This window comes from Poecile atricapillus, chromosome 2 (genome assembly GCF_030490865.1).
Source record: "Poecile atricapillus isolate bPoeAtr1 chromosome 2, bPoeAtr1.hap1, whole genome shotgun sequence".
In the NCBI taxonomy this organism is placed as follows: domain Eukaryota; kingdom Metazoa; phylum Chordata; class Aves; order Passeriformes; family Paridae; genus Poecile; species Poecile atricapillus.
Window position 1 is genome coordinate 151,675,406 of NC_081250.1, and position 280,567 is coordinate 151,955,972.

General features: G+C 45.3%; 1 protein-coding gene and 1 non-coding gene across 2 annotated transcripts; both read left to right on the forward strand.

Moving 5' to 3' along the window:
* The first annotated feature begins 9,244 nt into the window (after window positions 1-9,244).
* On the forward strand, window positions 9,245-126,755 carry ADGRB1 (adhesion G protein-coupled receptor B1). The gene is made up of 15 exons (XM_058831879.1): window positions 9,245-9,251; window positions 40,187-40,328; window positions 59,915-60,018; window positions 67,420-67,522; window positions 71,780-71,930; window positions 76,582-76,651; window positions 83,645-83,711; window positions 87,370-87,455; window positions 102,845-103,016; window positions 104,226-104,321; window positions 106,917-106,971; window positions 110,563-111,239; window positions 111,860-111,895; window positions 112,499-112,603; window positions 126,284-126,755. Exons 2-15 carry the CDS (start codon window positions 40,326-40,328, stop codon window positions 126,479-126,481), a joined length of 1,923 nt encoding a protein of 640 aa, XP_058687862.1. The 5' UTR covers window positions 9,245-9,251; window positions 40,187-40,325; the 3' UTR covers window positions 126,482-126,755.
* Window positions 126,756-232,247: 105,492 nt separating this feature from the next.
* TRNAL-CAG (transfer RNA leucine (anticodon CAG)) lies at window positions 232,248-232,331 on the forward strand. The gene has a single exon. It is a non-coding gene; the product is annotated as a tRNA-Leu (tRNA).
* The last annotated feature ends 48,236 nt before the right edge of the window (window positions 232,332-280,567 follow it).

Here is a 280,567-nt window from a genome sequence, read left to right on the forward strand (position 1 = left end):
TTCTTTTTCTTTTTCTTTTTCTTCTCTTTTTCCTTTTTCTTTTTCTTCTTTTTCTCCTTTTTCTTTTTTTTTCTTTTTCTTCTATTTCTTCTTTTTCTCCTTTTTCTCCTTTTTCTCCTTTTTCTTTTTCTCCTTTCTTTTTCTTTTTCTTTTTCTTTTTCTTTTTCTTTTTCTTTTTCTTTTTCTTTTTCTTTTTCTTTTTCTTTTTCTTTTTCTTTTTCTTTTTCTTTTTCTTTTTCTTTTTCTTTTTCTTTTTCTTTTCCTTTTCCTTTTCCTTTTCTTTTTCTCCTTTTTCTCCTTTTTCTCCTTTTTCTCTTTCTTCTTTTTCTCCTTTTTCTTTTTTTCCTTTCCCTTTCTGTTCTTTTTCTTGGCTTCCTCCTCCACAGCTCCACAACAGTCCATTACACCCAGCATATGCTCCCAGTTCAGGTGTGAGGGCAGAAACCTTTTCCCACAGAGAAGCTCCTGCTGCTCTCCCCAGGATCTGATCCACCCAAAACTCCTCCTCTCTTTGCAGATAGGGCCCAACGCCAAGGAGCTGTTCAGGCTCGTGGAGGATTTCATTGATGTCATCGGCTTCCGCATGAAAGATTTCCGGGATTCCTACCAAGTCACAGACAATCTGGGTGAGTTCACTGGCGCTCCCCACTTCAGGGAGAGACCCCCAAAAGCTTTTAATCACTGTGCAATGTGGACAACCTGGGCTGTGGGGATGGGGAGGAAGGAGGGGAGGCAGCAGGTGGTGGGACATTAAAAGGTCTGGGGGAAGACATGGGCGGGCATAAATACAAGGTGGCTTTTCTCCAGAGAAGTTGGGATTTCATGAGGAAGAAGAGATATCCACAGAGAGATCTGAGAGATACCTACCAAATGGAGAACAGATGACAAACTGGGAAGAATTAGACTCTTTCTTTTATTTTTGAGCACAAGAACAGCCCAGCAGCCAATGGAGGTGGCGAGCAAACAGCAGGCAGTGTTTGACTGATGCTGTGTGCACAAACACAGCATGGAACTCGTTGCCAGAGGAGGCTGCAGAAGCCAAAAAGTACAGATGGGTTCATGATGGGATTAGGGAAGTGCACAGAAGAGAGGTCCATCGGTGCCTGTTGAAGGTGATGATCTGGATGCAGCCAGGAGCTGAGGAAATCCTGCTGATTGCTGGGAGGACAAACCAAGAGATGTCTTGTTCTTTCTCCCACTTCTTATCAGCTGCTGCTGGCCACTCCTGGAGCTAAGGTGCTGGAGCAGACTGTCCTCTGCCAGATTTAATGCAGGCAGGACCCTTTCAGCAAGGCACAAGCCCTTGTGTCTTCTTTCATGAATAGACATTTCCTCAAGAGAGCCTCACTCCTGTGGCTCCCAAGATCCAATCTCTGATTTCCCACTAATCCTCCCCATGTTTTCTGGAGCAAATGTGGAATTTACTGAAACTGGTTTCACTTACTGGTTTTATTTCTCGCTTCTCCCCAGTCCTTGGCATTCACAAACTGCCTGCAAACGCAGCAACAGACATCACCTTCCCCATGAAAGGCTGGAGGGGAATGGTGGACTGGGCCAAGAACTCAGAGGACAAGGTCACTGTCTCCAAGAGCATCCTCTCTTCAGGGCTCTCAGGTAGGCAGCACAGCCAACACAATTTTTTCCCTTCATTTTCTAAGAATGTTTCCTTCTGTTTGCCTGGTCTTCAAATCCTCTTGCAGATCAGCTGGATTTGCTCACAAATGTTTGGGCATCAAACAGCACTGATGAGTGCAAACAAGGCTTTTAAATATGGCCTGGCTAAGAGTTCAAACTAAACTCCTCACAAAAGTTCAGGGGCAGGTTCAGTACCTGGGTGTGGATGCTTCTCTTTCCCTAAAGAAGCAGGAAAAGTTGCCAAACAATGCTTTAGGTGCCCTCCAAGCCTGGATTCAGACCTGATGGAGCCATCTGAGGGTGAATAGCTGGGAGTCAGCAGCTCAGGCTGAGCAGCTGATGGCTCTACCTCTGCTGCTTGGACAAGCTTTGATAGATCTGGGGATTTATGGCCCTTGTGTGAAATTTCCTGCCCCCAGAAAAGAAATTCAGAGGCATTTATCACTGAGGCTCCACATCAGGGCATGGAGGTGATGCCTCAACCATGCTGGCCTCACTGCCAGATCTGGAAAAACACCTGGAGGTTTCTGGGATGGTCTAATGGATGAGAATCCCTGGGACCAACACTCTCAGGGGGCTCATCTTTTGGCAGAGAACATTTGGCAGGATTGAGCCCTGATTTCCCAGAAGCAGGACCCTGAATTGGGCTGATTGCTGGGAGATGATGGGATTTGCTTTTGTCACTCGTGGCTTTGAGAGCTGCTGGCTCCCCCTTCCTTGGGACAGAGGCTGGAGACTGAGTTGTTGCTACAAAAGACCTTTGGCCTCGAGTTAACACACCAGGACCTTTTATCATGGGCCTCCCTGCCAGGGATGGCTTCAGCCATCACTTCAGCTTGGGAAATCTGAGGCCAGGAACAGTTAAGTGCCACCCCCAAGGGTAAACAGTGAGTCACTGGCAGAGCAAGGACCATGTCAAGCTCTCCTTGTGCTTTGTTGTGGCTTGCAGACAGCGTGAGCTCCCTGGGAGAAGCTGGAGCACGTTGGGAGCGTTATCCCTGCTTGTTTGGTGGTGCTTTCGAAATCTTTAATCACTTGTTGGAAAAATTGTTGGACCAGACCAAGACAGAGCTGATCCTGCTCTGAGGCTGAGGGCTGTCCCAAAAGTATCCAGCTCCCCCTGGGGCTGTTTTCTAGATTTCTGTTGGAAGCATCCTCACACAGATCTGCGCCAGGGCCCCTGAGCTATAGTGACTGAGCAAACAAAACATGACATTCTCCCCGAGGAAACAACTTCCAGTCAGTGCTCACCTCTCCAGGGTTTCCTGAGGACCACTCAGGGCTCGTCTGCCTCTCTTTCATTCAGTGTCTTGTGCTGGTGGTGTAGTTTTTGAGAGGTTACTCAGTTACTCCAGCAGAAATCCACCTCCATTAGTTTTGATCCTCACTTTTCTCTGGGAACAGGAGTAGCTTTCCTGAACAAAGCGATGAAGACAGGAAGCTTTGTGAGACCAAACCCAAACCCCGTCACTGCTGGGAGCTGACTTTGAACAGTTGATTTCGATGGGCCAACACTGATTCATGCAGTTGGGTGACAAAATTCCTCTGCAAGCCTGTCTGTCAGTCTCTCCCTGTTCTGTGCTCACCAGCTATCCCAATTTGACGATGAGAAAGATGGACATGCAGAGCTGTGCCTGTCCTGCAGTGATGGAGCAGACACACTGTCAGCTCAAGCTCAGTACAAGATACCAGAGAAGCCTTACCTGGTGCTTTCCCAGGCTTCTTCAGCTTTTCTTTCCACCCAGCCCCTTGCTTTTGCTCCCCCCATGAAAATCCAGCCCCGGGGCTGCCTCTGCTGCTCGTGGTTTTATCAGGGGAAGTTCTGGCTTTTTGCAGCTGGGCACCGTGAGGTAGTGGAGGAGGAAGAAGAGAAGGAGAAGGAGGTCAAGTGATATGCCCAGAGGTCACACAGATGATTCAGAGGCTCATCTGGATCTGCTGCAGCCCCCAGAGGCAGCACATGAGTTTTGGGGTCAGAGCAGGCGCACTGGGACCTCTCCCCTTCCTGCTGGCCTTGTCGGCCCCAGCACAGCTCTTCCCTCTGATGGCCTGATAGCTGTGGACGGCTCCAAAGGCCTCGAGGTGGCTGCAAGAGACCTTTCCCCCCCTGCAGATTTGTCTGCTGTGGTGCTGTCAGAGGAATTTGGGGGTTTCTGAAGGGGGTGGCATCATTTTTGGAGGGGTGAGCCTTGGTGAGGGCAGAAATCTGGGATGCTGGGTCACCCCAAAGGTGCTGAGCCCTCCCTGTAGTGTCAGCAGCCGCTGCATCCCACTGCAGTGATGTTGGCATTGGCCATGCCCCAAAAGAGAGCCCTCCACCACTGGCAACGCTCCTCCAGAGGCCAAATCCTGCCCCTGGGTGTCCTGTGGGGACAGCTGCCACCCTGATTGTCTCAGTGCTGTTGTCTCCTTCCCCTTCCTCTGCTGTCCTGCAGTGTCAGACGACTCCTCCGTCTTCGTGGTTGGGACCGTGCTGTACCGGAACGTGGGCAACATCCTCTCCCTGCAGAGGTAAGAGGGGCTGCCTGGATGGGGAGCAGCTGGGGAATCACCAGGATGATCCCTCTGGCTGCAGAGCACTGGTACAGGGAAAAGTAGAGCTCACTGGGTGTGACAACACAGATTCTGACCTGCAGTGGGAATATTTTGACCCCTGTGTTCAGGTGGGGCCAGGCTCATGCATCCCGTGCCGGAGATGCAGGAATGTTTTCCCCATCCACGTGCAGACACGAGGGGAGGAAGCTCAGTGCTGCTGTCCCATACTTCCCTGTCACCCAGGAATGGAATCCCACCCTGCCCTCCTGGTCAGGAGGGATTTTGGCAGCCCTGACAGATGGGGATGCTCAGCTGCCCCGATCTTCCCGAGCTGCCGGAGAGCTGCCAGCCACACTGAGCCCTGGAGAGCGGCACGGCAGAAGACAGGCTGGGGAGGAGAGAGGGGAGCAGAGCACGCCTGGCTGCACATGTCTGCCGTGTTCCCAGCGCTGCAAACTGCCTCAGGCACCAAAGCTTTTGTGTTCAGCCCTCCCTTCCCTTTCCTTTGCTCCTCTTCCTTTTCCTCTCCCTCTCTTTTTTATTTTTTTTTCTCCCCAAGACTGGTACTGAGGCAGTAAATTAAGCATCCTAAGGCACCTTCTAAATCTGTTCTGCACTGATTAGCGTGAGCCCATTTACCATAAACACCAGGGCATCTCTCCTCACCGATAATCATTTAAATACCTCCAGATTTAGCACTGGCAATGGCAAAAGAGCTCCGAGTGAGTGCAGAGAGGAATTAGCAAGTCAGCCAACTGTATTCTGTAATATCTTCCATTACAGCAGTGGGAATTAGATCAGAAGGGCAATAAACATCATTGGCTCAAATGATCCAGTGGTATTTCAGCTTCCTCTGGCCAAGCAGGGAATGAGCTCTGATAACCAGCAGCTGCGGCAGCCACAGCCTCCGAGCAGCGTTCCCACAGGAGAGCTGATTTAAGATGTTCCTTAATTAAAGGACAGTCCCTCTCTTTAAAAAAAAAAAATCTCAAGTCTTGAATCACCTGTGGAGAGTCAAAGGAAAAAAAAAAGAAAAAGAAAAAAAAAAGATTAATGAAAGCAGCAGTAAAACAGCTCTTACTTCAGTGCCGTGCAAATGGACACAGCACTAAAGAGGAGAACGTTGTGAAATAACCACGTAGCTGGCTATGGGTAAAAAAATATTTCTGACCACTGAGGAGAGCAGCTATTCCTGGGTACACATAAGAAATACAGACCCACACCTTGGATTGGACTGCTCTGATTCAATGCAGAGTGATTCTTCCAAGAAGGGGGAAAAAAAAAAGTAGATTTAACTCGTCAAACTGCACCAGCTGAGCTGTTCCTAATTGTCCCAATTTACCTCCCCCAAGCAGCAATTCTGTCTCTGAGTCACAGATTTCTCTGTCCCCTCGGATCCAGAGAGCCCAGCGGATCTTGGCAGCTGTGACAGTTGGGATGGGCTGCACACAGAACCTGATTTTCCAAGCCAGGGAGGTGATGGAGGCGCTTGGTCCCAGCGGGGTTGTGCTGCAGAGGACACAGCACAGAGCTGCCAGCCTGGCTCTCCCCGTGTACCCCGTGGTCACAGCTCTCTGCACACCCTGGCTGGACACTCAGGAGCCCTCTGAGCTCCTCTGGACTCCTGCTCGAGCCAGATCCCCGCGTGTTTTGTTTTATTCCCAGAAGCTGGGCTGCAATGCGCTCGTAGGAAAGCGACTCCTCTTCCTCCTGAAAGATTCCCTGTGACACCGAGTCCTTCGCCGCCCCTGACAAGCTGCTGCTTAATTACCTTCTCTGCCAGGAGCCTGCCTCTCTTTTTAAGGCTGAATTTGTCTGACTTTCACTTCCAGGCACTTGGCCTTTGGATGGGTGACTGAAAAGCCCCCCTCGTGCAAGGAACTCCCAGACAAGCCTTCCAACAGAGAAATTTTGTTTGTTTTCCTGCACTTGGATCAATTTTGTGTCTCTGTTTTGAGCTCCCTTTGCTGTTTCTCCCTCTCAAATTGAAACTGAACCCAACAGCACAGTGGAATCCACACAAGGAGGGCACAGACAGAAGTTCTTTGCTTCATCTCAGAGGAAGGGATCTTAAAAATCATCCCATTCCACCCCCCTGCCATGGGCAGGGACACCTTCCACTATCCCAGGCTGCTCCAAGCCCCATCCAACCTGGCTTTGGACAATTCCAGGGAATGGGGCAGCCACAGCTTCTCTGGAAAACCTGTGCCACCAACCTCTGAGCGAAGAATTTCCTCCCAACATTTAATCCAAACCTCTCCTCTTGCAGTTTAAAATCATTCCCCCCTGTGCTATCATTATTTACCCATGTAAAAAGTTGCTCTCCATTTTTTTATAAGCCCCCCTTCAACTTCTGGTTGAGCTGCAGCCTCTTGCCCACTGATCACCCTTTGAGGTCTGCACACCGCCGGTTTCTGTGTTCCAACATCTTGCCACGCTGAAAAATCAAATTCTCTTTCTGTCTGTGGTTGCTGCATCGATTGTCACCTGCTCCCCAGCCTCCACAGGGAGGTTTTGGTGTCATCCCTGCTGCTCACGCGAATATTCAGCAGCACTGACCCAAGGACTGACCCTTACAGACACAGCCTCTAATGAAGACATGCACTGGTGGTTACCTTTCAGCAGATCCCATTTTTAGCTTCTTACAGCTGCCTACTCCCATTGATTTACTCCTTTACTTTTCCTCTGTAGGGTGATCATTGGGCTTTGCCTCTTCATTCTTTTTTTTCCTATTGTTTAGGTTTTTTTAAAAGGAAAAAATATATTTTTGATTTTTTTTCTTCCCCTGTTAAATCAGTGTTGTTGTTCCCTCTAGTGTTGGTGGAACCCTTTGAGCATCCACTTACACATCCATGCACAATTCCAAATATTTTTTCCTCTTTTTTTTTTTTTTCTTTAAACCCTATTTTCTTTTAGCTGCTGTTCAGCAAGTATAAATCTTTCCCTCCTAAATATTTTTTTTAATAAGAAAGGTAAAATCCAGAGAGAAGACTGAAAGATTTTAGCAGTACCTGCAGATTTGGTGAAGATTTGGATAAGGAAGGATTTCCTTTCTCCATGGATGCCACAGGGGCTGGGAGCAGCCTGATCTGGATCCACTACCCCACTACCAATTCCCTCATGGCAGCAGCTTCAGCTGCATCTTGTGAGAATCTTTAGCTTATTTAAATACCAATAAACTGCAGAAAAATGAGGAAACTCTGTTATTCACATGTTCAGTGTCCAGGGAAGTGCCTCCAAAGAGTTTGGCTTTCTAGGAATGGGAGTTATCTCCTCACTTATTGCCCCTCCCAAGGGCCAAATCTCCCAGGGCTGCCAGATTTATTACAATATTTGTCTGGGCACAGACATTTAGACATCTACATGAAAGGTTTGGCCTTTTTCCATTTGTTTTTGGTCCTCAGGGAATGAAGATACACACCAGTGCCTCCAGCCAGGATCGTCTGCTGCCCCATGGATAAGCAACCATGCCTCAGCCTCACTGCAGTGCAGGCTGTGCCAGCCTTGGAGAGGCAAAACGGGATTTTTTTTTTTGAAAACACATGAAATCATGGAATATTCTGTGCTGGAAGGGACCTAAAAGGCTCACTGTAGTCCAAATGAGCTCTGTTTTCTCGTGGCAGGGACAGAAAATGAGCCCAGGAATGTTTTGTTTCTGGGATAGATACAGATTTCAGGTCCAGTTTCTTTTAGGTGTTGATGAGGTTCATAAAATGGTTTGATTTTAGAGGCATACATGTGGATTGGCTGTGAGGGGAGCCCAGAGGGCAGAGGATGGGGTCCATCAGCAGCAAATGTCTTTGGGGGTATTTTATAATGATGGGGTCATCCCCTTCTGCTCTGTGTACACCAAACCTTGCAGCGCCAGTGATGGTTGTCATGGGATTCCCTGCTCCACAAAAATCCCTCTAAAACCTCTCTTTCCCCTCTCCTCCCCAGGAATAGCACCGTTCTGAACTCCAAAGTCATCTCTGTGACTGTGAAGCCATTCCCCCGGTCTCTCCTCACCCCTCTGGAAATCGAATTCTCCCACCTGTACAACGTAAGTGGTTCCTGGGAACCTGCCCCATCCCACAGCTGGGTTTGCTTCTGCAGGGCAGGAATGTGGTGGTGCAAGGAAGGAGGTGGTTTTGATGGGCTCCTGACATCTTTTTGCTGGTGCAGGACCTTTCAATCTTCCCCAAAATCAAAAAACAACTTCATTTCCAGAGCAGCAGGAGGGTGACACTGCTGGCACAGGGCCATGCTTGTCCCCAGTTCACACCATCATAACACAGGAATAATTGTTCACTCATTAAAATAACTCAGTGTAACAGTGGTCTTCCTTGAGGAGGGAAAGGCAGGGGGAAAGGTTGTTCCCATTAATTCTGGAATATTACTGTTGTCCTCAATGCTTTCCAAGGCAGGCAAAAATTCCCTTCAGGTTCCTCTGCTCAACCCTGAGCAGATTTATGGCATGGACATTTACACACCCCAGGGCCCGTCCCTGTGGAGATTAGATGCCCTCCTGAGGCTCTACAACATGAATATTAAGATCTGTTGTGTCTTTGGACTCTCCTGGAGGGATTTTCCAAAGCTGTCTCGGACAGCTGGGGTCAGAGGCAAACCTCTTCCAGGGGGTTTAAACACACCTGGCCCCCTCCTGCAGGGCTGTGGTTTTGTCCCACCGAAGCAGAGGCTGTATTTGATCCACTTTCCAGAAGGGAGCAGCAAAAGGATTCTGTGTGAGAGGAGGGATGAGGAGGAATATCCGTAGGTTGAGTCAGGAGAGAGGCAGAGTCAAATCCCTCTGCAGTGGTCGTGATGCAGAACAAACCAAGGCTTGGATTTTTCTGGCTTTTCCATCCCAGGGTGGCAAAAGCCATTCCAAGGATTTGAGATCCATGACAGCTCATCTGGTGTATCGCAGACACCCCATCCTTAGAGCAGTGGGAGGGAGGGGTGTCACAGGCCCCACATTCCTCATTCCAGTCCAGACACTCCACAAACAGCATGAAGCTGATTTGTTTCTATTTTCCCTTTCTTGTCTCCTGGCAGGGAACCACCAACCAGACCTGCATCCTGTGGGATGAAAATGATGGGTGAGTTCTGTGGGTTTCCCTTTACTCTCACAGGTCTGTTTGCTTTTTTGGGTGAAATGATCACAGTTTTAGCAGTGATGTGTCAGTTCTTGCCTTCTTCACTCAGTATATTCTTCGCCCTGGTGGGGAGTGCTTTCCTCCTTCACACGTGCACTGCTGCTCTCTGAGCTGTCTTCTAGTGCTGATTTGGATTTTTCCACATAAAGGATGCATGAACTGGGACCCAGGACTGTGGAAGTGTTCAGATTGAGCTCAGCAAATCCATGCTTGGCTCTCTGCAGTGCTCACCCCAAATCATGCACTGTAAGGAGAGTAACAAAAAATCAGTTGCAAATATGGAGGTGAAGTTTGAGTGATATGAACTTTATATTGTGCTGCTGTGACATAGAAAAAATATTTTTGCCAGAATTCCAGTGATGACTGGTGCTGTTCAGCAGGGTTTGAGTGATGTGGTTGTGGCCAGCAGGGAAAAAAAACAATCCCAAGTTACCATGAAGAGTTGGGACCATAAATCCCATATGGGGAGTAGTTGTCAAAGGATGTGCATCTTGGAAAGGAAAAAAAAATCCCACTCTGAAAGTGAGGTCTTAAATCCTGAGTGAACTTGACAAGGATACAAAGTGTTTGATTTAAGGGTGGTTTTACTTCACTGACTTTTGCATCTCAGTTTGAGCACCTACCTGGCTCCTCTTCTGCTTGCAGTAAGTTCCTCTCCTTGAGATCTCAGACATTTGGCACATGCCCCTGCATTTATTATCATTATTTATTATTATTACCAGCAGCATCTGAAAAATGATTCCATTCTTGTCCTTTTATGCTCCATTAAGTAGCGTATGCACAGAGAGGCAGGCAACATATTTACACTCAGCTCACTTCATGTTGGTCTGGGATTAGTTTGGCATCTCTGAGTGGATCCAAAGCAAAGCTTTGAGGGTCTCCCTGCTTGTGGAATCACACCTGTGTTGTAGCCCAGGGCAGAACTGGTCCTTCTTCTGGTGAAAATTAACATTAGAAGATGTTTGAGACACAGGTGGACTTTTAAGAAATTATTAAAAGGGGGTTTTATAATATTTTGTGTGTGCCAAAGAGTGTGTGGGTCAGCACAGGGGGTTGGATTGGTGGGCAGGCTCAGGAGCTGGCCTGCTCTGCTAGATCTGTTGTTTCTCCATGCTGGAATGGAATTAAAGCACTTGTACAACAACCCAGTTTTGGCAAGTAAAGGCGGGAGCTGGAACCATTGCCCCTTTTGCTCTGCTCTCCATCCCATTGCTTTTGGCTTTCCAAAAGCACAGAGAAGGTTGTGTCCAGGAGCATGGAGATGTTTCCCTGCCCTGCTCAGACCTGGATTTAATTAGCTGCAGTCTGAGCAATGAAAAGAGCAAAATCCAGTTTGGACGTGGCTGAGGGAGAGGGCTGCTGTTCAGGGTGGGTACGGGAATCTGTCAGAGCTGGCACTGAGAGGAAGGCACAGATGAAGGTTTGCCCAGTGCTGAGCAAGGACTGAGAGGTTTGGATGGCTTTTCTGAACTGGAGGCAAAGCAGTGCCCAGTTCAGCATCATCAGCTCTGCCTCATCCTAGAGAATGGTTTGGGTTGGAAGGGATCCTAAAGATCACCTCATTCCAAACTGCTAGACCAGGTCACTCCCTGCCCTGGGAGCTCTGACTGCTCCACACTCTTCCTCCCAAGGCTCAGCAGCTTGTTGGGCTGCCTGTTGTCCCTCTGGGAGTGCAAGATGCTGGGATTCCTTTCATTCCTTCATCCCTGCATGCTCACAGCACCAAAGAGTGGGAGCTAAGAGCTGAGCAGGAAATTTCTTGGCACCAATGCCATGGTTCAGTTTTCAAGGATGGATTCCAACCCCCCAGCAGATTGGTTCTGCAAATGTTTCTGCCAAGCCTGCACTCTCCCCATGTTCAGGGCTTTTGGGGTGTGTGTGTGCACGCCTGCAAGTGTTTGAAACCAACATTTGCAATCTCGAGCAGCTGAAATGCCCCAGATCCTGATGTCAGCAGATTCTTGCTCGGACAATGTTCCAAAACTTAGAGCTGATCCGGCGAGCTCTGGCGAGGGGAGCTGCCAAGCTGTTTGTGCAATATTTTAAAAGCTGATTTGCACAACATTTTAAAGCTGATTTGCTACCACTGCTGCCTCCTGGGAAAATCTAAGGAAAGGCAAATTATGCAAACTCTGTTCCCCAGTCCTGACTGCTCACCTTGAACTTTAACAGCGCTCTGGAGCTGTCAGGGGGTTTGAATCACGATTTTGGGTAATTGTTTCCTGCTTGGAAGAACTTTCAGGCTGCACCCTGGACTTGTTGCCTGGTATGTGTAGAGGTCCTGATTGGTGATTTTGTGCCAGGAAACCCCATGGTTCAGCCACTCTTTTGTGGTTCCCCTCTTTGCTCCCATCTTCTCCTTCCTGCCACCTCTCCCTATGAACTGGGGCTTTTCCCACCCATCAGTCTCATAAGGTGGCTGTACAAATGGGTGAAAATAAGGATGTCCCATCCCTGGAAGTGTTCAAGATCGTGCTGGATGGGGCTTTGAGTAACCTGGTCTAGGGAAAAGTGTTCCTGTCCATGGCAGAGGGGTTGGAATGAAATGTTGTTGAAAGTCGAACATTTCTGCGATGCTGTGAAATCCCATTTCCCAGTTCGGAACAATTTCATGGATTTACAGCTTCATTTCCCTGCCTGTTCTCCACCCTGCTGCATTCCCTGCTTGCAGCCCAAGCCAGCCAGTTGTGGTGGCGCTTGCTCAGAAGATGCTGAGACCCCTCAAGATTCCCCTTTTGCCTCTCTCCATGTTTCTGCTCCAAGGATGGGTGGCCAGGTGGAGCCTCCCCACACTCAGTCACCCAACTGAGGCTGCAGATCTTGGTGACCCAAATTCCACCTGATTCCAGTGGCCCAGCCTCTGGATTTAACCCCTTACCTCCTGTGACTGAAGAGGTGCAAAGGCTGGAAACCTGGAGCAATCCTCCCATGAGAGCTCCTGCCTTTTCCAGCAGCCACCTGAGCTTCCAATCCCACCCAGAGCATGCCAAAACCCTTTAAAGGCCACTTTAAAAAATCCATGGGCTGTGAAGGGTTGGACTGTAAAATTGCAATTAGAACCAGACAATTATCTGGTGACCATGTGCTTCCTCAAAGATGGAGCTGTCGAACAGAGCACTTGGAAATAAAAAAAAAGAGGAGGAACCCTTGAGTGTTCATTCATTTGCATTTAGATGGATATTTAAGCTTGTACTATTAACAATGGATTTTTGATTTATTAATCCCAGCCCCTCTGAGTGACTGTGAGGTTTGTGGGTGGCACCTCTGCCTCTCTTTTCTCATCCCCTTGCCCCCAACTCCTCGTGTCATGAAATAAGAGGAGAGAAGATCAGGGACTAATTTCTGTTGTGTTGGGTGCTGTGAGTGTGATTAATGAGCCTAGCACGGGCTGGGTAAATTGAAAGTTGGAATCAGAGAATGATTTGGGATTCTCTGGCTCTCCTCCAAGGGTATTCATCTGGAGTAATTATTGGCTGCTTAGCCCTGATGAAGTGAAAACCCAGGCAGGATCTGGTCTCCTGCTCCCTCTTTCTCCTCCTGGGACAGGAGAGGAGTTGATAAATGCAGCCATGGATGTGTGTTTGTGTTCTTGTGCTTCGCCAGAGCTGTATTTCTCACCTGCCTTGCCCAGGTGAATAACAGGAATTTCATGTGGCAATGGGAACAGGGAGACAGAGCCAAGGTTTGTTACTGGTGGTGACAGCATCACTTCACAAAGGATGTTTTAATGAGGTTGGAGTCAGTCTCTTCTCCAGGTAACAAGTGACAGGACAAGAGGAAACGGCCTCAAGGTGCACCAGTGCAGGTTTAGATTGAATTTTAGGAAAAAAAATTCTTCACTAGGAAGGTGGTCAGGCTTTGGGAAAGGCTGCCCAGGGAAGTGAAGGAGTCACTGCACATGGGAGCATCCAAGAAATGTGTGGATGTGGCACTTGGGGATGAGGTTTAGTGGTGAACACAGCAGTGCTGGGTGAAGAGCTGGGCCCAATGATCTTTTCCAGCCTTAACAATTCCACGATTCTGTGGCTGCAGAGGAAGATGTGGAGGTATTTAATGTTACAGAGCTGACCCATGGGGCTGATGAGTCTGGGTTCAGGCCATCAAAGCTGTGTTTGGGTGTTCTTTGAGTATGGGATCTGGTAAATGAGGAGGAGAGGTGTGAGATGGGAAGGGAGAGACAAGCCACAGAGTGTGGGATGTCTGACAAGGGCATGGAGTGATTAAAGTGAAACAAAGTAGGTTAAGACTGGGTATTAGGAAAAAATCCTCTACTGTGAGGTTGGTGTTGGAATCCTGGAGACTGGGATGACCAGAGAAGTTGTGGCAGCCCTGGAAGTGTCCAAGGCCAGGTTGGGTGAGGCTTGGAGCAACCTGGGATAGAGGAAAGTGTCCCTGCCCAGGGGAGGGGGTAGGAATGAGAAGATATTTCAAGTCCCTTCCAGCCCAAACCATCCTGTGATCCTATGAAGGGTCTGGAGAGACAATGTGGGATCAGGCTGCAGCAGGTGAGCACTAATTGTCCCCTCCCTGGTGACAGCAGGGTCCAAACCAGCTGAGGGCTTGTGTTTTAGCCCCTGGTTCAGGAGAGAAAGCCAGGCCATGCAGGTGTGAAACCCAACCGCAGACACACAAAGTGTGAGACCCAGCAGATCTGCATTGCCAGGGGAGCCCTCATCCCACAGGGAATGCCTGGCTCCATCAGGCAGCTCCTCTGTCTCATCATAATTACTGATAACTAAACATTATAATAACCAGGCACTACAATAACAGATCGCCTTTCCAAACCTATCAAAATATTTGCATAAAAGCTTTTCTGCTCTCGGAAGAGAAAGCGCCTCAGGAATCTGTGGTTTTAATTCAAGGACACCCTTGGCTTCCCTTGGGAAAGATCATCTGTGCCAGTAATTAAAGCCTTTCACCTACCTGACTTAGGAAATGCAAACCTGGCTGTTTAGGAAGGTGACCTGTGCGAGCAAGGTTAGGCTTGGAGAGCAGAACAAACACTGCCTCAGCTCTGGGGTGAGGTGAAATCACTTGGAAACTCATGGTATCCTAAAATAACAGCTCCCAGAAGCTGAGGACAGCCCTGCTCATGGGACTTTTTCAGACAGGAACTGCTTGAAGGGTAGGGTGTGGTTGGTCCTGGAGGTGGTCACACAGAGCTACAAACCACTGTGAGAGTTTTGAAGTGTCAGAGCAACTTTTTTGGGGGTGTTTTTGTTTGTTTGCTTTGTCTGGGACAACTCAGAGGAGCCCCCAAAATACCCTAGAAGGAGGAATTGTTCATGTAATTTTTCAACAGGGTAATTGTACTCTTTGGTGTTTATGGTCCAGCCACCCCATGGATCATGAAGCGCAGCTGCTTTGCCTGAAATTCCCGTTTTTTGGGTGGGATAATCTGCAGAATCCACAGCTGTCTGAATTCCTGACTGCACACCCTATGTGATTACAGGAAAGTCCTGGCAAGGAAGCACAAGGAGCAGGACGTGGTGTGAGCTCCATGGGCTTCACACCACTTGTTGAAAGAAAGGAATTAACTTTTCTTTCCTGTGCTTTTTGGGGCTTTTTTGTCATTCCAGCCTTGCTAATTCCCTTTGGAGGGCATTTACAGCTCCCTTTGTTCCTTTACTCCCCACCACCAGCAAAGTGTCACGCAGGAGTTATCTCTTACATCCCCCAGAAATCATTTTGCTCATCACATCAGTTAATCCATCTCCCAGTGCCTGTCTTTTGAAGAAAAGCTTTCTAAAGTCAAGAAAGAGCTTCTCTTTTCCCCTGTCTGTCACCCAGAGCATTAATGACCCTGCTAGAGCTGTAGATCAGGCAGTCACAGCCTGTCTGTGCTGACAGGGATAAATGATTCCCCAAAAACAGACACTTCACAGGATCACAGAATGGTTTGGGTTGAAAGGACCTCAGAGATCGAGTCCCACCTCCCTGCCATGGGCAGGAACACCTTCCACTAGCCCAGGGTGCTCCAAACCCTGTCCAACCTGGCTTTGAACACTTCCAGGGATGGGACAGCCACAGCTTCTCTGGGAAACCTGTGCCAGGGCCTCACCCCCCTCACAAAGAATTTCTTCCTAATATCCAACCTAAATCCACCTTGTTTCAGCTTAAAGCCATCCCCCCTTGTCCTGGCACTCCATCCCTTGTCCAAATTCCCTCCACAGCTCTCTTGGAGCCCCTTTAGTCACTGGAAGGGGTTTTAGGGTGTCCTTGACACTTCCTTTTTATCCACACTGAACACCCCCAGCTCTCCCAGTCTGACTCCAGAGGAGAAGGGCTCCATCCCTGATCACCTTTGTGGTCTCCTCCAGAATCTCTCCAGCAGTTCCAGATCCTGCTCATGCTGGAGGCCTCAGAGTTGGACACAGTCCAGGAAGGGTCTCACAGGAGCAGAGGTCACCTCCCTTGACCCATTGATCTGTTAAAAACCCAAAACCCTGTGAGAAATCAGTGCACTGCTCTCCTCATTGGACTATTAATGACCTATTACATATTAATTTTATACAAATTATACGTTATATATTATATATTATATATTATTATATATTATCACTATAGTATTTCATTATTTTATTATAATATATAATATATATTATATATTGTGCATTATATATTAAATATTACATATTACATATATATAAATTACATTTTATATATTAATTATCCATTATATATTATACATTATATTATATATTGTACATTATATTATATATTATATATTATATTTTATATTTTATATACAATCTTAGCTATTATACATAATATATATTATTATCTAATATATCATGTATATCGACATGATATATATTATCTATTACATATATTATATATGTATTATATATTATATTTTTACTGCAACACTCCAGCTGTAGGGGAGCAACACTGCCCCTCCTCATGTGATCCCCTACAGGGTGTTTGTGCTGGTGTTTCCCAGTCCCCCTGTTCCAGCTCTGCTGCCCTTAATCAGTTTAATTCCCCACATCTTCAGCTGCAAATCCTGCCTTTCCCAACTGCTCCTGTGGGTGTGTTGAGGGGATGTCAGTGAGGGAAGAAAGCAGCAAAGCCTGGCTACGCAGGGGCATGCAGGGAGGTTAATCTGAATATTCCCATTAGTTCCCCTGTGTTAAACCCAGTTAGAAGTATCCCTTAATTCAGCCTGTCTGACTGCACTCGCAGAGTGCAACCAGGCAGATGGAATTATGGTCCCAGGAGGTTTTGGTTTTTTTTAGCCCTGGATGAGAGCAGACAAAACAGGGCAATGCAGTGAAACCCAGTGGCAGCTCCAGAGCCTGAGGATTTATCCCTGCTCAGCCTGGGCTCTGGGGCTGCTGGGAGCACAAGGCACAGATCCCAGGGGGATGTTCTGCCTGACACCTGCCTTGTTACAGGGACACCTTTTCCTGGCAGTTGTTACCTGGATTCCAGGTGTTTCAGGAAAGAGGTGGCCAGTTCTGTCAGCACAAAGCAGCAGAGCACAGGGCTGTGTCCATCTCTGTGTCCATCCCTGTTTGGGACAGGAGTTAAACTCCTTTGGCATTTGCTGAGCGGCTTCCCAGTGGTCAGAATTGTCCATGGGATTGGGAATTAGGTTCTGGGTTGTTCTCCAGTGCCTTTCACAGCTCAGGATACAGGAGAAGATGAGCAGGAGAGTGCAGGGCTTCTGCTGCCTGCCAGCAGGGCAGGGTTTAATGGCTTTTGGCAGAAAGGAAAAGGGGAGAGGACAGAGGATTCAGAGGCTCCGAATCAAATGTTCCCTTGCTTCCCTAGCAAAGGGGTCAGGAATATGGGTGGAATAAATGAATTCTCTCTACAGACCTGGCAGAAGCCAGACACTGACACCTGGAGGATGCTCCCACTGGGAAGGGGCTTTGGTTCAGTGACTTGATTCCCAACCTCGGCTCAGTGCTGAGGGGGAGAGCTGGAGCCTCGCGAGGTTCGGGATGGTTTCTGTGTTCACATGTGTTTGTGTTGTGTATCCTGATAAAAAAAAACCCAAAGAAGCACCAGGAGCAGCTGAGGGAGCTGGGAAAGGGGCTCAGCCTGGAGAAAAGGAGGCTCAGGGGGAACTTTCTCGCTCTCCACAAGTCCCTGTGGGGACAGGAGGGTGCAGCCAGGTCAGGGGCAATCTCTTCTCCCAGATAACAAGCAACAGGACAGGAGGAAACAGCCTCAAGTCATACCAGGGGAGGTTTAGATTGGAAATTGGGGAAAATTACTTCATGGAGAGAGTAGTCAAACCCTGGAACAGGCAGCCCAGGGTGGTGGTTGAGTCACCATCCCTGGAGGGATCTGAAAGTTGCACAGATGTGGCACTTGGGGTTGAGCTTTAGTGGTGAATGTGGCAGTGCTGGGTCAAGAGTTGGGCTTGAGGATCTTTTCCAAACGACAATTCCATGATTCTATGGCTGCATCCCTGTCTTGCCTGCATCCCTGCCAGCTCTCCTGGAGCCATCTGCGTGGACATGCCAGGCTGCTGAGGGTGGCTTGTGGTGGAAATCCAACTTGACTACATCTGTGTGTGCCGGTGGAGAGCTTTGGATCACAGCTCCAGGCTTTGAAGTGTGGGGAAAAAAGGCAGGTTGGGGAAATCTGCTGCCTGCTTTTGGTCTGCTCTCATTCCAGTGACTCAACAGGCAGCAGGGTGTAGCTTAGAACCAGCTTCAAGGCAGGCTCAGGTGCATGGAGGAGACACAAAGAGCTGCACCAGCAGAGCGCTCTGCACCCTCTGTGTGTAAAATTCAGAGTGGAGTGGCTTTATCTCCATGTGCTTCTTTGCTGGATTGATTTTGTCTGCCTTTATGGGCACAGGAAAGTCTTGTTTGGGTACAGAGCACCACTTTCCAAATGGTTCTGTCTCTGCAGCTGCACATCTTACCAGGTCTGTATCCTCTGGAATATTGGCTTTGCTGGGAGCTGAGGGCTCCAGAGCAGCCTGTGCATGATTTGAGGAAGGTGTGGCCACAAGTGCCTCAGGATCAGGGTTGGATCAAGCCCAGGCCCACCAGCACTAGGTAGATGTTTGAGCAGGTGATGTTTTATGTGTCTTTGTTAAGGACACAAGAAGAAGTTTCCCCATCAGGCTTCTTTGCTCAACTTCCTTGCAAGACTGAGCCAAGTTCATGTGAACTTCTTAAAATGCTTCATTTTTTAATGAGTCCTTGAACTGCAAGCCAGAAACACAGCAGTATCCACCAGAACCAAAATAAATTTTGTATTTCTAAAATTTCATCCTAGATCAGAGAACGGTTTGAGTAGAGAGGGACCTTCAAGATCATTCAATTTCAACCCTGTTCCATGGACAGGGACACCTTCCACTAGCCCAGGTTGCTCCAAGCCCTGTCCAACCTGGCCTCGGACACTTCCAGGGATGGGACAGCCACAGATTCTCTGGGTAATGTGTGCCAGGGCCTCAGCACCTTCACAGGGAAGATTTTCTCCCTGATTTGACCTATTTTGTCCATTCCAGTCCCAGACACCTCATTCTTATGATGGGATTCCATGGGAAATGGTCAGAGTGCAGGTTCTTGGGTCCATGCCATTGCTCAAAGGTGATGGACTGGCAGGATGGACAAGGCAGGACTGATGGGTGTGGTGGAAAAGGCTCCAGAACTGGCACACTGTGAATAAGGATGGGGAAGGTTTGCCCCTGTCTTAATGAGGAGAAATGTTCATTTTCACCTGACTGCTTGTGTGCCGTGCTAGGAGATGAAATGTTCTGCTAAAACAGCAGCAAAAAGAGGCCACAGTGCCCGGGATGCAGCCCTTTTCTAATGATGAACTTTCTGTGTGTCTGGGCAGATCAGTGTAAGCTTCGTGCCTCAGTTTTCCCCAAGCCTGCTGTGCTAAATAACATCAGACAGCTCCTCGAAATGTCAGGAAATCTGGGAGAGAGGCGCTCCTTCCAGTGAGCAAAAATAAGTATTCCTATTTATCACTGAGAATTGGTTATCTAAAGGTGAGTTTGATGGTCAGACTGGTCACCCAGAGGAGCTCCCACTGTGTTTTTTGTTCCCTGTGGGCAGCAGAGAGTGTCATTTTGAATTCTGGTGAATTTTGGTCTTCATGAGGTGCAATGAGGAGACTCAGGGCCATCGCTGCAAAATTGCTCACGTGAGGACACGAGACACCAACCTGTGCATGCCACCTGAGCTCTCTGTGGCCTCTCAGCCCCATGGCAGAGAGGATTAGCAAAAACATGGAATATTCAGCCTGCTCTGACAGCCAACTCAATGTGGAGCTGGATGGATTCTCCCAGTGGCCCTCCTGGAAGGCAATGAGCAAAACTCCTGGGGAGGACAAATCCTCTGTGTCCTGACCATCAGATTTATTTGGATGCACTTTAACCCTCAGTCAGAAAAATAACTGATGCAGCGAGGTCAGAAAGCCAAATTTCACAGAACAGAACGATTTTCAGACTTGTCAAGGCTCTTTCCAGGGCTTTGCAAATCCTTTAATTCAATTACAGCGCTGACCAGTTGGAAGATGAGTGTTCATCTCCCAGAGCTCCTTTCTGCTTCAGGCCAGAGCTGCATCTCCAGGGGGTTTAATGGACATGTGGAATGTTGGTGGGATGTCAGGGGGGGATTTGCATCTTCCCTCTGAGGGAATAAATTCACCCTCTCCCAGAGCCTGGTGCGTGGCAGGGTGATGAGGGTGGTGAGGGTGCCCAGAGGAGCTGTGGCTGCCCCATCCCTGGAAGTGTCCAAGGCCAGGCTGGATGTGGCTTGGAGCAACCTGGGATAGTGGAAAGTGTCCCTGTCTGTGGAACAGGGTTGGAATGAGATGAGATTCAGGTTCCTTCCAACCCAAACCACTCTGATTTTATGGTGGTGGCCTGAAGCCTGACCCAGCAAGGACCTTGATCTTCCCGGGTTTGAGGAGAGCTTTTCTTGCCACTGAGGATGGAAGTGCAGGCAGAAATACGGGTGGGAAGGACATCAGATATCCTCATTTTTGGGTGATGGATCCAGCCCACCACCAGCCAGCCAAGAAGCCTGGAAATGCACTGATGAGTGATGGGCTATCCCCAGAACCCGAACTGTGCCATTTTCAGGTGGGGAGGGAGAAACCCAGGGAGGTTTATCCTCTGTCACCCAGGAGGAGCAGAGCAGAGCCACAGCTCAGCTCTGCTGCCCTCTCTCACAGCTCTGCTGGTGGCTCTGAATAAAAGTTAACTCTGGCCTGTATTGGTAGAAAAGGTGCCCAGAGGAGCTGGGATCCAAGGGAATGCTGTTCATTTTTAGCTGTGGGTATTATTTATTCAATGGCGCGTAGAGCTCATATGTCAAATCTTAAGGAATGCTAAGCATCCTTCAATCCTCAGCAAGACTCCTGACAACTTCAAGGGCACTGCACAGGATTATCCCAGGGATTGCCAGGGTGCATGTGACTTTTTTCACCCATAATCCTAGGCTGGGGCCTGGGCAATGGGCTGTTGCAGGTTTTTTGGCTGTCAGCTGGGATATCTTTACCTCTAATCTTCCGTACAAGCCCAAATTGAAGCTGCAGTAATCTATCACTGCTGCTGGGAATTGCGCTCAGACAGATCTTTTCCAGTCCTGGTATGCCATGTATTGGTCAAAACAGTGATGGAGAGCTTCCTGACATTTAAAATACCTTCCTGTTTGGCTACTGGTAGTGATGAGGGAGGCAGAACTCCATGATGCAAATGCCTAAAACCCAGAGAGCTTCAGGGAAAAGTTATCTCCAGAGCTGCTGCATGTGGAACAACACAAGGAGAGCGGAGGGAGCTCCCTGTGTCCAATATTACTGCAGGATCTGGGTCCTGGCTGGGAAAATCATCCTCCAGCTGCAAAGGCATCTGAAGAGAAGGGATTTTTGGTGCCTAAGGTGTAATTTAGACATGCCCAAGACATGGAGATCCAGTGTGAATGCAGGGATAGGGAAAGCACACACGAGGCTGTGGCTGTGTTGCAGCCCAAGGATTTTTTCATTAAAGTCATTAAAGTTGCACTGATGAGTCCCAGGAGAGAATCTGCTGCTCATCCCCAAGAGAAACAACTCAGGGTCAGGGAGGAGATTGGAGATGAGAGTTTTGAATGAGACACCAGGGGAAGAACCTCAGAATAGCGAATGGAATGGAATGGAATGGAATGGAATGGAATGGAATGGAATGGAATGGAATGGAATAGAATAGAATAGAATAGAATAGAATAGAATAGAATAGAATAGAATAGAATAGAATAGAATAGAATAGAATAGAATAGAATAGAATAGAATAGAATAGAATAGAATAGAATACAATACAATACAATACAATAGAATAGAATAGAATAGAATAGAATAGAATAGAATAGAATAGAATAGAATAGAATAGAATAGAATAGAATAGAATAGAATAGAATAGAATAGAATAGAATAGAATAGAATAGAATAGAATAGAATAGAATAGAATAGAATAGAATAGAATAGAATAGAATAGAATAGAATAGAATTTTCAGTTAAAATGGACTTAAAACAATCATCAACTCCAATTGCCTGACCAGTTCAGGGCTATCCAAAAGTTATTAAGAGAGTTTTCCAAATCCCTCTCAAACACTGACAGGCTTGAGACATTGGCCACCTCTCAGGGAAGCCTGTTCTGGTGTTTGACAGCTTTCTGTGTAAAGAAATTCTTCCTAAAATTCACTTTGAAGTGATGGTGAGGTGCATTCCACCACGGCGTTCCCAGGAATATCTTGTTTGTGGGACAAAAACGTTTTTGATTTTTTTTCCAGGTAGCTATATAAAGAATTCCCCCTCTCCACCCCCGCTTCTGGAGGGCTGCTGTGTTTGTCTCCACTCAGGCATCAGCACCTCACAAGAGTTGTTAGAAATGGTATCACAGCACCGGGCATTTCCCGGCTTCCCTGCTCATTTCTGCCCAACTCGTTCCGTTTACAAGTGCAAAAGATGCTTTTGCTAATTGCCAGCTCTGCCAGCTCCTCCTGGGATCTGGGAGGCAGCTGAGGTTGTCCTGCTGCTGCTGCAGTCTGTGAAGCAGGACTTACATGACTCCTATTATTGTCATGCCCGAGCATTTCGCAGCTTTCAACGTGCTGCTATTGCAACTGGAGCTGAACATTAAAAAAAAAATAAAAAAACTCCTTTTCTAGGTCACTTACAGCTCTGAATTTTCTTTTACATTTGCCTTTACCCAGATGAGTGTTTTTGGAGGGTTTAGGAGGGAGCAGTGTTGGTCCAATGACAAGTGTCACTTTGCTTTGGAGGCTTCAAAACACAGCAGAACTGACAGGAACTCTCGGAACATTTTCTGCTGCTCTGAAGCAGGAGCGACGTGGGGACCCGATCTCAGGTGCCCTGAACAAGGAGCATTTATTTTTGTCCTCTTGGCCTCCCTCCCGCCCCAGAAAAGCTTTCAGAAGAGGTGGCCTGGGAGCCCCCAGCTTGTGAGCAGCGCTCCTTCACTTTGACACTGCCTGTCATCTCAGGAAAGAAAGGAAGATCAAACAGGAGGATGGAGTGGGAGCTGTCACATCAACTGTACTTTTCCTGCTCAATTCTGTTACCCTTGGGCAGGTGAAGGCTGGGACCAGCAGCCTCCTCCCTTTGGTCCTAACCTACCTGTCTGCTCGCTGCTCAGTCTGTGTGGATGACCTTGATTCATGAACCAGCAGTGCTGGCAGGGACATTTCGGAGGGGCTGGGGAGAAAACAGACAGATTTGCACCTTAGCACTGTGGTTCCCAAACTTTCTTCCTTTCAGGATTCCTGAGTGTCAAACCAAATGTTCTGATCAACTTTCTCCACACCATCAGACCCTCGTTGATTTCCTGACTCTTCTGTCTCTCTCCCCAACTTGTTCTGCTTCCTTGGTGGCTCCAGAAAGTTTCTTCTCTGCAAAATGTTCCCTGTTTATTCCTTTATTCCTAATTCTGATGCTTATCTGCTTTTCTCCTCTGGAATTCCCCTCTACCCACTGTCCCGGCCGGGATGGAAGGAGCTGCAGCAGCAGGAATTTCCCTTTTCCCACCCTCTGCAATCTGATCTGCTCCTTTGGAGGTTCTTGGCTCCAGGTGCCAGCTTGGCTTTCAGAGAAGGCACCCTGGCAATGAGCAGTCCTGAGCCAGAGGATGAAAGCTTCCTGCTGGGATTCTGCATTTCATCTGTGATGTGATGTGATAGTGCCTGGCTTTACCCCCGTGCTCCCTGCCTCCCCTGGGCCCTGGCAAGGAGAGTGCCAGGAGGGCTGAGTGCGTTCAGTTTGACTGGCTTAATCCATGAGATATCAACGAGTCTCAGGGGGACTTCTCAGTTTCCCAGCTTGGGAGCTATAGACCCAATCCTGATCCCTGCACCAAAGCCCTTGAGCAGCAGGAGCTGGTTCTCCCTCTGGAAGGATGCTCCAGTGTGGAAGCAGAGCCCAGGGAATCTGTTCAGGTCTGCGGGAGGTGCAGAGGAAGGGCTGAAATGATCGCCCTGCCAAGGGAGGAGGCAGAGATAGATGTGTTTGGCAGTGTTTTATGTGCTTTTTATTGCTGGGCAGGTTGTGGGGGGGTGGATGGGCAGGATATAAAGGACATTTCACCCCTAGGACTGTGCCTGCTGCTGCACCATCAGCAATTCCTGCAAGAAAGGCCACTCCCGGTGCTGCAAACCCCAGACAGGACAGCAGAGACATTTTTCAGTAAAAATTGCTTTAGCCAGCACAGTCATCATTGGTGCTGCCTTATAATTGGCAAGTATTTAATTAGCTGAGGAATATTCCACATCTTCTCACTCAGTGGGAAGTCAGAAAATCCCTCTGGGATGAATGCTCTCCCAAACCTGTCACTGCACCTCAGCTGAAACCTCAGCACATAAAGCACAGCAGACAGTTGAGTGCGAGTTTGCACAGATGCTGCAACATCTGTCCAGTTTGGGAAAGGTGGGTGGCTGAAGGTAGGGGTGTCACTGAAAGTGGGAATGGAGTGGTGTGGAACGGAATGGAATGGAATGGAATGGAACGGAACGGAATGGAATGGAATGGAATGGAATGGAATGGAATGGAATGGAACGGAATGGAACAGAATAGAACAGAACAGAACAGAGCAGAGCAGAACAGAACAGAAGCCAAGTCCACTGCCTGGTTTTTTTGGGAATTCTTTGTCCTTTCTGATTCCAGATGTACAGAGATACAGCAGGATGGGGAGGAGAGAGGAGAAAGCCTAATGAAGACATATTGCTGGGAGTAGAGAGGTTTCCACCAGCCTGTACCTCTGCAAGCCGTTTTCATTAGCAGAAAGTGGCTTTAAAAGGTTTTGATAGCAATCCCTCTTTCCATGAGCTCCAGAGGGGCCAGCAGAGCGTTTGGGTACCAGCGTGGCTTTGGTTAAACACATTTGCAGTAGCAAAGCTGGGAAATGACTCCCCCTCCTCCCCCGTGACCTGCTTTCCTGACAAAAGCACAAGCAGATCTGTGCTGCTCCTCTCAGCACCTGCTCCTTATTCCTGCTCCTTGCAAAATCGCTGGGGTGCTGTGACTCCACGCCTTTCCTCCCAGACATCCGTGGCAGAAAAGCGGGAATTAGAGCAGACCTGGCCACAGTCACTCAATCCACTTAAAACCACTGGAATTGAGAGGCAGGGGAAATCTTCCTGCAGGGAAACCTCTGCCAGCTTTGCAGGTCTGGAGCTTGATTTGTGTTTGCAGCTCCTGCCCATGCAGGCTGGAGAAGGGAAGTTTGCTCTGCTGCTTTCTAGCTTTGCTGCAATCCTCTGCTTTGCTGCTGGTGGCTCCCTGCATCCCTGCATCCCTGCATCCCTGCATCCTCGCAGCTGCCAAGCTGTGACAAGGTACCGTGCCTGGCAGCCTGAATCCAGCTGCCTCAGAGCCGCTCTGTTCCCACTCCTCCCGAGGGATCTCACCCTCTTCCCTCTGATCCATCCGGGCCCTGCCCACCGGGGAGATGTTTACATCGACCCCCCTGGTGTGAAAACATCAGATAAGCCCCCAGGAGGGCTGGGAACAGCTTGTTCAAGGAGAGGGGGCAGCGCGATCTTAAACATCAGCATTTATTTATTAGCATTTATTTAGCCACGACTGCGCCAGCCCCCTCTCTGCATTAGCATCATCTCCATTTCCCACAGGTTTCCTCCCCTTGTTCAAATTCAAATCCAAAGCAAAACCTCTGGATTCTTTCTACACCCAAGTAAGTCAGGGCAGGAATCACACCGGTCCCACCTGAGTGGGTTTTTCCCTGTTTGCTTTGCGTTTTATTTGCCCCCTCCCTCCCAAAATTTGTAATGAAGCAGCATTTTATGTGACAGGACATTATGGCTGCTTCAGGCACAGCATAGCAATGAGGAGGTGGTGCAGCATCCCTGATCCAGGATCCAAATGACCTTCAGGAGCAGGCAGATGTTGCTTTCCAAAATTCGAGCTGGGAACGAGGGAGGCATTCCATGCGTTCAAGGAGCTGCCAGCTCAGCTTCACTCGGCTGCTCCGCTCCCATGAAATGCTCATTTTGTGGAGTGCAGAGGAAAAGGAGGCCAAAGGGAAAGGAAGGAGCAGTGGCAGGGAAAAAAGTGCAGCAGGCTGAGCTCGCACTGATGAAACCTTCTCATCTTCAGAGCAGCATCCCCACGTCCCTGTGTGGGTGTGTACCTGTGTTGTGGCACTCTCACCTGGCTCAGAGCTCTCTGATGTCCGGCTGGAGGCTTGAAGTGCATGTTGAGTTTGATTTTGGTGTTTCCCTGAGGTTCTGCTCATGGGAATCCTGCCAGGAACAGCAAGGCTCAAGTCTGTGTTTGTCCCAGGAGAAGGGTTGTGCCATGAGGGACAGGTTCACACAGCCAGATCGTGGCTGCCCCACCCCTGGAAGTGTCCAGGGTCAGCTTGGATGCAGTTTTCAGCAACCTGGTCTAATCTGGTCATTACAATGAGTTTTAAATGTCCCTTCCAACCCAAACCATTCCATGCTGCTTTTGTGGGTGCTCCTAAGTCTGTATCACCCAGGAAACTCTCACCAGAACGTTTGAACAAAACGCCTCAAGGTTCTAAAAAACTGAACCTCACAACCCCCTCCAGTTCCTCCACCCCCTCCACTCTCCCAGGAACAGGTTCTTAGAGGCTGCAGTGGAAAATGTGAGATGCTGGTGCTGAAAGGAGGTGGCACTGCATGAGAGACCTTTCTCCCGGCAATCCGGGAACGGGAATGTGCAGCAGTGCAAGAACCTGATGTGCTGTGATGGGACGAGGATCCTCTGCTCCCAGGGATGGAGCCGAGGGGTGAACCTGCTTCACCTGCTCCACTTTGACGGGGACGTTGGCAGAGCTGTCTCTTGCTTTGGGCTGTGAAGGAGCAGGTGTGAAAGGTGCACTCCCACGTCGAGCTCACACACCATTCCTTTGGAGCTGGCTGGCACGAGATAAATTAGGAAATGCTCGGTGAGCAGACAGCCCCAAAGGGCTTGGCTGCTTCCCTGGATTCAGAATGATTTGAATATACCCCCAGAATTTATCTGTACTGTGCTAAACCCTTCTCTAACGACTGCTTGCATCCCCTCTCCTTTACTTCAGTGCACGGCTTTCAGTTTTTTAGGGTGATTGCCTTTCCTTTGCTTTTAATTCCCCTTCTCAGCTGAAAATACTGGAGCGTGAAACCATCCAGAGTTCTTAGGTCCAGACATCTCTGTTACTGTGATCCAGCTGCATCTGTGAAAACTTGATTCTTAGGAGATTTGTGTGGGTTTTGTGAAATGCATTGAAGCAATTTGTACCTTTTAAAGGGCCACATTTCCATCTTGGTTACGGTTAATCTTTAGTCCAGCATCTTCATCTTTGCCTGCAGCACCTTAATTTTGCTTCTTGATTTAATTTATTTTACCGTCTGCTACCTCCTCCCATTCCCAGCCCCTCTGTCATTCGCCTGATTTATTTTTCTTTGTCTCTTTATCCTCTAGCCCTGTGCTCAGCCATTAAAATGTTCTGATTCAGGTTTCTGAGAAGCAGCATCCCCTGGAGCTGGGGTTCTGGTAGCAGGAGAGCCATCCTTCTTCCCAACCTGGCCCTGGGGCCTCCTGTGCTCTTGGAGACAGGGCTGGGATGTTGGCAGCACTGTTTGTTTGCTCTTTTGGGAAGTGCTGTTTAGAGGCAATCTGCCTGTCTCCATCCCTGGCCTTGCCATGGAAAGCTGGGAAGAGCATCAGGATGGATATTTCAGAGAGGGGGAGGCTGAAAAACAGAGGGCACAAGGGACAGGAGATCTGGACCAGAGCTGGGACTTGCAGGCTCTCTGTTCCCAGCTAGCAACACAATTCCCTCTCCCTCTCTCCTTTCAGTCCCATGTACCAGAGATTTTGGGTTCAAAATCCCCAAGTGGACAATCCCAGTGCCCCTTGCCAAGGTTTGGTGTGAGCAAACACAGGGTGATGGTTGTGGCTGTGTAAATCCTTCTGCCCCCCAAGCTCTGGCTGAGGGCTGGTTTGGGGGCTCTGAGGGATTTTAGGATCTGTTGGGGTCATCCATGGAGTTGGAAGTGCTGAGCAGCGAACAGGACACGTGAGAACAGAGGATGTGAGCAAGACATCTCCTCCCAGGTGTTTGCATTGCTCTCCCAGCCTTTAATCCAAGTGCATTTGTTCATCCTTGAGCAGCCAAAGGGAGCATTTCCAGCTCATTCACTGCTGGCTGCAACGTCCTACATTTCTATTGGCACCTGCTACACTCAGCAAAAACCCTCCCTACCTTGTTTTCCCATCTTTCCCATCTTTCCCATGAGGCCTGAGCGTGGGAGCATGATGTCCAGGTGCAGGAGATGGTGGATCCTGCTAATGCACTCGGTTCCTTGGAGGATTTTCCCTGGAATATTTTCAGTACATGTGACAAAGCTGCTGCTCATCCCTTGGGTGCATTGATTGTTGTTTTCTGTGAAAACAGGAAAATTTCCCAGTTCCTCAGGAGTGCTTATAGGATGACTGGCTGTTATTCAGGGCAGAGAAAGAGGATTGCCTGGACCAGCTACAGGTTAATTCCTGATGTGGAGCCACATCCTTTTTTAAATAGAAAATCAGAGTCCCATCTTTTGGGCCATGATCCAGTTTGATCTTTCCTAGCTGGAGAGGGAATAACTGTAAAACCAGCCCCAAGTCTCTGTAATCTCTTGGTAATTGGGAAATTATATCAGGAAAGCTGATGTGGAAGCTGAGGGAGCGAGCTGAACATCTCTGTGTGCACACAACACATTTGCTCAAGCAGGCAGTTTCAGGAGGGTCCTGCAGGGTGGTACAACAAGAGGACAACAGCCCAGCCCTGGCTCCGGGTCTTGCCCTGCAGGACCTGCCAAAACACTTCCATGCAAGCTCAAGGAGCTTCCCCTGGAGAGGAGCATCCTGCAAGGCCTGGATAAGCAGCTGTGAATGTCACAGGGCGGTGGGAGGGAGGCAGATCCATCACTCACTGCTCTCACCTTGTCCTCTGCTGGAAAGCAGCCCTATATGATGGTGACAGCAGCCATCCTCCTGCTCATCTTCCCATCCCCCTTTTGTCCCACTGATACACTTCCCTCCACTTGCAAAAGTCGGCTTCAGAAAGTCCCAGCCTCTGGTTACAATATTTTCACAGTAGCTCCTGTTTTTTTTTCCTTTTTCCCAAGGTGATCTTGATACCCAATGAGTTTAGGCAAGACAGGGAATTGGTTGAATCAGCAGCACTGGAGGGATTTAAAAGATGTGTAGATGTGGCACTTGGGGACACAGTTTAGTGGTAGGTTTTGCAGTTCTGTGTTATCAGTGGGACTTAAACATCTTTTTTGACCCAAACTGTTCGACGATTCTATCATTTTTATTGTTCTGATACTCTGGTGTAGCAGAAAAGACCCAATGGGCAGCTCTGCCCAAAAATATATCTTATTTATAAAATTTATTTAGAACATTGCACAATTTTATTTTATTTATATATCTTATTTGCAATCTTACTGATAACTCCTAATCTAGGAGTTATGGCCTGGATTTCTTACACTGAAGGGATCCCAGAAATGCTGTAAAGGTGTTTCTGGCTCTGGATAAAATAAGAAATTTAAGAGCAGAGGATAAAGACTTAGATTAATAAATTGTTGATCTGTTGTAGGAATAGACTGAAAAGAGCTTGTAGTGAGGTGGGTGTCAGATATTTCTCCCAAGTAACAAATGACAGAATGAGAAGAAACAGCTTTAAGTTGTACCAGTGGAGATTTAGGTTGGACATTTGGAAAAATTTCTTCATGGAGGGGGTAGTCAAGCATTGGAAAAGGCTGCCCAGGGAAGTGTTGGAGACACCATCCCTGGGAGAGGTCAAAAAATATGTGGATGTGGCACCTGTGGATGTGGTTTAGTAGTGAACATGGTGCTGGTTGCATTTGATGATTTTAAAGATCTTTTCCAACCTTAACAATTCCATGATTTGATGATTCCATGGAAGCAGTCCAAGGTCATCCTTTGCAGCCACTGCCACGAGCTGACCTGATGATAGCATCGTTTGCAGTGTGGCTAAACATGAGAATTATTTTCCTTTTTTTTCTTCTTAAAGCCACGAAGCCTAGGGATTATAGGGAGCTGTCGGCTTTTCTGTTTCTGTTTTGCAGGATTCTGTAGAGGAGCTGGAAAATGTCATCCTTCTAAAGGAAAAAAAAATCCACAAGACAAAAAGACTTTAAATATGCCTTACAGAAAAAAAACCAACCAAAAAACCCAAAAAAACCCTCAAAATGAAAACAAACCAAAAAACCCTCATGATACTTCAAGTTCTGATTAGATGCTGTGGGAGCCACTAGATTTGTAATTATTAAACCACCGCTAGAACTGGGGTAATTCAATGACAGAATGGTTTGGGTTGGAAGGATTCTTAAAGATCACCCAGTTCCAAGCCCCTGCCATGGGACACCTTCCACTATCCCAGGTTACTCCAAGCCCTGTCCAGCCTGGCCTTGGACACTTCCAGAGATGGGTCAGGAAGGAATATTCCCCTGAGTTTTATGACCAGGGTCTTTTGAAGTGGTTTGGAACATTGTGGCACCTCACAGGGATTTCGTTTCTGATTTAGAGGACACAAGGCCAAGTGCCTTTAGGTTTCTCCGTTTCTCCTCTGTCTGGTCCACAGTATCACATTTTCTGTATGAAAATTCTGACGTGTTCAGGATTGTCCAGCGGAATATTGAGTGGGACAGAGGAATCCTTCTGGGGGCTCATCCCAATGAAAAATCTGTCCTTTGACTGCCTTTGGGAAAGAACTTTGGCAGGGGAACGCAGGGAAATTGTCGGAAATTGTCTGTGGGCCCAACGGCAAACTCCACCCCCACCCCCCCCCACCCTTCCTTGTGCACCGAATGACAAAACCACAGAATGGTTTGGGTTGGGAGGGCCCTTAAAGATCACCCAGTTCCATCAGGGCCCTTAAAGATCACCCAGTTCCACCAGGGCCCTTAAAGATCACCCAGTTCCACCAGGGACACCTTCCCCTAAACCAAGTTGCTCCAATGCCCATCCAACACAACCTTGATGGAGGCAGATCCTTGGACACCAAGCCATGGTACAAGCTTCTCCTGCAGGAGATGATTCCTGCATTTCAGGCCTTCTTCTGGAGCAGAGGAGCAGGGTTGCAAAGAGGGAAAGTGTTCATTAATTCTCCACCACAAGCTCTGGATTTGATAGGCAGAATCCAGACCCCAGAGGCCGGTGATGGTGGGAAGTGCTGAGCTCCCTCTCCAGTGGGATGGCCGGGGCCCTGAGATGAGAATCATTAGAGCTCAGTGTCAGCTGCACTTCTGGTGCCTGAAAAGATTATCTCCAGATAATCTTCAGGGTATTTAACCAGCCATATGCTTTATTTCAATGGTAATATCTATTTCTTTATGCGTTTGAACATTGTTTATGTTAATTAAGGCTTCAGACTGGAGGCTGCATATGGGCTGTTTCTTCTTTCTCTTGCTTTTTTTTTTTTTTTTTCATTTTTTCTGGGCCTAATTTGCAGATAGAAAGTAACCTTGTCCCCTGAAAATGCTGCAATTCAGTTTGCTGTGCTCATGAATTCACAGCTGGGCAAAGGGCTTGCTTGTCACCTCCTTATATCTTTTCCTGTCCCTCTCTCCCACACACATAAAAAGGAAATCCCAAATATTCCTAATTTCCCATAGGTCACAAATCTTTTCTTAAATCACTGTTATCTTAATTCTGCTTCTGTCAGTTTTGAAGGAAATCACCCCAAACCACCTTGAATTAAGGGGTCTGAAAAATAAAATCAAATTAATAATCCTGCTCTGGTTTAATATTCCTTGTGCCAAGCAACTGGATCAAGAGTATGTTTTTTCTTCCTTTTCCACATTTTCCGTTTTCATTGTTTTTTGTTGGGTTTTTTTTGTTTTTTTCTAAAGAGCTAATTTAATAATAGCTTCTGCTCTGATTATTGATCCTTTCAGACTCACAGAATATTGTTCTGTTCAGTGCCAGGCCTGTGCTCCTGGGGTAGAGGTGAGAAAAAGGGCATCAGTGCCGAGCAAAACTTGTAAGGAAACTGGGTAATCGGAGTAGTTTAGCAGCAAGTTTTGCAGTGGTTTTGCGCTGTTTTGGGTTTTTTTTTAATTTCTTTAAAAAAAACCCAGGAAACTCAGCTAAGGGATGTGTGGACATATTTATTGACTGTTTATTCCAAATATCAGAGCTCTGTTAGTGCCCTCTTCCAGGTCTGTATCCATTTGTATCTTCTCTGCGTGTCTCAGTTTGCTTCTCATAGAATGTGTTGGGTTGGAAGGGACCTTCAAATCATCTCATTTCATGGACAGAGACACATTCCCCTATCCCAGGTGCTCCAAGCCCTGTCCAGCCTGGCCTTGGACAGTTCCAGGGGTGGGACAGATGCATCTTCTCTGGAAAACCTGTGCCAGGGCCTCACCACCCTCACAGGGAAGAATTTCTTCCTTATATTTAGTCTGAAATTCTCATCTTTCAGTTTTAAATCATTCCCATGGCCCTGTCACTCCATTTCCTTGTCCAAAGTCCCTCTCCAGCTCTCCTGGAGCCCCTGGAAGGGGCTCTGAGCTCTCCCTGGAGCCTTCTCCAGGCTGGACAATCCCAGCTCTCCCAGCCTGGCTCCAGAGCAGAGGGGCTCCATCCCCTGGAGCATCTCCAAAGCCTCATCTGGATTTATTCCAACAGGTCCACGTCTTTCCTGCCCTGAGGATCCCAGAACTGAATTCAGCACTCCAGGCTGGGTCTCACCAGAGTGGAGGGGGCTCTCCCTTGACCTCCCCACACCGTGGGGATCCAGCCCAGGAGCCCAGGACACATTTGGCTTTTTTGGCTTTGATCTAAACAAGGCTGATGATGCTTGATTTCCCTAAATGACTGTAGGGAAATTGCTGGGCCATCCTTTATTTCATTGGAACTTCAGATTTCATTTTGAGCTACATGGATTTACCAAACTTGTGCTACATTTCAAATTCAGAGGCTCAGAAGTGGAGGATTTTTCCAGGAGGTTTGGTTTTGCTCCAATAAGCCCACACCGCCTTGCTGGATGTGTGAGATGTCTCTCAGGATTTTCAGCAGCATAACTGAGAGCTCAGCCTGTCTTTGAACCAGTGGATTGATCACAGAAAGGGAAAATTATCTCTTGGATAACAGAATGACCCCTGTGAAAGAGTTTTGCTGGTTTTATTTAGTTCTTAGGAAGGTCTCAACTAAGCAAAGCGCGATCACTGCTTTGGTACTGAGGGTGTCCAAAACATTCCAAGCAGCTGCAGTGTTAAAGATTGATTTAAACCCTTATTTAGCTTAGTGTTTAATGAATTTCAGCATTTACCTCTCTGGCATGAGATCCTTTGTAACTGCTTCAGCAGCCAATCAAAGATTTATTTTATTTTATTTTATTTTTAATCAGCCTATTTTTTTTTTTTTTCCTGAAGCTTCAAACCTTTTCATGTCCCTTTCTCTTAGGAATCATCCACTCTTTAATTCAGCCCCGAGGTCCTGCACAAACAGTGACTCTGACACACTTTTTGCAGAAATATGATTGCAGGGTTGGTTTTTTTTTGTGTCCCGGGCTATTGTGCAGAGCCAAAGTGTCTGAAAGGTGCTTTGGGGCAGCCTTTGGCTGGAAATGAAAATTGCTTTTGGGAATCCCACAAAAAGGATTAACTTTGACTTCATCTCTGGTTTGTTCTCCAAATTAATAATCAATCTGCCAGTGGGACCCGTGCCAAGCACTCGCCTGGAGTTGGAGAAGGGGGAATGGCCCATGTGAAACAAGAACAGTCAGAGAACCACGGAGTTCTTTGGGTTGAAAAAAACATCTGGATATTCCTTCTATTTCTCACATCTCAAAAATCTACCCCAATTTTACAAACTCTCCCTGCTCTGTGACTCTTCCCACAACAAAAGCTCTCCAGTTGTGCAAATTCCTGCTCAGAGCAGCATTTCTGTTTGAGAAAGTCCTTAAGCATGTGCTTAGCTCCTGTTTAAATCTACAAGACAGTGCTTAATTGCTTTTCCCCATCAAGTGCTCAAACAATGTTCAGAGTCATGTTGTAACATATGGTGGGACATTTTCCTGCGCAGCATCATTGGAATTACACCGGAGATAAATCTGACCACGGATGTGAGAGACAGAACCAACTTGTCAGGTTCCCTGCTCACCCTCCCAATACGACATTTTTTACGCCAGTCTGGTTCGGGGATTTCTACAATTCCTTTTTGACTGGGTTGTAATCACTCTGACTACACTCTGCTCTAATATTCTACCCACGTTTTCCCTTTAGTAGAGTTTCCTCTTTCTTGCCTCCACTCTGGAGACCGCCTGAAAATAATTCTGCTCCCTTATTAGCGTACCTGGATTCAATATTTGTGAAGAAGTCAAATTCTGCTCTTTTTCTTTGCCTCTGAGCTTTGAGCACGGATTTCCCAGCACAAACCCAGTGTAATTTTTTGGTAGAATCAAAGGCTTTTCAACTGCTTTACAAATGAAACCTGAACCCACAGGCAGGCACACACGAACACACAAATATTCCTCCCCTTATGGACCCGTTCATTAATAGCCCATTGTCTTCCAGAGCTTTTCATCAGTCCCAGGGTGAATGAATTTTGTATTCAAATGTGAAACATGCCCTTTCTCAATCTATCTGCTTTGTAACTTGAACTCCTGCCAGTGAAATAATCTTTATATGGCAAAATCCAGTGATTGAATTTTGAAATTTGGGTTAAGGATTTCAAGTCTGCACTGAACTAGGAGGTTTTTGGTAACACTTGATGGTTGGATCGAGCACTGTCTGGGCAGGTATCTGCAACCAGCAAGACCCAAACTCCTTCAGATGTGTTCCCCTGGACCTTGGAGAAATCCCACTAGATCCCTCTTAGTGGCACTGAAGCAGGTGATGCTGGACAGGCTCAAACAGTCACAAACCATGAATGGGACAACCCAAAATCACAAGGAATTATTGTGAGACCTCACCTGGAGCAACAAATCCAGCTCTGGGACTTCCAGCATCAGAAGGACGTGGAGCTGCTGGATGAGTCCAGAAAAGACCCCGGAGATGCTCCAAGGGCTGGCTCTGGAGCCAGGCTGGGAGAGTTGGGGTGTTCACCTGGAGAAGAGAAGGCTCCAGGGAGACCTCAGAGCCTCTTCCAGAGCCTGAAGGGGCTCCAGGAGAGCTGGAGAGGGACTTTGGACAAGGGACAGGACAAGGAGGAATGAAACTAAAAGAGGGGAGTTTCTGACCAGATACAAGGAAGAAATTCACCCCTGTGAGGGTGGTGAGGCCCTGGCACAGGTTGCCCAGAGAAGCTGTGGCTGCCTCATCCCTGGAATTGTCCAAAGCCAGGTTGGACAGGGCTTGGAGCACTCTGGGATGGTGGAAGGAGGATGGAATGAGGTGATCTTTAAGATCCCTTCCAACCCAAACCATCCCAGGATTCTTCATCCACACTGGGAATCAGTGAGAAGAGGTTGGTGGCTCTTCTGCCACATCCTCAACCTCCAAATTTGTTTTCCCAACCCATCTCCAAGCTCCATCCCCAAAGGGTGCAGAGGTGTTTGTATCCAAAGGATTGCAGGGCAATGAGAAGAGGTAATTAGGGAGATTTGCAACGAGGAAGGAAAGGATGAAAGAAAAGTTATTCTTCTGAGGAGATTAAAACCAGAGGAATGGACATGCTCTTTGGAGCATTTGAGTGGTTTAATGACTGGTAATGACTAATTAATTAATAATCACTGCTAGTAATGAGGGCCAGATTTTCATTTTCCATTAAATGGTGTAGCTGGACTTATTCTGAGGTGATTTACACCAAGTTCCTGACTCAGCTCATCCACATCACCCATCCTTTATGTGACTTACAGCAGCTTTTAAAGCAAGAACTGGATGGCTTTGATCCAATTGCTTTCTTTGAGTCCAGCAGGATAAATAAGCAGGCACCAGACCAGGCCTTTGAAGAGCAAAAGGTGGTTATTTTAATTTTTAATTTTTTTCTTGCCTCAGTATCGCTGTGCACTTTCTGTGTGCATCTAGAAATGTATTTCAGGCTGTGCCAAGTGTGGCTTTGGCCCTGGATAGATTTTATCCTGATATTGCATTCAGTGCTGTTCTGTCAGCTTTTCTGCCATGGGAGTGTGAGACCAGGCACAGCATCTGGGGAGTGCTATTTGTTTTCTGACACTTTCCCTGGGGTTTCCTGTTCCTGTTGGTTTTCTGATTTATTTTCCCTTTTTTTTCTTTTTTTTATCCCCTTTTGGATGAGGTTACTTTTGTTGATGTATGGCCCAGATCTGTCCTAGTCTACTTTGAAAGCTGGTAAATGAGTAAAGCTGGACTTTGGGATTGGAAGTGAAGTGAGGGCAAATGTATTCCCACATCTGAAGAGAGTTCAGGTTCCTTGGGGCAGAGGGTGTCTGTATGTGGCGATGTGCACAGATTTGATGCTCTAAAAATGGGAGATTTAAGCATTTCTGTTTGTTGGGAAAGGCTGCTTAAACAGAAAAAAAAACCTGAGGATAGAGTTGAGGATGAAAGGACAGGCTGGAAGCCCTGGGGTTGTTTAGCCTGGAGAAGGGAAGGCTCCAGGGAGAGCTCAGAGCCCCTTCCAGTGCCTAAAGGGGCTCCAGGAGAGCTGGAGAGGGACTTGGGACAAGGGATGGAGGGACAGGACACAGGGAATGGCTTTAAACTGCCAGAGAGCAGAGTAAGATGGGATATTGGGAAGAAATTCTTCCCTGTGAGAGCAGAGAGGTGCTGACACAAGTTTTCCAGAGAAATTGTGGGTGCTCCACCCATGGAAGTGTCCAAGGCCAGGCTGGATGGGATACTGAGCAGTCTGGTGTAGTTGAAAGTGTCCCTGCCCATGGCAGGAGGTTGGAAAAAGGTGATCTTTAAGGTCCCTTCCAAAACTATTCTGTATAAGAATAGTATAATTCTATACATAGGAGCCTTTTAAAAGCAGTTTTTTAGATACCCATAAATGAGAAAGATAAACAGAACACTAAAAAACCTTTAGCTAACAAAAAATCCCTACCACAAGCCAAATGTACCAATATCTACAGAAAAAGCCCCACAACAGTCTGTTACAGAGGGAAAGTAAAAGCTGTTGTGGAAATCTGGAAAAAGGATAAATTGACAGCAAGCAATGCAAATTAAAAGCTTGAAAAACACAAGAGGGAAAAAAGAAAATAGGGAAAGTGTAGGAATTTTATTCTTCAGAACAGCAAAGATGAATAAAAAGCAAAATTTAGATTCTACTAAACCCATAATAAATCCTGATGGCATTGGTTTGTTACTAGCTCAAAATGACAGATTTATTTATAATAATTCAGGAATTTCAATAAACGCCTGTATTCTGTAATTGGAAGAGAGCCTGGTTCCTTAATCCACATCCCAGCCTAATGAAATACTTTTCATTACACCAGCAGCTGGAAAACCTGCTATACATCATCCAGCAAAGTGAGATGTGTGCAGGAGTAACAAGACAGAGCAATTTGGGACGCAAGGATTTTAAAAGAGCGGGTTAAGACTAATTTGGGATCATTGCTCTTTAGGAAAAGGAAGGTGGAAGAGTTCCCCAAATCTGGAGAGGGGAGCATGTGTGTGTAAGCACAGCAGCCTCACATCTGCCGTAGGCACAATATCCATCTGAAACGGGATCCAAATATTTAGGGATTGTGGGTAATATTATGATTATAATTGAATAATAGCATGCTCATTAAAACAGAGGCATTAATAGCAATCAACTTATGGAAAATAGATTTTGTCAAGCTAAATTAATACTTTCTAGGAGAATACAGAACTGGTTGTTGGGAGTCTGGGAATTTGTCATTATTTGTACACATCATAAATAAGGCATTTTTCTCGGTGACAGTGGATAAACAGAACAACTCAATAATGCAGATCTTGGAAATACGAGCAGGACACAGAGGGGAGGATACAGAACTCAGATTTCCCATGAGATTGGCCTTGCATCTCCTGGTCCCTTCCAAGAAGGGTGCTGGGGAATGTCAGAAGGTGCATGAAAGAGAGCAAAGAGCAATGCCAGGGTCTGAAAGTCTCCAAGAGATGATGTGAAAATCATGTGAAGAGCTGCTGATCCAGAGAAGACAGATTTATGTCCCGTGAGATGGATGGATGGATGGATGGATGGATGGATGGATGGATGGATGGATGGATGGAGAACCACAGGATCACAGAATGGTTTGGGTTGGAAGAGACCTTAAAGATTATTTAGTTCCAGCCCCCTGCCATGGGCAGGGACACCTTCCACTAGACCAGGTTGTGCCAAGCCCCATCCAGCCTGGCCTTGGACATTTCCAGGGATGGAACATTCAGACATTTAATAGGGTCCAGACATTGAGAAAGCTCTGGGTGAGGTTCTGTGTATTGCCTACAACTTCGACAGTAAAAATTAATTTGGGTTTTTTTTATGATTTTACTTTTTTTTAAAACTATGAACAGTTCTCTAACCCAAGCCAGAATAATTGAGGGAGGCTCAGTGTCACATGTTGAACAGGATTTGAGCAGATAATGACAGCAGGATGTGCTGGTGCTCTGTCACCCAGGCCACGGGGGCACAGGGAGGTGGAGGGAGGCTCGGAATCGTTGTGTGAAGAGCAGGTCAGAGCCTGCACCGAGTGGAGACCTGCAAAGAACTTGTCTGTGACTCAGGGCAGGTCTCTGGAGCCAGCAGCACAGAGCTGTCCAGGCCATCTGTGATGCTCCCAAGGCTGCTGAGCAGCTTGGCTCCATCTGGAGCTGCCGTGGGCTCGCTGCTGGCGTTGCTGCCGAGGTCCCCTCCTCTGAGGATGGTCAGCTGTGGAGATGGGACATCTTTCCCCATGTCCCTTCAGTGAAGGCAGATGGCCCTTTTGCTCTGCCTTCACATCCTGTCTCAGGAGCCCAAGATATGCACAGAGCTGCTGACCTTCTCCCCATCTAATGAATTTCTGCATTTGCCCTTTGCATCTGCACTCCCTGTGTGGCCACATCCCAGGAGATGGGACAGAACAAGACACAGAAGCAATGGGTGGGAAATGACTGCAGTTTTTGGGTCCCCACTGTCCCAGCACATGAGGCAGAACAGGAGATTCCCCTTTTCCCTGGCTTAGCCCCTTGTGCTCACACAGCGATGGGGCTGCAATCATTTTTCCTGATGAAACCACCCCACCTGTGGGATGAAGACCATGGAGACCTCCCTGTCTATGGCCCCTTCCCCATTCTGCTGCTTCTCCCCAGCCTGAAAAGATGCCAGGAGAAGGCTGGGACCTGTCCCTTTGATGTCCTCGGGTCCCCCTGGCCATGAGGAAGGAACATCCCTGCCATGCCCAGAGCTCTGGGAATGTGGGGAAGGGTTGAGGAGGCTCCTGGCCCGGCCTTTGGAGAAGGAACAGGGGAGGGGAGAAGCTGTGAGTTGGGGGTGGTCTAGACACATCTATATGGGGTGTGGAGCAGGGCTTGGGGGTGTATGGGGTGAGAGATGGGGCTGTGGGGGGAATGAGGTGTATTTTAGGTCTGTAGTGTTGTATCCATAAATGGGACATGTGGGACAGGGCAATAGGGATGGGGAGGCGTGTCCAGGTCGTGTAGGGACAGGGATATAGGATTACTTACCCATGTGTCCCACATGGGGATCACTATGGTGGGTGTCACAGGGCTATAGGGCCGTGTTTGGGTGGGAAGTTGTGCATAGGTGTATGGGATAAACGGGGCAGAGCTATGGGGTTAAGGGGGTGCCAAGCTATAGGCTTAAGGAAATGTATGTGGGATACGTGGAACTGGGCAGAGGGCTAAGAAAGTGTATATGGGATAAGTGGGAAAGGGCTATAGGGTTAAGAAGGTGCATATGGGATATGTTGGGGCAGGGCTGTAGGGTTAAGGTGCACATGGGATAAGTAGGACAGGGTTATAGGGGCAAAAGGGTGTATATGGGACATGTGGCACAGGGCTAGAGGGTTAGGGAGGTGTGTGTGGGATACGTGGGAAGGAGCTATAGGGTCAGGAAGGTGTATGTGGGATATGTGGGGCAGGGATATAGGGTTATGCATAGGGATATGGGGTGGCTGTGTGGGATGAGGCTGTGCAGTTACTCCTGCACACGTGGGACTGGAGGGCTTTAGGTTTAGGGGGGGTGTATATGGGATATGTTTGGGGCAGGGCTATGGGGTTACGGAGATGTGTATGGCGATCGTGAGACCGGGCAGCCCGGGGGTTCACATGTGTGTGTGGGGTGATGGAAGGGTCACAGCGGGGCGGGGGGACCCGGGGACGGACCAGCACCAGCACCAGGATGGAGACGCAGGTCCGGCTCGGGGTTGGTGGGATGGGGGCGGCGGGGGGCGCGGTGCCCGCTCCCCGCCCGCCCTGACGGCCGCTCTCCCTCTCTCCCCGCTCCGCCGCCCCGTCCCTCCCTCCCTGCTCTCCTCCCTCCAGCAGAGCCTCCGCCTCCGCCTCTCCGCCCGGCGCCTGGTCCTGGCGCGGCTGCCGAACGGTCCCGCTCGACGCCTCCCGGACCAAGTGCCTGTGTGACCGGCTCTCCGCCTTCGCCATCTTAGCCCAGCTCAGCCCCGACATGGTGAGTCCCGCCGGCGGCAGCGCGGAGGGAGGAGCGGAGGGCCCGGGGAGGCGTGGGGACACGCGGGGGACAGGGCGGAATAAAGCGGGCGGGAAGGGGACGCGCCCGGGATGCAGCGGAGCATCCCCGGCGCTCGGCTCTCGGGTACCGCGGCGGGGACAGCCCCGAGCGCTGCTGCCACTGCTGCTGCTGCTGCTGCTGCTGCAGTCCGGTGTCACCGGGACCGTGGCGACACAGCGTGAGGCTTTGCATAACCCTCCCCCTTCCTTCCCCGCCGTCCTTCGTCTCCCCTTCCCCCCGACCCTGGCCGCAGCTTTGGGGACGCGCACGCAGGGACATCGCGGGTGCTGCCGCGCTGCTCCCCGCGTCCTCGCCATCCACCCTGCCATCCCTGCGCTGTGCCCCGGGATGTGAATCCCGCTAAACGTGGGCAGCCACCGGCCCCCGCAGGCGTGTTCGCTCCCGTGGGCTCCCCACGCACGGAATCTTCGCACGTGGCTCATTTTGGGGGGGCGGAATCGCCCCGCTCCGCCTCCCTCCCCGCCTGTCTCCATCCCCGCCTCGGCGTCCTTCCCGCTACCCCAGGCAGTTTTGGGGTGTGTGTGTGTGGAGGGTTCCCACTCCGGAACCGGGGAGCGCGGGGGGGAGGAGTTGTGAAGTTTTGGCCGCTTGTCGGGGACACGAAGTCGGTGCCGCGTCTCGGACGGAACCTCCGGAAAAAAAGTGCGAGATTCCTAGAAATTGTCGCTGGCCGGCTGCACCCTGAGTCAGAGCACAGGGAGGGTGCCGGGGCACGAAAGACTGCACTGGGGTCGTCAAAAGACGCTTCACAGGCTCCTCTCTTCCAGCTTGTGCTTTTGAAATAGTTTTTCTTTTCTTTCTTTTCTTCTTCTTTTTTTTTTTCTTTTTTTTTTTTTTTTTTTTAAGTAGTTCATCCCTGTTTGGGCAGTTTCCGGGTTCACAGAGCAAAGCCACCCTCCTCCTCCACCTAAAGCTTCTCCATCTGCCTGGGCACTGGGAGTGACTGGGCCCTTGCAATTATTTACTAATTATGGCTTGCTTGTTAAATGCTGGCTTAATTCGGCAAAAGGGGAGGGGAAAGGAAGAAAGGAAGGGTGAGCGTGGTAAAGGGAGAGGGGGGATCACATTTTCCAAGATGAAGGTTTGGTTTATTATTAGAAACACTAATGTATTTGGTCCACTAGTTACCATGGAAACAACATCTGCACTGAAGTGGTTTTAAAGACACAGTGTTGGTTGTGTTTGCCCGGGCCACGAGCAGGCCCAGCCACCACAGGGCTGAGAAATGGGCTCTGGGGTGTTGGGCAGAGCAGCTTTTGGGGTCCTCTGGGCAGAGGCACCAATGCTGTGGTCTCAGGTAGAGATACCCTGGTTGAAGGATGCTCAGAGGTAGGATTGGGAGTGTGTTCCCACTTGGATGGGCTCTGGAAGCAGCTGGCTGCCTCAATCCTGCTGTCCTCGCACCCATCTTCTTCCGTGGGTTGTTGTTTCCTTGTCCTCCCACCATAAATCAGGTGGATAGGGAGGCAGCTGCTGGGCTGGGCTCTCCAGGAGTGTTTCCAACCTTTTTGAGGTGGACAGGGTGATCTCAGGTGAGCCAGGTGGGATTTATCACCTGCCCTGGGAGCTGGCAGGGCTGTGTCCTGCCAGCAGCAGGGCTTCACCCTTCACCCCAAGCTCCAGAAGCTTTAGTCTGGCTCCAGAGGTTGTGATCGATGAGTGAGCCTTGCCCTGCATGGGAAGGACTCCGAGATATCCTGACAAAGTTTTGGGAGGTTGCATGGCTGGGGAAAATAAGTTGGGATTTCTGCTGCAGGGAAGCTGCTAAGGCAAAGCTTTGGTATTATTTAATAAAATAGCCTGGGGAAAAAATGGTTAATTTGATGTGGCCAGATGCTGCTGCTCCCTCAGCTGCAGGTGTTTGGGTGCTATCTGGATAACACAGGGTGGTCTCATCCCTTTATCACCCCTGCAAGGATTTCTGCATTTGAGAGTGGGCTTGGCTGTAGGAGGATACAGCTTCCTTCCCCCAGGCATGTTTTATTATATCTGCAATGAAACTCGCAGCTGCTCCTTTGGGGTTTAGGCCTAAAATTGCTTCTTTTGCCCTCTTTCCGACTCCTCTGGCTGCTGGTTGGGTTATGTTTTCCCAGCTCATTTTTTCCCAGCCTCAGGTCCACTCATGAGCATCAGGATGAGTCCTTTGGCTGTGTTAGGGGGAGAACTGGGGCTTGGATATCTCCTGAGTCCCCCAGCTAAGCCAGCCCAAGGGTTTGATGGTGATGGGGAGCACCAGCCAGGCTGAGCCAGCTGGGACCCATCTCCCGCCTGTGAGCTTGCAGGACTGTGCTCATCCAGCTCCTCATTCCCTCGTTTTCCTCCCCAAATCTCATTCTGAACAAGCCCACATTGCCTCCTGTCCCCAGAGGTGGCATCTCGTCATCGTTGGTGTCTGCGGTGGTGACATTTATGGTGCAGTTTTTCATGTGCCTTTGGAGCTCTCAGGACAAGAAGCTCCGTCCGCCTGTGTCATTAATATTATTTATTGCTATAAATCTCCCTTCTGGAGCCTTTGGCCCTGGCAGCTTGAAATATTTGTAACCCTGGTATGGGCACAGCTCCTTTGCAGTGAAAAAAGGCTCTGAAAGGTTTTTGGGACGACTGTTGCTGCTGATTCAGACTGGCCAAGGACAGTTTGCCTGGGCTGGGACCTGAGAGCTGCTCGTGTAGGGAGGAAAGGGAGCAGTTTCCCTTGATTTCAGTGAAGCTGGAGGCTGAAAGTGCCGTGTTTTGAATCAGTTTGGGAGACAGACATCCCTAAACTGTGATGGAGCTGTTCGGATCCAGCTCAAAAGCTGGAGTTCAGATTTGTTTGATTTCCCCTGCTACTTCCACTCGACAGAGGCAGCCTCATGCCCTGCTTTGGCACAACTGCTGTTTGAGCATCATGAAAGATTAAAACCTCTTAAATTAAGGAACACAGACAAGCATTTTGGGACTGTCTTTTTGTTTTAGCTTTATACCCTGCCTGTCTTGCAAGGGCAATGCCTTTGGTGCTACACCTGCACAGTAGCAGTGCTAACAGAGAATGAGGGCGAAAGGAAACCTCAGAGCTGCATGTGAGGCTTGGGGTGGTGGTTTTTTTCAGTATATTTCAGCAATTTTTGGAGGTGGGAAGGAGGTAGAGCAGGAGCCTGAGGATGAGCAGCGAAGCCTTTCACTCTTTTGTTGTCTCATTTGAGTTTGGCTCGTGTTGTCTCTGCTGCCTTCCACTTTGTGCTTGGCCTTTATAAAGTCAGCCAAGCTTTAAGGCTTGGTTAAGGATAGCTTGGATGGTGTGGATTGGTCTGGTGGAAGGTGTCTCTGTCCATGGCACAGTGTGGAAATTGGATAATTTTTAAGGTCCCTTCCAACCCAAACTGGTGGTTCTGTGATTTCTGCAGCCCTTAGGGCTGGAGTAAAATTTTTAAGTTCATTTCTGTTGTCTCTCTGCAGAAAACTGATCAGACAGAGGCATCTGAGCTGTCCTCTCGTTTCTAGGCTTGATGAAGATGTGGAGCTGGTGGCAAGAACTTGTAGGGGTGCTGAGTTTATTACGTCTGGACTGAATTTTTGGGACATCTCACCTCCGTGTCGGTGTTTTCTGACAGGCAAAACCAGCAGCTGTGGAGTTTTGTGGGGTTTATTTTAGAGTGCTGGCCAGGCAGCTGAGCATCCACAGTGAGCAGACCTGTGAGAGGAGAGGAAGCGGCTTCAAGTTGTGCCAGAGGGGGTTTAGATTGGATATTAGGAAAAGATTTATTCATGGAAAAGGTTGTCATGCACTGGAACAGGCTGCCCAAGGAAGTGGTGGAGTCACCATCCCTGGAAGCGTTCAAGAAATGTGTGGATGTGGCATTTGGGTGCTGGGTTGATGGCTGCACTTGATGATCTCAGAGATATTTTCCAACCTTAATGATTCCAGGATTTTTATCCCAGGATGTTGCAAGAGGCTTTGTTCAGTGTTATCTCCAGTTTGCAAGAAGGAGAAGCACCTTTCCTGGTGTGCTTCCTACCCATGGGGATAAAGTTCCTCTCTCAACTCACATTTCTTTCTTTGTCCCTCAAAACCTCCCATTTTGGGATGGAAGGGACCTTCAAAAATCTGGTGTCCCGAGGATCTTCCCCCTGAAAAGATTGTCCTGTGCTACAGGAGCTCTCTGTACTTCATGGACAGTGCACACACACAAGGTGGGTTATTTTAAGCTCCTAAAATTCTGTAGGGCCTCTCTTGCACAGGGAAAAGATCCAGGTTTCCCAGCTGAAAAAAACAAAAAAAACCCAAAAAAAAAAAACAAACAAACAAAAAAAAAGTTGGTGTTATGAATCAAATATTTTGTAAGGGAGTAGCAATTCTGACAACATGTTGATGGAAAATTTAGAAATTGGAAATTAAGATAACACTGGAGAACTTCATTTGGAGGTGAACATTTTAGCATTTATATCCTTCCATCATTTATCACGTGGAATTTGGAGTCTGGGTAAGAACAAAGCCTTTTGCATACCTTGAGAACTGACAGTTCTGCTCTTCACAAGAGACTTAGTTAATATTGGTGCTGCTTTTTCTGCAGAGAAGCCGGACTTTTCTGAGGAAGGGAAGTTTTTGGTTTTGCCAGGCTGGAAGTCTTTGAGCCATAGAACTCTGGTCAGGTTGTACTGGGGTTTAGGGAAGACTTTGGAGTATTTGTGTGTGTTGTTGAGGCTACAGCCAGAGCTTTTCTGTGCCTGTCAGTGAAATTGTGACCTTGAGCTAAACACTTCCTTGCTTTCTGCTTCCCTTTCTCCAGCTGCAGCACCCTTGCAGGTGACACCCCGGGCTCTGTGCATCCACATTTGCACAGTGCCCCGAGCCTGAAGGGTGCTCCAGGAAGCACCAAGTGCTGTCATTTCCCTGACAGAGCATTAGGAGCCTCCTCTTGCCCGCTTGGCAGGAGTTGTGCCAGGGTGAACATTGCTGAGCCACGAACATTTGGGCTTTTGAGGTCCAAATGCTCTGCGAGCCCCCGCGCTCCTGCTGCTGGCACCTCATCCTGCAATCACCCCGTCCTCTCCAGGATGCTGCTGTGTGCAGAGTGTCTCTTAGGAGCTGATTATGCCTCTTGAGCTGGAAATGTTGCCTAAGATTTCCTGGGGATTTGTGCTGTTGCCACTGAACTCGCCCTGGGTGCGGAGATGCCAAGGTGGGAGTGGCAAAGGGCTGCTCCAGCTGGACTCCTGCTCATCCCAGGAGATCTCCATGCTGGGATTGGGGAAGGATGTGGTCTAAGTGCTGCTGGGGATTTCTGGGCTTTGCCCATCTCCTGCTCCACAGCAGGAGCAGCTGCTGTGTTTTCTCTGGGGCGCTTTTCCTCAAGGTCCGTGGCAGCCTGTAGGAGCAAGCTGGTGATTCTGTAAATCACGGGCTGCTCTTTGCTGTGCTCAGCAGGGAGGCTCTTTTCACTAAATCCAGTTTAGCCCTCCTGAGTTTCAGCAGGCGTGGATAGCATGGAAGACAGAGTAGGAACCAGCTGGGCAGACAGTTCTCCCCTCCTACTCTCTCTCATAATGTGATTAAGAAGGAAACAGGATGTGTGATGCTCTTAGGGGGCCAAACGGGCCAACCCACGGTCTAACTCCCTCTTGAAAGTCAAGTCCATTATTTTTCCGAAGTGCCCCCTTAACAGAAAGCACTGGATTGTATTCCTATAATTTTGCTGTGCTGGAAATCACCTGGTTTTAAAGGATTGCTCTGTCACTGACGTGGAGTCTGTCAGCTTGTGTTGCAGAGCGAATTCGGGCTAAGTCTCATTTGAATTTGGAGAGGACCCGGGAGTTGATGTACACATCATTTTTGTTGGGTTTTAAGAGGAAGGGGATCACTGACAGAGCTTGTGGTGTGCTCCAGGTGCCAGAGGCCACCTGGCTTTGTTATTCTGCTGGGAGAATTGACTGGAGATTGCCACTGCTGTGTGCCATACCCAGATATCTAATAAAAGATCCCATTAGCAAATAAGTGATTGATACTGGAACATACGCAGGCAAGGCATGAGAGACGAGTGGGATAGGAATTCCCTCTTAGCGCTCTGCTGTGCTTCTAGCAGAGACAACACTTGAATATATTAAAAGAAGACAGGTAGCACAGGAGGCAATAATAGGAGGATTTGGCTCAGCATAATAAGCAGTCATCCAGCATCCCACCTCCTTGGCGGCTGTCTGCGGATTTCGCTGTCTGTCGATCCGCCGGGTACTTGGGGAGCTATTCCCAGCTGACAGCTTCCCTCCCTGAGTTCCTGCTCAGCGCTGCTGGATTCGCCCAGGTCTTTAACTCCTGACAAAACTCCAGCTGGTGGGATTGCAGCAGCGAGGGGCTGCGGCTCGGCCCCCGCCAGCCGGAGCCGGCGAGCTCAGCGCAGCCCTGGCAGGGACTCTCCTGCAGGCAAATGCTGCATCACCCTCCCGTATCTCTCCATCTGAAGGGGACCTGGGAGAGGAGCAGGATCGTGTAGCTGGGAGCTTAAAGCCGTTGTGGGATTCAGTGCTGGAGCAGGAGTGATGCCGAGCTAGATTCACCCCTCAGGGGTGGAAAGGTGAGAGCAGCACTGGCATCAACCAAGTGACCCCAGGAGCAGAGCAGAGCTGGGGCTGGTCCCCTGTCTTCAGCTCAGATTAAAGCCTCACGGAGGATGCCTGGGATCCTGCATGTCCAGGCATTCCCGAGGGGTTTGGTGCTTATTCTGAGCTGCAGTGCTTAATGGCTTGTTGCCATGAGGGCAGCTTAGCAAGTGTGACAGCTGCCCTATTACCCTGCCACAGCTTCCTGCTCTGCTAAAGCAGGTGTGGATTTCAGCCAGGACACCAGGGTCTTCCCAATTCCCACTTTCCCCTTTCCTAAGAGCTTGGAAAGCAGCGCTCAGCCTCACTTGTGAGCAGATCTGAGGGCCAGAAATGTGAACCAAGTGCGTGAGTGTTACCTGCCTGGGATTACTCTGCTCTGGGTCCAGGCAGGATGACTGGCATGGCCCAGGGTGTGGGAGGGTGTGTGCGGGAGGATGATGTGTCAGAGATGTTTGGTGTGGTGCCTCCACACTGATGGCTGAGCTCTCTGAAACATTTTGGCTCTTCCCTCAAAGAAAAAAGGCTGAGGGGAAGGAGGATGATAATCTTCAAACGGGTTGAAGGTGGCTGTGGAAAGGGAATAATCTGCTTTCTGTGTCTGCTGGGGATTGGGCTCAAATTGCGGAGTGAGAGATTTAATTCAGGCACAAGAGAAAACCTTCTGACTGCAGGGATAGTCAAGAGCCCAGACTCCATCAGCAGAGATTTTCTTGAAGAGGCTGGGGGTGGTTTTGATGGTTTTGCATCAGGCTGAGGTGTGAGCTGAGCTTGTTTCCACTGTCTTACCTGGAATTCTGTGATGTAGATCCCCTTGGTGTCTGCGCCTTGCTGTTTACAAAGAGAGGAGCATGGCAGAGGGGCAGCACATGGGTGGGAGGTGGAGGAATGTGCTGGAGGCAGGTGGGGAAGCCAAAAATCACAAAGTCTGTCCTCAGCTTCCCACTTCCACCTGTAGCTGTCGATCCACTGTCATCTCCTATTTACAACCTGCAGTTTGTACCTCTGTGCCACCCGGGAGGCTTCGGCTGTGAGAGCACCACTTCAGCCCGCTCAGCTCTGAGCCACAAAGCCTCCCTGACCCAGCAGTGTGGGAACTTCAGCTGAATTCTCCATCTGGAGGCCCCAGGATGCCGGCACGGGGGCGGGCGTGGGGGCCCGTGTAAACAGCACAAGGTTGTTAGTCACGGTGAGCCGCGGAAAAGTCGCGGCGCATCTGCCAGGATTGGGCTTGGGCATCGCAGCGGGCAGGGCTCCACAGGGCGGGCTTGAGGCTCTGGGTGCCTTTGGAGAGGGGTCTCAGGGAGCTCCTCCCGAGGCAGGAGATCGGCGTGGGAGCATCACAAAGGAGCTTGTTTGAAAATGGTAACGAGTGGGTGCTGGAGGCTGGGTTTCATGGGCTCGTGGGGTGGGAGTCAGAGTCAGTGCTAAATGAGATTATCTTGCACCGTGCGCTCAAAGAGTCAGGTGAACTGCTGAGTGTTGCTTGTCTTTCTTCTATTATTCTGCACCCATCTCTGTTGTACTTTGGCCTGGAGAAGCCATTCTTTAGGTAAATTTGACAATCTGCTTCACCTCTGCGCCATTTGTGCCCTGCACAGAGGCTGAGGTTGCCCTTAAATTGCCATGCAGTAGGAAATGGGTAAGTCGTCATTATTATGTTCATTTAAGCCCAAATTGAAGCAGTGCATGAAAGGTTTGTGCCCTTCATACTTTTTTGCCATCAAGTAATAGCTGGGTGGATAAACCTGCTGGCAAGATTTTGGTAATCTTTAAGGAAAAATGGGCAATATGTATGGAAAAGTAATGTCAGAGTTGTAATTGGGAATATTTGAGCTCGGAATGTCCCTCTAAATGTGAGGAGTGTCTAATCAAGAAACTGATATTGTGCTGGGTGTGATAGCACCAGCCAAAACTCAGCCTGCAGCTCCATTCCTTGCTGCCTACCTGCCCTGCTCACCACAAGAATATACAGAATATATTCAATAAATCCGTGAGAGCAAAATGATTCCGCTCTTTTCCCACAAGTGAGACAATGCTTTCATTTTCTAAGATGAATGGTTCTTTTCCCTCTTTTTAAACATGGCAATCATGCCAGCATCTCCCCAGGTGGGGAATATCCGACTGCTGGGGCCACTTTTGATTTTGTTTATATCAGCTCAGTACAGCTGTAAATCCAGGGGCTGTTACAGCTTCACTTTCCAATCACTCAGCTGTGAATGAGTTGGGGGCTGGGGTTGGAAGCTGATTCCTTGAGGGCTGCTTGGAGATCTCTGCTCCACATAGAGGGAATTTGCACCAGTGATTCCCCAGTGACCAGCTGGGGATGGAAACACGCTGGATCCCAGGGGCTCCTCAGATTACGATGGGAATAAAGCTGTCATTATCCTTATAACAGCAGAACAAACCAAATGGCTGAAATCCCTTCATCTTCTTTTCTTAGCCAAGAAGCCCCTGAAAGCCTCTGAGGACTGGCAATGAACCGGGGACGTTTTACTCCAAGGTTTTTAGTTTGGGTCAGGAGCCATTGTCAGGGCAGGGGTCTTCAGTGATTGAATAGTGAGAGATGGGAGCATCTGCAAGTAATAATTAAGGTTTGTTCAGCCTGCAGGAGACTGAGGGGGAGACCTCATTGGGGTCTGCAGCTTCCTCATGAGGGGAAGCAGAGGGGCAGCACCGATTTCTTCTCTCTGTGACAGTGGTAGGACCTGAGGGAATGGCTGGAGCTGTGCCAGGGGAGGGTTAGGTTGGATGTCAGGAAAAGATTCTTCATCCAGGGGATCGTTGGACACTGGAACAGGCTCCCCAGGGAATGGTCAGACTGACAACACAAGGAATGTTTGGACAGTGCTCTCAGGCACTGGATGGGATTGTTGGGGTGTCCTGTGCAGGGCCAGGAGCTGGACTCAATGATCCTTGTGGGTCCCTTCCAGCTCAGGATATTCTGTGATTCTCGGAATCTTGGATAAAGGCAGGTTTTAAGAGATGCTTCAGGCATGGCTTGTGCAGTCTTTGCACAAATGTTCGTTCCTTGTGCTTTGGAGGAAGGTTTTTCTTAAGGACTGCTCTGTAACAAGCGAGGGGAAAGTGGATATTTGCTCTCTGTGATGGTCAGCAGGTGGGTGATCTGCACATCTTGGGCAGGAGCCATCCTGCAGACACCGAGACCTCAGCTGCTTCCCCACTCCTCAGGCAGGTCTCTCCGGAGGGCAGGATGCTCAGGAATGGGGAAGGAACGTTTTTCCCAGGCTGTGGGGAGAGCTGCTGGTCTGGCAGCACTCTCCAGCACGTCACTGATAGTGTAAAACAAACAGCGGGCTGGTTTGGAGTAATTTGGTGAAATGCTGTCGCCTGGCATGGAACCAAAATACTGCTTAAATCAGGATAAACACAGTCTGGATTCTACTCTCATTTTCCATTCGCAGTCTGCTATGGACTTATTTTATTTTAGCTATGTGTAAATCTTACCACATTTCCCTGCAAGGTGCTCAGCTGGGAAGCTACAAGGGATGAGGGCAACTGGCTTCCAAGTCAGTTATGGAATTTGAACTGGTTGTTCTCTGTGTAGCACAAGGAGAGGACAATTCCAAGCAGGGAGGTGCAAGAAAGAAGACTCACTTTTAAAGTAGTCACAGAGCATATGTCCCTGTGGTAAAATAATGCCAGTAATGGTAATAGTGGTAGTAGTAACAATGATTATTATGATAATGACAATAATTGTAAGTTCCATGGCAGAGGCAGCTCTAGAGCAGAAGCAGCTCTAGCAGCTCCTGGAATTGTCCCTAATATTTAATTTTTATAATGTTCCCTGGATGTGTCTTAGCTTGCGGCAACCAGCAATGTTCAGGACATGGCACGGTCCATGAATCATAAAATCGTTCAGGTTAGAAAAGACATCCAAGATCGTCGAGTCCAATCTTCAGCTGAATCCCACCATGCCCCCTAAACATATCTCAGAGTGCCACATCTATTCCTTTCTGTTTTTTTCACATTTCCAGGGATGGTGACTCCATCACTTCCCTGGGGAGCCTGTCCCAATGCTTAACCACCCTTTCAACGGAGAAATTTCTCCTAATATCCAAATTGAACCTCTCCTGGTGCATTTTGAGGCGATTTCCCCTTGTCTTATCATTGTTTGCCTGGGAGAAGCAGCCAGGCCCCACCTCAGCACAACCCCATTTCAAGGAGTTTTAGAGAATTAATGTTGCACTGAGCACTGTGGACAAGTCCCCTCTGCTTTGAATGTTTGTATGAATACCTGCACTGTACCATTTCATCTCAGGGCAGTGGAGTGGATCCTAGAGCATTTGATTTTCCTAGGGCTGACACGGGGAGATTGAGGTTTGCTGTTTCCCGCAGTGCCTGTGTCAGTGCTGCTGCACAAACATGATTAAAGTTCACTTCTGCCCCTGTTTTCTCAGCAGCAAAGAGCTCCTGCCCATGCAGGAATTGGCCATTTCAATTATTGCCAGCTTCATTGTGGAAAGTGGTTTTATTTTCTCCTCTCTACGCTTTAAAGGGAAAGGCTGGAACAGAACAGTTTTTCCATATGCATGAAAAGCAAAGGTTTAAAAACCCAACCTGCCATGGGACCAGCTCACAAACAGTTAAGCCAAAAGCTCTCTCCTGTCTCTCCTCCATCCTTCCCAAAGGTCCAGAACAGCAGAGAATAAGGTGCTGGTGCTTGATTGTTCTGACACAGCCCTAGGAACCCCCCTAGGCGTTTGCACACAGCAGGAATCTAAGCTGAATTAAGCTTTGGAAAAGAGATGGAGGGGCAGAATTATTCCCTTCCATGCCCAGGGGATCAAAATAGGCCCCCAAGAAGATAAAGCCAGTGTTTGCCACCTAAATCAGATCAGCTGAGAGGCCTTTGAAAAGATTGGCTTAAATGATGGGGCTGTGTGTCCACAGCTGACCTGTGGGCGAGCTGGGAAAAGACCCCGCTCTCCTCCTTGGGGTCCCCTGGCTCCTCACGCTGGTTCCCAACCCACAGCTGGCAGAGGGATGCAGAGTGACCCAAAGTTCTTCATCAGAGCTCCATAAAACCAGGATTTCAGTAGCTTGGCTGAGCGAGGCGCTGTCAGAAAGGGAGAAATAAGGCGAATAAAGTGTTTTTAGAATGTTAGAGTGTTTTAAAGAATGAAGGTGGAAATGTTTGGGAAGAGCTGGCTGGTCAGGAGGAGAGTGCTCCTCAGCATTAATATGGGCCTGGTCCATCCATCCTTGACATCATGACTGACACTGAGGCACTGGGAGAGCAGCCTGGGAGTTCCAGCGTGGCAGTGAGCTGACCACGGCGTTGCTGACTGGCGGGTAGATAATGCCCACTGTTAACTCCTGTAATTCCCTGCCAGGAATAATTTCCAGGAGGAAATCATCCTGACAGTTCCCATTAAGGAGAGGCTGAGTGACCACTCCTCCGCCCTGAAAACTTCATCAAGGCTGTTCGCTAAAAGCAAATTGTCACGTTGTGTCTTGCGAGCAGACTCAACACCCACTGAAGAGTTAGCGATTGTTAATAAATAGTAGCGTGTTGAGACGTCTCTCTGGGTGATTTCTGTGTGCTGTAATTGCACAGAATTGCCTGTTAGATCGGCCAAATAACATAAAATAACATAAAAGCTCCAGAAATGTGCTGCTGATAGTGGGTGATTATTAGCTTTGACATTGGAGGTCTTGATACGAGGGAAGCAAGGCAAAGTGGAAATCCTCTGGACCTGGCTCGCTGTGGCTGCGCTGGGAAGGTGCCACATTTTCCAGAAAGAAGGTGTGAAAAGATGATTTATTAATGATGCCTCTAAGTGACCCTCATGCAGGGACCTCAGAGCCCTTCTCAGAGGTTAAATGATGGAGAAGAGAAGGCTCTGGGGAGACCTTTTTTTGATTTTTCAATGTGTGAAGTATTATAAGAGAGGTGGAGAAAGACTTTTTACAGGTTTAATTCAGGATAGAGTTAATTTTAGTAGCCAGTATGGGACTGTGTCATGGGCACTGCCATTGCTGCCACAGAGTGAGGGGATGGTGGGAATGGCTTAAACTGAGAGAAAGTGGAATTATATTAAATATTGGGAAGAAACTTTTTCCTGTGAGGGTGGTGAGGCCCTGGCTCAGGGTTCCCAGAGAAGCTTTGGCTGCCCTATCCCTGGAAGTGTCCAAGGCCAGGCTGGATAGGGCTTGGAACAACCTGGGATGGTGGAAAGTGTCCCCCCACCATGGCAGGAATGGAATTGGGTGATTTCAAAGTTCATTTCCAAGCCGAAGTGTTCTGTGATTCTTTGGAAAAAAAGGAATGTTTTGGTCCTTTCTCACTGCTTGTCTGCTTTGAGTTAAGTGAATCCCATAGGCCTCTGACAAGGCTGACCCACGAAAAAAATCTGCTTTCACCACTGGCCCAATCCTGCCTTCACGAAATCCTTGACATCCACCAAAAAAAGCTTGTGTCCTGCTCTCCCTCTTTCCCTGTCTTGCAATCACTCCCAGAAATCCCTAGTCCAGGGAGAGAAAATTGAGCCTTCCCTTGAGCAGGCTCAGGGTACATGGAAATTTCCCATCCCAAGGAGGTATAAATGTGATATCCACAGGGCCCGAGCCTGGGTGAGAAATCCTGAATCTGACAAAATTGGGATTAAATGAATCAGTGTTTTTTTGGCAGCTGACAAGAGCACATTCACCTCTTGGTCACTCAACCCTCCTGAGTTGTTTTCTCCAGCACTGACACACACCCTTTTGTTCTGGAAGCTGTTTGCTTCTGTAAGCCCTGCTAAAAGCATTATTTTCCAGCAATTTTAACAACTCTCTCCCTGCTTTGCCAAGAGTTGTCCAACCAGCAGTGAAATCAATACAGTGTGCCTTAAAAAAAACAAAACAAAACAAAACTTCATAGGAGTCATAAAAAGCCTTTGGGCCAGTGGCACAGCAAAAGCATTCCTGTGCAATTCTTGGAGTAAATCCCACCCAGCTGGTCCAGTTCTGTGTCAGGAGAGTGGAAGGAGCCTGGCTGCTTCGAGCTCGTGACCTATGAGGGGAGGGAGAGGGACTTGCTTGGTGTTGCAAAGATGTAAAGGGCACTCTGGTCACTGCCTGTGGGACAGTTACAAAAATTATAAAACCAAATTCCTCTCGCTTGCACCTGGTGGTTTAACAGGGGGGAAAGATACAAACTGCAGCTCGGGAGGTTGATGGAATAATTTAGGTTGGGATGAAACCTCCGAGACCATCGAGTCCAACCGTTAACCTGGTAACGCCACGTTCACGGCTAAACCGCGTCCCTGAGTGCAACATCCAGACATTTCCGTAACGCTTCCTGGGATGCAGATTCCACCACCTCCCTGAGCAGCCTGTCCCGTGCTTTTCAGTGGAAAAAAAAAATTCCTGATAGCCAATCTAAACCTCCCCTTGTGTGATCTCAGGGAAAACCTTGTCACCAGTAGGGAGTTGTGGCTCCGGAATGGGCACCTGTGGGATGGGAGCTCTCCATCTTGGAGAATTCCCAAATCCAGACAAAGCCATCACCAGCCTCACCTGATGTTAGAGCTGGTCTTGCTCCAAGCAGCAAATTGGGTTGTAAAGCTGGAGATGTCCCTTGCAACTGGAGCTCCTGCAATTCTCTGACTTCATGAATCTTTAATTTCAACTGTGCAGGAAGTCAGGCTCAAGGCAACTATTAAGAATAGCAAACACATTTCTAAAGCCAAACAAAACCCAGCCCCCACCCCAAACTCCAAACTCCTGTGCCTGTGTTTAATTTCAGAGCAGAATAAATGGTTTAATTTTTTCTGTGATCTTATTGGTGTGATGTTGTGCCTGTAAAGACTTTGTTCAAGCCTTTCTTGGTATCAAGGATGGAAAAAGCAGAAAGAACAGCTTGGTTGTAAGGTCTGGGGCAAACTGCTCAGCATTAAGAAGTACTTTGTTCTAATTGGAGCCTGTGTGACCCTGGAGCTAGAGCAGGGTAATGGAAAAAGCACAGCTCAAATTGAGTTGCTTTTCACAGCGTTCTGCAGAAAGCCAGGGAGGGAAAGGGAGAAATGCAGAGAATTTGAAAGGGGGAGGGCCAGAAAAATCCATTAAGAGCAAGAAGAAAGAGCAGAATATGCCACGGGAAATAGCCAAAGGAAGGGAGACAGAGAAGACAAAGGAAAGTAAAAATTAGAAAGGAAGAGAAAGAAAAAGAAGGAAGCAAGGTGAAATGGTAAAGGAAAGGAGGAGCGTCCTTCTGCCCTGCCAGGCAGAGCGATGAGGTGGCAGCACAGCTCGTGGCCCCAGGCAACAGAGCTCGTTATTTCCATCCTGGCTGATGTCATTGATTGCCTCCCTCCTCCCCTGTCATGCCTGGTGACAGAATGGCAGCCCTTGCGACTCAGAACAACCTGCTCTGTTCCCAGCTGGCCCAGGGAAAAGTTTTCTTTCCAGCTCCATACAGGCTGTGTCTGTGTCTGTGTTTCAGGGGGTTTTTGGATGGCCCCTCTCAGCAGTTCCTCTCTGGGACCACCTCCATTCCAGGCAGGTGGGGATCCTATTCCTGCCCTGCCTTCTGCAAACAGCCAGTTTTTTCCTCAGCTGTGGTGCTGGAAAAAATCCCATAGGACTGTTCCTTCTCTTACCTTGACATTTTTCTGTTGGTAGCATCTTTATTTTTTAAACCAACCTTGATTTTCCCATTTTTCCTTCTTTAAGGAAATTTCCTTCACAAGGCTCTGATCCTGCAGCATCTGACCACCTTCTGTCAGGGGGTTTAATTAGTCAGGAAAAAATAAAACAAATGATGATTTGTTTGCTGAAGGGAAGATGTGGATTAAGAAAGAAGGTGGAGAGGACAGAGAAACCTTAATAATGAAGGAAGAAGGCAGAATTCTAAGGTACTGGGGTCTAAGTCTTTAGGACGTGTTTAGGGTAACAGTAAGTGGCCTCAAGTTGCACCAGGGGAGGTTTAGATTGGATATTAGGAAAAAAATTCTTCATAGAAAAAGTTGTAAATAATTGAAACAAGGAAATGGCAGAGTCACTGCTCCTGGAAGTGATCAAAAAACATGGATGTGGCACTTGGGGACATGGTTTAGTGGTGAACATGGTGGTGGTGTTGGGTTGATGGTTGGACTTGCTGATCTTAGAGGTCTTTTCCAACCTTAATTATTCATGGGTTGGACTTGCTGATCTTGAAGGTCTCTTCCAATCTAGTCATTCTGTAAATTCTGTGAATTTGATTATTCCTGAAGGAGCGAGCTCCTCTTTTTCCTGCAGCCAGTCATTTTTGTTGTTATCCCCCTTCCTGATGCCAGCAAAAATCCCATCAGGGCTGGACCAGTCCTTCCTTTTCTGTGGGGTGGAGGGGTGAGCTTCATCCTGCATCTCTTCAGTAAAAGCCTTTCTTCTAGACATGGGGCTTGTGAAAATTTGTAGGATGAAGAAGGTGGTGCAGATCAGAGTCTTTCCTGTGGGATGGACTGCAGATGGACATCAGTTACTACCCTAAAGCTTGGCTTAAGCTTGGCCAGTCATCATTTGTGTAATGCCTCATCTAGGAGCAAACATCTGGGCTAGGAATGATCCAGTACATGCAAAAGATCCTTAATTGGCTTTAGGATCTCGGGGAGGGTTATGGATGATGTGGCACAGTGAGACAACCTGAGGTCTTCTGGGGTGGAGGGATCTCAGGGAGGATGTGGAAGGGAGGGCAATTGGGGTTGCAGTGTTGGGATTTAGGGATGCATCCTCCTCATCTCTTAAAAACCAAGCTCCATTCCCTCGGTGAGCCTCGGATGGTTCAGGAATGAGTTACATGTCTGGCTTTCTTTGCTTTATGGAGCTCCTCCCCCACTTTTATCCAGTTACCCATGAAAAGTCAGTGAAATGAGACCTACTTAAATCAAATGTCACAATCAATGTTCATCCCAGGCCACCATTTGTGCGATGTGAACTCAAATTGCAGTCAGGGGGGAGCAGGGGGAAGGAGAGGCCTGGGAAAGAGCTTGGAGGGAGCGAGCAAGGAGCCATCCTTGTCTGGGTATCTGGTGTTCCACCGTGCTTGGAACACAGTGCTTGGTTTTATCACAGCTATCTCTGCAGTGGGACAGGGCTGTTGTCTGCCAGGACTCTACAGGGGGGAGAAACAAAACTGTGGCTTCCTACAGGACATTGCATCCATCTCTGCCCCACCCTACCTGACTACATCAGAGTCCTTTCCACATTTCAATTTTATAAGGAGCAAAATATGCGATATCAGCACTCACTCTGCCTGGATGATGTCCAAATTCAATTTTGTTGGATGGAAGACAAAATCAAAGTGTTGATATTTTCATTGAAATTTATGTTTACCTCGTTCTCAAAAAAAATGCTTCTAACCTTGCATGAATATTTTGCGGGAGTAAATTCTCAGGGTGTGAGCACAGTCATAGGAGTTGATGTTAAAAATCACAGTGAGCCAAGTCTCAAGTAAAAGTTTAGGGAAAGAATCCACAGGTGAGCTGGAATGTCTCTTTCATGAGCATTTTGGGAATCTCAAAGCGGAGGAAGATGCAGGAGGGATTGGTGAGGCTCAGGTTTCCTGTCCATGGCTGGTCTGCACACAGTGAAGATCCCTCAGAGCACCCATCCTCTTTTTGGTGCCAGCAGGGTGCTCAAGTCATTGAATGTGTGTGACATCCCACCCTTAAGGGGAAGGAAGCACCTACAATTTTTGGTGAAAAGGAATGGCAGAAGTCACAGGGGTCCCAAGTTTTACAGGTGAATTACAGCTGGAAATTGTTATGTTAGTTCCTGATCTGGTGCAAGCACACGGCAGACAGCTTTGGATAAAGGGGTAGAGTGGAAGGGAAAAAGGAGATGGATTAAAGAGGGGGAGAGAGAAACAAAGGAGAAGCAAGGAAAGGGAGAAAGAGAAATCACCAGTGCTGGCTCCAGCATTGATCCAGCTGATGGGGTGTCCGGGGTCCTGGGGTGCCCATGAGCCCAGGGAGTGCCTTTTTATAGGAAAGTTTTCTCTGCTTTGGAGAGAAGTCTCTCTCTTTCCATGCAAATCACTTGTCATGTACAGCCTGTACTTGTAGACCTTTCTGGAAATGGGTTGGAGCCTTCAGGGATCTTTGGTGGTCTTGATCCATCCACAGTCCATGCCTAATTCTTGACCTTATTCCTGTGCCTGCACTGTGCTGTGTTGTGCTGATTTCCAGGAACCAGAACAAGGATGTTTTTTTTTTTCCCAGAAAAGTGCTGCCCTACCTGAGCATGGCCCCTTCTCCAGCCATGTTCTTGCTTGCTCACAGTGTGTTATTACCTTGGTTGGATCCACAACCATCCATGTGTGAGACGTTCACATTAATCCCCTTATTTTCTAGGCTTCTACAGTGTGTCACTAAATTTTAGAAGTTCATGTTCCATCCTTCCTGACAGCTGCTGTGGGGTTCTTTGCAGTGGCGTGGTGAAAGTTTTTTTCCTCATTAATTCCCCCCAACTGTGAGAGGTGCCCTCATTCAAAATAAGCAAATAAGGAGGATCCTCCCAAGCCCTCAAAAATTCAGCGACAATTCAGCTCTGACCTCTGTGCACCAGGGTTGTTCATCTCTTTTTCTGGAGTAACCCTGTAGTGACTGTGGGCACAAGTTTGCTCTGGCCATGTTCTGAGCTGGCCTGGTGCAGCACGGAGCCCTGCCTGATGCATTTGGCTTTGCAGAAGGCTCAGTAGCCTGGAACAGAGCTGCTGTAGCCTCAGCTCCATGGCATCCCTCTGACTCAAGATTCAGGCTGAGCAGCCTCATGCCTGCCAACAACACGGTGTAGTCAAGTCCTTAGAGGACTGCCTGTTTCATTCCTAAATTCATGCATAATTTACTTTTCTTTTTTTCTTTTTTTTTTTTTTTTAATCTCCTGTGCTAAGCCCTTGCTGTGTCAGAAACCATCTCATCTCCATGAGTGAAGTGCGAGGTGCTGGTGCTGTGCCAATCTAATGACAACCTTGACTGGGCTCCCTCCCCTCTAAAAATGGTGTAATCACCCTAAATGGAGGGTTCTTGGGTGTCTGTTCTCCGTGGGGCTCTGCCTTTCTCTGCCTTCCTGCCAGCAGAGATCACTAATGTGGAAATTAGAAACGTGCCAGGGGGGAGAAGGAACAAAGCCTGCAGCAGAGAAAGCCAAGTGGGATTGAGCTCCTCGCTCCTCGCTGAGGACAGGGCGAGTTCAGTGATACCAGTGTGGCAGATGTTGGGTAGTTACAGGATGCAGAGAGCTCCATTAGAGAGGTCACAGCCTGTGTTTGCTCTTGATGTTGCAAGAGCTGATGCTCTTTTGTATTCAGTCAGGAAAAAATAACCATTCCACACCAGGTTTTCCAGCCTGTGTGATCCCCTTCTATGAAAAAAATGCCTCGTGTAGTGGTGTAAGAGCAGTGAATTGATGGATGGTCCCTGTGGGCAGGATGCACACCTTGTTTTTCCTTCCCTTGCTTCATTTCATCCTTTTCCAGATGAATGTTTGTGGTTGGTGGAAAATTTTCACCTTCTTTTCATCCTCCACCCTTCATCACCTCCATCCCAGAAGAGCTCGTTTGTAATTGTTCTGTTATTGCCTCATTAATTGTCTTCCCAGTTTCACACTGGATATGAAGGGTCTGATCCTCTGCTCATAATCCACACCTTCCTCGTGCCTGCCTTCCCTAGATATCAGATAACAATATCAGATATTGTTACCCAGGCTTGACACTGGTTTGTGGGAGCAGAATCAGGTCAAAAAAAATAAATAAAAAAAGTTTAAAAAATTTAAAAAAAGGCTGGGTCAAGCAGAAACAGATCCTGGTCTCCTTCCCTGCTTATTTGTATGTGCAGTGTGATGTGAAGGTCAGCTAAGTGGACACACCAACAAACAGGAAAGTTCTTGCCATGAAATTTTCGTGGTAGAACTGGCTGAACTTAATTTTTAATGTCTCACTTTCTCTCTTTCAGAACATGGAAAAGGTGCTGGTTCCTTCTGTCACGTTAATTGTAGGCTGTGGAGTATCCTCGCTGACACTTTTGCTGTTGATTATCATTTATGTCTCTGTTTGGAGGTATGGCTTTCATTCTCTTCTTTTTGGGGAAAGTAACTGTCTTTTGACCAACACGGATCCTGGAATGTTTGCTCTGTGGTTTTGGGTGTCTGGTGCTTGAGGAGGAACTGTTTGGGAATGAGTGGGCCCTGCAGAAAGTCATCCTGGTGGCTTAGCTGGCATTATTCTCTCCTTTCAGTGCCAGAGAAATTAGCAGAGTGAAATTAGTGCCATGCCCTCATGTAGGGACATTGTTCCATTTCCAAAAGCCTCGTGCTGGTTTTGATGCCTTTGTGTACCCCAGGGAACCTTGTCAGAGGCGAGGTGGACACGCACGGCCTCTTGGCAGGCAGATGCTGCTGCAAGGTAATTCTTTGGGAGCATCCAAGCCTCCGTGACCTGCCACGAAAACATCTGGCCTGAAGAACTGACAGGACTTTTCAGGAGCTTAAGAATGTTAAACCCTAAATCATCTAAATAACTCCACAACCTTTTAGCTACGTTTTGCCTTCAGCTTCAGATGCATATGGGTTCCCTCAGTACATCCCATTGCTGACTGCTCCGGCACACAGGTCAGGTGGAACCTAAAATTGTGTCATTTATGGAGGCTGAAGGGATTTTGAAGCAAAGCTTTGATGAACAATTGGCCCATGCCCCTGTTTGATACATTCTGGTGACTCTAAGCTGGAGGACCCGAGGTGTGCAAGGGATTTTCTCCCTGCATTGCCTTGAACAAGGTCTGAGTTTATCCTACGAGATCCATGTCTCTCCTAAATCCATGGCAAACACGCTGAGACCTTCATGGCTCGAGGCCAGGCAAAGACAAATCAGAACTAGGTGAATGTGAAATCCAAATGGAGTGGTTGCAGGGAGTACTGTTGGGTATTATTGGTGATCCTTTTGGGAGAAGGGATCAGTGTGAGGCTCTTAATTCGTGCAGTGCTTCTTCTGAGTAGGGAGGAAAGGGTAAATTCCGTTTAGAGATTGAATTGAGATGACTTTTTCTGCGCTTTGGTAGAGGAAAGAAACAAGAGAGTAAAAAACTGAGAAAAAAAAAAAAATGCATCTTTTTTTTTTTTGTTGATACTGTGACAGTGCATAGTGCCTGGTTAATTTTGGCAGCTGAAGACTGATCATGATAACGTTTATCTAGAACTCAGGTTTTTCCGTGCCTGGGGTATCATTGGATGTGCTCAAGTCCTTGTCCTCTCCTGCTTTTCCTCAGGCTGGGCGGCACTGAGCAGCGCCGGTAGGTGCCTTACTGGGGTCACTGGTGTCAGGATCAAGTGGAAAGTTAGAAGATTAAAGAGCAAGCCTTCGAGCCTCACCCTCTCTTTCCTATCAGAAACAGGGTCAGGATCTGAAACCTAAGCTCAGACATGAGGCTGAATCAGTTTGGAGCATGCCAGAGCCATTTGGAATAACATGATGTATTTTTTTCCAGGACTGTGCTCCCCCCTACCCCTCCAATATTTACTGTTATTGAGGACAGTAAATTGCCTGACCTGTTTCAAATACATTCCGTTTAATTTCTCATTCCACTCTTTGCCTTATGCCTATGCCCAAAACGATCAGCAGGAATGGGAGGACACGTTTATGGGAGGCTTGAATGGGTATTTCTGAGCTAGCCAAGGATGGACATGCATTTCCAAGTGATCCTGAGACCAGCTATATCTTGACTAAAGGGCTCTCTATCCTGAGTCTCTCTGTGTAAATATTTGTAAAGCATGATCAAGTGATCTCTAGAATTTATCTTTGGTGCGCTGAGTTTGTTCCATTTCTTCTCTGTAGATCATGTTTTCATGTTTTCCAAACTTCACAGCATTCCTGTGGCTGAGCCCTGAGCGCTCTGTGTGTCCTTTTTATTTTAGGCATAGCTGCTGGACATGAATGTGCTTTCCTATTAATGGTCTCAGGAACTTTGTATTCCGCATTATCTCCTGGCTCCCACTTTGTTTTGCCCTAAATGTTGTATATTCTGATAGACAGCAGCTGGAGGAGTGCTTAGAAATGGAATCAGCAGTTCTATTGTCTCTAAAACACAGGAGCAGCATCAAAGCAGTTCTTTTCCACCGTGCTGGAGACAAACTCCTCATGTCCTGGCTGCCTGATCTTGTGTGAAGAGCACTCACCAGAGCTCATCTGTTTCGGGGAGCTTTGGCCGGAATGTTTCCCATTCAGAACTCCGGACAAAGGCATCTGGAGCACGCATCCATAGACCCAGCTTGAGTATGAAACACATCTGATGAATAAGCTCGCTGAGGCTGACAATCTGGAAGCTTTCCCAGAATTTTGCCCAGCTAGGGTTTGTTTGTATATGTGGGAAGCAGAAAGGAAGGGAGGGCGAGAAGGAGGGAGAGGAACACGGTGAAGAAAAGAGGGCAGAGTAACAGGGAGGTGATCCCAGCTTCAGGCTACGTATCAGGGAGGAAATGAATTTACCCTCCACTCCTCTTTCAAAACCCCCAAATAAAGGCTGCTCCTTGGTGGCACCTACTCAGCCACTGGCATGAATGGCACGAGCTTTTTGAGGCAAGTGATCACTTCAGACGCGGCCAACTTGGCACGGCCCCGTTGGAAACTGGAAGTTGTTTCTGTTCGACGGCTGTTGGTGGCCTGTTGGTGGCCTCTCTCCAGTTCCCAGTAGACAGATGGCTGCAAAAATCCCTGCTGCAGATGGTGCATCTCTGGTCTTATTAGCAGGCTCGACAGAGGGGTCAGTGACACAGTGGGCCACAGAAGTGGAGTGACCTTGTTCAGTCTCGGCGCTGGCTGTCATGGGTCACAGCTGGAGGCACGGTCTGTGTGTGGGCCCCGTGCTCCACCACCCGTGTGGGGAAACAGGGGGAATTGCCAGGAAAAATTGAAAACTGGCGTGGAAATGGGAAAAAACTAGGGGGGGAAAAAAGCCCAAGCACTCAGGGCTCAGAACAGGTGAAATGAAGCCTCTTTTCAAGCAGCTCCTTGACACACTGGCATTTCAGGAGCGCCCCGATGTGTTTTCCATCCCTGAACTCATTTGTGGCTCAACAGCCTCTGGAGTCAGTGACCTTTCCATAGCACCGGGATCGATCCCTGCTATCGAGCAGCTCATCCACCAGCCCGTCAGCATGTGGGGCACGGCAGAGCTCTGCCCCTGGCAGCAGCTGGGGGAGTGCTGCATCGCTGTGAGAGAACAGCCCCAGCTTTTCTCACTCCTGAGGATTGATTGAGTGGCTGTCAGTGAGCTGGAGGGGCTGTTAACACTTGCTTTAAACCCAGGAGCTCGCTGGGGATGCTGAGGCACTCCTGGCCCTGGTGGGAGGTGGCAGGGATGAGTAAGTGGCTGTGTGGAGAGGGATGTGTGTACACATGGTGAGAAAGCAGCAGTGACTCAGTGTTTGTGGAGAGGAGAGGAGTCTGATGGGGGCAGAGAAACAAGACTGCGGGCTTTTCCCACCTTTTCCATCTGTCTCAGCTGGTGCAGCATGTGGGGATCCTCACTGGTGACCAGTGGCAGGACCTGTGGGAATGGCTGGAGCTGTGTCAGGGGAAATTAGGTTTGGTATCAGGAAATATTTCTTAATTCAGGGGGTGGTTTAGCACTGAACAGGCTCCCCTAGGAATGGTCACACTACCAAATATGCCAGAGCTCAGGGAGTGTTTGGACAACACTCTCAGGCACAGGGTGGGATTGTTGGGGTGTCCTGTGCAGGGCCAGGAGTTGGACTTGCTGATCCTTGTGGATCCTTTCCAGCTCAGGACATTCTATGATTGTAGGACACAGTCTGGAACAGAAATTCCCTAAATTATCAGGGAGTTTCCCCAGTTTTGTGACTGAGTACAGCATATTTTGATAAGCAGACAGAATCCATGTATCAGTAGAGGAGTAGCAGGGCAGCACCCTGGAGTAGCTCTGTCTTTGCTGCAGATGTGTTCTTGGGTAAAACCCATCAAGTTCTGTTTTTTTCCTCCCTCTGATACAAATTCCTGACTTCTTTGGCCAGAGGGTCTGGAGAGGAATGGTGATTCCTTTCTGTGGAGCATCCTGTGCTGGAGAAGAGGAAATGGAAGAGAAAAGCAACCGTGGCAGGAGGTCTTAGCATTCTGACTGAGCAGAAACTTAACAAGGAAATGTTTGGAATGCAGGTCAGGCTACCAAGGAGGACTCGGGAAGAATTGCCCAGGAACGCAGGATTGAATTAGAATGGTCAGAGTTCAGCTGCGTTTGAAACTGGTCAGGGATGTGAAAGGCATCAAGAATGGGTTCTGGAGGCACGTCAGCACCAAAGGATTTCCCAGGAAAGCGTTGGCCTTGGTGTTGTTTGGGACAAGCAGCCTAATGGATAAGGAAGTCGAAAAGGTGAAGGTACCCAGTGCCTTTTTGCCGTGTTCTGCTGGCAAGGTTCGCTCCCAAATTCCTCCACAGAGGCAGAATCCAGGGAAGAAAATGCTCCCCACTGACAAGGAAGAGAGTGGCAAGGACTGTTTAAGTTATCTGGATGTTTGCAGATCCATGGGATGCACTGAGGGAGATGTTTGGTGTGACTGTGGAGCCTCTCTGTCACCTGGGGAGCTTCCTGAAGGCTGGAAGAGGGCAAATGTTACACCCACCTTTAAAAAGGGCGAGGAGGAGGATCCAGAGAACAGCTGACCGGTCAGCCTACACAGCCCCTGGGATGATTAAAGAGCAAGTAGCTCTAAAGGTTATTTCCAGGCAAAATGATGGACAAGGAAGCAATTTGGAGTAGGCAGTGAGGATTTCTGGCTGCCCTGTTTTCCTTTTGGGATGGGATGACCGCTTCCATGGACAGTGGGGAGAAGCAGCTGGTGTGGATTTTGACATTGCCAGGGCTGTTAACACAGTTCCCAAAGGTGTTTTTGTGTCCAGATCATGGAATTATGTGCTGGATTGGTGGCTTTATATCTGGGTGGAATTCCTGCAGGATTTGAGGGTAGTGGTCAAAGATTTGAGGCCTAATCAAGAGCTGGTCACCTCTGGCTAGGGTTGGTAGAGTGGCCAACATTGTTTAATGTCTTCTTTAACAACCTGGACAATGTTTGGCACTCCTGAGGCCACACCTGGAAAAGGTGCCCAATATTGGATACCCCCAATACCAGAGATACCAGCACGTTGCAGCAAGTCCAGTGGATGCTGAGGGAGCTGGAGAATGTCAGAGGAGGCAAGGGAGCAAACCTGGAGAAGAGAAGGCTGTTAAAATCTGTCATGGAGAAGCCAAACAACTTGCAGAGGTAGGCAGGGAAAGGTCTAGAGGCACCAGCTGCAGCAGGAAAAGACCCAGCTGGATATAAAGCAGAATAATCCTTCACCACAAGAGCAGTTAAGTTAAGCAGTTTAGTGCTGTAATAAGTCAGCCAAGAGAGGTGGTAGCGTTTCTCTTCCTGGTGATTTTCAAATCTCAATCAGACGAGACCCTGAGAAACTTGATCTGACTTTGAAATCAGTCCTGGTTTTTTGGGCATAGGATTGGACTGGGAACTTGAGAGGTTGGTTTTTTTTTTCCCTAAAAATTATTCCAGCTAAATTATTCTGATTCTTTTCATTGCCAACCCACATCTCATTCTTTGGAGGTTCAGGGATCTGGAGAACAAGATAAATTCTCAGGGTGTGAAGGAAAGCAGGGAAAAAGGAGAGTTGGTTTAAGGGGGCTTAAAGGGGAAAAAGTCTTAAGACAGTTGGATTATCTCCCCTTACTTTAAAATACAGATTTATGATCAACTAATTTCTTACCTTTTTCTGATGAGTGGAGACCTTAGAAGTTCATGCTAATAGCAGTGGGATCATAGTGTTGCTGCATGGATTTATTACATCTCCTGCCCACCAGGACAGAGCCCAAATCTCATTTTCTACCCCGTAGAAGCTGCGGACTGGAAGTTTGAGGTTTTGCTTCCCACAACCAAAACATGAATAGATTGAGGTCTCAGGACCCTCCAGCCACAAATGGAGCAGGGTCCAGGTGATGCCCAGCATTGTTTGGAGCCCAGTGAAATCAGAAAATTTGGGCTCAGCTTGGCTCTGAGAGGAGCCAGAAGCTCGTTTTGCAGCCTGTCAGCCCAGTTTTGTGCTGAGCTGGGATCCTACATTTTGCAGCCTTTTCTGGGGCTGGGAGAGTTTCAGGGAGAACTTCCTATAAACCAGATTTCCAACAGATTAAGCAGGAGTTCATGCTACCTTTGCTTTTCTTTTTTTGCATCCAGGAAAGCATATCCTCACCATTCAGTTTTCTCTGAACATACAGCTCAAGGGGAAGTTAAAAAATAAAAGTTTTACAGCCTTCATTAGGTCTAAAGCACAGATTTACCCTTGGCAGAGCACACAAGTGCAGTCCTGCCTTCCTCATCAGAAACTCAAAACTCTGCAGCCAAGGCACGACCAACTCACTCTCGCTAAAATTAATTAATGAAATTAAATTCCCAACATAAATAGTTGATGTGCTGGAATATAGGAAATAATCCTGCATTAGCCTCCAGGGATGAGCTGGTTGATTAATACATCTGTTTCTAATTTATAGAAGCATCAGCATCTCCTCTTCACTCATCTGGCATTCAGGCAGGGCACTGGCAGCATCTCTGAGATAATTCACGTGTGTGAGTGTTGGTGTGGTCAGATCTTGAGTCAATCCTTGAGGACTTGCACCTTTGCAGTTCCCTTTTCGTTTTATTGGGTACATAAAAGTGCCTTCAAAGAAATTTCCCTCCGCAGCCAGGGGTTTGAATTAATTGTGGTGCCCTTACCTCGGCAGCGAGCCTGGTGCTGTGCTGCAAATCAGAAATGACAAATAGCTGGCTCCTGCAAGGTGCTGAAGGCAACAGCTCCCTAACTGCTGTCCCTGATGTCCCAAACCCACAGCTGCAGTTACATATTTGGCCTAGTTTGGAGAAGTGGTACAAAAAAAAAGCCAAAAAAAAAAAACAACAAAAAAAAAAAAAAAGAAAATAAAAAAGTTGGAAATGCTTCTCACCCCAGGAGGGGTTGTTAGGCTGAAGGAAGGGGAATGCTGAATCACACACACTTTGTTGTCAAGGTGCATGTGTTTGTAATCTGCTTCCATCGCCAGCATGCCTGTGGCTCTTGGTTGGGAATCTTTTCCGTGTGTTGCCTGTTTGTTTTCTTTCAAGCTCCTTTTCAAGCCCCCGTTTCAAGTAGGCAGAGCTGAAGAAGATTTGCAGCACTCTACTGTTTTAGGAGGGGCTTAGGCTAGGCTGGCCCCTTGCTTGTTGCCTCCTAACTCCAGCATTGATGGGGGGATGATGGAGGCATCTTCTCCCCCTCCCTTCCCTCCTCGTTCTTGTCTGTCTAGCACATAAAATCTGCAGGAAATTGGCAATTCTGTAGAGCCTGGCCTGGATTGTTGCTTTTTGGAGGTCACCCAGGGCAGGCTGTGACAGGGTGGGTCTCCCTCCCCTCTTCTCTCACTGCAGGTACATCCGCTCGGAGCGCTCCGTCATCCTCATCAACTTCTGCCTCTCCATCATCTCCTCCAACGCTCTCATCCTGATCGGACAGACCCAGACCCGGAATAAGGTAAGGGATCTGCCGGGGCTTTGTTTATTTGTTTGCTTTCCCCCTGATTTAGCACTGAAATGATCCATTCAGGCAGCGCTTCCTCATTTTTCCTCCATCTGTTAATTAGCGACATGTCAAAGACACGGCTAAATGGCAGATTTCAATTTTCTCTCTCGCTCTCTCTTTGATAATTTGTCAGCATCCTCAGGGCTTTGATTAAAACCAATGTGATATTTTTGAATATCTGCCTAGAGTAGCTGGCACATGGCACGGTGAAGAAGCGTGGTGATTTGCAAGGCTTTAACCACTTTATTTTCAAAAAAATTACAAAGACAGATTGAGAAAGGGCTTTTAAAAAAAAACCCCAAACAAACAACCTCTCAGCTTTACATTTATTTCTCCAGCAGTTTTTTTATTCTCTGAGCTGAAAGTACTTGGCAGATGTTAATGAACACAGGCACAAAACTGTCCAACCTTTTTTGGGGATGGGAAGCATTGCCAGATGCACCGTGAGCACTGCAGGGCCACGAGGGATTCGGAGCAGATCCCAGAGTGACTCCAGCATTCCAGGCAAGACCCAGCGTGGTTTTCCAAGCCATGAGCACTGGTTGCTCTCTTCCCACAGACCCAGCTGGAGAGGCGTGCGTTGCCTCCATGACTTTTTTCCCTCAGCTCAAGCACTTTCAGGTTCCCTGTTGATGTCTGGCATGATGAATCACTGCTCACCTTTCATATTTTCCCGCTGTAAATTTTCCCATCTTCCCAAATGCTCCAACCATCATAACTCTGTTGAGCCAAAAAACGTGAGGCAAGACGCCTCCTCCACTCTTTCTGCTGCCAAAATCACAGTCAGAAGTCAAAAATTAGTTATTGTTTAACAGGAACCGGTGACTAGCTGGGTTTTTTGAGCCCCTGCTTTGGCAGTGTGAGCACGGTGTCACTGTTGGAAGCGTATCTGGAAGAAATTCTTCCCTGTGAGGGTGGAGAGGCACTGGAGCAGGTTGCCCAGAGAAGTTGTGGGTGCCCCAACACTGGAAGTGTTCAAGGCAAGGCTGAATGGGGCTTTGAGCAAGGAGAAAATCTTCCTGCCCATGGCAGGCAGTTGGAATGAGATGATCTTTAAAGTCCCTCCCAAAACTCAACCCATGCTATGATTTTGATTCCTGCGGAGAAGCTGAAGGATTTAGTGAATCAGGGACTCATTTCTATGGAAGGCCCTTTGGGTTAGGGTTAGGTTGTTTTAGCAAAAGCTTTCCAGCTGCTGGAGCCCTGTGTGTGTAGAGAAGTGTGGAAACAAGCAGCCAGCTCTGCTCCTCCTACAAAGTGCCCTTCAGAAACTCCCTTCCCAAAGCAGAGTTGTCTTCCATTCACCAGCGTGGTTGGCAAGAGGTGGAGAGAGGGTGACACAAGCTCCTGCTTTCCTTGGTTGTGTTTTCTGCCACACCAAACATGTGCTGGGAGCTTCTTTCCATGGAATGAAACACTGAGGGACGCTCAACTGGACAAACCACGGCTGGACCTCCTCTTTGGTGGTTCTTCTTCACCTCAGGACAGGAGCTGGAAGTGTTCTTCCTCTCCCACCTCCCCCAGAGCACAGTTACGAACCCAGGTTCTCCCCGGTGTATTTTTTGTCCCGTGACTCTGGGAGTTCACTGTTGGAGCTGTTGGTGGGGATTCAAAGCTCCCGGCAGCGATGGCAGGAGGCAGATTAGCTCTTTGCACATCCATATGCATGAAAGCCCAGAAATAGAAAGGTTATTCTTGGATTTCCTCTCAGCCATCTAGTAAACAGTCTCTGGCAGGCAACAGAGAAAGAAAACTATACAGAGGAGAGACGAAGGAGTGTAAATTAAGATTTTATTCACATTCAATTATCGATAATAGAGCGCCTTAAAATGTTGGTGATGGATTTATAATTGCGGCTTCTCCAGGAGATTTCTGCGGTATTGGCTTCCCTGGAAATGTCAAATTCTCCCTGGATTTCCATCCGTGTAACCTCAAAGGCGAGATTCCACGCCTGGATTTGCTAAGCTTTTTGAAGATGAAAGGCCTGGGAAAAGGCTAAAAAAATTACAGTCAGCAATCCGGGTATACAAAGGAACGGGATGCTGCAGGAAGTGGCCGTGTCTCGAGGCTTGTGCTGGAAGGAGACAGATTTCTCCTCTTAAAGGAAAACAAGGGCTAATGGCCTTGACAGACTGACATGCTCTGCTGGGTCTTGGGACATCACATCCCTGTGCTGAGCCCTTCATGGGGATCTTTGGTTTTCCCCACAAGGAAGGGAAAACCTGCAGCAGAGGTTGCAGAAGCAAATATTTGCCTGCCTATCAGTTGGCCAAGTTCATTTGAGGCGATGAGTTCATCCTGGTCCAGCTGAGATGTGCGTATTTCTCTTGTCTTCCCCTCCTCTCTTCTTCCCTTTCTATCAAAGCTACTCATTTGAGAAAAAATAACAAACCCAAATGTATCTCTGTGGTGTAAAATTGTAAAGCAGAGCTTTTCTCTGCCCTTTACAAGGAAGAACTGTGTTGGTTTGAAACAAAATCAAAAAGGTAACGTGAACAGTGTTGTACCTGATATCAGTCAAAAAAGAAAAGGGTTCTAAAATAACAATCTCTTAAAATCCATTCCAGAAAGTGTCCTCTGTTTGTAGCTGTTTCCTATGGGGTTTGTAAGCTGATAAATAGGAACCACCTTTTTTTTAGGATTCTTGTAAAATGTGAAAATTACCGGACATTATCATATTGAGCTGTGTTATTTGGACTGAACTGACATCCCGAATCCACTTCTAAGCAGAATACAGAGGGATTTGGTGTCAAATGCAAATCTGGAACAAAAAAGACAGTTCCTATCTCAGAGAACACACAGTCTTGCTTTTATTCACAGCCTCTGATAACGTCGGGTGGTGCCAGTGGATGAATCGAGAGCAATCCGATAAAATCATGATAAAAGCCACTCTGTGCATGAGAGCTCTGGCTTGAAAAATGCTGGTGGTTGAAAAAAGAGAAAAAAGAGAAAGGTTCATTGACCGTAAAGCCAAGTCCATGTTTGTTCATATAACTCAAAGCAAAGAAATCCTTGATTATAAACTCCCCCTCCCACAAATGCCTGAAGCAATGTTTTTTTTTCATCCAGAGTCACTTTTAAAATCTATTTGCTCTCTCTTCTCCTTGGGAGCCGCTGGAGTTTCTTCCTATCACTTTCTTCTCAAGTACATTGATTCACAGTTTTCAGCTCACAGATGGGGGGAAAACTGGCTGAGTGAAACAGAGCGGCACCAATTTGCACCAGTGAAAGATTTGGCCTTGCTGAGTTAAAACAAAGACGAGCTTGTCAGCTTTCCAGTCCATCTCCCTGGCACTCCAGGATTGTTCTTCATAATGCATTTGCCAGTTCTTTCCCCAGTTTAATTTTAAATGGCTTAAGCTGCCTGCATTTCCCTTGTGAGATTTCCCCACCAAGTAGTAGAGCTCACCATTATGAAATTCTTACTAATCTAGGGGGGGGTTTTCTTTCTTTTTTCTTTTTTTTTTTTTTTTTTTATCTCCTCCCTGCTGGTAGTTATGTGCTCTTGGACAACTGTGCCCTCATGTTTGCAGTCGTTTCCCAGCCCCTGGCAGCCATGGTTTCACCCAGCTCTCACGGCTTAACTCTTTCACTCAGCCCTGTTTTTCTGGCAGGGCCACCATCCAAATTGCCTTCCTCGGATTTCATTTCCATGGCTGGGCTGCCAGGGACGTGTGGTGCTTCGCAAACCTTTTGAGCTGAGATTAGTGCGCTGTTTACTAACGACTCCATCCCCCCCTGCCTTGAAAGGATCATGGCAATAGTTTGGGTGTTTTGGAAATGAAATAAATCCTGCTGAAGCCAAGAGAGCACCAGGATGGGATGTGTGCTCAGACTTCTAGCAGAAGGTGTCCCTGCCTGTATTGGGGGGGGGTTTGTAATTAAATGATCTTTAAGGTCCCTCCCCACTCAAACAATTTTATAATTCCACAATTCTCCTACAGTGTTAACCATGGCCTTATCATAAATCTCATGCTTAAGAGCAGCTGATTTCCACATAGTACTTAAGTTTAAAGCTTTGTTCTTTGCTGGGTCAAAGCTTGTGGAGGAGCCTGCCCCCTCTTAAACAGCATTTCCATGTCCTGATCTCCATGACTTTTCCTTCCAGAGCCCCGTTTGGAAGCGTCTCCCCGCGCCTTCTGCTCTGCTCCCTGCTGCTCTCTCCTCCTGCCGCTCCTCTCACGTGTCCTCCTTTCCTCCTCTCTCCAGGTGATCTGCACGCTGGTGGCGGCTTTCTTGCACTTCTTCTTCCTCTCCTCTTTCTGCTGGGTGCTGACCGAGGCCTGGCAATCCTACATGGCCGTGACGGGCCGGTTACGGAACCGCATCATCCGCAAGCGCTTCTTGTGTCTCGGATGGGGTGAGGATCCGGGGGCTGCGCAGAAGGGCCAGGCTGCAGGAGGGGCTGGTGCTCCTCAGGAAGCTTGGCAGAGGCTGCTTGGAACCTTTCCAGGGGTCTCAGGAAGGGCTGAAATGGTTAAAAATAGAGAGCCATAAGCTGAACCTCCTGCCCAGTGTACCCGAAAGTGGAGGAGTCGAGTTGAGGTTTCAGAGGGTGCTGCAGGGGTGGTTTCTCCTGGGGTTGGGTCTGTTTCTTGCTTTCTACTTTTCTCTCTCTGTCTGTCTCCCTCCGTGTTGGATGTGTTCTGTTGGTACATGATACCAGCCAAGGGAATCCTGGCCTGGATCAGCAGCGCTGTGACCAGCAGGACCAGGGCAGGGATTGTCCCTCAAGGCCACACCTCGAATTGTGGGGTCACTTTTGGACTCCTCTCTGCAAGAAAGATATTGAGGTGCTGGAAAATGTCCAGAGATGGCAGTGGAGCTGGGGAAGGGTCTGGAGCAACAGGAGTGGTTGAGGGAGCTGCAGAGGCTCAGCCTGGAGAAAAGGAGGATCAGAAGGGACCTTCTGGCTCTGCACAGCTCCCTGACAGGAGGGTGCAACCAGAGGGGGCCAGGCTCTGCTCCTAGGTAAAAGTAATGGAGCAAGAGGAAACAGCTCCAATTGCACCAGGGGGAGGTTTAGATGGGGTAATAGAGAAAATTGTATCGCAGAAAGGATGGCCAAGCATTGGAACAGGCTGCCCAGGGAAGTGGTGGAACCACCATCCCTGGAAGTGCTCAAAAACCGATGAAGAAGTGACATTTAGGGCCAAGGTTTAGTGGTGGATCTGATTGGACTCGATGATCCTCGAGGTCTTTCCAGCCTTAATGATTTTATGGTTCCAAGATTCTGCAGAGCAACCTGGAGTGAAGCAAACTCTGAAATCCCGTCTCCATGGCAGCAGCGCCTTTCGGAGACAAATAAACTGCGAGACCGCTGCAGATGCTTGTAACTAATTTTTCTCCCTCTGCCTCTGCCGTATGTTTAATTTATTAGCCTTAAATGATGCATTCTGTAGTAGAAAACAAATACAAACCCCATAAACCTGGGCTTTCAAAGCGATAACAAGGGTGTGTTTGAAAGGAGCGGTGGCACAAAAAGTTGCTGAGAAGTGAGGAGGCAGAGGAAAGAAAGGAGTGCGGCTGAGCTCTATTAATGTCTCATTTTACTACTGAAGTCTCACAATTCACCCCAGGCAAGAGATTTCTGGTGCTTACCAAGCACCCTGATGTGATTTATTCTGGCACATCAAGAGCCGTCCTCATTGCAGCGCCTTCATCCCTTTAAGTTTTCCCTCCTAAGCTTTTGCTTACAATAGAGAATAAATTGTGTTATTAAAATCCAGGGTTTGCGTGTTAGCAGGAGCAGAACCACAATACCTGCAGAGGACAGGCTGCGGGAGCCTGGGTGTGCTCATGCATATGTTTATACCTCCTTGGTGACTCCAGCAACATCAGGAATATCAAATGTAACAGACTAATAGCTTTCCTAGGTAATAAAAAGGGATTTTTTTTTTTAATTTGTAAAAGCTGGGACAGATGGGCGTGTTAGCCAAGGGAATTTTGGATGAGCAGCGTTCACATTTGTAGTCTGTACAGATTTAAAAAAATAAAAAAATCCCCCTACATGTGTAGAAGCATAATTTGCACTGCTAGTAAAATGTAGTCAGCTCTGAGCTAGGATGCACTGCTGATAAATGATGCATAATAACCATTTGGAGTAGGTTAGGACAAGAAATGAAGAACACTCTTGCCTATTAAGGCAGCAAGGGAATTTTGGATATTTAGCATCCTGCTAGACTTCAGCTGTAGAGCTGGGATTAATGGCACTTGTAAGAGGAAAGAAGCCGAAAATATGTTTTAAAGAGCATAATCTGAAATAATTAGCACAATTCACTTTGTCATGGGCTGATTCTCCCCCCTTTCCCCTCTTTGCACATTTGCATTTCTGTAAGCCGTCGTTCAGGACGTCTTTGCCAAGTTCTCAGCTGCTCTCAGCTGTAGCTCATTGAAGCTGCAGAGAATTTCAGCAGCAGGGAGGATTATTTTTTATTTCTTTGGTCTCCTCTTGGATGTGCAACTTTGCAATTCGATTTTTTGAAATTATTATTAGTAATAATTATTGTCATTAATGATTCTTGCCCGTGCTTGGACAATGCTCTCAAGTTCATGATGCAGCTCCTTTGGGTGATCCTGTGCAGGGTCAGGAGTTAGACTTGATGATCTTTGTGGATCCTTCCAATTCAGGATACTCTCTGATTTAGAGTAGACAGATAAATTGTTCCCTGGGAACAACTCAGTCATCATATTTAGCCCCAATAAAGAAGAAATATTTTTTTGTCAGGATTTTTATGACCCTGTTACAGTTTCCACAGCTGGATTTTTAATGCTGCCATAGCTCAGCCTCTGAGTGGGTCTTCAGCTGTTTATAACCCAAATGGCTCTTGGGAATTATTAGCAAACATCTTCTCCAGTGGAACATGATTAACACATGGCCTGATTCTCCTGTGACCTGGAAGTATAAAACTCTTTGAAAGAGGATTTGGATGGGATTGCTTGGAATTGTGTTAAATTCCCTTTGCGCAGAAAGCCCCCGAAGCCTTGCTGGTACCACACCAGGTGTGTGGAACAGGCCAGTTAGGAATAAATGTCTTGATAATCATAAAAAAAATCGATTAAAATTTTATTTTTTTGGTGGGGATTTTTTCAATTTAATCAATTTAACCCCACCTAACTTTGCTTAGACCGCTGACAGCTCTCCCAGGGCTGCACCTCTCATTATGATGCTCTTTGGCTCAACCACCATGACATAGCTGCCACCTGTAGTAGCTGCTCCTTGTCCAGACCCATTCCCAGCCCAAACTGAGGCTTTTACCCAGCCTTGGAACGAGCCAGTCCCTGGAGCTGCCAAGTTCACAGCCCCACTCTGGATTTCTGCATAATTACCACGTTGGAGAGAAGCACTCTGCGAAGAACAAGTTGCTATTTTTGGCGGAGTCTTTGCCAAATTTCGTCTTTCCCAGGGTCTCTTGCACAAAGCTGGATTCCTGAAAATGTCCTTTCCCCGTGTGGTTTCTTCCTGTGGGATGCTGCAGTGATGGGATATGCGTAGGGAATGCAGCAGCCAGGATTTATCCAGATGAGGTGTGAAGGAGGCTCAGCGAGAGGAGCAAGAGCCAGTGAGGGAAAAAATCAGAAAAAAGAGGAATGGAAAGGAAAAAGAAAAGGAAAAAAAGAAAGGGAAAAAGGAAGGGAAAGGAAAAAGGAAGGGAAAGAAAAAAGGAAGGGAAAGGAAAAGGAAAAAAAAAGAAAAGGAAAAGGAGGGAAGGGAAGAGGAGAGGAAAGGAGGAAAGGAAAGGAAAGGAAAGGAAAGGAAAGGAAAGGAAAGGAAAGGAAAGGAAAGGAAAGGAAAGGAAAGGAAAGGAAAGGAAAGGAAAGGAAAGGAAAGGAAAGGAAAGGAAAGGAAAGGAAAGGAAAGGAAAGGAAAGGAAAGGAAAGGAAAGGAAAGGAAAGGAAAGGAAAGGAAAGGAAAGGAAAGGGAAAGATGAAAGGAGAAAGGAAAATGGAAAAGGAAACAGAAATGGATATTAAAAGAGATGCTTTTTAAATCCACCGCCTGTTGAGTTTGGACTGATGAAATGTGACCTGTGCTTGGAAATCTCACATGGGAAGAGAAGCACTTCCCTGCAGGATAACCCTCAAATGCTCCACGTTCCAGCCAGCTTGGCCCTGTGGCTCCCAGCTGCTGCAGAGCCTCACTATTAATCAGCCTTGCTGAGGGACCCCATTCCCAGAGGAATGTTGTTTGGAAGCTGTGCCTGCACATTCCTGGGATCTCCTGCAGTCACCTGCCGTGACCTCTGCAGCTCACGAGTTCGGGCACTAATCCCAGCTGGCTACTGATCCTGCTGATTCCTAATGGGATTTTCCCATCTTTAGCGTTGAGACAGCTTAATTCCTCCTGCCACAAGGAGGAGAGCTATAAAAAGCCACATGGAGATCTCCAAAGCTGAAGAACCCGATGTTCTGAGCTGATCTCCAGACATTTGATCCTTATGGAAAGGGGAGAGCTGGACTTTGAACCTTCATAGATCCTGGAAGAGACCTGAAACTCTTTCTTATTCTTGTTCAGAGGAACCTGCTCCATTACAGATCTTGGAGGACCTCTTTGGGATAGGGAAACTCCGTTTTAATTTCCTTTTCTGTCTAATTTGGGGCAGATTTGAACCTGGGTTGCTCATTCTACACTGAGTGCAAACAAAGCTCCTGATCTTTGGGTTCATGAAGTTGAGTTGTGAGTGAATATTCCAGCTTCAGAGACACCATGAAGTACCTAAGAATAAACCAAATCAATTTTATCCATCTCAATCTACTGAAAGACCTACCCCCCCACAACTGCTGAGACCACAGCAGGACAGGAGCTGATTGCAGCTCATGGTATTTATTTAAATAACAGAGGTCATTAAAGTTCTTTGGTTCAGTTCTGAGGGTCCTGAGCTCAGTCTCTGCCACAGAGCCAGGCTGAAGTGGATGGTGCTGGAATAACTCGGAAAAACAGGGAATATTGAGTGGGAGAAGGGCTGAACATGTGATTAAATGACCTCTTTCCTCCTGTTTCATTTCCACAGGGCTCCCTGCCTTGGTGGTTGCCATTTCCGTGGGATTCACTAAAGCCAAGGGATACGGCACCGTGAACTAGTGAGTAAAGGATTCCTCTTTTTCCTGATGTTTTATCCTCCATCTTTTTTGTCAAAACCCAGTCACTGACACACAGGAGAAAGGCTGGGAGTTAAATTTCCATGTGCAGGACAATTCCTGCCTCCTCAATCCATCATCTGACCAAGCTGGATCATGTGTTCCTTAAAAAACAAGTCCATAGGGACTAATTAGGTTTAACTGCTGTATTTGTGACATCACTTTGATCTGAATACCTTTTACTTAGAGCTTTTTAATGTATTTTTTAAGGGAAAAAATGTAGACTATTTAAACTTTAGGATGTTTAAAAATTAAAATCGCCTTTTTTTTTTAAAATCTGTTTTTTCGCTTGGTTGGTCTCACGTTTTCCAAATAGCTCAGCTCAGTTTTAGGCAGCAGAATGAACCTGACTTGTGCAAACCAAGTGACAGCAGCTTGTGTTTGCCTGTTTTCCAAATTCCACGGGTTTTGTCTTTAGGAAGCTTTTATGTGCTCATAAAGGGGAAGGAAAACAGAAAAGAAATAATGGAAGAGGTAAAAAATGCATTAAGGCAAGGCTGGGCTCACTCAGAGCTGAGCATTAATATGACTTTAAATGAAAAAGGAAAAAAGGGAAAATATTTTTTCCCTCTGTTGCGAAAAACCTTAGAAATTTCATGCATAGAGGCAGTTCAAGGATAATATTTTATGTAGCAATAAGTCAGGCTCTTCCTACTACATCCCATCATTTTCCAGAGCCTTCCTGGGCAGGGGTTTGCAGCCCACACGGGCGATGTTTGAGACTGGAGGTGTTGATGTGGCCGGCAGCAGATGAGGCTTCGATCGTCCCACTGAGGAAATGTCATGTGGAACCTGCTGCTCTCCCTCAATTCCCACCACATCCTGCACACCCACGGCCAAATGGTCCAGGGCTTGCATCTTAATTGCAGGGGAGAATTAAAGCAGCACAGCAGCGTTTGCTGTTCGCTTTGCAACCTGAATTCTTGCATGACAGAGGGTTCAGGATCGTGGATTTCTCGAGTACAAATCCATAGACAGAGTTCCTGAAGTCTGTGCTGGCTTCAGGATGCACTGGCTGTCCCACCTTCAGTGTGTCCTGGTGGAGAGGGACACAGTGGTTGTTGTGTGACTCAGGAGAGGACAAAACACAGCCTGGTTTGCAGAAATATCACCAAGATCCCAAATTAATTCCCTCTGGGTTTTCCGTGGGTCAGCCGCTTCTGGCACTTTGCTCCAGGCACATCCACGAGAACAATTCATAATGAACAAGCCTCAGGGAGATGGGAGGGAGGCCCTGGATATTTCTGCTTCTCTTTTTTCATTTATAGACTGGTGGGAATAGGTACAACAAGCTTTGTGGCTCTGTCAAAAACAGTTTAAGAGATTTTTGGACGAGGCTGAGCACAGAAAAGTGCTTGGGCAGGGAAGGGAGAGGCGTGCAGGGAAGCAATCCCTGTTTTCTGCCCTGGAGCACTGTGCCAGCATCTCCCACCCTGCAGACTGCAGCCAGGAGGGTGTCAACATGTGACAAAACCTGCTGGGCTGCTGCTTCCCTCTCAAGCTGGCACAGGGTGAGGTGGCCAAGAGGCTGGGCTGACTCTGCAGCGTTCCCAGGGGTTGTCTGGTCACACCAGCTCTCATCCTTTTGCTGCAAGTCCTCTGGCTCCTTTCAGCCATAAAGACTCTGTCACTCCTTGTGTCCAAGGGCTGGGTGCCAGGGGATGGAAGGGGATCCTGTGCTCCCAGCTCTGCTCTCAGGATTTTTGTCACTAAAATTGATGGGTGGTGGGGCCTTCACACCCCAGCCAGTCCAGTTTGATGAGTTTGGTTTCAGTGATCCTCGTGAGTCCTTTTCTGGAATATTCCATGGTTCTGTGGTCACTCCTTTTGCCTCTTTTCCACATTTCTCAATGCGGGGTGAAGCTGGTGAGTCCCACCGAAGTCATGAGAAGAAGAACTGTTCCTCTCAAGCTCAAAGATCCCATCACACATCCCCAACACTGTCATCCTGTTGTAATTCCACTTTTTGGTGCCTTCCAGTACCTAAAAGACACACAAGAAGGCTGGAGAGGGACTTTTTCCAAGGGCATCTAGACAAGGGAAAATGGCTTTGAGCTGAAGGAAGATAGATTTAGATTGGATATCGGGAAGTTCTGCCCTGGGAAGGTGGTGAAGCCCTGGCACAGGTTTCCCAGAGAAGCTGTGGCTGCCCCTGGATCCCTGGAAATGCCCAAGGCCAGCTTGGACAGGGCTTGGAGCAACCTGGGATAGTGAAAGATGGGATTGGAGTAGAAGGGGATTGGACAAGATGATCTTTCAGGTCTCTTCCAACCCAAACCATTCCATGATTCTCTGAATTCCTGCTGGAACTGGCTTTACCAAGAGCCAGAGTTAAACAGAGCTCACTTGCGCTGAGGGGAGGGGTGGGTTCACGAGCCCTGATGCTGAATAAAATGAAGCATGTCTGTAATGAGAGTTGCATTTTCACTTTTGTGCATTTTAAACCATGAAACAAATACTCCTGTGGGTCCAGCCGGGCAGGGCGCCCCGGCAGACTGGAGTGCATTCACACTTGGCCCTGTTTTCCTGCTCAGAAAGGATTAAAAGCTCTGTTGCACTCCTGTGTGGGGAGGCCCTTGGTTTCACCTCTTCTCCAGAGCAAAGTCAGCACCTCACAGCAGCAGTTTCAGAGCTGAACTCCAAAACTTGAGGTTTAGCTTGGACAGTGGGAAGAAATTTTTCTCTGTGAAGTTGGTGAGGCCCTGGAATGGAATTCCAAGAGAAGCTGTGGCTGCCCCATCCCTGGAAGTGTCCAAGGCCAGTTTGAACAGGGCTTGGAGCAACCTGGGACAGTGGAAGGTGTCCCTGCCCATGGCAGGGGCGTGGAACCAGGTGATCTTGAAGGACCTTTCAGCCCAGTTTTGTCTCCAGTGGGCACTCAGGGGGCAAGTGGGCACTGCTGATTTTCAAAGCCCAATATTTCCAACTTGCAGAAGGAAGGAAAGGCTTTAATCACAGCACATCCCTCCCTGGGAAAGAGGGAACAAGAGGTGATAAGATAAACGACAGAGCCTTTTAAAGCATCTTCCAACCCCACAATTTCTGTGTCCCAAGAGCAGTGCATGAGCTCCCGTGGTGGAGGTGGACTCAAAGCAGAGCTTGGATATTTAGGTGAACACAGAATTTAGCACTCAACAGCAGGCTGTCTTCTCTTTTTTTTGCTCTTTTTTTCACAACTTAGAGTGGTAAAAAAACCCTGATATCCAACTAACAGGACATGGTCATGAGGGCATTTTGGGGACAGCTGCAAGTGTTGAAGGCATTGCAGAATTAATCTTGGTGTTAAAGATTCTCAGGGTGAGGCTGGTGGAAGGGTCAGGGTGTGAAATGTGTGATGTGTCTTGAGGCTGGCACTGCCAGTCCAGCTGCATCTTCAGGATGTGCCAAAGGTGGCCCAACCACAGTGGAACAAACTCCACCAGGATGTTCAGCCTGGGACCTCAGCAGGATTTCACCCAGTTTGGTCCTGGCTTTTTTACTGTACATGAGATGAAGCTTTTCTCTAACAATGGAAACACAGCTGAGCAGCAGGACCTGAGTCTGTCCCACCAAGAATTGTCCCATCAAAGGCTTGGCCGTGTCTCCAAGCTCTAAAGCAGAGAGATCAGAGCCAGTGGTGAGTTTAGGGAGCTTGCAGTATGTTTGATATTGACCATTTAGCAGGCCAGACTGCCCTGAGTCGAGTTCAGGTTAAAAATTGAAGGTGTGCTGCAGGATTTGGTGTCTGTGTTGCTGTGTGAGTGGGGATTCCCAGCAGCCATTCACTCAACCTTTATTGCTCAGGACACTCCAACAGGGGCATTTTTCCTTTCTCTTGTCTGAACTGTGTTTGGAAGTACATTTTGCTGTTGAGTGGAGCGTGCTGTGGCAGGGTAAAGGCTGCACTTGCAATCTCAAAGAAAGTCTGAGGGGTACCAGAGGTCTAAAGGACCTGCCACTGATCGCCTCCTTAGATTAGGCTGAGTGCCTGAGTAATAACTCTGCTTTTAGCTGCTGCTCCAGGGACTGCCTCTGGACCTCTAAAGCTTCACAAACAACCTCCTAAAGCTTGAAGTGAATAATTGAGGTTGTGCCACTGGCGCTGGGAGCTCACATCCTCCCCCACAGGAGAGCCCATCAAAAGTTTTTGGAGAGCACAGCCTGCACACAGCAAATTTCTCGGGGTCCTGGAGTGTCACTGCCATCAGGGCTTTGGTGAGCCACAGGTGTCTCAGCAGCTTCTGGGTTAATCTCTGGATAAACACTGGTGGGCCAGCCCCGATTCCTGGCTGTAAGCTCAGTTTTACAAAATGTTCTGTTGGTGCTGCCCAGTTTTATGCAGGACTGAGGTGAGAGTTGCTGCTGGCAGGGCTGGACAGTGTGGAAAAGGGCTCAGTGGTGGAAGCCAGCCCTCCCCAGGACCAGGACAAAAGCCACCACCTCCCATCTGTGCTGTGGCAGAGTCACAAAAAGATCAGATGGTTTGCAAAAAGGGTTTTTACTGTGCTGAACACAAGAGCTGCTATCAGTCGAGGAAACGCTGCCTAGGAATTGTTAAACCATTCACTTCCTCCCTTCCAGTGATAATTTTATTTAAAAAATCACTGAAGAGGTCCTTTGGAAAGTACAAGGGAACCTCTTAGCAAAATGCAAATATTTCTGTGCCTCGTAGGCACGAGGCTAAAAGCATCTCCACTCGGCTGGGGTTTGCTGTCAGTTCTGTCTCTTGGATATCCCTTCACCCTTTCCCTTGCTGGCACCTCTGACAGCCTGGGAAATGCTTTGATGAAGTGCTGTGGCAGGGAGGCCGGGCAGTCAGAAGGGATCAGGGCCGGGTCTCGGTGATGTGTGATCTCACCTTCACAATTCCCGCTGCTCCCGGGGGAGCAGGGGCTGCCAGGGACCCCGCAGGAGCGAGAACCCTCTTTGCACCAAGTCCTCGTCACTAATTGCAGCGCAGGACTGTCACGTTCCTTCATCTGAGCCACCAGCTGGAAGAGACACTGAGAAAAAACACCTGAAAGATGAGGATGAGAGCGTTGGATAAAAAGGTTTGGACAAGGACTGGGATTTGGCAGCCATCCTCTTGCATTTAGGGAGACCTCCAGTCATTACAGAGCTCCAGAGCTTCATTTTTACTCCCTCCCTCCTCAGCTGATTATTCATTTTAACATTACAGCTGCTCAGACAGCTTGTGACAGAGCAACTTGCTATCAGGAAGAAATCAGAATTGATTAAGTTAGCACATTACAGGTTTAATTTAGACATAAACAAGATTCAGACCTTGGAGAAAACCAGAATATCCTGCTTTTAATTCTCAGTTTGAAATACTTCCCTTTTTTTGGGGTGCCTTTTCAGAAATGTTCCTTGTTTTTTGGGGCAAAAAAGAAATTAACATTTTAAAATTAAAACCTAAAAATTTTAATTAATTAAACATAAAATTTAATTTAAAATTAACTGAGATTTAATTTTAAAAAATTAAAAAAAAATATGAGGCTGATCAACAAAGCTAAAACATTTCCAGGAAGACTTTGTTTTGTTTCCTGGGAGCATCAGTTTGCTCCTGATGCAGGATGAGAGCATCTTGCTGAGGGCACGGCAGGCGAATTACTGCAGGGTGAGCTGAGTTAAGAGCTTGGAGAAAGTTCCCTCTCAATTGTGGTTTCCTGCTCTTCTCCTGTGGTGAGTGCACGGTCATTTTCTGCTGAAACAGGATTACTCCATCCCACATTTTCTCCAGGGTTCTGCCCTGTTAAAGCGTGCAAACTTTCCCAGGGGCTGCTGATGCAGTGTAAATTCCCATCCTTTCCTGCCCTGGAGCACTTAATTTGTGTGTCCATGCCCTGAACTGCTGGATTCCCCACAAGAAAAAAAAGAAAAAAAAAAAGAAAAAAAAAGAAAATATAAAAAAAAGGGAATTCATCTCCAGTGCTGCTGAGGATGTTCGTGGCTGTCGCAGAGCCTCAGGTTTTTTTGGTCCAACCCTGCTCAAGCAGGGTCTCCTGGAGGTGGCTGCCCCAGGGCTGTGCCCAGGTGGCTTTTGAGTGTCTCCAAGAATGGAGATTTCACAGGTGCTCTGCTCATCCTTTCACAGGGAAAAAAGAAAAATTGTTTCCTTCCTGACTTCACAGTCAAACCTGAAAAACAATCAGAGAATGGTTTGGGTTGGAAGGGACCTTCAAGGTGATCTCATTCCAACTCCCTGCCATGGGCAGGGACACCTCCCACTATCCCAGGCTGCTCCAAGCCCTGTCCAGCCTGGCCTTGGGCACTTCCACAACCAGGAGCTCTCCAATGAGAGTTCCCTCAGTTTGAGAAGGCACCAGGCATTTCAGGAGCCCAAATTCCACGTCTGGTCAGTGCAGAAGGGAGATGTCCTGTGTGGTGTGAGGGAAAAGGAACAAACTGCTCTCCAGAAAAGGCACCACACACCTCACATTCAGCTCATTCCTTAAGAAATTCCACTCAGGGAATGCTGTGAATCCCCACCTTGCTGCTGTGTTGTTAAATTTCCCCATGGAGGCAATCTCAAAGGGAGGGAAGAGATGTCCTGAACCCCTGGAAAACACAGGGGTCAGCAAATGAACAGGGGACAATTTCCACTCTTTCCACTCTTTCTCCCACATAAGTAGGACAAGAGCATCATCTTGCCAGCAAAATGCTGCAGCTGCTTCCAGGACCTGGTCTGAAACAGAGCACTCTCCTTAATTTTGCATGAATTCCCCTGTCAAATGCCATCCTCCTGGGCAGGTCCCCAGGCAGAGGAGCCTTTATGCAAGTTCTGGAGAAAGGGGAAGCAAAACTTGCTTGATTTAAAGAGATTTTTTTTTATTATTATTTTTTGCCATGGGGTGTCACCTCCCAGGCTGAGCTCTGCAGGCAAAGGGAAGAAGCCAGCATGTGCCTGTTGGGGACATTTGCCACTGGGTGACTTTATCTTCTCTCTTCATTTTCCAGCTGCTGGCTGTCATTAGAGGGAGGACTCCTCTATGCCTTCGTGGGACCGGCGGCTGCTGTCGTTTTGGTATTTAAGCTTGTCTGAAACATTTTTTATTTTTTATTTTTTTCTCCTCTGTATCTTACACCAATTCCCTTGTTCTTTCAACCCAAGAATGCCCCTCTTTATTCCCACTTGTGTTTTGAAGAGCTTCCTCCTTCAGGAATAGCGAGCAAAGCCAACAATTTGTTATGGGGTGGATTCTGAAATGCAATATTCCTCAGCTCTCAGCCTTCCACCTCTGTCCTCACAGGAGCCCCCTAACATCTGATTAATGTTTTACCTTGGTTTTGCTCTGTCTGGGTGGAAATGCAGGAAGATGGTGGAAAACTCTGACACTGACTCCTTCAGAAATTGCTGTTCCTGGTGGTTTTCAGACCAGGCTGTGCCCTCACAGCCAGCTTTTATTCCTGGTCCATCCCAGGCCAGTGCATGTGAGCAGATTTCCCTGTTTGCAGTTGAAACTGAAATCTTCAAATCAGTGCTGGGGAGGTCCCTAACGACCCTAAAAATTTCATGTTTGCTTTGAATTCAAAGAGATGGCAGGGTTAAAGTGGTCATTCCCAAACTCCAGCTCCTTCATGAGGAGTCAGTTCTGTCCCATCACCCCTGGCTTCAACACAGCCCCAACACCAACCATTATTTGAGTTTAAGGTGTCACTCGAGGTGACATTCCTTCCCTGCTGCTGAAGCCATGAGAAACCTCAGGGCTGAAAGAATCTGAGAACTGCTGTTCCTCCAGGAAATCCCTCCTGCTGCAGTTTCCCATGGGTTTAAAGCCACATTTGAGCCCCCACATCTTTCTGCAGTTTCTCTCCAGCCCACTGTTTTATCCAGTGGAGGAGCTTCATGCCCTCTGAGGCTCCAGAGCCCTGGAGAGTCCTGCAGGAATGGGGTTGTTGACACTCACAATTCCTTTTTCAGTTCAGGCTTTTGTTTCGTGCAGTGCCTGGGGGATGAAATGCCCCGCAGCAGGAGCTTACAGGAGAATAACTCCACAAAAGCTCGGGCTGCCTCTATTCTCAGCGCTGTCACTGCACATCAAACCACCTTGGTGCCATCGTTTCATCACGGTGACAAAGAGAAAAGCCAGCAGTGGCCCCTCCTCTGCAAGAAATCAAAACTGGTTTGAGTTGAGGTCTTTCATGCGGGGTTGTGACACAGTGATTCGGAGGGAGGAAGCTTTGGTAGTGCCCAGAGTCACTCTGCTGCCTCAAACCACCTCGCTTTTGTTGTGCCAGCAGCAAGGGAAGTGATCTTTCTCTTTTTCGTTCGCACTTTCAAAGTGTGAGGGAAACACAGGAGCCTGCTTCTGTTTGCCAGCTCAGTTTTCCCTCACCAAAAAGCTGAGGAAATGAGATGTCCTCGCAGGGGGGTCAGCACATGCAAATGGTGGTTCCTGCAGCTGGTATTTGGAAGTGGTGAATCATCTCTGGGGGTGTCTGGCCCTGATCACCACCAAGAGAGAAGCCACACACCTCATTTAGACTCCCTGACTCACTCCTGGCCAAAGGGACAAATGAATATTGCCCTGGTAGAGACACCAAAGAGCTTGGGGAAGGAGAAGCATGGAAAGCCTTTTTATAAATGGGAACCTGCAAACAGGTGAGCTCAAAAAATTGATAATACTCTGAAGGTGGTTGGCCTGCAGCTTCAGCAATGTTCATAACTCAGGCCACTGACACCAAACAGCTGCAGGTTTTGAGGATAAAGGTTTGACCTTTATTCTTAAAAATCCTGATCTACCTTAAACACAGAGCTGTTGGAAGCAGTTTTGCTTGCCCAGCTCACGTGGAGCAGCCTGGTGATGGTTGTGCGCAGGCTGAAGGCAGGGGGAGGCTCGTGGAATGAAATCAGGACAGGGTCATCAGTGGTCAGGTGGTGGTTGTCTCCAGAAACCTCTGACTTGAGGCTTTGCCTCCTGGATGTTATCCCAGAGACAATGGAGTAAAGCTGCTCTGCACATTCCTGGATAAATATCCGTCTTGTATCCCCGATTTCTTTCCTAAGAAGTGGAGCGAGGATCAGAGCAGGATGCTGATCATGGTGATCAGTGTACTGGATTGATTGATTGATTGATTGATTGATTGATTGACTGACTGATTTATACCAGTGCAGAACTGCTCTTCGTTGTCTCCCCTGCTCCTTAGGAATGAGGATGCACACTTTGGCCAGGAGTGATCCAGCCACACTTCAGCCCCACCTTTCCTCCGTCCTGGCTGCACCTTAAGGAAAAGCCTTTCTTGCACTCATCAGCTCCTCCACAGTGAGGGATCAGTGATTTCAAAGTGCTCCCTCTCTTTCCAGGCTCATAACCAGGCTTTGATTTCCTGCTGATCCTTGGCAGTGTCACTGTGCCTGCCTTGCCAGCGCTGTGTCCCTAAATCAACACTATGGTGAACTCCAGAAATGGTCTCAGCTGCCCACTGACCCAGCAGCTGATGCAAACAAAAATAATCACAATTTACGAGATTTTCCATGGATTCCCAGCTGTGGGCTCCACATCAGTGAGCTGGTGGAACCAGCAGAAGGACTGATGGTTGTTTTGAGGATGATTTAGGCAATTAGAGGTTTGGTTCTTTCCTTTGGGTCGGGCTGCTCCTAGGATCTCTTAAACTCACCAACACATAAAGTCACATGAATTTATCTCTGAATTTGGCCTTGAAACGTTTCCCTGCAAGCCCCACATGCAAAACAGCATCAACCACAAGTTTCTGCCACCACCAGCCGTTCCACTGACAGCAGAACCAGGAGAATGTCACCTTTTTCCACCATCAGTGCCGTGCCTCCACGCAGGGGCTGGGGTTGGTGTGTCACTAACATGTTGAGGAGGTGCAGATGGGGTTTGTAAAGCAGATGCAGCTGGCAGCAGTGGATGCAGTTGGGAAGGCACAGGAAGGAGTTTGGGGTCACTCTGCAGGATCTCAGCTCTTCCCAGCCCTTATTTCACTGTGGATTTTTGTATCTGATGGACACAGACATGCCTGCTCTCGCCCTGAGGAAAACAGACTGCATGGAATTGTATTGCACACTGATTTTTGGGGGGAATTCTCTCTGCTGTGCCATCTGCAGTATCTCCCAAGACATCCCACCAGAGCAGATGATGTTTCTGCTTGCTCCAGTGCCCTTCCACCTCTTATTTCGAGAGCAGCAGTGCTGATTCACCAGGAAGGAACTGTGACACGTTGTCTGTGTTCTCTTAATGCTGCTACTGGGGCAGCGCTGACTCCAGAAGGTTCTTTGGGAAGCAGCCAATGTCAACCCACTGCTCTTCTCTGTACTGCCCACAGTCATTTGGATTAGCCAAAAAAATTGTTGCCATGACTGGAGTTTGCCTTGCTGGACCTCAAGCAATGCTGGGGTTCAAACAGCCCTGCAACAATCTGAGAATTTCCCAGTCTCTCCTGCCTCATGGAGACCTGGTTGAGGGTTGGACTTGATGATCTTGGGGGTCTTTTCCAATCTTTTTGATTCTCCAACCTCTTTGATCTGCTGCCAGCTGCATTCTGCTGTCCTGGACTCACTGATGCACGGCCAGGGGAGGTGGGACAGGTGGGGACAGGGCACAGGAGGGGTGGTGGCCTGCAGAAGTGGGACCTGGATTTGGGAGGAAACCCTTCAGTGTTACCGAGTTTGACCTGACCGGCTTGAGAACAAAACTTGTGTGTTGTTTCTCTTTTGACAGGTGAACATGGTTATTGGCATTCTGGTTTTTAACAAACTTGTATCCAAAGATGGAATAACAGATAAGAAACTGAAGGAACGGGCAGGGTATGCCTTATCAATACATCTAAGTAAAGAGTGAAAATAAAAACCAAAAATACCCAAGGTTGTGATCAATAACCAGGCAGCGGATGCAAACAAAAAGCAGGAACAGATTTAAACAAAATGAATGGAAAAAAAACACTTGATTTAATGTCTTTGCCCTGTCATTCAGTGCAGCAGGACACAAAAATCCAAGAAGCAGCCCTGTGTTGCTGTGGAGGAAGGATAAAAGTTCATCTCTTTGTTAAAATGGCTTCAGGCCAGGCTGATGCATCCTCCCAGAAATGAGGGAGAGCAAAGTGGTCACTAACTCCTAGAGACAGCAGAGAGACTCAGAACTGCTGAGTGTGGCATGGGCTGGGTGACAGGGGGGTCGTGTCTGAAGGCTGGCAGGTGTCTCAGAGGTGTCTCAGGGACAGCAGAGGTGTGTGATGGAAGGGAATGGATCCTGGAGGTCTGGCAGAGAGCAGAGCAGCAGATGGATGCAGTAAGACAGGTGAGTGCAGAACCTCTGCTGCGAGAGAAAATCCTGCTGCCCCCTGAGGTTCTTTATCTTCTCCACAGCCTCCATCCCTCAGTCCAGAGGATTTGTATTGCCTGGTTTCCTCTGGAGTATAAATTCAAGAGCTGAGTCCACATTTCTCCCTACCCTGGTGTCTCCCAGGGGTTTGGCTGGGGGAGCAGCTCCCAGGCAGGGCTCTCTCTTGGGTTACTCCCGAAATTTTGTCAGTGGCTGTTTTTCCATTGCCAACACCCCCAGCAGGATGAGGGCCCCTCTCCTCTCCATTTCTAGGAACAAGCCTGCAGCCTGCTCTGATTTTATCCTTGAGCCATGCTGTGCTCTGAGCAAGGGACAGAAATGGCAGGCTGACACTCTGGCTCTCATCAGATGCCCAGATCAGCCTGGCTGATGTTGTTTTCCTCTGCCTTCCTTGGCTTGCTGTTGCAGACAGAGGAGCTCTGTCCTTTACCTGCTGCTGGGAAAGGCAGGGATCTCTGCTCCCAGTTGTTCACTGCAGGAATTTGATTTATCACTGTGGGTAACAGCTGCATTCTGGAAGGAGGAAGTTGTTTACAAAGAGATGAGGAGAGCAAGAGCTCGTTCTGGTACCTCTGCATGGAGGCAGAGTTTGAAACCTTTGGAGTCCGGTGGAGAAAGCACAGGACACATGGATATATCCTGTCTGTAAAAGTGGAGGGAGAAAGGGTCTCCACTGAGTCTCAGAGGGCAGGGGTGGATATTGTGGATGAGGTTCAGTACTCCTGGCACTGCACTATGGACCAGCTGGGGTGAAAGTGGTTTTTAATGGAGTGGTGGAGGCAAAACCCAGGGTAGAGGCAAATTCTTATCCAGCACCTCAAATCCCCTGTTCAGTTTTGGGCCACTCACTCCAGGAAAGACCTTGAAGGGCTGGAAGGTGTCCAGAGAAGGGAACAGAGCTGGGGAAGGGTCTGGAACACCAGGAGCAGCTGAGACATCTGGGGAGGCTCAGCCTGGAGAAGAGGAGGCTCAGGTGAGACCTCATCACTCTCTGCAGCTCCCTGAAATAGGGAGTGGTGTGGTGAGGTGAGGGCCAGGATCTGCTCCCAGGACAAAGGGAAATGGCCTCAAGCTGCACCAGGGAGGTCCAGGCTGGATAATTGGAAGAATTTCATCCCTGAAAGGATGACCAGGCTTTGGAACAGGCTGCCTGAGGATGTGGTGCAGTCACCATCCCTGGAAATGCTCCAAAAACAAGCGGACCTGGCACTTTGTGATGGAGTTTAGTGGCCATGGAGGGGTTTGGTCAAAGGTTGGACCCAATCTTGGAGTTCTTTTCCAACCTTAACGATTCTGGAAGAAATGCCAGGGACCTGTTTAAACTCGTGGTTTATCAGCAGTGTTGACATGGCCAAGCCTTGGGGTCCCTGGGTGCAGCAAAGGGGAATTTTGGTGCCTGGGCAGTGCCATGGCCATAAAACCAGAGGAGATTTGGATGATCAGAGATAACAGCTGCTTCTGGGTTGAAAAATACGCAAAGAAGTGACCTTGGTGCGTTGCTTCGAGCAGCTGCTCACAAGCGAGTGCTTCATTCTGGCTGATGCCTTCTTGACAAAGAGAGAACTCAGGAGAACACCCGGGCTGCAAGGCAGGGTCTGGAGCAGGGTAATTGCACTTGAAAGTCAGCGCTGCAATAAATGGTTTATTGGATTAGCAAAGCAGAGAGTTGCTGCCTCTCAGTCCCTCCCTCCCTAATCCAAACTGCACACAGAGTGACCTTATTTAATACACAGCAGCTGGTTATTGATCACACTCAGAGCTGGGCTTTAAAAACAAAACCTGCGAGGCAACAGAACAAAAAACAAACAAAAAGTCATTTTTCTGATGTTCTTTGTTTTTTTTTCTTTCTTTTCTCTTTTTTTCCCCCCCTTCTTTCGTGTCCGTGTGTGTGTGTGCAGCACTTTTAAGCCTTCTCTGTGCTCAATGGTTTTGTTCTCCCTTCCCAAGTGCCCCTGCTGAGAGTGTGGGAGCACTTTTGAGAGCCCTGGTGCCCCTTTCCCTTTAGTTCTCTGCTTCTGGCCTGGGCTTGGGAACCGTGTTGGAAGGTAGATCTGAAGAAAATCAGAACGAGTAACGGCCTTGGAGGTGTTTGGACCTGAGGAGATGGTCTAAAGAAACGTTGTGTTTCCTTTAGCAGAGGCAAGAAGTATGGTTCAGTGTTGCAAAAACAATTTTTTAAAAGGGTGAAAAAGAAAAAATATCCCCAAAAGTTGAGGGAAAAAAAAAAAAAAAAAAGAGCTGTTGGATATTAAGAGGAGCCCAGCACACATTCCACAGATTGGTTGACACAAATTCACCAGTGCCAACAGTTCTCATGAAATAATACCTGAGACACAAGAATTCTGCCCTGTACTTAGCAGTGGAAATAGCTGTGATTACTGTTGTCACATCTGTCAGAAAATGCAGACTTTCTAATGGCAGTGATTTTATAGGTGGATCACAAAGCCAGGCTGTAAAGAAGGGGGTGTGAATACCTGGAGAGCTGGAGAAAGGACACAGCTGCTCCAAAACCTTTCTGGAAATGGAGAAAACCATCCCAGTCTCTGCTGGTGGCCAACTCCACCACCAGTGTTTGAGCTCTCCTGAAGGGATTGCTACAAAAAAATGAATGTTTTAATGTCAAGAGCCTTTAAAATGAGTTTTAAATGTGTTCAGCCAGCGTTTATTCCAGAAGCATTTGTGTGCTCACACAGGCAGGGAGGAAGAAGGAGACCATAAGGGATTTTCACCAGGGCTAATTTAGGCTGAGTTTAATCTCTCTGGGCTTCCTCTGCCACTCCTGGGGAGAGAGAGGAGCTTCATCCCCACTTAGAGAACCTCTTCTTTTATCTCTGCTGATCACAGAAACCACCCAAGAAGAGTTTGGCCCAAAGCCTTGTGTGAAATAATCTCTGTGCAAGTGTCCTGCTGGGGTGGAACAGAGCTGGGTGGCCAGAGCACAGGGAGGAGAGAGTGATTAGGAAGGAAATAACTCCACTAAGACAGGAAGGGATTGGGATTGCCCTTCCTCTGGGAATGGTTCCTGTTGGAAGCAGTGCTCCTGCTCTTTGGTCTGTGGATGGTGGAAAGTGCTGCTCAATAAAAGGCAGCAAACAGTGAACACCCCAGATGAGCCCATCAGCTGTTAGTGGATGTTTAGGAAGAAGCAGAAAAAGCTAAATTAAATGAAGGCATTATTCACTGTGATTATTTAATTAGCTGCCCTTTCATATGCACAGGCACCAATCTAAACCTGCTACGGAAATTCAATATATTAACAACCTCATGCCCCCAACCAGAAGGAACTAGGAGATAAATGTACCCACATCTGTGCCCACTGCTTGCAACTTTCTGCATAAACACACCCAACAGCAGCTACAGTTGTGTGTTTACAGTGGTCTTTTGGCCAGTTCTCTGTGATTCAGTGTCATTCATGTTTTTTCTGGTACAGTTTCCCATCAAATTCCTCAAGTCAATCTACTTTTTTTCTTTTTGCTGCCTATCTCTGCCTCTCTCTGTCTCTCTGCTTATCTGTTCTTTGTGGCTTATAGATTTGGGGATAAGCTGTAATTTTATTATTTTTTTTTAAGGGTCGTGCACCTAATGCCTCTCCAGACCCGCTTTATATTTGGTTCAACCATTGTCCTCACAGGATTTACACCATCCTTCCTGGAAGATATTTATCTGTGGACACAGGAGCTGATTTGCTCTGTGTCTAAAAGCTTCTGTGGGATGCCTTAGTCATTATTCTGGACGGGAACGATGACTTATATCTCTGTAATTAATGAAAAGACCAATCAATAGCCACTTGAAAGGGGGCCATGGGCCCACTGCTGCTGCTGTGTTGGTGCTCACCAGGATGTCTTTTTGCAGTGAGACTGAACAGAGAGCCACCAAAGCTAAGAAATGCTCTGTGGAGGCGTCTGATCTCTCTTTCAGGCAGGGCAGGGCCGTAAAACCCCTCCTGGTTGGGGCAAACCTCCCTCAGCAGTGTCCCCACCACCCCCCAGGGATGACATTCCTGCTGGCTCTGGCAGTGGTTTCATGTCTTCTCTGATGCCAGGCACAGCAGGGAGGTCTGGGGGATGTTTTGCAGACTCCTTCCCGTTTTCCAAGCCAGATCTGACGTGGCTGTGGATCTGTGCAGACCAGGGAGAGCACACAACCACTAAATTCTGGGAAGAAACGGGGCCACTGCCAAGCTAATGTGGCTTCTGGGCTCCTAAAGAGCTGAACTGGGGCGGGGTTCCCACACTTCAGCTGCTAAAAATCCAAGGATGTGCTTTAGCAGATCCCCTCATACCAGCAGCCCTCTGTGGGCTGTTTCTGTGGTTGGTCCCATCCAGAAAAAGCTGGATCAGCAGGTGGGAATAATTGTCAGGATCCATCCCAAAGATGTTTTCAGCTCCAGAACAGGATCTGGGAGAAGGAATATCTCAGAGGCCGTCAGCCAGTTGGATTCTTTTCAGGGCAGGCTGGGGGTCTGAGAAAACACCCAAGCTCAGGATTAACTTTGGGACATAAAAGAGTCCCATCCTTCATCAGGGATGAAGCAACCAAAGAGTGGCCTCTGTCCTGGTCTCACCAGCTCCCAGTCAGAGAAAACAAGTGACTTATCCCTGGCATTGCTTTAGGACAGAAGATAAGCAGGCACAGCCCCCACAGCCCTACTTCTTGCCTTCTACTGCACAACCCTGCCACCTTTTTTGTTTTGGAGCAAAAAGGCCAGGAGGGAAAAGAGCAATTTCTCAAAAAAAAAAACAAAAAACAAACAAACAAACAAAAAAAAAGACCCCTAATGAACAAAAAAAAAAACCCTAAAAAAAAAACCACCAAACAAAAAGAACAACAACACAAACCAAACAAAAAACTCATACAAAAAGAAGGAGGTGGAGACTGGGAGACCAGTGCTGGTCTCTCATCCAAGGGTGCCAGAGGGACACCCCAAATCTGGCAAGACTTTCACCAACACAGTTCCACCCTCTCCAGCAGCACCAACAAGTCTCTGAGTTGTCCATTTCCCCCCGTTCCCCGCATCTGGAGTGGTACAGATGAGACTTTTAATTCCTGCTTGTCTTTCATTTCCCTTCCCAAACTGGGTATGGTTGGTTGGTTCCCTTTTCTCCTTCCTTCCTTTTTGGCTTCTCTTTCCCTTTCCTTTCGACGTTTGTGCTCATGAGCGAAGTGTTTTGTTTTGTTTCAGTCTTTTGGTTTTAATTGCAGTCAGATGGCAGTGCCCCTTTACGGCATGACGCTCAAATGTTCCAAGTGTGGAGTAGTTTCTTCTGCTGAAGTTTCGGCCACAGCCACCAGTAACGCCATGTTAGTTCCTCTAATTTCAACTTCTTTTCTTTCTTTCTTTCTTTCTTTTCCCTCCTTCCCTCCTTCCTTCCTTCCCTCCTTCCCTCCTTCCTCCCTTCCTTCCTCCCTTCCTCCCTTCCTCCCTCCCTTCCTCCCTCCCTCCCTCCCTCCCTCCCTTCCTCCCTTCCTCCCTTCCTCCCTTCCTCCCTTCCTCCCTTCCTTCCTCCCTCCCTCCCTCCCTCCCTCCCTCCCTCCCTCCCTTCCTTCCTTCCTTCCTTCCTTCCTTCCTTCCTTCCTTCCTTCCTTCCTTCCTTCCTTCCTTCCTTCCTTCCTTCCTTCCTTCCTTCCTTCCTTCCTTCCTTCCTTCCTTCCTTCCTTCCTTCCTTCCTTCCTTCCTTCCTTCCTTCCTTCCTTCCTTCCTTCCTTCCTTCCTTCCGCCACTTCCTTCCTTCCTTCCTTCCTTCCTTCCTTCCTTCCTTCCTTCCTTCCTTCCTTCCTTCCTTCCTTCCTTCCTTCCTTCCTTCCTTCCGCCACTTCCTTCCTTCCTTCCTTCCTTCCTTCCTTCCGCCACTTCCTTCCTTCCTTCCTTCCGCCACTTCCTTCCTTCCTTCCTTCCTTCCTTCCGCCACTTCCCTCCCTCCCTCCCTCCCTCCCTCCCTCCCGCCCGCCCTCCCTCCCTCCCTCCCTCCTTTCCTTCTCTCTTTCCTTCTTTTCTTTCTTTTATTTCTTTCCACTTTCTTTTTTTCATTTGTGTTTTGGTTTTGATTTTCGCTTTTCAGTTCCTTTTTTATTTCCCTCTTCCATTTCCCTGCACTCACCAGCCCGTGTTTGTTTTCTCTTCCCATCTCCCTGCCCACCTCCCCAACATCCCCCAGCTCTCCCCAACCTCATTCTCTGGGCCATGAGTAGAGCAGGGCTCCTGCAACACCCCTGATGGGCTGGATCCTGAAAAGCGCTTTTTGACATGCCTAGATTTAAGATTTAAGCATGTGAGCAGCCCATGGAAGACAAAGGGACTCTGCATTCGTTGCAAGCCATGTTTAATTTGTTTAATTTGTTTAATGCCCCGTTCTTGGAGTTCCAGATTTAAAGCTGTGATTCCCAGTAATTCTGGTGCTAGACAGGGACTCCAAAACCCAGCTTTGTCAGCCACTTGAGCACCTGCTTGAGTGTTTTCCTCAGAGGCTTCAGAGCACTGAGTGTGGTTTAAGTGAGTTGGTGAATCACTTCTGAGTGTTTTTTTTCTCCTCTTATGAAATGCTGAAGTTGTGTTGAATACCTCGTAGCCCTGCAGGTCTGATTTGATAGGTGTTGACTCCCTCTTTTGGACCCCTGAAAGCACTTGGAATTAATTCTCAAAATCTTAAAGTGTTTCATAGCTCTGAGTTGCAAAAGTCAAATGTTGTTAAATCTCTTCTTAGATGCCGTTGGAGTTAGCTTTAAAAAAATAATAATAATAATGACAAAGCTTTGTTCTGCTGGAGAAATAGTTGTTATTTATGTGGTTGGCTTTTTTTTTTCCCAAAGGTTAAGGTTAGAGAGAGAGCAATGAGGGATGGTTTGTATTTCTTCCTTCCCTTTTGGCAGTTTTATTATCTGTATCACATCCAAGTGATGCTACACTTTGGTTTTGATGTCTAAATTAGTACATGCAAAACGTGTGAGGGAAACAGTCTCAGATCATTTGCAGTTTGAAAATTCCTACCTTTAATTAGTATGAACTAAAAGAGGCAGCCGAAATGTCAGATCTCAAAATGTAGAAAGATAAAAGAAAATCAGCCCAAGAACACCTGGAAGGTGTCCCTGCTCGTGGCAGGGGGTTGGAATGACATGTTCTTTAAGGCCCCTTCTAACCCAAACCATTTTATGATTCTATGGTTTTCTCAGTGAAATGAAGAACTGAACAAAATTCGATTTATTTTTCATTGCTAAGGTCGTTTACTCACCTTTTGCAGCAGTGCCCAGCTGAGATGGTGAGATGGAATCGGTCCAGACGTGTGTACCACACGTCTGGAATGAGCAGCTCACTGCTTTTTGGATTCCTGTAACTGCAGAGCAATGTTAAACCAGCAGAAGATTCACTATTAATAAATTAAACTCTTAAATAGGAGAGGCTTTCTGTTCATAGTAAATTAATTTTAAAAGTTAAAACAGTCTCAAGTCCCTCTCCAATAGTGTCTGACATTGGTCTGCGATAAATCACAAATTCTGATTCATCTCCAAATCAGGAGAAAAAAAAAGATATGAAAGCCAGATCTCCTATTCATCCTGCTTCTGTAATTTAAGTGGATTGATAGAAATTGGAGGGCTCTTGTAGAAGGATTTTTTAGTGTTTGGTTTCCCAGCAGACTGGGTACCTCAGATGACAGTTTCCAGTATCAATTTTGTTGTTTGTCCTCAAGTGTCCCATGCTCTTATCCTTGATAAGGGAACACTGAGGAATATACAAATAAGTTCACTCATTTCCCCTTGTGGTCCACTTCATCCTGCAGCTGAACAATTCCTGGTTTTCCTCCTCCAAATTTCTTATAAATGAGGTTGCCAAAAAGGCAAAACTCTGATTATGCTTCATGCCACTTCCACCCTTCTGCTGGGCTCCCTCCTCCCAGACTTTGCAGCAGCTTTGATGTTCAGTTTTGGAGTCTTGAAATGTGGATTAAGTGCCATGAGGATTCCTGGCTCCTCCCTGCCCTGGAATGAGCCATAATTTTTTATTGCAGAGCACATCAAGGGTGTTCCGGCCTTGTTGCTCATCGCCTCCCCAGCTTCCCTCCCGTAGGTTCCAGAGGTTTATTTCTAGGAAAGCATGGAGTGAGAAATAGATCCTTTAGACGGTTTTTCTTGGCTTTTGGAAATCTTTGTGGTCAGAGAAGGGGATGTGTAAAGGAGGGAAAATAGGGTGAACTGATGGGAGGAAAAGTGGCACAAGTGGAAAAATAAGTATTGGAAATGATGCGATTTCTTGACCTGGGGAATAATAAATGGAAATATTTGGATTTCTGTGACCTGTTAGGTGTTAGCTGGACTTGACAGGTGTGGGTTAAACGAATCCTTCTCTTTAGGCTGTGATGAAGAAGATCCTGGGCAGGTTTTGCCATTGGAGGACCTCTGTTCCCACATTTCCTCCCGTTTATCACTGCCTGTAGGGCACCCTCAGGCTGCAGAATGTTGCCTTCTGATTAATTTGTCTTTGCTACCTGTGAAAATTATTTTATCTGAGATGCAAAATGTGTCTCAGGGGCTTGGCTTTTCTTGGTACTTGCTGTGAACGAGGGAATCCACTGCAGATACCAGGGAGTGCTGAGGGATGGATGGAGGGATGGATGGATGGATGGATGGATGGATGGATGGATGGATGGATGGATGGATGGATGGATGGATGATGGATGATGGATGGATGGATGATGGATGGATGGATGATGGATGGATGGATGGATGGATGGATGGATGGATGGATGGATGGATGGATGGATGGATGGATGGATGATGGATGATGGATGGATGATGGATGATGGATGGATGGATGGATGGATGGATGGATGGATGGATGGATGGATGATGGATGGATGGATGGATGGATGATGGATGGATGGATGGATGGATGGATGATGGATGGATGGATGGATGGATGGATGGATGGATGGATGATGGATGGATGGATGATGGATGATGGATGGATGGATGGATGGATGGATGATGGATGGATGGATGATGGATGATGGATGGATGGATGGATGGATGGATGATGGATGGATGGATGGATGGATGGATGATGGATGATGGATGGATGGATGGATGGATGATGGATGGATGGATGATGGATGATGGATGGATGGATGGATGGATGGATGATGGATGGATGGATGGATGATGGATGGATGGATGATGGATGGATGATGGATGGATGATGGATGGATGGATGGATGATGGATGGATGATGGATGGATGGATGGATGGATGATGGATGGATGGATGGATGGATGGATGGATGGATGGATGGATGGATGGATGATGGATGATGGATGGATGGATGATGGATGGATGGATGATGGATGGATGGATGGATGGATGGATGGATGGATGGATGGATGATGGATGGATGGATGATGGATGGATGGATGATGGATGATGGATGGATGATGGATGGATGGATGGATGATGGATGGATGGATGGATGGATGGATGGATGATGGATGGATGGATGGATGGATGATGGATGGATGGATGGATGGATGGATGGATGATGGATGGATGGATGATGGATGGATGGATGGATGGATGATGGATGGATGGATGGATGATGGATGGATGGATGGATGGATGGATGGATGGATGGATGATGGATGGATGATGGATGGGCGGATGGATGGATGGATGGATGGATGGCTGATGGCAGATGGATGGATGGATGATGCCCCATCCCTGAAAGTGTCCAAGGCCAGGTTGGACAGAGCTGTGAGCACCCTGGTCTAGTGGAAGGTGTCCCTGCCCATGGCAGAGGGTTGAAACGAAATGATCTTTAAGGTCCCTTCCAACCCAAACCATTCCATGATTTTATGAATTCTTGCCTGGCAGCTCATTGGAAATTTGGATTTTCAGGCTCTGACCAAGAGGAAGAGATTGGCCCAAGACTAAAAGCCTGGCACAGTGTATTTTTCCAGGCACCCCACCCAAGACCCAATATCAGGAGTTCCTCGTGACCCTTATCATCATCATTCCTCTTAAATCCTTAAGAATTCACATGTCAAATCTCCCATTTAAGAGTTCTGCCGTTTTTCTTGGCTCAATATCCTTTCTAGGGAGTCATGGATGTCAAATTTTCTGCCTGTATTGTAGTTCTAATATTAATGTGAGTCATTGCTTCCATGCGTGGCTGGTCTAGGAAGGAGACTGTTCCTCAGGAGAGTGTTATCCTCATGCTTGAAGGAATTTGAAATCCTATCATTACCTGGGGATAATACCTGGATCCTGCAAGTCCTTATTGGACTCTGAGAGAACACTTTACCTAATTAAAGGTGAATAATGAAGCAGTCTGGTCACAGCTGCCTCATCACCTGCCTGTCTCGTGTCATAAAATCATCACAGATTTGTTTGGGTTGGGAGGGACCCTAAAGTTCATCTCATTCCAAACCCCCCACTACGAACACTTTCCACCAGACCAGGTGCTCAGGGAAATTTCAAGGCATTTTATTTCCTGTTCCCTTAATTTTATTACTTATATTGCAGCTGCTGGGTGTAAAATCATCTTTTAGAGGAAAATAGAAATCACAGCAGGTGTTTCTTTTTTGTCTGTGAATGGGAAGAGCAAGCAGAGTTTCCACTCTTTTCTAGTTACAGGTTTCCCATCTCGGTTATGTGGGCATTGAGTTACAGGGGATTTGCTCTGCGAGTATCCTTAAAATCTGGACAACACTCTTGATTTTGGGAGGGACAGTTTTTAAGTGATTAAAAAGTGTTTAAAGCCAGGTTGGATGGAGCTGTGAGCAGCCTGGTCTAACAAAAAGTGTCCCTGCTCATGGCAGTGGAATTATATGATTTTTAAGGTCCCTTCCAGCCCAAATCATTCCATGATTCTGTAATTCCGTGAATACAAGTCAGAGGAGCAGAGAAGCATGAGAGAATAAATAAAGCAGATCCCTGTGCTGTGATTTTCCTGCAGCAGAAGCGCTGGTGTGTAAAGAGCCATCCATTATTTGTTGAGTCCAGCGACCAATTCCCTTTCCAGAGCTCCAATCCAGGAGCTGTTTTTGAATTATAAAGTGATTTTTTTTCCTTCTGCTGCATCTTTAAGTTGCTGCTGCTCTGCCAGGGTTGAGTAATGAAAAGAATTGATCACTTTGCCCTTCCTAATGGCCCTTTACATCTTTATTGGCATGTCCTGTGTGTCTCCCTGCCCTTGTCTTTTCTCAGGGTGCAGGACTCTTCATCTTTCTTCATGTAGATCTTTATCTCCAAACCCATTCTTTTTGCTCTTTCCATTGCTTTCCTCTAAGTGCAATCCATTTATTCTGCTTCTTTTGCAAAAGAAAAAGACTCCCCATGCTTCCAACCACATAAAGGACAAAACCACAGATAGATTTTTTAATTCTGGCCAAATCCTTGCTGCCAGGACAGGGTCTGGTGTGTGCTTTTGTAAGGCTGAGTGTTTCCCATGGTAGATCCCATGTTTTAGAGCACATTAGGAGTGTCTGAAGGAGCTGGGATGGTTTATCCTGGAGAAAAGGAGGATTGGGAGGACTTTATTACTCCCTGAAGGGAGGTTGAAGCCAGGTTGGGGTTGGTCGCTTCTCCTGTCAAACAGAATGAAAGGAAATGGCCTCAGATTGCACCAGGGGAGGTTCAGGTTGGATATTGGGGAAAATTTCTTCACTGAAAGGATGATCAAACATTGGCACAGGCTGTCCAGGGAAATGGTGGAGTCCCCATCCCTGGAAGGATTTAAAAGCTGTGTAAATGTGGCACTTGGGGACATGGTTTAGTGCTGGGAAAAGATTTGGACTCGATCTTGGAGGTCTTTTTCCAACCGCAGATGGGATGCTGCTGTCACTTGTCCTGAGGGCTGTCATAAATGGGATAAATAAGAGGATCTTCCAGCTAATTTCTTTGTCCCAAGCAATAAAAATAATGGATTTATTGATCATGGCTAATCCATGAAAAGCCATTAGGTGATCACAATGTCGTTCTATAACCATTGATCATTGCGTGTCACATCCCGTGATAAGCACCCTAAAGTGATATTTCTTAGGTCCTATAAGTAATTCTGGGATCTTCTAAGGATTCCCTGTGCCTCCTGAAAAAAGGGACAGGTGGGAAGGTGATAGAAGTATGAGTCCTGCTATGAATTCAGCTCACGGCAAGTAGAATTAAGGGCAGTCTCACAGAAAACCCACTTGTCTTTCCGTGAGTTTTCACCTGAAATTTCAGTCCTTACCAGATTTCTTTAATGGAACTTTTAGTTTGGAGTTTAATATTTCGAAAATCTAAGCAGAGCCCTGCAAGTGAAATTAGAGTGAGTTCCATTTCCTGTGACCTGTTGCCACCTGCTGCCTGAGAATAAAGATGATGCATTTAAGTAGCAAGCAGAATTTCCATCAATTTTCTAAGGGATGAGTGCTGTTGAGAAGGCATCTGGAAGGTGAATCACAAAGAGAGCAGAACTCTGAGCTGGTGTAAGTCAGCACAACTTAAGAAAATCCTGATTTGATCCAGCTGAATATGCGGTCATCAGCTGAGCTGGAAGGGCGGATGATGTTTTTATCATCTGGTTGGAAGGGCAGAGCAAATTGACTCAAACAATTCATTCTTAAAGCAGGTTTTGAAGCCAGTGGATTCAAATCTGACCATTTGCTGAAGAGAAACATAATTTACATATAATTTACCTTCTCAGCAGCATCCCTTAAAACCACAAATCCACATCTAAGTCTGGCACCCAGATCCAGATCTTTGTCATCATGGTCTGCAGCTCTTTCCAGAAATGGAAAACCCACCCAGATGTGGATGTTTGGTTCAGACCTGGGTCAGGTCCATTGCCAGGTTTCCTGTTGCACATTGGTGGCAGTAACGTCCACAGAATGGATGTACCAAGAGTGTTTTGGAGGACCAAATAGTTCCAGGAAACAGAGTTATCTCTTACAGACCTTTTCCAAAATGTTTTATTGAATTTTATGGTTTCTCCTTGCTGCTGTGATTATTTTGTCTACTCAGCCGTGTTGTTTTGGCTGATCCTTGAATGGAAGACACATCTAGAGAGGTTCCTTATCTACCAAATCTTAGCTTTCCATTCAGCTTTTCTGCCTCTCGGATTTTTCTTTTCATGCACTTGCTGCTTAGCCAGATTTATAAAGGCACCACCACAAATGACAGCAGAGAGAGATTGCAGTGTAATGAAGCAGATTTCAGAGAATTGGAATAAGTAATTCCTCTTTCAGAGTTGTTAGGTTGAGGGCTGTCTATTGGGTTTTTTTGGTATTTTTTAATAATACTTCGAAATCATAGTTCGTATTGGGCATTAAAGAATAGCATTTGCCATCCAAGATAAAATTACAAGGTATCAGATTATGTCATGGCCTTTACCTTGCACAGAGGTCTCATAATGCTTGTTGTAATTAAGAAGAAAAATAATTCCATTTCCCTGCTCCTTCAGGTAAATTAAGTTCCTTAATAATTCCATGATGGAACAGATCCGAGTGTGGGCAGGCTGTAGGAATATTTGCAAACAGGGTCTCATTCTGACTATAAAAATAAACTGTCACTTCAGTGTGTGGTCATTGCAGAACTGATGTAACAATCCTTGAAAAACCCTTAATGAAGCCAGGGCGTTCTATCTTGTTGTCCAAACCTGTATCCAAGCTCCAGCTTTGTTCAGGTAAAACTCTCCCTGAGGTCTGTGAGGTAACCAGCAAGTAAACATAAAACCCTTGGTCATAGATCAGGAAATGGTGAGCAAGTCCAATGTAAGTACTGCAAAACGTGTTTCATGGTATCTGTCCTGTAATTTCTTGTCTTGCCTGTATTTGTTTGTATTTGGAGGTTTTCTTGTAGCTCCACTTGTTATTCGAGGCCTCCTCTGGTTTGTTAGGTAAAAACCCACAGAGAAACTCTTTTCTGACTTTCCCAAGCAGATGGGATGAGTGACAGCTTAAAATCTCTCTAGCCAGCTGTTAAAATTGTTTGGGATCTTTTTTTTTTTTGGTTGGACAGATGGATGCCTAAAGAGTCCTTGGGAAAAGAGCTGCTTTCCCATTTGCAGGGCCATCATTCCCAGCTAAAGTGGAGATTCCTGGGGCAGCAGCACAGAAAACCTGTTTTGTCCAGCCTTCTGTCTTGTGAACAGAGATGTGGCTTGAATCTCAAATTAATGTCCACACAGGAATAAACTTACAAGAGTTGTCAAACAGGGAACAAATAGCTTTTTTCTGTTTTTTCCCAAAGCATCGTCTGGGGAGATGGCACAAAAAAGCTGAAAATTCTCTGACCACAGGGAAATGAGGCCAGGTTTTAGTTCTCAGTGTCGTGGAGGCCATCATGTGTAGATTAAAGGAGAAATACAAATATTTCAGTCTGCACATCAGCTCTCTGCCTGTCCGTTTGAGTCACTGGAAAGCGTGACACGTCCCAGTGTTGGTGTCTTCCATGTGCTGTGGAAGTCCAAGTGTCTGTGACCCGAGTGCCGACAGCCATCGTGACAGACCAGTCTCTGCTGCAACTGTTCCCCTCCCCCTTGGCAACCTGCAGTGATTGTATTTTGTCTCCTTCCCTTGGGAAAAGCCGTGGTGGCGGATTAGGGGCAGAGCGGGAAGGGCGTGGAAGGGGGAGGGAGGGATCCGCATCCTTCCTCCCCACCTCCAGTTTTATGCATGACTGCACCGTTGGGAAGTTTTCCCCCTGTCTGGGTAGCCTGAGTGTGCAAAGCCTTTTCCTGCTTCCCCGGGAGAAGGGCTCAGGAAAGGTCTCCCACACGGAAATGTTGGCTGGAGAAACCCTCCGCAGCCCGGTGGGATGGGGAGGCTGAATTTAAACCCCACCTGGGAGTGGGTGAGGTGGAGCTGAGCTCTCTTTCCCTCTGCCTCGACAGGGCATCCCTCTGGAGCTCCTGTGTGGTCCTGCCCCTGCTGGCTCTCACCTGGATGTCCGCAGTCCTGGCCATCACCGACCGGCGCTCGGCGCTTTTCCAGATCCTTTTTGCAGTCTTCGACTCCTTGGAGGGATTTGTCATCGTCATGGTCCACTGCATCCTCAGGCGGGAGGTGAGAGGGAGGAGTCGTTATCTGTTATATAATTAACATTATTTACCATAAAAATCACCTGGAAAAGTGCCCAGCCAGTCTGGTAACTTCTCTAACCCTACAAAATTTTTTCCACTGGGGAGATGATGACCAAAAAATTACCATTTTTGATCAGAGGGAAGGGTGAATCAGGGTAGAGTTTGGTGGGCAGCCAAATATCAATATTTCAATTGATATCAATATCAAGATGTTCATATTTCAATGTTATCAATATCAAGATGGGATAACATGTCAGGCTTTGCTTGTTTACCACCAAAATTCCCATTTCCAGAATGCTCACAACCCCACCTCCAAAAATGCCACCTTAAGGAAGCAATTTGTGTGATTTCAAGAGAGGCGAGATGCGCTGAGATTTGCAGGATAAAATCTGTGCTGGTATTAACACCTTGATATTCCAGTTAGGAAGTGCAGCCAGCAATAATCAGGCAAGGAAATTGAGGAAATTCTCTTCAGCCTCCCTGTGGAGATTTAAAATGGTGAATCATATCAGGGAAGAAAAGGACGAATCTTTTATGTTTCTTTTATTCTTTTCATCCTACAGAGTGGAGAGACTATTAATAACAGAGACAGGAAGGGACTTTTTTTTCAATCCTCATTTTATCTTCTTACAGTTCCTTTAAATTAAGTAAAACAGATTAATTTCTTATGAAAATTAATGAAATTATGGCCAATGAAATCAATAGAATTACTCCACTGGCTTGGCTGAGACTCCTTCCAGTAATTGCATTATGAATATGAGTCTGCATTTAACTCACATTGCAGACACACGGATTTTTGGTTTTTTCCAATTATTTCAGTGAGTTTGGATCAGATTTATATTACAGCATCATAATCAGACTTTGTAGACACCAATACAACGATTAATGCGGGAGCACCCATTGTAAACATATTGCAAGCTGCAAAATAAAGGACATTTTTATTCCTGACTGTATAAATCAAGGAAATAGAAACGACCTAGGCAGTGACCCAGGATTTCTGGAAAACCTCTGAGTTACTCTTCAGTGTGTGAAATATGTAACACATAAACCATGTGAAAGAAATGCCTGGATGCTGCTAAAGCAGGGCCCGTGTCCTTTTGATCTAACAACAGCTGTTTTTAATATGGATTTCAGCAGAATTTGATGTGGTTTGGTCAGTCTGGCTCTGACCTTTGCCGATCTGTTCCTGCAGGTCCAGGATGCCGTGAAGTGCCGGGTTGTGGATCGTCAGGAGGAAGGGAATGGAGACTCAGGGGGGTCATTTCAGAACGGACACGCTCAGCTAATGGTAGGGAAATCTCCCACTTCCCCTTTAGTAGGGGGTTTATGGGAATTTTTAACTCATAACTGGCAAGCAGAAGGCTCCGTCCATCACAGATCCTGAATTCACCATTCTTAATTCCTTTAAACTTTCACTTGAACAAGCACAGCACTTAAAATGGACTTTTTCACACAAATCCAGGGTGTTGTAATTTTAAGGTTCTCAAACTCACACACCAGGTTTTGCAGAGGTCTTGGTGAGATCCTTTCTTTCCCAGAAAAATAAAGAACCACAATACACCTTCCATGTCTTCCAGACCTTTTCATCCCCATCAAGCTGCCTTGTCCTGGCTGGAGCTAGGAAGTAGTAGTTTAATACTGTTTTAATCACAGTCTGATGGGTTGTTATTATAAAAATTCTGTCTCAGAGGGATTTTTTTTTCTCTCAGAAGCACCCTTTGCTTCACTGGAAATAGTTTAAGCTCTGCAAATTGTGGTCCTGTTGTTTAAGTCCTTTGCAAACAGTAAAGGAATAAGCTGTGGGGCTCTGCCCTGCATCTGCTCCACTGTTATGATGTAGTTGATGCAAGAAACATTTCATTTCAGAGGTTAAGATAAAGATATCAGGAGAATCAGAGGATTTGAGCAACTTCCAAAAGCTCCTGGTTAATATTAGAACTACAGCACAACCCAGTGATTTTTTTTTTTCCCATCACTCCTGTGCTGAGCAGTTTCTGCCTGGGTACGAGGACTCATTTCAAACAGCACAATCTTGGAGTCAGGACATCAACAGAGGTTTAATTCCACCACACCTCGGTGGTGTTTGCTAAAAACAGGTGCCTCATTGCTCATGTAAATGCAGAGTCTTCTCATTTTCAGACAGGTTCTCACTCTGCCTAATTTGAGTGATTATTGCATGCCTGGTGTGCTTTGGCTTCTTCAATAATAGACACCGTAATCACACCCAGTCTCAATCCTCTTTTTCATAAGTTAACACCCAGAGCTTTTTTATTCTCCCTCTGTAAATCACATCCCTTCAAATTATTTATGTAACCCCCTCCAGATTCTCAGCATCCTGGAGAGAAAGTGGATCCTGTTTTTGTCAGTCTGTCGTCGCCGCCACAAGTTTCAGGGTTTTGCTTCTCTGTGCAACTCCACATTTCCATTCATTATCATCCACCTTGCAAAATTCCGAGTCAGCTACGAGATTTTTAGCAATGTTGCATTTCCTCCTGCGCTGCTGATGGGTGTGTGGGGGAGCAGGGAGCTTACAATCACTTTCCTCACATTCCAGCACAAAAAGCTGCGGAATCTGGCTGTGAGTGATGACTCCTCACTGGTATTTTTAGAGGGGTACAATGTTATTTTGTTGTAAAATCACCAGAGAAATCAAAAGCTTTTGCAGGATGGCATTTTTGCTGTTACATTTTCCATTTATCTCCAAATCTGCCCAACTAGTGAAAGGGAGCTTAGCTGAGTAGAACTGTTTTCCCCACAAAATCTTGTTGACTGGTATTAAATACAAATATATTTCATATTTCTGTCTTTCATTTGTTTATCAGCAGAACCTAGTGCAGGGTGTTCAGCTGCATTTTTCTGGAACTCCTATCATGAAAATGAGATTATATTTCTGTGTGTCATCCCATTTTCCCATTTGAATGTTAGCTCAGTCGTATTTCTCTTCTGTTCTTTTCAGATTTGTTTGATATCCCAAAGAACTTACTGGGAAATTAACATCAGGATGGCTGAGATAGTTCAAAAACACTTGGCTCTCAACCTGCTAATATTAAAGTGTTTATCCCAGGGGGATGGGGATTTTTCCCACATTCTTCTCAGTATTAAAATGGATTTAATTTCATCACATTAATACAGTTATGTTAAATGTCTTTCTGAAACGATACCATAAATAATCAGCGAACTCTTCTACCTTTTGCCAGTGTGCAGCTTCCCCATTACTCCATGAAAGCTCACGGCCTGCTGTGACTCAGTTTATCCAGTTCTTTGAAATGTTATCTGCTCAAAGCTTCAGAAAAAGGATTAACTCCTCCTGGGAGAAGAAAGGAGTTCCCTTTGGCTGCACAGACCACTTGAAAAAGTTATTCAGCCTTTGTGCCTGTGGGAGCCATTGATTTTATATGTTAAGAGTTTCAGAAGCAGAGACTTGTTCCCACTTCGTGTGACTTGGTGACAGATCACAAGAAGGCCCAGTGGGGGTGGAGCATTCCCAGCAGGGTCCCCAAATCTCTTTAATAAAGGGTGGGGAATCCACTTAAACTTATATCCAAAACAGTTTTGGCCAGGAACCTGTTCCCTGTTTTTTTAGGAGTGTGCATAAATGTATTCCAGCAAGATATTTTAATCTGCAGCCCAGGAATAAGTGAATGGATGAGCAGGTGAACCCCGGTTGAAAAGCAATGTTCCAGCTTTATCAGTGATAAAATTCAAAAGCCAACAGGTGTAAAAACGTGGCATGTTTTCCATGTTTGAAAATCCAAACAAAACCTCTCTCCTGGCAAAGGCTGTGCCCACCTCACTAATTAAAGTGGGGGTGTTGCATTTTCCAAGTTTTCCTGTCCTTCACCACCCCCTTTTGAGCACATCCTCTGTGTTCTCTGTCTTTCAGACCGATTTCGAGAAGGACGTGGACATGGCTTGTAGATCAGGTGAGCACATCACAGGTGAGAATCAGCAAGTGACCTGGTTTGGGGATTGAACTAGGCCATTTTTGTTTTTTTCCCTTTCTGTTTCCTTTGTTTGTGTCTCGGTGCCTTGCATGTCCTCGTGTGGGTTGCCTTTCCTTTCCTTTCAACCCTGGCCAAAAGAAAGCAACACCCTGAATTCTCCCTTTGCTTTTCCTATTTTCCCGTAGCTCTTTTGGCATTTTAACTGAGATCAAGCCTTGCCTCTGAGGAGTTGTTTTTTGCCACTAAACAGGGTGGCAGAGAAGAGCATTGAGGAAGAAGAGATGGGATCCATCTCTTCCTGCTGCGATCCTTCTTTGTTCCAGCAACAAGGGGAGCGCCAGCCTCAGGCAGCTCTATGCTCATGAAGGGTGTCTTTGTAAAAAGTCTGGAATCTGGAGAGCCTTCCCACCACCCCACCTGGCTCCAGGCTCCTCTGTGCACCTGGAAGTGGCTGGATCTGTCCTCCTGTGCCTGCTCCTTTCTGCTGTGTGTTCATCACACAGGCTCCTTTGGATCCAGAGGATGTGCATGAGTTGACAGCCCCTTTTCCCAGTAATTCCAGGGGTGTCTGTGCTGCCTGGATTCTCCCTGGCTGTGCTCCTCTCTGCAGGTCTTGTCCTCTCCTCATCCTGGCATGCCTGACCTATTGGCTGAGGTTATTTTTCTTACCTTTTATAGATGCAGAGGCTTTCATTTTCCCAGACTTCTCCCTTCTGCCAAGCAAGAGAAATACCAGCTTGCTTGGAAATTACATAATTCATATCTTCCAAACCAGGATCTCCCCAAGCCAAGGACAGCACACTCTGTGTTCAGTTACCACTATGGCAAAGCTTCTCTTTTTATTCATCTTTTTCTCTTGCCTTCTTCCTTTCCTTTTCTCTTGTCTTCTTTCCTTCTTTCTCTTGTTCTTTCCCTGCCCTGTTTTTTTTTTCATTCTCCCCTCCTCTCTCTCTCTTTCTATAAACATCTACCTGTCCTTTTCATTTATCTTTTTCTTTATCTCATCTATCATTTATTTACCTGCTTCTAATGTATTTATCTATAATTCATCTCTTTCGTTCTGTCTCGCAATTACTTATTTATCTCTGTCCTCAGCTGTCTGTCTTGCTGTACCTGTTATTTATGTATTTCTATCTGTCAACATTTGTCCCTGTCACTGTGTTTCTGTGTATTGTCTGTCACTGTCACTATCATTTATCTGTCTAATATCTATCTATATCTTATTTATCTTTTCCTGTCCTTCTCTCTGCCTCACTCCCTCTCCCTGTGCTTATCACAGTCACAGTATATTTATCTCACTTACCCCTGTGATATCTTATTTCATGGTCTCTTTCTGTCCATTTATCTCTTTTCAGGGTCTGTCCATTTTTTTTTTCTTTCTGCTTTTCTGTCTCACACTCTCTAATCTAATTTCTAGCTGTCAGCCTCTTCTCATTTGTCTTCCTCCTTCTCTTCTGACACCAAATATCTCAGTCCCAAAAAATTGTGTGTGAAAATTGTGTTTGTGGGGCCATGTCTGAGTCGAGGGGATGCTCAGGGAACATTCACCAGGCACAGTCAGCTGTAAACCACTGCACACCCCAGATTCCTCCTCTAGAGGACCCTTTCTGGATCTGCCACCCCACCTCTTGATCCCAAATAGAGTTTCCCAGAAAAAAGGGAAGGAGCTGATTTGTTTCATGTGATTTCAGGGTGGGAGCCCCTGGATCAGCAGCTTGCCAACAGCCTAAGCTTCCCCTCCTTTGCCAGCATCCAGCTCTACAATTTGTATTTGTTTGCCTGGAGATTCTCCTCCCCTCATAAAGTGCTATTAGGCTGTGCCAAGATAAGTGGTTAATAATAAACCTCATTTCAGAGACCTTTTGGAGTGGTGCATCATCCCACGCACTCTGCTTACTGAATAATAAAAAACAGGAACCTGTCCAATGGTTTCTGGCCATCATTTCTCCTGGAGGCACCATCTCCCCTCCTGTGGTGGACTGGAGATGTGGCTGAGACCACTCATAACCCCTCCAACATTGATCCCCGGGTGGGATTTGCTCCAGGACTCTGTGCTGAAGGCTCACTCCTCTCCATGCTTGGAGATTGCCAAGTGGAAACCTCTCCAGACCTATTTTCTGCAGCTGACGTGCGCATGGAGAAGAGCCTGGATCAATAAACCTTGCTGGGACTCCCAGCAGAGGGGTTTGACTTGCTCTGATTTATCCCAGCAATGCCAAGACGATCATGGCTGCCAGAGTTTTTTAGCTTTAAAATCTTTTTGCAAGCTCTTTTTATTCTCCTTGGTGCCCTGCTCATCCTGCTCATCTCTAGGCTTGGGGGGGTGAGCTTTGATCTTCCCTCACTCCCACTCGGAGCTGGTAGGAAAATCAGTGTGTCCTCAGAGCCATGGGATGCCCACGTCCCACCTCTGTCCCACATAGAGCAGCTGAATAATGTCAGCTCATCCCAAAAATCCTTCTCCATGGTCCTAAAAAAAGATCCATTTACCTATTTTTATTTACTCCTTTCTTTCTCTTTTCCTGTGCTGAAATCCTGGGTAAGTAGCCCACAACACTGTCCCTGCCCCACAGTCTGATTCCCAGGATTTTCTGATTTTCCACCCAATGGATACATCAAAGTTGATGTCATTATTTTCCCAGGATCTTTGTTGCAGCCTGAAATTAACTGAGCAATAGATTGTTATGTCTGGAAAAGGGGCAAATACCTGGAAAAGGGGAAAATGTTTTGTTGTTTTTTTTGTTGACAGTGTTGTGTGGGAATTGGTGTCCAAATGTCCTTTATGACGAGTTCACTTCCTCCTCAGTTTAAAGTTTTCCTCTCTTTTTAAGGAATATTCCCATCACCACTTGCTTTCCTGAAGGGAAATCAAAAATTGCTAAATAATGAGCTCTCACAAAAGCCTTACCATGAGTACTGGATTGTAAGATTTTTTTTGGAGAGCAGTTTGAAATTCCTAGCAAAATACGGTGTGTTTCCAAATATCAATTTATTGACACTGGAACGTAAGGGAAAAGAGCAACCTGAAGTATTTTAGTGAGTTAATACAAAAAATTAAATTTTAAGGGAGCTGGAACTCAATGATCTTTCAAGTTCTCTTCCAGCCCAGGCCATTTGATGATTTTATGGGTGTATGAATCATTGATAATGTTGTATTTCAGCTATTTCCTGAACCAAAATAATTTTTTTACACAAAAGCATCTTTTAATTTTAAAGAATTCTACTCCACAGGCTAATACTGTATAGATTTCATTTATACATGCATATACGAGATGTACTAAATATCTAAAAATCTCTTTGGTTTTCAATGTGTTGTTATCAATATGTTGGCCTAGATGGGAGTTTTGGCCATGGTTGTGTTGAAGAACTCACATCCCAGAGAGCTGTCCCAAGAAAACAAAGTTTTTTTTTTCCTCCCTACCTCTAATTTTGCCTTCAGTATCCTGGATTTTGAAAATACAAATAATTTTAAACACTGTTGTGCCTCTTTGGGAGAGGTGCTGGTGGGGAGTGGCTGTGGGAGGTGTCTGGATGTGTCAGCAGAACCCCAGGTGAGGTGCTGAGGACGCTTGTCTGTCTCCCCAGTGCTGAACAAAGACATCACCACGTGCAGAACCTCGACCATCACAGGGACCCTGAAGCGCCCGTCGCTGCCCGACGAAGAGAAACTGAAGCTCAGCCACCAGAAAGGCTCATCCAACTTCAACAGTCTTCCAGCCAACGTCTCCAAGATGCACCTTCAGGGCTCCCCACACTACCTGGGGGCCATCAACCTGAACGAGTTCAGCAACCACTCCCTCACCCTGAAGAAGGACAAGAACCAGCCACCGAAATCCATCTACATCTGCGACGGGGACATCTTCAAGAAGTTGGACTCGGAGCTCTCGCGGGCACAAGAGCAGACCATGGACACCAGCTACGTGATCCTTCCCACCAACACGTCCACCTTGAGGGCCAAACCCAAAGATGAGAGCAAATACAGCATCAACATCGACCAGATGCCTCAGACACGGCTCATCCACCTCAGCATGGCCACCGACCCCGGCTTTGTGGTCAAGAGTCCCCCACGGGAGCCGGTGACCATGGCGTGCAGCGAGGTGCAGGGTTCCTCCATGATCCAGCAGCAGCAGCAGCTGGCTCCACAGAACATCTCCAACGAGTCACAGATTCCCAACAGCCTGTGTGACACGGGTGACTCAGGGAACTCGGGTGTGGTGTCCAAGAGCGAGACCGTCTCCACCCTCTCCATGAGCTCCTTGGAGGTGAGCGTGGGAATTGCAGTGTCGTTCTCAGCCCGGGGCGTTCTGCCCTCCCATCCGGCCACTCCAGGGGGTTGGGAAGAAGAACTTTAGGGAAAATGCAGCCCAGGATGCAATGCCAGTGCCATATTACCCTGAGAGGCATGTGGTCATATTTTGGAATGTGATGTCACAACTTCCAGATCACATTCCATTGCTGGATCAAATATTTTTAGCCCTATGGGTGCTGCAAAGTCAAAAAAAAACCATTGTTAATTTGTCAAAGATTGTTCATTTTAATGCCAGGCACATGACCTGCCTTTTTCCCTTTCTATCCTCTGCCATCCCATTTTGATGGTTTCAGTCATGATACAGATGAGAAAACCCCAGTGATCCAGGCTGGATAGGGCTTGGAGCAACCTGGGATAGTGGAAAGTGTCCGTGCCCATGGCAGGAGGTTGGAACTGGTAGATTTTAAGTTTCCTTCCAGAATAAATGACTCAATAACTCTAAATATTCGGCACTTCCCATCATGAAGAGCCAGAAAAAAAAAACATTAAAAGTGTAGGAAAAGGGAAAGGAGAAAGACTCTTCCTGTTTTATTTACTAACCTTTTCCCATTTCTTTCTCTCCCAAATACCCAGAGGCGGAAATCCCGGTACGCAGAGTTAGATTTCGAGGTGAGTACATCCCGTTCTGAATGCTGGTCCCAAATTTTTTGAGGCATTATCTCACCCTTGCCAGAGCACAGGAAATCCATATTCAGCCTGCTCATACATGGAAAGGGAAGTCCCTCTAGAAATTGTCCTGCCTTTCCTTCTGAGCAGAAGATAGAATTAAAATACAGATGCAAATTATAAAGAAAATGAGATTGTGGAACAGTTTCTAATGAAATTACCTGGATTCTACATGATTGGGTGAGCTCTGAGCACATTTAGAGGTGACAAACAGGAAAGGCTGGGCATGGGGACAGGTATCAGTTAAGGAAGGGCAGCAAACCTTCCTTAGGACATTAACAATCAAGCTCAAATTCTGCAGCATAAAAATTTGATTGTTGCAAGTTTAAGGGGTTTTTTCAGGTCAAAAATTAGTCTTTTCCACTTCCTTCCACCATCTCACCTGGAAAATAAAGGCAGTGCTGCAGTGGGTCCTCAGTACGTGCTGAAGGTATTTTAGGCACCTGCAGGGGGACAGAGCTGGGATTTAATGGTGTAACTCTGGTGGGAGGATGTGTTCCTGAGGAACGGCGTTTGCTGACCTGTGTCCCTTTGTGTTTGCTGCAGAAAATCATGCACACAAGGAAACGTCACCAAGACATGTTCCAGGACCTGAACAGAAAACTCCAGCACGCAGAGAAGGAGAAGGAGTCTCCAACAACGGACAGCAAGGTTAGTCAGACACTTCCAGAAGCCCTCTGGTGCCAGCAGGAACTCGGGAAACAGCAGGAAATTGGTTTTCTACCGTGCATGTTGCAAAAAAACACACGTGCAGCACACAGCAGCCTGGGAGGAGGATGTCTGTCCCCGTGTCTGTCCATGGTGTCGCTTTCCCTGTGTCCTTGGCATTCCCTTCCATGTCATCCCTTTGTGCCCTATTCATCCACTCCTAGGCAGGAACTGGAAATTGACCATGGGGAAATCTGGGGGGAAAGTGCAGAGGGCAGAAAGAGGGGAAGCATCTCCCCTCCTCTGTGGGGCTGAGGCAGAGGCCAGGGTAGCAGTGAAGGATATTTAGGATGGCCACAGCAGTGGGATTTAAGGTGTGATATGGGGAGCACATTTTGGCAACTGGAGCTTATTTTAAATGTAGTTAATTTGTGACAGCTGATCACCTGTGATAGGAGCATATGTAAATGATTGAGTCCAGACAAGGCCATGAAGGTTCTCCAAGGGCTGGAGCATCTCTCCTATGAGGAAAGGCTGGGAAAATTTGGATTGTTCAGCCTGGAGAAGAGAAGGCTCCTAGATGAGCTTTTTGTGGCCTTTCAGTCCCTACAGGAGCTGGAGAGGGACTTTGGCAAGGTCACTTAGTGACAAGATTGTGACAACCAACAAGGGCAGGGGCTTTAACCTGAAAGAGAGTAGGGTTAGGTTGGATATTAGGAAGAAATAATTCCTTCTGGGGGTGCTGAGGCCCTGGCACAGGTTGCCCAGAGAAGCTGTGGCTGCCCCTGGATCCCTGGAAGTGTCCAAGGCCAGGCTGGATGGGGTTTGGAGCACCCTGGGATGGTGGAAGGTGTCCCTGCCCATGGCAGGGGTGTGGAATGGGATGATTTTTATCGTCTTTTCTAACCCAAACCTGTGATCCTGTGATATCCATGTTTTTACTTGTCAGGAGCAAAGTTCCAGGGAAAAGGGGATTCCTTTAAAGGACACAGACTTAGGGAAGGACCTCTCAGCCTTTCACAGGGGCAGAGATCTGAGACTGGAAAAAATTATCAGGAGCCTCTGTAATAATTAGTTGTAGATAATAATTAATATTAATATTAATTAATATTAATATTAAATTAATTATTTATTAATATTAATTAATAATAATTTAGTTGTAGATAATAAAATAAGGAAGAGCAGGCAGATGACACCTTCCACATGTCTCAGCCAGCTGGGCAAGGACTGAAAGGCTGCAAGGAATTCTTACAGCTCCAGCTGAAGAGAAAAACAAGCAGCAGAGCCAGGCTGACAGTAAAAAATTAAATTCCTTGCACTCGGGAGAGAGGCAAGGTGAGCTGATTATCACAAATCTTGGTGATTTGTAAGCAAAGCCCCTCATGACAACAAAGGCATTGAGGGGCTGGGGAGAGAGGGGCAACAAAGATGGGGAGGGGTCTTGAGCACGAGTCTGAGGAGGAGCACTTGAGGGAGCTGGGAGGACTCAGCCTGGAGAATAGGAGGTTCAGGGGGGACCTTCTACTCTCTAGAACTCCCTGACAGGAGGTTCAGGTTGGATATTTGGAAAAATTTCTTCAGTGAAAGGGAGGCCAAGCATTGGAGGAGGCTGCACCAGAGAAGTGGTGGAATCACCGTTCCTGGAAGTGTTCAAAAACCACGTAGCTGTGGCATTTGGGGACAGGTTTAGTGGTGGCCTTGGCAGTGCTGGGTTAACAGTTGGGTCAGTGATGTTGGAGGTCTTTTCCAACCTCAATTCCATGATCCTAAGAGAGATCCAGGATGTTGCACCCCCTGCAATGTGGCAGATTGGTGGGGCTTATTTGGGTGGGGCTCCCTTGGAGGGAAGAGCAGAGCTCAGAGGGCGATGGAACAAGAGGTTTGGGGTTTTTTTGGAGGGAAGCAGAGCCCTACAGAGCCTTTGCTCTGTGTTCTGACCTCACAGCATTGCTGTGCTGAGCTCCAGAGATGCTACCCCAGAAAATCCTACTTTTATTGCGTGTGGCAAGGTGTCATTGTGGGCTGTCCAGTGTAACAGAGTGAGAGGCACTGGATCTCCAGGTTCAGATCAAAGAATCCTGCCTGGCCCAGAATCCCAGTGTGTCTCAGTGTCACCTCTCCGGGGGTTTTTTTTGGCACTTATTTCAGTGTGACACAGCTGTTAACCCCAAAAAATGTTTAAATCCAGTATAAAAGCTAATCTGTGGTCTGTTTGCAGGAGGGGTTTATAGATTGGGAAGGTTTTAGCATTTCAGAAATGCATCTATGTAGAATTAAAGTTGCTGCTGTCAGCATCAAAGAGCTTTGAGCTGCTGAAGGAGGTTCTGAAGGTGGCTCTTGCATATTGACTGAATCTTTTTCAAGTTGGGAATTTTCCCTTGGATGTAACAGGAGAGGGGGAGTTTGTGAAGAGCAGGACTGGCAAGTCAGGAGTGGGTATTGGTTTAAAAAGCATCCAAAGAAATGCAAAGTTAAATAAATAGGTTTTTTCCAGCCCTTTTTCTACCATTTGTTGCTGAGGACTCCATTGGAGCTCAGGCCCCATCTTCAGCTCACCCTGAGAAGGCAAGGAGCAGGTAACAGGGATTAAGGGAACAACAAAAGAATGTTTTCTCTTTTATGTACGTTTAGGTTATAAAATGATGGAGTGTTTCTTCTGGTGGCAGTGATAAAACAAACCTTAGTGTAAGTCTGGCTCTCATTTGCATTGCAGAGCATCCTGGGCCTATCCCAACCCCTTCCATGACATGAATCCTAACATTCTTTAACCAGCAGAAAGCTCTGTGCCTCGTGGGCATGAACAAGGTCATCAGGACCCTGGAGTACCCCTGAACCCTTCCTCATCCCAGAGCAGAAAGGAAATTTCCTGTGTCTGCTCCATTTGCCTGCATTGCTGTTCTCTCTGATTTCCCCTTTAAATAAACAACCACAAAGTCAAGCTCCCAAGTCTCTCTCCCCAGGCCTGGCATTTTCCCAACCTCTGCTGGCAGCATGTGCCATCGTCCTCAGTCCTTTCCAGGATAGGATGCTTATCCTGACCTTGCTGTTCCTCTCTCCTCCCTCAGCTCCAAAGTCAGAAAAGTGCTGATGAAACTGGAACTGAATGCCTGCACAGGACAGGCATCCTGTGGGGATTCCTAGGAATGGTGCTGGCCATTTTTAGGGATCAGTTTTTTAGGGATTTTAATGTAAATGCCATCCCCAGGGTACTCCAGTGCACTTACTGTATCACACTAAACACAAAGCTCCTTTCCCATGAACTCCTAAATTGTCAGATTTTAAGGAAACACCAAGAGAAGAATGGGATGGAGGAACAGATTTTCAGTCTCTTTAGGAAAAAGGGTGGAAAATTCAACCATCATATTTATTTATTGTTAAGAATTTCTCCAGCTTCAAGGGTAGAATATTATTTTTAGAACCTCTTTTTGTGGGGTTTTCAGCCAAGACACAAAGGTTTATACAAGCACAGGTGTTCCTCCTTTTTAGGTATCCTGACAGATGGAAACTTGATGGATAAATGTTAGTTCTGTGTACACTTGATAAAGAAAAATGTCCTTTGCTCACTGTCCCAGAGAAGTTACTGGCGGAGCTGGAAACATAGTCAGGAACTCACAGAATCATTAAGGTTGAAAAAGACCTCTAAAATCATCAACTCCAACCACTAAGCTGTGTCCCAAACTAAAAATTCCTCCTAGGATGTGACTCCACCACTTCCCTGGTTCCAATATTCAAACCTAATTTTTTCCTAATGTCCAGCCTAAACCTCCCCTGGCACAACTTGAGGACATTTCCTCCTGTCCAGTCCCTTGGGAAGAGAGACTGACCCCCATCTGGATCCAACCTCCTTCCAGGGAGCTGTAGGGAATTTTAAGTGGCAGCAGGTTTGGGGATGAGTTCTGCTTTTCCATCAGCCTGTGGTTGAGGACTCCTAATCCACATCCTGCTGGGATTGGGGTGTCCCCACTGCCATCAGCTTCCTAACGAGTAGGGATGGTGTGTCAGAGAATTATGGGAAGCAGGATAGTTCCTGGGATGCCAGTCAGGTCTGAATCTTGCTCATATTCCAGGCATTCCCAGGAATGTGGCACTGGCCACAGTTATTGTTTCACTGCAGTTATTTTGCTGGAAACCAAAGCACATCCCTAATGGTGAACTAAGCTGAGCCTCAGAGTACAATATTAAAGAATTGCCCCTCTGGGGAATAAATATGGATTTTTCCCTATTTTCTTTTCCAGTTTATTACATAAAGTTTACTCCATGGGACACGTAGTTTCTTCTGTCTGTACCTCAACTCTAAAATGCTCCCACTGGAGTCACACTCCGCTATTCCTGACTGAAATCACATTTTCCAGCAGGATCCATGTTCAAGCCTTGGCCACCTCATCCCTGCAGCAGAAAAACGTGGTCACACTCAAAATGGCTTTAAGCTGAAGGAGGGACATTGAGCTGGGATACTGGGACAAAGTTCAGCCCTGTGAGGCTCTGGCACAGGCAGCCCAGAGCAGCTTTGGATGTCTCATCCCTGGAAGTGTCTGAGGTCAGGTTGGGCAGGGCTTGGAGCAAGCTGGGCTCGTGGAAGTTGTCCCTGCCCATGGCAGGGGCTGGAACAAGAGGATTTTTTAAGATCCCTTCCAAACCCAAACCGTTCTGGGATTCTCTGGTTTGTGGCTGTAGGGACTGATCAGAGATGCAGACATGCTTTGGGAACAAAGTTAATTTTTCCATACCAGGGAATAAAGATAGGAGCAGGATCACATCCAGCAAGATCTGATGGTTGCCAAGTTGAAAAGTCAAGCTTTTAATGCACTGATGGATCTCTGTATGACCTTGTCATGATCCTGGCAGGTCCCTTCCCCCTCTGGATATTCTGTGGTAAATTTCTTCTCCCTCACAGTCTTCAACTTGAGGTGAGGCAAGGGAGGTGGAGGTGATTTTTTTCCTAACTCAGAAGGAAGTTTTGGGGTTTTAGGCAGGATTTTTTCTTGCTGGAATTTGGCACAGATTTTCTCTGTCCACCTGAAGAGACGGAAGAATCTAAAAATAGCACCTCAGGAGCAGCTGGTTTGCTGTGCTCACCCTCCTCCCAAACCTGCAGAGGTTTCACACTGTTGCCCTTCCATTTAATCCCAGACCAAACTGGAAGCTGCTGTAGCCCCTGAGCAGAAAACTGAATGAGCTCTGTGTGTGTGGAATATTTATCCCCCATGACAGCTTATTTGCAACCAGGAAGCATCAAAGGAACCAAAGACTTGGAGACAACCACAGCAGGATTTGCATCAAAATACCCAGCCAGCCCCACCAGGCATCCTGATGAAAATCTAAAGCTCTCTCGGTGTCTGGGATGCACCAAACCCTCATTTTTAAGGCTGCAATAAGCAGTGAGTGGCTTCCACGTGGATTATAAATCTCTCTTTATATAAGGGAGATGTTGGATGTATATTGGAATGTTAGCGTGGGACTGACTCAGACAGCGGAATTCTTCCTTCCTAATCACTCCCATCACTTTGACTCCTTCTTTACCTCCCCAATTGCTACCAAAAAAAAGGAAAAAAATCTCATTGTTGGATAACCTTGCTGCAAGTTTGTTTCTCCCTTTCAAAGCTTGACCTTTGCCTGGCAGACTGCAGGCTCCACCATGCAATTTCTTCCCCATTTTCCTCCTAAATACACACAGTTACCCAGGTCTGAATTCTTGTAGCTGAGAGTTCTTCACATTAAAGCAGGGTAGCAGTAATTTTCAAGCTGCTTTGTACTACACAGGAACTATTTCTCCTGCGCAGATCTGTGTTCTCAGGGTTTAACATCTCCAACGCTGCTGCTGCTCCCTGGGAGTTAATTGCTAAAGAAATTCCAGGGTTTGGGCTGGACATTGAGAGAGGTGTGTGGTTTTGTAGGCTTTTAAAAAAGCCAAGGTTTTGTTTCTCCTACGCTTTGATAGCGCTGGAAGTGACGCTCCTGCCTTCCCCCCTCAGCAGGAATCCTTTGATCCAGCTCCATTAGAGAAGCTGGAATCACATCCATATCCCTCTTTTCCTGCCAGCATCTGGCTCGGCATTCATTTTAAACAGCAGCTCTTTGCTTGTGCCAAGGTCAGTGCTGGACAGAGCTCTGCAAATTCCTTGGATTTCCTCCTGCTTGTTGATGAGCTCCCTGCCACATTCAGCTCCCTGCAGCTGGAATGGCTTTTGCTTTGGCTCCTGTCCTGCAGCTCACGTGCAGGATCTGGACCCAGTTTATAATTCATGGAATCACAGAATGGTTTGGATTGGAAGGAACGTTAAAGATCATCTCATCCCACGCCCCTGCCATGGACAGGGACACCTCCCACCATCCCAGGTTGCTCCAAGCCTCGTCCAACCTGGCCTTGGACACTTCCAGGGAAGGGGCAGCCACAGCTTCTCTGGGAAAAAGACAGAACTCTCAAATCTCTGTTGATCCTGAAAAGCGCCTGCTCCAAATCCCATTTTAAAAAGGTATAAAGTTTTTTTCTGCCTAATTTTTCCTTATTTCCTCCTGGACAGTGTTTCTGTCTTGATTTCTCACTTTTATTCCTCACAATGAGATTTTTCTTAGCTTTCCTCTTTTGGCATCTGGAGGTTTGCCCATTCCACCAGCTTTGGCAACCTAATGCAGTGTTGAGAGAAAAGGACCATGAAGTGGGCACGGAGTCACTGCAAAGGGTCTTATGACAGAGGGCAGATTTCTACTGGATATTGGGAAGAAATTCTTCCCTGGGAGGGTGGGGAGGCCCTGGCACAGATTTCCAGAGAAGCTCTGGCTGTCCCATCCCTGGAAGTGTCCAAGGCCAGGCTGGATGGGGCTTGGAGCACCCTGGGATAGTGGAAGGTGTCCCTGCCCATGGCAGAGGGGTGGGGTGAAATGATATTAATGACTCTTCCAACCCAATCCATTCCCTGAATTCTATAATTCTATGATTTCATGAATATTGATCGATCTTGCAGCTCATCCCCAGGCAGGGCTGTGTCTCCCTGGTGTGTTCTGTTACAGGAATTGGAAAACTTGGAATCTGCTGGCTGGGTGTCCCTCTGCAAGGGAAGCTCCACTTTTGGGAAGGGTGTCTCTGTGTCACATCTTTAATCCTCTCTGCACTGCTTAAAGGCAAATTTTAACAGACCAATTAGCGCAGCTTTTATAGGGAGGAGCTCTGCATAAAGTCTGATAATTACCGCAATAAATTCTGTTATGAAAATGACGTCAAATCTTAATTCAGTCAGCCATAAACCATCTGCCAGCTCCCAGGTATCAAAATACACCATCAGTCAGAAGCTCACCTCCTCCTGCAGATCATCCAGCACCTTTTGTCCCCAGAATTAGGGGACAAAATCTGTCCCAGAGAAACGTGTTCCCTGTATCCTCTGCTCCAGCACCAGGCAGTGCCACCAGCACATTGAAATTCCTGGTTTTTTTATACTCTGAAGTCTGAATAATTCTTTAGAGAGTCTAAATAAATGACTCTATGAAAAATCATGTTTTGGGTGCTCTTGGTCCCCTCCTGGATCCCCAGTTGCCCCCGTGAGGCAGCTCTAAGAGTTTTCAGCATTTTAGGGAATTTATTCCTCCAGGTGGGCTCTTCACAGACCATAAGCATTGTCCCAAAAAAGGTTGGGATTGGACCAGCTGGATTAACAGCAAGAATGATCTGGAAAACAGCCTGTTCCTCATGCTGGTGGGGCCACAGGTGTTCTGTGCAGCCTTCAGGCTTTTCTGGAGTCAATAAAAGACTTCCTTGATCCAGAGCCTGTTCACCTTCAGTGGTGTGGCCTCGCTAGAATTTGTCTCACAGCCACCCCTTCAGGATGGATGAACTTCAGGGAATACAGAAGCAGAAGACAAATTTTTATTGCCTAGCAAATGCTGGGTATTTCAAGTTTCCTAACTGATTTCAAAGTTAAAACCACAAATAGTTTCTACTTTTGGGTTGGTTTTTTTTTCCAATTTAATTTAATGAAATTCTGAACAATGCCAGCCACTTCCTTTTATTTTGCTTTCCTCCTAAATGAAAAGAAAAGAAAAAAAAAAAAAAAAAAAAAAAAGAAAAGCATAATCTTTGTAGTTCAGTAGCATAAAATGAAAGAACTGCAGCTACTTGTTTCTGAGAAGGAAAGGAAAATTTATCATTCTCTAAAGAAACAAGACAGCTTTCCCATTTCCTAATCACTTTTCATCTGCATTGATCTGAAGATGGATTAGATGAGCGTGAGCCACATTTATCTTTCAAATTCCCTGCTCCACGCTCTGAATAACTTCATCCTGGACCTACAGTCATCAGTGTCATGGGGAGAGACCATTTGGGTCACAAAATATCCTTCAAGTTGACACCAGAGGCAAGGAAAACAGCAAGGGAGTAGCTGGTTCCAGGGGAGTTATCACCGAGTGCTCAGCGGAAAGCCCTGAATTGCTCCTCGGGTTATTCAGGGTAACCATAAAAACCGGGTGTTAAAAAATGAAAACTAGCAAAAAACAGACAAAAACCCCATGAAACAAACACAGGGAGGTGCAGCTTGAGCAGCCTGAGTGGTTCATGGGCTTTGGAAATCAAAGCTGTGCCTGAGAGCAGACTCTGGGGCTGTGTTTATGCACTGCAGGGATGCTGCTCCTAAGGAAAAGAGTTGCACTGGGATGCAGGAGCTCAGGATGAAGCCAGCCTGGACCCCTGGAGGCAGCACAGGAAAGTGTGGAGGGTGAGGGAGGGGATTCTGCCCCTCAAATCTGCTCTGGTCAGACCCTACCTGGAACCTTTTGTCCAGTTCCCAAGCCCAGGAAGGATGTGGAGCACCAGGATGATCAGAGGGATGGAGCAGCTCTGCTGTGAGGAAAGGCTGAGAGAATTGGGATTGTCCAGCCTGGGGAAGAGAAAGCTCCAGGGAGACCTCAGAGCCTCTTCCAGTGCCTGAAGAGGGCTGGAGAGGGACTTTGGACAAGGGATGGAGTGATAGGACAAGTGGGAATAGCTTCAGATTGCCAGAGGGCAGGGTTAGATGGGATATTGGGAAGAAATTCTTCGCTCTGAGGGTGGGGAGATCAGCACAGGTTGCCCAGAGAAGCTGTGGCTGTCCCATCCCAGGAAGTGTCCAGGGCCAGGTTGGATGGAGCTTGGAGCAGCCTGTGATGGTGGAAAGTGTCCCTGCCCATGGCAGGGGGTTGGAATGAGATCATTGTTAAGGTCTTTTCCAACCCAAACCATTCTGTGATTTTGTGATGATTGATTCTGTGATGATTCTCTGAAGACCCAAGGTAGGGACCCACCACCATCACCTTTCCATACCCACCACGAGTCCTGCACGGGTGACTCTGCAGTCTGCCAGGACCATCTTTAGCAGAAGGATGTGTGGATTATCTCAATGCACTTTGCCTCTGTGTTTGTCAGATTTGGGGGTTTTCTTAGCACTGCACCCTAAACACCTTTTATCCCAAATCCTCTCCCTCCAGCTTAAAAATTCACCGCTAAAATGGAAGTCAGGGAGATAAAATGAAAGGAGACTCCCAGTGCCACCAGGATGATGAACACCTCCAGTCTGGATCTGGTTTTACCCCAGCTCTGAGTGTGGGTGCTCCCTCCTTTCCCACCCCTTATTTTTCCTCCACAATCCTGGCACCAGGCAGGGACTGACAAACATTTCCCTCCTTCCCAGAAGCTCCTGGGCCGTGTCAGGCTGGAGTGATGGCTCTGTCCCTGGCAGAGCAGCTCTGGGTGCTTTCAGCCCCTGTCTGGGGCCTGTGCTGGCTGTCTCGGAGGCACCAGGCCCCAAGCCAGCCACAGTGCCTTTTCCAGACAGATTACACATCCCTCTCTCCAGGTTTTTTCTTCCTTTTCTATGCATAGCTCAGTTTTACCTCCTGTCTGTAAGGATTGCTAAGAGCCCACAGTGGAGCTGGAGGGAAATTCCAGGGTTGGAGCGTGAGCCCAGTGCCGGTTTCTCTCTGCTGCTCAAGCGGCCAAGACCCCATAAAAACTTTTTTTCCATATGGAGGGAAAGAAAAGGGTAGCTGTTCCCAGGAGCCTGCTAGCAATTCCCAGGGTGCCCTGTGCCAAGAGTGGATTTTCTTTTGTCTCTCAGCATCCTTCCCATAGCTCTGCCAGGCTGATTAACCTGCTCAGAGATCCCAGAGGGCAGCGGCTCCTCCTGCAGCCACCCCTGAGCCAGCACTTCCCTCACAGCATCACCAGAGAAGTCTGATCCTTCCCTGAGAAATGGAGAACTAGGAGCAAGTCTGCCTTCTCCATTTCCTCATTTTCCAGAGCTCCTTTTCATCTTCTAACTGTGAATAAACACCTTTGGAGTCACTAAGCCCACCACAGTCACAGGTGAAGACCACACTGATAAGGAGGATGGAAATCACCAAGTGGGGTCAGACCCAAGGGCAGAATCTGCCTCTTCTCCATGGCAGGGTAAAAAGGATGTTGGAAAAATAAAAGGGCCAGCCTGTGGTGGTGCATCTTAAAAAAGATCCCCAAAACTCCAGGAATTTGTGCTCAGAGACCCCTTGATGCAGAGTGGTGTTGCTTCACTGGGTAGCACCAAATGGATGCTGTTTTTGTGTTTCCATGTACTTTTCATGAGTCTGGAAGTTTTCAGGATGGACAGAGAGCTGTGGAAAGGTGGCCTGGAGGTTGGCTGGGCAGCTGCCAGCTGCCACGGTTCACTCCTTGGTGCACTGGAGTTCCTTTGCTGGAAGAGATTATCCCAATCCCCACCATCAGTGGTCCATTCCTATCATCCACAAGCCTCTCAGAGCTTCACAGATCTCTTTTACATCCAACCATAATCTCTTTTAAGGCCTTAAGGTGGGAGTTTGTAATCTTTCCTCCCACAGGATATTCTCTATAATTTCATCCATGGCTGGAAACTGGCCACATTTATCATTTTCCCTTTATCCTTCCCTCAGAAAGCCCACGGAGTGCCCAGAATATTCAAGATGCAGGTGCAGAATGGAGCTGTGCACTGCCATAACAATATTTCCTGTTTCATTCTCTCTTCCTTTCTTAATTTTTCTCTTCTCAACAGCTCACAACATTTAATGTCTGGGGTTTGAATAATTATTGTCACCCTTAGGTGGCGTTCCCCAGTGGCAGGGCTGATCAGAGGCCACTGCTGGAGGTGTGTTTGGTTTTTTTTCCCCTCAGTTTCTGTTCCCTCCCTGGATTTGCAGCTCCTCTTGCTCACCAGCCCGTGACAGGGAGGGCTCTGAGGTTTGCTGATCACGTTCAGAGAGCACGGTCGGATCTGGGAGCATCCTCCCAGCATGAAGGAGAGGCTGAAGGTCGGGAGTGTGGCAGCTGGAGACAGACTGTGAAAGCAGGGGTTGGCTGCAAACCTGATGCTGAAGGTGGCCATAAATAATGCCATCCAAAAAGTGCTCTTGTTTGAGGGGAAAAAACAAATTATTTATGAACTTCATGCATAAGATCACTTGTGCTGCCCGCTGATGCAGCTGTGGACATCAGCACCTTTGAAAACTTGTGGCGTTACAGCAGTGGTGGGAGAAAACAAAATGTTTTTCATTGAAAAAATATCTGTCTTCACCAAGGTTGTTTTTCTTCACCTTTTGGGAAACTTAATTTTATTCCAATTTTTGCTCTATTTGTGCTTTTTTTTCTCTGTGTTCCTTCCTGCTGTATCTTTTCAGGCAGACTGATGGTCTCCAAAAAACACCGTAGGTGGAAATTTCCCTTCAGGAAACTCCCAGCTTGTCTCATTAAGACACATGCAAGAGTTACATAGGTTCCACTTTTTGGTTGCAGCAGTTCTAAAATAAGTTGCAAAAAAAGATAATGGAATAAATCACAAATTTTATCTTTTTTTCTGTCGTATTAGTATTAATCACTGTCGTGTTATATCACAGAATAAAGTAAGAATAGCACCAGCAGCTCTGTAATATAGAGTTTAATGAAAACCTCAGCTGCAGATTTCAAGAAATTGAGAACTGAGTGTTTTACATTTTTTTGAGCAATACTTTTACACAACCTGATATTAAAAAAACACCCAAACAACAATTCTCTCTAAAAGGACTTAAAAATTTATTTTTCTCCCTTTGAATGAAAATTATTTCAGTGTTTTCACTTCACTTTGAGATGTTTACTTGGTTTGTACATTCCCCACCCTCTAAGCTCTCACCCAGAGCTTCCTCCTGGGAGTTGTGAGGTACAGGGCAAACTTCAAGCACATCTTATTTTTATAGTAAAGCTTGGATGAGCAGAATTCCTGTCTTGGGTGATCCAGCTGCCCCTGCAGGGATAATTCCACAGCAGCTTTCCTGTCAGCGCTGCAGCTGGGACAATCAGCAGCCTGACAAAAGCGTCTTGGGGAAGGACAAACTGAGGAGCTGGGGCTGCTGGGTGAGCCTGCAGCAGATGGGGATCGAGGTTTCCTACGGAGCTGTGATGATCTCAGCATCATCCTGGAGTCCCCACATCCTCTGTGTGGCTTCACTTCCCCTCAGTCAATACATTTTGGTGACAGCATCGAGCTGTGACAATTCCTGGGCGCCGTGTCCCCTGGCTCCTCACCTTCTCTCCAGGCTTTTCCCTCCTTGTCATCCTCCACAAGCCGCTTTCCTCCCTCCCTTCCCGCTTTTCCTTTGGCAGGAGGCTCAAAAGGGCTCTGTCACCTCCAGGGAAGCCTTTTCTTGCCCAGTGCTGGAGTGTTTCTGTGGAGATAATCAACTGTGAAAAGCATCACTGGTGTTTGGAGGGGAGAAGTTGAGTGGGCAAACTCATTTAAAGCCTTTCCTTTCTCTGCCCACTGAGGAACACACCCGTTTTCCAGTCCCTCAGCTCTCCCCAGAGCCTTGTCTTGGTGTCAGGAAAAACGTGGGAAGAGATTTTCTGGATCAATATCCCTGGTGTGGGGTGCTGGTGGGAGACTGGGTCAGTAAAGCCTCCAGGGTTTGGTGTGGAGTTGATGGAAGTGTTTTCAGCCTCTGAGATGAGCTCCAGCTCCTCAAGCAGCATGGATTTGGTTCCCTGGCAGAACAGGGAACAAGTTTTGCTGCAATTAAAGGTCTATAAATAGCTGTGCTGCATAAGGAACGTGCATCAAATGCAGTGGGCGTTCAGAAAGACCTCATTGTAATCTGGATTTCATACGTGGGCTGGGTTGGAAGAGACATTAAAGATCCTGTAGTTCCACCTCCTGCCACGAGCAGGGACACCTTCCACTATCCCAGGGTGCTCCATCCAACCTGGCCCTGGACACTTCCAGGGATGGGGCAGCCACAGCTTCTCTGGGAATTCCATTCCAGGGCCTCCCCACCCTCACAGGGAAGAATTTCTTCCCAATATTCCATCTAAACCTACCCTCCTTCATCTTAAAGCCATCACCCCCTGTCCTGTCACTACATCCGTGGAAGTAGAAAAAGATCTGATATTCTCAAAATCACACTCAGATTTTCAGTAGCATAAAACTCCCCTGAAAGCTTAAATATCCGGTCATTAAGTGATGGAGGTGGCAGTGGAAAGAATAACAACATTTCGTTCTTGAAAATACAGTTTGTACACCAAGTGTCATTTTTATTGATACCTCACTTTAGTTTGAGTGAGAAGCTTCACAGAAAAAATTATTTGTTGATACAAGAGGAGGTAAAATAATGAAATTTCTTGCATTTTGCACTAACTTTTCTTTCTTTCTCTCTCTCCTTTCTTACACTTTCATCCTCCTGCAGCAAGAAAAACAGCAGACACCAAACAAGAGACCCTGGGAAGGCATCAGGAAAGTCCAGTCCCCGCCATCATGGGTTAAAAAGGACATGGAACCTGTGGCACAGTCTCCCCTAGAACTAAAAACTGTAGAGTGGGAGAAAACAGGGGCCACCATCCCCTTGGTGGGACAAGACATTATTGACCTTCAGACAGAGGTCTGAGCAGAAAGGGAAGAAAAAAGGACTTTTTTTTTTTCCGGAAAACAAACGAAACAAAAAAAACAAAACAAAACAAAACCACGTTTTAAAGAAATGATTAAATTAAATCGGAACCGAGCAAGAGAAGTGTTTGGTTTCTTTTGAAACCTTTGGTAAGATGGAGTAACTTTTGTATTGTTCTCAGCAGAGAGGGGGAATATTACTTTATAGAGTATAGTAGCTGTAGGTTCAGGACAACACGAGCTTTCCCAGGCAGGACTGGAGGAGTGAGCCTGGAAGAGAGCGAGGAGGAGGAGGAGGAGGAGGAGGAGGAGGGTGGGGAGGGGCTGCAGGGGACAAGCCCTGCCAAGATGCTCTCGGGTCACTGCCGCACACCAGGAGCCCTCCTGCTCTGCCACAGGGAGGTGTGGAAGGACGCCCAGCAGCCACCAGAGAGGGCCCGGAGGATCGGGCTTGTCTGGGGACAGCGAGAGGGGACATCTGCGGGAGCCTCGCTGGGATGTGGCCTGGCTGGGGCAGACCCAGCCTCATCCCTCGCTCCCCCGCCAGCTCATCCAAGAAGGAAGGAGATGGGACGCGCCAAGAGGCGGCCACAAGGACATTGCCACCCCCGGGTGCCGCGCCACGACCTGGCATTGGCGCACGGTCGCAGCGGGTCCCCGCGGACGGGGGACGTGGTGGCGTCACCCGCGGCTCCACGGGTGGACAGGAGAGGTGGGGCTTCCTCCTCTCATCCCTCCCCGGCGGAGGAAAGGACCAGCTCCAAATCTCCGAATCCTGCTCGCCCCATCTCCAGGGAGAGGGTGGAAGGTGGTAGACAACAAGACCAACAAGAAGAATGTAGGTCATGTCATTGACTGTTAAATAGATAAACTCAGCACGGGCCTTGCGAAGGTCCTCTTGGCCTCATCCTTTTATTTTATTTTTTTTTTCTTTTGTTCTGTTATTTGTCCTTGCTTTCGGACTCAGATTTATTCCAAGCTGCCCCTCCCTGGAAGGCAGAGAGAGAAAAAGGGAAAGACAGATCTGCCGCTGTACCTGGAGATATTGGTAAACAGAGACGTTGCCTTAGGACATTGAGACAAACTGACAACATGAATAACGTCCACTTGGAAACAAACAGACAAAAAAAACAAAATAATCTATTTTTTTCCTTCTTCTTTTCTTTTCTTCAATAAAAAGAGAACTTGAAACCCGAGACCTTTCTTTTCTTTGGCTCTTGTCATTTCAAATGCCTTTCTGTGCCGTAGGACTGCGCAGGCATGGGGTGAGGATGCCACCTGCTGAAGGTGGAAGGCAAGTTGCTCCGTGGAAAATTTGGGATGGTGGGAATTCACGGCCCCTTCACCGCCGGCTTGCAATGCTTTGTTTTGCTTTATTCAGTTTGGGTTTTGGTTATTTTCCCCTCGCTGGCCCTTCTCCGCCCTCCCCGCTGCCCAGAGCCAGCAGCAGGTTCATGGTCCTGCAGGAAGGAAGAGGTGAAGCTGATCAGGAGAGCAGGACATTCCTCCTCATAAAATGCAGTCTTTTCATTTCACTATTAAAAAAAAATAACTATTTTAATTTTTTTCTTTAAGCATTTCTCAAGGTTATTTGCCAAAAAAAAATAAAAATAATGAGGTGTCTACATTTCATCCCAAAAAAGTGTTGTGCAATATTTTTATCATTAAAAAATATACCAGTGACATTACACACAGACTTTATTTTTTTATATTATTATTTCTGTCATTCCCAGCACTGTCTGTCTGATGTTTGGATTTACTCTCCCAGTTTTGGAGGTGGATGGAGACAAAACTCTGGTTGTGAGTGGCCAAACTCTGGTTGTGAGTGGCCAGATTGTGCCAGACAGCAGCAAAACTTGAACAGGGTCTGAATTATTACCTGTGCTCGGGTCTCCTTTTAATTAAAAAATAACAAACCTCACATTTTTAGGGAAAAATGACCCATGGGTACAAGAGGCAAAGCAATCACTGCCCCCAGCTGTGCTTCCCCCATGGGGAGGTGCTGCTTGATGTGCCAGATCTCAGCTTTGACTTCCCTTTGGGCCACCTGGGAGATCTCCAATGGCATTTACCTTGCCATTGACCACAGGATATGAAGGATGGAAAGGAAAACTTAAATAAAACCCAAATAGTTAAAAAATAAGGAAAGTGGTTACTCATAAAACTGTGATATTACTGTTTAATTTTAGCCTATTCATGAAAAAGGAAAGCACAAAGGCCTCCCTCAGATGCTGGGTTGTATGATATTGTAATTACTATAATTACACATTATGAATTTTAGCATACAGGTATCTTTCTACTGTGTTTTAATTCATTTCTCTCTCTTTTTGATTTTTCCTTCCCTTCCCCTCCCCACCCTCTTCACTCCAACCTTCCCTGCTCACCCATTCACTGCAGCTGCCTTTGCAGGACATTAACGATGTTATGTAATTACAGAGATAAATGTTTGTTTAAGAACTGTTGATATTCGACTTTTTCTGCTCAGCTCCTCTGGTTAATCCTGTTTTCCCATGTCCTGCCCTCCTTCCATGCCTTCCCCTCCTTCCTCTCCCTGTTCTTCAACACCTTTTTTTTTTTTTCCTTTTTTCCTGTACAGTTTTCAGAGCACAAAATGAATGTGTCTTATTTCTAATAAAAGAGGTGGAAACTTCAGGCCTGTCTGCTTTTTAAAAGCCCCCCTGCCTGCACCCCATGTGTGCTTTGCATAGCTCTTGGGAGCTGGGAAATCTCTCCTGGCCCCACAGCTTCCACATGGGCTCTCTGCTCTGGAAAAGTCACAACTCTGAGCTGTGTTTACCCAAATTTCAGCTTTGTATCCTCTCCACACCTCTAAAAATCCATGTGCCTATAAAGTACATTTGCAGGACATGAGGAATCCCCTTTTCTGTGCAGTGCAGCTTGTTTTTATTTAGGTTTCTCAAACCCACAGCCTGATGTCTCCTTCCCAATATCGTAGGATGTGAAGGTGGAGATTTAACACAGATCTGGCAACATTTTTGGTGTAGGACAGGGCTGTGGGGTTAAAGTTTCCAGCTGTGGTAATTCTGATGCCACCCTGCCCACATCACTGCAAAGCCAATCATAGAATTCCAGAATAGTTTGAGTTGGAAGGGACATTAAGACCATCTCATTCCAACCCCCTGCCATGGGCAGGGACCCCTTCCACTATCCCAGGTTGCTCCAAGCCCTGTCCAACCTGGCCTTGGACACTTCCAGGGATGGGACAGCCACAGCTCCTCTGGGCAACCTGTGCCAGGGTCTCACCACCCTCACAGGGAGGAATTTCTTCCCAATATTTAATCTAATTCTAAATCTACCCTGCTTCAGTTTAAAGCCATTCCCCTTGTCCAGTCCCTCAGTGCCCTGGCAAGAAGCACCTCTCCATTTTTTTTTTTGCTGTCCCCATCAGGTACTGGAAGATTCAACCTCACCTGGATTTCCCTGGCACAACCAGACAGACTCTGAGCAGGAGTTCAGCTCAGTGCACAGTAATTAATTATTATAAACTGTGTGGATAATTCCATTGGACATAAACCATCTCCCAAAGCTGAGACTAAGATTGAACCTAACTCCACCTTGGCTCTATCAGGAGTTCAGACAGCAAGGGGGGCCACTCTGAATTTGTGGCTCAGTGGGAAGGTCTCCTTTACCCTTTTGTGTCCCACATCTCTAAATCCTCCCAGTTTGATTCCAGCTCAATTTTCCTTTGTACATTTCTTCCATATATTAAAAAACAGTGAACCTTGCTTTTACAGCATCACAGTAACCCCACTTTTGGTGGTATTACAGTGATCCTCTTGGTGATCTAAATCACCCCTTCACTACAGCTGCCCACATAGGAAAGGGCCCATGTGGAGCAAGACAACATTCCAGGGAGATTTAGGACCAGCACAGGAGGTTTTTCTCTCCAGTCTTTCTCTTTTGTGACTCAAGGAGTTCTTGAGCTCACTACACTCCTGTGTCCAAGATGAATCAGGGCAATATCTCTTCCCGAGCTCCTGTTGGGGCAAGATCTAAACAGAGAGATAAAGAAGATTGTTGTTGTTTTTCTCCCTTCACAGTTTCCCCAAACCACTCGTGGCAGGAAGAAGTCAGAGTCCTCAAGGGATCCCTAAGGAAGACATCTCCAGGTGCTTGTTCACTGAAATCTATTTTCGATCATTTTCCAGAAAAAGTCCCAGGGCAGTGATGTGGACCTTGCTCTTCTCCTGTGTCCCAGAAAGCACAAACCAAAAAAAAAAAAAAATAAAAATTTGGCGCATTAGAAAGTAATAACACTGAATATTAGAAAGTAAAAAGGCTGAAGAGGCCACCAGCCACCACAATGGCCAGAGGAGCTGTGGCAACTTAGCAGATAAAGTCCCAAGAGCACACTCCTGAATAAAGGCCCCACCATCCAGCTGCCTCACAGATGTTTGTTTCTTTGAAAAGACACATTTATCGGCTCCTGAGGAGGTTGCAAGAGCCCTTTGAACTTCTAAATTGGGAAAGAATGGACAAATGTTGGATTTTGGAGGAAAAGAGAGCACAGTTTGTCCTGATGGTCGGCTCTAAGGAGAGACCTTCCAGTGCCTAAGGGGTTCTAAGAGAGCTGGAGAGGGACTTTGCACGAGTTCTGGAGTGACAGGACATGGGTTTTAAACTGAAGAAGAGCAGAGCTAGACAGGATATTGAGAAGAAATTCCTCCCTGTGAGGATAGTGAGGTTCTGGCACAGGTTATGTAGAGAATTTGTGGATGCCCCACCCCTGGAAGTGTCCAAGGCCAGCTTGGATGGGGCTTGGATCAACCTGGGACAGTGGAAGATGGCCCTGCCCATGGAAAGATGTGATTTTTAAGGTCCCTTCCAACCCAAACCTTTCCATGATTCCGTGATGATTTATGCATTACGCAGCAGGATGGAGGCTGCTATTTTTTTTCTCCTCTCTAATGGAAAATGTGAGCTTCAAAGGCACAGAAATTCAAAATTAAAATACAACACTTTGCAGCAGCACTTTGACAAGTGACCTCTGCAAAGGTGTGGCAACGACCAAAGAAAATTATGCAAATATTGGGAATGATTTGAAAGCAGGAGAGAACGAAGGAGGCAAATTCTGCAGGAAGTAAGAGAAGTGCAGAGGAGTTTCTTTTCAGGAGAAATAAGTAAATGAAAAGGGAAGATGTCTTCTCTTGCTCTGTGTGGGTTGAGGGTTTTCAGGGGATGGACAATCAAAGAGCTGCTTAATGGATACCAGGAGTTTCTTGGCTTTGATCAATTGTCTGAAATAATTGGCAGCTTTTTCACATTATCTCATGTTTGTACCCATTATTAATATTGTAACTCCAGCTTTGAGGCTTTGGCCAACACAGGCTTCCCTCACTTGTAGGTGTTTTGCATTTCCATGGGGAATAAGAGGCCATATCCTCTTCAAAGGGCTGACAACCTGCTGGAAATACGGGAGCACAGAGGAAAGGCAGAGGAGCTTGATTTGAACACAGAAAATTCAGCCTCGAAGGGAAGGACTAAATGCTGACCATCTGCTTCCTCCACAGAAACCCCTTCAGGCCAAGTGCTGGTACCACTGGAGGTGTAAAATCCTCTCAGCCACTTTTGCTGAAAATTCCAGAATTTTTCTGGAAGAGGATGAAGGAATTGCTGGGTCTCAGTTGCTGCCCATGGATTAAACTCCCCTTCTGACCTAAGATCAGAGAATTATAGAATAAAAAATGGCCTGGGCTGGAAGAGACCTCAAAGATCATCTAACACCAACCCCCCTGCCATGGACAGGGATTCCTGAGATGGGGAAATGTTGGATTCCAGGGCTGGCACATATTGTGAGTTATCAAAATAAAGTGATTTGAAAGATTGGCCTCGTTGATGCTGTCACTGCAAATCAGCTTGGTGTGCAAAGGCTCATCCCTGTTCGGTGTCAGACAAGGCTTTGGACCCATTGAAAGAATTAGTAAAAACAAAGGGAAATGGAAAACAGATTACACAGCACAGCTAGTCAAAGAGTTCTTGGCATTAATATTTAATTAACTTCATTAAATAAAGCAGATTATTTCCCTGAGATTAAATCTGTAATCAGAATATTTTCTCTCTTTTCAGCAAAACATCTCACTGTGGTGTTAGTGGAGAAAATGGGAATTCATTCATGCATGGTGGATAAAGAAAAAGTGCTGGGTGGTAAAAAACTATGATAGGAGTAGGACACAAGTCAATAAAAATGTTCCTCTGTTAAGCTGAAGATTTATTTGATATTTTCTTTTTTTATTTGAAACCTTGCAATAAAAATTAAAAAAAAAGTCACTTTCCAATAAAAGATTTGGAGGCAAAACTTTGAAGGACATTTTCAATACAGAAAAGGATTGAGACATCATCCAAGGAGAAGCAGATTCCTGGTGAGAGCAGGGAGAGGTGAGGTGGTGCATCAGCGTTCCATGAACCAAGTGGAGCTGGTGCTGCAGCCTGGGAGGCTCAACAGATGGGAGCAACAAGGGAGAGAGGCTTGGATGCATCCAGGGCAATCCCCAACCATGGAAAAGTAAAATGTCGAGTTTGGGGTGTGCCAGGAAAGGCCTTTCCAGTAGCACCAAAGAAGAGGAGATGATATTTTCCAAGAATGTTGTGAAATTCATTTGGAACACCGAGGAACTGAGGAATCCTGGGGTTTCCTGATGTCTCCTTGATGGTGAGACCAGCACAACTATGGACAAAGAAGGATTCCAACTGGGAAGGAATATTTGGAATCAAGACCCACAGTCAGGCTTAGAGAGTTTGGCTCCTTTAGTAATTTTAAAGCAGGTCAACAGGTTCATGGCTGAATCCCTTAACCTGAAGGATGCTGCTGGTGAAAGAGCCCCTGATTATAAAGATAGAAGTGAAAAAATCAAGATTCGGAGTTAGTATGTGATTCCTAACTGGAAGTGTGGTGATCCTGACATGAGGGAGAGCTGGGGAGACAAAAACATGGTTGGCTCAAGAGAAAATTTGGAGAATTTGGAAAACGGAAAATTGGGAAATTGGGAAAAAAGAGAAAATTTGGGAAAAGGGTGGTAGAGAGCCCACATTCAGTGAGCTGACGGTGTTCTTCCTGTCCCAGATCCTTGTTCCCAAGTCTGTAAATCAGTGGTGAGGAGCATGTATTCCCAGCAGGAATGTACAGACATGGACAGGCTGGAGAGCAGAGCCCTCAGCAGCGCCCCATCAACACAAACTCACATAACCATGGGCAGCACGGATGGCTCCATCCTCTTCTTTACAGCCAACCAGAATTGAAACAACAGGAATGTTCACACCGAAAATGTGTCTCTCCAGCAGCTGGGCTTGGTCTGTCCAGCAGTTGTCCCCAGTTTGGCATCAGGATCCCTGAGATCCCAAGGCTGGTGGCCCCAGATCTAGGGCTGGTGGCCCTAGATCCACTAGCCCCGAATCTCCCACCCTGCTCCCAGCCAGCCTGATTTGCAGCAAACTACGTTAACACAGGCTCAAGATAGAAATAATAACGAAATCAGCATTGAAAATCATTAGGAATGACTCCCCAAAAAGGGACAGGACATTGTGGGATCAGGGGCAGAGCTGGACCTTGGCAACCCTGCAGCCTGGGAGATGTGAATGTCTTTTGTTACTGATATGCATTACTGTTAATGCATGATTTCTTAAAATTTCTGTGTTCAAAAGAGGGAAATTGACCCAAAAGACATCTTTAGAGCAGTGGGTCCAGGTTAGACTCAGCATGGGGTTTCTCCTGTCTGTAACTCATAGTGGGGAATCCTTTGAGTGCCATAAACCGTGAAAGCCTTGGGCAAAAATATTTGGGAAGAAAATCTTCCCTGAAGATGGAGCTGGCTTTAAAGGTAGAAGTGCATGACTGCTCTGTGACTTCCCTTTTTTTGGTATTGATTTCTGGAAACTTGTCTGGGAATCCTGGAATGTTAAGGACTGGTGTCAATTGCTCCAAATAACAACTTGTGCATTCCAAACTAAGCTGTTTTCAGTGGCCTGTGGAAAGCCTGTGGACAGTGACTGTCGGAGCTTGTTTGGCAAGGGAGAAACTTTCTGTTCAAATTACTGAGCCTGTGTGTCCTCTGTAGAGAATCCAGAGGAGAAGACCCAAATTCACATTCCTTTCTGCCTGAGTTCATAATCCTGGAGCAGCACCGTGTAGTGAGAGGTTCCAATTCCAGTCCTCAGGTTGGAATTACCACTCTGCCATTAGAAACCACATCCAAACCTCCACTCTGAATTTCTGTCTTTATAATCAAGGACTTCTACACCCTTGAGGTTAAAAATTCTTGTTTTCTTTTGCTGTTTGCCTCCCTCCCTTCAAAATCTGTCACTGGGAACAGAAGGGATCAAAATATCTTATTTTAACCTGGCAACGAATTAAGCACAATTCTAATTCTGCTGAGAAAACAGACTTCTTGATCTTTCAAAGCTTTCAGAGACATCTTTCCTTTGGGACATCAGGATTTATTTTTTTCCCTTGGTCCCTCAGGAATCTCCCAGCAGGAGACAGGACCTTCATAATTCCATTTTATTCCCATTCTGGGTATGGGCAGGCTCGTAGCAGACTTGCCCTGTCCAGGTACTTGCAGACTCTTTCAGAAGTGAAAATAGGATGTAAGTGGTACCATTTCCTTGTCTTTCCAAGAAGAGCTCTGAAAAAGGAAATCAGGGAATACCAGAGAGGAAAAGAAGGAGGGAACTTTCTTTTCCTCTCCCAGGCTTGACTAATTACAAAACTTCTTACAAAGGCTCCTACTGAGCAGGTGAGGGGCTGAGATGAAACAGCAACTTAATCCACGGGGATGAACTCCATCAATGATCCAATTATTTAGGATTTGATGTCTTTTGTGTCTCCGAGTCGGGCAATTCCCAACCCTGTGTGTGGAGATGGACAGCATTTCTCACCAGTGAATTTGGGGTGGGGGGAGGCACTGCCAAAGCCTGCCTTGATTTACAAACGATATCCATTAGCATATAAATTGGTACTGGAGGTTTTCGAGCAGCGCAGCCTCCCCGGCTTGGATGAAGCAGCGGGGCTGAGACTGTGGGGAGGAGGCAAATTAAAGCCTCTGCTCCTACGGCTCACTTTGGAGTGTCAGCAAGAGAAAATGAAAGTCGTTTTTTGTGTCGGCTTTATTTATCTTTGATTATTTTTCGCTTGCTGCTGCTTTAATTTCTCCCCCCTTCTCTCTTTTCCCATCACCCTTTCTCTCCCTTGCTCTCGGATGGGTTCTTGCACTTCCAGCCAGCACTGCAGATCCTGGATATTTCTCATTTAGCAAAAAAACTTCACATCTTCCTTCTTCTTCTTCTTCTTCTTCCTGGATGTTCTGTCTTTGTGTCCCATGCCCTTTTATCCTTTTTTTCTTGACTTCTATTCTTTTCCACTGTGTCTTTTATTTGTTTCCCTCCTTCACCTCTCACTCCATCTTTCTTTTCTCTTTCTCATGAGAAAACAAGAAAACCTCCAGTAATAGCAGGGGTTGTTGGTTTCCCTGTGCTGTTCCTGTAATTTTCCTCTGTCTGTGCTTAGAAATGACTCTGAAAACACACGTTCTGTGTTCACCCTGCCCGGAAACAGAATATTCTAATGGTGCTTTCCTTGACCCTGCAAAGTAGGATGAGGAAAAATCCTCCCTAGCAGCAACTTTTTGAGTAGAAAAACAGATTCCTAAACAAGTGGAAGAGCAGTCTAACCTATCTGCCTTTTCATCCATTGCATGCCTCTGTCCCACTTTATCTCCATCATTTCCAGGGATCCTGTGCAGATCTCTCTCTGTTTTCCAGACATTTGAGCACAGATGTGTCATTTTCTCACCTATTTTCATCCTTCCTGGGACCTTTACCTCAACTTTCCCCTAAGTACTTCCCACCCTAACATCCAGTTCCCTGAATAAGCCATCAGCTGACACCACCGTCCTCTGCAATACCTGATTTAAAGCCATCTCTTCCACATTGGCAGCACTACTGGCAAAGATGCTTTTCCCATGCTCTATCAAATGGGTCCCACTCCCTATATCTACTCCTTGATTCCACACAAGCGGTGCCTGCTTGGATTTTATAAACAAAATAAATTTTAAAATAATCCTAAATAAATAAATAAATAAATAAATAAATAAATAAATAAATAAAATATATAAATAAAAAAATAGATAAATATATAAATAGATAAAAATAAAATAATCTGGTCTCTTTTTTTAGGAACCAGATTAACAGAGAAAGCACAAAGAAGCTGTTGACCGCAGTGAACCCAAAATCTACTAAAAAATCTGTTTTTCTAATTCACTAAAGGGTACAGACAATAAAAATATCCCAGGGCTTGCTCAAACCTCTGTTCTAGTTCAATCAAAAGGATGTAATTTAAGTTGTCCTTTGAAGAATTCCAGATACAGAGGTTAATGCACTTAAGCCCCCCAGGCAGACTTGGGTTTTCCAAGAGGAGTTTGGCTGTTGGCCTCCATCCACTGCTCCAGAAGCCGTGCCTGGCTCCAGGAGTTTTATTTCTCTGCACACTGATCAAAGATGAACTTTCACACATTCATATTCAGTCACTGTGGGCAGCAGAGCAAGGAAGGTATCTCCAGGCTGGCAAATGGGCCACGAGAGCACCTTCCTTCTCTCCCAGTTCCCTTTGGAAGGAGGTGATTTAAAAAGAAAAATGGCTTTAATAAAGATCTGGGCGATAGCTCAGCCCTGGGGTAGTGGCACATTTGTCTGCACACATTATGGGTTTAATTTGGTCCATGCAAAACCCAGAGGAAACCAATTTTAAAAGTCCTAGAATGGTTTGGGTTGGAAGGGACCTTAAAGAGGTTTTTATTCCAACACCTTCCATAGACCAGGTTGCTCCAAGCCCTGTCCAACCTGGCCTTGGACACGTCCAGGGATGGGGCTGTGGATGGGAATGGGTGAATTAAGGAGGGTGGAATGGGAAGGTGCTGCAGGGAACCAAGGAATGAAAATGCCTCTACCACACACAATTACAGCTGCCCTTGATGAAGGCATCGCCTTCCCAACAGATTTAAACAGGACTTTTTGCCTTATCAGGCCGGGTTTCTTTCTGTACTTTCACGTGTAGATCAGACAAATGAATCAGTTTCTCCTTTCATTAATTTTTCACGTATGAAGTCCCTGGTATAATTACTCACACAGCAATAAACCACCCCAGCCCCATGAGCCAAGCTGGAAACATCGATGTGAAAGGAAAAAACTGATGGAAACATTTCCTCTGAGCATTCCAAGGCAAGTGAGTTGTAAATACAAACAACATTTTCCAGAGCAACAGAAAACCTCTTGCTTGATTTAAATCCGAGCCCAGGTGGTAGGACAGGATTCTGGGCTGGCACAGAGACTGTTTGAGCAGGACTTTTGGGAAACTTTCACTTTTGTGGTGGTTCTGTAATCTCAGACTTGAGATTTTAAGCAGAACACTTTATTGGATTGGACACAGACACCTCAGCTGGTGACTCCAAACTCCTGTGGTAGTCCATGGAGAGCTAAAACACCTCAGCAATGACTTTGGAACATCTTAACACAGACACCCAAAATAAATCATTTAAAACATTTAACACATGCTCTCTTTTCTCTTTATGCACTCAACAAGGGGTGGCCAGGTTGTAGGGAGACAAACTGCAATTCATAAATTTGGATTAAATTAGTCCAATCTTGCTTTCTAATTTCCCTGTGATCGGCTCTCTTTGTGCTTTCCATTAACTGGGTATTGATCAGGTTGGTTCAGAAGACTGCAGATCATTGAAGAATTACAGAATGGTTTGGGTTGGGAGGGACCTTAAAGACCATCACGTTCCAAACTCCTCCAAGGGACACCTCCCACTAAAACAGGTTGCTCAGGGCCCAAAACAATCTTGAAGGCTCCTTCCAACCCAAAACATTCCACAATTCTATGAAACCCCTTTTTCCAGGGATGCTGGAAAAACATCCAGGCATCATCAAAACAGAACAAGGGCATTTCAGCTGGCTCTGACACAGTCAGGACTGTATTTTCCCACTTAAAATTGATGCCAGGGAGCAATCCTCTGATGAGGTTCTGGTATTTCTGTAGTGGAAAGTGTGACCTGTGCTTGGTTTGGTTTCCTCTTTGGTAAATCCAGCCTCTGGATTTTTGGATGTGTAATTCCAGGCTACCCTGGCTGGGGTTCCAGGGAAGTGGTGGAGTCACCATCCCTGGAAGTGTTGGAAAAGCAGGTAGATGTGGGACTTTGTGATATGGGTTAGTGGGTACGGGGATATTCAACCAAAGGTTGGACCTGATGATCCTGGAGCTCTTTTCCAACCAAAATGATCCTAAGAGTCAACATTTCTCTAGCAGATGTGTTGCTCCATATCATTCCCACGATACTTGTGGAAATCTAACTGGGAATCTCATCTTTCAGGTAACCAACACTGTGCTCTATCTACACAAAAGAGTTGCATTTTTTTACCGTGTTCTGGGATAAATGGTGCCTTAAATCAGCAGAAATTTATTCTGCCAGCCCTTTATCCTATTTCAAGGTATGAAGATGTGTCCTTTCAGATATTGCAGGTTAATGTCAGATCAGACAAAGGGAATAAGTTGTTTATTCATCCTGCAGGTTCCACTCCAGTGCACCAGGATAGATTTCTTCCTAAGCTGCGCTTTGAAATCTTGTCAAGCCCCATGTGGCACTGGAGCGAATCTTCTGGATGAGGAGACACCGAGGAACGCTTCAGTTGCCAGTACAGATGGTGGTTAAACATCAGTTCTCCTGTTAGTTCCCTGTCAATTGTCACCTTAGCAAAATGCTCCTGTGGCTTCCCTGTAACTTAGCACTCCCTTCCTGATCCCCTCTTCCCAGCTGTCCATCCTCCCCTGAAGAAATTGCAGTAGCACATCAAGATTCAGGAAAAAATATCCTCATGTTCTGAATTCCAGTGTAGGGGTTCTTAATAAAAAAATCAATCTGACAAAAACTTTTAGTCTTTTTCTGCCTCTCATTCTCTTTTCTTTGTTTGTTTGATTTTTTTTTTTTTTTAATCCCTTTGTCCTACCAGGGTCCTGTTTTTTTTCTGGATGCATTAAGATTTACCAGCTCATTCTCCAGCATTTTATTGCTGGGTTGCACCAGGGAAAAGTTTATTTTAACACATGCTCACCAGCAAAGAGCTCTGCATGAAAAAGCATTTAAAGAAACTCCCTTAAATACTAAAAAAACGTTTAATGTGTGTGTAATTTAAAGAAAAAAGTTGTTTAAAATATGTTTCATAGAGTGAGGGGGGAGAGCATAAAATACAAAAAGCTCTGGTGGCTTTCATGTTGCAAAAACTGGGTTTATTATCTGATTGGTGTTTTGTTTACTTTTCTTTTATCAAAGACATTTTTCATGCAGGAGATGGTGATTCCTGGTAAGTCTAGGAAGGAAGTTTATACACCTAAGGAGAAGCTCAAAGGTGTTTTTTTTTTTCCTTTTTTATCAAATCTTCTGCCTCATTTAGCTAAAAATTAATTTGGTCCTGTGTAAGGGATCTGTAAGATTTGCAAATGATCAATGTTAGTGAGTCTAAAAATGTTTGAATGTGGTCTGGAGAGTCTGGGTAATTTTTACTGAGGCTTTTTTTGGCCAATAAAAGATGACCAGGCAAAGTCTTAATTTTCAGCAGATCAACAAACTCCTCAGGATATATCTGAATGGACTTATGGGGTTGTTTGGTTTGGGCTTGTTTTGTGGGTTTTTTCCTATTTATTTCAATTTTTTAGAAGGGGGAGAAGAAGAAGAAAGGAGAGGAAGAGAAGAGAAGAGAAGAGAAGAAGAGAAGAGAAGAGAAGAGAAGAGAAGAGAAGAGAAGAGAAGAGAAGAGAAGAGAAGAGAAGAGAAGAGAAGAGAAGAGAAGAGAAGAGAAGAGAAGAGAAGAGAAGAGAAGAGAAGAGAAGAGAAGAGAAGAGAAGAGAAGAGAAGAGAAGAGAAGAGAAGAGAAGAGAAGAGAAGAGAAGAGAAGAGAAGAGAAGAGAAGAGAAGAGAAGAGAAGAGAAGAGAAGAGAAGAGAAGAGAAGAGAAGAGAAGAGAAGAGAAGAGAAGAGAAGAGAAGAGAAGAGAAGAGAAGAGAAGAGAAGAGAAGAGAAGAGAAGAGAAGAGAAGAGAAGAGAAGAGAAGAGAAGAGAAGAGAAGAGAAGAGAAGAGAAGAGAAGAGAAGAGAAGAGGAGACTTCCAAAGGGATCAAAATTATCCTTTAAATGGTTTCAATTGAGTTCAATTGGTCATTCCCTTCCATCAGTAAATCCATTACATTGTGCCCTCTGTGGTATTAATTTTCCATTGAAACATTTTGAAAATATCTAATAAATCCTGTAGAAGAAAAACACTTTGACTTTCTAAAAGAAATACAGGGTTTTTTGTTCCCAGCCTCTAGCTGGAAAAGGCTCTTCTGAAAGTGAAGCAAAACATTCAGTTACAAGTGAAGAAAACATGAAAAATCCCCAGACTGAACCAACTTGACTTTCAGCTTTGTACCCATCAAGCTGAAGCCCACCCACTTCTTTTTCTTTTTTGAATTCAGACACTCACAGTGCATAATTCCAAGTTTCTGCTTCCTAGAAAACTGACCACTGGGAGACAGTGGATGTTTAGTAAACATCAGGATCAAGGCACATCTATTTAGGATCTATATTTAGGTATCTTGTTTTGCAACAATCTTGAGAGAAGTGCCCAGAGTACAGCAGAAAGGAGTCTGACATAAACACCTGAGGCACATCTCCATGGAAATCTTGGCCTCTGGGCTTCCAAAGACAACTCCCAGAAAAATGAAGTCTTGTTTTGACTCAGTGTCTGGACAGTGCTTTGTCATGAACCACGGCAAGAAGGAGAATTTCAGGTTTTAATGGCCGCCACTTGCTTTCATCTCTATTTCACTGAACCAGAGGATCACAGAACGGTTTGGGATGAAAGGAACCTTAAAGATCACCCAGTTCCACTCCCATGGGCAGGGGACATGGGCAGGGACACCTTCCACCAGACCAGGTTACTTCAAGCCCCATCCAGCCTGGCCTTGGACACTTCCAGGGATGGGGCAGCCACAGCTTCTCTGGAAAACCTCTGCCAGGGCCCCTCCACCCTCACAGGGAAGAATTTCTTCCCAATATCCAACCTATCCTGCTGGCATTTTAAAGTCATTTCCCCTTGTCCTGTCATTACATGCCTTTGTGACCAGGTCAGAGGTTCCTCTCCATTACCTTTGGAGCCCTTTTAGGCACTGGAAGGAGCTCTGAGGTCTCCCTGGGGCCTTCTCTTCTCCAGGCTGGACATCCTCAGCTCTCCCAGCCTGTCTCCAGATCAGAGGTTCTCCAGCACTTGGAGCATCTTCATGGACACCTCTGAACTCATTCCAACAGTTTTTCTTTGCTCTGCTCAGGGAAGCCTAATTTTCAATCATGGAATCACGGAATGCCAGTTTGGAAGGAGTCTCAAGGACCTGGTCCAACCTTTTTTGGCCAAAGCACAGTCTAGACAGAATGGTCCAGCACCTTGTCCAGCTAAATCCTAAAATTGTGCAATGCTGGAGAATCCAGCACTTCCCTGGGAAAATCATTCCATGACTCATTTTTCCTCATGGTAACAGCTTTCCTCTTGTGTCCCATCAGAATCTCCCTTGGAGTAACTTGTACCCAATACCCCTCCTCTTTTCCATGTGACTGCTCAAAAAAAAAAGGGAATCTTTCTTGCAGCCACGCTTTAAATACTGGCATGGGGTGATAAGGTCTCCCCTGAGCCTTCTTTTCTCAATGATCAACAAGCACAGTTTGTTTATCTCAGTCTTTCCTCATGTCAGCTTTCCCAGACCTTTGATCATGTTTTGTGGACCCCTTCCAGTCTCTCCACAACTTTTTGTACGGCAGGGACCAAAACTGGACACAATATTCCAGCTGTGGCCTTGCAGGCTCTGAGTTGAGTGGGACAGTGACATTTTTCTCTGCTACTGATGACTGTGTTGATGCCACCCAGCATCCTGTTGGCTTTTTTTGTCCATGGCAGGACTCTGCTCACCCACATCGAGCTCAGGGTCCACCAGGATCTGCAGGTCCCTTTTCACAGAGCTGATGCCCAGCTGGGTAGATCCCAGCCCATGCTGCACTCCTGGTTTGTGTTTTCCCAGGTGCAAGACCTTACAAATGTATTCCCACCCCTGGAAGTGTCCAAGGACAGTTTGGATGAGGCTTGGAGCCTCACCTGCTCTAGAGGAAGGTGTCCCTGACCATGGCAGAGGGGTGGAACGAGATCATCTTTAATGTCCCAACCCAAACCATTCCATTATTGAGTGATTTTACAATTGATAACAACTGCAGGCCACACAAATCAAGCTAAACCCATGAAAATCTGCCCAGTTGAGTTCACCATAAGCAACATGTGTTGCTACTTTTTGTACTGAGACGAGCAATTAAGATGCATCTCAGGTATTGACTTGACTTGTCTGTTCTTATCCTTCCTCCATTATTTACAACTCTGTAGCATTTGCAGAAAATTCTGCTCCATTAAGATTCCCATCCCATAGGAATGGCAGGTTTTTCACCCCATCCTTTGTAAATCAGGCTCGGTGTGAAGTGTATTATATATCACACTCATTAACACAGCCCAGGAACACATGGCTGCGAAGATAAGACACGTCAGGAAGAGGGGAAATGCTGATCTCAGCCTGCCTTCTCTGCAAAGAAAATGTCAGGAAAACTCAAGCACAATGGGATTCCTCAATCATCTTCCCCAATAACCCAATCCCCTCTCTAACTACCCCTCAGAGTCTTCTTTCTGCTCACTTTGTGTTTGGCATTTTGAAAAGCAACAGCAAATTATAAATTCACACTGAGGTTATTGAGCCATTCAGCAGAGTCCAGGAGAGCTGGAAAATTTTCTTTTATTCATCTTGCATTAAGTATAATCTCTACAAACATCACAACGGGGCAAGACTCTGAATTTGCAAATCAAAATTCCATCTCCTTCACCACACAATATCTCCATCTTCCTTAAGTTTTCAGAAGAGGGAATACTGAAAACCTTCATTCAAAAATGAATGCTACCATTTCTCCCACAGGTTCAGAAATCTGTTCTTAAAAAGTTGCACTTTTCATTTTAGCAAAGTGATAAGACCTTTATCTTCTGCCAGGGTGTTTTAGGCATAAACCCAGAAGTTCTGATTTTTTGAGCTCAGATTAGCGCTGCATCCGCATCCTTTGAGGTGATTGATTTTTTCTGCCTGTAATTTCCTGGCACACGTTGTGCTGCATCTTTATAACTAATATTTGTTGCTGAATGCTTGTTATCGCTGGGAGCTGAGCAACAGGAGCAGAGTTTAATGTGCCACTTATCATTTTCCAAGTGCTATTATTGCCCTTCTATCAGTGCCTTCACACGAGGCTGTGGGATCACGACTGTGGTACTTTGCAGTAGTCAGCCCTAATTCCCAGAGAATTTGTGTTTCCATCCCATGCCAGCCTGGGCAGCTTCCAAATAATTTTTACTGAACCTCCTGTGTCGGGTTGGTGATGTCCCAGTGATGCTGGTGAATGAGAACAGCCCATGGGTAGATGAGAACAGATTCGGATTTTTCAAATATCCTTGTATTTTCTGATAAGTTTCCTTCTTAACCTGGTGACAATTTCCTGGGGTTCATAAATGAACAAAGAACCTGAAGGACATTTGAGGTTTCAATGCAAGGGAATAGTGGAGGGAACTGAAAAGGCAGGATAATAATTTTCTCACTTTCTCCCTGTGTGAAACACAGATATTTAGCATTTGAAGCAGACTCTCATTTTTAAATTTTCTTCATTTTACAAAAAGGAAAAAAGCTCAGTTGAAACATTTCCCCAATTCAAAGCACTGAGTGACTTGAAACATTTCCTTTGGATCTGGCATTTTTTTGGTTTCCTTCCAAACAGCAACAAAACCATTCTTTTCAAGAAAGCATCAGAGAAGCCACAGACAACTTTTCCTGCTGTGGGGTAGCTGCCACATGCTCACGCTGCCTCCCAGCTGTGTCCCTGCTGAGACAGTCCCTTCTCACTTGCAATAAAACCCATCTCAACACCAAAGAGACACATCTCACCCTTCAGGTCTCTCCAGACAGGATTTGTTCCCTCCAGGAGTTAACTGTTCCTTAGGGGAAGATGCTGAACATGCCCACAACAGAAGAAGCCTGAATTTGGAGTGTCTTGCACGCTGCAATATTCATTCCTTCACTGGCAAAAGGGGAGAAGTGCATTGTCAGCCCCTTTGTCAGAGCACAGAATTTTCATCCCCAGGTTCCTGCCCCGCCCTGTGAGCAAAGGTCACTGGCAATTCACCACCTACAAGGCTGAGATATCAAAGAACACCTCCTGTAAAACTGTAAAAGTGCCCAGTTCTTTTCTCCAGGGTTGGGATTGACGAGCAGAGAGACAGATTTCACGTTCAGATCTAGGATGTTTATTTTTCTTATCGATATTACATTCTCACAGACAGTAACCTAACATACTAACATCTCCTACACACTAACCTAACAAGCTACAAATGACAACCTTGGGCTCTGTCCACAAGGTCTTTTGAGCATAAGCCATCCAATTATCAAATGCCAACTAATTTATTTTTACTTTTAACCCAATAACCAAACACCCGTGTTCTGCACTGCGTACTTTTCTGTCCAATCACAATATTACTAAATATTACTAAATATTACTAAATATTACTAAATACTACTAAATATTACTAAATATTACTAAAATCCATCAAGAAGAAGGTCAAAGAGCAAGGTGGGTTAACGCTCCAAGCCTTCCATCTTGTTGCATACACATTACTATATTCTAAAACCTTAAAGTCTGAATTTTCCACCAAGTGCTATAACACACTTCTGTTTAAGCTACACATTCGCAGTTTCAGTTCTATCTATTAATTCTGGAAGCTTTTTCCATGGTCTCAGGTCAAACACAGTGTTTTCTTGTGGGTCTGTGCCTGTCAGCACAGAAATCATGAAATTCTCTGTGTCCAGGGTTCCAACACTGTACCTCTGTCCAGCCCTGCCCTGAGCTGAGCAGGGAGCAGAGATCAACAGGTGAGCACAGGTTTGGAATTGTGAAAACAATGGAATTGTGAAAATAATTTAAAATCAACAAATCATTAAGACTGGAAAAGACCTCCAAGATCATCAAGTCCATCCTTTAACCCAATGTTCCCATGCCCACTAAACCATACCACCAAGTGCCACATCCACTTGTTTTTGAACACTTCCAGGGATGGTGACTCCATCCCTTCCCTGGACAGCCTGTTCTGCTGCTGAACCACTCTTCCACCGAAGAAAATTTTCTTTTTTTCAATCCCTGCTGATGTCAAAGGGTCAGGTTTTCCCCACTGCAGTCTGTCCTCAGCTCTGGAATGGTTTGGGCTGAAATGTCAAATCTATCTGTCATAAATTCTTCACCTCCTTCTTTCCTCCTTTCTTTTGCAGCTGGAAATGAAAACTTTTCTCTCTTATTGTCCTAAGGTGACAAGCTAGCCCTGAATATCTTCCATAAGGGAAGGGTAAAAAAGAACAAAGTAGGGGAGTTAATCAGCACTTTGGATAAAGGTGCTGCAATTTTGCATTAAATTAACCTTAAAATGTGTCGTCTTTACATATCACACCCAGACACACACAGCATTCCTGAAAATGAGAGTGATTGTGGCTGCCCCATCCCTGGAAGCATTCAAGACCAGATTGGACAGGGCTTGAAGCAAGCTGGGATAGTGGAAGGTGCTCCTGCCTGTGTCAGGTGATGGAACTGGATGACCTTTAGGGTCCCTTCCAACCCAAACCATGATTCTGATTGTGGATCAATTAATCAGCTCAGACATCAACACAGGGAAAATTGACTATTTTATACATTTTATAAATAACTTTTCCCACTCTTTATGGATGAGGAACATACTCAGACAAGTAATTTCATGGGGAATTCCTGTTAAAATATGGGATATGTGTAGTGACCTCATCCCTCACCGACAGTGAGATCACCTTTGCTCACGTGAGTTATCTCAGCTGCTTTTCAGGAGTGTTAAGGAAGGTTCATAAGGAAGATGCCAAAGCCTGAACATCTCCTTGGACAGCCAGGTGAGTTCTGTAGGAGCAAAGAGCATCACCATGTGACTGTGAATAAGAACAGAAAGGAACAAAGCTCCTTTTAGTCTCCCAGAACAGCCTCAGGGAATGTTCACCTTGGTCAAAATCCCTTCTTTGGGTCCATCAAAACCTTCAAGTTTGCTTGAAGTGGCTTCTCCAATTTCCAAGCAAAGAGAAGGAGTTTGTTTTTTCTCGCTCAAGAACAATGAAATGCATAAAAATCCCTGGAAAGGACAGGAAGATTTGGAGGCAGGCTGTTAATGTGCTTCACAGCACGGAAAAAAACATTTTGCATTCAGCTGTGATTGAGAGTTACTCTTAAATAATTTTGCTCCTCCTTATCTGTGTGCTCTTACCCCTCACAGCAGCCACCTCCAGGCTAAAACAAACAGAAAAACTGTGGGAAAGCAATGGGAATTGTGAGCTGCAGGACAAAACAAAACCAAAAACAAAACAAAACAAAACAAAAGGCAAATTGTGGCTGCACACTTGGTCTTACATTCCCATGAAAACACAGAGAAATATGATTTCATCGTGACTGAACAAGGGGAGAGCTCTGCCTGCTAAATCATCTTTACTACAAAGCCCTTTGAGATTGGAAATTCTACATGGAAATACAAACTGCTTCCCTCGCAAACAATGAGCAGGCTTTAGTGCACCCAGTTATGGCTAAAATTTCAACAGATGAGCTGTTGCATTGTATTTATTTTCCTCCTGCAGTGCTCAAAACACTGTTTATTCCTCAGCCCTGCCTCTCGCAGTCGTGATGATACAGCACGGTGAGAAAGCTGGAGCAGAAATGAAAAGAAAGATCTGGGGGCACGGGGTAAAGGGAAGTAATCTCCAAAGGCATTATAAAAATGTAAATAATAAATGTCATTTAAAATGTCCTCTTGGGCTGAGTCATTTGCACAAAGAGAGGCTGGGTCATACAAGAAGCTGTTGGAACAATCCTCTGGGAACAATGAATTGGAGTCAGTGGCATTGCTGCCACCATTCTTGGCTCTAATTTCTGATATTTATGGGTGGCTGTTCCCGTGTCCCTCCATTATTTTCCTGGCTGCTGAAACAAGGTGAGGAGAGAGAGCTTTCAGTGGCCTTTTTACCTGCAGGACCTGGAGCACCGGAATGAGCAGCTTAAAAAGCTGAGGAAATTTTGGATTCAATTGGCCTCTAAATTAAGTTCATCCCCACGAGCTGCATCTGTCACCCACCCCAATTCTCACACAGTCTTTGGTGCCCTTTTAGCTTTTACACAGAACTTAAGACAGGAGAGATTTCTTAATGCATTAAATCCCATTACAAAGGCAAGGATAATTCCCATTATCCCTCCAGCTCTGCAGCATGAAACAACATTGGGATTCTTGGGATGCAGCTGCTCCGGGGCTCACATCTCACACCTCACACACAGTCAGTTCACAGCCTGGTTCAGTGAGCTCCTGGCCATAAAGAATGTGATTTTCTCCCTGTCCATCCTAGCAGAGGATGCTGTGCATCCACAGATATTTCTGTCTGCCTCCAAAAACCTTCAAAATGTGAGGGGACCGCCTTACATAGTTAATTTTTCTCTCAGAAAAAGCTCCATGAAGACCTTAGAGGTCCTTGCAGTGCCTAAAGGGGCTCCAAGAAAGCAGGAGAGGGACTTTGGACAAAGACAGGGAGTGACAGGACGAGGGGGAATTCTTTTAAGCTGAAGACCTGATTTAGTTTGGATATTAGGCAGAAAATCTTCCCTGTGAGGCTGGTGAGGATCTGGCACAGGCTGTTCAGAGAAGCTGTGGCTGCCCCTGGATCCCTGGAAGTGCCCAAAGCCAGGCTGGATGGGGCTTGGAGAAACCTGGTTAGTGGGAGATGTCCCTGCCCATGGCAGAGGGGTGGGAGGAGATGATCATGAAGGTCCCTTCCAGCCCAAACCATTCCACGATTCTGTGATTTGTGGTCCTGAATCCTCTGCTCCTGGATCTGCTCAGTTATTCAAAAATCTGGGCTTCAACAATGGCTTTAATGAGCTCAGCAACTCCTCCTTTAAAGAGCTCCAGGTTTTGGGCCTGTAGCATTGGCTTTGATGTTTATAATCAAAACTTTAGATGCAGTTTCAAGGACAGGTTTGATTGATAACTGCAACATCCAGGACAGGAGTTCTCCTCACCCCTCCTTCATTCCATAGGATCCTACAATGGTTTGGGCTGGGTTGGAAAGGACCTTAAAGAACATCTGTTTCTTGTCTCCAACACCACCTTGCTCAGGTCTCCATCCAACCTGGCCTGGGAAAAGACACCTTCTTCATCCTTTCCCACAGGGGGAAAAAGAGAAGAGGAGTCCCCATCCCTGTGAGATGTGACTCAGCCATGGCCTCAGCAGCTCTGTCTGGAGCTTCAGTGCTGCAGCTTCTCCCATAAAATAAAAGAACAACGTTCTAACAATTTAATTCCCCTCAACTTTTGACCCTCGGCTGTAGAGGAGAAAAGATCTTTAAAATTAAGTGGTGGAGGGATGATGAGGTTGCTCTGCTGAAGATTTGAAAGGGAACAATTAATCCTGGCTCTGCTTGGGAATGTTGTGATTTAAACACACCGAGAGTTTGGGAAGGACTCATTTTCTCGGCATGAGAAGTGGCACAGTTCCTGTGTTATTTTTTACTCTTTTGTCTGATTTATCACCTTCACCAGGCATAGCAAACAGCTTCATGCCAGTGTTTTTCCTGGTGTCTGTTTGTCTGGAAAACAAGTGTTTCTCCATGTCCACATTTCCTCACAGATATTTCCATCAGGGTCTCCAGAAGGCCTCAGACTGCAGCCAGAGAAGTTTGTCCAACATCTTCATGATTCCCTTAGGTATCTTCATGATTTCCCTTATTTATTTTAAAATAAATTTGGATATAAGACATGTTTTTGAGAATTCCTGGGTCAGGGAAATGTCTGAGACCTTCAGGAAAGCAATTTCAGCTCCCTGGGTTGCTGTTGTCAAGAGCTTTAAATGGAGAACGGGGAATTTCCATGTTGCATGAACTCCTTGACACCAGTAATGAGAAATATCAAATTATTTGTCCATGATGAAGCCCAAATTTAAATCTGGCCTAAGTCAGCTGCAAGCCATGACCACACACATTTGGGCCAGGTTGTAGATGAGGCTGTATCAGCAAAAACTGCTGAAGGAACAGTCTGTAAAACATTTGTTGATTTTAAGGTTCCTGCGACATGAACAAGATTTTGACTCCTGAAAAGGATCCCCCAATAGCTCCAATTCCATGATCCTACTTCCTGGGGCTCATAAAAACTCTTTAAAGGACTGAGGGTTGGATGATAGACAGGTCTGGATTTTGGAGTAGACTTGCAGCTTTAATTTGCATCTTCTCTGTAAAACTCCTGCTGCTTCTGTGAAGCTTCTGTGAAGATTTAATATTCAGCCTTAACAAGGAGTTGCTCCCAAATCTTTAAGTCTGCCCTAATTATAGCTCTTTCCATATGGATAATGCTGCTGTCCCTCACCTCCTCCTCGTGGTGCTGAGGATGATCTGTTATCACAGAGATGTCATCTTTTTAAGAACCCCAAAAACTGAGACATTTCTCTTGAACTGGAGGACTTCCAACAGCCAAAAGGCTGAGGCAGAACTTTTATTATTGAAGTTTCATTACTCCTTGTGTCTTTAAAGGAAAAAATCCCAAGGGATCCGCAGGTATTATTCACATTTAAATGGGGACAAAGGGAGAGGTCAATCCGAATATCTCTCTTATTTATTACTTGCATTAGGTGATTATATGAAACACAATTATGGGCTTTTCTTTTTATTTTTGCAGGTTGGATGGACAGGTGAAAGTGCAGATACTCCTGTAGCCTGAGTTCTGGGGCTTTGTTGAGGAGCAGAGATGTCAGAATTACAGGGGGAAAGAGAGGAATAAAACCTGCAAATACCCTTTCTGTAAGACCAGAAATCTGTTATAATCCTTGTATCACTTGAGCAGGGTCAAAACTCTGAAGCTGCACTGGGTTTGGGGTCAGTGGAGGTGTTTTTCTGACACATTTCTGATTTGTACTGGCAGGGTCTATTTTAACTAAATATTTATTTTTTGTGAATGTTTGTTATTTATTACTTGAAACGTTGTCTGCACATATATGCACGCACACACTTCATTTTATTTAACTGCTTGTTCAAATGTTTATTTAGCCCATGTTATTATTTTATTAGCTATGATAAATACGCTTTTATTTTATTAGATATGATTATTAAAAAAACAAAACTTGGCTGTATATTGAGGATCAACCCTTACATATAAATCCAACTCTGATTCTATCTTTTCACGTGGTCAGGCCCACCCTCGTGTGCTTGAGTTGCTACGAAAGGTCAGAGCTGTCAGGAACCAGCACTGGGAGAATGGGTTGAAAAGGGTAAAATGACAGACAGGTATGGGAAGAATGAGAATTAAAAATGCTCTCTCTTAGCAGGACAGAAAATCAAATTGTCTCCTATATAAGCCTGCATTTCTTGTCATCTCCATGCTTCTGTCCAGGGCATCTCCATGGGCTGCTTGCTGAGATATTCTTCACCACAGGGATTAAGAAAGTGGACTCTTTATTCCTCATTCTTGATTCAAAACACCTTTTATTTTTCAGTCCCAGGCCTAAAAGGAATCTCTTGCCTTTGCACTTCTCCACCAACAAAGTTTCCTTGGATATTTTAGCCCTGATTCTGCCACGTAAGCCCACATCACCTTGTGTGCTGGATTAAGATCATGCAGAATTATTTGGACCCTGTTTTCTTCCAGAAAAGGAAATATATAGGAAATATATATACATATATATATATATATATATATGTATATAATTTAATTTTATATTTATATTTATATTTATATTTATATTTATATTTATATTTATATTTATATTTATATTTATATTTATATTTATATTTATATTTATATTTATATTTATATTTATATTTATATTTATATTTATATTTATATTTATATTTATATTTATCTCTTCTTGCAGGTAAAGAGGATGTCAAGAGGATGGTGCCCGACTCTTGTCAGCAGAACCCTGAGACAGGACAAAGAGCAATGGCCATAAACTAAAACACAAATTCAACCTGAACATGAGGAAGAACCTCTTTCCCTGCAGGGTGGCAGAGCACTGGACCAGCTGCCCAGGGAGGTCATGGATTCTCCCTCTCTGGAGACATTCCAGACCCACCTGGATGTGTTGCTGTGCCACCTGCTCCAGGTGACCCTGCCTTGGGCAGGGGGATTGAACTGGATGATCTCCAGAGGTCTTTTCCAACCCTAATTCTGTGATTCTGTGGAAGATGCAAGAGGAACTGGCCCCAAATTACAACAGGGGAGGTTTAGACTGGATATTAGGAAAAAATTTCTTCATGGAAAGTGTTGTCAAGCAGAGGAACAGGCTGCCCAGGGAGGTGGGGTCACCAACCCTGGAAGTGTGGATGTGGCACTTGAGGACAAGGTTTAGTGGTGAATGCTGTGTGCTGGACTTGATGAACTTAGAGATCTTTTCTGACCTTAAGAACTCTGTGATTCCATGATTCCATGGCTCTGTGTTTAACCAAGAGCTTTCACTCTGCTGGAACAATCTTTCTAAGCTGTTCCATAGCAGAATGAGAACAAGGTGAGAGACCTTTGGAAAAGGCACCTTTTGTATTCCATCACCTGCCCCTCCCTCTCTGCAGCACTCCACGTGTGTGATTGGCACTTGTCCAGTCCCTGCCCAAAACCAGGTGTTCTAAACCAGAGCTGGCTCCTCCTCTTCCATGAGGATTTATGGATTTATGGATCACAGCCTGGCAGCTGCCTGCTGCTCACACCGCAGCACATTCCACGCACGTTTCCCAGTTATCCCACTATTGTTTCCCAGGAGCTGCCAGAGAGTTTGTCAGCCTAGATCCAATTAAGATTGGGGTCAGCCTGCTTTACCCATGGCATAATAAATGTCCTGCTGTGTTTACAGCTCCACGCCCCTGGAGATGGTCAGGATGTGCACTCCTGAGGGGACTTTGTTCACATCTGATGCTCACTGGCTTCTCACTGGGCTTTGCTCCCCCAGTTATCTCTCTTTTGGGACCTGTCTTCATCAGAAGAAACTGGGAAGGTTTGAACTGCAATGGAGATTGAGTGAGTGAGTGCTGGACTATGAATTATTTAGATTATGAATTATGATTGTGATTAGATATCAGGAATAATTTCTTCCCTGTGAGGATGGTGAGGCCCTGGGATAGATTTCTCAGAGAATCTGTGGATACCTCATCCCTGGAAGTGTCCAAGGCCAGGTTGGAAAGGGCTTGGAGCAGCCTGGGATAGTGGAAGGTGTCCCTGCCTGTGTCAGGGGTTGGAAAGAGATGATTTTTAAGATCCCTTCCAACCAAAATCATTCCATGACTCCATGTAACTCATTTAGCCTCTGTCTCCACCAGTCTCTCCCCTGATGGTTCTCCAGGTCAGAAGGTGACAGGGGTTTCCTCTGATACATACATCCAATCCAAATTTATCCTTTTTTCAACTTAAAGCCATTCCCCTAAAGTCTCTCAACAGCAAAGAAAGTCCCAAGTCATCCTCCAAGAGGGAATATTGAGGGAAATACAACTCTGTAACTTCCTTAAGCATTTGTTTTGTCATCAGAGACAGATGTTCTGTCAGCTTGTCCCAGGATAACCATTCCTGAAGGTATCTACAAGCACAGGAGCCTTCTTCCCCAGGGATATTCCCCCAATTCCCTACAAATTCTCTTTGATCCCCCATTCTCCAGCCACCCTCCATGGTGCAGTCTCAGCCTGAATCAACACCCCAGCTATTCAGATTCCTCCAGCTGTACCCTGGCAGAATTCCTCACATGCAAATACATTTGTTTGTCTTAAATGACAGTTTGGAACAGAGATCATCGGAGTCTCGTTTTTTAGCCAATTACCCAGCATTTGCTTTGCCCAATTTGCATGGAGAACAACCTATTATTGCTTTCAATCTGGGGGGAATTGTTTGCCTTTTGCAACCTCACAAGCTGCAGATGGAGCCTAATTCTGGTTTGTTGGTTGGTTTTTTTTTTTGTAAACACGGAGAACAATAAAGCATGGAGGAAATTGTCTGTCTGTGGATGCTAAGTGGGGAGAGAGCAGAGAGCACCTCACCACTGAAGATTGTGGCCTTGATTATTGCTTATTAACTATGGAAATGACTGAGCCAGTGTCATCAAATCTCCTGCACTGCTCCATTGTAATGCAGCACTTTTAATAATCCTGTCTCCATATTCTAAGGAATCTCAAAATTAATGATTTTTTAGTGGTATTCAAAGGCTCCATACACTGCTGCTAATTTTTGGCAACAAATGGTGCCCTCTTTTAAGTAACTTTTCGTCCTCAAAACTTTTGAACACCTACCGTCACTCTCATCAGATATATTAAATTTTGTTTTCTTTTTTTATCTTCCTTACTGGAGATATTCCAGAATTGTCTGGACACAATCCTGCACCCTGTGCTCTGGGACAGCCTTGCTTGAGCAGGGAGGAGGGACCAGATGATCCAATTGTGGTGCCTTCAAACTTTACCCATTCTGTGATTTTGTGATCTTTCTTGTGGCAGTTCTCAGCTTTAATGAACTTCAAAACAGCTTTCAAAAATGGGAGCAAATGCCTTTTAAAATAACCTCTCAAAGTGTGCAGACCAAGGCCATTGAGTCATTTATACCCATGAAGTCATTTAGATGCTCCACTCCCATTTATTTCAGAAGAAATTGAAACAACTCTGTGGGTCTGATCCCTCTTTGATTCCTCAAACCTTTGTCCATTTGTAATCTTTGTTTCCACATGTAGCAACCAAGGAGCAATTTGCCTTTGATTGGATCATTAAAAACTAAAGACAGGCCAGTTTCTGAATGCTGATTTCTTTCCTCTAAATGTGATTTCCAGGAAGACCCACTTCCAGTCCTATCAAATGTATTTTTGCAGCCAAACCATAATGGTGACAATGGTTTAAAACATTCAGGATCCAAATTACCAGGGTGAGGATGTATTAGGAGCAGTTCCTTAGTGGAAATAATTCTTGGAGCTGTGGCACACAGTCCTGTTCCTGGGGAATCCATAAGATAAATGCAATGTGTGCATCTCATTATCCCAGAACAAGGAAAGAACAAAATATAAACGTGAGGATAAGAAAAATGTGATTGAAGGTCTCACAGGGAATGAAAAGCTCAGCTCTTGAAGAAGAAAAAAAAAAGATCAGACCTGGTTTAGATCACTAAAATGAGGTGATCACACAGAGAAGCACCAGGAGCATCGGATATAGAGGGAGAAGAGCCACTTCATTAGAAAGTAAATACAGGCAGAAAAAATAAAAACCAAAACTATTTAGGCCAGAAATAAATTTTGACTGAAAATGGGAGGATGACTCCTGGATATCAGAGGAAAGATACGCTGGAATAAGATCTCAACAGAACTAAAATCTAGAATCCTTGGAAGGTAAAACATTACAGGATGTGAGGCAACAGCCTCATGTTGTGTCAGGGGAATTTTAGATTGGATATGAGGAAAAAATTGTTCTCCCAAAGGGTGGCCAAGCACTGGAAGAGGCTGCCCAGGGAAGTGGCGGTGTCACCATCCCTGGAGGGATTTAGAAGACGTGTGGATGTGGCACTCGGGGACATGGATTAGTGGTGGATCTGTCACTGCTAAGTTAATGGTTGGGCTCAGTGATCCTTGAGGGTTTTCCCAACCTAAACAATTCTATTATTATATTATCACTTTAAATAACTGTATTTGTAAGACTTGGAGCCCCAGGGGACAGGAGATAACGAGAGTGTGGTCCCTTCATGGGACACTCCCAGCCTGGGGTTCAGGGGGGCAGCAGGAAAAGCAACAACCCAACAAAAAAACATCTTTCAACAGGAGATGCTGGGAAAAGAAGAATCAGCCCTCTGGGTGCTGCGAGCATCTGCTTTTCTTTCCCTCTCTGCACATTTGCTCTGTACCTGGCAGAGACCACAACATTGTTGATTTATGGCTTCTCTTTCTCTTTCCTCCCAGTGACAGAAGGGAACTTCGTGGCCCCCAAGGAAGCAAAACATAAAAACTCTGGACAAAAGTATGAAACTGGTTTTTTTTGTTTGTTTGTTTTTTGCTGCCTCCAATGCACATGTCACTTGTTTTGACGGTTTGTAACTACGGGTGACCTGTGTTTAAACAACACGAAAATAATCAAAATCCCTGTCCCTGCAGGTCTTATTACTGAGGAAAGCTCTTGCCACAGCTTTCTCTTGGAGGGAAGCCTGGTTTAAAGAATCAGCAGAAATCTGCCAGTGGGCAGTTGGAAAGGGGAACAGGGTCCAAAGGTCCCAGCAGGAATCAAGGGCATTTTGTGTTTGGACCTGATGAGCATTCAATTGCATTCCTGGAACTCATAATGCATTCTTTTTTCCCTGGTAATTTAAAGTGTAAAATGAAATTCCAGCAGTGTACAAAGAGCAGGGTACAAAGAGCCTTCAGCATCTTTTCACCTGCTGGTGGAAAGTGTCCCTGCCCACGGTAGAGGAGGTTGGAATCGGGTGGTCTTTAATGTCCCTTAAAAACCCAAACCATCCTCTGATTCTATGATAATACAGGGTTGGAAGCAAGAGAGGTTCATTAAATTTCACTCCTAAGAAACGAAATAACTCCTCATGCTTCAAACTACGAACCAAAGGGTAACCAGCAATCAGCAGGAAAGAAATTCCAGTTTTTTTACAGGTGAGGTCCTTTACCATCACCCACAGGTGCAATACTTCATGGGTTTCTCTGCTTCAGAGAAGAGCAAAAGCTGGACATTAAAGATGGGGAAAAATCACTGAATTATCACTGGAGTTCTTCTTGATTTTAGGTCAGAATTACCAAAATAATAGATTATGGAGGGGTTATAAGCGCTGCACATTCCGAGGATCTTTGACTTATTCAACGACTCAGACCTTGGGCTCCACTTTTACAGTATAAATATCTTCCTTAAGAGAAGCTGCAACCTGACATTAATGACTTATAACTGTTAAACAAACCATCTATAATACACTCAGTGAGGTTACAAATGACACAAACAGCTCTTTAATAAGTCAGGAATAATGGGAAGTGAAATGCATTAGCAGGGAAGGGTTGTGATTTAGGATTTTTTGAGGGGAGTAATAGATCTTGAGGGTCTTCAGAGTGCATCCTTACAAATATATTAATTACTGCAAGCTGTCAGCCTTGGTTCAGTTTAATTAAAAAAAAAAAAAAAGGGAATTAAAATGTTGCAATCCACACTTTTGGGGTTTTAAATAATAATAAACCTTACTTATATGCTCATTTTCAAAGCATTATGGAACCTGCCGCTGTGAGGCAAAATCTAAAAGTTTAATACATGGATCATGACTGTTGGTTGAAAAGATACAAGATGTGTTTCTAATTAGAGGAGGGTGATGCCTTGTGATGTTCAAGGTTTTTATTGAAAAGGTTTTATACTTTGCTTCACTTCTGTTTATGGGCTGTGCCTCTATTTTATAAACACCTACTTGTTTTTTATCCTCCCTTTTGCTTCTTTATGGATTTCATTTACTTACGCAGTATTTTTCTCTCTTTTTTTTATTTTTTGCCTGATATATGGGGAGATAAACATTTATTTTTTTTTATAAAGCCTAATTTTTTTTAGGCATAAAGCAACTCACAGGCTTTGGTCTGGGAAGATTCTCTCCCCCTTATTTCTGCTGTGTTTGATCCCTCACAAATTGCGAGGCATTGCTGTGGTGAGTGTCACCACGGGGTGCCATGCATTTTTCCAGCTGTTTCTAGACAGAATTTCAGGAGCAAACCTGACGTGGGCTCATTTTGTACTGAGCTGTGTTCACAGTGGTACAAAATCAGAAAACTTGGCTTTGTTTTTTGTGCACAACAGTCACCAAATTCATTTTTCTGGCAGTGACTTGGCACATAAAACCCCTGTTTCTATAAATACATCCACAACAAAAAGAGGGATAAGGAGTCTCCAACTTTTCTTGAATGAGGGGGGAAACACAATGAAAAAGGATGAGAAGAAGGTGGGCATCATCTCCTCTCCCAAGTATCAAGTGGCAGGATGAGAGGAAAAGGCAGGGAGGTGCTGCTCTACCCTACAGACACCTCTGGAGCTGGAAAAGGTGCTGCTGTATTTAGCTGATTGATGTTTTCTTCCACTAATTTGTCACATCAATTTTTGAAGATCTGTAAATATTTAGCAACTGTTATGTCCTACACTGAGAAATCCTGTCCTTTTTTTTTTTTTTATTTTCTGCTCTGTGAATTATTTTGCTGATTTTGAGGCTGCCACCTGTTATCTCTGTGTCAGAGCTCCCAGTACCTCTTGTTCCATTTGTCCTGTTTTGCATTAAAAAGAAGATGCTGAATGAACCGTCACTCCCTTTCTGAGGCCACTCAGGACCCTGCAGACCTCTCTCTCTTCCCAGCTGTCTCATTTTCTGGAATGATGAAGCCTAATTTATTTACTCATTCTTTGCAAAGAGATTGTTCCACTTCCCTGATAATCCCCGTCACCTTTTCCTGTGCCTTTTCCAATTTCATTCAGTTCTGTTGGAGGCAGGGGAATCGGGAAGGCACACAGTAATTAGTGAGTGCATAATAGATATTTACCGTGGCAGAAGTCTGGAAACAGACCACTGGACTCACCAACACACATCACAATGCCAACTTTTTCTTTTATTCCTTCTGGCTCTCCAGTGGGATCCTCCTCTAAATGGACTGGGAATGTCCTGAAGACAAAAGCCATAATTTGGATTCCTCCTCAGTGCCTGGCACTGTTGAGTCTGGAATTGGATAAAACCTGAAAACAAGCAGCCAGTGCTGCATAAACAACATTGCTTTGAATATTTATAGAATCACAGAATCCTGGAATGGTTTGGGTTAGAAGGGACCTTCAAGATAATTTCATTCCACACCCTACAATGGACAGGGACACCTTCCACTATTCCAGGTTGCTCCAAGCCCCATCCAGCCTGGCCTTGGACACTTCCAGGGATGGGACAGCCACGGGGAAACCTGTGCCAGGGCCTCAGCACCCTCACAGGGGAGCATTTCTTCTTAATATCACATCTAAATTAATCTGACTTCAACATAAATCCATTCCCCCTCGTCCTATCTCCGCACATCCTTGTGAAAAATTCCTCTCCATCCTTCCTGTGGGTCCCTTTTAGGCACTGGAAGGGGTTCTAAGGTCTCCCTGGAGCCTTCCCTTCCCCAGGCTGAGCAATCCCATCTCTAAGCCTGTTTCCAAAGGACAGCTCTGTGATCAACTTAGTGGCCTCCTCTGGATTTGTTCCAACAGGACAACACATTCCTTGTGTCAGGAACCCCAGTATAGCAGGAAATGTACATTCCAACGTTTCAGTGATCCATCTTCAGTGATCATCTCTATGGAAGGGAAATGAGTGACCAGGATGGAGTTTTTTCTGCAAAGCAGCAGAAATCACCCATGATGAGTGAAGTTAATGATCTCCATGTACAGATTTCTCTCTTGTGCCCCAGGTAGGAAGTGGTTTTGTTCTCCTGCTTCAGGTAAAGCCTGTTAAAGTGTCTGGGGCAGCAAATGTAAAAGTGTTCAGTGCTTTTCCCCAGGACTGGGATTGATGAGCAGAGAGACAGTTTTCATGTTCTGATTTAGGGTGTTTATTTTACCTTATTTATATTACATTTTTACAATCAGTAAGTTCTCCTACACATTAACAAACAATGGCACTAACAAAATGACACTAACAAAAAAAAATGGCAACCTCGGGCTCTGCCCACAAGGCCTTTTAAGCATAAACCATCCAATTATCAAATGCCAGCTAATTTATTTTTACTTTTAACCCAATAGCCAAACACCCGTGTTCTGCACTGCCAATCACTCAATACCACCCAAAACCATGAAGAAGAAGAAGAAAGGCAAAGACAAACCAACACCCCAGAACCTCCATCTTGTCTCTAATTCGTCACTATATCTCAAACTCAAAACTCTGTATTTTTCACCCAGTGACTTAAGATAATTTAACTTAACATCTAATTCACACATTCACATTCCCAGCATCCCCACTCAGTTTTAGAAGCCTTCTCCATGGTCTTAAGTTAAGCCCAATGTTCTCTCGAGTGTCTGAGCCTCTCAGCAGAGATAAAGGGACATTTTCTGTGCCTGGGACTCCAACAAAAGCCCTTTTGAAAAAATCCCTGGTGTGAGCAGCTGGATTCAAAACCTGCGTGGCAGAGATTCTGCTCTCCCTCATTCTGCCATCAAAAAGCTGAAAGCAAACTGCAAACATGGCTCATTTTCATTGAGTATTCCAAATTATGCTGATGGAGAATTGAGCTCTTTCACTTTGGTCTTGCTCCTTTAAGTTTACCCTGTCGGGGTGGAGAGCGGAGAGAAATGTCTTCCTTGATGTGATATTTGAGCAGTATTAAAATATATTTTGGGACAATTAAAATGCAGTGAGAATAAGGAAGTATTTTAGCCCTCAAGAGCGAAGTTTAAGCAGCTGCCAACGTTTCCAAGTGGGAGAAAATACAGAATTAAAATGAATCTGCTCTACTCTCCTGAGCTGATATTTTTAAAAACCTGCTTTTAAAAAGTTTCCAGGAGCACAGCTCACAGTCAGTCTTCTCCACAGCAAAATGAAGCTCTGAGAAATTCCGTGGCAGATGGCCAGTGGAAAAGACATGGGAAGATGGGAAGAGAACAGCAGGGAAGTGCCACAGGAGGACTGAGGTGGCCAGGATGGACAAGTGCAACCGTGTCACTCAACATCTTGAGCAATGGGTAACTGATGATTCTGCCAGGATATAACTAAAATTTCAGGAAAAAACCCACCAAAACAGAAACTTGGGCAATTATTTTTATTCCATTCCAGACACTCATGAGTTAGTGGAGGTCGGACTGGTCACAACTTCTGTCTGGTATTTTCTGACCAGTTTGGAAGTGTGAAGGGCAATATCATTCATCTGCCTTAATGAAAAGATCATATTTTGTTTCTTACTTTCAATCCATCTGAATGAAGTCGAGCTTCATTGCAGGTTTGTTCTAAAGGTGATAATTCTCATTCTCTGAGTGAGAAACTAAAAATGGCCGGACATTTGCCATTTCAAATTAGACAGAAAAAGGTCACCTTCACCCCTATAAAGACAAGGAGTGTCCTGGTCATCAGATGGAATTTGGGGCTGGTTGCTGTAGACTGTGGCAGAATTTTCTTTCCTCTCCAAAAAGGGGAAATACCAGTCCCACAAAGCAATTTGCTAACACATTTCTGGCCTCAATTTTTCTAGGGAACATAATGGAAATCTTGGATGAGAGGGAAGAGAGATCTCTTACTTGAGAGCTCAGTTCCAGGTAAAAGCTCTCCCTGGTTATCCACAGGGATAGTGTTTCACTCTGTCCATCAAATCCTGGCTTGCCCTTTACACAGCAATTAAAAGCACCTGATTGAAGATGGAAACTCCTGCCAGGTAGAGCCTGGAAAGGGAATAAGGCTGCCTTTAAATTGGAACATTATTAATCTTGATGTGCTGCCTGAAAACCTGCTCGGTTGTACAACCTGAAAAACAAGAGGCAGTCCAGATGTGCCTGAAAGGCCACAGACATCACTCAGAAATTTATTTCACTTATTGTTCCTGCAGGGGCTCCACGACAGCTGGAGAGGGACTTGGGACAGAGGCATGGAGTGACAGGGCAAGTTGGGGTGGCTTTAAAGTGCCAGAGGGCAGGGATAGATGGGATATTGGGAAGAAATTCTTCCCTGAGAGGGTGGTGAGGTCCCAGCACAGGGTGCCCAGAGAAGCTGTGGCTGCTCCATCCCTGGAAGTGTCCAAGGCCAGGCTGGATGGAGCTTGGAGCAGCCTGGGATAGTGGAATGAAACAATTTTAAGGGCTCTTTCTGGCCCCAACCATTCTCTGATTCTGTGAAAACAACATCAGTGTTTTCTCTGCTGTAGCCTTTAAAGGGTTATAGAGAAATATTCAAGGCACACCTTTATTCCTATCTCTCAGCATTTCTTGGAAGCCAAAGTATGGACACTTTTCCAAGCATTTTCAGTCTGGCCTTCTTAATATCCAAGTTAGGTCTAGGAGAGAACAATACCAACAGCTTCTTGATATTTTCTGATTTTTTTTTTTATTTTTTTTTTTTTGGTAAGTTAATGACTGGAAGTGAACAGCATTCTGTCAGATGCTTAAATTACTACTCTGAGAACTGGGATTTCTGGATTTAGCTCCCAGCAACAAATGCCCTGGGTGGATTTTGACAAGTCCTGTGACTTCCTTGTCCCTTAAATATTAACAGATAAAATGGAGGTTATTTTTCCTAAGGCAGTTGAGCTCAGGCACTAATGACTGTGAGATGCTGCAGTAATGGAGACATTTGACAAATGTAAGGAATGATGCTGCTGTTATTACTGTGATGGATCAGAACTTTACTTCAGGTTCATTAACTTCATCATTTTCCCTCTCAGTGTATAAACACACTATTTTTGGCAGCTCAGACTCCAAAGAATTCATCCTTAGTTATATAATAATAATGTCAGCCTGAAATTCAAAGTAAGGTGGTGCAGGTGAGCAAGGGCTTTTCTTTTTCTTGTTCCTTTAAAATCTGATTGTGCAAATTATCTCTCTTGGCACCACTGGATAAAGGAAACACAGAAATTCCCCTTGGTGACAAGGGAGAGGAAGGGTTATTAATGGGTGAAGCAGAATTTGAAAATAAATAGCTAGGACTTTACTCAACTTTTTGAAGTTTCAAAATATCATTTGATTTTATGAGGACTCCAAATTCAAGGCATTTGGAGGATGAAGACCCTTTAAATTTTTTAGAAGAGATGACAAAAACCATGAAGTGTGACCCACAGTCCTTGATGAGAGTGATGATGGATCAAGGTACTCGAGGAGAGGCACTTTAATATCTTCAGCAACCCTGAATTTTCTTTGGCTGTGTTAAAAGAAAAGTTCTGGCCTTTTGTTTTTCTGTTGTTTTTTTTTAGGAGATGAAAAGCAATTTTTAACATTTATGGATAGTTACACCTTGGAGAAACCTGTGGACAATTGGATCATCGAGTCTAACCATGCATCCAGCACTGCCAAGTCCAGTAATCCATGTCCCCAAGTGCCACATCTCCATGGGCTTTGAACACTTCCAGGGATGCTGATTCCACCCTTCCTTGTGGAAGCCTGTTCCAAGGCCTGATCACCTTTTCAATGAAGAATTTTTTCCTGATATCCACTCAAAAACTACTTTAGACCATTTCAAGATGCTGAGAACAGCCTCAGGGTAACAGCTCCCCAGAGGGATCTTCCCAGAGCTGCCAGTTCCCTTTACACCCCTTTTGTCAGTGTCCTGACAGAGCTAAAAATGCTCACCACCCACCAGAGATGCACCATATCACTGTGCTGACAAAAAGACATCATAAATGTGATGAGTGTTCACTTTCCTGGTGACAGTGACCTTGCAGTGACCTGGATGGTCACAGTCCAGTGCCAAGACCTGCTCCTTACTAAAACTCTCTAGATTATAGTGAGAGACCTTGTCTGAGCTGGTTTTCTCTCCAGAAGCATTGTAGAGTGAATTTCCCATTGGACTAATTAGCTAATTACCTAATGAGTAGTGCTGTCACTGTCTTCCCATAAATCCTCCTGATAACGAGGCAGGTGAGTGCAGATTCCAAACCTTGGGCTCCTGCAGGTTCCATGAGGATAAACCCATCAGGGCATTGTGGAACTCGCTGCTACAGAGCTGCCGTGGAAGCAGCACGTAATTAAAAACACTCCCCTGGAGAGGATATCATTTAATCTTCTTCACCTCGGACAGAAAACACAACAAAAGGAAAGATCTGAATCACAGGGAAAAACAATGTCATGCTTTCGTTGTTGTGTGATTTGCTGGAATTCCTTCTATTAATTTTACTCTCCATATTGAACTGCAGGTCAGTCAGGGAGGCTTGCAGGTGAAAATTGTGGATTTTATTTCAGCAAACATGACATTTCTGTGGTGTACACCAACATCTCGGACTCGTGCTTTCCAATGTGCTCAGCAGTCTCAAAAGCACAGCGTGGTCTCAGAGAAACAACAGGAGACTAAAAATGTGATATTTTATTGAGGAACACAGGATTTATTAGACTCAATTAGACTGTGGTCCATTTGTTCACATTTCTTGCCTCAAGCAATGAGTGAATTCCAGTATTTCAAAGGCAAGGGGAATTTAGTGAAGGAGGAGACATGAAATTTGAAGGGTTTTTTCACTGACCTAAAACTCAGCTCTAGCTAAATGGGAACTCCAGAGTGAGCTGTGAGCCCTACAATGAAATTTGGGTCAAGCTTTGACTGATGTTAGGATAAAAATTTGAGCTCTGTTTGGGCTAAAATGAAAGGACAACTCTCTCTGCCTTTTAGGGATGTGAGAGACACATTAAACACATGATAGCAATGGATGAGGCACCAGCTTTGGCCAAAACCTCCTCACTCTCCACACTTTGTGAAATAAAACATCTTCCCTTCTGCGTCTCTCTGTTTCATCTTATTTTCAGCAGAAGAGGAAAGAAGAGGAAAAGAGTCAACAAAAAGAAATATTGTTTTCATCTTAATTTCTTCTTGTCCCATACTCCCTTAGGGAAAAAAAACCAAACAAAAATCGTTTTAAGGGGTGAATTATTTTAAAGTTAATTTTTTAGTGGCCGTATTTATGCAGATTGGAGAGGTCTGTGACACAAACTGTAAATCCCACAATGGGGTGGGATAGTTGCAAGAGCCTAAGTAGAGTCACTTAATATGGAATTATGGAATGGTTTGGGTTGGAAGGGACCTTCAAGACCATCAATTTCCACCTCCTGCCATGGCCAGAGACACCTTCCACCACACCAGGTTGCTCCAAGCCCCATCCAACCTGGCCTTGGACACTTCCAGGACTGGGACAGCCAAAGCTTTTCTGGGCAACCTGTGCCAGGGCCTCACAGAGGGAAGAATCTTTTCCCAATATCTAAGCCTACAATCCTACTCTGAATTTGTCCTGGAGGACCCTGTGGCATTTCTGAAAACCCCACAACTCTCCAGACCCTCTGAGAGAAGTTAATGTTGTACAAGTGCTGCTAATTTTTAATTTTGCAGCCCTGCCTGCCCTGATACCTTGAATTAAAGGGAGACCGATCTGAAAAATCACCTGTAGCAGCTGAATTGCTGCTGCATTAGGGCTCATTAGGACTCTCAATTTAGGAGAAAGATTTAAAAGCCAAAGTAAGGGTGCTCCAGAGAAACTGCCTCAGTGGAGATTAGACCTTGGCAATGTGAGTCTCTTGTTGCTCCTCAGGTGAAATTCTGATTTCTGCCTCTCCTGCCCTTAGGATTGGTGTCAGAGAGGGCTGGAGTTGAATTTTGGGGTCTGCTGGTGATACAAGAATGGTGCTGGAGCACTTGATCAAGATATAACATCACCATAAATGGTGTAATCTGCATTTCAGGTGATTTGTTTGGGATTGTTGTGGTTGCCTGCTCTGGCCTCCTGCCCGTTGAAATAGGAAATAAGATTTTTCAGTCCTAATTTGTGCTTCAGATCTAATACTCATGCTAATGCTAAAGCTTAATGTCTAAAGAAAAAAAAATCCACTATATGTTTAAAAAGTTCTTGATTTAATAGTTGCAAGGATGGAGAATCCATTATGACATTAGTTAAGCAGATTAAATAGTTAACAGCACAGTCTTGCAAATCTATTCCTTAATTTCTTCTCTAAATTAGAGTTCTGCAAATAATTGATATTTTGGTTCACTGGGCAAATTAAAAATAAAAGAGAAAGAAATTGATAAGGAAAGAAAACATTTTGGCATGAATGAACTCCTCAATTTATGCACTAAAATACTGCTACAAAAGTCTAAAAAATGTGAATTCTAATTATAGCAGCCCAGAACTGGAGTAATGAGGGACTGGAGAGCGTGATGATAAGGAGAAGATAATGCTCTGATAGGCATGATGTGCACAGCCCTTCAAAGAGCAACAAAAACCTACGTGAGGCACCTCTGGGATTGTGCAAAGGACGAGAAATGTTTGAAATTGGGATTTAAAGGTGAAGAGGAGCCAGTGAATGTGTGGCTCTGCTGGTGATGGAGTTTTTCATGCATGCTCAGAGCATGGACAAGGTAATTACCTGGCTGAAATGCGCACATCAAAGGTTGCCAGCAGGAGGAGAAATCCTGATCTAAAAGTGCAGTTTAATCCTCTGGATTGCTGGGCAGCTGGGCCCTGTGGTTACCAGCCCGTGGATTTTGTTTTGTTGCCGACAGAGTGAGGAAAGAGCAGGACACTTCCAGCCTGGAGCCCAGGGGTGCAGTTTGAGAGAGGTTAGATGAAGAGATTCAAGGTTAGGATGGGAGAGGGGAATGGATACAGGCTCTGGAAGAAGCGACCTTTTCCAGAGAGTGAAGCAGATCTTGAGCAGAGCAGCTGGCTTAATTTATTTATTATTATTATTATTATTAGTAGTAGTAGTAGTAGTAGTAGTAGTAGTAGTATTAATAATCATAGTATTTATATTTATATTTATATTTATATTTATATTTATATTTATATTTATATTTATATTTATATTTATATTTATATTTATATTTATATTTATATTTATATTTATATGAAAAGGAGATCAAGAATGTTCAATCCTCAGCACAGGAAGGATGTGGAGTTTTTGGAGCAAGCCCAGAGGAAGCCCCCCAAGAGGATCAGAGGGATGGAGCAGCTCTGTCTCTGTGAGGACAGGCTGGGAGATTTGGGAATGTTCAGCCTGGAGAAGAGAAGCCTTGGGGTGACCAAATTGTGGCCTTCCTGTACCTGAAGGGAACCTGCAAATAAAATAAAGATTTTTTACAAGGGCGGGTAGTGACAGGACGAGGGAGGGGTGGATTCAAACTGAGTGGGTTTATAATGGGTATGGGGATGAAATTCTTCCCTGTGAGGGTGCTGAGGCCCTGGCTGAGGTTTCCCAGAGAAGCTGTGGCTGCCCCATCCCTGGAAGTGTCCAAGGCCAGGTTGGATGGGGCTTGGAGCAACCTGGGATAGTGGAAAGTGTCCCTGTCCATGGCAGGGGTTTAAAAATAAACAATCATGAAGGTCCTTTCCAGCCCAATCCATTCTGGAATTCAATGAATTTTTGTGATGATTATTCTATGATCTTCATATTTTCCCAATATCAGCAGGGTAGGTTTTTCCAGAGGGACTGGTGGAAGTTCTTAGTCCTTCATCCATCCCCTTTTACTGCTGCTCACCTTGTGTGTGTTACCCCTTGTCTGGCATAAAACACAGGCTTTGTTACCTCTTTCCTTCTTTTTCTCCTCCACCAACTGCATACTGGCATCATGCTCAGTATATTTCACATATATCAAAAAGAAAAAGAAGTCTGTTTTCTCAGAAAATGGCATCTTTCTAGTAATACCTCAAAAACATTTCAAAAATGTCACCCTTTTGATGATTTTTAACTGATTCATTGCTTATTCCAGCCAAAGGAGGAAAAAAAGGGTGCTCTCTTCTATTTCTTTCTACTGCTCTGGGTGCTTTTGGTTTCTGTTTCTGAACCTGTTACTCCTGTCCTTCCATCATGTGAAGGAGCCTTGAGATTTCTTGCAGGTCAGTGATGGTTATGCTGCTTTTTCCTGCATGTTTCATTCCTTCCTTTTAAAATACAGCCCTTTAGACTCGTTTATCTTGTTGGAAGCAGGTCAAGAAAAAAACAATAAATGCAATGAATGGGAAAAACTCCCACAAACTCATATAATAACTTTTCAACTGGTCAAACTCTGCCATGATCAGCAACTGTGTTATGCTCAAAAGTGACGACTTTAAAACCAAGCTCTGAAACATTTCATTCCCTCCCCCAGACATTTCTCTGCCTCTGTTGCAGGTGGGTAATGAATGTCCTTTGGGCCAACGGGCCATGATTGAATGAAATACCAGTAAAGCAAATGGAATGAAAATGTATCACTTCAGCTGAAGGACTGAAGATGCCCAGAAAAAAAAAAAAAGGATAAATATTCTGTGTGGAGGGAAAACATAAGCACCACACATTCACCAAAAGCTGGCTGTGCTTTTTGGGTGTGTCCAGCTGTGTAATGTTTTGTGCTGCAACAAAAATTAAGATTTACATTATAATTAGCAGATCACTAGCAATCCTCTCAAAGCCACCTCAGCTCTTCTAGCCCCAGTAATATATGCATGTATTCCAAAATAATTTTAAATTATATTCCCATGCAGTGGATTTGTAGGGATGACATTGCATTGCTTTACCTGATTTGGGGCACACCTGGTTCTGAACAAGGGAGGATGAGGAAGGAAGGAAAGGACTAGTTAGACATAACCAAAAATAATGACGAACGCTGATGTTCACAGCATTTCCACCTCATGTGATGAGGAATGAAGGAAAACTGATATCAGCAGGTCAATAATTTGTTTTTTTTATTGGGTTATTGCTGTTATTCCAAGAGCTCCGTATCCAGTGTGGTCCTTCCAGGCCAAAGAGTGTAAAAAGCAGAGGATGAATCAAGGAATGGGGCACATGGAAATAATTCTTCCTTCTCTTCAGCACAGAGCACATGAGAGGTCTTTGAGGGACTGGTAGAGCAGGGCAGGTAGGACAGGCTTCATATGGGACTAAGCACAGGCAAAGGCCAAATCCCAGAAGCAACAAAACCAAAGATTTTAAATGCTTTTCCCTAGGACAGAGCTGTGGTGAACCGCTTGAGAGAGAAGCAGAAATCTGGAAAGCTCAGTCAAGTGCTGGAAGATTCTAGGAATCCTCTATCTCCGAACTTTTCTGTTTATTCCTTAGTATAGTTTGGGAACTGGAATGTTTTCTTTCCTCTTTGTCTGATTTACAACCCTGAGGAAACTTCTCCAGAAGTTAACTGAAGCAAAAATTGGCAAAGAGCTCCTATGGACTTTCCATGTTTAATTTTTCTGGTTGGTTGATTTTGGTTTTTGAGGTGGTTTTTTTTTTTTTTTTTGTGTTTGTTAGTTTGTGTGTTCCCTCTGACATCTTCAGGAAAAAATGATTTTGACAAGCTCTAAACTGAGACACCAAACTTTCAACTTTGGGCTGCAGGAAATAACTTTGAGAAAAGGTGGCAATTTAGACTTCACTGCAAGCAGGAGGAAATCTTTATGAAATAATTGCATGAAATATGGAAATTGTTGCTGTATCTTGGAGTGATGCTACAGATGAAGAACAGATGCTCCAGAGAAGTCCAATCTACTCCAGAGTGTTCTTGTCTCCAGTGAGCAGCAGCAGATGCTTCAAGAAGGGTGAAAAAGTTGCTTCCTCACCACTGGATTTTCCCAAACCCCAGCATTCTACTCTTTATGAACTTTCCATGTTGGAGATGTTGTCTCTTGGTCTGAGAATCTTTTGATGAAGTTTTCATTTCATGGCATCTTGGATTTGCTGGAGGAGTAACTGAATGTATGTGATTCAGGCTGCCAGATGAAAGCAGCCCTTCCCAAAACAGGACTCTTGGGAAAAACACTGCCCATAAGAGTTGTGAGCATGAGACAGCCAGGAAGTAGAGGAAACACAGAAGTTTTGACCCAGAAAGAGAAGCTGTGGGAGTTTGTCATCAATATGTTCCTGACTGAATCATGGAATCAGAGAATAGCTGGAGCTGGAAGAGACCTTGAAGGTCGTCAGGTCCCACTCCCTGCCATGGGCAGGGACATCTTCCACTACCCCAGGTTTCTCCAACCTGGCCTTGGACACTTCCAGGGTTGGGGCAGTCACAGCTTCTCTGGGAAACCTGTGCCAGGGCCTGACCATCCTCACAGGGAAGAATTTCTTCCCAATATCCCACCTAAGTCTCTTCTCTTTCAATTTGAACCCATTACTCCTTGTCCTATCACTCCAGTTCCAGATGAAAACTCCCTTTTTGGCTTCCCTGGAGGCCCTTTAGGTACTGGCAGGTGCTGGAAGTTCCCACACAATCTTCTCCAGCCTGAACAGCCCCAGCTGTGCCAGCCTCTCTCCACAGGGGAGGTGCTCCAGTCCCATTATCAACCTTGTGGCCTCCTCTGGACTCGCTCCAACAGTTCCATGTCCTCGTGTTGCCACAGGCCTTGGCTGGGGAACAAACATCATCACCACCCCAAATCTGAAGAGGTTACACAAGACACAAGTTGCTAATTTCTTTGAGGTGAGACCCAAAGCTGTTTGGGTTTGCATTTTGTCTGATAAAACACCAGTGTTCTCAAATTTCTGGCTCTGAGAGAACCTTTCCCCTTTTTTGAGCTCTCTTAACACAAAACCTCCTCAACTGACTGAGCAGTCACATGCTGTGTCCTCTTTCTGCTTGGTTATTAATATTTTTCTAATGAAAAGAAAAAATAATAAAAACCCAGAGAGAAACTGAGACAGTCCAGTAACCTGCTGAAACATGCCAGATGCTTTGGATTTTTCACACTCCTGATGTTCACCTGGACATGGATTGGGCCTAAAGTTGTTAATTCATGACAAGAACATTTTTCTTTATTAGGAACACGCAGTGAATTACAAGAAGAAGTCAACTGACAGTGGCTGAGAAATAGCACAGCCCCGTGGATGTTCTGCTTCCTAAGCCCAAAAATCTGTGGAGTTGGGTTGAGTATGGACATCCTCCAAGCAATTCCTTGGTCAATACCAAGAGGTGCTTGGATAAAAATTTGATGCTGAGTGATTTCCAGGACTGCATTTCTTCGTGACTCACCTAAGGTCTAAAAAGATGGATTTTTTTCCTCTATCAGAAGGATCTGGGATGGGCTGCTAAACTAAATTCCTGGGTTTGTGTAATTTGGAAAGAAGGGGCCTGAGGAGGGAACCTGAGGAGAAAATTGGAGAGGTTCAGGTTGGACACCAGGAAGAATTTCATCATGGAAAGGGTTGTTGAACATTGGAAGGGGCTGCCCAGGGAGATGATGGAATCCCCATCCCTGGAGAGGTTGAAGGAATGACTGGATGTGGCACTCAGCGCTCTGGGCTGTGTGACAAGGTGGGGATTGGCCAAAAGCAGGACTTGATAATCCTGAAGGTCTTTTCCAGCCTAAATCGTACTATGATTCTGTGATTGATGCCTCATGTCCACCAGTGTTTAAGACTCATTTGGAAAAACTCTTCAAATTTCAGTGAGGCCTGAATTGGTCAAGCAGTTGGGCCGGATGATTGTTGTAGGTCCCTGAAGATGGAACAGAAGGGGAAAAAAACACAGTTGAAGAATAAAGAAATGGATAATGACCCATCTGAAATGAGTTTTGCACAGAGGTGTCTCAGGACGTCAAACCCACAGCTGAATTCAGAATATTCAGAAGAATAAACCAGTGGAAGAGACTGCAGTTTAGGAAAGCATTAAAAAAAAAAAAAATAATAAAAAAATTATTACACCTTGAGCTGCTGGCAAAATGGATCTGGAGGTTTTCCAGCTCTGCTGTTGCCTCTTCTCACTACACAAAACCAGGAGCCTGGACCAGTGAAATCCCAGGACAGAGGCTTTTCCCTAGGTCAACCTGCAAGGAGGTGATGTCCCACTGGAAATTTTGACAGGAAAGTTTTGGGAGTCAGAATGCTCACTTGGTGGGAGGTTTTACCCAGTGAATACATGCAAGCATCAAAAGCCTCTGCTTATCTCATCCAGGCCACTAAATGGGCAACACTAGGGGAGCTCCAAGCCTTTGGAGAAGAGCTCAGCAGTCTTCCAGGAAGTATTGATTACAGTAATAATTGATTACTGCATCTCCTGACAGGCTTGTTCAGTGCCAAGTCAATCATGAACGAGTTGATGAAGCTGCCTGCTCCTTTTAGGCTGTCCAAAATAGTCCTGCAGGATTTCTCTGGAAGAAATGAGAGAACAGGCAAGACCCAATGCATCTCTCTGACAGGGAAGGAATTAAATGTGGCTCCAGATTTACTATGGGATTTCTTCTGAATCCAAGGACTGAGTGTGAAGCTGCCTGTAAGATTCCAACCAGGAAAAGCAACCTAATGCAATCCATCCGTGGGTTGGGGTAATAATCTGCCTTCCTCATGAACAGGACATTCCCAACCCTCCTTTCCCTGCTGGATGAGATATTCGTGGCTTAGAAGACAAAAATCAGATGTTTGGGGGAATACCTGAGTTTATCCACTGCCACCAAACTTGGAGGGTCCCTCCACCATGAGGCTCCACACCCTCATGTCCTGCAGCCCAAAAATACCACAGTGGTGCAGCAGCTGAACTCATCCCCAACCAAGAAGAAACAAAGAGGAAGAAGAAGAAGAAACATTAAGAAACAATGAGGAAGTTAAATGCCAGCCTCTCCTTGATTTATTTTCTGATTGTCAGTCTCTTTGAGATGAAGGTTCTATTTTATGATTGGGATTGGTCCATTCTAGCTAAATGCAATCTCAATAACACTGGTCTCCCCCCACCACACAAAAATAAAAATAAAAAATCCCAAAAGAAAACAAAACAAAAATCAGCCTGGGTTTTATTTTGGGAGCAGTTGTTCCCTTTATTTCTCATGTCTAAGGCCTTTCATTTCTTCTTTCATTCATCAGCTCCCTTCAACTTCATTTTCTTTTAATATTCCAGAACAGGATCGGGAAGGTGGCCCCATTGTAACTGGAAAACTCTTTGGTAGTTGTCATTATGGCAATTAAACAACAATTAAACAACATTAAATAACATGTAAATGTTAAAGAAAGGTACAAAAATCCATGGAGATATTTCAGCCATAAAATAGCAAATTCCCAAAGGATGAAAGGAGTTGATTGTGGGGACTGGGGATTTGATAACTCTTATAATTTAACCTGAATACATAGAACTGAAAGTCTTATTTATTTTCCCTAATAGTGGAAAGAACCTGGGGCCAGTTTCCCTAAAATCTTGGCGTGATGGCCAAGTTTTGTGGCTGCCCCTTTGCAAGGGAGTGAACATTTTCTGAACCATTTACCCCTCAGGAAAGCTTGGGAGCCATGAAATTCAGACATTAATTCCCAAATAAAATCTGTATAATAATCCTTTTGCCTGCATTTTCATCCTGCAATGCCCATCTGATATCCTTTGTGTGAGGGTGGCCTTTCAGAGAGGTCTCTTCAAAGTCCCACCCATCCTACAGCAGCTGGGGTCATGTTTCAAAACAAATAATCACTTGAGAAATGAATTTTGGGAAAATTTTTGACCATGCCATGACCGTGGAGTGAGCCTCAGGTTTGCTTAACATCACAGGTCAGGAAAAAGAGCTGCAACATCCCTTTCTTTCTATATCAACGGGATTAAAACTTCCCTTTTCCTTCTTCAACTAATGCCTCCTTCCCCTTTTCCCATCAAAATCTCTCTTCCCCACATGCCAGTTGAGTTAATATAAAAATCAGTGCCTGTTTTAAACTGGTTGTGTGAGGTGCTCATCTGCTTGAACGCTTCTCCTGTCAACCCTGGCAACTCCTTGACTATTTTTTGCTCTCTCTTCAGATAAGAGCGAGCAATTTGCATTTTCATGATGAGCAGCTTCCACGCTCTGTGAATCTTTACAGGGTGCAATAATGATCTTAAGGGTCTTTTCCAACCTAAATTATTCCGTAATTATTCATGTTCTACCTGCTTTCTGCGCCTCTCTCTCCCTTCTCATCTTCCCTGCCAAACCATTCCATTCTCCCTCCTGCTGAAGGCACAAAACCCACAACACAGTTTGTAGTGTCTCTACCAAGGCTGATAAGGTTTGTTTTATGGCCTCTGGTCTTACAAAATGGTCTCCAAGTTGCAATTAAATCCTTGAAATTCACATGATTGCTTGAAGGAACTGAGGGAAGCGAGAGGTGCTGGGAGTATTTCAACCGGCAGAGGAAACAATTGAAAAATGGGTTTTTGCTCCTGCTTTATTGCAGAGTAATTATGAGAAGTGGGATCTCCACTTTAAACATGACAACTGAGACAATTCACGTACAGGACTTCAGAGTGCCACTGAAGGGGGTCTCACCTCAGTGATTTTTCTCTTCCATCCCTGAGCCATTGCTCTACCAACCAAGCAGCAAGAGCTCATCTGGATTTTATTTGGTAAATATTAAACTAAACCGAGCCAGTTTTTTATCTTTCCAGTCAAAGATTCTCAAACTCACAAGGCAGGGAAACCTCATCCTGCCATCATTGTCTTTGGGTTCTGTCTTCCCTCACTGTGAAGGGGAATGTGCTTCCCTCAGCTGCCATTCCAACGCTCCTGGTGTGGACCAGGCAGCGTGCAATGACACAGGGGTAAACATCCTTCCCCAAGTGACATGGAAGGTGATTTTTCCTTCATAAATTAAAGAAGAGATGAGAGATGAGATAAAAAACATGCAGCAGAGGCCAAGGAATTCAAATTTATCAAGATGTGGTGAATCTGAGGATGGTTAGGACTCATTTTTCTGCAAAACAATGATTTCTGTTGAGTTTGAAGGCCCTCAGGAGCTGCTGTAGAGAATCTTTAGATGCTGTGGCTGCCAGCCCATCCTTCCTCGTGCTGTAGGTGGAAGCTGTTTTCTATGGATCTCTCCAAGCTGAGCTCATGATTCCCCAGAAAAATCTGTGGCCTTTTTAGTTTTGGACACCCCATCCCTGGAAGCTTCCAAGGCCAGGTTGGACAGGGCTTGGAGCAACCTGGGATAGTGGAAGGTGTCCCTGCCCACAGTAGGGAGTGGAATGAGATGATCTTCAAGGTCCTTTCCAACCCAAACCATTCCATGATTTTTTTAATTCTATAATTCTAATTTTAATTCTTTACATACCTGTGGCCTCTAGCTTGAATTTTGGAGTCAGATGTTCCCTTTTCCATGGCTGGCTTTTCTCCAAATCTGAAAATCTCAGGGGGAAAAAAAGGAACAAGCAAGGATACCCAAAGTGTGGTCTCCTGTCTAGATCTCCACAGTGGATGAAGTTTTCCCTCTGATCTCTCCAAGAATAAATTCTATATCCTTCCCTAAGGTTGCTATTCTAATCCAGGGACAGGAAGAACACAGGTCTGATTCATTATGGCAAAACATAACTCGTTTTGAGGGTTTTTGGGTTTTTTCCCTGGTTTTATTTTCTCCCTGGAGGAGAGCTGGCCACACTTACTGTTTCTGTATGATGGAATTTTACAGGAATTCTATCACTGGAAATCAAATGATCCTGGTGTGGTCAACAGGTACAAAAGTGCTGAAAAATTTGCTACCATGAAAATAGGCTTTGCCAATAGACTGAGCTGCAAAAATACCAGATCCCTGCATCCAGGTCATTCCTGCTCTTTGAAATTTGGAAATGAAAGGATCAGCTTTCAAACATCAAATATCAGAAGACAATCCCATTGAGTAAAAACTGGAACTTATAAAAGAAGGAGATAATAAAATAATTGTAGCCACACACTAAGAACAAATCAATAAACAAAGGAAAACAACCAGAAAGAGAACTTAGGGGGCTTTTTCCCTATTGAGACTGGTTGCAAGCAGTTCATTTTTCCCATTTTTGTGACTAGATTTAAGCAGCAGAGAGTAAAAGAAGAATGTAGGTTGATTTTGGAGAAGGATTAGCATAGTGAATCAATTATTGAGGAATCTTTCATAATAGCATTGAGTGCTTTTTCCATCTTTAGATTTTGAAAGTACTCTGTGCATGTAAGAAAAACCCAGCGTTTTAAGAAGCTCACAATGGGGTTTTCAACTGTGGTGCCCTGGATCTATCACTTGATCTTGCAGTTCACATCCCTGTTGCACATCTCCATCAAATCCTTGAATAACTTCTGGTAATAAGAGAATATTTTTCTGCTGTACTCTGTGATTCACTTTTTACCCCTGAAAATGAGCATCAGGGAGCCACATTTCTTCTTGTTCTTAAGTGGTTTTAACCACACTTCAAAATCAGGTCAGGTAGAGCCATCCTATTACCTTTCCCTGGCTCCAGAATAATTGCATCTCATGCTTCAATCTGTGTGTCACAGCACCTCACAGGTGAACTTGGAAATGTAAAACAGGATGGCCTTTCTGCTGTAGGAACTTTTCTCTTGGCACTGATGTGTGGGGGCATTCAAGATGCTAAACTGGCAAGAACGGCCAATGTAGATCTTGATAATAAACTGCAGAAATGTAAAGCTACTCCTTTCTCATAGTTCCATCTCTACAGCGCATACAGGAAATCAGAGCAATGACATCGACAGTCTAAACTAAAAAAGCAGAGATTTAGATTGGATAGTAGGAAAAAATTCCTCCCTGTGAGGGTGGGGAGGCCCTGGCAAAGGTTTTCCAGAGAAGCTGTGGCTGCCCCATCCCAGAAAGCGTCCAAGACCAGGCCTGGACAGGGCTTGGAGCAATCTGGGATGGTGGAACATGACCCTGCCCATGACAGAGGAGCTGGAACCATATGGACTTCAAAGTCTCTCTCAACCCAAGCCTTCCTGTGATGATTCTATGATACAATTACAGAAAATCCACATAAACTCCAGGAAATGCAGTCTTCAGCAGTATGGTAATGAATTATCTAAATATCTCAGGAGTATGCTAGTCTGGCTGTAATGGAAAGAGTGCCAATTAAACACTTTGCAGAGAAATAATCAGACTAAAGAGATTTATAAAATGGTGTTAACACAGTCTGGGATGGAGATGAGAGTTTCTACTTCACCCACTCCAGAGCCAGGAGGACCACAAAGATGTTCAAGGAAGTCTTTTAACCCCTAACATTGAATGAAAAACGACTCCAACACCTCCCTGGGCAACATCTTCCAGTGCTTGACCACCTTTTCCATGGAGAAATTTTTCCTGATGTCCAGCCTGAGTCTCCCCTGGCACAACTTGTGAACATTTCCTCTTCTCCTGACCCTTCCTCCCTGAGAGAAGAGCCTGACCCCCACACGGCTGCACCTCCTGTCAGGGAGTTGAGGAGAGCAATAAAGTCTCCCCTGAGCCTCCTTTCCTCCAGGTTAAACCCCCTCAGCCACTCCTCACATCATTTATTCTCTAGACCCTTTCCCAGATCCATTCCCTTCTCTATATATAGAATATGTAAAATAATACATAATATTATAATATATAATATTATATTATAATATAAAAAATATAATATATATAAATATAAAATAAAATATAATATATAATATATAATATATCATATATCATATATAATATATCATATATCATATATCATATATCATATATCATATATCATATATCATATATCAAATAAAAATATAATATAAAATATAAATGTATAATATATAATTTATAATATATAATTTATATATATAAATTAATATAATTTAATAATTAATTATATAATTAATATAATTTAATATAATTTAATTATATGATTAATATAATTTAATAATTAATATAATTTAATATATAATATATAATATATAATATATAATATATAATATATAATATATAATATATAATATATAATATATAATATATAATATATAATATATAATATTAATATATAATATTTTAATATATAATATATAATATGTTAATATTAATTATCTATCATCATTTATCTATTATCTAATATATTTTAAATATAATATAATATAATATAATATAATATAATATAATATAATATAATATAATATAATATAATATAATATAATATAATATAATATAATATAATATAATATAATATAATATAATATAATATAATATAATATAATATAATATAATATAATATAATATAATAATTATCCTATCTTTACTAATATAATTAATTAATTATATTAATGCTTCTATATTACCATTTAATGGTAAATATTATTACCAAGCTGGGAAATGCTTTAAAACAGAAATCCTTTCAACAATAATGAAATAATTCAACTATAATGGGCATGCTCCAGCCCCTAAATGTTTTAATTGTTGGCCCAGACCTACACATGGCACTCGAGGTGTGACCTCACCAGTGCCCAGCACAGAGGGGCAACCACTGCCCTGGTCCTGCTGGCCATGCAATTTTGGATGCAGAGTTTTTTGTGATAGTTTATTGCTTTGAATTTGTTCCTGGATATTTACTTTTTCTGCGTCTGTACAAATCAATATTCTTCATGGCAATTTTCCTGGGAGTCTTTCAATCTCCTTTGCATTCTTTTTTTTCCCCCATAATTTCCTTTAAGGAAGGAGATTTCATGTGACCCCTCTCTTTGATACTATTCATTCTCCAAAGAAGCACATATTTTGGGGAAAAAAAAAAAAAAATATTCAGCACAAGAAGCTTTCTGAGTCGATCCTGGACGCAACTGGCATTCACATTGCAATGTTTTTTGTCTATCCTTACAATTAAAATACATTTTTCCTGGTACAAACAGCATCTTCCCATCAATTCTAACAACTCTCTGGTCATTTAAGAACTCATTAAGAGAGATTTAAATGGAGCCTGAAAGGACAGCAACACCATGGTGAACACATGGATGGCTTTGACATGGTGAGATCTCATCCAATACCAGCAAACTCAAATTATCTATTTATTCATGAACTTTGTCTGCCTGCAGTCAGCTACTGGTGAGGTATTATTGTTTCTGCTTTCCATTGGGGACACGGAATGATTTCTTACCAAAAGAAATTAATAACAACAAAAAAAAGCAGTAGGATATTAAGAAGGTAGGATGGGAAGATGTCTGAAACACCTCAGTGTCTGGACCATGGAATCTGTGGAGTTTGGTCTTTGGCACAATTCTTGGCATCTCTGGTTTCACATCACTACAGAGAATCTTTTCAGGCATAGAAATTTGCATGAGTAAACAGGAAATGCGTCTGCAGAGCCATCAACCAAGACACTGCAAATGTCTATTGGCAGGAACATCCCAAAATCGCTGAACTGAAGATTTCCACTAATAATTGAAGATATTTACTGCCAGCTTCAGTTTCAGACTTGGGACAAGTGGAAGCCAAGAGTGTGCAGGCCGTGATAGGTCACTTCAGAAGTGACCTCTCCTCCACACTGAGGGTCTTGATGCAGATCCCACTGAAATCCATAGAGATCTTTCCATCCAGTTAATTGCACTTTGTGGCAGACTCAGAGGCCTTTGTTACAGACAGGTCAGCACTTGGCACAAGTGTTAATTTACCTGGGAGAGCAGCCAAGAATCCCTGTTTTTGCTGATGTTGCAGTAGAACCTTTTCCAAAGTGTTCTGTATCTCAGGGATTTCTAAGCCCAGGTGCATGGACCCACCAAGACTGAGGCTGGAGTGGGGTTTGGTCAAAGATTGGAATTGACCATCTCGGAGGTCTTTTCTAACTTTAATAATTCCACGATCCTGGGTGATTGTGCTCTATTTCAAAATCTGTTTAAGTTTCAAACACACCTCATACCCTTATTTTTCTTGTTTTTCTTGACCAGGTGGATCTTCCAGGACTCAGATCCCATCCAAAATCCAAATCTCTTTATCCCTGCTCACATCTGACTGAAAGTGGGCTCTGAGAGGGGGAGTATTGGATGCTGTACAAACCTTTCAGTGCTCCAAGGGGGCCTCTAAGGAAAACAAGGACAAGTTGTTGCAGAGACTGATGAGATAGGACAAAGGAAGATTTAAACTTTATAAAAAGGCAATTTAAGCAAGAATTAAGGATTTTTTTGATTTTTTTTTTTTGCAGTAAGGGTGTAGAACGGGTTTCCCAGAAAGGTGGTGGATGCCACATCCCTTGAAGTGTTCGAGGCCAGGTTGGATGGGGCTTTGAGCAACCTGGTCTAGTTGAAGATGTCCCTGTTCTCTGCAGGAGGGTTGGACTGGATGACCTTTAAAATCCTTTCCAACCTAAATAATTCTGCGATTCTCTCATTCTGTGTTCTTGTAAAGCAACCTTCCCACTGCGTTTCATGATGATGATTTTCACATAGATTCAAAAATATCTTTGCTGTTCCTAAAACTCAGGATGAATTTTGCCCCTTGGAAAACTCTCAGTGCTCTTGGGACCTTGCTCCACTGCTGAGATTTCTCAAACTCAGTGCAGTCCCACCTTTCTCTGTGACTGAGCAGGGCCCCTGTAAAGAGAGGACACAAATAAAACAATCAGGTGACAAGAAGAACATTTGTTTGGGGTTGGCAGCAAAGGCTTGGCTGGGGCTGGTTGTTTTCTGGCACGTCCTGATCTACCTGAACAGTTCCCTTTGACTCACCTTGGACTTTGGCACTTGAAGCACTCCTCTATATTAAGTAGCAAGTATCTGCAGCTATTTCTTTTTAAATATAAGTTCGACTGAATGACCTTAACAGAAAACTGCCAACAAAAGCAGAAAAAAAGTTTAATTGAATTAAGTTTAAATAAAATGATCTTGAAGTTTTAATACACACTTATCTATTGACATTGTCTCTCAGCTGGAATGAAAGAACAAAGTCCTTGCTCTGCTCTTCTGCAGAGCAGGCAAATTTACAATGTGCAGCAAAAGAAATCTGAAAGGCAAAGTCTGCATGTAATGTTTAATCCAATATTGGAAAGTGAACACCAAAGGTTCTGCTACCAAAGTGTGGGGACAATCACAGAAGGGGGAATTTGGCTCCCAACGAGGAGACACCCGGGGCACGTGGTCCTTATTTCATGTATGACAGAGATAAATGCCGCAACAACGTCCTGTGGGTGCATTTTGTTGACCTCAGCACAGGTCTGACGTATATTTAATATTATCTTTCTTGAGAGAGGGGGGAGAAGTATTTGGAAGGGGATTTTGGTAGTTTTGAAGGTTGAGGACCCCTCTGAATGTTGTAGCAACACCAAATGTCCCCTTGTTCTGATAGAATATCATGGGATGTGTGTGTGTGGTTTAATTGCCTGAACCACTTGAGTATTGCACATATAAACATATACATTAAAACTTTAAATATCCTCTTCAGATCCATTCATCTCATCCTTCCAGTCTTTTCCATGGGAGATCTGTGTCCCCCTTTTTGCTGCTGGAAGATCAGCAGCCTTTAGAGAAGTTGGGTGAGGGTTGGCCATTCACCACCTCTTCTGCCAGAACTTGAATAAATAACAGGAAGGCAGATAGAAAACAAACAGAAAAACAAGATTTTTAAAAGATTTTGTTGTGGTTTAGCCCCACAGCCAGCAACTCAGCCCCATCCAAGCACTCACTCTCACCTCCTTAGGAGGCAGAAGAGAATCTAAAGGGAAAAACTGAAAATTTCAAGTTAAAATAACGACAATTTTATAGGTAGAGAAAAAGCTGCAATTTGGGTTCAAGCCATCCTTTGAAGCTGGATGAGCACTCAGAAAAGATTCCTGTTGCAGATTAATAAATTGGCAAGGAACTAATGGAACTAATATTTATTGAAAAATGGAAGAAAACTGAGGATGCATCATCTCTGCCTGCTCTGTTCTTACTCTTTCCCAAACATTCAAGTTTAACTTATTTTGGAGTCAGGCTGTGCTTGTTCTGTTCCTCTGCACTTCTGTCCTCATGACTCCAAGCCACACCTGTGTGAATACTGTGCCCTGACAAGGTGGTTGAAACTTAATCCCTTTTTTATGATTAATTTCTGCAGGAATTGTGGGGAATTGCTATTTGTTAATACACACATTTCCCCATGCTGCTCCTCCTGAGCTCAGGCAGTTGGAAATCAAATAATAAAAGTTAACATGAAGGGATTATTACAGCCCTTATAAGGACTTGGGGGAAATTATCATGCAAACAGATGGTGCTCTGAAAAAGTGTTAAAAATACTGCAGAATAATTTGTCTGGTTGACAAAAAGAATCGATATTAAAGAAATAGAGAGATAAAATGATGTTAGAAAGAGATGAGCAAATTTTCTTAAATCCCTCATGAAGCTGCAGCAGTCCCAACTTTTTCTTTCTGATTTTTGCTCTGCTCTCTTTTTCATTTACAACTTTTTAATTTATGATCTCAGACTCCACTAATAATGGAAAAATTGCTGAAGTTTTATTAGGCAGTTGGGATCTTGGTAATCAGAACAGGGTTTTTTTACTCCCTGTTTGGAATATTGCTCTTAGGCTTTACTCTCTGTGCTTTTATATAATCATCTTTCTTTAGTTTCCCATCTTCTTGTACATGACTCAGTGATTTACCTGTAACATAATCTTCACTTCCAGGGTAAAACCATTTGGATCTGTTTATGGGTGTGATGTCAAATGACACAGAGCAATCCTTGGTTTTCAGCCTTTTCCTGGATTTTGGAAATCCAGGTTTTCCTGGACTTCCACTGGCAGAGAAATGAATGGAGGAGGACAGAGCTCTCCTTCATTTGTTGATGGGACAACAGGGAAACCACCTGGCTGGAGAGACTCCCCTCTACTGATCATCTGGTGGTGTAAGACAAGAAGGAAAAATCCTAGAATCCTCAAATGGTTTGGAGAGGAAGGAATCTTAAAGATCATCTCATTCCAACCTCTTTCCATGGGCAGGGACACCTTCCACTAGACCAGGTTGCTTAGAGACCCTTCTGGACTGGCTGGATAAATAGATAAATTAATTAATTATATATAAATATAAATATAAATATAAATATAAATATAAATATAAATATAAATATAAATATAAATATAAATATAAATAAATATAAATGTAAATGTAAATGTAAATATAAATATAAATATAAATATTATATATTTACATATATATATAAAAAATAAATTAATTTGAGTAATCTCAATATGTGTTTGACCTATTCCCTGGACAGTCTCACCTGCATAAACTGGAGGAGGAAGGAAGATCAAAGTGAAAACTCTAATTACAGGAAATATTAATGCCCAGAAATTAGACCCAAAGATTCAAGTGTGAGTGGATTTTCACTGAGTTGGCTCAGTCAGGCATAATCCTTTAGATTTATGGAATTAGTGACTGGACAAGGCTTTTAACTGAAAGAAGGCAGAATTAAGTCAGACATTAGGAAAAAATTCTGTCCTGTGAAGGGAAATAGACATTTGAATAAATTTTCCAGAGAAGCTCTGACTGGCCTGTCCCTGGAAGAGTCAAAGGCCCTGAGCAACCTGATCTAGTGGAAGGTGTCCCTGCCCAAGAGAGCTGGAACTGGACAGTCTTAAAGTTTCCTCCCAACCCAAACCATTCTCTGATCCTGTGGTTCTATGATAATTCTCTCTCTTGCTGGGTTCTGCTGCTGCACTCGCTTTCCTTCCACATAACCTTCATTTTATTTCTCTTCCTTTGCATGTTTTCTGGCTGAGATCACCCCTTTGGTTCATCTCCTAACACTTCCAGCTCAAGAGGAGAAGATAAACATGCACCTTCCTGCATCTCTGTGTGCACACTTTTCCCAACTCCAGGTGTCAGAGACAATTACCTTCCTGGGCAAACAATGTCCACCTTTAATCAATTTCCACCAAATTAATTTCTACAAGTGTTGCATTATTACCAAGGAGGGAGATGAACAAAGGGAATGAAGACAGGCAGAAAATCCCAGGACACCAGTGCCTTGCTCCGAGAAGCAAACATAATTAATTGTAGTGGTTTGATTTCTGCACTTTCTCCTTGCCCCAGTGTCAAAACCCAGGTGCTTTAACTGGCATGTTAATTAGTTCTGTGTTCATAAATGGAGGCACCACGATTGTTAAAGGCATAAAACTGCAACAGCAAAATGCTGCTGCCCTGGGCCAGCTGACAATTACCCACCAGAGTTAAACAGATCCGTCACTAATGCAGAGATCTGAGGAGAATAAACCTCGTGGGGTTCAGGGCTCGCTTCTTCCTTTGGGTTCCCATCATAATTCCTTAGTCATGACCTGGTGCTCGAGGAGAACTTTCCCAATGCTGATCTGCCATTCATTCAACTTGTGGCTGTTTCCTAAATCTGTGGGGACTGCAAGCATGACCAACATGTGATATCAAGAGATTTGCATGTTTATTAATTAGACTCCATGGCTGATTGGATTCACCGAAGCTCCCTTAGAATCCTGTTCAATATGTGGTGCATGTGGCAAAGCACCCCAGGGACAGGACAAGGGGGAATGGTTTGAGGAGGAAGAAGGGTAGATTTAGATGGGATAAGAGGAAGAAATTCATCCCTGTGGGGGTGGTGAGGACTTGGCACAGGTTGTGTAGGAATTCCGTGGCTGCTTCATCCCTGGAAGTGTTCAAGGTCAGGTTGGACGACGCTTGGAGAAACCTGATCTACTGGAAGGGTTGGAATGAGGTGATCTTTAAGGTCCTTTCCAACCCAAACCATTCTGTGATTCTGTGAAAAAGGAAAATAATTCCTGTAATTATCTTTATTCTCACCGTAACCTCACAAGTTGAAGAAATCACTTTTATGAACATCTGGGGAACTGGGACAGCAAAGTTTTCATTTTGTCTTGACATTGTGCCTACAAAGTCTCTCTGGCAAGAAAATAAACTGAATCTGTGCCCTGTTTACTCTTGTTACCCCTGATATCCAAACCCATTGATTCTCCCACCATGAAGGAGATGTTCACATCAACATCCTCTCTTAGCACAGGAAAATGAAACTAAAAATTGTTTGGGATGACGATGACCAGCTGAATCTTTGTTTTAATTCAAGAGGACTCTGCACTGACAGAGACAAGAACATCTGCTAAAATGTTAAAATATGTTTTCCTAAAGTGTAGGTTTAATTAGAAAAGCTGAGCTGGTATGAAAAGGGAAGCTTCACCAGTTCCTGTATTTGTGAGGGTAGAGTAAAACAAACTGAGAATCTTATTCACAATTTTTAATAACTCTGCTTTTCATGCAGCCCACTGCTCATTCTTCAAATAAAAATAAATTTGAAAAGGAGCAATGTCTTTCTGTTTTCACTGTGATGATGGAGTAAAAGCCATAGGATTTTAAGGCACCCTATAAAGAGATCCTACAGGGTTTTCCTGGTGAATTCGCCCATCAGTATGGAAATGAAAACTTTAAATTCATTTTGTTTTCAGAATGGGAAAAAATCAGTCTCATGGCATTGAGGCTTTATGAAGTATACAAAGATTTACTTGCTGAGAGCCAAACTAGAGTGATATTATATATTTACTAAGGATAAAATATCCCCTTGGAAATGAGCAATTCCATCCTTTGAAAACCCGAACGAGGGCAGGAGGTATCATGAGGAAATCTAATATTGTAGTGAAAAATTGAGAAAATACTAGTGCCATCTATTGACATGAAAATATAAAGGTGGAAAAGAAGCTCCTCTGCCTGCATCCAAACAAGCAGAGAGGAGGCTGTTTGTTTTAATCACGTCAAGTTAAGATATTTGTAAATATGCAGGTTTATGTTTAGTCTTTTTAATGATGTTGTATTTTGGGTAAATATGTTGACTTTCAAATTAATCACCGTTGTAATCAAGCTACAGAGAGAGATGGGGATTTGCCTGTAATGGGAATTAGGAGTCATTGCTGAGTGGATAAATGCTGGCATTCTGACTAATGCTCTTAAGCAGGTTTGCAGTGTCATCACAGGCTGGATGCAGGCTAAGAACAGGTTTAAATCTCCCATGGAATAAAAGGTGGAAGATTTCCCAGCTCCTAGATCTTCCCTGGCTTTCCAGTGGAAAAGATTTTGATGCCTGTGTCAGGACTGAAGCAAAGAGGGATTTCTGTTCCCAGCGAGTCAGCAGGAGGCAGCCAGACAAGATGGGCACCTGACTCCGAAATCCAAATATTTCAGTATTGGGGAGTCTGGGTAATTAGCAACATATGATCCTCTTCTCTTCAAATTCAAATTAATCTTTCCCTCCCTGCATTTCCACTTTGTCAACAAAGAGCAAATCAGACTCCAAGCGCTCGGGTCATCATTTGGCAAACCAGGACTTCCCCAATCCATAAAAAATGGCCCCGTTCAGGGAGTGTTGGGCTCTCTGTCTTTGGAACACCAATTCCTGGAGCTCAGAACCTCCTCGGGATGATATCAGGATGAGAGGCAGGAAGGAAATGATGGGTGTGACACTGAGGTCAGGCACACATGGAGGAACGTCCCTGCAACCACTAAGTAATTTCAGAAACAGTTGTGTCTGAAAATAATTCCTTTCTGTGGAAAAATGCTATGTTTGATAAGAAAATCCTTTGGTTTTGGGAAGAAACTTAATTATTGTGTTCTTTATAAGTGGAAAATTAAAGCTTGGAAGGACTTTGGGATGCAACATGGAGCACTTAAGTTATCCATGATTTTGTATGGAGCCACTACATTCCAGTGGAGGCAGAATTTAGTTTCTATCAGGAAAAAATTAAGAATTCTGAGCAATGGTGAACATCTTTTCCTTACACAACCATTTTCCATGCTAGAGAGACTTGGAGAATGCTCAGTGCAAAGTGGTTATCAGGAAAAAATGTGCTACAAAAGGCTGACACCTGGAACTGACCATGTACAGGAAGATGCTTGAGACCAATCTGTGGTACTTTATCTGTGTGATAAAAGATGAAGTCCTGACTCCAGTGCAAGTGACTTTTAAATTTCTATACTTCCCTCCTAAAGACAAAAATCATAAATTTGATTTTTTTTTCTCTCCTTACCTCAGTTAAAAAAAAAAATAAAAATTAAAACCTAAAAGTTCCATTACATTATTTTAATAAAGCAAATGAGCCTTTGTCAAGAGAGAAAAGGAAAGAGGGAGGAAAAAAAGACTGAAAGAAACCTGGCAGATGTTATTTCAATATTGACATTATTTTAAAACTTAGGTGGAGGAGGTAAAAGCTCTTTGTCAGGAGTTTAGGAAAGGAGAATCAGGTTTTATCAAACTCATCCTGGTTACTGGAATGATCTTTAAGCTCCTCTCCCTGAACAACTCCAAACTTCCACTTCCCAGCCCAAAAGTGGTTGCAATAATGACTCATTTCAGTGATGTGGGATTTCTGTCCTTTGTGCTGTGCTTTGCCAGAGGGGCTGATGAAAAACAAAGATTTGTATCCCCCAAAATGCTGTGACATTTTCACACTGTTCAAACACACTCTCTTAGGTACTTCAAATTCAGCACCTGCTTAAAGAAAAACCTTAAAATGAATTATACAGAGATATTTTAAATTATTTTACAGAGATATTGGAGTCTGTCTGTCATCACCTTCCACCCATTTTGATTCTTGTGGCCCAGGACCACCACTCAGTGGTTTGTGTCGCTTTGTGCATTGATCCCTGCAAATTCAGGAGGAATTATTTCCACTTCCCAGAGTTCAGAAACACGGAGGAGAGGATCTAACACCAACCACATGCACACACAAACCCACTTTAATTTTATCTCCTTCAAGCCAAAATTCTGCACCCAGCTAAAGAAGGCTATAGGTTTTTCTCTCTGACAGGCTCTTCTTTTTGTCATCTTAAACCTCTTAATCTTTTCAATCTGCTTCAGAAGGGCTGATGGCAGTCAATCACAAACAAACAGCCTTAAAGACAAAGGATGAATAACATAAAGAAGTGCACGAGTTTCTGCCTGAGTAGGAAATGTAAATCAGAGTCAATGAAGAAAATAAAATGTGTCAGTTGAAAGGAACCTGGCAAAGCCAAGCACTTTTAAAATAAATCAGGCACAGGATGCAATGTGCAAAGCCTCCTTCTCCGTGGGAAACCCCAAAAAAAGATCACACAATCATGGAATGGTTTATTTGGACAGGACCTTAAAGATCATCCAGTTCCAACCCCCTGCCATGGGTAGGGACAGCTTCCACAGGACCAGGTTCCTCCAAACCACATCCAACCCAGCCCTCAACACTGCCAGGTTGTCCCTGCCCTTGGCAGGGGTTGGAACTGGATGATCACTGAATTACAAAATTACAGATTGTGCTGAGCTGGAATGGACCCATCAGGATCATCGAGTCCAACTCCTGGCCTTGCACAGGACACCCACCATGTGCCTCTTGAACTTCCACCCAAACCATTCCACAATTCTTTGATTTTTCCAAGAGACTCAAAATGCCCTGGAACAGAACAACAGTGACATTTGTTGATGAGTATTTTGGGAAATGCCTTTAGCATAACTTCAGACCACCAAATTCTGTCTGAAGAGCTCTCCTTGCTGTGTCTCTCACCTCTCCTGTTTGGTGCCTTGGTCTCCTGTCCTCCATCCCCATTTCACACCTCACTTCCCATGCTCTCCATGCCTGGTAAGCACCTAAACAGGAATTATTGCCAGAGGCAGCTGGGATGCAGATTGCTGGTGTTCAAACACTGCTGCCTAAGTGACCTTTTGAAATCCGTGGACGTGAATTTTTCTATCTCATTTCCCACGGGAAAATATTTACATATTGTTGAACAGGCTGAGGTTGATGTCATGGTGGTGTTGCTGTTACTTACAAAAATAAGGAATAATAGGAAATAGGAATAACAGGAAATAATAATAATAATAATAATAATAATAATAATAATAATAATAATAACAACAACAACAACAACAACAACAACAACAACAATAACAACAACAACAAATCCCAGCTTTTGTTGGAATAGAAGCCTAAGAGATGAGCTGTGGGGCACCAGCTTCAGAGCACAGCATGAGACGGTGCTTGTGGCATTCACCTCCCACTCACAGGTCCCTGTGCGCTGCCTGCTCCACCTCAGTTGTGGTAATTTATTCACACACCTTTAGAAAATAAGACGAAACCTCCTGGTAATTTGTGAATATCCAGCTTTAAACAAGGCAGCTGAAAACTCTCTCTGAAGGAAGGAGGTTAGTGGTAAGCAACACTCCCCAGTTTATACATGAGGGAGAGATTTATAAAGTAAATGGAGGTGGGAGACAGGAAGAGAGGGTAACCTTTGTCTCTCCAGCACCATAAAGTTTCATATTTGCAGCACCAAAGAGGCCTAAACACCATCATGTTTTCCTGTCCTCTTTTTCACACTGGTTTCTGTCAAATGTTAGAAGAGAGAAAGATAACACCAAGGAGGGGGGAAAAAAAAGATTGAAAACATAGCACATTTGGTGACCTTCCATCTGCTGCTCCTGGCAAGAATCTTTCAGATCAGAGTGGGTTTGCTTGGTTGGACCAAGCAGTGAGAGGGAAAGAGTGGGAAGAGTTTTTCTGGATACACCAAGAAGGGAAAATCTTTCATTGTTAGCTGGAATTTGAGATTAAAATGTGTAACAAAGGGTCTGAAGGTACAGAAATCTTACAAAGAAGTGGCTGTAAAATCCATCACTGGGTGCTCATCCATTTGGCCAGGATTGTTTGGGGTTTTCTTTGCTTTGTGAGCAGGTATGGGGTTCACATGTTTAGACCAGGAGTATTTTTATGTTCTGCATTTTGAATACAAAGCATTGTGAAGTCCTGGAGCTGCCAAAGCTGCCATACTACAGCTATCAAATATTTCTTTATTAAACAATAATCTCTACATTTTTAGTATTTCTTGTTTATAAATACCATGGAACTGGAGTGATCTGGAGATTTTGAGACCCATTCAGAGGAGGGAAGCTGTAACATTCCGGTTATTCCAGCACTGAAGTAGCCACTCCCACCAAGGGATATTCCTTGAGAGTGCTGCCTCATTCATTTACTTTTCCTTTTCCATGCAAAATGTATATTTTAGCATAACTTTAACAGAGCAAAGAGAAATCAAAAGACATCTTCCTAGTTTAGACACCAAACACAAGATTTGCAGAAAGCATAATCTACAAAGTCATTCAGACAACAGTTTCCAAAATGTGGGGTCCTGTTCCAACAGGTCACACCTGCAGTAGAAGAACCATAAATTGCACAGATTTCCCCACGTGTCAAGGCATAAATTACAGTTGCACAGGATTGAGCCTCCTGCTCCATCCAGCTGCTGCACTGCCCTGGGAATGAAAGATGAGCTGGGCCACAGCTGTCAGAGGTTGGTTTATGACCAATCTGGACGGATCACGAGGGCTCACAGCTTTCCACGTGCCCTGAAAGAGTGGATAAGCGTTGGAACAGAGTCACAGGGATGTGGTGTAGTCACCATCCCTGGAAGCCTTAAAAATTCCTTCTTGAAGGGATTCCCATCATCCTCAAAAGCTGCTTCCAGGAGTCTGGAAAATCCTGCTTTCTGCTGGGATATGGGAAGGGTTTCTTAAAAGGCAATATCCACATCTCTCACATAAATTAAACAGGCAAGGAAGTAATGGGCTTTTGGAATGTGGTGAACAGATGTAAGGAGAAACGGTTTTGTCCTGAAAAGGGGTCATAGGACAATCAGGAATGGCTTTAAATTGAGAGAGGGCAGGGTTAGACTGGATTTTGGGATGAAATTCTTCCCTCTGTTGGTGGTGAAGCCCTGGCAGAAGTTTCCCAGAAAAGCTGTGGCTGCCCCATCCCTGGAAATATTCAAGGACAGGTTGGACAGAGCTTGGAATAACCTGCTCTGTTTGCCCCTGCTCATGACAGGGGGGTTGGAACTGTGCAGTCATGAAGGTCCCTTCCAACCCAAACCATTCCATGATTCATCTTATCCTGACATAGATGAGGGTCCTTGGGTTGACCAGAGGAATCAAAGGGTGAAAATTCTCTGATTCTCTGGACTGCACCTCCTTTGCCCACCATGGGAACCTGATCAGCTGGCTCAGATGAAGAAACAGCTGCTGTAGATACCTGAAATTTAGGGTCTTAAGTAGGAACATCACCCTGAAGGGTCTTCCTGGAAGACCTCAGGGATTCCTGAAAGGTCTCAGGACTTCCTGGAAGACCTCAGGACTTACACAAGTTGAGGTGGCATCTACCTAGGATAATGTGTGTGACCTAAAAGGGAGAAGGGCAGCCTGGGGTTGTCTGAGGGCAGGTGTACAGAGTGTCTGAATTCAGGGCAGAACTCTGCACACACTCAGGAATTCTTGTCCCAGAGAAGCTGGAGTGGTGGAGACTGAAAGTCAATATGGTTTGTACCAGATATTCTAAATTATAGAGACTCCTCAGGCACTCCCAAAAATGGAAACAGAACCAGCAGCCTTTGGAGGTTGTCCAATTTGAGACCTTAAATATGATGAGGAGCTATTCTATGTATCACACTCAGTGGGTGACATCTGGGGAACAAACAAAATGACCAAAAAAGAAAACAATAAATCCCATCCTTTATTTTTCAGTGCCTTCAAACTGAATGCCCAGATTTGGGGCTTGACTCCTTCCTATTCATCAAGGAAACTGAAACCCTTTTCATTTACCATTGAAAGCAGTGCAATTCAGGCACCCACATAGAGTTAAAAATAAGATTTAATGGGTGTGAGGCACTTTCAGCCTCTCCAGAGGAAATAAGTGGGGCAATCTCCAGTCCTGTTCACAAAAGCAACCATGCATCTTGCATGAGCTCAATGTCCCTGTCTCTTTCTTTCCAACTTTGCATGTTATTGTGGAAGTACCTAAATAGGGCACGGAGGAATCTAAATAAGGCACAGCAAAAAGTTTTACCTGGAGAAGGGGTGGATGGATGTGACCCTTCGTAGTTTCCTTGCACTGACTGTGGTGCTACAGCCAAATCCTCTGGAAGGTGAAGATCTGTGACCAAGAAAGGTCAGAACTGGGAGGAAATCCTGGCTGCAGCCTTGCCTCAATGTCCAGACAGAGCAGAGCAGTTCAAAATTCACATTTGGCCTCAGAGCTTTCCCTGGGAGTGTCTACAAGGATTTTTCTTTTTGAAGCTGGAACAGTTCTGGTACCCTGAGATTTAACTGAACCCAGCAACAAACTGAGGCCCAGAAAAGCCATATATGAATTATCACAGTTTAGAAGCCTTTGGAAAGAGGGGCTTTTGTTTTCCTTTGTGGAAAATGGGCCAGTGGTAAACAATATGGGAACAAGTAATTAATTTGCAGAAAAATAATCCATTTTAAAAATATTTATGCTTAAGAATAATGATTTCCAGTAGCAGAAATCTCAAAAATTGGACTTAATACCCATTCCAAATCCACTGGCAATAGCACAGCAGGTTTCCTGGATATGGTGAGCCAGGTATTAAATAGTATTAGCAATTTCCTCAAAGTTGTTTTTTTTTTCTGAAGCGACTTTCCCAAAGGACTTGTAGGATGAAGAAAAAAATAGAGGCAAAACACCTAGAGAAAAATGAATTTTTATTGCTATATATATGGCATTCCATGAAATGCAACTGCCTTTTTTTCTTGGAGTGGCCAATTGCTGTATTCCCTAAAAAAAATACAGTCTGTCTGGGGACTCATAGAAAATCCTTTCCGCAAACAACTGGAAAATTCTCTGACCTCAGAGACTTCCCCGAGACGAACCCAAGAACCCAAAGCACTCTAACACTGTGGTAACTCTAAAACTTCCTTGAAAACAAACAAAAACAATTAGCTAGTAGGTGTTTTTTTGGAAGCTGGCTTCTCTGGGGATCCTGCCTTTCACAGTGGATCTCTGGGATGATCAGGTCTCTAAATGATTCACTTTAGTAGGCACGGTGGTATTCAGTCAAAGGTTGGACATGAAGGTGTTTTCCAAGCTTAACAACTACCTAATTCCATGATTCTGTAGCAGAAATCCCTTTTCTTTGTGGGTTTTGACGTTCAGGCCTCTCACCTAAACTCAGGACAGACCTACCTCCAACTGGGACCAAGGCACTGAATGCAGCAGTGCCAGTGAAGTTATCCACAAAAACTTCCATGGACTCCTCTTTCTGCTGATGGTTGACCACAAGCAGATCCATTTTGTGCCTCACTTTCTCTCTTTTAAGTCGAATAATTCAGTCCAGACTCTCCTCATCAAACCGATAGAAACTCGTCCAAGCTCTCGGTACAATTATTTTGAGGGGCTTCACTATTCCCTGCCACTCATGCTGTTGCCTGCCTTCTCCTTCCTTCCTTCCTTCCTTCTTGGTTGATGTTGCTGGAAAGACAAATTGATTTTAGCTCCCTTTTTCAGGACTCAGGAGGAGGGAGTAGTTGACAAGGAGCTAATTAGCCCTTCCAAGGTGAACCCAGCGAAGGCAGTGGAGGGGAAGTGAGATGAGGGACAATTCTGAATGACAGCTTGAAGTGCCAAGACAGCTGATGAGGAAGAGGCCTCAGCACTTACTTGTTGTCCACAAATTGTTCTCCTGTCTAATTCCTCAGTATTGCAGTGTTGAGCTCAGAGAGTCACTGTCAATTAAACAATGCCTTGGCGAGGTGTTAAATTGCAAATTCTTGCTGATGGCTGCTCAAACCCAACTTTATAGCAGGTAGAAACAGTTACCTGGGCTCAGCAATCATTAAATATCTCAGGGAACAACACATGCCTTCTCAAGGCTGAATTTTGGAGAGGGCAGCGTCTGTAAAGCAGTCAGAATAAGAGTTATGGAGGATTGTGGGATCTGAACTTGCAGGAAACCAATAAATGTTTCAATCCCTGCACCAGCCGTAACAAAAGACACAGAGATCTTGGAGAGATGCATTTCTTTACCAGTAACAGTCCTCATCTCTTCTGAACTTTTAGACAGCTGGGTAATAAAACTCAGGGATAAAACTGAGAAAGCAAAATCTTGACTTTCTCCCAGGATGATTTGTGGAAACATTAAAATTCTTTCATGAATATTGTCAGAACAAAAATTGGTTTTGAAAGATTTTCACCAGAACTACCATCAAGGGGATGAGGGGGAATGGCCTTAAATGGAAGCAGGATAGGTTTAGACTGGATATCAGGAAGAAATTCTTCCCTGTGAGGGTGGTGAGGCCTTGGAACAGGTTTCCCAGAGAAGCTGTGGCTGCTCCATCCCTGGAGGTGTTCAAGGCCAGGTTGGACTGGGTCTGGATCAACCTGGGATGGTGGGAAGTGTCCCTGCCCATGGCAGGAACCAGATGGGCTTTAAGGCCAGCCTTTGATTCTACCAAGCCCTGAGCCTTAGGACAACTAAATCAAGTTTTCTAATGATCAATAATGCATTACAGGTCCCAGGCATGGCTACATTCTGGGCAGAGGTGACCCCCAACCAGCTCATTTCTTATCTGAGGTGTGAGAGCCCTGGTGGCATTTGCTGCAAAATAATTCACTGTGATTTGTCCTGAGGATTCCTGAGGCTTCTGATGAACTCCTTCCTCTTTCACCTATTTGGTATTATTTCTGAATTAGTTACTGCCAGGAAAACTCCTGGAGATCTCCCCATGCCTCCAGGATCTTCTAGAGGCAGGATGTGTTTTTATTCATCTGAGGTGAACTAACTAATGGTCATGTCTGGATAATATTTTCTCATAACCAAGACCATGAGTTTCCTGAGTCATCCTGCTTGCCTTTACATGTGGTCTTGAGCAGACACCAACCTCCTTCCCCTAGTGATAATGGAAAACTCCCTTTTCCAGCATGGAACTTTTTGGGATCCTCAAATAACCTCTTTATCACTTCCAGAACATACCATGGCAAATGAACAAACCAGACAGCTTAAGGGAGAATTTAATGGAATATCATGATATGAGATGATTCTAATGGCCAGCTTCTCTGTTGGCCTTCACTGTAGTTGTCCCTGTGGCATTGAAACACAGGTTCTAAATGGTTTTGGATCAAAGTTTGACCCCCAAAGTGTAATTTTCCCACAGGCAAGATCGTTGTTTGATCTGTTTGACCTGTTTGATCCATTTTAATCTTCATCTGACTGTTCTATCCCTTGTTTGCACTCCTTTAGCTGTATCTACCAGATTGGATTTTCAGACTTGTTTCCCAGCACTAAAACCAGCTGGTCAAGTGTTCCTGAGCTTTTCTCTGTCTGGTGAAGAAATGTGGGAGTGCTCAACAACTGGCACAGACCAGTGTCTGTGCGTTGTGTCCATCCATTCATTCTCATTTGGGCCAAAATAAGAGAAGCAGGACAGTTTTCTAAAATCACAAAGTCATGGAATCACAGAATGGATCAGGCTGGAAGGGACCACAGTGGGGTCATCTGATCCAAGCTCCCTGTTCCAGCAGGGCCATGCCAGAGCACATGGCACAGTTATTGTGTCCAGATGGTTCTGGAATATCTCCAGGGAAGGGAACTTCTTACCCTCTCTGGTCTCTGTTCAGGGCTTGGTCACTGCCCAGGGCAGAAGTTCTGCCTCATGTCCAGGTGGAACTTCCTGGGGTCACTTCCTGCCTGTCCCTCTTGTGTCATTGCTGACCCCCTGGAGCAGAGCCTGGGCCCTGCTCAGAGCCCTCCCTGCAGGCAGGAACAGACAGGGATGAGGTTCCCTCTCACCTGTACTCTTCTCAAGGCTGAACAGCCCCAGCTCCCTCAGCCTGTGCTTCTAAGAGATGCTCCAGTCCCAAATCACCTTCACAGCCTTCCACTGGACCCATTCCAGGAGCTCCATGTGTCCTGCTCTGAGGAGGCCATAATTGGACAGAGCACCCCAGACTTGCCCCACCAGGGCTGAGAAGAGGAGCAGAAGCCCCTCCTTTGACCTGTGGGCAATGCTCTTCCCAATGCACCCCAAGATCCCACTGGAGTACCCTCAAACATCCCCAGCTGTCCATCATCCTTATCCTTGACCCAGCTGTTGCAGTACATTTGTTCTGAGCTGTCATTCCTTGATTATTTCTCTGGCAGGGAGTTTTCCACTCTGTAATCGAAAAGAGGAACACCATCTTCATCCACACTGATCCTCAGCTCCCACAGAGCAATAAAGATGGGAAATCAAGCCCAAAGTGGACACAAATTCAGGCTGTCTGGTCTGCAGGAGGTGAGGATCAGCATCTCATCACCAGCCTCGCAGGCGACCCAACCCTCTGGGTCCAGCAGAGCTGTTTAATCTTATTCCTGTGGTATCTGCCAAAGAAACACAAACACAGGGATGTCTGGCTGGCCTCCAGCCCTCTTCAGATGACAGGACACATATGGAAGTGAGGGTGGCCATGCTGAACGTGGCAGCAGAGCTGCTCTCCTTAATTGCACCATCTGTCCTTGCAAGGCTGGGTGCCCTTGCTCACTGAACAGGGTCAGTTTTTAAGCTCTGCTTGGGCAACTTGAGTTAATCTGGTCCAGACACACCTGTGAGACTGACAAGGCTGGGAGCACAAGGGTTGGATGGAAGGATGGACAGCCTGGGATTAATTAAATTCATCTCCCAGTCTCCTGTGGCCTCTTATGCATCATGAGGGGACAGAATAGCTCCTTGTTCTGATGGGAAAAACTGTTTGGAAAAGAGAGGCAACTTCACCAGGCCATGACTGAGATGACCTGGAACTGCCCAGAGCTCAGAGTACATGAGAGCTGCAGTCACAGAGTCCCAGAGTCACAGAATCATGGAATCATGGAATGTTTTGGATTGGAAGAGCATCGAGTTCCAAATCCCTACCATGGGCAAGGAACCTTCCACTAGACCAGGTTGCCCAGACCCTCATCCAGCCTGGTGTTGGTCACTTCCATAAAAAATGCAAGGTAATATCAGACCCAAGATGCTCACAATTTTGCAATATTTGTTCCTGCTCCTTAAGGTCTGAGATGCACTTGGATTCCTCCCTGTTTTGGGCATCACTATCAATCCCCAGTCCTCACAATCTGCTTCCTCCTTGAGTGCAATATTCCACACAGATATTTGCTTCATTTCCAACTGCCCTCAGCAGCTTTCAACATATGCCCTTTATCTGCTGAAGCTGTGGATGCCCCACCTCTGGAAGCACTCAAGGCCAGTGTGGATGAGGCTTGGAGCAACCTGGGGTGCTGGAAAGTGTCCCTGCCCGTGGCAGGGGGTTAGAATGAGATGATTTTGAGGTCCTTTCCAACCCAAACCATTGTATGAATTTGTGATTCTATGAACTCTTGTAGAATCAACCAAAAAAACCTTTCAAAGCAGGGCCATGACAGAAAAGATGATGGTTTCTGATTGATGGATGGAGAACAAATACAAAACTCAGGAACATAGATCAGTCTTGAACCACCAAACAGCTGCAAATTCCCTTTCCCAGGGGGAAGAATGAGGTCTCCTTTTCCATTTTCATACACTTGAAACAGCTCAGACAGAAGCTGAATTCAGCTGTGTAATTCTTGTTTCCAGTTCACTTTCTGTTCAAGGTCCCCTCAAAGCCAAGCAATTTTGGGGAAAATGTGTTTTAAAAGATGCTTTAATACCCTTCAATACAGACTGCCTTAGGCACACTCTGAATGGAACAACTGAAATGCTCATTTTAAGCTGCAAGCTAGGGAATATTTCCTGGCTGTTCCAAGCTGTCAATGCTAAGGTGACACTTTTCTCTTTTGTTCCAACATGATACTCCTTGACTTTCCTTGGTTCCACCCTCACACCCTGGCTACTCCCTGAAAATGTCAGGTATTCTCTTTCGTTGAAGATGTGTGAGTCAAGATTTGATTAAAGTGCTCATGTTGTTTACACCCAGTGCTTAGCCTGATTTTATTCCCAAAAATAAATCTTTATTTTTATACCTAACGATTGATCCTGACCTTAAGGAATGAACCTAAGATTTTCAGGCATCCACATATTCAGGCAGCTTCCAGCCAGGTGGTGCTGATAAAAAACAGACTCATAAATATTTAGATAGGAGGTGGAAAAGCTGGTAGACTCTGCTGTCCATCTTGCCAGGCAGCTCAGCTTGTTAGAGTTGTCACTTAATCCTAATAGATTTTTGTTACAATTCAGTATAAACTCCTTGAGAAACTCTGATGATTTGCTTGGAGTTCAGCAGGAGATCAAAATACAGCTTGGATTGGTTTGGGGAGGCATCAGGATGTTCATTATCAAAGGGAGACTTTTGAAGAAGCTCCATAATTGGTTGTTTTCATTAAGAATTTCAGTTTCACAGTATCAGGGAATGAGCACAAGCCACCAGTATCTCCAGCCAGCAGAATATTCCACAGTCTGAAACAGTTCCATTTTTGCTTTAATGCTGGAACTAAATTTCATCCTCACTGTTACTGAGGACCATTCCCCTTGGTGGTGCTCACCTCCATAACTCCTGTTTCCTGGGAGCTAGGGGTAAAAAAAAAATCAAATTTATCCATGAATTATCAGGTCTGCAGACTTGAAGTTTGTTTGTCAATGCAAATTTCAGATGTTTGTAAGACAGCTCCTTAAATCCACTCCTCTTATTAGAATCATGGACTCATCAAGGTTGGAAAAGATCTCCAAGATCATCGAATCCAATCTGCACCCAAAAGTCCAACCTTTGGTTGAAGGTTTTACTGTCTCCTCCTATCCTGGAAAGGTAAATTTTCTGGAAAGCACTCAAATCCAACCGGATATTTTGAGAAGATTAAACGGATTCTGAGCACTTTAAGTCAGTAGGTGAAAGGTAACAAGTGACAAGACAGATTTGTGTAGACAGGAACAATTGAGCACCTTCAAGACATGCTACTGGTCTCTCTTTTTTTTTTTTTCCCAATACACAAAACAGATCTGGAAAAGAAAAAAAAAAAATAAAAAGTGGGTTTTAAGTGTGTTTTGCCTCATTTCTTCACTTCCAGAATCTTATTTAGTCCGTGGCTACCAGAATAACCTTTGTGACTTCATTTTCAAACGGTGCTCTTACCAACATGATGAATTTGGCCAAAGGAGACAAATTTTTCTCCCATTTAAACCAAGGCTGCTTTTCCTCCATCTCTCCTTGCAATACTGGAGATTTGAAGGTGGAGGGAGGAGGAATCCATCACATTTGAATTTCGAAGGACAGCGCAGCTCAGCCCAAGCACAAACCCCGTTTCTCTCACATCAGCCCAAGACGCTCCCTCCTACTCATGTCCTCCCTTTCTCTGCAGCTTTGTGCCTTCATTCCTTGGGAAAAAAAAAAGGCTTTGGAGCAAGATAACCACTAAATAAACAGGTTTTTAGCACACCTGTAAATGGCAATTGCTGCTATTGGCAACCGCAATTATTTAATGAAGCAAGGAGTTTCCATTGATTTTGTGACTCCAGATGGAAATTAAAAGGCCTGTTATAATTAGCCCTAAACTCTCCTATTTATTATTGGGCTGAGCTGTGTCTGTTCGAATCTTTGTGGTTGGAAATGATGGTGCAGCTGCACCCTGTGCTTTGTGTGGATAACTCAGGGTCAAACCTACACCAGGGTGGGGTGGAGGAATCATTTATTTTTCCTTTGCCAAATCTCTTACATCAGAAGCACGCAGCTCTCGGAAGGAATTGGAAAAGAAAAGATTTCAGAGAGTTCTTACAGCATCTTCCAATGCCTAAAGCAGCTCTGAATCACCCCAGGCATTGCTGCCTCTTGCACTTAACAGTGGGAGGGTTCTGGATCTCTTCACTGTCCAAACAGGAGATTTTTTCCCCTAGCCACCTTTAGACCATGCTGGTAACAAGTGGGATTTAAAAAGGATTTGAGAAGGTGCAGGGTAGGTCTGAGTTGGTGTGAACCAGATCTGAACCTCAAGGAATAATAAAACAGAAGAAAACCCTGGAGAAAACCCTGGAGTGGGATTCATGGAATGATAAACTGTGGCTTCAGGACACAGGAATGATTGAATATCCAGGCAAAGGCTCTACCTTGACTCTGAATTACATTTAGAGCTCCCCATCCCAAAATTACGAGCTAGACAAGATGTCTGGAAGTTCCTCATCCAGCCTCCAAGCATTTGTTTAATCAAATCTTTAAGATCTCTGAGAAATGAGATTTCACAAGATCCCTGGTGGCTTGTTGCACCGCTGCCTTATCCCGCTAAGAAAAAAAAAAAAATCCTTCTCCCTGCAAAATAATCAAGTTTGAATTTTTCTATGGTAGAAATCGAGGTTTCTCATACTCTCTGGAGTGGAAGGGTTGAGGTTTTAGAACTAGCTTTAGTCTGTATCTGATGCCCAAAGAAAGAGAAACGTTGTAAAGCTCTGAGTGTTGTTAATATTTCTCATGCTATTAAGGTCAGGTTTTATCAGTCTGTTATCAGAGAGCTGCAAAGGTAGAAGCCAATGAAGCAGAGAGGATGTGTAAATTGAATTATGTGCTAGAAACAATAATTAAAAAGGGAAAAAAACCTCCTTCCCCACAAGTGTTATGTCCCCGTGTCCACCACAGAGCAAGAAGGGTCACGTGAAAAGAAGAATGAGCTGGGAGGGAATTGTGTGACCTTGGCTTATAAAAACAGCACAGTTTGGTGTCAAACTCATCTTTGGTGATGGGAAGAGGAAGGTGTAGATCTAAGAAATCTTTAGGGCATTCTTATAGGTCATGCAAGCCGATTATCCAGCCTCAAGAAACAGGAGGTGTCAAATAATCCACCAAATTTGAATTACTGATAAACATATTTTTACATCCACCAACACTGTGGCAACATCTTCTTGGGGAAGAAAGTTGAAAATTGCGGAGTGTGTCACAGAACCAGGCAGAAAGAAGAAAAAAAAGCAATTATGCAGATGCAATTTGGTACTGAACTCTATTTAATCACTGGGGATTTGGTACATGCATAAAAGCTGAAGAATTCTGACATTATAATGTGAGATTAGGATATGATTAATGTGGGAAAAGAGTTATTTAGTTGGATTCCTGTGATTTATGCATCTACATGAGAGTTTTCTCAGGGATGTGAACAGAGACACTTTTCTGGACAGCACAGGAATCAACTCAGATGTTTGGGAGGTCAGACAGTAGAGGGGCTTGTTCATCAGGCCAGCCAGGAAAACCAGGGTAAATCCTGCTCAGAAAAAAAGCTGGAAATTGGGAAAAAATGTTCTCCTTCTCAAAGGACATCTCCCATCTCCTATTCCTTAGTACATTGTGTTTAGGCACCTTTATTTTAAGTCAAAGATTGTCATTGCTTAGCACTATTCCACCTTCCTGCCCTCTTTTTTTCACCAAAGGTGTGTGATTTTTTTTTTTTTATTTTTGCTTTTAAAAAAATACAATTCAGGACAGCTTGTGAAACAGAAAACATGACCAGAGAGCAGAGATATATAGAGAGAGACAGATACTTCTTTTTATATATTTTTTTTTTCTCTTCAAAAGGCAACAAAAATAATTGTGAAGCTGTTGGGAATAGCTTGGACATATGATGGGGGATTGATCTGAAATTGAAAGATGAGCCCTTCAGTGATAATCAGGAACATGATTTCTTCAGTGGAGTGAAACGGAGCTTAGCAGATGACTCGATTACAGCTTCTAATTACTTATCAGATGCTGCTCTTGAGTCAAGCAAAGAAAGAAAAAAGGGCATAACAAGTTCCAGTGGCTGGAAATTCAAGTCAGCGAAATTAGAACTGAATTCAAGGTGTGCATCTTAAATCATGAGGTTAAATCAACCTTCAGAGCAGACAAGCAGTGGATGTGATAAATTCTCTCATCAATTGGGCTCTTAAGGGGAAGATTATGTGTTCCTCTATTAAAAATAAGGAAAGAATAAAAAAAGTTTTCTATGCAGTTTAAGAGGAATAAATGGGAGAGTTTGTGGATATTGCTGAGACAAAATTTTGTGCTCTGAATTATGTAGGTCAGACGAGGTTCTCAGAAGGGCTTTGCAAGGTTTGGAAGGAAACCTGGGTTGGTTTTCTATTCCACTCTTCAAAGGAAGTTCTTTTTTAACAACATCCAGCCTTCAGCATTAGCCCTTAATTTGTTAATTTGCTAATTTGAAAAGCCACTGGGTTATGGATGTGCACTTGGATTGTGTCATTTTAGGACTGATCCAGGGTGGTTCCCATGAGCACATGGATTGGAAAAGAGAAATATTCTGGGATCTGCCAACCCCCAGACCCCAGAGCAGGGATGAGGGATGTGCTCCATGGATGAGGTGCACCTGGAGCCTCCCACAGAAGGGTCTCCTCAAGGTTTTACCTCCTAGAACTTTCCATGAGCTTCAGTCCCCAAAAAGACATCAAATTCTGGCTGGTTTTGCATAAACTGGGAGATCTCCAAGAACTGGTGGTGCAATAAATACACGAACTCCTATTTCCTCTCTGGTGCTCATGTTTCATTGACATTGGTGGGTGTTAGCAAAGACTGTCACTGCTTAGGGGGGTGCTGGAATGCTCCTAAAAACAAGGAAAATAAGATCAGGGCAGAAGAAGGAATGAATGGATGTGGATGAATCTCTGCCAGGAAGTTCCATACAACAAAAAAAAAATAAAAAGCAAAGGAGGTGCTGTCTCCTCAATGCACCAGCCTCTGTTGTCTTCATAAATCACTTTGTGCTGCCAGATGTGAGTCTCAGAAATACAGAGAAGTATTTGCACACTTAATTCCTGTTCAAGGAGCTAAATCCCTTTTAAAATCCTTTGTCTTGTAAATACTTTTGTGGATCTGAGCCTTGTGGCTCTAAGCTAAGAGAGGCTAAAATGAGAAATATTCAGTCCTTGCTGTTGTGTAAGGCCACAAGATAAAGGGTGAGATCAGAAGGAAATACTGAAAGGGATTTTGGAAAAGTCATTACGGGACCTTCATTGCCCGTGAGTGAAGGTGGAACCTCATAAAATCAGGAATAACCTGCTCTAGTGGAAGGTGTCGCTGCCCATGGAAGTGGGATTGGAATTGAATCATCTTTAAAGTCCCTTTTACCCCAAACCACGCTGTGATTCCATGATTCTATGAATCCATGATTTCCTGCATTTTGGCACAGAGGATTTAGGTTTTTCTGTTCTGACAGGGGTGGCAGCAGCTGGAAAGGGGGATTAATTAGATTATTCACTGTCAATTTTTCTCTCTCCCTGATGCAGAATGGGCTTTAAACCACCCATCTCCCATAGCACCACAGAATCAAGAAATGGAATTTTACTTTTTTACTCTGTGCCCATCCAGACCTCTTCAAAGACAAGACCTAAACCTGGATGAGTAATCCACAAATCCCTGAATCAGAGGGAATCTCTCACCCAAACAGGCTGCAATTCCTGATACAGTTCAGTTTTCCCAACCTGTCCTTCTTTCAGCTCTGTGGTCACCTCTGGCCCCATGTTTTTACAGAACTTTGCACAACAGCAATCTCGTCTAAGGTAGAACTGAGGCCAACCAGCAGGAAATAATGAGTGTAAATCTGCCTTTTTACCGTATTAATCATTCCTGTACCTATCACATCTCCCTCAGAACAGCACAGCTCATTATAGGGAGACAAATGCTAACAGAAAATGATAATGAGTGTCAAACCACCAGAAATGTGAGATTCGGGCCTGAGGAGAAATGAATGTGATTCACAAATTTGATCTGATCCCAGAAAGTGGGAGAACATTTCTCCCCACCTTCACATCCCTGTGGTGCTCAGTGATTTTACAGAGACCTTCAAAACCCTGTTAATTTGTGCAATTTGGTTGGGGGAAATCTGAGTTTATCTGATTTTGCTAATATTTTTATACTTTCCATGAAAAATAGCACAAGAGAATCTAATTAAACCAACACATTTTAACCTTATTTCATTGGGGCTGGTGTAAGGTTGAGCTCACTGATTTGCAAAACTAATGAGTGCAGTCTGACCCAGAGTTGCTTTTTACAGTGTCTATTTAACCCAGGAAGTCTGGAAAGCTGGGGCTCTTCACTTTTCTTGTTATTTTTTTAAAATTTTTTTCCAGTATTTGGTTTGGGTGTGTTGAGCTGAAGCCCCAATTAAAATCTTGCCATGCAAAAAGATTATACGATGCTGCAAAAACAAGTTTCAAAACCTTCTTTTTCTCCTTTTCTTCAAAGATATTCTGTGGGGTCTAAGCCAAGTCCTTGCTTTCTAAGTTGTCGATCAAGAGAAGAAGAAAGAGGAAGAAAGTGAACAAATCACTGCATGAAGGAAGTAAAACTAAAAGGGACAAACTACAGACAAAATTTGTGATTTTCTTTTCCTTGTGAGTCATGACAAAATTCCTAAACCAGAGTTGGATTCACTTTTGTCTCTGGTCAAGACAACACTGAAATGTTTTTCAGGAGTGTTTTATTTGCAGTGATTTTTAATGAATTTTAAAGGAAGAATTTCAGATGGAATTTTTTTCCTTTGGTGAATTTGGATGTTACCTTTTATTTTATTTTTTTTCATTTTAGTTGTACATTATATTAATCACACCACAACATACGGATTATAAGGATGTCATGCTTCTTTCAGGCCTTTAATGTGTTTCTGAATTAAGTTTTCAAGGTCTGGTCCAGTTAGAGAAGAAAATAATATACTGATGTAAATTTTGGGAGGTAGAGAGACTTCACCTTTCATCAAACAGTGAATGGGAGCAAAAAGAAAAATATTCTTTCAAATGCACTTTGTTTTGTCCAACTTAAATCTCAACCTGTCCTCTGAGTCAGAGGAGAAAAATCCACTTTCTGGAGTTATTTTCTGTATCTAATTTAAGACAAATCATTCACAAGGAAGCTCCTGTGTTATCCAAAGGAGATGAACCCCTTTCCAAAATCTGCTGATGAACAAATTTCAGGCAAATCTCTCTGGATCTGCTCCAGCTGGGACCACGAGTGGTGGAAGTGGACACCAGACCTGTTATCTTCCCTCACAAGCAATGGCACGAGTTCTGGTTCTTTAAATTAATCCTTTTTAAATGAATTCCCATGCAGAATTACTTCTGGAACTCTCTGAGGCAGGATGAGCAGGAGACCGACATCAAGCCAGATTCATTTCCAAAATACTCAAACAGCTTCCCTTTAATCCTTGTCTCTGAGGAGGGAGCAGAGGGAGGTGACTCCGAATTTTTTGGGAGCAGAATGGGAAGTGCCTGCGCTCCTCATGGACCTGAGCATTTGGGAATCACAGGATTTCATCCCATGGCAGCTCAGGCAAGCAACTGCAGCCCTGTCGGGACAAAAAGCACCACAAAACACAGAAAAGTGGAGCTGGAAGGAATCTTGTGGTTCAATATGTGCAAAATCACAGCAAAAACATTCCATCAATGGCACTGTTATACACAGGGATATCAAGGGCTAACAATTTGTCCCAGGCATAACTATATTCAAAAAAGCCAAATAAAACCTCTCTGGCAGTAATTAAACTTTGACCTGATTCTCAGAGATGAATTTTAATTGCAACACACTGCATAGCTTTGATTTAATTTCCTTCTGTTGGATGCAATTGCATTTAAGCAAATCACATCCCATCGATTGGTGGTTGTTTGGAGCAAATACTATTTATTTCCTCTGCAGCAAATTATTTTTAATGGAATTCCTGGAATTGCATTTAAGTGTGTTGCAGTTAGTCGAAATAGATTGAATTAGGGCGCGTTGAATGAAAAAACCACTGAAAACAGGCCAGAATTAAGTTGCATCAAATTTTGTTAAATTTAATGGGACAGTGAATTGCATTTCCACTGAAGCAAGGACAGAGAGGCAAGGAGAGCAGATGAAGGTTGAACGGAAGTCATCAGAGGAGGGAGGAAGCTGGAAACAACTGGAATAAGGAGCTGAAGGCAACAGCAGTGCTGGAATATATTAGAGACGACACATTATTTCACTAAACCCATCTAAATTCTTCTCTGGTAATTCAAGATCATCCAGTTGCAACCCCCTGCCATGGTCAGAATCATTTTCCACTGAACAACTCACTCCAAACCCCAGTCTGGCCTTGAACACTTCCAGGGGCATCCACAGATGGTCTGGGCAACATTTTCCACCCTCAAAGTATTTTCCACCCTCAAAGAATTTCTTCCTACTGTCCAGTCTCCCTGGAAATTTCACAGGGCAGGATTGGATGAACAAGTCAGTCCCTGCTGGTCTTTATTTCTCCTGACAGGGGCTTCAGTGACATTTCGACCAGGAGAAGTGGAGGAACTGAAAGCAGAGTAACTGAGGATGGGAATCCAAGGATGAAGATGCCAATGGATTTCTGTGCCAGCCTGATGTCCCACAGCTTACAGGAGGCTGAGGCAAGGCAGGGAAGCTTGCAAGGATGTATGGAATGTTTATTTCCCTCCTTCCTTTCTTTCTTCCTTCCTTCCTGGAGAAGGGAGGCGTGGGGGAAAGGTTCTTATCTGATTTTGATTGGTAATAAAATTGATTTTCCCAAGTGTTTTGCCCATGATGGAATTGCTGAGTGATCTCTCCCTGTCCTTTAACTTGACCACGAAGGCTTTTGTTCTGTTTTCCCAGGGGGCAACTGGAAGACGTGATGGATTAAAAATGGACTGAAAAGTGTTAGAGAGCAGAAAGATCCTTACCATGGACTGCAGGAATCTCTGCTCTGGTGCCTGGAGCACCTCCCTCCCTCCTTCTTCACCCCTTGGTGTCTGCAGGGCTGTTTCTCTCACTTTTCTCTTAGCCAACACTTCTGCACGCCTTCTTTCCGCTTTTAAAATTGTTATCCCAGAGGTTTTCCCTTCATTCCCTTCACCCTGGACTACCCTCTGTGTAAATCAGAATGTTTCAAAAGCTTCAGGAGGATTTTTTTTTCTTTTTTTTTTTCTTTTTTTTTATAAATTGTTATTTGCTGTTGTTAAACTCTTTCTCTGCTACTTTCTTCCTGTTCATCCAATTAATTGCTTGGAAGGGAAAGCCTGCTCTTATCCAGGCCTATGGCAGTGGCTTGGTAATAAATGATCCTGAAGGCCCTTCCAACCCAAATTATTCCATAATTATATGAAAAGAAAAATACAATGTGCATTTCTTCTAGTTTAGTCTGAGCTGTGAGATTCCTAAACAGGAATATTTAGTGCTTCTGTGTGGATTTATTCAGTAACAACTTTGGGTTTTTTAAGGATAAACGGCATCCCCTCCCTCTCTGCCCTTTTTTCTCACCATGGCAGCATTTCTGCTTTAGCCCAGCCAGCTCTGCCAAGCTGCACTTCACAAAGAGAGGAAAAAGTTCAGCCAGTCTCTGCTGTCAGCAGAGGCTGATCTCCCCTCCCTGCCCAACCATCACTCGTTGCCTTCTCCGTGTTTAATTCTCCCATTTTGCACATTGTGCCAATTTCGGAGCGCTCGAAATGTCAGTGTAATATAGCAGCAACAGCTCATATCATCATTAACTGGGAGGCTTGAGGGAATAGGAATCAGAGAGCAGCAATTCATTAACGATGCCTCTTTATTTCTTTCTGGTAAACAGGGTTTGTTCCAGTGCAGCCCTGAAGAGAGTGGCCCTTGTAAAGGTGCTCCTTTTTCCCTAAAAATGAGGAAATATGGGATAAGAACACTCTGCCTTCCTTGGGCTGTGCAGAGATTGAGGCTGTGAGTGGTTCCCAGTGATTGATTCTCCAGAAGCCCTCAAAATTAATGGAATTGTGGAATGGTTTCTGTTGCACCTTAAAGAACATCTTGCTCCACACCCCTGCCATGGGCAGGGACATTTTCCACTATCCCAGGCTGCTCCAAGCCCTGTCCAACCTGGCCTTGGACACTTCCAGGGATGGATCAGCCACAGAATCCCTGCACAGCCTCTGCCAGAGCCTCACCACCCTCCCAGGGAAGAATTCTTTCTCAATATACAATCCAAATATAGTATTGGATAAACAGCTAACTTTGTCCTCAAATTTAGCATTAGACACCAGCCTGCAGAAAAATACTTATTTTCTTTTTTTTTTTTTAATAATTTACATCCATAGAAAATGTTACCATTTGCATCCAAGAATCTTATAATTTACATCCAAAGACGTGGTCAGGGTTAGTCAGGGAGAGGAATTGTTTATCTGCAGCATTCCTTAAAGAAAGATGACTTCAAACATACCCCAAAGCTGTTTTTTTGGGTTTTTTAATGCAGAAATCTCAGTAGGAGAACAACAGCCACACCAGCTTTGGAGTCAAATCCCAGTGGAACAAGCAGGCAGACAACCAGATGGCAGGAAGCTATTTTGTTTAAATAATTAGGGAAATTAATAGGTAAGTTGATAGAATAAAAGCATCAGAGGACATGGATGGCTGCATGGATGGACAGGAATGAGAGATGTGTCTAAAATAAGAAAGATGTCACCTTTTTTTTCCAGCCCAGGAGACTCTAAGTCACACAAATGTTTTTGTTTTTTCTTTCCAGTGTGCCACAGCTTCTGCTTTATTTCATATTTCTGCCTGTGGTGCCTTCTTGGACTCACACAGTAAAGGTTCCTGGCTGACATTTTAAGAGATTAAATAAGGAAATACCTAAAATAGTTTGGGTTTTTTTTTTCTTTTAATTAAAAAAGAAATAGTTTGCATAACTGCATAAGCACAAGGAATAAATGAGTTTCTGTGTGTGTGTGTGTGTTACTGCACTTCATACAAGCTTTGCTTTTCCAGCCCTCTAGTGGAAAGGGAGAGGAATAAGGAAAGGATTTTCAGGATTGTCATCCTGGTGGAAGTACTGTTTTGCAGAGAATGATTAAGGGTGGGAAAGACCTCCAAGATCACAGTTTTTCAGCGCAGTTTTTCCCACTTCTTGCCTCCAAAGCTCTTCCAGAAAACCTCACAAAGAGGTCTTGGCTTTTTTGTGACAGTGGATTCAGGGAATCATTAAAGTTGGCGAAGACCTCCAGGATCATCAAGTCCAACTTTTGACCAAACAGCACTGTGCTCATTAAACCACATCGTGGTTTTTTAACTTAAAGGAATGATGACTCCACTGCTTCCCTGGACAGTCTGCTCCAATACTCAGCCACTTTTTCCAGTGCAGAATTTTTCCCAATATCCAACCTGATATCCTGCCTCCCCTGGCACAGCTTGGGGCTGTTTCCCCTTGCACGTGTCTCATGGATTCAGGGCAAGCTGAGGATGCGTTGGCAGCTGTGTCCATGTAAAAGGCTGAAGGATTTGGGATTAAGCAAAGCTCCCAGTGAAGTTTCCTACAAACCTTTCCTAGCATGAAGCAGCACTATGCAAAAATATGTTTGAGGTTTAATCTCCTTAGAAGTTATACCAGGGGCCAAAGCAATAATTAGAATATAAATATCTTTTATAGGGGCTGCAAAGTATTGGTGGGAGAGGGGGGGTAATATGTAAAAATTGAGTTAGTGATGTAGGGAAAAGTGAAGGATTGGTTATGTGATGCGGAGGAAACATGGGAAGAATGAAAATGAAAGGACTCTGCTCCTGAGTTAATATTGCTGATGGATGAAATGCCACTGGCTGAGCACATCCCATCTTGTTATGCCTCTGCTCTGAGGCAAACGGAGCTTGAACATCTTCCCTCCCCCAGAGAGCAAATAAAAGAGATTTAATTCCAACAAAAGCTGCTGAGGACAAACAAGGGGAAGAGATACGGTGGGAAACGGGCGAGGGAGGATGAAAGGAGATGGACAGGCCGTGCTAAATGAACAAATAAAACACTGGCAGTGGGATGGATACTTGTGCAGGGCTGAATTAGCAGGAGAACAGGGAAGGAACAGTCTCTGGAGGGGAACGGCAGCCAAGAATCAGCTGCTGGCAGATGAAAAAATCATGGAGTCATTGAGAAACTGAAGCTGGGAAAGACCTCCAAGGTCATCAAGTCCAGCCTTGAACCAAACACCACCATGCCCAGTAAACCACATCACAAAGTGCCACATCAGCTCATTATTTGAACACTTCCAGGAGCAGTGACTCCACTGCTTCCCTGGGCAGCCTGTTCCCGATGAAATTATCCCCAGACCATCCTGATCCATCCCACCACTGGGAGAAGATCAGAAGCATCCACCAGCACCTCCCTCCTCTCTGGTTTATCTCTCTCTTGCTTAACCCTGGGCTGTGGTTGATCGCATGAGGCAGAAGCCACGGGATGTTTGGTGGTTTTGTGTCGCCCTGAAAACTCAGCTTCTGAGCTTGCTGACATGGTTTTCTAAAGACTTTCCCAGCACAGTAACTGTAAACATAGATATGTGTACATTCCTTCTGTTACACGTCCTGTGATGGGCATCTCTCATGGCCAGTGCTGTGAGAAAGTGTTATCCTGACCATCCAATCCCCGGCTGTGGTCAGGAGCCTATAAATCCTGGAGGGAAAAATAAACCTCGCTCTTTCCTTCACCACACCTCGACCTGCGTCCGTGTGATCTATTCATCTTCAGCGGCAACATCTGGTGAACCCCGACGTGTCTTGCACGTGTGTCACAGGGTACTGTCTAGCCTGTGGCTATGGATGGTTTTGGGCTCTCTCTTACGGAGGGCCTGGTTTTGGAGATATGGCGTGCAGTGCATGATCAGAGAGGAACTGATGTTTCCTATGCTGACTTTCAGCAATTGTGTGAGTATGGGAGAACTGAAGGGTTTTTCCCTGTGGTTGAAGCGATTTTTTCGCAGTAGCTTGGGACGCTGTAGGCGATTCCCTGATCGAGGCTCTGCTGGTCGGTTATGAGCCCCGGCTGCTCCGGTTGCTGGGGATCTGGCGAAGGTGCGGCTTTCTGAGGTCGGGTCCCGAGGTCGGCTCCCCCGGGATCGCTGGGGCCGGGTTGAACGGGGCCGCCGCGGGACCGGTGGGCGTGATCCCCCCTCGGCCGGCGCCCCGGCGGTGTAGGCCTGAGGCGGGGTTGGATCCCTGCCGGCAGGCTGTCCGGGGAGCCGCGGACCCCGGGGCTGTAACCCCTCCTCGGCCCGTGCCCCGGCGGTGTAAGCCTGAGCCTTGCCAAAGGGCCATCGGGGACGCCGCGGACCCCGGGGCTGTAACCCCTCCTCGGCCCGTGCCCCGGCGGTGTAGGCCCGGGGCGGGGTTGGATCCCTGCCGGCAGGCTGTCCGGGGCGCCGCGGACCTTGGGGGTGTAACCCCTCCTCGACCCGCGCCCCGGCGGTGGAAGCCCGGGGCGGGGTCGCCGCCTCCGCGTGCCCTCCCGGCACAGACCGAGGGGGGGCTGCCTGAACGGGGGGCGGCGCCGGCCCTGGGGGATGCCTCGGGGTCCGTCCCATGTCCGTGCTGCGGCTGGGCCGTGCCCTGCCCCGCGGTGGGGGACGGGCCGGGCCCGGGCCCCGTGCCGGATTCGTGGGGCGGGGGCACGGGTGCTGCGGGTGCTGCGGACGCGGGGCTGGGTTCTGCCGGCCCCGTGCTGCCGGATTCCCGTCCTGCGAGCCCGGGTTGTCCCCTGGCAGCAGAGCAGGACGGTGCCGCGGCTTCCCCGGCTGTGCCTTTACCAGCGCCCCGGTTCCCCCCCGCGCCGAGAGCGGGCTGTGCTGAACTGCCTCCAAACCCCCCCGCCTCAGGTTCCCGGGCATCACCCGAGCCTGCGGCTGGAGTCAGGCCTCCCCCGTCGCCTCCTGTGGCTGTGGCAGACCAAGGTCCTGAGCTGTTTACCACTGGCTCCGGTGGTGCCGCGGGACAGAAGCCGGTGGCCTTGACGGGCCAGGGGTCCCAGGCTGCTGGAGCCTTTTCGGCTGGCCTGTGGACCTTGTCCTCCTGTAAAATGACTGTGCAGCTGAGCATATCAGGCATTCCATGTGCTTCCGAATGCTTTGGTCCAGTGGGTGAGGCCGTGAGTGCTCTTCTTGTGGCGTGGTTGAACACCACTGCTCAAGGCACCATTGCTCACCTAGGGGACATTGATTCAAATTTCCTGGGGTGCATTTCTGCCATGGGTTCCACACTCCTGCCTCCTGTTCCTATCCCTGCGGGACCTGGATTTGCTCACCTTGTGCCTTTTGAGTTTTATGTTCGCAGAGCTGAGAATCAGCTGCGGGGAGATGGTGGCTTCGGGTTCCCTGGACCTCCCTGGGTTCATGGACTGCTGTTCTGACAGCCAGGGATCATCCTGAACGGGTCTGCATCCTGTCCATCCTTGGTGACATGCTGTCAGAGATTAGCTTCTGTGGGTTTTGACACTGGCATGGACATCACGATTCTCTGGTTTGCTGATGGACCCTTGGACCCGATGCTGACACATTCTACGCACAGAAGAACTTGAGACTGACTCTTTGTTCAGCAGATTCTGTTTTCCTTTCTCATGATAGACTAGTCACCCTCCGTGACTGATGCAAGAACAGTTGGATCACAGTGATCTGGAGTTTCAACCAATCCCTGGGACATTCCTGTTTTCTGTATCAAGAAGAAGTCTGGGAAATGGAGGTTGCTACACCTCCAGAAAGTTACTGCTATGATGGAAAGCATGGGGATGTTGCAGGCTAGCATGCCTTCACCTGCCATGCTTCCTGTTGATTTGCTAGTCCTCATTGTGGATCTGAAGGATTGTTCTTTGCAATTCCTTTGCATCCCAATGACAGACCGAAATTTGTCTTTCTGGTGCCAGCTATCAATAATGCTGAGCCCATACAGAGATATCAGTGGAGGTTTTGCCATTTCACGAGGCTTGTGAAAATTTGCCGGCATTTGCCGATGATATAGGGCTCCAGCCCTCTCTGGAGTTTGCAAGCAGTTTCCTGCTGCTCGTCTCTACAACCTTCCTGAAATTATTTGAGGGTCAAAAATAATTTTGGGACAAACAGTCCCACATTTGGAGGTGCAATTATTTTTTTTGCATTCAGTGCAGACACTGCATGAATGATGTCCAAATATTAATGGACTTTTACATGGTTGTGTCCCTATATGGGACTGACCACGACACAACTGTCTCCCTTGTTTGGTCTATTAAAGGGGGACTCTGATTTAAAGTCACCTCTGACACTGACCCCACAGGCACAGTAGATGCTGGAGGAGGTTCTGCGAGCAGTTTCTGCTCCTCAAGTTTATTACATTAATCTTTGCTCCTCAAGTTTATTACATTAATCTTTCCATTGATGTCGCTGTTTTGTTTTTTAGGTTTTTTTTTTAGAGAGTAATTAGGCTGGATCAGCCCAATTGATGGAATTACAGGCTGCTGTCATAGCATTTCATACATTTTCCCAGGCACCTTTCAGTTTGGCCATGGATTCTGCCTCTGTGACCAAGCTGAGAGCCATCCACAAGCAGGTGTTGATGTTGGACATTTGTTTAATTTAATTTTTTTTGAGTTTTGTTGTTTTTCTGTTTTTTTAAAAAAAAAAAAAAAAAAAAAGTTTTTTTTTGTAATAACGAAAGGGTGAGATATCACCCTGAAATTACAGCCTTCTGATTGTATGGAGTATTGTATTTTTCTATTATTTATTATTTTGATAGTTTATAATGTTGCTAGTTTCTTTGTTCATTTTTCTTTTTTCTTTTCTTTTTATTAAACCGAAAAGGGTGAGATGTCGCCCTGAAAACTCAGCTTCTGAGCTTGCTGACATGGTTTTCTAAAGACTTTCCCAGGACAGTAACTGTAAACATAGATATGTGTACATTCCTTCTGTTACACGTCCTGTGATGGGCATCTCTCATGGCCAGTGCTGTGAGAAAGTGTTATCCTGGCCATCCGATCCCCGGCTGTGGTCAGGAGCCTATAAATCCTGGAGGGAAAAATAAACCTCGCTCTTTCCTTCACCACACCTTGACCTGCGTCCGTGTGATCTATTCATCTTCAGCGGCAACAGTTTTGTGTTCAGGGAATGCAGTCAGGAATCTTTTCTGGTCTCAAAACAGTCCCTGATTAGCCCTGAAGCCCAGAGAAATCCACTGTGTTTGGGTTCAATCCACCTCACCATCTTTCCTCCTTTCATTGTTCCCCGGCAGCACATGAATAGTCTGACACAGCCTGGGTATCAGAAAATTGAGCTTGCATATTATTTTTGCTTACAAACCGCAGAAATCCCCCAACCATTCAGAATTTGCTTTTTTTCTGCTTTTACCTTATCACTCTATTTCTTTGAGAAGCACAATTCACTTCGCACGCAAGCCCAAGATTTTTTGTCGTTGAGCAGTTTCGCAGATAAGCAAGGAGAAGTGGGTGAAAAAACCCAAATAATTCACAACTTATTCAAGCCTGAGAGGGAAAAAGAGAGAGCAGGGGGATGATGCCAGAGCTTCAGCAGTAATTCACAGAGTCAGAACTCAGTGGAGGATGCCCAGGTGATGCTGTCTGCTGCCCCTCCTTTTAGGAAATTAAAATATTTTTGAAGCTGTGGCCATGCAAACAGGTGTGGACCCATTCATGGAAGAGCTGAAAGGATTGAAGTGCATCTCAACAAAACATGGGAATGACAGAAGCAGAGTGAGGTCCCTCCTGCAGCTTGAGAGGAAAAAAATCTTTTGAAAATAGAGAACAAAATCTTTGCTCTCATTCTTGGTGAAAAGTGTGGATAACTCTAATGAAAATAAAGAATTTATTTATACTGTTATAAGTCCTGACTGCATGCAGACCTCCCAGGCTATTCCTCTGCTTGCTGAGTAGTTGTTGAGTGAGATATTAGGAAAAATTTCTTCACCAAAGGTGTTGTGAGGCATTGGAATGGACACCCCAGGGAAGTGGTGGGGCTTCCATCCCTGGTTTTAAAAATAAAAGTTGTGTGGATGTGGCATTTGAGGACATGGTGAACGTGGTGCTGGTGCTGGGTTCATGGCTGGGTTCAGTAAGCCTGGCTCGATCTCTCTGCCCCTTCACACCCAGCCTAAAACTCTTTCCATGATTCCTGCCAATGCCTGCACAGAAACATTTTTCCCTCTTTGGGACAGGTGTGTCAGCACCCACCAGATCTGTTTTCCTGCTGGACAAATCCAACCAGGCAGGCTGGAAACAGCAACCAACAGTGACTCAAGCACTGCTCTGTCCCAGCAGGCCAGCATGGAGCTGTCACAGCCTAAGAAGAGGGAAAGATATTTTGATACCAGCTCAGAGCAACAGTGCAGATGCCAGAGGCTTTGTTTTTTTGTGTCTGGGTTTGTGGGAGTTATTTTTAAATCCCGTCTTTTTTTTCTTTCCCCCTGTTAATTTCCTCCCCTGTTATCAGACTTTGTTTCCTATTTTTCTCTTCGTGTTTTATATGCTTTCTTCAGTTTTAATACGAACCATCTCCCTCTGGAATTCTTTCCCCTTTCCACCATATCTTGCCTTTAAACAAGATGCTGAAGTTTTGCACCTCTGTGCCAGAGTTTAATTCCAACCTCAGGCCTCACAATCCTAACCCTTGGTTTAAAGACAAAGGTTTTCCCTGAGTTAGGGCAGCAGCTTGTTCCCAGCTTCTGTTTCCAGCACAGGGATTGAGGAAAACAGCTCTCTGCAGGACAGAAAACTCAGACTGACACTCCAGGAGGATTCCCCAGGAGGAAATTTAGGGGAAAACCTGGGTGTTTTCACCCTGCTCTCTCCAGCAGCCCTGCACAAGCCAAGATTGGGTACAATGCCCTCAGCAAGGCTGCCCAATCTCATCCAGAAGGGAGAATCTGATTTGAGAAAAATTAAATTGAAATTGGGGTCCTCATGTCAATTTTGGTTGATGTCTCACCTCAGAAAAGACTTAAAGCAACTTAAAAAGTTAAAAATCATGTACCTCTTTCTTCATCCCCTCCTGTATCAGTGATAGGATAAAGTGGACAAGAGGAAAGGAAAACTACTTGCTGACTTGACGTAGAGACTGTGATGGAAATTCTGGGAATTGTCTGGATGGAGAGTGGTTTGAAATGTGAATTTTGGAAGTTAAAGAAGTAGCAAAGGTTCGGAGGAGGATGGCAAATGCTGGTGACCCCAAGATTTCCAGGTCATTTCAATCCTAGCCTTAAACATGTGGCTGTTAGGGAAACCCAGGTGAAGAGATAAAGGAGAGGGAAATCAGGGAAAAGTAAAAACTCCTGTGTTGAGATAAGAATGGTTTAATAATTGACACAAAATAAAAGATAATAATACTGCTGGTAATAATAATACTAATAATACTAATAATAATACTAATAATAATACTAATAATAATAATACTAATACTACTACTACTACTACTACTACTACTACTACTAATAATAGTAATGAGGTTCGGAGAGGGGCGGGGAGGGGAAGAGAGGGGAGGGGAGGGGAGGGGAGGGGAGGGGAGGGGAGGAGAGGAGAGGAGAGGAGAGGAGAGGAGAGGAGAGGAGAGGAGAGGAGAGGAGAGGAGAGGAGAGGAGAGGAGAGGAGAGGAGAGGAGAGGAGAGGAGAGGAGAGGAGAGGAGAGGAGAGGAGAGGAGAGGAGAGGAGAGGAGAGGAGAGGAGAGGAGAGGAGAGGAGAGGAGAGGAGAGGAGAGGAGAGGAGAGGAGAGGAGAGAGATCTCATCAATCCATATAAATACCTCCAAGGTGGGTGTCAAGAGGATGGTGCCATTCTCTTTCCAGAGGTGCCCAGCAACAGGACAAGGAGCAATGGCCAAAAACTAAAACCCAGCAGGTTCCATCTCAACCTGAGGAAGACCTTCTTTCATGGGGGGTGGCAGACCACTGGAACAGCTGCCCAGGGAGGGTGTGGAGTCTCCTTCTCTGAGGCCATTCCAATCTCACCTGGACACATTCCTGCTCCAGGTGACCCTGCCTTGGCTGGGGGTCGGACTGGATGATCTCCAGAGGTCCCTTCCAACTCTAATTCTGTGATTCTGTGACACCAGTTGCTTTCCTCTTTATCTTGAGGCATTATCTGCTCTTTTCTCAGCATCCAAGGACTCTGGGGTTTATTCTCACAGCGTTGTACTGAGAAAGATGCCTTCTGCAGAGGGAAAATCAGGACCCAGACAGGTGCTTGGTTACACAGAGTGTCTTTCAGGCAACTGAAAAGTGGAACGAGGTCTACAAACCCCAGAGCATTTGAGACGCATTCAAGTTGATTTTAAATTCATTAACTCGAGTATCAGTGTATTAACTGAGCCAGGATGGAATGAAGCATGAGCTAATTTATCCTTCTTGTGGGATTTTGCAGCTCCTATTCGCTTTGTGCTGCATGGCTGGGTTTGAGTTAGCTCTGATATCTTTGTGCACTGTGACAGAGCTGCAGCTTTTATCTTCTGCTCCACCCAGGGATTCTCTGCCTCTTTCACCAAATCCCAGTTGTTTAAGTTGGAAAAGACCTCCAATATTATTGAGTCCAAGCTGTGATCACCCCACTGTCACCTGGACCAGAGCACTGAGTGTCCAGTTATTCCTCGGACACCTCCAGGGATGGAGACCCCACCACCTCCCTGGGCAGCCTTTTCCACATCTTGACAACCCTCTCCATGAAGAAATTCCTCCTGATGTCCAACCTGAACCTCCAGCAGTGCAACTGGAGGCTGTTTCCTCTTATCCTGTCCCTTTTTCCCAGGGAGAGAAGTCCAGCCCCCAGCTGGCTTCACCCTCCTGTCAGGTGATTGTAAAGAGCAATAAGGTCTCCCCTGAGCCTCCTTTTCTCCAGGTTAAGCTTCCCCCAGCTCCCTCAGCCACTCTCCATGGGACTCACTCTCTAGAACCTCCATCTTCAGCTTTGGTGCCCTTCTCTGGACGCTCTCCAGCACCTCAACAACTTTCTTGAAATGAGGGGTCCAGAACTGGACACAGAACTCAAGGTGCAGCCTTTGTGTTGGGTCTGGCTGGGATGGAGTCAATTTCCCTCAGAGCACATCTGCTCAGCAACAAAAATTAGGACAAAAAGGATGAGGAAAGGTTGATGTTCATTATTTACAACGTTTGTCTTCTGATGTGACCACTACAAGTATGGAAACCCCACTTCCCAGATTTGTTATTGAATGAGGATGAAGGATTCTGCCCAACTGACAAAACTGAACATGCCTCAGAGGGCACATGAATCCATAACTGGAAAATAATCTGAGATCCAGAAGTGGGTGACATCATATAAGTCATTAACTACAAGAGTGTGTTCAAAATAAGCCCTCTGCTTTTAAAAGATCAGTATTAAATCAAGGTGAGTCAACCCTCAGTTCCCACTAGGGGATACTGAATTGGATCTAAACCCTCCCAAAGTCAGTGGGAATCTCCTCAGAGAGGTCTGGACTCCATTAATTCAAAAGTTTGCAAAAGAACTAAACTTAGAGAAAGTCTTTTCTAGGAAGGAAGGAAAGCGTTGTCCTTTGTTCAGCCCAGGGTGAGAGATTTCAGGTTTAGCAAGAATTATTGGCTTGTTCTCCTTTTGTTATTTGAGAATTGTCTCTCTGGCTTAGGATATAGAGAGTGAGAGAATCCTTAGGTTTGGAAAAGATCTCCAAGACCGAGTCTAACTTTCAATCAAACACCACCATTCCAAATAAAACTCATTCCCAGTACCAGTTCTACTAATTTTTAAAATGTTTTCAGGGATGGTGACTCCACCCCCTCCCTGGGGATACACATATCTATATATCTGTATAATTGATATATTTATAATTTATAAATTTAATATATGTGTATAATTTATACACATAATCATGTACATTACATCTGATTTTACAGCCACAAACCATTACTTTTTATTCCCTTTTTTGGGGGGGTTTAGGTCATTGCATCTCAATGAAATGAAATGTCAGGGAAATCATCATCTCCCCGTGGAAGCTGCTCAAACATCTCATTATTTTGTCTGTCATATGAAAAGAAATGTCCATTTTAAGTCTGTGTGCCTCTGTTCTGCCTCTTTTGAGCCCCATTTTTGATCTCATGGACAACTCACCACAATTCCAGCTTGGTCAAGAGGGATGTGCCAGTGGAAGTGAGAGGAGGATTTTCCTGTACCCAGCAAAATGTATTCCCACCCCTAAGGCTGTTTTGACTTTATTCCTCCAAGCCCCAAGACACACAGTGGATGTGTAAACATTTACATTTCATAAATCAGTCAGGGAAAGCCACTTTAAGCGCTGTCTTTACGCAAAGTGCATCTTCTTATTAAGTCAAAACACATTATGCAATGACTCTAATGTGCCTCAGGTGCACTTTAAAATGTATATATCTGTTTTCATCCCTTGCTCTTGTTATTTATTACATGTTGCAATCGCCGTTCTGTCCCTGCCACGGGTGCCTGATGTATTTTGATATAATTTATAAACAGCTAATAAAACTCAAATGTTTACAGAGGCTGCCTGGGAAGAATCTGAGGTCTAACAACTCCTCTCAGTCACCCAGTTGGCGGGAGAAGACAAACACTGCGCTGTGATGAGTCATTAAGAAGCAATTTTGCATAGATGTGGCTTGATTATATAAGCACAAACAATTCCAGCTGTATTTCCAGCATTTCTGCTCAGGCCAGTGGAGACAGCAGCAAGAAAGAAAAGCTGTTTCCATGTCACAGGAGCAAAGCGGTCACTTATTCACTGCACAGGATCTTTCATCTTCTCAGATTTTGATTTTTCACTCAAAACTCACCCCTTGGACCCAAGTGTTCCCTAAAGCATTCCTTGAACTGTTGGCAGAAGATATTTTGGTCTTCTCAGGAAGGAAAACCAGAAAACAGAAATGCGATGCTTTGTGCTGTGTGAGCTGCCCATAGCACCAGTCCAGTGATGAGCTGGATAAAAGGAAAAATTATTGAATTCCTAATTGAGTATTAGGAAACATTTCTGCACTGGAAGAGTGGCCAAGCATTGGAACAGGCTGCACAGGGAAGTTCTGGGGTCACCATCTTTGGAACTGTTGAAAAAACGAGTAGAAATGACACTTCACAATGTGGTTTAGTGGGCATGGATGATCTCAGAGGTCTTTTCCAACGTTAATGAATGATTTGGTGATCCTGGGTTTGTTACTGGTCTGGCACTGGCAGCTGCTCGGTCCCACCAGGCTGGAGATGGATTCAACGTGACCAGACTTCCCATTGTGGCACATCCATGCTGTGGGAGAAGATCTGATGTCACCAACACCCTTGAAACACATTTGTCAGGGTCTGAGATGATTTTATCAGCTTGTTTAGGCTAATCTGGATGATCTGTGAGCTGTTTCGTGCTGATCTTCAATCACAGTCTGCCTAAAACAGAGGCAGGAGTAGATGGAGGCAGGCATGGACATTTGCCATGTTGGTTGCTGAAGTGTCCTGGTCTCCTGGATTCTGGCTCTGGTTTGGGGTGAGGAATTTTTTCTTCCCCCCTGAGATGCTCTGATCTCTTAATCCAGATCTCACAAGTCCAAGGGCTGACTTGACTCTTTTCCCCCTCAAGACAGAAGTCTGCAGCGTACAAACATTTAATTGCAGAGGAATTTCATCCAACAGGAATTTCTTCCATCATCTTGAGCTTTCCACTTGCCACCAGTTTTGTTCTTCTCTCCCTCTGGCTTTTAGTCAGCCAGAGAAGAAGACATTCACCCTTCACTGCCCAGAGATGAAGCAGAGGGGCTCTGTAAAAAGCCCTGTCAGTTGTCCTGGACAAGTTATTGCTGGGAATTAGCTGAGTCTGGGATAAACAAATTCTGGATACTTCAGAATGGTGGAAAGACCAATATGAACGTGCCTGTTTCTGTCCCTCTGGGGGGAAAATGAACATTTCTCCTTCTCCACATGCACACTGGAGCAGATGCCTGATCTTTTAAAGATGCAGAAGCCTCAGTGTAGTCTCTCCATCACCTTCTGGATGGGGCAGTTTGGGAACAGAGAATGGGTCAAGCTTTGCCAGCTCCTTCAATGCCCAGGTTGATTTCAGGCAGTACCCACACACTTCCATGTGTGTATCCATGAAAGCAAAGGGAAAAACAGCAAATGTGTTTTGATTACTGAATAACTCAGTGGGACTCGCCTTCAAATATGGAATCAAATTATTTTGTTCTGCATTCAGCTTTCAAGCTGAGAGAAAGAAACACCTCTTTCGTTCTAATCTGGCTTTTAAGTGTATTGAAATGGAAGTTTAAAGTGTGAACTTTCCCTTCCCTCTATTCCACACTGTGAAGGAAACTGCTACTGGCACATCCTGTGGCTTCTGCTGATCACTGATGAATGGTACCCAGGCCATCCATTAATTTCAATTCCTTCAGGTTGTAACCTATATCAGAGGGGCCAAGTGATAATGAACATGTATTAAAGTGACTTGCAATGCTGGTATTCAAGTAATTATAAACAGATTTTAAAAGGTATTTGGGCCTTCTGGTGCCACTGTCACCAGAGAAAGGCCAGAAGGGCAGGGGAGACACCAGGAGTTGGTCACATTTTCTCCTGTCACAGCCTTGACTCAGGGAATAGGATTAAACCTGGAAAGGCTCAGGCAGGTTACTGACCTCCTGCTGCCTAAGGAAAGAAAGAGAAATACAGATGGTGTCCTTTTTCGGGTTCTCCAGTTCAAAAAAGACACAGAGACCAAGAAGACTGGGAAAGCTGGATATACAGGGATTTACAAGGGGAAGCTGGGCATAGAAGATGCGCCCATACTCAAGGTGAGGAAAATCTTGTTACTGTATAAAACTCCCTCAGGGAAGGATGTAGAAAAGATGGATCCAGCTCTTGGAGATACTAAAATTTTGACTGTAAATTGGATGACCTGAATTTCTTGGCCCTACTTGGAGCAGGTTTTTGGGCTAGTTACTTTGAAAGAGGATATCCAACCTAAATTATTATGTAGTTTTATGTAAAGGGTTCCATCTGAACTGGGTCACCGAAATCTTCCTCCAGAGCCAGTGGATGTGAAATTTTGGGTATAAAATCCAGTGGCTGCACTAAATATTCCTCCATTTTTTGGAACTTTAAATATTTACCTCAAACAGAAGAAGAAAGGCTCCAGAGTAGACACCAAATGTTAAAAATAAATTATCTTTTTTTAAATAATTCTCTTTTTTTTTTCTGTTTTTCCAGTCTCCATACTTTCTCTCTATTGTCCTTCATTTTCCTAGGAATTTCTCAGCACCCTCTGTCTCCTTTTTCTGCCCAACACTCCTTTAAACTTTAAAGACTTTAACCAGCAGCATTTAAACTCTCCCTGTCCCGGTGTTAACATGTGTTTTGGGTTTGGGTGTCCCAGGACATGCACTCCTGAAGATTACAAATTACTTTGTGCTGTTCCTGCTGTCTCCTGGAATGATTTCACCCCAGCCATAGCTGGAACAGTTCATGTAAAAACATTTATTATCCATTTACCACTGTCACTCTGCTCTTGACACGACTCTTCCTTCATCCTTATGGATGGAGAAAATGTGTTCTCTCCAAGGGTAAAAGGGAATAAAAACTCTGCTCTGGAACTCCATCCAGAATCCACATGTGAGGAGGGAAATGTGCCTTAAATGCCTTAAATATGTTTTCTTTATCTGTCTAATCTTAGCCAGATCTGGTGTGTTCTCCCAACCAGTCATTTCAATCCATGAAGACATAACAGAGAAATATTGACCTCATTTTCTCTACTGTTGAATATATGTTTATATTTTTATTTAGCCTTACATGATAAGAAAGTGGCATTAATTAATTTTTTCCTGTGGAGAAACTGAGGCACAGGAAAAGACTGGGATTCATCTGCATAATTTGGGGTGTCTGTAACTTAGATGTCATAATTTAATTATCTTCATTCTCATTACAATTAAAAACAATTCAATCAACAAAGTGAATGTGTGAATCAAAGTGCACTCTGGTTTAGAATGAGATAAATCACAGAATGGGTTGGGTTGGAAAAAAACCTCAAGATCATCCATTTCTCTACAGCCTGAGGGTGATTCAGCTGCCTTGGCACTGAATTTATTGAAACTTTAGTCCACCGATCTATAATTTACATATCACTGGTCAACAGGACAGCGATATGTAAATTATACATAATCTCCCTCCTAAACCCATTAGACACTTAGAGACACCTAAAACAGTGCCAGGAACCAAAGACCAGGCCATCACTTCTGAAACCAGGCTGGAGGGACCTGGGAGATCACTGAAATGATGGAATTATAGAATTGCTAAGGTTGGAAAAGAGCTCTAAGTTCATCCAGTCCGACTGTCAACACCACTAAACCCCGTCCTCATCCACACCCCGTTTGAACACTTCCAGGGATGGTGACTCCACCACTTCTCTGGGAAGCCTGTCAATTTACATTGACAGTGTAAATTAAAATTCCCAGATTTTAGCACCCTGAATAATTTTCCCAAGGTTAACTCTGGTGACTAAAGATACTGAAATCACATCATCCAGCACTGGGGGTAACGTGCTGTTCACGGTCCCCTGTGATACTTGATGTGGCTCTGGAAAGAGAGAAAAACAGCTGGAAAAAGAATTGTCCAACCCTTGGTCACTCATTACAGTAATGACTTGAGGAAGACCTTAAAAAGGAGAAAATAAGGGTCAGGGGAGACCTTAATGCTCTTATTTATTGCTTATTTTTTAGAAATTTATTTTCATTTTTCAGAGCTTTCATTTTTCTTTCAATTCTGAAAGGAGGCTGAGTGAGGTGAGGGTTGGTTTCCTCTCCCAGGAAAGAACAAAATTAGGGGAAAGGTCCTCAAGCTGTGACAGAGCAGGTCCAGGTTGGATATCATGAACAATTTCTTCACTGAAAGGTTGGTTAAGCATTGGAATAGACTGCCCAGGGAAATGGTGGAGTTATCATCCCTCAAGTGCTCAAAAATGAGCAGGCATTGCACTTGGGGATGTGGTTTCCTGGATGTGGTGGTATTCAGTCAAAAACTGGACCTGATGATCCTGAAGGTCTTTTCCAACCTGAAGGATTCCATGAAAACAGAACTGCTCCAAAGCCTCCGGCTCCCTGGCAGGCTGTCACTCCTTGTGTGGCTGTCTGGGCTGCGAGCACAAGGCGTTGGATGTCTGTTTATTTGTATTATTTATTAAGCAAATAATTTCTGTGCCCAGCATCTGGAAACACGCCATAAATAAAACACAGCAGAGTCTTAAATTTCACTGCTATTCACAGGCAAATGTCCCTCAGCCCCCCCTGCACTGTCACAGCAAACCTCTGTAAATAACATCCCCGGCTTGCTGTCAGTGCCAAAAGACATTGCAGGGCAAATCCAGCCTCCTGCCGTCTTCTGGAGGAGAATTGGCAGGAGCCAACACCAAAAATACAGCTCTGCACCTCCAGGAGAAACTTCCTAATGAGGAGAGTGGAGCACAGGAAGAGCAGATCCTGCTATATTTGGGGATTTCCACATGACCTCTAAAGACAATTCCGTCTATCTCCAGCTCTCTTCTAAATGGCTTTGAGCAAGGCTCCAAGAGGGAATTTTTTTTTTTAGATAGGGGAATTTTCCTAAGGATCTGAAACCTGCCATGACCTGCAGCACAAAATATAAATCCACACACTGGGTCAGGCTGGGTTCCAGGTTCAGCCTAAAGTCCAGACTCATCCACACTGCACAAGCTTTGAAGGATTTAACAATCAGAGCCCAGGTGTTCTCCAGAAAGGGAAGAGCTTGAATATTCTTCAGTCCTACAAAATAAACTTTAGGTCATCCATCTGGTCTGGTTAGTCTAAGAGGAGCCAAGAAGGCTGAAGTTCATCCCCAGACCTGCTCTGGAAGAAGAGTTAAATGAAGTTCCCCAAGTCTTGGGATATTATACTTTTGGAGTGATACATTTCTTGTTTTTTTTGGTTGGATTTCGTGCCTTGATAAGCTCACATGGTCTTGGACAATTCCAGGGGATGAGATAGGTGAAGGAAATTTGCACAGGATTACCCAATTCCAGAAAAATAAGTTTATCATAAAGCCAGTCTGCATCAGGGGAGACCAGAGCTGCTAATTTTCAACAAAAGAACCCAGAAGTGTTCTCTGAGCATTTTTTACTGGGGTTTCATCAGCCCCCTACCATGGCAGAGCCAAAAGGAGATCTTGGTTGGATTCCTGGATCTAGTGACTCCAGGCATTGTGGGATGGGGAATTTTGGTCAGAATTAGGGCATTTCAGGCTCAGAATCATAAAATGGTTTGGTTTGGAAGGGTTTGAAAAAGCATCTTGTTCCAGCCCCCATGGCAAAGGCAGGGATGCTTTCCACTGTCCCAGGCTGCTCCAAGCCTCATCCAACCTGGCCTTGGACACTTCCAGGGATGGTGAATCCACAACTTTTCTGGGCAACCTGTGCCAGTGCCTCACCACCGAATAATTCCCAATAATCCAGGACAAGGGGGAATTATTCCAAATTGAGACAGTACCTTTAGGTTAGCTAGCAGAAAAAAATTCTTTATTAGGAAAAAAAAATTCTTTACTGCGAGGGTGGTGAGGCCCTGGAACAATTTGTCCAGAGAAGTTGTGGATCTGGAATTTAGATTGTGGAACCTAGTCCAGCAGAAGGTGTCTCTGCCCATGGCAGGGGGTTGGAACTGGATGATTTTTAAGGTCCTTTCCAACCCAAACCATTCCATGGTTTTGTGACTGTTCTTCTCACAGTCACACCTTCTCCTAAGTTAGGATTGCTGTGGTTCATCCCCTTCCTGCTGCCTGTCCTCTCCTTCCAGCCAGGCCCCAGGGAGACACAGCTCATCCCTGAGCTCGTCATGCTCAGGTACAACTCAACAGGCTCAATAATTAATGACCCTCGCAGGAGCCAGGGCTGCAGTCAGACTGAGGCTTCCAGTCAGGAGGAGAAGGGCTTGAAGTAAAAGGACTTGTAATTAATGTCCTCTACAACATGCAAATGAGATTTCCTTGCCCTTAGACCAAAGGCAACTAAATTAGTCAAACAAAAACGGGGGACGATCAAGAGACAATGTTTAAATTAGAGAACAGAGGGAGGATGATGCTTTTATTCCACAGTAATTTAGATTACAAATCCACTCTCCCCTGGACCAGTGAGCATTTCTGTCTGCTCAGTTGCCTAATTTGTGTTTGGCTCAAAGGAAGAAGTTATTTTGTTTAAATTTTTTTTTTTTCTTCTCCTCTACAACTCAGAAAACCTGGAACAGAAACAGCTCTGGGAAGGAACAGCCAGGAAAGCAAAGTAAGACAACACAGCAGAAATCACTGAGGTGATCACTGAAAGCAAACAGGAGCTCCTGGGATTCTCCCAAACAGGTGGTTTGGGAAAAATCTTGGGGCAAGGGCAAAAAAAAATGCATTTTGCAACTTGAATAAATTCTCTTTGCTCCTTACAGGAAGATGGAGAATGGGGTGAGCGATTCTCTCAGTAAAAAAGGAAAGGAAAAGGGTGGATGTGCATTAGAGCCACTGAAAAGGGAGGGAGGGTGTTTAGAGACACTGATAGGGATAAAAAAAAGCAGAAAATAGAAAGACCAGGATGTGATGAACACACAGTCAGGTCCTTAAAGAATGAAACCAGTCCTCTCTGGCTTCATGGCATTACCTCATCTCTGATTTCATCTTCCATGGCTTTAGAAGTCTCTCTGGCAGCTTCAGGGTTAATCTCTCCCCTCAGACTCAACTGCAGAACACTGGAGAGCCACAGACCTGCAAATCCATCTTGCATTCACCCTTTTTTTTTTCCCCATCCATTGAGTTCCAGCATAACCCTGTGCTAAAACTTGCAAAAACCTTGGGCAGGTGGGTGAGGATGCTCTGGTCCATTGAGGTGGGTGAGGATGCTCTGGTCCATTGAGGTGGGTTTCATCTGGTCAGATGTTGCCAGATTCCACCAAATAAATATCTGGAGGTAAGTTATTTTAAGGAAATTGAGGGAACTTGGGATTTTTGTGAAGTTGGGCACCTCGTCCTAATGATACTGTCTGGACTAGGGAAGATGAATCTAAAAAGGTTTAAAAACTGAATGCGCAGGTGATTTTAATTTGTTGCAGTCTCTAAAGCACAATGGGGGAACACAGAAACAGGGAATCATAGGATCATTTAGGTTGGAAAAGACCTCAAAGGTCATCAGGTCCAACCCTTAACTCAGCACTGCCAAGGCCACCATGAAACAATGTCCCCAAGTGCCACATCTACACATCTTTTAAACACCTCCAGGGACGGTGACTCCACCACATCCATGGGTAGCCTGTTCTAGGGCTGGGCCAGCCTTTCAGTGAAGAAATCCTTCCTGATGTCCAGCCTAAACATCTCCTGATGGAACCTGAGGCCGTTTCCCCTCGTCCTGTCACTTGTCACCCAGGAGAAGAGACCAACACTCAGCTGTCTGGACCCTCCTGGCAGGGAGTTGTGCAGAGCCAGAAGGTCCCCCCTGAGCCTCCTTTTCTCCAGGCTGAGCCCCTTTTCCAGCTCTCTCAGCCACTCCTGGTGCTCCAGACTCTTCCCCAGCTCCATTCCCTTTCTTTGGACACGCTCCAGCCCCTCAATCCTGCCATGAGGGTTCCATATCCCACACTTGGGTGATGTGTCCCAGTGTCACACTTTACCTGCAACACTCCTGGTTTCTCCCTCTGATTTTGTAATATAGATCCACAAGTTTCTCTTAAGAAATTTTCTTCTTTCTTTGGCACTTTCTGGGTGATGCCCCAGTTCAGAGAGCTCCGTTTTCCTTCCAGCCAGGAGACAGGACAGACTGAGGCCGAGGAGGGCTGGGGTTGAATATGGTTGCCTTTATTGAGCTAAGCTGAGCTTTCTCATATCACTTGCCCTCTCCACAATTCTGTTTTTCTTTCCTGTCTCCCCCTGGAGTTATTGCTGAGGTTGTAACTCTTTCAAGGGGGGAAATCAGCTTTCTTTATTTTCCTTTTTTAATTCCATACCTGCCTTTCTCCGGGGCCAATTTATTTGTTGTTTTTTCCGAGGCTTTCTCTCCACACAAGTCACTGTGCCTGCCTTGCCCACTAGATGTCATGAAATGCTGAGCTCTCAGAGCTGTGGGCAAGGGAGACTTTTAGCTGCTTTGTAGCAAATTGCTGGAGTTCCTCCCTGGCCATCTGCTTTTTTTGGAGGTAGCCCACTCAGCTGGGAGCTGTGAGCAAAAGCATCAGCTGCCGCCAGCACCGTCCTATTTTCAGCTCCGAGGAATCACGACTGTTGGCTGCACCGCCAGGAACAGCAGCTCCTGGCATTTGCTGGGGGTTGGTGAGTACAGGAGAAAACCCAGAGGGAGAAGGGTTTGGCTTCAGCTGACCCACAGTTAGGCATGGACAGCCCTGCAGCTCTTCCAAGTCTTCCTGTCTGCTGCAGGAATGAATTTCCCGTCTTCATTTCCGAGCTGCTGGAAGGAGTAGCTGTGCTGGAAGAAGTTATGCTTGGGATTGGTGGAGATGCCTTCCTGGAGAGGCACTTGGAAAGGAGAAATATGAAATTCATTGGGTGGAGATGTGACTTATCCAGAGATGCAGGCTCTCCACAGCTTCATATGTAACGCTCTTCATGGTCTAAGCATTCCTTAATAGATTTGGGAAGCTTTCCTTATTTTTTAGAAATTTCTTTTCATTTTTCAGAGCTTTCCTTTCATTTTTCTTTCATTCTTCATGTGATTAGTTACCATTTATCTCTTCTGTTTTGAAGAACTCTCTTCTCTTAGGACTGGCCTACAGTCAGCAGGGTTCAAGTGAGGGTGGGGGAGATATTTGTCATTCATTGCTTGACTGGAGAAAAAGTGATGGTTAATGGAAGTGGTTGTTTATTTCCCAATGTTTTATTTCCTTCCCTGTGAAGGAAAAGAGAGGGAGAGTATTTCAGCTGAGGGGCTTCCAAAATGGAATTAATCAAGTTGCCCCCGACAGAGGTAACATTTGCTAAGCCAATTTTGTGAATATTTAGACATTACCCCACTAAATTCAGGGACAGGTTGCTGAGGAACATCCTGTCACCACAACAGGACACTTTTGTCCCTCTCCCTCACACACAACACTGCTCCAGGAAACCTTGTTCCCATGGAAAAGGTTGGGATGTTCCTCTTTCTTCCTGAAGCTCCATGTGAAGGTGCCACGTGAGTTAGAAACCCGAGCACATCTTTCCAGAGACTCGTGTTAACAGTTCAGCAAACGCAGGGTTTTTCTGAGCCAACAGCTTGTCAGACCCAAATAAGACTTCCATGTTTCCATCATTGGAAGCAAAACTCTCAGGATGTTTTGCAAAGGTCTTTTTCTCCTGCCAACCTCTCCCTGTTGGTGTTCTGGCCTAGTTTGTAAGTTTGATCAGGCCAGACAAGTCCCAGGAGGTGCCAGGGATGTGAATCCCTGGTTTAAGGGTGAAAAGGAGGGTGAGACTTTGTCCATATGGACCAAATCCCTTTTAAAACACTTTGATTCTGGGATTAAGAACATGTGCCAGCTCTTTCGTTTGGTCTTCTAGACCTGGGCCTGCAGCAGAGAAAGTGAAGAGAGAAGAACAGAAGATGGCAACAAAGATGATGAAGGGACTGGAGCATCTTTGCTATGAGGTCAGGCTGAGAGAGTTGAACATGTTCAGTCTCAAATAAAGTGACTGAGAGGGAAATCATCAATGTGCAGCAATATCTGCAAGGAGGAGTCAGAGGATGGACCAGGCTCTGCTCTGTGAGGCCCAGCAATAGGAGAAGAACAACAGGCAGAAAATGATGCCCAGGAAGTTCCACCTGAACACAAGATAAAACTTCTGTCCTGTGCAGTGACCAAGCCCTGAACAGATTGTCCAGAGAGGGTGGGAGTCTCCCTGACTGGACACATTCCAGAACCATCTGGACACAATCCTGTGCCCTGTGCTCTGGGATGGGCCTGCTGGAGCAGGGAGGTGGGAGCAGATGACCCCACTGTGGTCCCTTCCAGCCTGACCCATTCTGGGATTCTCTGAGAAGAGACACCTGTTCAGGGCAGACAGTGGCTGCTGGCAGAAGAAAGGCTCCAAGTCCCTTGCTGTGTTCTGGGGAAGTCACAGCAAAGCCCCACTGCTTGACAGGGGAGGGAAATCTCGAGCAAATATGTGGAAGGTCAAAGAAGGTCTAAGTTTCATGGGGAAACACTTGAAACCCCTGCTCCCCTGCCTGAAAGCAGCTTTGGAGTCCTCTGCAGAGAGATCCTGCCTTGCCTGGTCCAGAGAAGCTGTGGCTGCCCCTGGATCCCTGGAAGTGTCCAAGGCCAGGTTGGATGGGGCTTGGAGCAACCTGGGATAGTGGAAAGTGTCCCTGCTCGGGGCAAAGGGGTGGACTGAAATGATCCTTAAGGTCCCAACCCAACTATTCCATGATTCTGTGATCCCTGCAGAGTGACAAAACCATAGGGAAGACAGAGCTGGTCAGCAGGACCCTGTGGCTGGGATTATTGGGGTGACATCTGCCAGCAGCGTGAATGAGCCCATTTGCCCCAAAAGCAGCCTCAATCTCTAGAGGTCCCACCTGTCCTGCATCCATCCCTGCGCTTCCTGCTGCAATCCTCATCCTTCCCGAGCCGATTTTCCTTGGTTTTGTGTGCTTTGGAGCCAGGAGAGGGCAGCAATGCTCATGGACAGACACACAGTGCTGCTGCTGTCCCCGCTCCTCTCCGAGGGTCAGGGAGTGACATCCCAGCGCCCTGGACGCGTTCCGATGGACAGCACTGTTCACATCTGCCTCTGGCACTTCAGACTCAGCTAAATCCATGTACAAAACTTCTTTTAATTTTTTTTTCCTCTCCTCCACAGCTTGGTTTGCACAGGCTGTGATTTAAACCCCCATCCAACATCTCAAGCTGTGGCCAAACAGCCTCGACCTTTCTTCTCATGCAGATAAGGCTCTGGATACTTTTAAGCAAGTGGTTTTGACTTAATTGCACTTTTTGATGAGCACTTAAATCCCTCCACGGCTTAGAAAATTAGAGAAATTAACACCCTTTCTCCACCCAGCCTCAGGTAATAAATGAAAAATAAGAGATTTTGGAAATAGTTTCTCTTAATAAGCATTGATTAGAGTCATAAATCTCTGTCAAGCAGTGGGAGCCTGCATCGAATGTGGACATGTCAAAAATGTTCCATCTCAAGTTAAGAAACAATTTATATTTTTTTTTGCAGTGAGAACAATCAAACATTGGAACAACCTGACCAGGGTTGTGGTGGAGTCTCCAGGCCTGAAGTTTCAAGCCCCATCCCTGGAAGTGTCCAAGGCCAGGCTGGAAGGGGTTCTGAGCAACCTGGTCCAGTGGAAATTGTCCCTGCCCATGGCAGGTCCCTTCTGAACCAAACAATTCTATGAATCCATGAAGATGGAATTGGACAAAGTGTTAGACAATCTCGTCAAGGATCCCATCTCACATGGGAAACAAGATTGCTTAACAATCCCACTTTCTGGACATGGGCTGGGGACATAAAACCCTGGAGATGTCCCTCTGGATGAGTGACTTTGGTGAAGGAGATTTCCTCGAGGTGCCTGACCTTGGAGTGAGGCTCTGCCCTCGTTCTAAGCAGGTGGTGCCTGCCCCAATCCTCCAAAATCTCCTTCTGAGTCCATGACCCATCTGCCAAGATGAGCAAACAGGATTTTCCTGCCCCTTCTCCTTTCCCAAGCCAGACTGAGCCAAAGCATCCTTTCTTTTAAGGATGGAGCCAAAAGGTCCACAGGCAGAAAACCTGAGCTGTGGAGCTGTGCCAATCCGAAGGCAGGCAAGGTGAGAGGGAAATGGCAAATGCCTCATTGATTTCAAAACTGCTACACGATCCTGCCTGGGAGTCTGTAAAGCTGTTAAAAAAAAAAAAAAAAGCCTTAAAAGGACGCGGTGTTGATGGGGAGTTGGCAGCTCCCTTTGTGCCGGCTGTTTATTCTCATACAAAACAATCCAAATGTGGAATGTTTACCCAATGGAAACCCCTTGGCATTGTGTTTCCCACTCTGAGCCTCGCACAGCTCGTTCCTCACCAGCTGACGCTCTGCAAAACACCTTTCTTACTCACCCGTGGCCACCCACATCCAGATGTCACCAGGCCTGAAGGAGCTCAAGGAACAGGCAGTGACCAGGATGTCTTTTAAGCCAACACAGAAGGCCCTGACTTGTTCTCCTCCCTTTTTCTCCATTTCTGCCTTTAAATTTATAAAAGAAGCAAGGCACATTGCTTTGGTGGCAGGTTGATACTCAATTCCGAGGAGTCTGATTCCTTTCTCTGCCCCGGTGTCTCCCAGGGGAAAGGGACATTGTCATTAAGGCCACATCCCTGTGGTGGGCAGTGGTGACACAGGACTTTGCATCCATCAAAAGCACCGAGGCTGGGAATTTGTAGTGCCAGAATCTCCTCTGTCTCTCCAACATGGCCCATTAGCCAGGGCTCAAGACTAACAGCTTCCCATCAGCCAGGAATGTGGGCAGGAGCAGCTGATAATTATAGACATCGTGCAACTCTTCCCTTAGAAGCTCAGGAAATTCTTCGGCAGGAGAAAGTTAAAAGGGATGCGGAAGTTTTCATCTGTAACGATACAGGTAAAAAAGTTCCGTGTAAAATCCTCTAAAATGGGGTTTTATAGAGAATTGTAGAATCATAGGATGGTTTCAGCTGGGAGGGACCTTGAATGCTCTGAGCCCTCTCCCCCTCTGCCTCTGTAAATATCACCTCTCTTCTGTGAAGACTCTCACCACTGTCAGGGCCATGGGAGACCACCAAACCTCCTTAAAATATCACAGAATCCACACTGGCTTGGGTTGGAAGAAGCCTTAAAGATCCAGTTCCAACCCCCCAGCATCTGCTGCATAAAGGGTGAAATTTATTTTGCATGTCTTTCTCTTTCTCATATATATTTTTTTGAGCCACTCCTGCTCACTCTGGGAGATTTGCCCCTTACCTCAATTTCCCTTTCTCTTGGAGTTAAATCCCCTCTCTTTTCAATTGAAACTGAATTTCCTCAGCCCTGTCTCTGGACTCTGCAAAGTCCTGCTGTTCCCCTGTTTCCACCTTCAAAGGGAATAAATGACCTTGCTCAGATCCTCTCTGGGGAGCTGCACCAAGCTTTGGAGGAGAAAACCTCGTTGCTGCACGCAACCATCAGCTCATGCATATGCCACTGTCAATTCATCTAAAGTCTGTTGGACAAATTCCAGCACTCTTCAGGGGAAGGAAAAAAAAGCAAAACAAAAGGAAAGAAAGGAAAAGGAGTTGGCAGAGGTAAGGGGATATTATTATATCTCTTTTATTCTTATTCTCCGGGTTCTTTGGGGTTTTTACCTCCTTCATTAAGCTGGGTTTTGGTATTTGCACCGGTTAGGCCCAACCTAAGCTGATTGTTAACCTCTTAACTAATTGTTAACTTAGTTGTAAGTGAGGATAGAGAGAACTCTGAGCCTTTTCATGGATTTATTAAGCTTGGACAAGACCTCTGAGATCACTGAGGCCCATCACTGACCCAGCACTCTGTTCCCCACCACACCATATCCCTGACCCACATCCACACGCCTCTGAACACTTCCAGGGATTGGTAACTCCAGCACTTCCTTGGACAGCCCATTCCATTGCTTGACCACCCTTCCACTAAAGGAATTTGTCCTAATATCCCACCTGAACCGTTCCTGGTGCAATTTTAAGCCATTTCCTCTTCTCCTTTCCCTTGTTACTTAGCAGACGAGACTGACCCCTCCCTGGCTGCGCTCTCCTGGCGGTTCTGGAGTTCAGGCTGTTCTTTGCCTCCCACAGGAGAATCCTGGATGCCCAAGGAAATGCTCCACACACTAAAAGGACAGATTCGATGGAAAACAATTTCCCAGGAATTTTGGGATGCAGGAGAGCATCTCCCAGGAGTCAGGATGGCCGAGCGGTCTAAGGCGCTGCGTTCAGGTCGCAGTCTCCCCTGAGAGGCGTGGGTTCGAATCCCACTCCTGACAGTTTCTTTGCTGGCCAGAGCCATCCCACAGGGAATTCTGCTGCCTCCCTGTGCAAGAGACATTCCTGCAAATCAGCCCCCGGATTAACAGCCACTGTTGCTTGTTCATGCTGCCAGTGATGAGGGGGAAAATTGCTCCTCCCACTAACCAACACCTGGCTCAGGTGGAGTTTTATTTTTCCACAGGATCCACCTGGCTCAGGTGGGTTTTTGGCTGTTTTTGGAATTTTCCAGTGTTTCACAGGCACTGGGGCTGCTGGTGACAGGTGGGTCTCACATGTCTCAAAGGGGAAAGCGGTTCTAAGTCATGACTTTTGGGGCTGATTGAGGGATTTTAACAAAGTTTGAAGGGGAAGAGGATAAAACCAGGCTCCCTGGGTGAGCCCAGGGGCACCATGCCAGTGCTGGGATTCAAATCCATCTGCTTACAGCATGGAAGCTCTACAGAGGGACCTGGACAGGCTGGATCAGTGAGCTAAATTTAAAAAAATGAATAAATGTGGCACTTTGTGACACAATTCAGTGTCTGTGGTAGCATTCAAAGACTGGATGCGATGATCTTGGATGTCTTTGCCAAACCTCTCAGTTCTGCGATTCTCAAACTTAGAAATCCTCTTCAAGCCTAAACAAGACAAGGAAAAAAAAAAAATAAAAAGCAGCAGCTGCAGCAGTTAAACCCAGAACAATCTTTTTACTGCACCATTTTTTCCCTAATGCATGTGAGGCTTCATAACTTTTATGCTGCAAATTCCTTGAGATGATGTCTTTTATTGAGAATGTTATATCCAGCCCTGCAGTCTTTGGGTACTGCTGGTAGTGGAAATATCCTCATCTGTCAGAGCAGGAACTCTCAGCAATAACTGCTCCACTCTTCTTTCACAAGAATTTTTTGGTCATTGCTTACCTCCATTGCAATCAAATCCCAGATCCTGGATTTCTTCCATCATTCATTTTCAAAACCAGTAGCAAACCCTTGAGATCCTCATGTGCCTCCCAGGCAAAGAGGGGAGCCCAGCAAACAAAGCTGCATAAAAAGAGCAGGAAAACTGGTTTGTCTTGAAAGGCAAAGAAATTGGACCAAATAGATCATCCCATCTTTATTTTCTTAATAAGAACAAGGCAGCAGCACTTTCTGTAGTCTCAGGTATGCAGAGATAAACATCCTTTAAATATCATTGCCACAGGACCTTTTCTGCTATGGGGAAGAGGGAAAAAAAGTGCAGAGCTGACGTCAGGAAAGTGATGAATTTCAAGTTTTAAGTTAAAAAAATAAAATTCATTTGAGACAGACATTGTGGGAGGTAAGATTTGGCTGCTGCAGGAGCCTAAGTCCAACTGAGAATATGAAACCATCAGGGTTTTTATGTCCTGGTTAGAGTTCATCACTGCCCTGTGCAGCCTGTTTTGATGTTTGACCACTCCTCCAGTGAATATTTTTTTTCCTGATATCCAACCTGGACCTCCCCTGGTGCAACTTGAGACCATCTCCTCTTGTCCTGTCATTAATTGGGTGGGAGAAGAGACCAAGCCTTGTCCCTAATTAGAATATCTGAGTGCAACAGCTTTCTCAAAATCAGATGTTCTGGCGCAATCAGCAATGAGATGCTGCCCCCAAAACTGCTGCTGAACAGAAAGGATTGAGTGTTTTGGGATCATCTGACTCCCACTGTGGAACGGTGCTGGTTCAGCACATCAAAATATCAAGTAAGTGTTGGTAAACTGCCGAGGAGGGTGGAGAGCAACTCTGAGTATTTCAGAAGTCAGGAGGGAGATGAGTAAAAGGAAACAATGTGTGCAATTTGTCTAATCCCTGACCAGGGGGACCAGAACTGTCCACAGGCATTTGCAGAATGTGAAACCACCAGAGAATGAGAAAGGCTGGCTAAGAGAGGAACAAAGAGTGTTATTAGGAGCAGTGGGAGACGAAAGAAAATATAGCCTGAACTGCTTGGAATTTAATGCATTCCTCTGTAGACATTCCTGTTATGTAACATTTGCATTAAAAACCTCATCTTTCCAGAAATATCTGAGGTTTTACAGAATAACTGATGATAATTAATCATATTTTGTTGTTGTTGTTTGTAAATAGAAACAATTGAAAAAATAATTCTAGCTTTCAGTGATTCACTTGAAAAGAAACACCATCTGTAGACTAATTTTTCATAAACAGGATTATGTAATAAAAGACTTTTGGATGGAATTTACTCTGACTGCTGGGTTCTTAGGCAGGAAGACACCAAAATCTCCTCTGGACACACTGAGTCCAGTTTAGAGACCCCTCAGAAACAGGACCACGAGGGAGAAACGCTGGAATTTGATGGTAGAGAAGAAAACTGGTTGAATTCCCCAGGAAAGCGTTCCCTGCAGGAGAAAGACACCTCTCCAAAAATTTCTCCAGTGCCTTCCAGACTTTATATATATTTATATATACATGTGTGTATGTTCATATGCACAGATGCACATATGTATATTTATATATACACATAAATATGTGTTCACACAGACATAGAGGGAACCAGAATTCACATGGAATTTTATAGGAAATGAATATCCTAGTCCCCAAATCTGGCTTGCAGAGGCTGGATGGTGGGGGAGATTTTTTTTTTCTGATCCTATGAGGTGTAAAATCCTCCCCACAGAATGATGCAACCCAGAAGGAACTCTGAAGCTCTTGAGGAAAATCAGCTGCATAGATAGGCAGGCAGGTGGGTAAACAGAGAGACAGGAACAAGGAATTTGCTTGTTCCAATGACTTTTAAGTGGACACCAACTTGGAAAAAATTGTTCCTTTTCTGATGAGCTTTAACATTTGAACTCACAGGAATTTTTCAGTTTTCCTGAAGTCAGAATAATCGCAGCAGCTGATCCTTGCAACATGGCCAGGACTTTGATTGACATCCAAATATTCTGGAGCAGGGATCCACTCTTGGCCAGGGGACTTCAGGAGAGCCTGGTGATAAGTGAAGTTCACTTAATGTTCAGATTTTAAACATTGGGCATTGGTGTAATACTTGAGAATGTCGTTCCCAGGGTGAATATCCTGAGCTGGGACGGATCCACAAGGATCATCAAGTCCAGTTCCTGGTCCTGGACATCCCAACAATCCCACCCATGCCTGAGAACCTTATCCAAACACTTCTTGAGCAGCCTTGGGGCTGTGACCATTCCCTGGGGAGCTGTTCCAGCATCCAACCAGCTCTGAGTGAAAACCTCCTCCTAATTTCCAACCCAAACCTGCCCAGGCACAACTTCAGACCATTCCCTCAGGTCCTACTGTTGGAAATGATACCAGGTTCAAAATGTTTTATAGAACTTTAGTTAGGGTTTTTTGTTCGCCTTTGCCCCGTGGGGAGGGAATTGAAGTTTCTTTGTAAAAGTTTGTTTTACCAGGTGAGGTCTGATGAGCTGAACATCTCAGCAGACCCAGAGTAGCCCAGAAAATACACAAAACATAACAACAATTAGCAACCATTAACGAACACCAACTCCAGCCATCACCCCTGGCACGGTCTGAGGTGAGACACCTGGTCTGGGAAAAGAGAGATAAAAGGGAAAAAAAGAGACTGAGAACCTAATGAACAAAGGAGGCAAAGAAATCTGTATCCAATAGGAACCCAAATACTAAGAACTGCATTACTTGGGACCAATGAACATTCAACCAATTAATTTCTATGGGTTTTTACGGTATAAAATATATGAAAAATCAAGTAAAGTTCACATGTGATGGAATGGTTTTCTCTGCACAACCCAGGCAATGTGTGGGTGAAATAATTTCTGTTTCAGTCCCATCCTGTGATCTGATGTAATCTCATAGCACAGCCAGAAGTGATCCTTCATTTTCCCCTGGAATTTGCCTGTTTTCCAAAGGGACCACAATAGTTCCATGTTTGAGCAGGAAGGATTTGGGGAGAGGGAGGAAGACACCCCAAATTTCAGGTGTTTGCAGTGAGCCAATTGTCCTGGTTATTACGGGGGGTTCACAAGGGCTGCTCCAGCCTCGGGGCCTTGTGAGAGGCTCTGTGGTGGTATCCAGACAAATCACCTCCCACACATCCTGACTAATTACTGTCCTTTCCCCAATTAGCACACACCGATCCTCCAAGTGAAAGCAAAACATCTGCACCCACTGAAAGGAAGGCCCTGAGCTGAATCCAGAATGTGTCTCCTCTTTCCAGCAGGGAATCTGTGCTGGTTGGGGCTGTTCTTCCCTTCTTGAGCAAGAAATCAAACCAGAGCTGACAAAAAAAACCACAAAAATTGTGTTTCAACTCCCACAGCAGCCTGAAACACAGGGAGGAGCTGACACAGGAAAGTCAAAGGGGTTCCAGTCCCAAGGTTTATTCCATGCCTTTCTTAATTGCTTATAATTTACATGGGAAAAGCAATAATTTCTTTTTTCTTTCTTGGTTGCACTCCAGTATTAAGAAACCAACTGCATTTTCCCCCTTTCAATCATCAGGCCCAACCATTATTTTGACAGGGCTTTTTTCAGCCTGATTTTGCTATTACTGCATAGTGGATGGTTTATATTGCTAATTAGCATCTATTAAGGCTGTTATCCCATTCAAGCCTTGATGAATGGAGATGGAAAGGAATAAGGCATCAGAATAAATCAGAGCTGGAGAAACTGAGTTCTCCTGTGGGAAATCTCTCTGAGTTGAAAGTGTCTGGATGTGTGCAGTGGAATTTTATATATGTACCTTGTTTCATTGGTGTTATGGCTTTCAAATGTGTTATCCACGGTCTGGATACTTTAAAATGGAAGAGTTGTTATCCTGGGTGTTCTGGGAACAGCTTCCTGTCTCCAGGACCCAATGAGAAACTGAAGATATAAGAACTGGGGATAAAAAAAAATATGAGTAACGTAAAATCAGTGTTAAAAAATCTTAAATTTGGTGATTTTCCAAAGCTGAGGCGTTAATGGTCCTTGATAAAAGTTACACTGGGCAATGATATCCTGGGAAAACTGAAAATTTACAACCTTTGGAAATGGGAGAGGCAAAGGAAAGACCCTTTTGCCTCCTTGTGTTGTTGGGGAGCCGAATTTTGGAAAGAATAAAGGTCACTGATTCAGAAATGAATATTATTACAGAGGAAAAAGGAAGTCAAGTGATGTCCCTGCTGAAAGGAATGTGATTTCCATGGATAACTCATAAGTGGACTCTGACTGAGCCTTGTCCTAATAGAGAAACCTTTCCCCATGAAAAAAATATGAATCAGAGCTTCTTTTCAACAAGACATTTAAAAAGAAAACCAAAGGAAATATCCTGGCCCTTAACTTTCCAGCCTTGTCTCCTCCTGAGAACCCCATTTTTGGGATTTAGGGTGGCACAGGCATCTTTCTTGTTCCAAATGAGCTGGCAGAAACCCCAGCAGGTCTTTACATAAACATTCACACAGAAGAAACCACTCCTGCCATGACATCCCATAGAGAAAAATCAAATCCAGCCCTTACCCTGTGTCTTTCCTTTTTTTCTGTGACCTCCTCATGGGACACATCCAAACCAAGCCTGCCTCCAAACCCCATGCAGTCAGGTTTCCCTGCCTTTATTTGGACAAAACATTTCCATGTTTCCCCATGGGAGAAGACTCCATATGTGGTGTAAGCTGGCAAAGCTGCAAAAATCCTGGCGAGATGGACCAACAAATATGGGCCCTGGAGCTGGGATTGTGTTCCCTGTGTTGTAGATCTCCACGTAATTCCATCTGCAGAAAAGAATCAGTAAAAGAGAGTTGATGGATACGACTGGAGGGGGGAATCAAAGCCCATCTGGAATTAAATCTGGTGAGGGACATGAAGGGCAGCAAGTTTTCTGCAGGAATATCAGCAGCAAAAGGAAGAGTGAGGAAAACGTGGGGCTGCTGCTCAGCAGGATGGGGATTCCCGTGGCAAAGGAGATGGAAATTGCCCAAGTACTCCTCATTTATGTCTCTGCTGGTAAAATCAGCCTTCAGAAATCCCAGTTTCCTGGAGCAGAGCAAGGAAGATTTATCCTCAGGGAAGGAGGAACCAGTCAGTGAACGCTAAGACAAAGCAGACTTATGGAATGCATGGATGAGGAGAGGATGGATCCATGGGATCTGATGTCATTGCATTGTCCTCACTTTGAAAGGTCATGGTGACCACGGAAATTCCCAGAAGCAGAAGGAGGTAAATGCCATTCCTGTCCTCAAGAGGGACAGAACAGGAACTCAGGACAGGGATTTCCTTGGGAAGCTGATGGAGCAGCTCATCTTGGAAATTGTTTTGGAACACACATTCAGTTCTTTGAATTTCAGTGAGGGAACTTAATGGTCATTGTGGGCAATGCCTGTGGAAAACTGGAATTGATGGTGTACTGAGATCCCTGGGTTTGGACTGTTTGTCTGAGTCTCTTCATGCTGTTTGAAAAATGCACTGGGCAGGAACAATCTATTCCTTCAGTCCTTAACTGCAGCGGGATTTTGCTCTGGGTCCGGATCCTACCACAGCTAAAATGTTAAACATTCCAAACCAGAATCATTTGGATGGATTGTTGACACCAAGGGCTGGAAGAACTGAATTTAAATGGGTGGAATGACCCACTGGAGAGGCCCTTTTTATGAGGATTTTGGACAGCCCCACATAAATCTTGAACAATGTTCTCAGGAACGTGGTGATTCCTGGAGTTGTCCTGTGCAGGACCAAGAGCTGGACTCAATACTCCTTGTGGGCCCCTTCCAACTCAGGATATTCCATGATTTGGTGATCCTGTGAATTCTGAAGTCATTGCTGTCTGTAGTGACAGGTCTCCAGATGGCACACGGATGAGGACAGCAGGATGGAGGTGTTTGGATCTGCACCCAAATCCATCCAGTCTCGTATTCCCACAACATTCCCCTCTCCAGGACTGCAAACCACAGCCCAGAGATCCTGGTGGGAGACGGGCAGGCAGAGCAGAACATTGTTTTTGCTTGATGCCTGCCCCAAGGATGCTCTTCCAGACCATTCCTGAGGGTCTGATCCATCCCAAAGTATTTTTGAGCTGGATTTAGATGGGATGACCTGGCTGTCCTGTGTGTGTGTGGCTGTTGCCTCTTCTGTGTGTTTTTCTTTGCAGCTTTTGAATTCATCTAAATCAAAACGCCTCTGGCAAAAGAGCAGAGATCTCAAAGGTTCTCAAGGGTTATACTTCCACAAGATTCAAAATCCACAAGACACAAGCCTGAAGGGAAATAAACTTCATTAACTCTGATGCTCATGGTGCCATTGTTTTACTCTCTTTAATAACTCACAAAAAGGTGAATAAGATAATTTTCCTCTTCAAATAAGGAAAACAAATATTATTTTACACGCTGCCGGGCAAAGGATAGAGGAGAAAAATCTCTGCCCACTAACGCTGTTCTATTCAATGTATGACTAAAATCATATTTGCTTTGATAGAAAATCTTTATCCTGAGATAAAGACAAGTCTCTGGTCTTTTTTTGGAAGTCCTGGTAGAAACATAACTTATATTGAGGGTAACGCACAGGTTATGAATGTAATAATAGATAGTTTGAAAGTCTTAATGTTTGGAAAATCAGTGTTGTCTAACCCATGGTGTGCCAAGCATGAGGTATTCTGCAAAAACATGAAAGGAACCCATCAGTGGAGAAGAGGAATGACCCAAAATTCTGCTTGACAGCGAACCAGCCAAAATACAAACCAGTAAATAAACAGTTAAAAGTTATGCTCATTTTCAGGCGTCTAAAGCCCAAAAAGCCACTGCAGCAACACTACAAAAACAACAGCAAAAATGGTACTGGAAAAATAGTTAGAGTTATGTTAATAAAGGTTACGATTCCCTGGTGTGAAAGTGCAATCCTTGTGTTCCTTTTTTCACAGTGTTTATGTTTCTTAGGAAGTTTTGGGCAGAGAAGTTGGGAGAAAAGCAATTTGTTTGAGTAATTTTCTGCTGAACACTCTGACATGGGAACTTTCCACTTCCAACTGTGCACTGGAGACAGAGATGAAACAGGGGGGATCTGGCCAGGTGGGAAAGTCAAGAATAAGCAGAAATGAGGAAACTCACAGCAAATGTGTGACAAAGCCTCATGAAATATAGAAGAGAAGAGGTTTTTCCTTAGGGATCCCAAAACTTCATTTTTGTTGCAATGCAGAAAATACTGGAAGCTGCCGGACTAATGATGGGAGAAATAGATCTGTTTTATAAGAATGATCAAAGGACATCTTTGTTTTCAAATCCAGCTTGGTTTTTTCTCATTTTCTCCAGCAGATACAAAGACCTTTCTTTAAACAACACATTCATCAAGCTGGAGTTCAGCAATGTAAACCTTTAGAGAAACCAAGACAACTCAATGAGGATTTTTTTGTGCTCACTTTCATTCAAAATTTCAGAAAATCTACTTCAAAAGTCTCTGTGACTCCAGGACCCATCACACTGGCACTGAAGGTCCTCTCCAAACCCTTCCAGACATCTTGTCACCCGTTCCTTGTTCACCTGGACCAGTCTCATGCTCTGACATATCATCAGGATGAGTGATATTTGTTTATTCCTATTTAAACCAGATGTGTCGAGCCCGTTCTTTATAACTGTGAGCCAAGGGGCAAAACAGGAGCTGTTTAAGGTGTTTAGTAAGTAGCAGGATATGAACCCAATTTTCGTATCCCAGTAATAATTCTTAGAATTAGGGAGTGGGGAAGACTGAGGAATAGATGGAAAAACCTTGAGGGACAGTGTTGATAGAGATGCTGAAAGCTCATGGAATCATAGAACAGTTTGGGTAGGAAGGGACATGAAAGATCTTCTCATTACAGCCCCAGGGCCACCTTCCTGTTTGCTCAAGGAAAAATATTTGTACAAATAAACTCAAGGTGAGTTTATTTGTACAAATACCCTCACGGATCCCCACCATTTGAATAACTCAATACATTTATGTTCACTCTTAATTGGTAGATTTTTGTGAGCTTTGCTTTTTCTTATTTTAGTTTCTTTTCTGTTGCAGTAGAGCCTCATCTGTTCCATGTTCCAGCCCCTGTGAGACACCAAGAGGTGAAATCTGCCCTTTGGTCTCACACAAAAATAATGAATCACTGGAGAAATTGCTTTGGTTCCTGCAGAATTTCAGAGGCAAACTTAGATTTCTTTCTTTCTTCCTTTCTTCCTTTCTTCCTTTCTTCCTTTCTTCCTTCCTTTCTTTCTTTCTTTCTTTCTTTCTTTCTTTCTTTCTTTCTTTCTTTCTTTCTTTCTTTCTTTCTTTCTTTCTTTCTTTCTTTCTTTCTTTCTTTCTCTTTCTTTCTTTCTTTCTTTCTTTCTTTCTTTCTTTCTTTCTTTCTTTCTTTCTTTCTTTCTTTCTTTCTTTCTTTCTTTCTTTCTTTCTTTCTTTCTTTCTTTCTTTCTTTCTTTCTTTCTTTCTTTCTTTCTTTCTTTCTTTCTTTCTTTCTTTCTTTCTTTCTTTCTTTCTCTCTTTCTCTCTTTCTCTCTCTCTCTCTTTCTCTCTCTCTTTCTCTCTCTCTTTCTCTCTCTTTCTCTCTTTCTCTCTTCTTTCTCTCTCTCTCTCTTTCTCTCTTCTCTCTCCCTTTCTCTCTCTCTCTCTTTCTCTCTTCTCTCTCCCTTTCTCTCTCTCTCTCTCTTTCTCTCTTTCTCTCTCTCTCTCTCTCTCTCTCTCTCTCCCTCCCTCCCTCCCTCTCTTCTCTCTTCTTCCCACCCTGCTCTCTTCTCTCTCCCTTTCTCTCTCTCTCTCTTTCTCTCTTCTCTCTCCCTTTCTCTCTCTCTCTCTCTTTCTCTCTTTCTCTCTCTCTCTCTCTCTCTCTCTCTCTCCCTCCCTCCCTCCCTCTCTTCTCTCTTCTTCCCACCCTGTGATTTTTGAATGTTCTGGCAAGTTCCAAACACTATTTTTGCTGATTTTTGGTTCTAAACACTGATTTTGCTTCTCAGCTCCTCACACATTTTAAATCTCCAAACGGAATTCTTTAAAAAGCAGCATCGGGCTGGGCAGGGGACTTCAAGACCAAACTCTCCAAAACCAGTTGAGCCCAGCAGCCTGGAGGCCACTGAGCTGTGTCTCTTTGTTTTGGGAATCCACTTGGAGAATCTGTTAGCATGGAGGAGCCTCCCCTGAATCCTCAGTATCCCATCTTTAAAAAAACTTGGCAAAAAAGCAAAAGTCAGTGTTTGTGTCAGGGCTGTGAGAATTGAAAAAGAGCCTTGAGAAGTGCTGAGAACAGAATTTATTTAGTTTGGAAAGGACCTTAAAGATCATCACACTGCAACCCCCTGCTGTGGGCTGGGACGTCTTTCAGCACCTTCTCCAACATTCAGGTTCTCCAAACCCCATCCACCTTGACCTTGGACATTTCCAGGGATGGGACATCCACAACTTCTCTGGGCAACCTGGGCCTGGGCCTCACCTGCCATGTTCTGTGGAAGTTGGTCTCAATGAGGGCTTCCTTTTGAGGCCAAACTACTTTATTTTGACACCAAAAGACCGTTTCTGAGAACAATTACCACGACAGACAACGGGATTTAAGATGCCCAAAAAAGGAGCTGTTCCTTGTGCTCTCATCTTTCTTTATCTCTCTAACCATGCCTGCTGTCAGAACAAGCAGCAGTGTTCCTATTCCAGTTTATTTTTACCCACAACAAACATCAAACCAAACAAAAATATCCCCCTGGTTGCTTTGCACAGAAGATCAAGAAGGATGGAGCTTTCAGAGCCTTGCTCTGTCCTTCCTACAAAGGAAATAAATCTGGAATTTATGGCAGGAGAGCTCTATTTTTAGTGATCCCAATTCTGTTTGCTCTTCTTTGTGTGTCACTGGTACTGCTGGGGTGCTGCAATGAGTGACACTTTTGGCTGCCTGCTCAGCATCTTCAAACATGACCGTGGCAACAGTTGCACCCCAAAATATCCTGCTTTACCAACTCTACATCATTTTGATGTTTTCACAGCACCCAGGGCACCCAGAAAACCCAAAAAAAAAGTCACACGAGGGTGACTTTTTGCAGAAAATTAAGTTCTCTGTTTCTCTTGGAGCCTTGATGCTTTATGAACTGTATTTGATGCCAGTGAATCGAAGCAGAATGTGCGGGATTAAATACAGACAGCCCGTGAACGGTGCCAGCTAATAAACGCTACAGCAAACAGGGAATCCCACCTGCTTGCAGGTGTATCTCTCGTTTTGTGGGATGAGAGCAATGGGATTAGTAATGTTGCACCATTCTAAGTCATTTCAAGGAATTCCCAGAGCAGGAAATTGCCATGGTGCAAGGAATGTTGGCACAGATATCCCCCAGCAGAGTGGAACAGAAGGATATGAACAGAGGGCCATCCAAACTTAGGAATTCATGTCAAATTGTTTTTTGGAATAAACTCAGTGTACAAGGAATTATGAGTCCCTGAATGATTTTTTTCACTGTTGGTACAAAAAAGGAACTCCAAACCATAAATAAGTTTATTCTTAAATCTCTGAGGGTGATATAGAGGGAATGTTGCTTCCCCAGCTGCCAGATTTTAAGAAAATGAGAAACACAAAAAGATTGCTGTTTGGGAACTTGACAATTTTTTTTAGTTGCCTCTACTAACCTCTGATTTTCCAGACATCATGGAATCACAGAAAAGCTTGGGTTGAAATGGACCTTAAAGATCATCGTGTTCCACCCCCTGCCATGGGCAGGGACACCTTCCACTATCCCAGGTTTCTCCAGCCTTCATCCAACCTGGCCTTGGACATTTCCAAGGATGGGGCAGCCACAGCTTCTCTGGGCACCCTGTGCCAGGGCCTCACCACCCTCACAGGGAAGATTTTTTGCTGTCTAAGGGATGGATAAAATAACCCTGATGGAACCAAAAACATGATCCAAAACAGTGATTCTGATTAGCCCAGGGCATTTCAGAGTATTAAACACAGCACCTCCAAGGGAACCCTTCCAGAAAGCAAAGCTGCACTTTCAGGACACGGAAGGAGGAAATTAAAGGGTCGAAACCAACTAAATTAAGGTCTAAGTTCAATTAACTGATCTTTGAAAGGAGAAGGGGCAAATGTTATTAGACAAAATGCATTAGAGAAAAGGATGTTGCTGCTCTGGTGGTTCCTGGGATGATGATTTGTGCTTATTGTTAATTATTCACTCTTTTCCAATTGTTTCTTCCTTAATTTTTCTTTTTTTGGCCTGTTTAGTTATTAAATACATGTTTAATCCATTAAAAAACTCCTTCTCACTCTTCAGTTTCAATACCAGGGTTCATTTTGCATTGTGATTTTGAGACATTGGCCATTAATATCCCATAATAACTCTCTCCAGAAAGAGATTATTAAATTGCCACGTACATAACTGACATTTCAACATGTCTGCTCTTCATTAACCCACAGAGATATCTCAAATCCTAATTAGGACCGAGAAGAGGAATCCGTTCTTGTCCTTTCAAGACCTCCCTTCCCCCAGAGCTCTGCTGTAATTTTTAAATACCTTTTCCTCTTCCTTTTCTTCCCACAAAAGTGCACCAGGGCTGCTTTCCTGAGGATCCTTTGCATTTTCAGAGCTTATGGGACATGGAGAAAATTTAGGAATGATATTATAACCATCTGGAAAATGGGTCAATTTTCTGGGGTGAGAAAAGAGGATAATGGGGTTTTTTTGCTTGTTTTTGGCCAGCGAAGCTGGGTAAACTCCACTCTGGACATGTAAGAAAGAGAGAAACTGCAGCTCCTCTTAACCACAGACTCGTGTGATAAACATCACGTGGAAACAGGGAAGTATAGAATTATAGAAGTGTTGGAAGGGACCTTAAAATTATACAATTCCACTAAATTAGACTGCTCAGAGCCTGATCCAAAAATCATGGGATTTCTCCTGGGTGCCAGGTGAGTCAGTGAACCTCCAGTGGCTCAGGCAGATCTTGGATTCACAGTTCAACCCCAGTTTCAGACTCATCTCAATCTCCATCTCAGACAAAAAAAGCCTTTTTGTCTGGTTTCAAAGGAGTGATATTTCCATGAGAAATGTCTCCTTTCAGGGGATTTGTCTTTTTTTAATGAACAAATCAAATATCCCCTCCTTCCCCTTCACTCTAATCCCAAACCATCACTTGACATTTTTCAGTCTTCTACCAAGTCCCTCAAAGTTTTATATTTCATCTGGAGAAAGTGTCAGCACCGAAAAGTTCTGTAAGAAAAAGAAAACCTTTGGCTTTTTCCCACCTCGTCTTGCGTGTCCTGTGGGCTCTGTCTCAATCAAATCCATGAGTTTTTCTTGGAGCTGGCTCTAGGGAATCTTGATTCTGCGGCCATCAGGAGCCCAATTCAGAGAATCCCAGAGCCACTGAGGTTGGAGAAGACCTCCAAGATCATCAAGTCCAAGCTGTGACCGATCCCCACCTTGTCCCCAGTGGTTCCTTGGACACCTCCAGGGATGGGGACCCCAGCACCTCCCTGGGCAGCCCTTCCCAAATCCTGACCACCCTTTCCATGCAGAAATTCTTCCTGAATTCCCCAGCTGGATGAACGGCTCCCTGGGCAGCAGCACCAGCTGTTTCAAGGTAGTTCCTTACTTGTACCACACAGGGAAGAGCCAGCTCTTGGGTTTTGTGAGTCCTGGAAAGGCACGGAGTTCTGAATTCAACTCCTTCCCTCAAATTTGGTGGAATTAGCAATTGATACATGGGAAAATCATAGAATGGTTTGCATTGGGTGCAAACCCTTTCAAGATCATCTTATTCTACCCCTCTGCCACAGGCAGGGACATCTTCCAGGTCGCTCCAAGCTTCATCCGACCTGGCCTTGGACACTTCCAGGGATGGGAAATCGTGATTTGGCTGTCAGGGCACATTCCTTGTAGAGATATTAATCACTGCTGTCATGCTTCTCATGATAAAATTAATATATTAATCTGTAAAAGAGGATTTGGGAAAATCTGGTGTCCCAGGGATTGGTTTTGTTTCTGTTTCTGCTGCATTTTGACATTTGTTGGGCTGTCACCACATTAAAGGTGAATTCCAGCTCAGGCTGGTTTTGCTTAGCATGGATATTTTGCCATGGAGATCTCTCTTTGTGCATATGCTGGATGAAATAAAAATCTAAATTTTCCTTTATGTTCGCTGCCCTGAACTTACATTTACAGCAAGTGATTTCACAGATTTCTGTTCCATATCCCAGGGATTTATTTATAGAGGGTGGAAAGAACATTGGTTTATTTTCTTTACTAATTTGTCACTTTTAATGCTTGTCAGCCAGATTTCACTTTTGAAAACACACAGAAGAGGGAATATGTAAATCCAGTTTATATTTCTGGAGGTTTCCCCATATCAAAAGGATTCAGAATTAAAAAAAAAAAAAAAAAAAAAAAAAGATAGAGAAAAGAAAAGCTGAATTAATCTTATTTGGAAAGAACTCAATCCTTCTTTAGTATTTCTTTATACATGATTCCTGGCTTTCCATCAAAAAACCTTCCTTCCACAACACTTTACATTTCTCACCCAGAATGCCTTCAGATGTTGGAAAAACAAAGTCGTTTTTTGGATAAATCTGCTGAAAAATAAAAACTGCTCACCTTTAAAACATGAAAATTCTCTCTTTTCAAAAAGCTTTCAAATCCAATTCTAAGGCTTTCCTGGTTTTAATTAAAACTTGAAGACTTCTAACAAATACAAACTCTTTGCATGAAAACCTGGATGAAAAAAGGTCTTTTCCGCCCCTGAAAAATTATTATTTCTTACAGTTTATTTGGAGTCATAGCTAATATCCCTTTTCCTTGGGGGTGTGCAAAAGCAAACACATTTTTTAGGGAGCTTCATCAAGTTGTTACTCCTTGTTTGCAAATAGGGAATATTGTGTGACTTCCTGCAGGGTGTATGGGAACAAAAGGCTTCTCACACTCGATATTTTATCCCACATCTAGAGTTATTCATCCAGCCCCAAGTGAAAACCCAAAATAGAGCAGGCAAAGCTCCATTTGCCTTCCTTCTTCCCCTATTTCATGATGATGAACACCAAGCTATGGGCAGTGAAAAAACCCCATCCAGAAATGGGATTTTTTCTCCTCAGTAAATAACAAATAGATACAGGAATGCAAATTTTCCTCTCCCCACAAACAGGTTTTTGAGTAACAGTGGTGGATGGAATCTTTGCACAGGGGACAATGACAACCGAATTACTCAGGTTTGTCACTTGGGGAGTGACTCTTGCTCCTCTTTTTAATAATCCAGATTTTACTTTTTTAGCTTTTGCATTGTCTCAACCAGCCGAACCTCTGCTGACATATTGAGAGATCTGGGACTGTTCGCCTGGAGAAGGGAAAATTCCAGGGAGACTTCAGAGCTCATTTCAGTGCCTTAGGGGGCTCCAGGAGAGCTGGAGAGGGACTTTGGATGAGGGATGGAGTGACAGGACAAGGGAGAATGGTTTTGAACTGAAAGAGGGTGGGTTTAGGTTAAATATTAGGAAGGAATTCTTGGTCCTGAGGCCCTGGCACAGGTTGCCTAGAGAAGCTGTGGCTGTCCCAGGTTGGACAGGGTTTGGAGCAACCAGGGATAGTGGAAGGTATCCCTGTCTATGGCAGGGTGTGGAACAAGATGATTTTTAATGTCTCTTCCAACCCAAATCATCCCAAGAGTCTGTGTTTGCAAAAGATTTCTTTTCTTCCTATAACCACCATGGTTGAAAAGCCAATTTACCAAAGGAACAGGGCAGTGAAAAAACCATCTCCAGCTTCCCCAGACTGCAGTTTTGTTCCTGGAGGTTTCCTCCAGCCTGCAGTCAATTTAAATGACAACTGTTTTTACTGTTATCTTCCTTGGAAAAACTTCAAAACCATTCAGTTTGCAGAATTTAAGTTTTCTAGTGACATTAGAGCTGAGACTTATTTGGATGCTCCCCAAAGAGACAAACCTGCTGTGCTCCTGAGCACCACAAAATGTTTACCCAGGCCTTACACAAATAAAAGGTTTTTATGGCTGCCATAGTTAATAGCATCCTTCAAAATTACAAATGGAGTTTTGATTACATTAAAGAAAAAAAGAAAAAAAACCCTAATCAAATATAATGGAAACACTGCTGCGATATTTATCTTGTGTAAACACATTAAAGTTGTGAGTGGGGAAATTGTGCTCTTTAAATTACAGAACCATGAAGACTGGAAAAGACCTCCAAGATTATCAAGTCCAACCTTCCATCCAATACCACCACATTCACTAAACCATACCCACAAATGCCACATCTGCTCATTTTTTTAAACACTTCCAGGGATGGTGACTCCACTCCCTCCCTTGGGAATCTGTTCCACTGCTCAACCACTCTTTGAGTGAATGTTTATATGTTTGAAGTAAACCTTGGCTTTATTTTCATATCTCCAGGACATTTTTCAAAGGAAAATTCTTAATCTTTACACGTACCCACAGCACTCAAATGGAGGCAGCAGTTTGGAAGGATTCACATCCTTGTGGAACAAGACCAGAGAGCAGGAACAATACAAAAGAGAATTCCCAAATACATGAGGATTTGTGCATTAACAGCATGATTTGACTTAGGTACTTGAGTGGTTTGGATTGAAAGGAAACTTCAAGATCATCCAGTTCCAAACCTCCTGCCATGGACAGGGACACCTTCCACTATCCCAGGTTGCTCCAAGACTGGCCTTGGACACTTCCAGGGATGGAGCAGCCACAGCTTCTCTGGGCAACCTGTGCCAGGGCCTCAGCACCCTCACAGGGAGGAATTTCTTCCTAATACCCAATCTAAAACTCTCCTCTTTTAGTTTTAGTTGCCAGGATGTCTTTCTCAGACTGATGTATGACTTAACAGAGTTTTCTGCTCCTCAAGCTCCACGTTTTTTCTGTAGTCCTGCTCACACGTGGATCTCAAACCTATCCCAAACCTGGTGGGCGTTTGGGAGGCTGTTCCAAAACCTTCTTTGCCTTTCATGCTTAGAAATATTTTCCTTTCCAGACAACATTCATTTGAGACGAGTTTTTAGCTCTTTGTCCTGGTGCCAGCTTCATCCTGAAGCTAAAATAATTCTTCCTCTTTCCTGCTGCTTGTCTGGAGGCAGAGTCTGCAGACCAAGCCCACTCCTACTCAGCTTCAAGCTCCAGCCAAGCTCTCCCAGTCTTTGCTATTAAAAGAAACTCTTCTTTATCTCTGAAAGTCCTTGCAGGTTTTCTTTTCCTGTCTGCATGGATTTCATGTTGCACCATCTTGCCTGAGTGAAGGTGAGCGGACTGGTTTGTGATGTTCCCAACAAACTCCCAGCTTATGTAACAACAGAAACTTTGCTCTCACTGCAACATTCTCTGCTTTGCAGTGATGCAGCACCACAGTCCCCTTTTTCACACCTTTAATGGTCAAAACTGGCCTGTGGTTCATTTGTAAACACAGCTTATTTTTCTTTATCTTTTCAATTTGTAAATCCCAGAAATAAGACAAGGAAGGAACCAGCTGCGTGAATTAAGTCAGTATCTCGTAGGCCAACTCCTACAATTTCTCTACAAATTTCTCTACAAAGTTTATGTTTTGTTCTGAAGCCAACCCAAAACATGATGGGTTACCCTTGCCCTTCACTGCTTCCCACTCCAGTTTTTAGCCCAAACTTTTCCTGAAATTCTCCATTCACAGAATCTCTTCTCCATCACTGAGTGTCTTACAAGGTGTCTCCCCTCATCTTCCTCGCTTCCCTTGAGGCTCATGATCCCTCATCCCATCTCAGGGGTCTTGCACAAGGTTTGTGCATTCCCTTGGTGCACTCTGGATGTCACAGGGATGGCAGTGAGCCGTGAGATGTGTTCGTGTTGCTTTTTCAGGACAGCCCAACAAATGATAAAACTACAGTCTGAGAATGGAGAGAGAAATAACAGAAAGGATTAATCCCTGATACTCACCCAAGGGATGCTCCTTCCTCTAGCCCTGTTTTGGGATCATTTTCCTTATGGAAATATTTCCTTTCTTTGTTTGCATGTTTGTGTTCATACACCTCTATATTTTGGACTAGCAAACACTAAGCATTTCTTAAATACCTGCTTAAAAGAACTAAGAAATGCTGGTGGGAATTGCAGAATGTTTTCAGAGAATCATGGAATAATCTGAGTAAGGGACCTTCAAGATCACCTTGTTCCACCCCCTGTCATGGGCAGGGACACTTTCCACTATCCCAGGTTGCTCCAAGCCCCACCCAACCTGGCCTTGGATAATTCCAGGATGGGGCAGCCACAGCTTTTGGAAAACCTGTGCCAGGGCCTCCCCACCCTCACAGCCAAGAATTCCTTCCCAGTATCCCGTCTAACCCTGCCCACTTTCAGCTTAAAGCCATTCTCTCTTGTCCTGTCTTTCCAGCCCCTTGTCCCAAGTCCCTCTCCAGCTCTCCTGGAGCTTCTTCAGGCACCGGGAGAGGCTCTGAGGTATCCCTGGAACTTTCTCTTCTCCAGGCTGAACACCCCCAGCTCTCCCAACCTGGCTCCAGAGCAAAGGGTCTCCAGTCCTGGAATCAGCTTGTGGCATCCTCTGGACTCACTCCAGCAGCTCCACATCCACATCCATAGATCCCAGAGCTGTCACAGTGCTCTAGGCAGGACTCACAGGAGCAGAGGGGCAGAACCACCTCCCTCAACCTGCTGGTGCTTCTCTGGAGGTTTCCTGGGACACACTTGGTTTTCTGGGATGGAAATACTCATTGCCAGGAATGTTGAATTTCTCAGGATGGTGTTTGTTGAGGACCTCAGGATCTTGGGATCATCTCACCTAAGGCCCAAGCTCCCACATTATCCACCTGCCCCTGCCAGCTCCCAAGTCCTCCCAGCTCCCTGCTGGTGGCACAATTCCAATTAATTCCTGCCACAAATCATCGCACACCCTCCAGCCTCCTGTGCATGGAGGTCACTGGGCAGAGGCCAGGAAAACACATGGAAAACGAGAAAGGGAAGAGATGCCAACAAACTGGTGTGGGTCAGACACCCCAACAAATCCCAGGGCAGTGAGGCAGAGACCTCTTCCCAAGGTTTTTTGTTTGGCACCAGGGCACTGGGACAATCTGTTCCCAAACTGCTGAACCCCTGTCTCTAACTCATTTGAACATCCCTTTTTTAATTACTCATTTTACAGAGATATTTTGGTTCCTGTGTGCATCAGCTGAGTTAGGTTATGGTTTTTTAATGCCACAAGAGGGAAAAAAAAAAATCTTTCACTCAGAACTGTCTTTTTAAATTTTTTTTTGTCCTTTGTAACCAAGGTAAACAAAACCAGCATTCCAGTCTGAGACTAGTTTGTTGTTTTGAACTCCCTGTCTCTAGAGCTGAGCTTGGAAAAGATTTTTCTTCCCTCTGAAAAGTTCAGTATCTCTGAAAACAAAGATCTGTTTACATCTTATCAGCTGGTCAGAGGAGATATCACTGTGCAGGCACTGCCATTCCTCTGTGCCACCCCTTGGAAGCAAAAACACTTCACAAAACTCAAACTTATCAGCACAAGACCATTTTTTCTGGGTCTCATCTAATGTGGGTGGTGCTTTCACTTCTGATTAGCTCAGAATTAGGTGAATAATGAACTGCAGACACCAGAACCTCAGTACTCATATATTTTAAGATCATAGAGAAGCCAAGCAAGACTCTTTTTTATAAAAGATTCTTGAACATAAATATCTAAATTCTGCTTACTTGACTTTTTAGGTAGATGCCTATTACTTTTTCACTTTGTTCTTTATCTCATCAGTGCCTGTTTCCTATCAAGATCCACGAGGATTAATAAGGCCATCACTTCAAAGGAGGAAGGAGGATAAAAGGATACTTTAACCTTTCCAAAATGCTTGGAAGGCCACAGAAAGAAAAATTATCCATTCTCCAAGACTTCTCATAATTAAAAAACTTGTCTGAAGCTCAGGTCTTCATCATTCTTCACCCACAGACAATGAATCTCCTGCTGTTAGCCACAGTCTAAAGGCGTAGATTGCATCAGGTTAAAGCTGATCCAGACAAGAAAGGCAAGTCTGGACACCAGCATTGAACAGAAACTCAGTGGTTTTGTCTTCCTTCCAGGAGAAGTTGAGGGGGAAATACAGAGTTCATTCCTTCTTCCCATCAGTGCCACCATGGAGAGCAAAGACCAACTGCAAAGGAGGAAGGCAAAGGAAGACGCAGCAAGGCCAGACCTAAGGTGGGAAAAGTCACAGAAGTCATAAAGGTCCATAAAATCATAAAATCACAGAAAGTTTTGGAAAAGATCATCTTCTTCCAAACCTCTGCCATGGGCAGGGGTACCTTCCAATATCTCAGGTTGCTCCAAGTCCCCCAGGCTGGCCTTGGACACTTCCAGGGATGTCAAAAACTTGTCAATGCCAGGGCCTCATCACCCTCACAGGGAACAATTTAAATATCCAATATATATTACATATATTATATATTACAATTATATATTATATATTATATATTATATATTATATATTATATATTATATATACTATATTATATATACTATATTCTATATTATATGTTATATAGTACATAGTATATCCAATATATTATATAATATTTTATTTATAATATATTTTATATTATATAATATATAGTATATAATACATATTATAATTATATGTATATATAATGTATTATATAATATAAAATATATAATATATAATATATAATATATAACATATAATATATAATATATCATATATAATATATAATATATCATATATCATATATCATATATAATATATAATATATAATATATGATATAAAATATTAATTATGTATTATATATACATATATACATATATTATATAAACATATATATAATATCTCTCTCTATATAATATCCATATATATATAATATCCAATTTAAATCTATTTTCTTTCAGCTTAAAGCCATTCCCCCTTGTCCTAAGTTCCCAGTTGAGCATTCTGCCAGTAAGAAATAACCATTGTTTGTTGATAAACAAAGCTGTGACAGGGAAAACCTTACCCCCATTCCCTCTTCCCAGGCTCTCACTGGAGATGTCTAGGAAATACCCATGGTTTAATAATGGAGAGAAGAGAGGAAGTGAGATCTGACTGCTTGTGCCAGCAGGGAGAGACCTGGAATGGGTCTAAATTTGCATTTAGATTTGCTTTTTTGGCAGCAATGTTTTCTGCTGGGTGCCAAGAGACCCCTCAGGGCTTGAATTATTTCTCAGGGAAAAAGAATCATCAGCAGCTATTCCATAACCAGAGATATTCTGACTGAGGGCTGTAAAGATTAGAAGGGGCTGTAAATACTGGGGGAAACAAGCCAGGGTTAGGGGTTGATTCACAAGCTGCATCTTTTGCTGGTGCAGGGGGAGGAGGAAGAGGAAAAAATGTTTGAATGGGTGTAAGCCAGAGGGAGGAATGACAGATTTGTCTTTACAAACAAGCTGTGGGTCTGCTGGTAGATAAAACTAGCACTGGGAGATAAAAGAAACAACGGGATGGATTCCACTGATTGATGAATGGAAAAAAAGATATTTGCTTTTACAAACAAACCGTAGGTTTGCTGATAAATGAAACTGGATATTGAAAGATGAAAGAAATAATGGGGAAAAACCATAAACTCCATAAGAATTAAAAATTAAGAGGGAAGGTTATACATTAGAGGGGAATCTTAGGTATCAGGCATTCCAGGAAGTCTGTGCCTCTCAAGTACCTCAGCCAGTGGGGAAAGAGAGAGGGACATGGCCAAGAAATTAGGATAAAAAGGAGGCTGTGGCCTCCAAAAATTGGAGAGACCCCAGGGGAATGCCCCAAGGCCTCTCCCTTTATTCAAATAAAGTAAAAGCACTCCTCTGTCTCCTTTTTGGACATCAACCTCTGGTGTTTGTGGATTAATTTTCCTGACACCAGGAAAAGCCTGTGGGAGAGAGAAGCTGCCCTCAGCATGGTGGCAGCCATGGGACATGGTTTGGGTGTCATTCCTTTGCCTCTGGGCAAGTCAGAAATGTATCACAGTCATGGAATCGATTGGGTTGGAAGAGAACTCTGAGACCATCTGTTCCAACTCGAGGCTAAGCTCCACCAAGCACTGGGTGCCATGCCCAGGTTTTTCTTAAACACCTGCAGAGATGGTGACTCCACCCGCTGTCTGAGCAGTCCATTCCAGTCCTTGACAGCCCTTTCCATGAAGAGATTCCTCCTGATGTCCTGAATGTCATGAATAAAACCTCTCAAGAAATCCACCCCAGTTAAAATACTGTGTTTAGTTATGTACAGTTTATGTTCTTACCCCATTTGTAAACCTTGTTTGTTGTACCCCTTGTTTACTCCGATAGTTTTTAGTAATGTTGATTACCAGTTTTTGAAGTGTTTCAAGAGTTCTTATGAGACATTCCTCTATCCCTTACTTCCCTGCTACTATGGACAAAGCAAGTCCCCCAGGGAGCTGTGCAACCGAATAATACGCAAACTAAGGCGTGCAAGACACCAAAACAACGAGCTAACAAAATAATAAAAGGACAAAGAAACATATTCTGGCAAGCTATGATGACAGATTGTATTTCTGCATCACCTTAACCTGCTTAGAAACCATCTTCCTGCATCACCATGACCTAAAGAGGACTGAAAAGGACTGACCACCCTAGACAGTGAGCCAGAACAACAGGCCTCCTGGTTATTGCCACGAGGATGGAAGCTCCAGTTCTGCAGAGTGTGTTGCAAAGCTGAATAGTGCTTCCTCCTTGGAGCTGCCACTGTGGGAACAGCTGTGGTGCAAGCAACCCCTCGGACCCACCACCCCAAGAGCTGAATCCTAAGAAAGACATAAAACAGGAGTCTGTCTCCTGGCCCATTTCTTTCATTGAACCTCCCCTGGTGTAGTTTGAGGCCATTTCCTCCAACCCCCTCAGCTGCACCCTCCCATCAGGGAGTTGTGCAGAGCCAAAAGGTCCCCCCTGAGCCTCCTTTTCTCCAGGCTGAGCCCCTTTCCCAGCTCCCTCAGCCCCTCCTGGTGCTCCAGACCCTTCCCCAGCTCCATTCCCTTCTCTGAACACGCTCCAGCCCCTCAATGTCTTTCTTGAAGTGAGTGGCCCAAAACTGGACACAGCCCTGAAGATGTGACCACAACCCTGCTATAAAATAATCCATTGTAATTATATGACAGATTTATAAATTAGGTACTACACTGGCAATATTTAGACGCTTTATTAGCAATAAACCTATTTTTAATCATCCACAAAATCTCTGTGTCCTATTTGTGGCACGGAACCTTCTCCCAATATCTCTGTCACATGGAGTGAGGCAAAGCTGGAGGGCTTGGTGAGACCAAGGACACTTCCACCTGACAGTGGGTAAATCTTAAATGAAACACAGATCAGACCTTTAGCAGCAAAAGGAGATCAAGGGTGGTTCTGAACCGCTGAAGTGAGGGCAGACAGCTTTGTGCGAAAGTCTTGTCTCTGCTTGTTTACTAAAAAATTCAAAATGAAATAGTTCTGAACCAGGCTGACATGATGATACAGAAATGCATCCTCAAAAAATGAGAAATAACCCATGAAAGAGAGAATACCGAGACAAGAAACCTGCAGCATCACAGGGCCCCCTTTGCCTCTCCATCATCACAATCAGTAGTAGGGCTGTGCCATACAAGGCAGTGCTGAGTCGCTGGCACGGCTGGTTTTGGGTGCCTCAAATGACTTGAAACACCTCAAAGACGGTTTAAACTATTGTATTTTACTTCATCCTTGTGTCTGACTCAGAGAAGAGTCAAATTTGGGCGGTGACATCCAAAACTTGATGGCCTGTGGTCAAACCAGGCTTGAATTACCTCATTCCTTTCACTCAGCCGTGACTCATTCCCAGTTCTTGCTGGGAACACTTTTGGCTCAGTCCTTTGCAAAGGGGTGTAAATCACTCAGAGATGAGAGGTTTATCTCTGTCCATTATCAAACCTGGGCTAAAGCTGTGAATTCAGAATGAGTCTGACCTCGGGGCTTCTATCCATGCTGTGAACTCTGCTCCTGGATACTCAGCTCTGCAGTCCACAGGTGTTGATCCAAGGGTCCCTGCCAGAATCCAATTCAATTCATATTTAAGTCCATTCTCAGGCCACTTGCTGTAGGATCTTTATTCAGCCAGCACAGGTGGGCACCCCACAGCAAACTTAATCCAGTTCTCATGGTGCAGAGAAGAGAATCCAAGTTTTCCAGTGCTTTCCTGATGAGCATTTCCAGATTTTAAGGCCCTGCTTCACAAAAAGACATTTTTTATTGAAGCCAAAATGCTTCTCATACACATCTCTTGGATAGGAGGGTGTTTAAGAAGATTGTTTAATTAGAATCAGAATATCCAGAGTTGGAAAGGACTCCAAAGGTTCATCAATTCCAACTCTTGGCCCTGAACAGGACACCCCAAAAATCACACACGTGACTGAGGGTGTGCAAACACTTCTTGAGCTCTGGCAAAGTTGGTGCTGTGACCACTTCCCTGGGGAGCCCATTCCAGCTCCTGACCACCCACTGGGTAAAGAATCAGGTCAACAACAAACACCCGAATCAAAAATCCATTACAGAACATAAAGGAGGTTTTTGGAGGCCCAAAATTCTCCTGATTTTGAGGCCAGAGGGAACAACCAATCATCAGAGCAGGAGAGCAGAGGAGAGCTGGCAGGACAGAGGGGTGTCCCACGCTAAAGGCAGCCACAAGCTTGGTGTTGCTGGTTTTATTTAACCATAACATCACAGAGTGGTGTGGGTTGAAGGGACCTTCAAGATAATTTCATTTGGGTTGGAAGGGACCTTGATTATCACAGAATTCCTCACCCCTGCCATGGGCAGGAACACTTTCCATTAGACCAGGTTGCTCCAAGCCCTTCACCTGAAGAAGGAGGGGGAAGCTCCTGCTCCTTCTCTCACAGAAAATGAATAAACAAACCAAGCTGGAGCGCAACAAGTGATTTGGTTGGGAATAAGGTGACAAAGTAGAGGTGAAGCTCTTCAAGTCTTAGGCCAGAAATGCAAGATCTGCCATCCCTCCCTAGAATCCAGAGCTGATTTCCAGTTGGATAGCTGGTCTTTATCCTGTGACACTCAAAGCAGCTGATGCAGAACATCCATGTCCTTCCCTAGAATGCCATTTCCCAGGGTTATTGATGGATAACAATCTCCCAAGGCAATAAGGGCTGGGATTTAGGCCTTGCTGTGAATCCTCCAGGCTTAACAAATAATAATAAAATAAACAATCAATATTGCTTACATTTGTTTTCAGATCTTACAATTTGCGTGTGTAGGGAGAAAGTTGGTCATCATTTATTGATGACCAACTGAGCCCAGCAGTGCTTCAGTCAATTCTTACCACTCCATTTCACTGCAGCAGCTGCCCCACCCCTGGCTGCACTCTTCATATTTTTGCTGTATTATTGCTGTCACGTTTAGCATGCAACAGGCAGCATTGCTTTTATGAGGGGAGCAATCTCGAGCCTGAAACACTGCTGCTGGCGATAAGTGAATTCCCTCTCCACGCCTGAAAAACCAGGAATGCCCTTAATCCGTGAGTGAGGGTTGTTCTGACAACCCATCTCTGGGTGTAATTACAGCTGAAGGCTGGGATCTGTCTCGGCAGCAGCTGCTGGCTGGCACTGTTGCCTTCCCTTATAGCTCCTGAGCAGTGGCTTGGCTCGTGAATATTCATCAGCAGAGTGTTGGGAGCACTGATAACAGCTTCAGAGAGATTCATTCAGTAAAGTCCAGGCTGCAGATCCACCAGCCCGAGCGAGCGGGGATGATCTCCAGTGAAAGAAACACCACGGGGAAGCAGAGGGAGAGGTAAAGGGAAATACCTTTGGCAGAGGGAACAGTGGAGGGAAAGAATGGATTGTTCCATGCCAGGAAACGAATCCTGGAGCGCAGCAGAGAAGAAATGGCAGTGCTGCAGTTAAACAGAGCAGCTGAATGTAAATAAACAGGAGTTCAGGGTTTCAGAGGCATGAGAAAGCAAAAAACAGGGGGGATGGCTCAGTTCAAGGAGCAAGCTCACATGGGAAGAAAGGGGTACTGGCTTTAGGCTGGAGTGGGATAGGTTTACACGGGATACTGGGAAGAAATTCTTCCCTGGGAGGGTGGTGAGGCCCTGGCACAGGGTGCCCAGAGAAGCCGTGGCTGCCCCATCCCTGGAAATGTCCAAGGCCAGGTTGGATGGAGCTTGGGAGCAACCTGGTCTAATTAAAAGTGTCCCTGCCCATGGCAGGGGGTTGGAATGCACTGATCTTTCAGGTCCCTTCCAACCCAAACCATTCCAGGATTATATGACACAGGCTGGCCAGAGATGGCCATGTCTTCACCTCCTGTGGAGGAACAGCTGTGCTCACACGGTGCTACCCAGCCATACCTGTTGTTGGCACAGCCTTGGCACAAATGCTGGTCCAGGGATGCTGTTGGGGTCAGAGGTACAGAAAATAGGCCCTTATTTGTAGTGCCTGGCTCTGACACCCAAGAGAGCACTGAGTTCAGCATAACACCATGGAGACAGCTTTTAAAGTTAAGTGGAGAAACTGGGAATGTGTGTGTGTAGGTTAGACAGAGATTTCTTAAGTCACTGGGTGAGAAAGAGTTTAAGGTTTAAGCTACATGAGAGATGAAGAGACAATATGGAGGATTTAGGGCATTGTCCCTTTGTCCTTTTTCATCTTCTTCTTCTAAGGGTTTTTGGGTAATAATGAGTGATTGGATAAAGAAATCTGCAGTGCAGCACAGACGTGTTGGGTCATTGGGTCGCTAGGAAAAGTAACTTGGCATTTGATTATTGGACAAATAGACACGTAAAAGACCTTGGAGAGGTTCTTTGTTCTCCATTTTGCACCTCTCTATCTTAGTGTATGTAGCTCCTGAACCCAAGAAAACAGCCTCTCTCTCTTCAGTCTCAGTCCTGGGGACAAGAACCCAGCCACCAATGTCCCACCCCGACAGGATGCTCTTCACACTGGTGTCCTGCAGATGAGGACCCACAGCCAGACCCACCCCACTGAGCCAGTGCAAAGACTCAGGACAGCGCCATCAAAAAGTCCTGAATCATATAAAACTGAGGGGGAAAAGAGACCCAACTGCAAATGGGAGTTGTGAGTCTTTGGGTTCTTGGCAGCAGTGAGTAGTGCGGCCTTTTTGTTACAAGGAGTAAGATCCTTATATCCACAAACATGGATAAGAGCCTTTGGAGTGAGAGTTTGGCGGTGCCCACCTGCCCTGGAAAAGTCTTGCAAAGCCCTGAAGAACTTTCTCAAAGCAGGCTCTAAACAATGCCCATAAATGAATTTAAGGAATATAAAGGAGCTAGAGAGTGACCACAGCAGGGCCATGAAGATGGTGAAGGGTCTGGAGGGGAAGCCATAGGAGGAGCTCTGAGGTCACTTTGTTCAGCTGAGGAAGAGGAGGCTGAAGTGAGACCTCATCGTGGTCTGCAGCCTCCTCGTGAAGGAAAGAGGAGGGGCAGGCACTGATCTTTTCTTTCTGGTGACCAGTGCAGGATTCAAGGGAGAGGCCTGAAGTTGTATCAGAGGAGGTTTAGCTTGGATATCAGGAAAAAAATTCTTCACCCAGAGTGTGGTTAACCCCTGGAACAGGTTCCCCAGGGAAGTGGTCACAGCACCAAGCCTCAAAAAGCATTGGGACAACACTTAGCCAGAGGGTGGGACTCTTGGGGATGTCCTGTGCAGGGTCAGGAGATGGCCTTGATGGTCCTTGTGGATCTCTCCCAGCTCAGAATATTCTGTGATTCTAGAATTTTGTGTGCAGATCACCTTGCATCTTCTCCCAGGCTTTCCATGAAGGCTGCTTTGGAGATAAACACTGGGAATGCAAACTGGAGCAGCCACGGGACTGAGAAATCAGTTTAGCATCCAGAGAAGCCAACAAACAGCTTGCACCCAGAAGCAGCTCCCTTTATTAATGTAGATATTATTACAGATTTCACAGCAGCATTTGGCTCTGGCCAGGCCCTGTTGTGCCTCTGTACACATGGAATGAGATTCCTGAAATGGAGCCGTCTGTGACAGCCACCCTGAGCTCCATTTGCATTTCCAGAGGGTAATTCCTCTCATCCCAAAAGCAACCAGCTGATGCTGAGAGATGAATCATGTTTGGGAACGCCTGGGTTTGCCCCCTGTGAAGGGTGTCTTGCTGAGCACTAGAATCCTACATCACCTTTCTGTACATTGATTAGGGCTGAATCACAAATTCATCACTCACAAGTGCTGAACTTGGGGATGACAGCGTTTGCTGTAGGTCACTGCTTTTCTCCCTATTCCCAAGTAGTTAAATTCATCCAAGGCTGCCTCTTTTCTTCCCAAGACATGTTTTACATTCAGACAACTCAAAGCAATCTGCAAACGTGAAAAAAAGGATGCCCTGTTCCTCTGTGTAGGCACCTGGTGCAGACCCAGGAGGAGATTTTAGCTCTGTCCAAACCTGAAGAGACAGAAATTATCATTTCCTAGAGTCTATCTCGTGGTGTTAGCACTAAAAACAGCAAATAGTGCAAGTGTGGGTGTCCTGCATACCTGAAAAGCAGTGAGATCCTGACATTCTGGTGAGTCAACAATGCAGTGGGAGGCGGGAGAATATCTTGGAGGTCAGGAATTCAGGCACGGTGTCCTTCAAAAGCAAAGAGAGAGAAACAGCTCTGAGCATTGTCTTCTGAATAGGAAAATCAGGAATAACAAGCAAAATCCTGGGTTTGGGAAGGATGGTTGGGAGAGAGTTGCAAAATGCCTGCTGGAAATTTAATCAAGGGTTTGGAATGGGCATCGAGGGCAGCTGAGACCCTGGCAGCCCCTGGGCCTTGCTGCAGGCGTTGATGCAGCCTTTAATTGCATTCAAGGGGCTCATTTTAATGAGAAGCAGCGGTGTTAATTGCTTGGGTTGTTGCTGCCTGATAAAGCCCTTTCAGAGTTGTTGGGTAAACGGGTCCCTTTTCAGGCCACAGGGACACTTAAAAATGTCCCCAGACACTCATCAGCTGCCTAAGCAAATCCTCTACCCTAACCTCCTGCTAAAAAAAGGCTACAAACCCTCCAGCTCCTACATGCCTGCAACCCAGAGCCCAACTGCCCAACAAACAATCCCAAAAGGATCTAAAATCCTTTTAAAGGAAATCCCAACAAGGGGGCTCCACAAGGACCCGATGGGATGGTGTGACCCCAATAAATCACAGATAAAGAACTTCAAATTTTTCCATGTCTTTATTGGCTTGGCCTCATTAGCCTGATTAATTTTGGACCCTTGCCTCTCCAGAGCAGGAGAAGTTTCCTCAAAACTTTCCAGTGTGTAAGTTTAAAGTATACAGAATTATCCACAGCAACTCTTAGACTTTATAAATATATAATTTCTCCTTTCCTTATCACTTTTTAAAAGCAACACTGGAACTTTGGACTCGAGTTTGGCTATAGCTGGAAAGAGAAGAACTTCCTCCACAAGTAGCTGTGGGGTCCCTGTCAGAATCAGAGGATCATGGAATGGTTTGGAATGGGGGATGCCTTCAAGATCATCTCATTCAATCCCCTGCCATGGGCAGGGACACCTTCTACAATCCCAGGCTGCTCCATGGCCCATCCAACTCAGCCTTGGACACTTCCAGGGATGGAGCAGCCACATCTTCTCTGGGAAACCTGGGCCAGGGCCTCATCACCTTCACATGGAAGGATTTTTTCCCAATATCTCATCTAAACCATCAGTTCAAAATTATTCGTCTTCATCCTACCACTCCAGACCCTTTCCTAAATTCCCTCTCCAGCTCTCTTGGAGTCCCTTTAAGCACTGGAAGGGGCTCTAAACTCTCCCTGGAGCCTTCCCTTCTCCAGGCTGGACATTCCCAGCTCTCCCAGCCTGGTTCCAGAGCAGAGGGGCTCCAGGTCTTGGAGAATCTCTGTGGCCTCCTCTGGACTCACTCCAGCAGCTCCAGATCCTTCTGACAGGGACCCAGAACTGGACACGGCGCTCCAGGTGGGCTCTCACAGGCAGAGTGAAGAGCCAGCTCCCGTTTCTTGCTGCCTCTTTAAAAGACAAACTTTCAGTCTGGAAAGTCCAGAGGAACATCAGAGCCTGGTGCCACCTGAGCTGCCTCTCAGCACGGCGCCTTTGCTAACCCACAATTGATTAACAATTTGCTTTCATCTCCATTTCAGAGCCCGTGGAAGGAGCTGTGCTGTGCTCAGAGTCTGGGACTCGCTGTTCCAATGGGAGGAAAAAAAAAAAAAAAAAAAAGCACGATTCCATCAAAGCTGTCATTCCTTTTGGCAAGCAAACCCATTAGAGATTCATGAGGTGTGCTCTGAAGTCTCTCCCCATTTACTCCTCTATCGTCCGCCCGCTGCGGATTTTTCCAGTGCTCATTCCTAATGAATGCTGCTGTTCCACGGAAATGACCCGTGTTGGGCTGCACTGGGATGGGGTGTCTGCCTGGATTACCTTTGGGAAGGTGCTAATGAGAGGTGGCAGGGCTGGTACCGAGGGGAGCAGCTCTGGGGAAGAGCCACGATTCAGCTGAGCACACCCCGGATGCCCCGAGCTGACAGAGATCACACAAAGAAATTAAAAAGCAAAGCTCAGGTGGTGTCAGGCTCTGCAGGGCTTGGGCTGTGGAGCATCCAGGAGAGGCTCCTTCACATCCCAGTTGGTGAGGGAGGGATCCAGCTCGGGAGTGGCATCCCACTTGCATTATCCCGTTAGAAACTGGAGGCACAAACTGCTGCCAAATTGATCAGAGGGATGGAGCAGCTCTGCTGGGAGTTAAAAATGAGAGAATTGGGATTGTGCAGCCTGGAGAAGAGAAGGCTTTAGAGTGACCCATGTGGCCTTCCAGTACCTGAACAGAGCCTACAAAGGGAGATGGAGAGATTTATTTACAGGGGCCTGGAGTGGCAAGGGGGAATGGCTTCAAATTGACAGGGAATAATTTTATATTGGATATAAAGAAGGTCCCTTTCCACTCCAAAGTGCTGCTGGGACATGGGACAATTATCTACAATTTAATGCTAATCTGAATAAGAGGAAATGACCTTAAGTTATGCCAGGGAGATTGAGGCTGGATCCTAGGAAAAATTTCCTCTTTGAGAGGTTTGTCAAATGCTGGAATAGGCTGCCCAGGGAAGTGTGGAGTCACCAGCCCCAGAGGGATTTAGAAGACTTGGAGAATGTGGCACTTGGGGACATGGGTTAGTGGTGGGACTCGATGATCTTAGACATCTTTTCCAACCTAAATGATTCTGTGAACCTATAACTTGAGTAAAATCCATGAGGAGCAGAAGGACCTAGAACAGCTCAATGGTTTGGGTGATTTTTCATTTGTTGCATGAAATCAGCTCCAAATCCAGGGCCTGGAAGCCAAGCATAAATATAAGCAAACTAAAAATACAGTACAAACTTGTATTATTAGGCCAAATAACCATGGGAATAGATTCCCTTTTCTGTCAGCTGGGTCTTTCTGAAAAGTCTGGGAGTATTTAAAAGAGAAATATTGCAGAAGCTCTGGCTGTCGGGCAGATATAGGAACTGCTGGGAGAATTTAATAACCTGTCCCAGGAAGTAGATCAGGCCACAATTTGCAGAAGTCAGGAGAGGCTGTTATGAAGTTGGAAAGCCTTTTCCAGCTTTTCAGTGTCCTGGAGCTGGGTAAAACCAGCTCATATATGGAGCCCATGATCTGTAAAAGTCTTTTGGATGAACCGCTTCAAATTGACCCTGCACTTAAGCAAGACCCCTGTTAGTGCAGATAAAACAAATCCACCTCTTTGTTCCTAAAATGAAAGTCAAAACCACCTTTCCTTCTGTTTTGCTGTGCTTTGGGGTTTGTTTTTTGGTGTTGTTGGTTGCTTGTGTGGGATTTTTCGTGTTATGCCAACACCCTGATTCAGCCCTACAGGGTAGGAATTTACCTTTATTGAATTACAGGGTTTAGGTGAGCTTTGGCTGTTTATTTTCAGAAATATTCTTTTTAAAGTCAGTGGAGAGCAGCAGCCGACTCAGGTGTCAAATGGCACTTAAAATACCCAAGATATTGTGTTGTCCTGCATTTACCAGTCAGGAAAGTGGCAACAACTGATTCCCTGGAATCAGCACAAAACATTTTTCTGGGAAAACCAGAGTTCAGGGACTCTTTTGTGTAACTGCCAGCTGAGCTCATGCTCATTCCTCATTTTGGAGTGAAAAATATTATATGAAGTGCTGGTGACGATGACCAAATCACCAAACAGAAAATCAAATCCAGTTTTAGAGCTGGATTTTTGGAAATCTCAGAGGTGTAAATTAGCAAAAAATGATGGAGTTTACGTGGCAAAGGAAAATAATCAAACCATTTTTTAGGGAGGAAAAATCTGAAATTCAAGTTGGAAACAGAGGGAACTTTGTTTAATTATTTTTTGCTTCTGAGATATGACAAATTTAAGTTGGCTATAATAAACTATTGTTATTGTTACTATTAATATATAAAATTTTTTTTTTTACTAACTTTTCTTCTCCAAGCAACCCCTATCCCTCCCTATATATATGATCCCAGCTGGAACTGTGTGCTGGATACTGATACACAAGTTATTAGCACAAAATGTATTTTTCTCTCCTCAAAAATGTCTCTCTCCAGCCTGGAACAGCCTGTACAATTCCTGTCCTTATTTATCTCATTAATGCATTTACACGTTGACTGTTCTTCCTCCTCAAGAAAAACATGCAGTGGAAAACTCCAGGGCCAGATTCCCACTCTTTTCTCTCCTTGAATACAAACCTTACCCTTAGGCAGATTTTTTTTTCTTTGGGTTTTGTTTTTGTTTTTAAAATTTGCAAAAACCAAACTCAGTTTCTTAAGTGGGAATATCAACTGTCTCCAAAACATTTGGATTCAAGGTTAAGTGCCTTTTCACTCTGCTCTGTGGATGACTTTCCTGGAAGAAGGAGGCAGAGAATAAATATAAAAAATTGCATAAAACTCAGAGTAACACCAGAATCCACTCAATTTTCATTTAGGATTCAGCCAAAAATAATATTCTGGATTATAACAGATGATTTTGCACCTCCTGGTTGTTGCTTGATTTCAGAGCTCCCATGGCCTTCCTTTTTCCAGCCTGAGACTGAAATTCCATTTCAAAAAAGGATCTTTTTGATGTCGTATTAACCATGCTGGACCTGGCTGCTGAACAAGGTTTATTATCTATAAACTGCATCCTGATTTAATCCAGATCTGCAGGCAGAGCCAGGCCTATTTGTGCTGCAATTTTTATTTTTCTCCAGAGGGGATGAATTAGGAAAAAAGACAATATAGAAGCTTCTTGCTAACATTTTTATCTTCTCCACCGAAGTCACCGTAAAACCAAGAGAAACACGGAATTGTTTGGGTTGGAAGGGACTTCAGAAATCATCTGGTCCCACCTTTGCCATGGACAGAGATACCTTTTACCATTCCAGGTTGCTCCAAGCCCCTTCCAAGCTGGCCTTGGACACTTGCAGGGATGGGGCAGCCACAGCTCCTCTGGGAATTCCATTCCAGGGCCTCCCCCACTCTCACAGGGAAGAATTCTTCCCCATTTCCTATCTGAACCTGTGCTCTGTAACTACTGCTGACTGAGCTCTGGTTTCTGTGGGCTCCTGGGCTGCCAACACTGGAGCGATTCCAGAGGAGACCCACAAGAATCATTTGAGGCCTGGAGCACCTCTCCTGTGAGCAAAGCTTGAGAAAGGTGGGGCTGTTCAGCCTGGAAAAGCTCCAGGGAGATTTTAGAGCCCCTTCTGGTGCCTAAAGGGGCTCCAGAAGAGCTGAGAAGAACTTGGGACAAAGTCATGGAGCAACAGGAGAAGGGGGAATGTCTTTAAAGTGTCAGAGAGCAGGGTTAGATGGGATATCGGGAAGATATCCCATTCCTCCCGCTTCTGGACAGGAACAGCTGCTCTTGATGTTCCAGGACCATCCCATGGCCCAGAAGAGAATCGAGGCTCTGTGGGATCAAGAGCTGAGCAATGAAAGGCGCCTCTTCACCCGACAGAACCCGTGCAGACAAGACCAGGGGAGGAAATGGAGAGCCAGGGAACAAAGGGATTTGCCTGGGGGTTCCTGCAGGAAGCCCCTCAGGCTCTTCCCTCAGCTCCTGCTGCAGTGGCCCATATGTGTCCTTGTCCTCAGGGAAGCTTCTCCTGTTCCCTCTGGAGCTCCATCTGCTCCCACGCTGCTCTTTCTCCTGCCCACTCGAGGAGAAGGAGAAACTGGGAGGAAAACCAGAAATGCTGGGTCTGGATCCCGGCCTGGTGGTGGCCAAGGCTGTCAGATGACATCCATTGTCAGCTGTTGTTGCTGCTCTGAGGCTTTTTGTTGGGGAATGTTCAACTTGAGGCCATCCATGGGGCTCTCCCTGCCTGGTTTTGGCTTTGTCCTTTTTGGTGAGTGGCTCTGAGGGGACAAAGGCCACCCTTAGAGTTTTTATGGCTATGGCTAGGCCCCTTTTTCCCCCTGAAGGAGTATCCTGATATGTTTACCCCTTCCCTCTCCAGCTGCCCCACGTTCACATTCCCAATTACATCCAGAGATGTTTTTTCCATTAGCAGAGCTGAACTAATGCTGCCTCTTTTCCCCTTTATCATTTTGATAAGCTCCATCTGTCCCAGGGGGAGGGAGAGTTTCAGAATATAATGACAGACCTCTGGAACCATCTAAGAAATAAAAGCAGAAAAAGGCAACTCACACAAAAGAAGGGAAAAAGAGAACTGTGAGGGCTCAGCTGTGGTGCTGATACACATTGTGGACGACTGATCTGTCTTTGCATGAGGTCATTAATCATCATTTTTGCCTGGCTTGGGTTTTTTTTTGTTATTTCTTTTTAATACTGCAGTAAACAGGCAGGAGCTGTGAGGGAAAGTATTCAAGCTTCACATATGTGAGGCCGAGAGCGAGCTGGGAACAGGCAGCAGACGGGGAGTTTCAAAGGAACAGACAAGATAAAAGCCCCTGCAGCACAGAAAAACCTCAGAGACAGAACGGGAAGCTCCAGCCTGGGAGGATATTTAGGAAGGTTTTATTAGGAGTCTGTAAAACTCCAAGCAGGAGAGTTGAGCTGGTTTGTTTTAAAGGGATGGGGGAAAGAGTTTTAGAATATCCCAGAGAATTCTTAATCCCTGTCAGAAATAAGTGTTTGTTACGCTGCAGCCACGCTTGGATTCAGGTTGTGTGGCAAAGAAAACATCCACCGTGCTCTGGAGCCAGGCTGGGAGAGCTGGGAATGTTCACCTGGAGAAGGGAAGGCTCCAGGGAGAGCTCAGAGCCCCTTCCAGAGACTGAAGGGGCTCCAGGAGAGCTGGAGAGGGACTTTGGACAAGGGATGGAGTGACAGGACACAGGGAATGGCTTCCCACTGCCAGAGGGCAGGGATAGATGGGATATTGGGAAGGAATTGTTCCCTGGGAGGGTGGGGAGGCCCTGGCACAGGTTGCCCAGAGAAGCTGTGGCTGCTCCATCCCTGGAAGTGTCCAAGGCCAGGCTGGACAGGGTTTGGAGCACCCTGGGATAGTGGAAGGTTTGGCAGAGCATGGAATAATCAGAGACTCTTTAAGGCCTCCCTCAACCTAAACCATTCCATGACTTTGTGTCTTGGAGAAGAGCAGTTTGAGGGTGGGAGTGTTGAAGTGCCAGCCTGGGCACCTGTGACTGGAACACAAACAGCTCTGGAAGCTTCACTCTGAGCAGTTAATGATCAGCCAGAGACTTCTCAACATCATTTTCCCAGTTTGAAAGGCATCCCAGCGGTCCAGCCCTGGGAAAAGCGTGTGATTAACAGGTCAACAAAGCAGCATCTTTAATCATGCCAAACAGGCAGCTGAAAGGTTCAGGGACTGACAGGAAACCTGAGGTTCTCAGACAAAAATCCTTGTCTAGAACTGAGTCATCCTGGCGGCATTAATGATAGGGAAGAAAGTTAGGGAAATAATGAGAAAATGCTTTTACGGTGTCAATTCAGGAAAAGGGCACAATGCAAATTAAGCCACTATTGTAGATAATTAGAGGTGAAAGAATGGATGTCTTTGATTAAAAGTGGGAGCTAAGGCAGACTGGGGCTGCAGAACAATGCCTTGTTTTCCCTTGAAAAATCCCAAACCAAGGAAAAGATAAACACAGACATCAGGGAGTTCAAAATTCTCTCTTCTAAGGGCAGCTTTGGACTTACTTATTAGAGACATTTTAAAATGCTCAGCATGTCACTCCAGATAAGTGGAAAAAAATCCATGGAATGGACTGTTAAACATGACAACTGCTTTTCCAGAAGATTCTGGAGCTGGCCCAAAGGCCAGGCACAGCAGGAGAGCAGGAAAAGACAACCCAAAGGACACCAGGGCTGGGACCCTCTTGGAAACACCTTACAGAAATGGGTTCTCCAAGGTCTGAAAACCCCTTGAGGGATGATTCCAAGTCTGAATTTCTAAATTCTCTGCAGTCATGTTGCTCCATCTCCTCCAGCTGCCCCAGCCTTTCCTGTCCTGCACGTCCTGAAGTCCTGAGCCATCCCCACACCTGTGGCACATGTGGAATTATCCCTTCTCTGGAGGGCTGAAGGGACAGGGCCTGGATTCAAAGCCCATTTCACACATTCTGGATCTTTCTCTTGATGTGTGTAATGTTCTGGATGAATTTGAGGAAACCTTTCCTATCAGTGCCAGGTTGGATGGGCCTCTGAGCAACCTGGCCTAGTGGAAAGTGTCCCTTTGCAGGGCAGGTGAATGATCTTTAAGATCTCTTCCAACCCAAAGTGTTTGATAATTTTATGCTCCATCTTTCTTAGCCCCCCAAATAGCTCATGGCATAGAATTCCTGCTGGGAAGAGTAGAAAAGACAAACCCCACCCAAATGCAGAGAATAACATCTCCTGACCTATATATATTTGCTGTATGCAGGGAAAAAAAATAAAAATAAATTGGTTCAGATCTCTCTTCATCATCCTCACTCTGCATTTGGCTCAGAGGCTCCATCACACGAGAACAGCACCGGTGTGGAAACCCCTCCTCAATCCCACGCATGTGTGAGGAGCGTTGGATTTGTTTGGTCGCTGAAGCCTCTGAGAGTGTTTTCCCTCTTAAAATTCCGGCTCTGTCTTTCTGTCTCCTCATCACTTGGTACCTGGGAGCCTCATTTCTCCCCGAGTTAATGGCAGGGGAGTGCTCGTTATGCAGATGCCAGGGAAGCGTCTCCGTAGCAACAGCAGCCATGGAAGCGCTCGGATCTCATTTAGCTCCCCAAGCCATTCGTGTCCCTTGCACCCTCAGCAGCGTCCTGCCGCAGGAACAACTTGGCTCCTGCATTTTTTCACACATCCCGGGGTGCAGATCATTCCCTAAGCACAGATCTGAGCTCACCCCCACAGGAAATCTCTCTGTGCTGCTGTTTGAAAATGTATCGGTTGGAAAAAAGCTCAGCTTGGGCGTTCGGGAAAGAGTCCCAGCAAAGGCACGGACAGAGGAATATTCCCAGGAAAGAGATGCAGGTGGGAGCTGGGGAATTCTCTTCAGGGGTGGTCCTTGCAGTGATGGAATCATCTCATTGAAATTCAGATTTCAAAAGGGAAAAGCTCAATCTCTGAGGTCCAAAAAGAGTATGAATTATGACAACAGAGAGATTTAATTGTAGGGTATAGACAAACACCCTCCAAAATCAAGGATGGTGATGTCAGATATTCCATCAGCAAAATGCAAGCCCGTGGCATCAGCTCTGTTTGGGCAAGCACCTACTGAGGAGACACAGGACAGGTCCAAGTGGAGCAGAGACATTTCCAAAGTTTAAAACAGGGAATTACTGCGTGAGAAATAATACTGATGAATGGGAGGACAGATCAGACAAAAAAGGGGTGTGCAAGGAGAAACTCCTGGTGCAGAAAGTGTTTTATATGTTTATTAACATCAACATGAAGAAAACACGCTGGATCAGAACAGCAGCCTTGTTTACAACGTGGTTGCATGGACAATCTAATCAGTGAAAGGGGAAGGAGCCAAAATGAACCTCCTGTATCTGAGTGTCAGTCACAGGAAGGAATCTGGAGAAACTTTACACCAATTTTTACACCCAATTTCCCATATTATGAAACTTCCAGCACAGAAAAGGCTTCTGCAAGCAGGAAGGGGCCTTGCTCTCGCCAGACAGTGGAAAAAAAGGAGCTAAATTAAGAAAATGTGAGGTCTCCACTTGAAGAGCTCTAAAAATAGTTTAGGACACGATTTGTGAGTTGCAGAGTGCCATAAATGATGTTCCTATAAAGCAGCGGGACAATATCATTCCCCCAAGGGAAATGGAGTTTCCTGGAATACCCTCTGCAATGCCATTGAATTTGCCAGAACAAAATCTGTTGGAGCAAGTCCAGAGGAGGCCATGGAGATGTTCAGAGAGCTGGAGCCCCTCTGCTCTGGAACCAGGCTGGGAGAGCTGGGATGTTCCACTTGGAGAACAGATCCTGGGATATCTTAAATATCCTGAAGGGACTCCAGGAGAGCTGGAGAGGGATTTTGGACAAGAGATGGTGGGACAAGACACAGGGAATGGCTTCCCACTGTCAGAGGGCAGGGATAGATGGGATACTGGGAAGGAATTGTTCCCTGAGAGGGTGCTGAGGCCCTGGCACAGGTTGCCCAGAGAAGCTGTGACTGCTCCATCCCTGGAAGTGTCCAAGGACAGGCTGGATGAAGTTTTGGTCTAGTGGAAGATGCCCCATGGCAGAAAGGTTGGAACCAGATGATCTCCAAGGTTCCTTCCAATTCTGATTCCATGAAAACCTCTGGCACTTTCAGGCAGTAACACAGCAATGGGTGGGTGGCCACTTCCCTTCCCATGGCAGGGGATGAGCTGCAGGGAAATCTTCACCAGCAGGGGACAGCTTGTGGATCATATTTACAGCCCAACAAGCAGCAGGATTCAGAGCTGACACCATTCCCAGTATCTCCTGCAGGGACATTTATTAAACCCCTACCCCAGCTCCTGTTGATTTGTAGCTGGTTTTTGGCAGGGATTTAATCACTCTGTGAGGAGCAGGGCCAAGGTCCTCGTGGTTTCTCACCTCCACTTTCACTGCACGGTCGTCACGGCCACGTCACGGTGCTTTTTATATCCATCTAGATATATCCTCCTTCATGGCAGAGCATTTCAGGGCTTCCTTACTTTATTTATTTTGAAAATATTTATTATCTGTCCCTTGACCCTTCATTCTGTCCCCTCCATGCTCCCTTGGCACCCCCCAGCTCTGCCCTCCTCATATTCTCTGCGTGGGAGCTTTTAGATTTGAAGATCTGTCTCCAATCTTCTCACCCCGTGCACCAAACTCCATTTCAAACCCCAGGCACCACCATGGCAGGCACAGAACAACTTCTCAACTTTTTTCCAGTGGTGAATTCACCCCTTCAGCTCCTCAGATGTCGAATAACTCACCAATTTCTCTTTTTTCTCGCTCAAGAGCTGGAAACTGAGCAAGAAAAGAGAAAGGGAAAACACCCACCCACAGAGCAGCTCCGAGGGCTTTGTTTCCTGGCTTGGCTTCTGGCAAGAAAAGGAACTGTGAGCAGGATGCTCTTCTGGGATGCTCAGGATGAGATGCTGGAGGGTTCTGAGATCAGCTGCCTAACAGGAAAATTTGGGGCTGTGTTTCCAAGAAGTCAGGACTGAATGAAGTCAGGATCTGATACTTTTTGAGTTGAAAAACTTCTTTATCACATTCTCCCACAAACACTTGTGCTGCCCTGGGGCCCCTGTCTACCCCCAAAATATCCCCTCTGCTTACACCTCCCTGTTCAAATCCATCCTGTGAGGCTGAAAATCCTCATTAGATCCTGACAAACTCTGTGGAGGGCATTCACTGGATCAGATTCGTTTTTCACCTACTTCAATAATTTAATCTTTCCTAATGTGGCAGTAAATAAGTTAAACCAAAGGATTCATTGACTGAGGCTGGAGGAGAGAGGAGGAAGGAGAGGGAACAATGTCAGAATCTGCAGCCCAAGGAAGATAAAACATTTATCTTTTCCAGAACTACGGTGGCAATAAAATCCCCAGCAAATGTAAACTGTGAGGATGGGAATCTATGCAGAAAACCTCTCCATAGGCACCGTCACCTCCTTTTGGTTTCCATAGAGATTTGGGTTCCAGCAGAGAAAATCCTGATTGACATGTACTTTCTGAGAGGTAAAGCCTCAGCAACACAGGAACAAGCTCTGAATGTTTATTAAACTCCTTCATGGCAGAGCATTTCAGGGCTTCCTTATTTCATTTATTTTTAGAATTATTCATTATTGCTTTTTATTTTTTTCCCCTCTAAACTTTTCTCATGCCCTGGCAAAGGTGCTGGATTGGCAGTTTTGGACTTTTTGATCACACCCAGATTTCAGCAAACAGGTAAAGCTGCAGACAAATGGCGGAGCAGGGAGGGAAAACAAAATTCCTTGATTTCTTCTGATAGTCAGAATTTCAAGGAAATCCAGATTAAGCAATGACTTTGTGAGCTGTGGGGAGAATCTTTCACAAAAGCAGAGAAAGGTGGATGCCTAAAGCCACATCAGTGTGGAAAGGGGCAGAAATTTTGATTTTTCTTCTGTGCCCTGAACACATTGGAGAGTTTGGTATGGCTTGGGTCCAGTGAGTGGAGCTTTTTCTTTCTTGGATGGCAAACAGAGCTGATATCACATCCATGGGATGCTGATTTTGGAAAACAGGCCCTAATTATGTCCAGTTCCTGGAGAGGCAGCTCTGCCTGAGTTCACTGGGTCAAAGGAATTCAAAATAACCTCAGCAGGCAGACTTCCCCTGTTGGATTTCCTTTCTCCTGGGCCCTGTGTCACACTGCAGATTTCAGCCAGCACAGCTCCAGTCTTTTGCTGGAGAGGATGCAGTGATTTCTGCTGACACCAGTGAAAAACATCCCAGACTTCCTGTGGTGGTTCCATGAGAAATCAGCTGTATTGATATCCCTGTTTTTCATCCTCTCATTATCTTGATCTAGGAGGCAACATCAGCCTCTTTATCTAACCTGACTTAAAGAAAATAAATAAAAAATCCAGTGAAGATCGTGAAAAAAAAAAAAAAAAGTAGATTTTTGCAGATTTTTGCATGATTTTGCTAGGTTCTATGTGACATTTAAATTAAATTAAATTAATAAAATACATTTAGCAGCTGTTCCAAACTTGTGTAGGAAAGGCGTAGAGGAAGCAACATTTCCTGGATTTTTGTGGCATTTCTCTGCCATTCCAGTTGCTGAGGTTGTGTGAAGCTGCATCAGTCTGTGCTGAAGTGAGGTTTAACTTGAATTTCATTTGGAATGACTGTGATGGAGGCAATGTCCTGCTGCTCAGCAAAGTCTGGGAATATCTGAGAGGTCTTGTTCTGGACAGGCACTCATGGATCAGTGGGAAAGACAAGATGCCTGCTCTCTCAGTATTACAGAATCATGGAATAATCTGGGTTGGGAGGGACCTTCAGGATGATCTCATTCCAAACCCTGCCATGGGCAGGGACACCTCCACTATCCCAGGTCTCTCCAACCATTCTGTGGTTCCCAGAAAGATGTCCATTGTGCCACGGAGCAGAATTTGCTGGTGACAGGTTTCAGCAAAAAAATATTGTCTCAGCCTGGATGTTTTTCCAGCAGTTTCTGTGCAGATTTCCAGCCTTGCCTCAGCCCTCAGCACTGGCTTTTATGGTGGAAGAATTTAGGCTGGTCTAAACGCCTGGGTGTCCAAACTTAATGAGGATCAAAGGTGGCATTAATTCAGCCAAGCTTAATTCATTCCCAGACACGCCTTTCTGATCAAGCTGAAGGCAAGTGAACCACGCTGCATTCAGGTCACTTTAATTCTGAAATAGATTGAAGACACAGGTCTGAAAGTCTTCCAAGTAATTTCCAACACGGCCATGCCTCGGTTCAGTTTGGATTTGCTTTCCTGGAACTCTCTGTGTAGGGGAGTCCTCAGGTGTTGCAGCCTGCAACCTCAGGATCTTGTCCCGGGAAGCAGCAGGGTTCTGGGGACCAGCATGAAACACCAACGAGACGGGCTCCCGTTCATGAAACCATTTATTCAGCATGAGAACAAACTCAGGTCCAGAACAGAGAGCCCCGAACAGAGGCACAGCAGGGGTTTTTGAGGGACAGAACCGAGGGTTTCCACCTTTGAGGGTGGAGTTCAGGGTCAGGGACCATTAGAAACACACCAAGGGAGAACCCCCCAGGGACTCAAACCCAATCAGAACTCCTGGGCCGCCCTTCACAAGGGGTTTGGGGTGGGACAATGTAACTCTTTGTCTCCCTGAGGCCGCTGCAACATCTGCTCCTTTTTTTTTTTTTTTTTTTTTTTTTCAAATTTTAATTAGGAGCTTAAAACGTTTCCAAACATACACCTTAAAATCTCACCTCTTCCACAGAGCACCCACTTTGCTTTGTGGGACACCAATAGCTCAATAACAAAACACATTAAGCAAACAGAAAAAACAAAATTGAAAACAAACACTTAAATCTCGGACTACGCCGGGCAAATTAAACGGTGATGGTACTTAATACAAACATAATGGTTTTTTAGTTCAGTCTCTTCCACTTTAGGATTCTCTGTTAGGAAGGGTGCAGCTCTTAGATCTCCTCTTACGAGGGGCAGAATTCTTCGATCTCCAGCTTCGGCTCCGGCTCCCATGTGGGTGTCGCCCTTTAGATGATCTGGGTGAAACACTGGCTTTGGGAGCTCGGTTACAGTTTCGATTTCCCCGGAGGAGGTGTTGCCCACGATGGAGAAGCACAGCCCCCAGGGGTGGAGCACCGAACAAAGGGATGGGGCCAAGCAGGAGTTACTGGGAGGTTCGGGAAGGGAAGGTTTGGGGCCGGAAAAGAAGGAGCAAGGCGGGAAACAAGGGATCCCAGACCGCGTGGCCGGCGCCATCTTGGGATGGGGAGGGGGGTCCGGGACAGACTTTCCCGGACAGGGAACGGGGAATATGGAGAGACAGGGGGTGAAGGAGGACACGGAACGGCGGGCAGACGGCAGCAACCCCGAGCCATCTTAGCTTTTTTCACCCTTTGTCCTGCCCTTAGGAACAGAGGAAAGGGGAAGGTACAGGGAGGTATACACCAAAAAAAAAAAAAGGAACTTCACAGAAGACAGAAACAGTCCACCGGAAGATCCATACCGTCCATAATCGTCCATAATGTTAATCGTCCATAATGTTGATATCGTCCATAGTGTTGATATCGTCCATAATCGTCCATAATACGTCTCGTTGGGTGATGTTAGGTGCTTGTCCCAGCGTCTGGTCTCGGCTCCCCCACCTCCGTAATCCCTTTACTTCCCCCATGCCCGAGGCACTCTCAACCCAGTCTCCCTGCCAGGTACTCTCGAGTCCTCCTTTCCAAGGCGGGGGTCTCGCCGGCTCTCAAGCCATCAGCCGGGGACTTACGAGGTGTCCATGGAGCCGCTCCTGCTGTTCTCCTGGATGCCACGCATTCTCTCACCATTTGTTGCAGCCTGCAACCTCAGGATCTTGTCCCGGGAAGCAGCAGGGTTCTGGGGACCAGCATGAAACACCAACGAGACGGGCTCCCGTTCATGAAACCATTTATTCAGCATGAGAACAAACTCAGGTCCAGAACAGAGAGCCCCGAACAGAGGCACAGCAGGGGTTTTTGAGGGACAGAACCGAGGGTTTCCACCTTTGAGGGTGGAGTTCAGGGTCAGGGACCATTAGAAACACACCAAGGGAGAACCCCCCAGGGACTCAAACCCAATCAGAACTCCTGGGCCGCCCTTCACAAGGGGTTTGGGGTGGGACAATGTAACTCTTTGTCTCCCTGAGGCCGCTGCAACACTCAGGGACAAAAATCTTTGGGAAATAATGAATTGGTGTCTCCTTTACTTGACTGAAAGGAGATTTAGGAACCTTTGCTGAACATGAGGGGAAAAAATGGTGATTTTTGAGGAAACTGAGAAGCACAGAGAAGCAGTGGAGTTGTTTTCTGGGAAAGGCCACCCTGTCCTCTCCTTCCAGCACTTGCAGTTCAGCCGTGTCCCTCATTTTCCACACCAGGAAAAGGGGAAGCTCTGAACGAGGTAGGTGTGAGCTCTGAAAACAGGATGTTGGTGGGGGTCCTACACACAACAGAGGGGTCTGCAGGCACTTTTCCTTCCTGCCTTCACCCTTGGATATTGAGCAAATCCCTCTCTCCAGCCTCAGCCTCTGCCTCCTCTGGAAAACCAGGAAACACCATCTGGAATGTCCCCAGTGACTCTAGGACTGCAGGGAGTGCAGGTTGCACTAAAGAGTTGATGGTCTTTCTGTGATTGGAGAATCATGGAATTGTTTAGGTGGGAAAAGACCTCCAAGATCATTGAATCCAACATTTTAACCCAGAACTGCTGGGGCCACCACCAAGGTCACCTTACTGTGGCCTTCCAGGGCCTGAAGGAGCTCCAGGAGAGCTGGAGAGGGACTTTGGAGAAGCAGCTGGATGGACAGAACAAGGGAATGGCTTTAAATTGCCAGAGGGTAGATTTAGAAGGGATGTTGGGAAGAATTATTCCCTGGGAGGGTGGTGAGGCCCTGGCACAGGTTTCCCAGAGAAGCTGTGGCTGCCCCTGGATCCCTGGAAGTGTCCAAGGCCAGGTTGGATGGGGCTTGGAGCAGCCTGGGATGGTGGAAGGTGTTCCTGCCCATGGCAGGGGAATGAGGTGATTTTGGAGGTTCTTTCCAACTCAGGCCATTCTGGGATTCTGTGACCAGCACAGACTTCCTCAAGCACTGCCCTGACATCACTGCCCAAACCTAGGACAGATTTTAGGGCTCTTATTTAAGGCAAAAACCAGAAGACTGGATTTTTTCCTGCTGTCAAAATTGTCAGTGAATTTGGATCCTCCCCTGGATTTGCAATTTTCCAAGTGTGTAACACAGGTTTTGTAATCCTGGTCACAAAGAGGGATTATCCCTTGACCCTGTTGTGAAAATGTCTTCTGGGTGAGGAAGGGTTTCACACCATTCCAGTGACACTCAGAATATCCCAAGTCCCTGAAATTCCTACAGCAGAAGAGAACAGAGAGTGGAAATCCTGCATCAAGGAAAATATCTGAGTTTATATAGTTGAATAATCAAATCAGGAGAGGGCAAAATTGGGCAAAGTCAGGTCAGATGAGAAACTCTCCTGATGTTTCAGTCAATTAAAATGAAGATGGAAAAAGACATTTCTTCTTGCACCAACTCAGCACAAGCCTCAGAGTCCCAAAACAGTAAATTCCACTTCTTTTTTGAGCTTTCTAACCTTTTCCTTACTTTTTTCTTTCTTTCTTTTGTTTTGATTTTTTTTTATTCAAGTTGAAGTCAGTTTTTAAGTGGTGTTTTTCAGAAAGAAGTCAAAAAGCTCATTTTGAAAATGTCAAGATTCTATTACTTCAGAAAAATACAAAACACTTTATGCCACCAAGTGGTTCTGTAAGATTCAGGACTAAATAAAATCTGATTTTCTACATTATTTCAATTTTTTTTTTAAATGCAGGGTTGTCTGAGCACATGTGGGAGGGATGGAAGAACTCATCAACTCCGTATCAGAAACATGAAGTCTTTTCGTGAACTTGGGAATCCCTGGTTTGGCAGGATATAAATCCATAGGATTGGAAAATGGATTGGGTTGGAAGTGAGCTGAGAGATCACCTCATTCCAGCCTCTTCCATGGGCAGGGACATCTTCCACTGGACCAGGTTGCTCCAATCCCTGTCCAAATGGTCTTGGACACTTCCAGCTATTGGGAATTCCATTCCAGGGCCTCCCCACCTTCACATGGAAGAATTTTTCCCAATGTCCCATCTAAATTTAAATTCCTTCATCTTAAGGGTCATTCCCCTTGTCCTACCATGCCATGCCCTTGTAAAATTCCCACTCCAGCTCCTTCTAGGAGCATGTGAATTCACCAGCTGAAAGTTGATAAACATCCAAGATGAAATGACTGAAAAACCACACCGACACTGCCAGCTCACTTTCATTTAACAAGATCCTAAAAACCCCTAAATATACCCTAAAAAAGCAATGAAAGTGGCCGTGTCTTCCATAAAAATCACCACAAAGTTTGTCAAGAATCGAGCCGGATGTACACAGCAACCCTCCTTTCAACTCCTAATGATTAAAAATCAGCTGTAAAAACACAAAACCTGCCTGCAGCTCATCCTTGGTAGAAACGAGTGCTGCAGGAGCAGGTCTGGGGTCCTGCTCCATGATGGGAGGGAGCACCCAGCGCTCACCAGAGCAGTTTGGATGTGATAAGTGAAGTCATTAGAGCCTGTTGTGTCAATAATGGAAATTTCACAGCCTCCCTTAATTACCTGGAAAAAGGAGATCCAGGGGAGCAGTTGGGCTGTGCACACACAGACACAAGGCCTGCCTGGGAAGTCAATAAATATGATTTACATCACCGGATGGTGCAATCTCTTTGATTAAAAAAGGAGCTAAAAGACAAAAAAAGGCTAAAAATAAAGGAAAAAAAAAGGAAATAAAGCAATCTGGTCTAGTGGAAGGTGGCCCTGCCCATGGCAGGGGTGTGGAACTGGATAATCTTTAAGATCACTTCCAACTCAAACCATTCTATGATTCTATAAAATAATTTGTATGTGCAATAGGTCCATCTTGGCTCCTTTAAGCTGTCCTGAATAAGCAAATTAAGGAGCCCATCAGTCCAGTCACAAGAAAGAAAGAAGAAAACAAAAATCATCAAATAAAAATTATCAAGAATTAATGAGGTTTTTCTCATGTTTTCTCATTTCTCATTTTAACACGTGCCTTCTCCACTATTTATGGAATCATGGAATCACTACAGTTGGAAAAAACCTTTGAGAAAAAAAACCTTTTGAGTTTTGAGAAGAAAAACCTTTGAGTCCAACCATGAGGCTAGTATGGCCAGATAAACCCTGTCTCCAAGTCCCACACCACAGGTGTGTAATTATTAATATTATATTAATATTATATATAAATATTATATATTAATATTATATATTAATTAATTCTATATTAATAATAGTAATTATTAAGCACTAGGAGTGCTTTTGGGCACTCCTAGGGATGGTGATTCCAGAGTGTTCTGATGTCTGACCACCCTTCCAGTGAGGAATCATTTCCTAATACCTGAACCCACTCCTGGTGCAGCTCGAGGCTGTTTCCTCTGTGAATACCTCTGCATTTTGCATCTTGTCCCAGAAAAGACAGGGATGGTTCCCATTCTGATCTTGAAGGGGATTTCAATAGTTTGAGGCAGTTAATCCATCACTGGGCTGCATCTGCTCCAGGTGATGCCCTACTCTGAGAGCCAGGAGCAGTAATAAGGCATTTTTTCATTAATTAATGAGAGCAAGTCCAATGACTCTCTAGGGATTTTCATCTGGAACTGTCAGAAAGAAAAGAAATAATAATGATTACAGTCAAACCTGGAAGACTCTGGGACAAAATTGGAAATCTTATGAGTTTACCTGGTAGAGGCAGGAATTTTCCAGCCTCGCCTTTCTTCCCCACATTTCATCCCCATCCTGTCCATGTTCCTCCAGCATAGTTTTGGCCATCAGTCCTCATCCTTTCTCCACACAACCTCTCTTTCCTCATTCTCTCAGACCTCCCTCAAGGAAGCAACCCCTGATCTTGTGTCCTGTGGGAACGGGCCGTGTGGGGATGGATGATGACAAGGACAGATTTCCCCCTCTTTAGCGTTTTTCCTCGTTTTAATTCCCACAGTGTACAGTGGAGTTCTGCCCCCCTCTGCTGGAAGAGCTCAGCACCTCCAGCTGAGCTCAGTACCCTCGAATTTCCTGAACTGGAAGGGACCCACAAGGATCAGCAAAACCAGCTCCTGGCCCTGCACAGAACACCCCAAAAATCCCATCAGGTGCCTGAGAGTGTTGTCCAAACACTTTTGAACTCTGGCAGGGCTGGTGCAGCTCTTGCTGTTTTGTTCTGCAAGGATCAGGTTGTTTGTGGCATTTTTGGCCATGTCCATAGACCATGAGAAGTCTAAACCTTCTCACCTGTAGCTTCACAGGTTGGGGTGACACTGGATGAACTTTTGTCACTGGTCTGTTCCCTCAATTATTTTTTTCCCCGCTTTTTGGCTGATTCTGGCACTTAAGGGCACAAAGTTCAGTCGTGGAACCAAATTGCACCATCAAAATTTCCTTCTCGCTCTTGCCAAGAGTTTGTGGTTGAATGAGCTGCAAAGAGCCGGAGACTCCAAGGTCAGCAGCTCTCCCTGAGGCACCTTTGGCCTTCAGATCATCTCTGCCTCTCCAATTTGAGCTCAAAAAGGATCTCTGGGAGGTCCATTGGGCATTTAATCCCTGAAGTAAATGGAATTACTCCTTTTGTTT

Coding starts and splice junctions, on each gene's coding strand:
- ADGRB1 (XM_058831879.1), top strand. Junction 83,712..87,369: donor CGGCGGCTGCTGTCGTTTTG/GTATTTAAGCTT, acceptor CTCTTTTGACAG/GTGAACATGGTTATTGGCAT. Junction 106,972..110,562: donor ATCAGGTGAGCACATCACAG/GTGAGAATCAGC, acceptor CTGTCTCCCCAG/TGCTGAACAAAGACATCACC.